Source organism: Capra hircus, chromosome 28, assembly GCF_001704415.2.
Source record: "Capra hircus breed San Clemente chromosome 28, ASM170441v1, whole genome shotgun sequence".
Lineage (NCBI taxonomy): Eukaryota > Metazoa > Chordata > Mammalia > Artiodactyla > Bovidae > Capra > Capra hircus.
In genome coordinates, this window is record NC_030835.1 from 1373944 (window position 1) to 1618054 (window position 244111).

The window sequence follows — 244111 nt, forward strand, 5'->3', positions numbered from 1 at the left end:
GTAATATGGGAAACCATTAAACATACCTACATATACCAGTAAGAACATTCGAAGGAGAGGAGAAAGAGAAATGTACAGAAAAAAATATTCAAAAAAGCAATGGCTGAAGATCCCCCAATTTGATGAAAAATATTAATCTACACATCCAAGAAGACTGATGATGTGTAAGAAGGGTAAGCACGAAGAGATATGCACTCAGATACCTTATGGTCAAAATGTTGAAAGGTAAAGAGAAAATGTTGAAAACAGCAAGAGAAAAGAATGTGCCACATACAAGGAAACCTCAGTCAGGTTATCAACTAACTTCTCACTGGAAACAATAGAGGCCAGGAGGCAGTGAGACGGAAATTCAAAGTAATGGGGGGGAAAAACTGTCAATAAAGAATCTTACATCCATTTAATATGGTATATGAAGTGCTAGCCAAAGTAATTAGGCAAAGAAAAGAAATAGAAGGCACCCAAATTCGAAAGGAAGAAATAAAATTATCTTTCATCACAGATGACATGATCTTAAATGTGGAAAACCCTAAAGATTCTACACCCCCCCCCAAAAAAATAAAATGTTAGAAAAAATAATTGAATTCAGCAAAGCTGCAGCATACAAAGTCAACACACAGGAGCTTCCAGTTCAAGATAGTGGAGTAAAAGGACATACGCCCATCTCCTCCTGCAAGAGCACCAACATTGCAACCAGCTGTTGAACAGCCATTGACAGGAGGAGGCCGGAAATCCCCCCCAAAAAGAAGATACCCCACGTTCAAAGACAAAGAAGAAGCCACGGAGAGCTGGTAGGATGGAAAAGAAGATACCCCACGTTCAAAGACAAAGAAGCCACGGAGAGCTGGTAGGATGGAAAAGAAGATACCCCACGTTCAAAGACAAAGAAGAAGCCACGGAGAGCTAGTAGGATGGGTGCAATCATGATAGAATCAAATCCCATACCCTCTGGGTGAGTAACCCACAGACTGGAGAACAATAATTCTAAAGAAATACTCACACTATTGTGAAGGTTCTGAAACCCACATCAGGCTTTCAGCCTGGGGATCCAACAAAGGGACTGGGACTCCCCAGGGAATGGCCTTGAGAGCCCGAAACACTTGATTAGGCTTCCAGAGGACTGAGAGAAACAGAGACTCCGGTCCTGAAGGGCACAAACAAAACTCTGCACACACCAAGACCCAGAGGAGAGGAGCAGCGACCCCACAGGAGACGGAACCAGAACTGCCTGCCAGTGTTGGAGGCCTCCTCTGGAGGCGTGAGCGGACGAGGGCTCACCCCAGGAATGGGGGCACTGGAGGGTCCCCCTTGGTGTCAACCCTCTTGGAGTTTGCCATTAACCCTACCATAGAGCCCGTAGACGCTAGGACTGGGCCACCTCAGGCCAAACAACTACAGGGAGGAAGTGCAATCCCGCCCATCAGCAGATAATTGGATTAGAGCTCTGCTGAGCAAGGCCCTGCCCACCAGAGCAAGACCCAGGTTTTCCCGTCACCAGTCCACCCCATCAAGAAGTTTACACAAGCCTCTTAGCCTCATCTGTCAGAGGGCAGACAGAAGCAGCAAGAAGAAGCACAGTCTCACAGAGGCTAAAACAAAAACCATTTTACAGAAAGTTAATCGGGATGAAAAAAGCAGAAAGTTATGTCCCAGAGAAAGGGACAAGATAAAACCTGGAAAAACAACTAAAGGAAGTGAAGACAGGCAACCTTCCAGAAAAAAAAAAAAAAAACAAACTCAGAATAATGATAGTGAAGATGATCCAGGATCTCGGGGAAAAGAATGGAGGTAAAGACTGAGGAGATGCAAGAAATGTTTACCAAAGGCCTAGAAGACTAAAGAGCAAACAGAAGGGTCAGCAGCAGAGTAACTGAGGCAGAAGGGCAGAAGAATGCCCTGGACAAACAGAGAGGGGTAACATACCAGAAGGGTCAGCAGCAGAGTAACTGAGGCAGAAGGGCAGAAGAATGCCCTGGAGGACAGAATGGCGGAAATCACTGCCACGGAACACAATATAGAAAAAATAAATAATGAAATGAAGACAGCCTAAGAGACCTCTGGGACAACATTAAGTGCACCAACATTCACATTATGGGGGTCCCGGACAGCAGAGAGAGAGAGAGAGAGAGGACCTGAGAATATATTTGAAGGGATAATAGCTGAAAACTTCCTGAACATGGGACAGGAAATAGTCAAACAAGTCCAGGAAGCACGCAGAGTCCCAGGAAGGATAAACCCAATGAGCAACATGCTGAGAACATAGTAATCAAACTGACAAAATTTAAAGATAGATAAAATATTAAAAGCAACAAGGGAAAAATGACAAATAGCATACAAGGGAACTCCCATCAGGCTATCAGCTGATTTCTCAACAGAAAATCTATAAGCTAGAAGGAAATGGCATGATATATTTAAAGTAATGAAAAGGAACAGCCTACTACCAAGAATACTCCACCCAGCAAGACTCTCCTTCAGATTTGATGGAGAAATCAAGAGCTTTCCAGACAAAAGTTAAGAGAATTCAGCACCACCCAACCAGCTTTACAACAAATGCTAAAGGAACTCCTCTAGACAGAAAACACAAGAGAAGGAAAAGACCTACAGAAAATGAACCCCAAACAATTAGGAAAACAGTGACAGGATCATACATATCGATAATTAAACGTAAATGGATTAAATGCACCAACCAAATGACATAGACTGACTGGGTGGATGAAAAAAAATACATGTATATACTTCCACTTACCACATCACTCTGCTTGACCGCCCCCCCACCCCACGTTGTATGCAATTATTCTAAATTGTTAATCATGTTCCCGTTCAGTTCAGTTCAGTTCAGTTCAGTCGCTCAGTCGTATCCGACTCTTCGCGACCCCATGAATTGCAGCACACCAGGCCTCCCTGTCCATCACCAACTTCCTGGAGTTCACTCAGACTCATGTCCATCAAGTCCGTGATGCCATCCAGCCATTTCATCTTCTGTCGTCCCCTTCTCCTCCTGCCCCCAATCCCTCCCAGCATCAGAGTCTTTCCCAATGAGTCAACTCTTCACATGAGCTAGCCAAAGAATTGGAGCTTCAGCTTCAACATCAGTCCTTCCAAAGAACACCCAGGACTGATCTCCTTCAGAATGGACTGGTTGGATCCCTTGCCATCCAAGGGACTCTCAAGAGTCTTCTCCAGCACCACAGTTCAAAAGCATCAATTCTTCGGTGCTCGGCTTTCTTCACAGTCCAACTTTCACATCCATACATGACCACTGGAAAAACCATAGCCTTGACTAGACGGACCTTTGTTGGCAAAGTGATGGGACTGGATGCCATGATCTTCATTTTCTGAATGTTGAGCTTGAAGCCAACTTTTTCACTCTCCTCTTTCACTTTCATCAAGAGGCTTTTTAGTTCCTCTTCACTTTCTGCCATAAGGGTGGTGTCATCTGCATATCTGAGGTGATTGATATTTCTCCCGGCAATCTTGATTTCACCTTGTGCTTCTTCCAGCCCAGCGTTTCTCATGATGCACTCTGCATATAATATTACAAAGTTATAGTAATCAAAACAGTATGATACTGGCATAAAAACAGGCACATAGATCAATGGAACAGAGCAGAGAGTTCAGAAATAGTGTGTGTGTGTATATATATATCTGTGTATACGTGTCAACTAACCTATGAAAAGGGTAGAAAGAACACACAATGGGGAAGGAATAGCCTCTTCATTAAATGATGTTGGGGAAACTGGATATCCACAAGCGAAATGAAGTCAGATCCTTATCTTACACTATATGCAAAATCAACTCAAGATGGATTAAAGACTTACATGTAAGACGTGAAGTCACAAAACTGTAGAAGAAAACATAGGGGAAAGCATAGGGGGAAATGGGTCTCGGCAATGATTTCTGGACATGACACCACACAGGACAACAAAAGTAAAAATAGAAAAGGGCTACATCAAACTGAAAAGCTCTGCACAGCAAAGGGAACAGTTAGCCAAATGAAACGGCACCCACCACGTGGGAGAAATGTTTGTAAAGCATGTATCTGAAAAGAGCGGCTTCCCAGGTGACTCAGATGGTAAAGAATCTGCCTGCAGTGCAGAAGATCTGGGTTCAATCCCTGGGTTGGGAAGATTCCCTGGAGAAGGTAAAGGCAACCCACTCCAGTAGTCTCACCTGGAGAATTCCAAGGGCAGAGGAGCCTGTCGGGCTACAGTCCATCTGGTTAACCTTCAATCTATTCAAGGGACAAGGAACTCATACAACTCTGTAGAAAAACAAAACAGAATGTCCAATTTAAGCATTGGGGACATGTGTACACCCGTGGCAGGTTCATGTTGACGTATGGCAAAACCAACACAATATTGTAAAGTAAAAAATAATAATAATAATAAAATAAAATATGAAAAAAAGTAAATACAGGCAAAGGATGTGAAGACGCACAAAGATGAACAAACGGGCGACAGGTACATGAAAAGATGCTCAGCATCACTTAGCAGAGAAAGGCACATTAAAGCCGCAGTGAGATACCACCTCACGCTTGTTAGGATTATCAAAAAGATAAGAGATAAGTGTTGGTCAGGAGGCGGAGTAAAGGGAACCCTTGTACCTTGCTGGCATGTAAACTGCTGTAGTGGCTATGGAAACCAGTAGAGAGGTCCCTCAAAGAATTAAAAATAGAATTACCATATGATCTGGCAATCCCACTTCTGGGTATATATCCAAAGGAACTGAAAGGATCTTGAAGAGATATCTGCACTTCAATGTTCATTGAAGCGCTATTCACAATAGCAAGATACAGAAACAACCTAAGTTTCGACAAATAAATGAATGACTAAGGAAAATGTGATATATACATACGTGTGTGTGTGTGTGTGTGTGACCCAATGGAATAGCGTTCAGCCATAAAAAAGGAAATTCTGCCACTTTTGACAACATGGATGAACCCAGAGAAGATCATGCTAAGTAAAACAAACTAAACACAGAAAGCAAACACTGTATGATTTCATTCTCTGTAGAATCTTAAAAAGTCAAATCAAACCCAGAGAGTACAGCAGTAGTAACCCAGGGCAGTGGTAGGGAAAATCAGGAAAGGTTGGTCAAAGGGTACAAACTTTCAGTTATAAGATGTATAAGTTCTAGACATCTAATGCACAGCATGGTGACTATGGGTAATAATATTGCTTTGTCTACTTGAAATGTGCTAACAGAGTAAATCTTAAGTGTTCTTGCCACACCAAAAAAAAAAAAAAAAAGGTAACTGACAAAGTAGCGGATGTGTTTACCGGCTTGACTGGTAACCATGTCACAGTTTGCTTTCATTTTTTTGCAGAAATTTACAAGTTGATCCTATAGTTTATATGAAACTGCAATGGAATCAAAATAGGCACAACATTCTCGGAAAATGAAGAACAAGGGCAGATCCACACTTCTCAATTTAAAACCTGAAGTTACAGTGATCAGCACGGCGCAGCACTGACAGAAGACACACATCGGTCGACAGAATAAGACTGATCGTCTACAGATGAACCCTTACAGTTCATAGATGCCAAGGCAACTCAGTGGAGAAAGAGTCTTCTTTTCAACAATCCAAGACAGCTGTATAATCATATGCAAAAGAATGAATTTGGATCCCTATATTACACCATACATAAAAATTAGCAAAATGGACCATAGGTCTAAATGAAGACTCAGATGATAAAATTCTTAGAAGAAAACATAGGAGTAAATTTTTGTGACTTTAACATAGGCAACAGTCTCTTGGATATGGCACTAAAATCACAAGCAACAAAAGAAAATATATATAACTTGGGCTTACTTAAAACTAAAAACTTGAGTGCTCCAAATATACCCATTTAAAAAACTGAAAAGAAAGCAACAAAGTATCTATGAAAGAGTTGATAAGGGGCTTCTATCCACAATGTATGAACACATACAACTCAACACGAAAAGATAAACAAGCTAAACATTTTAATGAGTCAAAGATTTAGATACATATTTCTCAAAAGAATATATACTAGTGACCAACAGCATGAGATAAGGTGCTCATCATCATTAGCAATTAGGGAAGTGCAAATCAAAACCACAACGAGATACCCCTTCACAAAGAATATAATGTGTTGATGAGGATATGGAGAGAACAGAAGTTTGTATGTTGCTGATGAAAACACAGAATGGTATAATCACTTTGGAAAACAATCGGGCATTTCCTCAAAATGATAAACTCATCACGTTATCTGGACCCCCTGGATCAAGGGGAATGGTCCAGCAATTCTCCTCAGAGTTATTTCCCGGAGAGAAATGAAAACATATGTATATGCAAACATTTGAGTGTTCATATCACCATTATTTATAATAGCCCTAACTCAGATTTCCGTCATCTGATGAACAGATAAACACAATGTGGTCTATCCATAAAGTGGGATATTATTCAGCAACAAAAAGGATAAAGGACTGATACACGATGCAACATGGCTCAACCTGGAAAAAACGATACTAAACGAAAGAAGTCAGTCACAAAAGGTCATATATGGCATGATTCCACTCATACGAAATGTCCAGAACAGGCAAATCTATAAAGATAGAAAATAGATTTGTTTGCCCTGGAAAAAGGAGGAGAGCAGGAAATGGCAACCCTCTCCAGTATTCTTGTCTGGAGAATCCCATGCACGGAGGAGCCTGGCAGGCTACAGTCCACTGGATTGCTAGAGTCGGACACGACTTAGCGACTAAACCACCACCACCAATGGGAAGTGACTGCTAACGGAGTGATGAAAGTATTCTGAAATTGACTGTGGTGAAAGCCTCAGAACTCTCGGAACATTGCATTACTAAACGCCATCGACATGCATGCTTTAAATGAGCGAAATGCATGGCGTGCTCATCACATCTCAATAAAGCTGTGCAAGAAGAAAGAAAGGGACAAAAGGAAGAAAGCAAACCACGGCGGGCTTTAAGTAAGGCGACAGATGACTCCACCTACGCTGCAGAGAGCTGGGGGATGGGGTGGGGATGGGTGGGGGATGGGGTGGGGGATGGAGTGGGGGGTGGGGTGGGGGATGGGTGGGGGATGGGGTGGGGGAATGGCAGTTAGACTGGAGATAAAGGGATGAGATAGGACGCAGTCACTGCAACCCATACAGAAGGTGGTGAAAGGCTGAGCCAGGGCAAAGCAGCAAGGGCAAGATGGAGATATTCTGGAAACCATCCCAAGATGGCACAGTTTCTGTTGAAACAGACATTTCATTTCATTTTCTGCTTGAGAGTAAAGGGCATGAGTGTAAATTAACTCAGTGCTTGGGGAAGTAGCTTAATAACATGTTACAAAGGTTTCAAAAGGTTCATACACTTTGGTCCCTATATTAAGAAAAACTTTTTTAATGTCTTAAGCACAAAATATGTACTACAGCATTATTTATGAAGGAAAGCAATCTAAATGCCCAATAATAATGGATTAATTAAGGGAATGATGGTCTACCCATATAATTATAATTAAATATTACACAGTTGGCAAAATATTTAAGACATGAAATTACATAACAAAATATCTTACAACAGTAAGGAGAATAGAAATATGGCAGGAAATTACACATACAGTGTGCTCTTAATGTAAAAATATATAATGCAATTGGTAAGTGTTTACTGACTGCTTTTTCTGCACATTGTTATGAGTTTTATTTGTGTATCAAACGTCTATTTCCTACAAAGATAGTTCATTGCTTTCATCAGAAAACATATTGTATTTCCTTTTTCTAAAAAAATAATGGCCATTCAATTCTTAGATTTGAAGAACATTCCCATAGCCACCCTGCGTCTCTTCTCCAGAGTTCCCTGGAGCACGTTTCGGCTGGCACGGGCTGGGTCCCCCTTCTGTGCTATCACCATCCACCCTATCTCAACTGTGGCCAGTCTTCCATGTCCTATGATTTGATTCCCAGAGAATCCCTCTGGTATTTGTCCTCTGATAAATAAAGCCAGTCCCACTGAATTCTGCCCTCATCCCACCTGTAGAGAACGGCAGGTGCTCACTCTCTCCCTTTGCCCAGCGTGGTGGTCCTACCAGGCAGAGGAGGAAGCAGAGCTTGCCACCAGGCAGTCTCAGCTCCAAGAAATGAGAAATCCACCTTTAGCCTGCCGCTGTGCCTGTCCCCAAAAGTGACTGTGCAAAACAGGCAACTGGATGGACCCACCACCTCAGGTGGAATGAATTTATTTTTAAATTTAGCTCAACTCATTACTGAATGTATACCACACTCAGTTTTGCAGTTGGGTATGGGGGAGGTATAGGGGAATACAGAAGACTTCTGAGGTCAGGACACAGCAGTAGAAAGCTGACCACCGTGGGAAGTTTCCCTCTAACATACAAAGCCTTTTACTACCATCCCTTCCGGGCCTCTGCCCATCATCTGTTACAAAGCCGATTAAAAAATAATTAAAATAGATAAATGAATAAATAAAACTCTGCCAGGCAGCGGGTTTTCCAAAACCAGCTCTAACTCCTGGAACATCCTTGCTATGGAGTCCACGTCATCTTCCCTAGACTTCCTGCCATGCTTCCACTCCCAAACCATCTCCAAACAAGTCCCATTGCACGCCCAGCCTCCCTGCCCCCAAGTGTCTGCAACCCTTCCGAGGACTAGCCCCCTCCATACACCCTCCTAGGTGTCCGGATTCCGGTTTTCCTGTTCTGGCCTCTCTCCATCTCTGGCTGCCCTGCCTTCCACTACACACCGACCATCTCCAGGCCTGAGGGTGGCTGGCACCTGACTCCCCTCAGTGCCCACCTACACCGGGCCTATTGTGACATTCCACCAAGGCTGTGGAGGAAGCCCATGCCCACGCCCATGCCCACGGAAGTCTCAAAGTACCAACTCAGGTGTCACCCTGAAAAGCTTTGTTGACGCGCCGCATGGGCTCCTCTGCCCGCCCTAGACTCCCAGAGCACCCCTGCTCGCAACAGTCGCAGAACTGCCCCAGTCGCGCGGCCTCCCTCTCCCCCGGGGCCTCAGTGAGAGCAGGGGCTATGTCCGGTTTTTCCAGGGGTGCCTGGAGCCCAGCCCTAATGCCTCCCTCCGGAGTGAGGGAGGCTGAGGCTGGAGGGAAGGGTGAAGAGTGGAAACAATGACGGAGAAACTGAGTGAGTGAACGGAGGGACAAAGAGAGCGAGGAGGGGTAGCCGCTGAGGTGGCCCCAGTCCCCTGACTGCTAAAACACACGCCGAGTCGAGGACAGGAGGTTCAGGAATGGGTTACGCTCATGGTGCCCTAGGCTAGTCCGGAGGGGCCAGAGCTGCGGGAGGGCGGGCCCGGGGGCGGGGTCAGAGCAGCGGGGGGGCGGGCCCGGGACGGGGGGCGGGGTCGGGCGGGGCGGGACGGGCCCGGGGCGGGGTCAGAGCTGCTGGAGGGCGGGCCCGGGGGCGGGGAGGGGCGGGCCATGGGCGGGGTCAGAGCTGCAGGATGGAGGGCCCGGGGCGGGGAGTGGGCGGGGGCGGAGTCCGAGCTGCTGGAGGGCGAGGGCGGAGGCGGCGGGGACCCCGGGCGCTGGGAGTGAGGAAGCTGCGGCGCCGGCGGGAGAGGTGCTGAGGCGTGCCGAGGCTCCCCGTGCTGGCTGCGCCCGCGCCCCGCGACCCCCGCTGCCCGTTGCCATGCCCTCCTACACCGTCACCGTGGCCACCGGCAGCCAGTGGTTCGCGGGCACCGACGACTACATCTACCTGAGCCTCGTGGGCTCCGCGGGCTGCAGCGAGAAGCACCTGCTGGACAAGCCCTTCTACAACGACTTCGAGCGCGGCGCGGTGAGGGCGCGCGGCCGGGACGGGCTGGGGCGGCCGCGGGGCGGGGCGCGGGCGCGTCCAGGACCCATCGGGGTGGCTGGGACCCAAGGTTGGGGGCGAGGGGCTCTAAGAGAATCCTTAACTGGGCAAGCGCTGTGACCATTACTTGCGCCCACTTCGTGGGACTCCATAGATGGCACCTCAGCAGTGGGGAGAATGAGGAGGGCTAGGCACCCAGAGACCTGAGTTCCACCAGGGCCTGATCACTAGCTCGCTCCGCCCCCATCCCGGACGTCAGTTTCCCCAGACGTGAGGAGTCTAGGAGTCCTGGCTTCGAGTTGGTCTAGGAGTCCCAGCCGGCGGCTCAGTGTGGCACACTAGCTGATGTGTCCACACCTGGGCAGCTCACATTCCCAGGCCAGGTTCCCAGAGGGATGCGGAGCGAAGGAACGAGAGACCGAGGCCAGGAGAGGACTTTTGCGAACCTGGGGGTCTTCACTGGCTTCCAGTAGAGTGTACACGGGGGAACACTTACCCCCAGGCTGTGAGCGTTCAGAGGAGGAAGAGGGAGGAGGGCTTCCCCTTTCCCCACCTCACCAGAGGCCCTGGTGACCTGGGGGTACAGGAAGCAAAGGGGCCCTGTGTTGGCTGCACCTCTAGTCTGCGGGGCCACGCGCTGCAGTGAGGTTTCACTCAGAAGTGGACTCCCAATGCTGATCTGGGCGCGAATTCTAGCCTGCAGCGTTCTCTGTGAGCACAGAGGTGCTCACAACTGGTCCTTACCAGGTGTTTGGTGCCCAGTCCACTGGGTTTATTAAATGATCATTACGTAAGTGCTCATTAAATGTGGTGATAGTCCCAGCACACTACAGGTACCCAGAAAATATCTGTTCCCTTCTGCCACTCCCTGTTTCTGATCTGGACCATAAAGATTTAGATTTCATAAAGCTGTCTTTTTACCTCTTCATTATTTTGTTGAACCAAAAGGAATTACTCATAGTTGACTATTTTTGACAGATAAAACTGGCAATTTCATATGGTTCAACCAAACACTTCTTGGGTAATATTCATGAAGCATGTTTTAGATCTGCAGAGCCTAAAGTCAGCAGTAATAGTCCTCTCCTTTTCCAGGCTGGAAACTCAGAATGGGCTTGATTCCTACCCAGGAGCCTCAGAACCTTGCTCTATAAGTCCAACTGACACTTAGCCAAGTTCAGTATACTTATGCGGCTAGAGAGTACCCTTCTGGAAGAGTTAGGCATTGAGTATACAAACTACCTCCTGTTGTTTGGTTTCCCCAACCAGGCCAAGAGGATGGTGGTGCAGAAGGGCTAATGGATCATCCGTTTGGGGTGATGATACCCTCAGCTATTTCTGAAGCACCATCATTTCTTTCCATTATTTTGTGGATTCCACCAACACGCGAGGAGGACAAGGTGCAGACTGCTTGATCTTTATAATCTGTCTTCAGGGCGTCCATTCTCCTTCATACACTACCCATCGGTGTGTTCCTGCTGTTCAGCATGGGGCGCCTGGGTGTGGCTTCTCAGAGGGGAGATAAGGATGTGACCATAACACGGGCGTTGGAAGAGAGATGAAAGCATCCCTCTGTTCAGTATTTCCCCACCCTGAGAATTCATTCAAATGACATTGTGATTAAACATCTCGGTGAGAGTCCCAGAAGCAAATTTCAGGAGAAGTTTGCATATCACATTTCCATTGGGGTAAGAGGGGCACTTCAGGACGGGCACTGCAGGGGACTTGCTGTCTCCAAAGGCTCTTTGAAAAAAATCAGCTTTTGAGAAAGTTCCCGTTGATGCGAAGTTACTCCACAGTGGGTCTTGCACAGCCCAGAGCTACTTCCTCAATCTCTAGCCAATGTCTCTTTAAGGACAATCTGTCCCTTTGGGGTAAAGGTGAGGGAGAAATCTTAGAGGTAATACTTGTGGAGAAGATAATGCTATCCCATTTAACCTGAAAAGCATTACAGTCATTATAGATAATAACAGTAATGGTAACAACAATAAAGACTTTTTCCAGGCAACCAATTCAGACATTTCCAGGTTATGTCAGGTCAACACCGCACTCCCCTCACTCAAAATTCAGTCCCTGTAATGAACAGGACTGCTTTTTCCCCCTGCAATAAATTCAGTCACAAATCACTGGTTATTTTAATCAGAGTTCTGCAGAGTGATTCAGGACTGGAGTGGGAATCAGAGTCATTCATAGGTGAGATTCTCCTGTCAAGGCAAATTTAGCAAGTTGGTGTTTCTTTGACTCTGTCCATTTAAAGTAATTCAAGTCCAGGTGGGATGACTTTCACAGATCCGAAGACTTCTGGGAAATCTTAACCTGAGCCTTTTTCATTCCCTGGCAGCACTTTTAGGAAAGCAAAAGGCCATAGGGTGCTGTTTAGTATATCTCCTTGAACATAGTCAGTAAGTGTGAACAAGTCTTACAGCTTTACTTCTTAAATATTTCCGGTGAATATTCTTACAATATGTTCATGAAGAATATATTGTGGAATACTGCCTTCTCAGAAAGACCATATTACTGAAGAATAAGGGTTTCCCTGTTGGCTCAGATGGTAAAGAATCTGCCTGCAATTCAGGAGACTCGGGTTCAGTCCCCGGGGAGGGGTGGGGGAGAGCCTCTGGAGGAGGAAACGGCAACCCCTCCAGTATTCTTGCCTGGGAAATCTGAAGAAAAAGTATTTCCTTCTGATCCTGTCCATCCTTCACCTGTGCTCTCCGCACCATCCATGCCTACGTCCTCCCTCTTCTCCCTCCTTCTCATCCTTCCTCTGCTCCGCTCTCCTCACAGCTCCCCAGTGCCCGGAATCTCTGCCGTCTTTTCTGCTTCAGCTTCTCCTTTCTGCTGCCTCCTAGATTCCCCCAGTCCCCCAGTTCTTTGCTTCTTTAATCTCCCTAACCATTGCCCCTTCTCTTCCTCTCTCTGCCCTGGCCTCTCCCTTATCCACCCCTTAATCACCTCCCTCTCTCTCTCTCTGCTCCACAGCCCCCTCCTCTCCCTTCCCACCCCCCATCGGCCCCTCGTTAGCCCCTCCACAACAGGCAGTCCAGGCTGGACCACACCATGACTCTCTGTCCTTGCTGTAGCAGGAATCTGGGGCAGAGACAAATGGAACCTTTCTTTAAATGCTGATATAAAGATCAAAACAAAAACTGACCAACTAAACCTTTGCTGAAATATTCCAAAGCCTTAGAGCTGTGTGTCCAGTGTTGAGTTGAGAGCAACTGGATGAAATCTGCAAGCTGGCCCCTCTGAGAAAGGAGGCTAGTGGATATCAGGTTTCCCTGCCTCCATGTCTCTCTCCAGTGCCTGACTGCGGCACCCACCGCTTCTGCCCCAAGAACTCCATGCACCAGACCCCACCTCCCACATGTGAATTCCTCACCTCCTTTCCCCACATTCAGAATGCCCTGCTCATTCCCCTTCTCCACTCAGCTCACCTCCAAAATCTTACCAAGTCCTAAGAGCTGCCTCAGATGCCACCTCGCAGGAAGTTTTTCCATGTCCTCCACCCCACTCCGCATCACCCTCATACTCCACAGCGGGCCTGAACCCGGGCTCAAAGCCAGGTCACCTGGCTCCCAGACCAAGGCTTTTCCCACAATGCGATCATCAGGAGAAGTGAGAGGAACCCAGACTGGGCCGTCACACAGGCATGGGTTCTAATCATGGGGCCACCAGTTACTTTCTAGCATGGTAGCTGCCTGACCTCTCTGAGCCTCAGTTTCCAGCTGTAAAATGAGATAAGCATCATCCGCTCGGCCACGCTGCCTGACCTCAGCCTGAGCCTCAGTTTCCAGCTGTAAAATGAGATAAGCATCATCCGCTCGGCCACGCTGCCTGACCTCAGCCTGAGCCTCAGTTTCCAGCTGTAAAATGAGATGAGCATCCGCTCGGCCACGCTCATGCTCTGTGTTTACCGTGCGCCATACCAGCCCCTGTTGGCACTGTAGACTGTGCGGAATGGCCACGTGATGTTAGAGAGTCAACAAACATAGCATCCATCCGGCACCCCGGCCCAGGGAGAGGAGGGAGGAAGGTCATTACACCTCCAGCTCTTTGCGCCTTCCTAAGACCTGACTTTCTGTTTGACGCACAGGACCCTGAGAGCTCCCCGGAGGCCCCCTCTATCCTCTGTGACTCTCCAGCAGGAGCTCCCTCAGAAACCAATCACCAGACTTTGTCCCGAGACAGCCCGAGTGAGGGCTGAATTCCTCGGACCCTCGTTCACCTCCTGGGGCACTGCTCCAAAGCCAGGGCCAGCCAGAGGCCGGCCAGAGGCGCAGGCCTGTCCTGCCCCCTCCCCGTCAGAGAGCATATTGAATCCCTGTAAGTCTGTCCACAGATTCCATCCCAGGTGGAGCTCCAGGGCCTTCCACCAGGTACCTGTAGGGGCCACTGGGGCCGGGGGACCTGAAGGGTCCGTTCTCCTGTGACTGCACATAGGCGGGACAGGGTGACCCTGCTCTCCCTGCCCTCAAGCTCCTTCATCTCTTCTTTATCAGTCACTGCCCACAGCTGGACGTCTGGCCCTCCCTCTGAGAGTCGCTCTGGAGAGGCTCCCGGGCTCCGTCCCACTTCCCTGAGAATGTCCACCTCAGGCGCTCCTGCCTCTTGTTACCTGACAGGGGCTGCTCTCCCCCCTTCACCTCGGCCTTCCTGCATCAGCCCCCAGACGCCGGCAGCCCCCGCCCCCGCCCCTGCGGAGCCGCAGGAAAGCCACTTCCCCTGGCGCCAGCACCCGGCCCGGACCCGCCGCACCGCACGTGTGCACTTCCCTCTGCTGGGTCTGCGCTGCCGGCAGCGAGACATCTGCGGGTCTCACTCGGCCTCAGCTGGGTTCTCAGTGAGAAACAGTCTCTGGCGAAAGAGGAGCCAGCCCATGTGGTGGGTCCCTGAGAGGCGAGCCAGCTTACCTGTTCTGCCGGACGCCCCACCCTTCAGGCAGCAGAACCCTCCAGTCCCACGGTGTGTCTCATGAGAGAGCAGGGGTCACAGACAAGTTCACAGACAACGGTGACCCCCAGGCCGGTGGGGCCTTGGGCAGGGAGGGGGCTGTCTGTACTACAGATTGTTGATCCCTGGGGAGAAGGTGGCAGGCCCCAGGTTGGGAGGGGAGTCCCAGTGAGGGGCTGGATGGACAGAGGAGCTGGGAGGAGGGAGAGGAAAGGGCCAGACCACGGGGAACTGGCAAGAGGCTTCTGCTTTCTGACCGTAAGCGTCTAGCATCCACAGCAGCAAAGACATGCAAACAGCTCCCTGTGCTCGGAGCCAGAGGGTTTGCTGAAAATACCCAACTTCCCACTCTTCTTAGGAAGTCCCCCCAGGGGTGTCCTGGGGTCTGGAGGGTGAGCATGGAAGTGGGGATGCACAGGGTCTCGTGCATGGTGAACACCCATCCCCTCCACTTATCTCACTATTGCACTGAGAACTCTCTGAGTTCTGCCACCAAGAAGAAACCTCGCAGATGGGTGAAACCTGGCTTAGAGAGTGCCTCAGGTGGCCTTGAGTCTGGGGCTTCCCGAACCTGCTGGTCTTCAGAACACCCGATGCGGTGTTTGAGCCCCAGCCTTCTCTCCCAGCTGCACATATGGAGAGGAGGGCCTCCAGCGGCACTGCCGCCGTGCCAGCTCGTCTTCTGGGGTCAGGAGCCTGGCAGCAGCCCGGGGTGCAGTGCTGCGCGTGGCCTGGGACAGCAAGGCCAGCCTCCGCCCACCACTACGCCTCTGACGTGGCAGGAACCACTCTTCTGATTTTCTTGGCATCACTGTGCTTCAGGGAGCTGCAGAGGCCCGGGACGACTTGAATCTGTGGCTGCACTCTCACCCGAGCCTCCTCATCCTCACCCAGTTATCTGCCCCACTGATAATGAGAGACACATGGGAAGGCTTGGACTGGAAGTCCAGCTCTGCCAGTTGGTAGTGGAAGTGGGACTGAGTCTCACTGTCTGTATCTGAGACACAGGTCATAACCTTCCCTCCTCCCAAAGTGCCTGTGGAATCGATGGCAGCATCAGGGAGCACTTTGCCAGTTGCCCCTGTGTGCGAGGACCAGTTAGCCTCATCCAGCCCTATGGGGTAGCAGGGCCATCTCTGTCACCCAGGGCACAGCACAGAGCCATGCCAAGGCAGACATCAGCAGACATCTGTGTTAAATGCACTGAGGATGATACAAAGGCTCAGGGGCTCCCAGACTCTGATTTGCCTTTTCTCCTTCTCAGGTGGATTCTTACGACGTGACAGTGGATGAAGAACTGGGCGACATCCAGCTGATCAAAATCGAGAAGCGCAAGTACTGGTTCCGTGACGACTGGTACCTGAAGTACATCACGGTGAAGACGCCCTGTGGGGATTACGTCGAGTTCCCCTGCTACCGCTGGATATCGGGCGAGGGCGAGATTGTCCTGAGAGACGGGCAAGGTGAGCGGCTCAGGCCCCGTCCACCTCCTGGGCTTCCAGGAAATGAGAGGGTTTGTGGGCCCTCCATCCCCGCAGAACTGTATCCATGGGAATAATAACAACACCGCCCGTGGCTGAGCACCCGCTCTGTGCCCTGATGCACCTGCGGGAAACGTGACTTCCTCTGGGTGCTGAGAAGTCCCAGGCTCAGAGGGTGGAGTGACAGGCTCCAAGCTCCATCCAGCCATGTCCCCTCTCTGCCATACAGTCCTTCAGGGGAAGGTTATGAGCCCCCCACTTTTGTCAGAGGGGAACCAGGATCTCTAGTAGCACATACCCCTAGGATGTGTCCCTGGATGGACGGTTCTCCAGTTTAGTTCTTGGCTCTCCTCTCTAGGAGGTCACGGTGGGGCTTCGGCTCCTAGGGATCCCACTCAGGCCAGGGAGAGGAAGGGGGTGGCCAGGAGCACCTGTGCACCAGCTCGGAGGAATCACAGGCAGGGCCCGTGCTCAGCGTTCACCAGTCATTAAACCTGAAGTCTCACTTTTGTGTTGAAAGAGAGAACTTAAAATGTGCCCTCTTAAGCAAGACCCTCAAATGTGCAGACCCCAATCTGACACTTTCTCGGGAGGCCATTCTTGGTAAGAGACACACAGCTGGCTTAGTTGGAGGTGGAGGAGAGAGAAGCAGATGATGGGGTCAGCTCAGGCCTCTTCCCCTCTGAACAGTGCGCCTCCCCACTCCCTCCCCAGCCTCCTAGCATGATTCAAATCCGTGCCTGGTGCTCTTAAACTCTCAGACCACATCGTGTTCTTTCTGACCTGGAATTTAACTTAAGAAAGAAAATTTCAGGAGCATTTCTGAACTAAATGATTGGGGCAAGAAGGATTTTTACCCTCTGTCCTCATGGCAGGGAAGATCACAAAAGTCATTCTGTCTTTTGGTGGCCACCATGGAAAAGGCTGCAGACAGGGCACTTCTCTTCTACCAAGATTTTTAAATCGCGAGCTCCGCTTCCTCCTGCCCCACCCCCCAAACCGCCACCCAATCTCTCAGCTGTGTAGTCCAGTCCTTCTTCCCACAGACCCCAAATCTCTTTCCAGCAAAAGGAAAATATGGCACATTCAAACTGGGATATTTAGAAGGCATAGGCCAGTGTGGAAGGCCGTTAGCTGCTAGTCCTAGCGGAGTGGGGGAGAGAAAAAATGCCAGAGCAATTCAGGAGAGAGTCCTGCAGCCAGAGCTGCCTTGGGAGGAGCTACAGCCCTCGGCAGAGGTGCAGACAGTCTGGGGAGACGCTGAAGAGGCGCGGGAAGGAGTGTCTTCTCCTCACTGTCCCACGCCCTCCACTCTCTAGCCAGGGTTCCCAGTAGCTTGACCCAGTGTGAAGCCCACTGATGCCCTGATCAGGGACCCTCAGGGACAGGACAAGATGAAGGGTGGATCTGTAGGGGCACACGGAAGCCACCCCGCATATCTCACCGATCCATTCTCTATAGCGATCTTAGCGGCTTTAAGTAGCCTTTTTATCTTGCTCATGACCTTAGGGGTCAGGAAGTTGGGAAAGGCTTAGCTGGGTGGTTCCTCCGTGAGCCAAGGGCAGCCACTGAGTGGGGAGGGCTAGAGAATCCGCTTCCAAGATGGTTCTCTCACGTGGACGTGGCTTGAGCTCCAGGGCTCCGTGGTTCCTCGCTCTCCACATGGCGTCTCATTTTTAAGGCTTCCCCATAGAGCTGAGACTTCTCACAGTGTGGTGGTCTCAGGGGACTCATGCTTCTTAAGTGGTGGTGGACTTCCAAGAGCAAGGATTCCGAGAGTCAGAGAGTGCATGCTGCCAGCTTCCCCACACCTGACTCTGGAAACCGGCCCAGTGTGACGCCCACCGCATCCTGTCGGCACAGCGGGTTTCTGGGGGAAGCAGGGACGCTGGATGTCCTTTCTGCCCTTCTCTAGGCTCATTTCACACATGTGCTTTCTTCACAGCGAAGCTGGCCTGTGATGACCAAATTCACATTCTCAAGCAGCACAGACGCAAAGAACTGGAAACACGGCAAAAACAGTACCGGTGAGTTGTGATGTCAGACCAAACAGCCATGGAGCCGTGGTTTCTCCTGTCTTGGAGGCGTGGCTCTGCCCACAGCTCAAGGCCCATCAGTGTTGGCATGTGGTGGCCAGCGCACCAGATACCTTCGATTCTCCTCAATCCCCGAGCTCCACCTTACTACCACTCCAAGCAGAGATGGTGAAAGAGCTGGGAAAGGTGTGGAGTCAGCCGCGCTGACATTTAGAAGGAGTGGGACAGCATTCTCTCACTCCCATTGGAGGGGTCACCCCTCACTGTTTCTGTCTTCCCATCATACTTAAGTTATAAACGTGATACATGGTCCATTGGAAAACTGACAAGTCTTTAGCAGACAGACCAAGAAAAAAGAGAGGACTCAAGTTATTAAAACTGGAAAGAAAAGAGGGAACATCAGTGCCAACCTCACAGAAATTAAAATGAATGAAAGGGAGTAGCATGAACAGCTGTATACCAACCTGTTAGGTGGCTCAGATGAGGCCCCTCCCCGGTGGCCCAGGGGTTAAGACTGCATTCGCAATGCAGTGGGCACTGGAGCATCCATTCAGTGGCACTGAATTATGAAGACATGCTAAACTATAGATGAATCTCAAAGACATGCCAAGTGCTATTTACAAAAGGCTCTATGTTATATGAATCTATTTTTGTGAAATGGTCAGAATAGGCAGGTCTGTGGACAAACATCAGTAGACTAGTCATCAGCTAGGGCTGAAAGTTGGGAATGGGTGTGGGAAGTGACTATCAGTTGGATACAAAGTTTCTTTTGGGGGGTGAAAATACTCCAAAATTAGATTATGGTGGTGGTTGCACAACTCTGAAAATATAAAAACCTTATAATTGGATATTTTTAAGGGATGAACTTTATTGTATGTAAATTGTATCTAAGTATAGCTGTTTTTCATGTTTATTTTTATTTATTTATTTGGCTGTGCCAGGCCTTTGTACTGGCGCACAGGATCTTTAGTTGCGGCATGCGAACTCCTGGTTGCAGCCTGTGATATCTAGTTCCCCGACCAGGGACTGAACACAGGCCCTCTGTATTGGGAGTGTGGGCTCCTACCCACTGGACCAGCATGGAAGCCCCTTAGTACGACTGTTTCAAAAAATGACACATGTGAGCAAGGCTCACATCTGGAAAGTGACGCTCAGTGGGCTGTATGCAGCCTGTGATTTAATGGGTCATTGTGGAATTCTGAGTAAATGCAGCTTTTATTATCTTTCCATTTTTGTGTGCATTTTAAAGTATTTCCTCAGGATAGATGCCCAGGAGTGAAATTACTACATCAAATAGTAGAAATTATTAGTATATATTGACAAATTTCAAAAATCTTTCAGCCAGTTTTCAGGATCAGTGTGTGGGCATCCATTTCACTTAATACTTGCCAAAGCTGAATAGTATCTTTTTTTTCAGATTTTATTTTATTTTTTATTTTTACTTTACAGTATTGTATTGGTTTTGCCATACATCAACATGAATCCGCCACGGGTGTACACGTATTCCCAATCCTGAACCCCTCTTCCACCTCCCTCCCCATACCATCTCCCTGGGTCATCCCAGTGCACCAGCCCCAAGCATCTTGTATACTGCATCAAACCTAGACTGGCGATTCATTTCTTATATGATATTATACACTTATTTTTTAACTTTCCTAATTTGTGAAAGCATCTCTTAGCTCCTTATTCTTCCCCCGCTTCTCAGAGACCTACTCCTGCACAGTGGTTGAGAAATCCCCACTGAAACCACTGATTCCCCCAGTCTCAAAATTATGTTTAGCTCCCCCTTTCCTTCAAAAATTTACGTTTCCATGAAACAGAAGGGAAAATGAAAGAGTCATAGGCATGTGGATATATTTGATATATTATAAAATCATTTTGAATATAAATACGATACAAATAAATATATTACAGAGGCACTGGTGATGAGTAGTGTGGGGCTATTAAGCACCGTACAGAATGAAAAGGCAGAGAAAGAGGGAAAGGAGACCACACTGAACTCTACATCATGTTGTTCAGAAAACTTATTTTTGGATTGAGTAGGCTTAAATATTAAAGGCAAAACTGTTAACACTTTTAAACCATAAAAGATTCTTCTTCATGACCTCAGGAAAAAAAAGATTTCTCAGATAAGACTCAAAATGCCCTAACCATGAAGGAAAGACTAACCTCACCTATTTCAAAGTGAGGAAGTCCTGTTCCCTACAAAACAGCAGGAAAGAGTGAGAAAGCAGCTCACAGAATGATGAGCAAGAATGATTACTCGGTGTGCTCCAAGGATCTCTACAGATCTGCAAGAAGAGGGTTGCCAGTTCAGTGAAGAAAAAAAAAAAAAAAGGCGCTTGCAGTCACGGCGCAAAATGTGAACAGCAAGTGTAAGAAAAGGTGCTTCGCCTCATTTGTGATCGGAGAAATCGAAAGGTCACAGTGAACTATTGCTACTGCTGCTACTACACACACACACACAGGCGGAGCTGAAACAGCTGGACAAGGCCCACGTGTCAAAGAAGGCCTGACGGGTGGGAAGGCTCAGGCAGTGCTAACAGGGCTAAAAACCAAACAGCCTGGCACAACACAGTCTCGTAACCTCTGGTGGAAGTCAGGCGACATCATGATCTGTGGCCCAGAAGTTCTACTCCGGATCCAAATCCAGGTGTGCAGCTGCACCTGGACGCATGTACAGAGACGGCCACAGCAGTGTTATTTATGAGAGCAAAGCAACAGACACCACCCAATGTCCATCAACAAGAGACGGATAAATTATGATGACTCTACGCTGCAGGGGAGAGCAACGAACTGCTGGTACTCAGAGCAACGTGAACAAACCTCACAAACACAGTGCTGAAGAGCAGAAGCCAGCCACGCGTCTGGTCAGTTCACGAGGTCTGGAATTATACTGTTTAGGGAAACGTGCATAGCAATAAAACAGTGACTAGTAGCAGGGAGTGACTGTGACAAAGTTGAGGTGATTGGGGAGGTTGAGTGGGCATGTGGGGGCTGAGGCTACTGGCAACGTTCTGATTCTTGGTCCGGATGCTGCTTGTGCAGACATTCTGTGCGTTTTCAGATGTGAGTACGTGTGTGCATATATATGTATACACACACCTATGTTTATATATTCTTTTTCATAGTAAAAAAATTTTAATGAAACTCTTATGATTTTAGTACCACATTTGGGAGAATAAAGGGCCTCCCAGGAGGCACAGTGGTAAAGAATACGCCTGCCAAGGCAGGAGACACAGGAGATGTGGGTTCCATCCCTGGTTCAGGAAGATCTCCAAAACAGCAACCCACTCCAGTATTCTTGCCTGGAAAATACCATGAACAGAGGAGTCTGGTGGACTACAGTCCACGGGGTCACAAAGAGTCGGACACAGCAACTGAGCGTGCGTGTGCACACGCACACACGCACACGCACTTGGGAGAATAATCTCATAATGCATGTGTAATGTTAAGGATCTATGAATTTGCGACTTGTTGTAGAATGTTTGTGAGTAAGCCTCTCAGCTCAGGCACCATATGAGCTTTGAGACTTTGGTGCTGATGCAGCGCACAGGGCCTTGTCCAAGAGCGCTGCACTGCCCGTTCCCATCCTAAGAGGTTGGTGTTCTCATACCCCTTCCCTTCCCATTTCAACCACAGTGGAAAGCCCCTACAGCAAGCACTCCACATGCTTATAGAAGGAAGGGGTCCTGTGCCATGGTGAGTTAGGCAGCTTCCAGAGAATCTGCTAGTTATGTCCAATTAAGAGAGTGGACAGCAGATTTTATCAGGTCCACGCTAATTCAGACTAAGATGTTAATTCTTATAGCAGGCATTTTGTCTTATCCTGATATTTTCCAAAATCCCCCCTGGAGCACTGGTCCCCAAACTTTCTCTCCAGAAAAGGATTCCATGGTAAAACAAGTTTGGGAAACTGTTTATCACATTCTCCTCCTGGAGGTTCACAGTGTGCATAAGCACTGAGAATTCTGAGACGTTTTGGGGTAATGATCCCTGGTTGATCTTTTTTAACCCAAGATTTCCCAAGAGAATTTGATGTAGGTCTCAATGTCCTGAAGGAGTGCTCTGTGAAGCTCCTTTGGGAAACAGCCCTTCCCCAGGGAGAGGTGGATTCAGTGGTGTGTTGGTCTTATAGGGATGGGGCTTTGGCACAGTCTAGAGAAGCCTGGTGGAGAAGGCAATGGCACCCCACTCCAGTACTCTTGCCTAGAGAATCCCGGGGACGGGGGAGCCTGGTGGGCTGCCGTGTATGGGGTCACACAGGGTCGGACACGACTAAAGCGGCTTAGCAGCAGCAGCAGCAGCAGCAGCAGCAGCAGCGGCAGCAGCAGAGAAGCCTGGCGGGCTACAGTCCATAGGGTCGTGAAGAGTCGGCCATAGCACACGCACGCACGAACGCACAGGGACACGGGCAGAGGGTGTCCTGATGGGATCGTCTGCTCCTTCCGTAGATCTAGCCATCATTTTTCTTCTTTCTGCTCATCTGCTCTTTTCAGGCCTCCCCCTCGGTTTCCGTTTAGGAAACCCTGAATCTTGCACTGTCTGCGTATTCTTAGAGTTCCTCTTTCGCATGAGCCCTCAGGCTTCCAGATAAGAGTTTGAAAGTAAAGTTGACAACTAAGAATAGTCTCCAGCACGTCAGAGGCTGGCAGATTCAGCTGGTTCTCTCCACTCACTCAGCCAAGCTGGAAGGTGGAGAAGCCGCACAGTTCCTAACCCAGCACCCGTGTCCTCTCACTGGGATTGCACGTGTGGCACAGTCACACACACACACACACACACACACACAGCGAACTACAGTGTAGTGGGTTTTCATCCACATCATGTGATCGAATCATTCCATGGCTTGCTTTTTCTTCCCCCATTATTCTGCTGCAGAGAGCTGCCGATTGATAGGCGCCGTCCATTCATTTCGGAGAAGGCAATGGCACCCCGCTCCAGCACGCTCGCGTTTAGCTTCTGTGTAGCACACCATCGTGTGAATGAACCACCATGCTCCCCCACTGCCCTGCTGGCGGACATGCTGGAAGTCTTTAGCCCAGTGCAATGCGTTTCCTCATACATCTTGTCTCCTGATTTCTTCAATGAGTTGCTCTAGGGAACAGACATGGGAGCGGGCATGCAGGGTTGCAGACCACATGTCACGTTCTCTAAACATTGCCTATTGTTTTCCAAAGGGGTTCTGCCAGTTTTCACCCCAGGAGCTGTTCCTGAGTTGCCCTTTGCCTACATCATCCACCCACTTTACACCCTGAGACGTTTTCATCCTTCTCGGTATAATGTGTGTGCAATAGCGTCTCGCTGCTTTCCTCATCCTTAAGCTGCCACTGTTCCTTGCTTTATGTGAGGTAGCAGAGTTTATTCAACCGTTCTCCTATTGATGGACATTGGTTTGCTTCCCATTTGTATATTGGATTATATTTTGTATTAAAACCAGTGCTGCAAGAAGCAACCTCGTACAGACGTCTTGATGTACTGGTGCTTGAATTACTGTCAGATTAACTTCCAGAGCTCACATAGCTGGGTCAGATCATCATTTTCACTTTAAGAAATAATGACAAAATTCTCTTCCCAAAATTTCACAGCAGCTTTCAATCTCACCAGCGGTATATGAAAACATACTGTTGCCTTTACCTTCACTGATGCCTGATGACGTGCAATTATTCAAATTCTTAACAAAACGAATGGCTCTTACCCTGAAGCAAGAGCCCACTGCTGTCTTAATCTGCATGCCTCTGGCCACTGGTGAGTTTCGCCTCTGCTTTGCTTCTTGCTCAGACTGCCTGTTTAAGCCCTCTATGTTTCTAAGCGTTTATTGTTAATCTAAAGGGGCTCTTCACACATTGGGAGAGTGTCCCTTTGTTATACGTAGAGTGTATGTCTCTTATTTTCTGTTGCTCTTGCCACAGATTTCAGCTCTTTATTTTCTTAATATATGCATTCTTTTTGTTTGTAACTTTTGGGTTTCCTGCTTTGCTTAGGAAGGCCCTCCCCATCCCAGTGTTACCTAAGTACTCATATTTTTGTCTAATATTTTTATAATTTTGTTCTTAACTTTAGGCTTTTATTTCACCTGCTACGTATTTTTATACATGATGTGAAATCGGAGTCAAATGTTTCTGGCATCATTTATTAAGTAATGAGTTTCTTCCTGCTGCTTTGGGATGGCACCCATGGCACACGGAGCTGATGGGGCGACCACGTGTGAGGCTCTGCAGTCAATGCCTGGGCTCAGCCCCAGTGACTGCCACCGAGAAAGCTGTTCAGCCTCTTTGTGCCTCGACTGCCCCATCTGTAAAGTGGGAGAAATAATAATACCACCTCGCAGGGTTCTGAATTAAATAGGTTCCACTGTGGAAACACACAGACTAGCACTCGACACACAGAGAACACTGGGCAAGTATCAGCTAGTTTCGTGTTATATTCACGTACTCTCTTGGGTCTGTTTCTCTACCCCATGGCCCAGCACCATCTTTTGGTGATCAGAACTTTCTAATAAATGTGAATGGTTGTTTTGTTATCTCACTGTTCTTTTTAGTTTTTCATGATGAGAATTGCTTTGAATTACAAATAAATGTGTCCCGTACTGGCATTTTAATAATGTTCCATCTTCCCACCCACTTAGATCTATCTGATGTCCTTCAGTAGAATTTCTAGTTTTATTCATGAAGTGCTTTCACCTTTCCAGTCACTTTATACCAACAGAAACTGTAGCTGTTACCATTCTAAGTGGGATGTTTTTTCCATTTTAAATGAATATTGCTGGGATAAAGATGAATTACTCATTTTCCACTATTTACTTTGTATTGACACCTTGCTAAACTATTTCATTGGTTCTAATTATTTTTAAGTGAGTCTTTTTAATTGCCCAGTTATTTGATCATGTTATAAAAATGATGACACTTTTGTCTCTTAGCTTACATTATTTACATCAGTGATAATTTTTTTCTTATTGCCCGAACAAAGTAACAGTAGCAAGGATGAACATCCTTTCTAAGTCTTAATTTTTTAGAAAATGCCTTTCGTGTTCTTATTTGTTCAATGTTGTTTTTGATAAACACTCTTTGCTTATTTATTTGTTCAATAGATTTGCTACTGTTTTCTGATAAACAGTAACTTCATGCTTCATTTTAACATCATGTCTGTTTAGCTGAACTTGTTCAATTAGTATGGGACTTCCCTGGTGGCTCAGCAGCAAAGAATCCTCTTGCAATGCAGGAGGGGCAGGAGACGCAGGTTAGATCCCTGAGTCAGGAAGATCCCCTGGAGGAGGGCATGGCAACCCACTCCAGTATTCTTGCCTGGAGAATCCCATGGACGGAGAAACCCGACGGGCTACAATCCACGGGGTCACAACAAGCTGGACACTTGAAGCAACTGAGCGCGCACACGCTCACTTCCAGTTAATGGATGAAAACGCGGGTAGTATAATGTTGCAGTCCCTGCTTTCCGCACAACCCCGCCTCACGAAAGTATTCCTCCTGCCCTCACGAATTCCTTGACTTGATGTAAGAGGCTTAAATGACGATCTAAACAGTGTCCGTTAAACAGCTGACACTGCCTCCCTGTTGGCACTGTGGCCAATGGGAAGCCTAATGATGGTTCGTTAGTTTCCTCTTCCGGAAGCATGTGAGTTTGTAGGAGCAGCTCCCCTCCTCCCTCCACCTTTCTCCTATTTGGCATTTACAGTATACTCAGAGTATATCTAGGAATGTCTTTTTTTCCTTTGTTATTTTTTCTGTATAGGATTTACTCAGAAAATTGAGGTCTCTTCAGCTTAAGGACGTCTTTCTCGGATTTCTTTGATTTTAACCCCTCCAGATGCTGCTCTCTGTCCTTTGGAGCGCGGGCTCTCCGCATATCGAAGCCTCTGCACCCGGCTTCCGTGTCTCCCGCGGTGTCTCCCATGGGTTCCACTTCTGTGTATGTCGCTGTTACAGTCTCTCCCATTTGGCACAAGGCAGTTCCTGTCACAGAACAGGTGCTCGACAGTTAGATGCTGAATAGATGCTGTCTTCCAGGAGACCGATCAGATCTCACAGTGACTAGTATTCTCTTCCCATCTTTCAGTTCAGAAATCATGTTTTATGGTTGCAGAAAGTCTTTTTAGATTCTAATTACATCTCCTTAAGTTCAACCTGGTTTTAGAAAAGGCAGAGGAACCAGAGATCAAATTACCAACATCCGCTGGATCATGGAAAAAGCAAGAGAGTTCCAGAAAAATATCTATTTCTGCTTTATTGACTATGCCAAAGCCTTTGACTGTGTGGATCAGAATAAACTGTGGAAAATTCTGAGAGAGATGGGAATACCAGACCACCTGACCTGCCTCTTGAGAAAACTATATGCAGGCCAGGAAGCAACAGTTAGAACTGGACATGGAACAACAGACTGGTTTCAAATAGGAAAAGGAGTATGTCAAGGCTGTATATTGTCACCCTGCTTATTTAACTTCTATGCACAGTACATCATGAGAAACGCTGGGCTGGAAGAAGCACAAGCTGGAATCAAGATTGCCGGGAGAAATATCAATCACCTCAGATATGCAGATGACACCACCCTTATGGCAGAAAGTGAAGAGGAGCTAAAAAGCCTCTTGATGGAAGTGAAAGAGGAGAGCGAAAAAGTTGGCTTAAAGCTCAACATTCAGAAAACGAAGATCATGGCATCCGGTCCCATCACTTCATAGGAAATAGATGGGGAAACAGTGGAAACAGTGTCAGACTTTATTTTTTCGGGCTCCAAAATCACTGCAGATTGTGACTGCAGCCATGAAATTAAGAGACCCTTACTCCTTGGAAGAAAAGTTATGACCAGCCTAGATAGCATATTCAAAAGCAGAGACATTACTTTGCTGACTAAGGTCCGTCTAGTCAAGGCTATGGTTTTTCCAGTGGTCATGTATGGATGTGAGGGTTGGACTGTGAAGAAGGCTGAGTGCTGAAGAATTGATGCTTTTGAACTGTGGTGTTGGAGAAGATTCTTGAGAGTTCCTTGGACTGCAAGGAGATCCAACCAGTCCATCCTGAAGGAGATCAGCCCTGGGATTTCTTTGGAAGGAATGATGCTGAAGCTGAAACTCCAGTACTTTGGCCACCTCATGCAAGGTGGAAATTGGAAAAGACTCTGATGCTGGGAGGGACTGGGGGCAGGAGGAGAAGGGGACGACAGAGGATGAGATGGCTGGATGGCATCACGGACTCGATGGACGTGAGTCTGAGTGAACTCCGGGAGTTGGTGATGGACAGGGAGGCCTGGCGTGCTGCGATTCATGGGGTTGCAAAGAGTCGGACACGACTGAGCGACTGAACTGAGCTTAAGACCTCTCTAGCTCTCTCTCCTTTTTCAGAAATTAAATGTCTTTTCTGCTTTGTCCTTCCGCTTGCTTGTTCAGCCCGGTCTTCCCGGTGGCGTGTGGTTTCCCTCTGCCTGCTTTCCTATGGCTGTGACGGTCTTTGGGCCTTGCACAGGTCGGCCTGTCAGGGCTCTCAGGCACCGGTCCTTGAGTGGAAGGAACATAAGCGTTTGGTTCAGGTGCCAGTTGTAAACTGTCTCCATGCACTGACAGGCTGTGGTCTCACGGCCGCCCAAGGTGGGAGCATTTCGGAGGCTGGGGTCAGTGGAAGTCAGGGGGTTCCTGAGGAAAGGTGCTCCAGGTAAACTCTGCACTTAAAAAAAATGGGACTCCATTCCCTGGCACATCTCCCCTCATTGGCTAAGGGCTTGCATACTGAGAAAAGTCCAGCTCCACTAAGCTCTTACAGTTGATTAGAGCCCCTGGACTGCCAGTGGCTAAGAGAAAATGGTAAGTAATGTTTAAACTGATTTGACCAACAGTAATTGGTGGCACAGTGATAAAGAACTTGCTTGCCAATGCAGGAGACACAGGATATGGCGGTTCAATCCCTGGGTCGGGAAGATCCCCTGGAGGAGGAAACAGCAACCCACTCCTGTATTATTGCCTGAAAAACCTCATGGACAGAAGAGCCTGGCGGGCTACAGTCCACGGAATTGCAGAGTCAGATGTGACTGAGCGATTGAGCATGCATGCACCCACAATTGATAGTTAATACCAGCGGGGCTACCAGACGACTGTCTTTGTTTTAGACATATATTGGAGATGCCTTGAAACGTTTTTTAAAACAAAGGAAAAAAATCAATAAATTGGTTGATATTTGTGCATTCACCTGCATTTTTAGTCTGGTTAATGTCCCAGCATTGGTGTTAATACAAACAGCAAAAGTAGAAGGCTTTCTTAACGTCGAGGAGAATAGAACATTGTAAGTAAATCAATAGCAGGAAATGTAGGGTTCTATGCAACAGAAAACACTTTTCAAAATGCACCCTAGTGATTATAAGAGTGCTCATATCCAATTCCTGTTCACCTCTAATGATAAGAATGAGAGGCTTGCTGGACAAACAGTTCAGTTCAGTCACTCAATCGTGTCCGACTCTTTGCGACCCCATGAATCGCAGCACGCCAGGCCTCCCTGTCCATCACCAACTCCCGGAGTTCACTCAGACTCACGTCCATCGAGTCCGTGATGCCATCCAGCCATCTCATCCTTGGTCGTCCCCTTCTCCTCCTGCCCCCAGTCCCTCCCAGCATCAGAGTCTTTTCCAATGAGTCCACTCTTCGCATGAGGCGGCCAAAGTACTGAGTTTCAGCTTCAGCATCATTCCTTCCAAAGAAATCCCAGGGCTGATCTCCTTCAGGATGGACTGGTTGGATTTCCTTGCAGTCTAAGGAACTCTCAAGAATCTTCTCCAACACCACAGTTCAGAAGCATCAATTCTTCGGCACTCAGCCTTCTTCACAGTCCAATTCTCACATCCATACATGACCACAGGAAAAACCATAGCCTTGACTAGATGGATCCTAGTCGGCAAAGTAATGTCTCTGCTTTTGCATATGCTATCTAGGTTGGTCATAACTTTTCTTCCAAGGAGTAAGCATCCCTTAATTTCATGGCTGCAGTCACCATCTGCAGTGATTTTGGAGCCCAATAAATAAAGTCTGACAGTTTCCACTGTTTCCCCATCTATTTGCCATGAAGTGATGGGACCAGATGCCATGATCTTTGTTTTCTGAATGTTGAGCTTTAAGCCAACTTTTCCACTTTCCTCTTTCACTTTCATTAAGAGGCTCTTTAGTTCCTCTTCACTTTCTGCCATAAGGGTGGTGTCATCTGCATATCTGAGGTGATTGATATTTCTCCCGGCAATCTTGATTCCAGCTTGTGCTTCTTCCAGCCCAGCGTTTCTCATGACATTCTCTGCATATAAGTTAAATAAGCAGAGTGACAATATACAGCCTTGACGTACTCCTTTTCCTATTTGGAACCTGTCTGTTGTTCCATGTCCAGTTCTAACTGTTGCTTCCTGGCCTGCATATAGGTTTCTCAAGACGCAGGTCAGGTGGTCTGGTATTCCCATCTCTCTCAGAATTTTCCACAGTTTATTCTGATCCACATAGTCAAAGGCTTTGGCATAGTTAATAAAGCAGAAATAGATGTTTTTTCTGGAACTCTCTTTCTTTTTCTTGTGTTTGGATGTTGGCAATTTTGAACTTTCTTGCTTTTGGATGTTGGCAGTTTGATCTCTGGTTCCTCTGCCTTTTCTAAAACCAGATTGATTGCTGAGGCCTGGCTTGGAGAATTTTGAGCATTACTTTACTAGCATGTCAGTGCAGTTGTGCGGTAGTTTGAGCATTCTTTGGCATTGCCTTTCTTTGGGATTGGAATGAAAACTGACCTTTTTCAGTCCTGTGGCCACTGCTGAGTTTTCCAAACTTGCTGGCATATTGAGTGCAGCACTTTCACAGCATCATCTTTCAGGATTTGAAATAGCTCCACTGGAATTCCATCACCTCCACTTGCTTTGTTTGTAGTGATGCTTTCTAAGGCCCACTTGACTTCACATTCCAGGATGTCTGGCTCTAGGTGAGTGATCACACCGTTGTGATTTTCTGGGTCCTGAAGATCTTTTTTGTACAGTTCTTCCGTGTATTCTTGTAATACCTTCTGCTTCTGTTAGATCCATACCATTTCTGTCCTTTATTGAGCCCATCTTTGCATGAAATGTTCCCTTGGTATCTCTAATTTTCTTGAAGAGATCTCTAGTCTTTCCCATTCTGTTCTTTTCCTCTATTTCTTTGCACTGATGGTTGAGGAAGGCTTTCTTATCCCTCCTTGCTATTCTTTGGAACTCTGTATTCAGATGCTTATATCTTTCCTTGTCTCCTTTGCTTTTCACTTCTCTTCTTTTCACAGCTATTTGTAAGGCCTCTCCAGACAGCCATTTTGCTTTTTTGCATTTCTTTTCCATGGGGATGGTCTTGATCCCTGTCTCCTGTACAATGTCATGAACCTCTGTCCATAGTTCATCAGGCACTCTATCTATCAGATCTAGTCCCTTAAATCTATTTCTCACTTCCACTGTATAATCATAACGGGTTTGATTTAGGTCATACCTGAATGGTCTAGTGGTTTTCCCCACTTTCTTCAATTTAAGTCTGAATTTGGCAATAAGGCGTTCATGATCTGAGCCACAGTCAGCTCCTGGTCTTGTTTTTGCTGACTGTATAGAGCTTCTCCATCTTTGGCTGCAAAGAATATAATCAATCTGATTTTGGTGTTGACCATCTGGTGATGTCCATGTGTAGAGTCTTCTCTTGTTTTTGCTATGACCAGTGCATTTTCTTGGCAAAACTCTATTAGCCCCTGCCCTGCTTCATTCTGTATTCCAAGACCAAATTTGCCTGTTACTCCAGGTATTTCCTGACTTTCTACTTTTGCATTCCAGTCCCCTATAATGAAAAGGACATCTTTTTGGGGGTGTTAATTCTAAAAGGTCTTGTAGGTCTTCATAGAACCATTCAACTTCAGCTTCTTCAGTGTTACTTGTTGGGGCATAGGCTTGGATCACCATGATATTGAATGATTTGCCTTGGACCATTCTGTTGTTTTTGAGATTGTATACGAGTACTGCACTTTGGACTCTTTTTTGTTGACCATGATGGCTACTCTATTTCTTCTAAGGGATTCCTGCCCATAGTAGTAGATATAATGGTCATCTGAGTTAAATTCACCCATTCCAGTCCATTTTAAAAGCAGAGACATTTCTTTCCCGACTAAGGTCCGTCTAGCCAAGGCTATGGTTTTTCCTGTGGTCATGTATGGATGTGAGAGTTGGACTGTGAAGAAGGCTGAGCGCCGAAGAATTGATGCTTTTGAACTGTGGTGTTGGAGAAGACTCTTGAGAGTCCCTTGGACTGCAAGGAGATCCAACCAGTCCATGCTGAAGGAGAGCAGCCCTGGGATTTCTTTGGAAGGAATGATGCTAAAGCTGAAGCTCCAGTACTTTGGCCACCTCATGCAAAGAGTGGACTCACTGGAAAAGACTGATGCTGGGAGGGATTGGGGGCAGGAGGAGAAGGGGACGACAGAGGATGAGATGGCTGGATGGCATCACGGACTCTATGGACGTGAGTCTGAGTGAACTCTGGGAGATGGTGATGGACAGGGAGGCCTGGCGTGCTGCGATTCATGGGGTCGTAAAGAGTTGGACACGACTGAGTGACTGAACTGAACTGAATTGAACTGATTCCTAGAATGTCAATGTTCACTCTTACCATCTCCTGTTTGACCACTTCCAATTTGCCTTGATTCATGGACCTAACATTCCAGGTTCCTATGCAATATTGCTCTTTACAGCATCAGGCCTTGCTTCTATCACCAGTCACATCCACAGCTGGGTATTGTTTTTGCTTTGGCGTCATCCCTCAGTTCTTTCTGGATTTATTTCTCCGCTGATCTCCAGCAGCATATTGGGCACCTACTGACCTGGGGAGTTCCTCTTTCAGTATCCTATCATTTTGTCTTTTCATACTAATCATGGGATTCTCAAGGCAAGAATACTGAAGTGGTTTGCTGTTCCCTTCTCCAGTGGACCACGCTCTGTCAGACCTCTCCACCAGACCCGCCCGTCTTGGGGGCCCCACACGGAATGGTTCAGTTACATTGAGTTAGACAAGGCTGTGGTTTGTGTGATCAGATTGGCTAGTTTTCTGTGATTATGGTTTCAGTGTGTCTGCCCTCTGATGCCCTCTTGCAACACCTACCATCTTACTTGGGTTTCTCTTACCTTGGACGTGGGGTATCTCTTCAAGGCTGCTCCAGCAAAGCACAGCCACTGCTCCTCACCTTGGACGAGGTCGCCCCTCCTGACCTGGAATGTGGAGCAGCTCCTCTCGGCCCTCCTGCACCCGTGCAGGACACCTCAGAAAACACTGGGAATTTTGTGACGGTAAAAGTGCAAGAGGATAGTAAAGGGCCGCAAGACCTTTAATGACCTGAAACTCAATGTTTTACTTCCCTCTCACAAGAGGGATTAAAAAGAAAAGATAATTAGGAATACAAATGGAAAAGCTGAAATCCCAGAATGTAAATTTTGGTTTTAAAGCAAATATAAGGTCGTTCTCCCTGCCCTAAAGAAGTTGACAGAGTTTTGGTTTGGTTTGCTTCTGTAGTAAGCAAAAAGAACATTTTTAAAAGACTTAGAGAGTTCTCTGGCAGTCCAGTGATTAAGACTCTGAGCTTCCACTGCAAGGGGTGGGGTTTGATCCCTGGTTGGGGAACTAGGACCCCGCAAACCATAAGACATGGCAAAAAAAAAAAAAAAAAAAAATTTAAATACCCAGTGCTGCAGGATAAATTTCAAGGATAACAGACTCTAAAAACTTTGGTGAGGTAGAGTACATGGCCTGTGTTTGAGGGGAGCTCTTTTGACTGTAGCAATGTCTGAACCCGCTATTGGCAGCTGTCTGTGCCTGGAGGTCCTTGCCAACCAGCCTGCTCCTGTGCCCCGTGTGTGAAGGCATGACCACTGTCCCCTTTCCCCTGACCGCCACACATGATACAAGGGTGTTGACCAAGCTGGTGAGACACTGGATGTCCAGGTCAGATGTGGGGACAGCCTACACCACTTCCAACTCCAGTGAGCAGCAAGGCACTCACTGGGGGCATCGCCCTTGAATGTCACCTCAAAAAAATGAGGTCTTCTGATGCTCTCTGTATGCACCTACCATCCAGTCCTCTGCTGGAAGCCCAGCCTCAGGTTTAGGAGACCTTAGGCCTCCCACTGGGAGGCTCAGCACTCAGCAGGGTGGGGGGCCACCTGACCCTGGGAGGCATCCCAATACCTCACCGGGCACACGCTCAGCCACAACGTGGTCACCTGATAGGCAGCCTTCAGCCTGAGGGGCCGGTCCAGAGGCCAGACACTGAATCCTGTTTTTTTCTCCTCCCCTTTCACACTCAGATGGATGGAGTGGAACCCTGGCTTCCCACTGAGTATCGATGCCAAATGCCACAAGGACTTACCCCGAGATATCCAATTCGACAGCGAGAAAGGAGTGGACTTTGTTCTGAACTACTCCAAAGCGTAAGCGTGCGAGAACTTGAGCAGCTGGGGCCGGAGGCAGGACTCCCGTTCCTCCCCTCATGGGGGTCTTGGGCTGAGGGGGCAGCTCTGCTGAGCAGCTCCTCCCAAATCACTAGATTACCTCCTGGTCATAGCATGGATCCTGAACGCACAACCCCAGGGGAGCCTGTATGCAAACGAAGCGACAGCACACAGGACTCTAAATGCCAAACAGAGCTGTTTGCAGCCCAGAGTGAGGGCTTTACCCGGAGTGTCTCGTCTCTCCGTGGACCAGTTCCAGGGTAGACAAGGCGTAAGCTGTCCCCTGACTGGCAGAGTCCTGCAGCAATAAAGGCCAGCATGCCAGATGGCTCACGCACATCTCTGTTCGTCTTTCACTGCAGCCCCATGAGGAGGGCACAGTTCTTAACCTCATTCTGCAGTTGAGGAATCTGCAGAAGAAGGAAGTCAGATACTTGCCCGATAGCTCCTGCTGATAAATGGCAGAGATCTGACTTATGTGCTCCTTCTTGGCAGCTGAATTACTGACGGTTTTCAGAGACTCCTCGGGTGCTTGTTACCAACATGGAGCCCCAGGCCCACCCCGGGGCTAGTGAAGAGGCCTTTGAATCAGTACACTGGCGCTTTAGGGAACTCTCCCAGTCATGCTGATCTGGAAAACCCTAAATCCACGGACGTGCTCCCTGACCAAGCCTTGGACTGCCCCGAGGCGCTTCAGCACCTCCTGGTGCCGGCCACTGCCTACCGCCAGGGAGAGAGTGTCCCCAGGTGGGCCCTCGCCTTGGCTGGGCATAACCAGGAGGCAGACAGGTTGAGAAGTGCTCATTTGGTCAGCCTCTGTGGCGACGTTTGCTTAGCTGCAGAGCTTCTCCCCTCAAGAAGTCACCGTATTTGGTCGAACTTCTGTACTTCTGTAAAGAAAGGGTGGGAGGCCACACCCCCAGGTCTTGCTCCTGGGCACACTTGAGAAAAACCCTGCACAGACACACACACAGCCTGACAAGCAAACTCTGCAGGGAACCCCTCATATCAGAGAGACCCAGAGATCCAGTTTATCTGTCTTCCTGAGGCTGCGTCTCTCGGAGGAAGAAAGTAATAAGGGCCTGCCGCCTGCCACGCCCCTAGTCAGTGCCAGGCTGTAGCTGTGGGTGCTTTCTCCATAGAATTGTCTGCTTTAGCCTTCATGGCGACCCTGGGGGGAAAGCTATTAATCTATTAAAATTATAACACATGTTATCTCATCTCTAATACCCTTTACAAGCAAGAGGTCGCCTTATCTAGAGCCTGGAAAGCAGTGGCCATTTCAGATTCTAGCTGCGCCATCTTGGGAGAGGTTTTTAAGTTTCCTGACTTAAAAGTTCTCTGACTATGAAGTAAGGCCGATGCTGCCTAACGGCCAGAATTGTTGTGAGACTGAAATGAAGTCACGCAGGCACTGCCGCTGTGGGGAGGTCCAGCACACGGTAGGGTGTGGCCTCTAGTAGCTCCGTCTGGGTGACTGGGGGGCCTCCTCCTCCTTCCTGAGCGCAGGGAAGGAGACGCCACCCAGGGCCCTGTCACTGCCCGTTTGCCGGCTCCTCTGGGCTCCCTCCACCCCCGCGGAAGCTGGCCCAGAGCAGGCCATCTGCGGCTCAGCCTTTGACAGATGTTTATTGAGCTCCTGGGAGTGGGGGCCTGAGGCAAATCAAAAGCAGTCCAAGAAGCTCACACTGTAGTGGAGACAGAGCTGCGGGCGGCTCATCGTGATGGCGTCCGATGGGTATTCCTTAGGAAAGGCGCACTGGGGAGGTGGGAGGCAGGGAGGGAGCTCTGAGGAGGCAGCATCAGGCAAGAGCTTTCTGAGAGGGAAGCCCGACCTGGGCCCTGAAGGCTGTGTAGGAGCTCACCAGGCTGACTGGAGGAGGGAAGCCCGACCCGGGTCTTGAAGGCTATGTCAGGCAAGAGCTTTCTGAGAGGGAAGCCCGACCCGGGTCTTGAAGGCTGTGTAGGAGCTCACCAGGCTGACTGGAGGAGGGAAGCCCGACCCGGGTCTTGAAGGCTGTGTAGGAGCTCACCAGGCTGACTGGCGGAGGGAAGCCCGACCCGGGTCTTGAAGGCTGTGTAGGAGCTCACCAGGCTGACTGGAGGAGGAGAGGGCTGGCATTCAGGGCAGCGACAGCTCCATGATCCGTGAGGACTGGAGCTGGGGGCCTGTGTGGGGCAGTGGGGCTGGGGCTGCCACTGCAGGGAATGGGGCAAGGGTCTCAGCCTTTACTGGGATGAGGCTGCAGGACTGAGGGTTTGAAGCACCCTCACCAGGGGCGAGGTCCCTGGGGGTCAGTGTTTTAGTGTCAAGGAAAGAGAAGCTGCTTTGTCAGATGCTTTGGGGAGGTGAGGGGAGTTTAGAGCTGACGCTGTGGATACAGTGACTAGGATGTGACGCCCAGTGCCCTGGAGGAGAGCACTCGGGGACAGCAGGGGCGAGGAAGCAAAGAGGAACCAGTACCTACAGATTCCTTGGCGAACTGAGTGTGAAGGAAGAAAGGGATGAGCGAATTAGACAGCAGGACCCCAGGAGGGAGAGGGCGGGAAGGAGGGGCGAGCGCTGTGCCGTAGCCTGGATTGTGCGCTTATCCACCGGTCCCCCCAGAACACCGTAGCTGAAGACTACAGGCTTTACTATTAACAGGAAGTGATGGCCAGGGTGCTAGTCACTAATATTTGCTGGACTCATTTACACACCAGTGCTTTCTGTGTATCATGTCAGCCCTGTGAGGCAGGGACAATCATCACACCCACTTCATGGATGAGGACACTGGGCACAGAAGGTTAAGGATTTGCCTGAGACCACGCTTCTGGGGAGAGATGGGGCTGGGGTCTTCAGCCAGGCTGTGGCGACCTGCATCCATCTCAACTGTCCTCTTTGGCCTTGGCCTGAGCTTGCACGTGGACTCCAGCCCCACTCAGGATTCTTGTGTCCAGACCCCAGCAGTGGAGCTGGGGCTCCAAGACCCTCTGGTCCATCCCCTCTGTGGTCAGAAGGGGAAAAGGTGTCCACCCTGCAGGTGGCAGCCCTACTGCCCTGACGGTCCCCGATCTGACCTGACCTGGGCCCTGGCCTGCCTGCCCACAGCTCCCTCCATAGAGGCGCCACTCTGCCCTTAGCTAACCTCGGCCGGCGTTTACTATGGAAAATAGATCCAGGGAGGAGACCCTCAGGGCCCCTCCCTCTTGGACCTCCGCCTTTGGACAGCCCGGTTTCCACGCCGCTCCTGGGTAACTGGCAAGTTCCCTCGGAGCCACCTGCACTGCCTGGAACGGGGCTGGCCCTGTTCAGTAAGCTTGGCCCCCACCCCAAAGAGAAAACCATGAAACGCGAAGTGGAGAAGCTGTTCAAAGAAGGAAAGGGGTGGAGGGGGCGGAGGAAGGAGGAGCTCCCGCCTCTGTCAGCGCAGGGCCCGCAGCTGCGCCCAGCCCGGGCCAGCAAGCGTCTCCACGTGAGCTCCCACCTGGCTGTGTCTACATCTGGTTCTGTTTTTACCTGGCTGTGCCATTAGCTGTCCTTGCTGTCACCTGGCTGTGTGACCTCAGACGAGCCAGGTGCCCTCTCTGGCCATGGGTTCTATTTTGTGTATAACACATCTTTAAAGTCCCTAATATCCAGTTGTCTGTGAGTATATGGCAATATTTTGCCTCTAGATGACTTGCAAATGATTTTCCTCCTAACTCCTCTTCTTCCTGGGTCTCTGGCTTCCTCGGGGTAGTCCTACCACACCCCACCCTGTGTTTGGTGCCAGCCTTTTGTTTTAAGGTCAAAGAGACCAGCTAGGGAGACCCGGGACCCACGTGGGGCTGTGACACACTCCCAATCCCCCACAAGGTGCCCTGGGGTCCGAGACCTCTTTCCAGGGCAATGTGTGGTGCTGGGCCATCCTCCAGGCAGGGAGGATTGTACAGGCCTGGGAAGGCCTCTCCACACCCAGACACCAGAGACCATTAGAGGTTTGGTCCTCCACCTTGACAAGGATTCCTGTTCCAGGAAGCTCAGCTAACAAAGGAGGTTGGAGGAGGAGGGCTGGGGGCTGGGTGAGGAAGGAGGGACATGGCTGGTAGAAGCTTAGCTGGGGGCATTCCTGGAGGCCTGCCTGGCGGTGGTGAGGCTGCAACAAGCATGTGAGTACAGCAAGTACGTGAGTAAAAGCTCCCCCTCCCCCATGAAGGGCTGGGATCAAATTGCTGGTGATAATAGACAGAATGACACCAGGGTTCTTCTGAGGCGCTGAGCACCTACTCTGTGCAGCCACCACAGCCCAGGCTGTGCTCCAGCACATTCCAGGCCTCACAGTGTATCAGCCATCTGTAGGCAGCTGATTCCTCTAACTTGCTGAGGTCATTGGCCCTGTGGCCCCAGGACCTGCCCTCAACCAGAGTGGGCTCCCAGGCCTCCAGGTGTCCAGGACCAACAAGAGCAGCATTTGCTAAACCGCAGCAGGACCTGGACAGGAGTCTTCAGGAAGGGGCGTCCTTTTCTGCATCAAGTGCCTTTCCTGGGACCAGCAGAGCTGGGAGGGGCCCCAGGGTCTGCTGATTGTCTGCTGAGTCCCCATCTTTGGTCGCTGAGACTTGCTGCCCTCCTGCATGCTCACAGGTGTCCCCTCCCCCACCCGCCCCCCACCACGATGCTGTTCAGAGCCCTCTGTGCCCGTCAGCCAGGTTCACTCCGGACAAAACACCCAAACCTCAGTCCTTTGAAGGCGCGAGGAGGCTCCAGGATTCCCAGACCTTCGCGGACATTCTCAGTTCCCGCCAGCCCCCTGCCCCAGGAGTAAATGCAAGGAGGGCGCTGGGGCCTCTCCGTAAGGGCTGCTTTCTGGGGGAGGCGCCCTTGGGGAAGATGGGTGGGCAGGACAAGCAGCCCACTGGGGGAGCACCGCCAAGGTCCCCCACCCCAGGCCCTGACTATGCCTGACCGAGCCATGACCGCACCCTGAGCCCACTGTTGCCCAGAGCCCAGCCCCAGCGGAGCAGTGCAGACCCACCTGGCGCACGGGCAGCAGGCAGGTTTTCATGCGAGTGTGTTTGCACTGAAGCTGCCATCAGCGGCGTGGAAGTAGCATCGCAGGCCTGTGGGGAAAGGGAAGCTTCACGAGATCAGAGGGGAAGTGGGGTTCGCTAGGCAAAGCCCTCCAGGTACATTCGTCCCATATGCTCAGGAGGAGGAGAAAGAGGGGCACACGGCATCCCAAATGGGAGACCATGCATGCCGACACCACCAAGTCAGGATAAAAGAGACAGAGCCGGTGGGGAGGCCTGGACCCTGGAAGGCTGGGCGGCAGGAAGAAGCAGGGGGGGGCTCGTCATTCTCAGCTGTGAGTGCCAGAGGCCGCCACCATGAGTGCTGGCCAGAGTTCCCACAGCTCCGTCCTGCACCTTGCCTAGGTTACGTAGGAAAGCCTGGGATACCCCTTCCTGCCTTCTCCAGCTTTCCCAGACCCATCCCACTCCTGCCTCCTCCAGGAAGCCCCCCGGGTTGCTCAGGCCTCTCAGATCTCTCACCTTGTTGCCTGCAGCCTGCCTTTTGAATTTAGTAAGTTCCTACCCTGGGTTGCTTTGCTTTACTGTGTAATGAATATTTGGAAGCTGTGTCCTCCTCAGCACCAGGCAAAGAGCCAGAGTTAGGCAGACAGTAAAGGATGGCTAAACTCCACTGAACTGCTCATCCTCCCAAATCCAGGAGACCCAGGAGAGCAGCTGCAGCGGGAACAGCGGTGCTCTGTCCCTGCAAGCTTGCCTTAACCGGGGGAAGCAGCGAGTCTGCTGACTGAATGCGGCATGAGCGCTGTAGGCTGTTGTTGAGGGCAGGCCACTGGGCTCTTTCTCAAGGGAGTGCGGAGGAAGCCCGTGGGCGTGGGTGCCACTCTCCTCCCGCTCTCCACAAGGCCAATGAGCTGCCCCCTCGGAGCTGCCCCAGGTTCAAGGCCCCTAGAGGCCGCATGAGACCCGGGTGCAAAGGGACTGGCAGGGGGAGGCGAGGCCAGGGCGTGTGCGGGTGGCGGGGTGAGGGAGGTGGGCCAGGGTGTGTACAGGGGAGAGAGCGTGTGCAGGGAGGCGGGCCAGGGCGTGTGCAGGGAGGCGGGCCAGGCCGTGTGCAGGGGAGAGGGCGTGTGCAGGGGAGAGGGCGTGTGCAGGGGAGGCCAGGCAGAGCGTGTGCAGGGAGGTGGGCCAGGCCGTGTGCAGGGAGGCGGGCCAGGGCGTGTGCAGGGAGGCGAGGCAGGGCGTGTGCAGGGAGGCGGGCCAGGCCGTGTGCGGGGAGGCGGGCCAGGGCGTGTGCAGGGAGGCGGGCCGGGGCGTGTGCAGGGGAGAGGACGTGTGCGGGGAGGCGGGCCAGGCCGTGTGCAGGGGAGAGAGCGTGTGCAGGGAGGCGGGCCAGGCCGTGTGCGGGGAGGCGGGCCAGGGCGTGTGCAGGGAGGCGGGCCGGGGCGTGTGCAGGGGAGAGGACGTGTGCGGGGAGGCGGGCCAGGCCGTATGCAGCCGCCGCGTGTCTCGCTCTGCAGGATGGAGAACCTGTTCATCAACCGCTTCATGCACATGTTCCAGTCGTCCTGGAACGACTTCGCCGACTTTGAGAAAATCTTTGTCAGGATCAGCAACACTATTTCCGGTGAGTGTGTTTTGGGGCACTCTCGTGGTGCTGGGCGAGCCTAACCTGGGCATGGGAAAGGGCTGACCCCCCTGCTCCAGTCCGGGCCTTCCCTGTCCCCGAGGCTGGCACCGCCTGCACCCACACAGCGCCCTCTGCTGGGGACCACTGCCCTGGCCAGAGGTTTCTACTCCTTGGATGTTCAAGGCTGAACATCCTCAACCTCATTCCACCATCAAAAGTGTTGAAAATATCAGAATTTTTTCTTTACATAAATCAATCATTTTGTATGCTTCTTAACCAAAAAAAAAAAAAAGGCAGGAGTTAGAGTGGTTTTTAAGCATTTACATGAAAGCAACAATGGGCTCCTTTGGACTAGGATGTGTTTGGTAGGGCAGGAGCGTCGTATACCTGCCGGGGATGGCATGGGTTGGACCACGGAGCAACGGAAAAGCTAGGAGACAGTAAGGAAGCAAGCACAGGGAACCGCTGCCCTCACCGACCCCTCCCCAGGCGGTCCCCCTGCTCCCCTCCTTCCCCTGCGTCCCGGGCCCCCCCCCTTCCTGGGCGCAGGACCTGGGTTCTTTTTCTTTCTGTAGGTACAGTGTTGCACAGCAGGCCTCTAGAACCTATTCATCTTGCTTGACTGAAACTTCATGCTTGTGGATTACTAACGCCCCCACTCCCTCCTGACCACCACCATGCTATGTTGCTTTTTGTATAGACGTTTTCAAGATTTTTTTTTTTGATGTGGACCATTTAAAAAGTCTTTATTGAATATTTTGAAATATTGTTTCTGTTTTATGTTTTGGTCATTTGGCCATAAGGCATATGGGAATCTTAGCTCCCCAACCAGGGGTTGAACTCACCCCCCACACTGGAAGGCCAAGTTTTAACCACTGGACTGCCAGGGGAGTCCCTATGCTGCTCTTTGATTCTAAGAGTGTGACTAGTTTCGACTTTTCCTGTAAGTAGACTCATGTGGTATCTGTCCTTCGGTGGTGCTTTTCCCACTGAGCGCAGTGTCCTCCAGGCTCATCTGTGCTGTGACACACTGCACGGATGCTTCTTTTTCAAGGCTGAACGGTATTCCGTTCAATGCATACACCACGTTTTCTTCATCCCTCGGTAGAGGAGCGTTTACATGGTTTCCACATATTGGCTGTTACGGATTGTGCTGCAGTGAACACGGGGATGCAGATCTCTCTTCAAGATCCTGATTTCAGTTCTTTGGGATGAATACCCAGAACTGGGATTGCCGGATCACGTGGTCGTTCTATTTTGAACTCTTTGAGGAAGCTCCACTCTGTTCTTCATGAAAGCTGTGCATCCTGCCTTCCCGCCAACTATGCACAACGGGTCCAGCTTCTCCGCAGCCTCACCAATACTTGCCTTTAAACAAAAATAATAATAGTGTCCTGGCAGGCGTGAGCTGGTGTCTCGTGGCGGTTTTGATTTGAATTTTGCTGATGATTAGTGATGTCATGGCGGTTTTGATTTGAATTTTGCTGATGATTAGTGATGTTGAGCATTTTGTCATATGCCTGCTGGCTATCTCTGCCTTTTTCAGAGAAATGTCTGTTCACATCCCTTGCCCCCTTTTTAATCGGGTTATTGAGCCATAGGAATTCCTTATATATTTGAAGAGTAGCCCCCTTCGGATACATGGTTTGCAAACATTTTCTCCTGTTCTGTAGGTTGACTTTTCACTCTGTGGTTTCCTTTGCTGTGCAGAAGCTTTTTAGTTAGATACAGTCCCATTTGTCTATTTTGGTTGCTTCTGAGCCACTAAAGGCTAGCTCCGGGAGGATGGGGTGGCGCCCTGGCCTGAGTGGTCAGGCAGTTTGGCATGGTGGGCTGTCCAGTGAACGCCTGCAAGAGCACCAGCAGGGACCCTGGCCCTCGGTCCGCGTCAGGACGACCTCAGCCTGGCTCAGGCTGAGCTGCGGTTCTCCCCGCAGAGCGGGTCATGAATCACTGGCAGGAAGACCTCATGTTTGGCTACCAGTTCCTGAACGGCTGCAACCCTGTGATGATCCAGCGCTGTCTGAAGCTGCCAGACAATCTGCCGCTGACCACAGAGATGGTGGAGTGCAGCCTGGAGCGGCAGCTCACCCTGGAGCAGGAGGTCGAGGTAGGACCTGGTCTCGAGGTAGGACCTGGTCGGCTGGGGACAGTGGCCCGGGCCAGAGCAGCTCGGATGGCCGGGTCACACTCAGTCAGGCAGAAACCACTTCCTGCTGGCCCATGCTTGCTGGCCTCCAGGCCACTATCTCCAGGCTCTGGTTGGTGGTCAGATTGGCTGCCTCCGGTGAAGTGGCCTCTTCCTTTTCCTGAGCATTTATGAAAATAGTCTTGTCCAACATAGGTGAGCGAATTGAGAGTAACGTTTCTCCATGATGCTCAGGTCTGAGAGCATAAGCTCAATGTTTTCAGTATCAATATCGTAATTAAAAGAGCTTCCTCTAACAAAGGGCCTGTTATGGGTCAAGTGTTGTGAGAGATGCTTTACACGCAGAACCATCAATTGTTACCCACACTGCAAAGGTAAAGAAACTGGAGAAAAAGCTAATCTTACATCAGGACAAAACCAAACCAAAGCAACAGGAGAAACCTGCTGGGCCTCTGCGTTTTCAATTAGACATGTTGGTCTGCTCCTGTCCTCGCCCCCTTCCCACCCCTCTTCCTGGCCCTCATCTGCCTGATCATCTCTCTGCACTTCCAAGACTCATCCAGTTTTGAGACAGAAAGGGTTCAAACCTCCCCTCTGGTGGGACTTGGTGTCAGCCACCTCCATGCCGGCAGCGTGAGGCTCTGGGAATGGCCCTTCGTCTCTCGTCAGCTGGCCCCTTCCCACTAGAGCCAGGACGAGCAGGCCTCCTGCCAGCCGCCCCTCAGGCGCCTGGGGGCTTTCTGCTGCTTCTAGGCACCCCATGTTGCTTGCTCGGCTCACCTTAGAAGCCCGGCAAGAGAGGGGTGGTTGGTGCCATTTGAAGATAGACCTCCTAGCCCTCACACCCTGCCCACCTGACTCCAGAGGGCCGCCTGCCCAGGTAAGGTCCCCAGGCAGGGCTCCTGCCTAGTCACATGGCCAGGTGACAGCACATGCCTCCCCGCAGATAGGCACACACAGCAGCGCTTCTCTCTAGACCTAGTTGCTGGACCTGGTAACACTGCTTCAGTGATACTGATTTCAAGCTTCAAGTCAGAGAAGCACTGAACCCTGAGGGTCAGAGAATCCTAGAACTGGAAGGGGCTGAGAGCCAGCCAAACACTCAGCGCCCCAGAAGGGGGTCAGCTGCCACTCAGGACTCCTTGCCCCCATAGCGGCCACCTTTGCTGTGAGTACTGGTCTTGGTGCTCAGCTGTGGTTTCAAGGGTGAAGCAGTAATCCAATAGCCACCATTGACTGGGTCCTTAGACATGCACCACCTGTCTCTCACGCATACGCGGCTCCATCCCCGTCTCTTAAACATACGTGGCTCCATCCCCGTCTCTTGCGCATACACGGCTCCATCCCCCGTCTCTCACGCGTACCCGGCTCCCTCCCCTAAGATGTAGTTCTCGATCCCCACAATCTTTTCTGCTCCCTCTCTTTGGCAGCATCTTATGAGCTACAGAGATCATAGATTTGTGGCCAACTAAAACTCCAAAGTCGTTTTTTTCTTCTCTACCTATGCAATTATTTTTTTCCGATATGAATAGGTAAATTCTACCCCTATTGTTATTTCTGAGTCATTGTCACAACTCTTTAAGAGTTTTAGTTCTTATACTTTATATTAGGATTCTGTGGATTCAAGTTAAAACCAATTTAATCTAAGAAATGCCTTGGCTGGGGAAATAGCATGAAGCAGACTGAACTAGCCGGGTCTAAGATTCAGATAACCCATCAGCATCATTTCTCCAGTTATCAATTTTCTGCTGCTGTTGAAAATTTTTTTCCTGAGGGTGTCCTTAGGTGGAGGTAAATATGACCGCTAAGAGCTTCCGACTTACCTTCCATCGTTTTAGCAAACACTGCTGAACCCCAGAAAAAAGTCCCTATTTCCCAACACTTTCAGCAAATGTCATGGGTCCAGTTTGAGTTGTGAGACAATTCCCTGAGCCAGTCGCTACAGCCAGGAGAATGGAGAATGCTGACCAAAAGGAGAGGACAGGAACACCAGACAAGCAAGACCACCCGAATCTTCTACAGAACCTGTAATATCAGAACTGAGAGAGACAGCTGACTCCTCACTTTCCAGAAGGATGAAATCACAGCCCAGAGAGAGGAGGTGGCCTGGAATGAGAGAAATGCCCCATGCTGCTGCTGCTGCTGCTGAGTCGCTCAGTCGTGCCCGACTCTGCGCGACCCCAGAGACGGGAGCCACCAGGCGCCCCCATCCCTGGGACTCTCCAGGCAAGAACACTGGAGTGGGTTGCCATTTCCTTCTCCAATGCAGGAAAGTGAAAAGTCAAAGTGAAGTCGCTCAGTTGTGTCCAACACTCAGCGACCCCATGGACTGCAGCCCACCAGGCTCCTCCATCCATGGGATTCTCCAGGCAAGAGTACTGCAGTGGGGTGCCATTGCCTTATCCCAGCCCTCCTGGTTCCCAGGGTTTCCCTTTAGCCTGTCATTCATCAAGTTAAATAATTTGGTCTGCTGAAGAGTTGACTGGCAGACATTTCTTCCGCACAGTGGTCACCGACGGCCACTCTGCTCTGGAAGTCCATTTGTCCAGCCCATCTCAGAAGCCCAACCAGGCCCATGACCCCACCAGGCCTGGGTGTCCCCAATTTCCAGCCAAGGTGTCCTGAGGGACCATCACATACTCTGCTGGAGGCAGCCTGTCCCCACTTCCATCTGCCCTGACTGGCCAAGGGCACCATTACCTCTTTCCCCCTCCCTGGCCCCTTCCTGCCCCGAGTGCCACTCAGGCGGATGCTCAGAGCTCGTCGCTGGTGTCAGACAGCCGCAGGATCCTACGGCTGGCGGGCCTGAAGCCTCTGAGCTGTGTTCACCCGGCGCCCTCTGCTGGCAGACTTAGGGACATGCAGCTGACTTAGCGCCTGTTGACAGGTCTCTACCGCATACACCTTGACGGCCTTCCCATCCAGATGGCAGCCCCTGCCTCCATTTCTAGCATAAAACACAAGAGGCTTTAGAAGAAGCACCACGTGTCCTCCACCCAGACTCTTCCAGCTCTGGCCCGAGCAGGCCCTGGCCCTGCAAAAATAGCCCTCGCGACGCTCAGGTGAGGCTCCGTCTTGGTGGCCCAGATGGTAAAGAATCTGCAATGAAGGAAACCCCAGGTTTGATCCCTGGATCAGGAAAATCCCCTGGAGAAGGGAATGGCTACCTACTCCAGTATTCTTGCCTGGAGAATTCCATGGACAGAGGAGCCTGGAGGGCTGCAGTCCACGGGGTCACAGAGTCGGACACGGCTGAGTGACTAACACACTCAGGGGACTCAAGTGTAACCTGGGATGGGCAACTTGCTACCTTCCCCACATGCATTTTTGTTTTAAAGTGTGATATCCACAGGAATCAAGAGTGGCCGCAAGCTCAATGATGGCTTGGTAGCACCAAGTTACCGTGCCATGCCAGAAGCTCACACCAGGACACAGAACACACACCACCCCTGCAGACCCCACCCCCACCCTTGTAGACCTCCTTACCCCTGAAGACCCTCCCTTGAAACCTCAGGGTCCACCAGCCCTGACGACCCCCTCCTGGCACGGCGGACACCCACTTTTGAGCCTCAGGACCCCCCTCCTGCCACCTTTCCAGCTCTCCTCCCAGGGGCAACCTTTGTCCTGACTCTGACACTTGAGTTTGCCCAGCTCTGAACTCTTGTAAGTGGAATCCTGCAGCGTCAATCTTGGCATTTTTCTCTCATTTATTTCGTCTAAACTCTGTCTTCTTTCGTAACTGTCACTGTGGGTGGTCTTTCAACATCTTTCAGGAGGGTCAGGCAGACTGCAGGCACAGCAAGTGTGTTAGGAGCCCCTGGCATTTCTTCACCTTGCTGAGCCCCACCATAGCCGATGGAAACTTCTGTCAGTCAGCCTTGGAGTCCCAGGACTCCAAGACTAAGCTCTGAACTCCACTGTATCGACTGGACCTCCTACCCCTCCCACTGGGCCCGACTCCTGGGCCCGTCTCAGACTGAACCTGACTGGGATGTATTTCCTCTTACCTCCTGCAGCAAGGGAACATCTTCATCGTGGACTTTAAACTGTTGGATGGCATCGATGCCAACAAAACAGACCCCTGCACTCTGCAGTTCCTGGCCGCGCCCATCTGCTTGCTGTACAAGAATCTGGCCAACAAGATTGTCCCCATTGCCATCCAGGTAGGCGGCCCGGCCCGGCTCTCATCCTGGGCGGCTCCATCCTCAGCAGCCAGGGCTCAGGGAGCATTTCCTGGGTGGATCCAACAGACCTCCAGGAGGGAAAGGCAGCAGTCCTGCCTGGAACCTCCTGCTTAAGGCTCTGCCAGGTGGACAGGGCAGGCAAGAACACAGGGCTTCCTGCCAGTCTGGGGAGGGCTGACCGTAGTGGGCAGAAAGGGCTCCAGTCCACAGGATACCCTAGAGCACTTCCTGGCTCTGGGGAGGACCTGCCCGGCCGCCCCAGCATTCTGACCAGCCCCGAACCAAAACACCAGTAGGACATAGAAAACCCTGAAGACAGTGTCAGAAAGCCGCTAGGGATGGTCAGTGAATCCAGCGAGGTTGCAGGAGACAAAACCAATACACAGAGATCACCTGCGCCTCTCTATACTAGCAATTAAAAGTCAGAAAGCGCAGTTAAGGAAGCGGTCCCGCTCACCACTGCAACAAAAAGAATTACAGACCTAGGAACAAACTTATCGAAGGAGACAAAAGAACCATGCACAGAAGATTATAAGACACCGATGAAAGAAATCAAAGATGACATGAACAGGTGGAGAGACATTCTACATTCCTGGGTAGGAAGAGTCAGTGTTGTGGAAATGACTATACTACCAGGTGCAATTACAGGTTTAACTCGATCCCTATCAAATCACCAATGGCATTTGTCACAGAACTAGAACAAGAAATTTCACAGTTCATATGGAAACACAAAAGACCCCGAATAGTCAAAGCAGTCTTGAGAAAGAAGAATGGAGCTGGAGCAATCAAGCTTCCTGACTTCAGGTTATACTACAAAGCTACAGTCATCAAGACAGTATGGTACTGGCACAAAAGCAGAAACATAGACCAATGGAACAAGATAGAAAGCCCAGAAATAAACCCACGCACCTATGGGTGCCTTATTTTTGACAAAGGAGGCAAGACTATACTATGGGGCACAGACAGCCTCTTCAGTGAATGGTGCTGGGAAAACTGGACAGCTACATGTAAAAGAATGGAATTAGAACATTTCCTAACACCACACAAAAAGACAAACTCAAAATGGATTAAAGACGTAAATGTAAGACCAGAAACTATAAACCTCTTAGAGGAAACCATAGGCAGAACACTCGATGACATAAACCAAAGCAAGATCCTCTATGACCCACCTCCTAGAGAAATGGAAATAAAAACAAAAGGAAACAAGTGGGACCTGATTAAACTTAAAAGCTTTTTCACAGCAAAGGAAACTGTAAGCAAGGTGAAAAGACAACCCTCAGAACGGGAGAAAATAATAGCAAATGAAACAACTGACAAAGGATTAATTTCCAAAATATACAAGCAGCTCATACAACTCAATGCCAGAAAAACAAACAGCCCAATCAAAAATTGGGCAAAAGACCTAAACAGACATTACTTCAAAGAGGACAAAAATATGGTTAACAAATACATGAAAAGATGCTCAACATCGCTCATTATTAGAGAAATACAAATCAAAACTACAATGAGATATCACCTCACACTGGTCAGAATGGCCCTCATCAAAAAGTCTACAAACAATAAATGCTGGAGAAGATGTAGAGAAAAAGGAACGCTCTGGCACTGTCGGTGGGGATGTAAATTGATACAGCCACGATGGAGATGGTATGGAGATTCTTTAAAAAGCTGGGAATAAAACCACCATCAGTTCAGTTCAGTTCAGTTCAGTCGTTCAGCCGCGTCCAACTCTGCGACCCCATTAATCGCAGCACGCCAGGCCTCCCTGTCCATCACCAGCTCCCGGAGTTCACTCAGACTCACGTCCATTGAGTCAGTGATGCCATCCAGCCATCTCATCCTCGGTCATCCCCTTCTCCTCCTGCCCCCAATCCCTCCCAGCATCAGAGTCTTTTCCAATGAGTCAGCTCTTTGCATGAGGTGGCCAAAGTACTGGAGTTTCATGACCCAGCAATCCCACTCCTAGATATATACCCAGAGGAAACCAAAATTGAAAAAGACACATGTATCCCGTTGTTCATTGCAGCACTATTTAGAATAGCTAGAACATGGAAGCAGCCTAGATGTTCATCTACAAATGGATAAAGAAGCTGTGGTCCATATATGCAATGGAATATTACTCAGCCATAAAAAGGAAGGCATTTGAGTCAGTTCTGATGAGGTGGATGAACCTAGAACCTATTATACAGAGTGAAGTGAGTCAGAGAAAGATAAATACCGTATTCTAACACACATATACGAAATCTAGGTAAATGGTTCTGAAGAATTTATTTGCAGGGCAGCAATGGAGAAACGGACATAGAGAATAGACTTATGTATGTGGGGAGAGGGGAGGAGAGGGTGAGGTGTATGGAGAGAGTAACATGGAAACTTACATTACCATATGTAAAATAGATAGCCAATGGGAATTTGCTGTGTGGCTCAGGGAACTCAAACAGGGGCTCTGTATCAACCTAGAGGGTTGGGATGGGGAGGGAAATGGGAGGGAGCTTCAAAAGGGAGGGGATATATGTATACCTCTGGCCGATTCGTGCTGAGGTTTGACAGAAAACAGAAAAATTCTGTAAAGCAGTTATTTGTCAATTAAAAAAAAAACAAAACACCAGTAGGGCCTGAGCAGGTGACGCTGCGAGATGAGCTCGAAGCTGCGGTTGCCGGGGAGGACCAGGGCGGTCAGGAGCCATGCCAGTCCTGGGATGCTCCCGGACTCTCGTCTCCGCCGAGGACGGTGGGGGAGGAGAGGCGCGCAGCTCGGGGGAGGGACGGGCAGGGCCAGAGCTTCCTCTCTCCCCATTCCTGGGTGCCGGTGCTTTCTCGGGGTGCCACGGCTCTGCAGCGCTGTGGGAGGTGTTACCCAAGCAGCAGGAAGCCACACCGAGGCCAGGACCAGGTGCGGGTCTGTGAAGGAGGGAGGCTCCACAGGGCCCCAAGGGCACGGCGACCAGCGCTCAGCAAACAGCACTTTCAGTCAGTCGTGAACCGGGCACTGGGTGCCTTGGGCATGATAGCAGCTGGTTTTGCCAGATGTTAACCGCATGCCAAGTTTATCCCAAGGGTTTGCCCGCACAGTCCACAATCCCTTACTCCCAATTCTGAAATCTAAAACTCTTAGATTCTCAAAAAATTTGTAATGGATTCATTGGCAGCAAAGCGTGCTCTGAACCAATGTGCACGCATGCTCCATCGCTCAGTCATGTCTGAGCCTTTGCAACTCTGCAGACTAGCCCACCAGGCTCCTCTGTCCATGGGATTCTCCAGGCAAGAACACTGGAGTGGGTTGCCATTTCCTCCTCCAGGGGATCTTCCTGATAGAAGGGAATACTTAAGAGGCTTTCTCCCACTCAGTGTGAAAGGTGTATGTTTCATGCAGAAATATTAGCATGTTTGAGTATAAATATTGTGTTGCCAATAAGGGAACCGAGGCACCAGGGCGCACAGTCAGCGGCAGAACCGAGACTGGGGCCTGGTCATCTGGCTCCAGAGTTCGTGTCCCCCACGCTGTCCCCCACACCCCACCAGTCTAATCAGTCAAGGGCAAGAAGGGGATTCAGAAGCACCCAGACAGAGTCTGGGGAGCAGCAGCATTTAAGGGGGGAGCCGAGGAAGGAAAAATCGGGAGACCAGAAAGCAGCTGCAAGAAGTGGGTGGGACCGGGAGAGGGGAGAGATGGGGAGCGGGTGGGAGGCCCCTGCACACAGCTCCGCACACCACAGCACTCACCCCGTGCTGCGTGGGCACCCTTTCACTCGCTTCCCCTGGTAGCTGCCAGGCTGTAGACTCCGTGCCCTTGTTAACGACAGTGAAGCTGCAGTTCGTAAAGGCTAAGCTGTCCGGGGTCCCACAGGTAGTGAATGATGCAGCCGGGAAGAGAAACTGTTACAAACCTGGGGCCTCTGCCCTCCTCCGCGAGCCTCTCATGATTCAAAGTCTCTGTTGAAGAAATCTGGATTCTCCCAGCATTTCCTGAGAGGCCAGGCTCTCCTACAGTTACAGCCTGGAGCAAAATATTGCAACGCCTTCTCTTTCTGCAACGCATCAGCTCAACCAGGTGCCGGGAGAAGAGAATCCCATTTTCCTCCCTTCGGATGCAAAGTATGACTGGCTCCTGGCCAAGATCTGGGTGCGCTCCAGCGACTTCCACGTCCACCAGACCATCACCCACCTTCTGCGCACACATCTGGTGTCTGAGGTGTTTGGCATTGCCATGTACCGCCAGCTGCCTGCTGTGCACCCCATCTTCAAGGTACAGCAAGCTCCTGCCCCACCTTGGGGGAGAGGACAGAAGGGAGGGAGGAGGGGCACCGACGGCCCCGCAGGACTGTGGCTGGGGGAGGCTGGGGAGGAGGGGAGGCAGCCCCAGGGAGAGAGCAGCTCAGAGCCTGCTGGGCCTGAGGACATGGGCGGGGGCCAGGGCCTGGGCGTGCCCTGTGCCTGCCCTGCCTCTGGCTAGCCTTGGGGTCGGGAGCAGCGTGTGAAGAGACAAATGAGTTCAGGGTTGCTCTGTCTGGTCCCAGCGGGCAGCCCCACTGCCACTGCCCTTCTCTGTCCTGAATCCTGCGGACACTGTCTGCTGGAGGGGCTGCAGGCTGAAATTACCTCCATTTCCCCACCTGTAACACCAGATCAGATAGTACACCTGCCCCCCAGGATCGCTGCCAGGGTTGAAATAGTGGACACATTTGGAGAATTTCAGAGTGCCCAGCGCAGTTACGCTCTACGTAAGCGCTGACGATGGTCATCTTCGTCACGATCATTCTTGCTGAGCATCAGAGCGGCAGTCCCCAGGCTGCCACGCCAGCAGCTCGCAGCAATGCGGGTCGACACGCCAGCTTCACTCCCTCCGTGACCCTTGGCATCGCTCCTCCACGGTGCACTGGGGTGGGGTGGGGCTGGGGGACCTGGGGACCCCGAGGAGGCGCAGACGGGGCCGGGAGCCCCTGCCCTGGCCACCTCTGAGGCCCGCCCCTGTCGCCGCGCCAGCTCCTGGTGGCACACGTGCGGTTCACCATCGCCATCAACACCAAGGCCCGGGAGCAGCTCATCTGTGAGTACGGCCTCTTTGACAAGGTGAGGGCCTCCTCCCACCCGCCCGGCCCCCACCTGACCTGAGGCCAGCCCCTAGGCACCACCGGGGTGGAGGCCTGGAAGGGTGGGAGGCTGGGTGCGCTCCGAGTGAAGCCCCCCATGCTCTCTGGCTGGCGCCCGCCCCTTCCACCCACCCTCTCTTCCTCCTCACCACGGTATCCTTGTCACCTCCTCCCATCCCTCCCCTCCCCTCCCCCTGGCATGTGGGTGTAAACCCTGCCTGCCTGCCCCGTGGCCCAAACTAGGTTCCCGCATCTCCCCACCCACTCTGCCGCCCATCACTCCGAGCACAGCCTCCCACCCTTCCTCCCTTCCAGGCCATGGGTACGCCCAGCCCACTCTTCCCTTCAGTGGGGCCTTGGGTCCCCAGCCACCCATCACGCCCTCTCAGGCAGTACCCCTTGCTGTGACCCCTCTGGAGGCTTACTGAGCCTGGACCCTCCCATAGCCTAACCCCCAACCTTGCTCCTTTCCCACCTCCAGTTAGTAAGCCAGCCAGACCATCCCAAGGGTCACCGTTTGGGCAGAAAATGACAAAACTTATCTCAGGCCAGCTACAGCTGGAATGAGACTGTCATCTCACACACCTGGACACGTTAGGGCGCTTCAGCTCCTCGCTCCAAGTTCCTGTGGCCAACGCTGGCCCGTGGCCTCCACCTCAGCACCTGGTGCTAGGCCCGAAGTCCCCAGGCACCCCCTGCCCTCTAGGCTGCCTCATACTTGGGGCCCGGGACTCAGTGTCCCCAGGGTACAAGCCCATTGGCTGGCACTCTGCCTCTCTCCGAACTGTGTGGGCCTCACTCTCTGAGACGGGCTCTGCAGACAGGCTTCCCCCAGTGGGAGGGTACATCACAACAAGCTCCAAGCTTCCGATCCCACACGTGACATCATCTCCCATGCAAACAGAAAGTACCGGGGAGCAGCTCTGCTGGTCCCGCTTGGGTCAAACGCCCACCGTGGACCAGTGTCTGGCCCCGGCCCCCAAGTTCTCCTTGGAAGATTCTGTGCCCTGAGCACTCAGCCACGTGTATGCCTGCCTGCAAGCACGCGTGCCGGCATCTCTGCAGCTGGGATGATGACCAGCAGCCCTCACTGGGCACACAAGAGGCCCTCAGCAGAGTGGTGTGTGTCCTGGGGTCCAGTGTATGCCCCTGCCTTATGCTCAAAGATCAGGTCTCTGAGAGCAATGCTCGGCCCTGGGCAGCCTGTGCTCAGAGCGAGGGCAGGCCCGGTCCGGGGGCTGCTCTGGCCTGGATTCCGCTCTGCCTGCCGTCCTCACTGTGCCACTCGGGTGGGGGGCTCACTCCTCCCTCATGCATCTCAGCCCCTCATATTCGGGTCAGGACGAGGCTCCTCCCCATAACCTCCTCCTGGGGCTGCCCTGGGCAGGCTCCGCGCTAAATGTCCCTCCCACTCCACCTCACTGGACGTGGGTTTGCTCTGGTGGGCCAGGACATCTCCCTGCCCTTCAGTTTCTCGAGCTGAGCTTTGGCACTGGAGGAACTGGCCTTGGCTCACAGCACTTCCTCCCCTCCTGCTCAAGGCCAACGCCACCGGGGGCGGCGGGCACGTGCAGATGGTGCAGAGGGCCATGCAGGACCTGACCTACACTTCCCTGTGCTTCCCTGAGGCCATCAAGGCCCGGGGCATGGACAACGCGGAAGACATCCCCTACTACTTCTACCGGGACGACGGGCTTCTGGTGTGGGAGGCCATCAAGACGTGAGCTCCAGGGCTGGGGGGGGTCAGCTCTGGCAGCAGGAGCTGAGGGGCTGCAGGAGGAGTGGGTGGGGCTCTGGCGGTCATGACGGGGTGCTGGACCGCTGACTCAGTGGGTGGAGGCCTGGCTCCATTGTTAGGGCAATGATGGGGAACAGGGCTGTGCCAGACTGGACGGGGGTGGGGGAGAGTGTGACCTGAGTCTAGACATCAAAAAAGTGACGGGGTCACGGATAGGGCAAGGGGCCAGTTCTGCAGACCCTGGCTGGTCACCCGCTCTTGGTTGGGCCTCTCCTCCTGAGCCAGGTTCGTGGCCGAGGTGGTGGACATCTACTACGAGGGTGACCAGGTGGTGGAGGAGGACCCGGAGCTACAGGACTTCGTGAAGGACGTTTATATGTACGGCATGCGGGGCAAGAAGGCCTCAGGTGGGGACTGCTGTCCACCCCGTGGCCTCTCCTCTCTCTCCCCTGCACCACTGAATGGCTCTAGGTGATGCTGGCCGTCGGCCTCCATCTTAGCAGCTGGTGCTGAGCCCACAGCTCCCAGGGGACCCCGGCCCTTCAGTGTGCGCCATGGGGATATCTCAGGGGCTTTCCAGAGCCAGGAGAGGAGGAGAAGCAACTGGAGCCCTGGGCCAAGCGGCCGTGCTCTTCCCGTGTGCCGTGCTCGTGGCCGGGGCCCCCAACACTGGTGTGTGGACACCCAGGGACCTGTGCGGGTGGGAGCGGGTGTCTGCTGGCCGAGTGGCCCTCCCTGGGGTTGGGGCCTCAGCCAGCCCAGGGCTCTCCCTTAGGCTTTCCCAAGTCCCTCAAGACCAAGGAGAAGCTGTGTGAGTACCTGACCGTGGTGATCTTTACGGCCTCAGCCCAGCATGCGGCGGTGAACTTCGGCCAGGTGGGCAAGGACAGGGCAAGCCTTCTGGGCGGGAGATGGCCAGGCCAGCTCGGCTGCTTGAGGGCCCTGGGTGGGCTGCACCACCTCCTCCACAGGAGCGGGGGTGGAGGGGCGGAGGGGCCAGGAGTCTGGTGTTCCCAGGGGCCAGTGGAGTTCGTGCTGGAGTTTGTGCCAAGCACTGGATGCCAGTGTGAGGGAGGGGGCTTCCCTGGCCCCACCGGAGTTGGAGGAGGGGGCTCGGGGAGGCGGCCCGGGCGGCAGAGCTGGGTGAGGGCTGCACTCGCTGGGGGGCACCCAGCCGGGTCGGTGACTGTCCCGCAGTATGACTGGTGCTCCTGGATCCCCAACGCCCCACCGACCATGCGGGCCCCGCCCCCGACGGCCAAGGGTGTGGTCACCATCGAGCAGATCGTGGACACGCTGCCCGACCGCGGCCGCTCCTGCTGGCATCTGGGCGCAGTGTGGGCACTGAGCCAGTTCCAGGACAATGAGGTGAGGCCGGCTCCAACCCCTTCCTCAGCCCCACGGCTTTATGGTCCAGGGCTCAGGCTGGACCCCTGCTGGCCAGGAGCCCTGACTTGCAAGGCCGGAGGGACCTGTGAGGTCCTCAGGCCAGAGCCTGGATGGAGCTCAGAGTGGGGCAGGGCAGGAGAGCAGGGGTCACTGCTCCACCGTGCCGCTCCCCACAAGGGCACACCCCACCCGCCCCCACTGTTGGCAAAGCTCTTCCATGTGGGTTTCTCCCTGGCACCCCACAGGTGAGGGCTGAGTTTCCTGGGTATCTTTTGAGACATACTCATACAACCTGTTGAACCTAATTCCAAAGGCCCCAAGACGGCTCTCAAACACCACCCCCTGGTGTTAGCTCAGTGCTGCTTAGAATGACTGGTCGGTTGGACTGGCCGAAGACCCACCAGCATTTGTTGGCAGTGTGTTGCTTTGGGACCTCTGTGTTGGTCCCTAACATCTTCACATATCAGCACATTTGTTCAACAGAACCAGTACTTTCCTTGTAGAGGAATTTCTTGGTCAAAGAATGTTGAGACTGAATGGCCCTCAGCAAACTGAATCCAACGTCCTGTCAACAGTCAGTGCAGAACACTTCTCCCACCCTGCCCAGCCCTGGCTATGAGACTTCAATTTTAGCATTCTCGGATTTCGTTTCTAAAAGATACACCTAGTTTCAATTTGAAGACATTTGTGTGAATGTGCAAATGGGCACACCACGCCAGCAGAGCCTGGCTGTGGCCGACCTGGGCTGCAGAGGCCAGACTGGTCCTGTGCCCCCGTGGCCCCAACACCAGGCAGGAGTGCGCCTGGGGACTGGGCCACGTGCCCACCACAGCCGGGACCACCCCAGCCTCCACATCTGCCTGAGCCACTACCAGGCCTATAGCCTCCCTGCAGCGGGGCACTGATCTCTTGAGGCCCCAGCCCAAGCGCATGCTCGGGTGCTCTCAGCAGGTGGCAGGGGGTGGAGATGCGGGGAGCAGTGACAAGCCCAGGCCTTGACTCCCAAAGGCTGGGCTCTAGGGGCGGGATGCGTCCTGTCGGTCTACGTCACCTCATCACAGGTTAACCTGTCTCTGTCTGCCTGGGTCTCAGCTGTTCCTGGGCATGTACCCAGAGGAACATTTCATCGAGAAGCCTGTAAAGGAGGCCATGGCCCGGTTCCGTAAGAACCTCGACTCCATCGTCAGCGTGATCGCCGAGCGCAACAAGAACAAGAAGCTGCCTTATTACTACTTGTCCCCAGACCGGATTCCCAATAGCGTGGCCATCTGAATAGCTGCCTGAGCCCGTCTCATTGCAGGACGCCCAGCTGCTCGAGGATGGGCTCGGCCCCCAGACTGCAGCCTGCCTGGTTGGGCAGGCTCCTGGGGCTGCCAAGGGGTGGGCCTTCGGATTCCTGGGAAGTGGCCTGCGGGACCCAGGCTCCTGGCTTTAAGCCATACACTCCCCAGACTGGACCACAGTGTAGCTGGAGCATTCTCCTGTTTGTGCCTCAGTCTTCAGCAAATGCCATACTTTGACCAGTGTGTGCAAAGATTGCAGGGACCTCTCCTACACAGAACAGGACTGTGCCCCTTCCCGCCCTTACGCCCAGCTCAGCGCTTCACGGTAGGCAGCCCAGGATCCTACACAGAACAGGACTGTGCCCCTTCCCGCCCTTACGCCCATCTCAGCGCTTCACGGCAGGCAGCCCAGAAGAGTGACATGACTGATGGATGTTCTTGCTGAGAAATGGGAAGGTGATCTGCTCTATTTATGCTTAGTCCAGTCTCTTGCATACCGTTCGTATCCAGGTAAATTCTTGTTGAATGAATTAAGAACTGGTTGTCATAAAAATAAAGGAATTTGCTCAAAACAAGTCTCCAACATGCTATGTTCCAATCACCCCAAACAGCTGACATCCCCTCCCCACACAAAAAGGCCATAATCGTTGTGATCCCATCTAGGCAAAAGCTGCCCCTGTTCCGTTTGGAGAAAAGGTTCTTTTCTCTCTTCTTTGCCTACAAAGTTCCTACGCTTCCTTCAGAACACACTTCCGTCAGGACACTTACTATGGCTATAGAAGGAGCCCCAGGACCAGGGCTCTCAGCTGACTAGATTTTATGGACCAGAAAAGTTTTGCAGGAAAAATTAGGAGGGACATTGTTACCAAGTTTTTGTTGCAATGAACCAACCAATCCACAAAATCACCCCCAGCAGAGGGAGGTTCAAGAGGGAGGGAAAAACCATACCAATGGCTGATTCATGCTGATGTTTGGGAGAAACCAACACAGTTCTGTAAAGCAATCATCCTTCAATTAAAAAATGAATTAAAAAGTCACCCCACCCAGAGCTGCCGTCTACTCTCATCTCTGTTCCGCAACAGGGATTTAACAACAGGAAAGCAGGAGAATGAGGGAAACAGACAACAACCTCTGCTGCCTTTTCCCATCTACGCCCTGGTCCCCCACAGTGGTGCCAGGCAACACACTGAGGCCAGCTCCCCTCGGCCAAGACCCTGGCTTTGTGTGTCGAGTGAAAGGGTGGAAGGTGGACAAGGAAACCGAAGTGGAGCCCGGCTCGGCTCCCCGGACCACTGGACCTCCAGACACCTACTTCATGCAGAGGGGACCCTGAGGGGCCCCCGCAGAGCCTGGACTCTGCTTCTCTCATTCCGGCTCCCAGAAGCAGCTTGGCGAGGCAGGCCAGACGAGGCTTCTCTGACAGCTGAGGGGCCGAGGGAAGCTCTCAGCTCAGGACAGCAGGCTCTTCCCTCCTTCCTGTACTCCTGAACTAACCTCAGCTCTTCCCAGAACCAGCAACAGAGATGCATAGCGGGACAACGGGTCGCTGGGGCACCTCTGAGGCTGGGAGAAGGGCAGGCCCTAGAAGAGGGCCGTCTGCACCCCTGGCACCAGGTGGGCTGTGCACCCACAGCTCCAGGGGCACCAGTCACACAGACCAAGGGTTGGCACGCTTTTTCTATGAAGGGGCGTGTAAATACCGTGGGCGTTCCAGGACAAAGGATCTGACAGTGGACACAGCACGTCCACGAAGGGACAGGACTGTGTCTGTGTGTTTACCAAACAGGAGGCTGGTCAGCGAGCACCAGCGGCCATCCCCTGACCTGGAGGACTGGAGGCTCCCCTGGCAGTGCGCCTTAACCCATCATTCTGTTAGGGGAAGCCCACTGATTGAAACCGTCCACCCTGGCCAGGCACCACAGTAACCATTTGCGTGAGTTGTTTTATGACAGGAGGTCCTGATAAGGAATACGGAACTAATAAGCCACCACCAACAGGAAGGGTTCCGGAAAGGTCTAAAGGAGACACCGTGTGTCCGTCCACTTCCCAGAATCCCTCTCGCTAGCACCCATCTTGGCTGAGGATGTGTGCACCACCAGGAAAGATTCTGAGTTAGAATGATTGGTCAGAGAACACCAGGAAACTAATCCCATCACCATAAAACCCAAGACTGCGAGCCACGCGGCAGAGCAGTTCTCCTGGGTTCCCTCACCCTACTGCTCTCCACCCGGGTGCCCTTTCCCAGTAAACTCTCTTGCTTTGTCAGCACGTGTCTCCTCGGACAATTCATTTCCGAGTGTTAGACAAGAGCCCAGTTTCGGACCCTGGAAGGGGTCCGCCTTCCTGCAATAGTTCTGTGGCTCACATCGAAGGGCAAAGAGGCTTGGAGGTGGCGTTGTTTCAAAGCCTCACTGCAACAGGACTCATTCGGTGTCTCTTCGGCCAAACTCACTAAAATGCATCGGGGCCCCAAAGAATCAAAGCCCTTCATGGGAAGCCCCCTCCTCACATTCTTACGGATTTCTCTTCCAGCTCCAGGCTCCCAACATTCCCTCCCACAAAGAGTTGAGCGCAAGTGAGCCCAGGTGGGCACTAGTCTCTGTCCCTCCTACAAGAACACTGCTGAGCAGCTTCAGCTGTTCTGCGGCCATCCTCTCCTCTAGGAGCTTCCACAGCTGCGCTCAGTTCCCGGGGACCTGTTCTCCCAAGTCAGGCAAGGACACTAGCAAAGCACCGCCCTGCCTAGGTCCCCAGTCTCCTGGCAGCCCTCTGTGGTGCCCTGCACTTGTGGGCCAATTCTCCTGGCTCACCCACACAGCATGTTGGGGCAGCCTTGGCCTCCTTCCTTTCATCTCGTGAGCACAGCTGAGGCCAGGCGCCCACCCTCAGCACTCCCAGCTCCAGGAGTGGTTTGCGGTCCCAGGACTGGAGAGAGACCGCATGGGCCTTATTCTGTTACCCTGCCAGTGAGAAGGGGACAGGCAGGAAGGCCAGGGGTCTCCAAGCGGAGGAAACAGGCTGCAGTGTCAGACATTTCTCCTCTCTTAGGCGGCAGGAGGAAACAAACTACTGTTGTATTTTTCCCTTCTCTGTACAAATTTAAAAAGAGGTTTCTCTTAAAACTGTTGCCCTAACGACACCTGGCTCCACCGAACTTAACTTTTCTCAAACCTTGAGCTAAGATGCATTTTTCTCATGGAAATGTTTATCTTAAGCTATGTTAACGTACTATGCGTTTACCCCAGACTCTGTCTTCGAGTCGGTTCTGCCTATAGGCTCAGAACTAACTTGACAAACCACTATGTTATACTCATACATTGCTCTCCTAATCTATCTTAACGAACCTGCTGCTGCTAAGTCGCTTCAGTCGTGTCCGACTCCGTGCGACCCCATAAACGGCAGCCCACCAGGCTCCCCCGTCCCTGGGATTCTCCAGGCAAGAACACTGGAGTGGGGTGCCATTGCCTTCTCCGGTTAATGAAGCTATTTGTGTGGAAATCTGCCTTTCCTCAGAGTCATGTCAATCGTTTCATGCCCTCCCCCCGACCCATGACTCGCCGGCTATGTCGGACTGGGCAGAAGCACTGCCAAGAGGAACTACCCCTCGCCCGAGGTCAGGGGAAGAGCTACACCACGTCCAAGAAGGGGGCTACGCAGGCGCAGGAGGGCCTAGAGGAGCTACTCCATGTCCAAGGTCAGGAGGGGTGGCTGTGAGGAGATACCCCTCGTCCAAGGTAAGGAGCATCAGCTGCGCTTTGCTGGAGCAGCTGTGAAGAGATACCTCACGTCCAAGGTAAAGGAAACCAAGTAAGATGGTAGCTGTTGTGAGAGGGCCTCAGAGGGCAGACACACTGAAACCATACTCACAGAAAACTAGCCAATCTAATCACACTAGGACCACAGCCTTGTCGAACTCAATGAAACTAAGCCATGCCCTGTGGGGCAACCCAAGACAGAAGGGTCATGGTGGAGAGGCCTGACAGAGCATGGTCCACTGGAGAAGGGAATGGCAAGCCACTTCAGTATTCTTGCCTTGAGAACCCCATGAACAGTATGAAAAGGCAAAATGATAGGATACTGAAAGAGGAACTCCCCAGGTCAGTAGGTGCCCAATATGCTACTGGAGATCAGTGGAGAAATAACTCCAGAAAGACTGAAGGGATGGAGCCAAAGCAAAAACAATATCGAGCTGTGGATGTGACTGGTGATAGAAGCAAGGTCCCACGCTGTAAAGAGCAATATTGCATGGGAACCTGGAATGTCAGGTCCATGACTCAAGGCAAATTGGAAGTGGTCAAACAGGAGATGGCAAGAGTGAACGTCAACATTCTAGGAATCAGCAAACTAAAATGGAGTGGAATGGGTGAATTTAACTCAGATGACCATTATATCTACTACTGTGGGCAGAAATCCCTTAGAAGAAATGGGGTAGCCATCATGGTCAACAAAAGTGTCCGAAATGCAGTACTTGGATGCAATCTCAAAAACGACAGAATCATCTCTATTCCTTTCCAAGGCAAACCATTTGATATCACAGTAATCCAAGTCTATGCCCCAACCAGTAACACTGAAGAAGCTGAACGGTTCTATGAAGACTTACAAGACCTTTTAGAATTAACACCAAAAAAAGATGTCCTTTTCATTATAGGGGACTGGAATGCAAAAGTAGGAAGTCAAGAAACACCTGGAGTAACAGGCAAATTTGGCCTTGGAATGCGGAATGAAGCAGGGCAAAGGCTAATAGAGTTTTGCCAAGAGAACGCACTGGTCATAGCAAACACCCTCTTCCAACAACACAAGAGAAGACTTTACACATGGACATCACCAGATGGTCAAGACCAAAATCTGGTTGATTATATTCTTTGCAGCCAAAGATGGAGAAGCTCTATACAGTCAGCAAAAACAAGACCGGGAGCTGACTGTGGCTCAGATCATGAACTCCTTATTGCCAAATTCAGACTTAAAATTGAAGAAAGTAGGGAAAATCACTAGACCATTCAGGTATGACCTAAATCAAATCCCTTATGATTATACAGTGGAAGTGAGAAATAGATTTAAGGGACAGGATCTGATAGAGTGCCTGATGAACTGTGGATGGAGGTTCGTGACACTGTACAGGAGACGGGGATCAAGACCATCCTCACGGAAAAGAAATGCAAAAAAGCAAAATGGCTCTCTGGGGAGGTCTTACAAATAGCTGTGAAAGGAAGAGAAGGGAAAAGCAAAGGAGAAAAGGAAAGATATAAGCATCTGAATGCAGAGTTCCAAAGAATAGCAAGGAGAGATAAGAAAGCCTTCCTCAGCGATCAATGCAAAGAAATAGAGGAAAAGAACAGAATGGGAATGACTAGAGATCTCTTCAAGAAAATTAGAGATACCAAGGGAACATTTCATGCAAAGATGGGCTCACCCTTGGACAGAAATGGTATGGACCTAACAGAAGCAGAAGATATTAAGAGGAGGTGGCAAGAATACACAGAACTGTACAAAAAAGATCTTCAGGACCCAGAGAATCACAACGGTGTGATCACTCACCTAGAGCCAGACATCCTGGAATGTGAAGTCAAGTGGGCCTTAGAAAGCATCACTATGAACAAAGCTAGTGGAGGTGATGGAATTCCAGTTGAGCTATTTCAAATCCTAAGAGATGATGCTGTGAAAGTGCTGCACTCAATATGCCAGCAAATTTGGAAAACTCAGCAGTGGCCACAGGACTGAAAAAGGTCAGTTTTCATTCCAATCCCAAAGAAAGGCAATGCTCAAACTACTGCACAATTGCACTCATCTCACACGTTAGTAAAGTAATGCTCAAAATTCTCCAAGCCAGGCTTCAGCAATACGTGAACCATGAACTCCCTGATGTTCAAGCTGGATTTAGAAATGGCAGAGGAACCAGAGATCAAATTGCCAACATCCGCTGGATTATCAAAAAAGCAAGAGTTCCAGAAAAACATCTATTTCTGCTTTATTGACTATGCCAAAGCCTTTGACTGTGTGGATCACAATAAACTGTGGAAAATTTTGAAAGAGATGGGAATACCAGACCACCTGACTTGCCTCGAGAAACCTGTATGCAGGTCAGGAAGCAACAGTTAGAACTGGACATGGAACAGACAGGTCCCAAACAGGAAAAGGAGGACGTCAAGGCTGTATATTGTCACCCTGCTTATTTAACTTATATTGCAGAGTACATCATGAGAAATGCTGGGCTGGAACAAACACAAGCTGGAATCAAGACTGCCAGGAGAAATATCAATCACCTCAGATATGCAGATGACACCACCCTTATGGCAGAAAGTGAAGAGGAACTAAAAAGCCTCTTGATGAAAGTGAAAGAGGAGAGTGAAAAAGTTGGCTTTAAGCTCAACATGCCAGAAAACTATGGGATCTGGTCCCATCGCTTCATGGCAAATAGATGTGGAAACAGTGTCAGATTTTATTTTTGGGGGCTCCAAAATCACTGCAGATGGTGATTGCAGCCATGAAATTAAAAGACACTTACTCCTTGGAAGGAAAGTTATGACCAACCTAGACTGCATATTCAAAAGAAGAGACATTAGTTTGCCAACAAAGGTCTGTCTAGACAAGGCTAATGTTTTTCTAGTGGTCATGTATGGATGTCAGAGTTGGACTGTGAAGAAGGCTGAGCACCGAAGAATTGATGCTTTTGAACTGTGGTGTTGGAGAAGACTCTTGAGAGTCCCTTGGACTGCAAGGAGATCCAACCAGTCCATTCTAAAGATCAGCCCTGGGATTTCTTTGGAAGGAATGATGCTAAAGCTGCAACTCCAATGCTTTGGCCACCTCATGCGAAGAGTTGACTCAGTGGAAAAGACTCTGATGCTGGGATGGATTGGGGGCAGGAGAAGGGGACGACTGAGGATGAGATGGCCGGATGGCATCACTGACTCAATGGACCTGAGTCTGAGTGAACTCTGGGAGTTGGTGATGGACAGGGAGGCCTGGCGTGCTGCAATTCATGGGGTTGCAAAGATTTGAACACAACTGAGCACCTGAGCTGAACTGAGCTGATGACTCACCTGGTGCCTTCTCTGAGCTCTGAGACATTTCCTTTCTCTAATTAGTAGACTGCTAGTGACTATATAACATCCATCTGAAGACTAGCAGGGGGGCACTCTTTCCGCCCCTTCTGATGCCTATGTCAGCAGCTTTCTCTCTTTTATACTTTAACAAAACTTTATTATACAAAATGTCTGAGCAATCAAGCCTCATCTCTGGCCCTGGATTGAATTCTTCTCCTCCAGAGGCCAAGAGTCCTGGCATCTTTTGTGGTTCAGGAACAACCTTTCACCAGGAGCCAGAAGTACAGCTCGGCTCAGCTATCACCAGCAATCCTGCCAGCCCTGCCGCACTTCCTCACTCTGCTGGACAGCATCAGCCAACGATTTAACGGGATGAGGCTAGTTACGCCGTGGACCACTTCAACGGTCATGGTGCCTTATGCACCCTGAACTCGAGTCTGGCTTTCCTCAGTGCAGTGAGCCCCAGTACAGTCCAGATATTTGGAACACGCACATCTGTGAGAATGACTTCAGCTTTCACTCCCATGCTCACACACTCTCCAGAACCCACTCCTCCCCACTGACCGCCAGCGTCTGGGGGATCCAGCCTCCCTTATAGGGACAGACCGAAGCTGCATGATCTTCTCTGATACGGAAGCCAGAGTAACCCAGAAAGGGGATCAGACCACTGGAGTGCCTGCCAATATTCCCAGCTTCCTGGCAGGAAAACACTTGCATAGCAAAGCTCCTTTTTAAAGAAATGCTTTATTGCTGCGATTAGACACTCCGTGTATAGTACAAACACCGCCCCCCATCCCATACAGAGAATTATTCAAGCAGAAATACTGAGAAACAGTGAACACACACAAAATCATACAAAACTAGACATTTAGGTAACTAGAAAGTTTCTAAGTTGAGAAAAACTTCAAGTGTGAAGTGCCTGCTAGAAACTACCCCACACGTGCCAGTGTTAACTTGGTCTTTATCAACATCAGCGGCCTGTAAACACTGCATCTGAACAGGTGACGAGCTGCACAATTTCATTGCTTTCAAAACAAGGACAAATGCTCTTGTTTCCCTGTGTTTCAGTCTTTCCTTGGGCTAGAGACAGAAGCTGCAAACTTCAGATCAGATCCAAGAGGGAAAGTGTCTCAAAAGTGTGTCTGTGTCAGGCCAAATCCACACCGTCGTGGACCTTCATCCTGCGTGCCCTATCCTCCTCTGGCTCCAGGGCTGACCACCAGTCGGGGGGAAGCCCTACACGAGGCTTTCGGACCTGCCCCACTGCCCGGGGCCTGTATGTCTGTAGCCAGCTTAGGGCACACCTGCAGGTTTTGAAAGTGGACCCATAAGATTGAAAAGAGTGGACCGAAGCAAAAAAAAAAAAAAAAAGCAAGAGACAGTGCAGGTCGGAGACTGAAGAGATCCTTTATAATTTTCAGTAAAAGTTTAAACTCAGCCACAAAAGTGCTTCAGTGGAACTACAGTTTGAGGGGAAGCGGAGGCCGAGTCAGAGATGGTTGGCTGGTGACAGCCCAGGCTGCCTCCCTCTCCCGCTCGCCTGGCCTTCAGACCCCGGCCCTCCGGGCCCTGAGACCTGCAAGCTCACCCCGCGCTTCTATGATTTGTTCAGTCAGGTGCAGAACGAAGAAATGGGGAGTAATTAACAAGCTGACACAGAGGAGTGCCCGGCAGATGCAGAGCCCCCACCAGGCGGCAGCGCGGCACGGCCTCGCCAGGGCCTCGCACTCACGGCCGGTCCCTGCGGGCGCGGGTGGGGATTAGCGCGGGGACAAGCTGGGGGTCACAGGTGGTCACCAGACTTTGCGAGGACAGAAAAAGGCAATGGGGTAAGCTGTGTGTGCCATCCCAGGAAAGAAGAGGAGGACATGAGGCTGACCGTCCATAGGCAGAGGCCTTTAGGAGCTTGGCTGGAGGTGACGAGATGGTGTGAGCGCGCTTCCCGTGACAGCCTGGCTGCGCCCTGCGAGCAACGTAACAGTGCTGGTTATGAAGCCGCCTCTGCCACAGGCGGGGCGCCAGCCACACCAGCTGGGCTGTCCTGGGGCTGTCCGCACCTGAGCACTGTCCTATCAGAAGTTTCCGTGCTCTTCAGGGACAGCACAAGGGGCTCCACTGGGGGAGGGGAATGGGGCCCACTTGGAAATCCAGCATTCCCTGACGACTCACCTGCCGTCAAGAGGGACAAGGGGCCTTGCCTGGGCAGTTCCTAAAGGGCACCAGCAAGGCAGACCTGGGGTGTGGCTCTCCTGAGCAGACTGTAGCTATTTGGTGTCCCCAGGCTGGGAAGGGGTGTAGGTAATTGCACTTTGGGGCACACTGAGTGCAGCCACACGCTGGATATGGCCCGGGGGACGGAAAGGACAAGCTGACCTATTTCCAGGGGTGGGCTATGGCTGGATAGCCCTCCCCCAAGGGCTTAAGAACCTCCTGGCTTTCAAAACAAGCCACAGGGCTTCCGCGCTGAAACGCAAAGGAGTCATCTTCTGTGTGCTTCCCGCTCCTAACAGGCTGGATGAACACCTGAGGCTCGGAGGATGGAGGGCAGGACCCGGGGCTCCCACCCAAGACGCCCAGAGAGCTGCCCGGAGAGTGAGTGCCTGGGCACACTCATCTCACACTGCAGAACTCGCTGGGCTATTTTTCTGGAGTTGACTCTCTTTTGCCTGGTATGATGAAACTGGTCTTTAAAAACAGAATTTTAAGCAGACCTTATTAAAGGCACAAAGGCCATCTGATGGTAGTGATTTTGGATTTATGGAAGAGTGGGACAGGAGGTAATCCCTGACGACAGGATGGACTGAAAGCTGGGCCAGGGCTCCGTCCAGTTAAGGCGGCAAACGGGCAGGGCTGTGGCTGGCAACGGGGCACGGTGGGCCGGGGCAGTCCGCTGCGCGCTCCTGGCCCTCAGCCAGAGGCAGCCCATCTGCCTCTCTGCTCCAGGCAGCGGCCCACGGAAGGCGCCAGGGGCAGGGGCCCCTGACAGCGCCTTCAGCCACGCCCCAGCTGGGCGACACACGCCTGCTTCTTCAGTGTGAAGTCAGCCCAAACCGGAGCGCTCTGTCCGTAAAGGAATAGTTTTTAAATATTCCGATTTGTTCTGATACCTCAACTTCCTTTCATTTAGATCTCATGAACCCTTCTTCTTCAGGACTGACAAAAAAAAAAAAAGAAACGTTTAGGGCAGCCCTATGACACGAAGACTTGTTATAAAACAGGCTTAAAACCACAGGAATTACGCTCGAACTGCCATTTACCATCCATTCATCCCACGGAATGTTATGAAAAATGCCTCCGACCTGTCTGTTCTGCTTTACAAGTCCCTTTTATGGACACAGAGTGGAAGTCGCATTTCTTAGCATATATAAGGCAAAAAGGGTTTCAGATCTATTACAATGTGAAGGAGACAATCAGGGTCATGAAAGGAAGGTTTCTAAATGGGACGTTCTTTCAAATGCCAACCCCACGTGACACACGTATTACAAAATAAAGGTTCTCTTTTTGTAAAGTGCTTTGCTTCGCTTAGTGAATCACTCACCACCACGCACAGAGCACCACGGCCCGTCTGCTCGGGAACTGTCAGTGGCAGCCTCCCCGGGCCCTGTCTAGTGGTGGAGAAGCCTCTCCGCAAGGCTGGTCCTTCCCAGCAGCTCAGCTAGTGGGCGGAAGGTGGGGCCTGCCGGCCAGGAGGGGCGCAGCAGGGCCAGGCGCCGCCTGCTCCTGTTCTCCCCTCAGCTCTGGCATCTTGCTCTCTCATTCTGCTCAAGACTACGAGCCAGAACCCCGCCAGCACCCCTCACGGGGCCACAGGCTCATCCACCCTCCCCTCCCAGAGACGCGCGGGCAGGAGCAGAACCCAGCCGGGCACAGCTGACGTGAGGGTCTTCCAGGAGAGTCACCAAGGAGGGTTAGAAAAAAGAGAAGCCATTAAAAATAGTCACCTGCCCAGTCTCTGCTATTAAAGGACAGAAGAACATGCACACAGCTGGCAGTGAACGACTCCCTTCAGCTGTTCTCAGCCGTCCAGGAGCGAGAGCCTCCGTGCCATCAGACGTGAATGATCTCTGCTCCAGTGTCTTCAGGTTCTGTGCAACAGGAAGAGTTTGTATCGGAATGACACACTCCACGTCCATCTTTATTTTCAAAGCTGGGCTCTGTTAGTGCAGATTTTTCAAAAATATTCCTTTTGCTTGTTTCTGGACAGTTTTGGACATAGATTACTCTGTTATAAGCCTTGAGTCTCCTCCATAACTGTACGTACACTTTGCACTGAACGTACATGAAAAGAAGTCCACCGGTAAATCCAATGGCCACAACCACCAGCTTAGTCCAAAAGGGCCACTCTAGGATTCCTGGAAGGGAAAAAGCCCAATTAGCCTGCCAGCAGACCTTATCTAGGATGAGAAGTAAATAAAACACAGCTTCTGAGCCTGCCACAGCCGCAGGTTCTTAACTCATCAAATCCAGTCTTGTTGGAGGAGGCATGGAAGAGCTCGTCCACGCCCTTTCATCCTGCGCTTCCAGGGGGTATCTCTGAATTCTCTCCATGATTTGATCTCTCCTGACTGGGTTGTTTTGTTTTTTTTTAAAGTGTTTTTTTTTTTTTTTTAATATGAACCATTTTAAAAGACTTTTTGTTGAATTTGTTACAATACTGTTTCTACTTTACATTTTGCTTCCTGGCCGCAAGGCACTGGCCGCAAGGCACGTGGGATCTTAGCTCCCTGACCAGGGATCGAACCTGTGCCCCCTGCATTGGAAGGCAAAGTCTTAACCACTGGATTGCCAGGGAAATCCCCTGACTGGGTTATACAAAGTACCACCACAGCCCAAGAAACACCCAAAAAGGACGTATGGTGCGTCATAACGGATACCTCCTTCCAGAAGACACTGGAGGTCAGACCTGGAAATCAACCTGGAGTAATACCCCAATCCTAAGATCCACTGTGCCACTCAGGATACACTGGCTGGGCACACCTTTCGTTCTGACCACGTACCTGTTGCCTGCCCCTGCCTGATCTCCTCGGCGGTGCGGTCGATGAGCACATACAAGGACCAGACCACACAGGTGATGGCGATGACGTGGAAGGTCACGGAGCACATGATCTTCCTGCGCTCGCTGGATGTCATCTGCAGCTTCTCCCACTGGAAAGACAGCACACAGACGTGAGGCTCAGGCTCCCCGGCCTCAGGGCCTACAACAGGGTGAGAGCTTTGTGGATGGTAAGACTGGCTTCCCTCCCCGCTACCCCTCACCCAAGCTAGATGAATTTCCCCAGACACTGAGTCATTCCCTTTAAACCATGTGGCTTCAACCAGGTACCAGGCTCTGGTATTCTGTCGACAGCCAACTTTCTATGCAATGAAGAGAAGCCGGGATTGAGATGATCTATGAATCACCACCAGCCATCCAATCCCCCTGGCTGCTTATTCCTGCAAGCAGGCATTCACTGGCTTGATAAAAAGACTTTATGGTTTTGGTCCAGATGAAAACAGCATGTTGGGCCAAGACCCAGGGGGCACGTTTCTGTTTCGGTGAGCTGCTGGCTGGCGTGAGTGAGGGGAAGAAGGGGCGGATGGTACCGCGGCACGGGAGCAGATGGGCAGGCGCTGTGGTGGGAAGGTGACGTGGGAGGTGCTCACTCTGTGGTCCTCTGCTACTCTGGCAGCAACACCGTGAAACCGATGCTAAGAGCGCCTGGTACAAGCAGTCTGTCCCAGTCCCATCTCCTCTAGAAGCTCATTAATTTACTCCAAATAGCCAGACTTTCTTTCTCATTCACTGGTTTCCGAATCGGAAGAAAGCACATAAAGGCAGAGAAAAGAAGGAGCGTGAGCGCTGCCCGTGCCCCGCCGGCCCAGCCACAGCCTCTCCAGGGCTCCATGCAGGACACGCAGAGGGCGGGGCCTGGGGGACTCCCTGCGCTGGCCACAGTGCCGCGAGGCCCACCTGAGGGGTCAGGATAGAGTAAGGCACCTGGTGGATGACCGCGCTTCCGTGGGGAAGAGCGCTTTCCTTGGAGCAGCTTGGGCCTGCCTTCTCTAGCATCTGGACTGCTTTCTGCTGCGGTGTGATCCCGCACCTTCACTCCCCTGATTTCTAAGATACACTGTTTCAGCCTTCGTCCTCCTCTGAAATGCTCGCCCACCTTTAGGTGGCTGCTTTCCTCTGGAGACAGTGCGGCCCCTCCAGACTCCTTCACTTTCCCTCAGTCCGAGTGATCTTTCAAGCACTGCTTCAACACCAGACCTTTTATGGTGCTGCCCCACTCTGCGTCCCTGGCACTTCAGTCCACAGCGACACTCCCTTCCCTGGATACCTGACCCACGCTCTCCCCACGCAGTAAGCGTTTATGGCACATCAAGGGCTGCTACTTGATTATGTGATTCTCCCTGCAACTCATGTATTAAAGTTCTGAGATGAGAACAAGTCTTTTATTCTTCCAAACAAAACCTCTGCATATGCTGGGCCCAAAGACAAATAACACAGCCAGTGTTTACACAGGAGGCGAGTGCCGGATGAGGCTCCTCTCAGAAAAAGGACGGGCACCAGGCCTGACGAGAGCTGTGCTTCGTGTAATGCCTGTGGCCCCCTTCTTCCCCATCCGCCGCCACCTCCTATCCAGCAGATAGTTGTCACAAGTGTATAAAGATACATCCACTGCATTAGGCTGTGCTTCGTGCAGGAGAGGCACTAATCCCCACAACGCGGTCCTAATCAGAGGAAAGGCCTGGATAGGTAACACACGTAAAGTCTAATGCTGACTAAGACATCACAAAACGGTGTGTGGTCGAGGGCCACATGACTGATACAGACAAGCAAGCAGTCTTAGTTTCAAGGAAAAAGAAAACATGAAGACTGCATGGTCGGAAAGAGCTTGTTCCTGCAAGGAGGGGCTTGGGAGTCAGTACCGGTGACGTGAATGTACGCCCTGGCCCCACTTCCCAAAGAAGCGGGCACAAGTCGGCTGCGGCCCACCCAGCCCCGCAGCAGGGTGTGGCTCTGCGGGCCTGCGCCGCCCGCGGGGGCCCTGCACGCACTTTCCTCAGCGGCTTCAGCCTGGTCTCCATGACGAACTCGTACTTGCACAGCTCGCAGCAGCGCGCGTCGGAGCTCTTGATCCACTGCTGCAGGCAGGCCTGGTGCACGAAGTGGAGGCTCCCCGCGCAGCGGCAGGGCGTGATCAGGGGGCTCTCGTCATCCCCTTCACAGTGGCAGATCCTGCAGGGGAAGGACAGGCGGGCCTTACGAGGCGGGCCACACCACAGGGAAGACGACGCTTCAGCGGAAGGTCAGTCCGCCCAGGAAAACGTTCAGAAACAAACATCACAGAATGACTATAAGCACGAAAACATACGAACACAAAGGGAAACGGCTACCGCAGACTACAGCTTTCTAGCTTACCGCACCAGCATGGGAGGTCTGGATGGCACTGGCATCAGAGAGGAAAAAGCCATGTGAGAAATGACAAAGGAGTCATTTTGGGTTAGGCTTTAGAACTTCACTAATAGGTGACTTTAAGGCAACGTGGAAGCATCTTCCAGAACTTATGACATTAAAATAATCAGAGGTAAAATTCCTGTGTAAAACAAAACCAACACTCTACCTTTCAAAAATACCAGGAACTTGGAATGATGAACATTGCTTGTTAGCTATAATCACTGACCTCACCTTCACACACCACACTACATATTCCCGTCCTCTATCAGCAAGTAAATAGAGAAACCACAGAGCTTCTCCTGGACCTGAAAAACCATTATAAGACACTGCCATTTCATTTCTTTCTCAGGACCACCCAGCAATGAGTGAGAAATTTAAGTCGCTATTTCTAAGGGTACATGCGACAGGATGCAGGCCCTGACCTCAGGAAACTTAACAGACTTTTGAGAAACAGAAGGGCCTTTTTTAGCAGGTGGGGAGACCTGGCCTAAAAGGGGCTGGGCTCTGGCCCAAGCCAGGCTCTCAGCTGTTTGTGTCTATGAGCGGGGCATCTGATCCAGCTGCTGAAAGAAATGATAATCGCTGATGCTGAGGAGGGGACGCTATGGAAAGGTTAGAATGGGGAAGAAGGCTAAGAGTGGCAACAAAAGGGAATTCTGAGAGCTTCTGGTGGCCTGACAAGGATGCTACACCTGGGAAGATAAAGGTGGGAAGTGGGTGGGGACCTGGGCAGAGGCGGCTGCATCCAAGTTAAAGAGAAGGAAGGAAGCAGCTGCTGGAGAACAGCCCTTCCCCCGCACGTGGAGCAGGGGCCCAAACGAGGCCTGGAGGGGAAGCCAGCGCTTAACATCCAGACCACCAAGCTGGAAGACTGGAGGTACTATTCCTTCTTCCACTTTATGCAAACGCTACTTATTTTTGGTTGAGAAGAGTCAGCTTGGCCTTTAATATGTGTAGCTTCTTCATCTTTCACCATCTATGAGACTATCTTGGGGACCCATGTCATAGAAATTGGATTTTCAAATGATATCAATAATCTATTCTTCTGGAGAAAAACTATTAATCTGTAATTGTGTACAACTGCCTATACATTCTCCGGAAACTTCACATATTAAAGCAAGATGAGGTCGTGGAGCTATGGGGAGCAGAGGTGGCCAGGATGCTGGTTCTTGGCAAACCAACCTGCAGGCATCCCCTGCTGTGGACACAGGGGAGAGGCGGGGACCCTTTTCAGAGGTGGGGGAAGGACAGTCCAGGTCGCTGTCCTTCTCCGCAGAGCAGAGGGGGGCCCGCAGCACCCTGCTCTTCAGCTTTGCGGATGCGCTGTCCTCAAAGACGTCGTCATCCCCCATCTCATCAGAGTAGAAGCCAGCACTCCCCGCCAGCCTGCTGGAGGACTCGGCGGGCTGTGGGCTGGTGGCGCGGCTCTCCAGCTCGTGGAAACGGTGCAGGCTGCTGCTGCTTGAGCCGCGCGAGAATGAGAGCAGGTACCGCAGCAGCCTCCGGCTTCGGGAGAGGGCCTCGCCATCCGCCTTCTCGTCCAGAAGCAGGACATGCATGCCCCCCTTGCTGGCTCCTGCCTCTGAGGCTGCTGAACGATTGGCAGAGAGGAATGAAACACAAGAATGTTTGGAACTGCCCAGGGCTTTGCGATTCAGTATTCTTCTTTCTCTCTGGTGGAACCTGTTGGTTCCGAGACATGGGTCCTGAGGGAGTACCAGTTTCCCTTCAGAGCAGGTCCTCTCCACACAGTCAAAACTTTCCAAGGCATCCCGGGCATTCTCACCCACATCATTTAGGGATTTTGAGAACTTCAGCGTTCTTCCGGCTTTGGTATTCTTAGCAGGCTTCAAGGCCTGGACCCACTCTGAACCACAGGGATTTCTCTTTGACGCCTGCGCTGTGTCTTGACAGACAACTGTCACAGTGAGCCCCTGGGTCAGAGAGCTCTGGCAGGGAGGAGCTTTCAAGACAACAGCAGACGGCACGGGACTGTGGTGACAACACTCAGAAAACACTGCACTGGAACTGCATGCAGAGAACAGTGGGATAAAAGCACAGAAAGTAAGAACAGTGTTAAAAGAGAACAGACATCAAAGGGAGAAAGAGACTCGCACGGTTGCCTGGTGAGCACATGCAGCCAGACTGGCTGCTCAGAGCAGAGACACACAGAGAGTCAAGCCTCTGCAGACACTGGCGCGCGTCCCCGGCGCGCACGCGAGCCACAGTGGCGTGCAGAGCGTTACCTGCAGATGTCCTGACTGGAGGGTGTGACCGAAGTGCGAGCGAAGGAGGACACTGGAGCCGACGCCACCGAGGAGCCCCCAGCCTGCAACACACGCCTCTGGTCAGTGTCAGGCAAGAGCCGGGGACCACGACCGCCACCTCCCGAGCGGCACTGGGCCTGCTGCTGCCCACGGCTCAGTGCACAGTGCTCCTGGTAGGGCCCTGCGAGCCGAGGCAAGGACAGCACCAGCAGCGCCCTTTCCTCAGATGAAGGTGAAACTGTAGTCCAGGATATCTGAGAGCGTGGAGCAGCAGCATCCACCTTGCGTGGATTCAGGGGTCATTCATCTCCTAAGCATCTACACTTAAATTAGTTCAGCCATAAGCCAAGAAACCGCAGGCACGCGCACATACAAAAGGGGCGCGAGGCGCCTTCCCTGCCGGCCTTCCTTCCCCCAGCCAGCTGTACCTGGGGTATGTATCTGGGGTCATCCTTGCGGAGGCTGGCGGCACGCAACAGCCCTTCCGCCCTCACCACTTGGCCGTGGGCCCACGAGCCCCCAAGCCCCTGCCAGTGCTCCTCACACAGAGGGGAGACTCCCCGAACACGCCGAACTCAGAGGAAAGGTCCGGGAGGGTGAGGAAATGCCATGGTGGAGAGAGAAGCAGAGGAGAGAACCAGGAACAGGGAGCACAGCTGAGCTGAGGCTGCAGGACTGCTGTTTAGGGCGTCCCCCAGCCTCCACTCCAGCCTCCGAGGGGCGCTTGTGAGGCCTCACCGAGACTGGCTCCTGAGCTTCCTAGGCCCCACAGCAGCAAGTGCGCTCTTCCCCACTCAGGACAGCTATTCTGAGGGAGCAGCTGCTCCGTGCAACCTCAGGGGCCACGCAGAGACAGCCCTGAGTCTGTTACCACAGGCAAGCCAGCATCTCCTCCCCACCCGCCCCAGGCCCTGTCCCTTGATACTGGAAAGCCCCACTCTGGCCACCATTCCCAGCTGAGGCCAAGCCTCCACCCTTGCGAAGTGTCACCCCCGGGGTATACTCTCATCCCGGCACTGCAGCTGAGGAACCCCTGACTTGCAACACCAGCTCCCCTGTCTAGCATGTGCACCAGCCTGGACAGAGCCAGAGAGAGCTGGCACTCTGCCTGAGGGGTTCACTGGAGAGGGACTCCTGTTCCTCAACACGGAGATGAAACATCATCGTAAACCCAAGTCAACCTAATGAAACCTGATCCATAAAGTTATACATTATCATGCCACGTGTATATGCTAAATTATGTAGCATTACTCAACCATCGCATCTTCTGAGTCACCAAAGAATCCACATTTATTTTCTAAAAGCATTTCTGGTCAAAGTTCTTAAGAATCTAACGTTTATTTGGAGCCAGAAAAATGACATTCCCCCAAATAATCTTGCATTATTTGGTTATGATTCTAAGACAAAAGTGGGGGGCTCTCAACTCTTTGCTACTACATTCCCACTGCATGAGCTGCCCACTGCCCACACCCCACCTTCTCCTGTGCCCTCCTCCCAGACAGCTGTCACGGAAACGGGAACAGGGAGCCTCTTCTGTTACATCACAGGGAGGCGGGCCACGGGGAGCCACTCTAATGTCCCCAGCCCTACAATCGGCCGGGTCTCTAATACTCAGTCCCAACCCTGCTCTGAGATGGACAGCCTCCTTGAACTTCTCACTTCCTTCTTTAACCTGTGAGGGTGACCAGTTTTGTTCAGTATCTGTAGGCGGGGCCAAAAGCCGGTCATGGCGTAGAGCAGGAGCCTCCCCGAGCAGACCTGGGGGAAGGGAGGACAGGAAGGTCGGTTCGCACTGTGTCCTCACACCTTCCGGGCCCTCAGATCGCCTTCCTTGAGGTTGCTGGGTCAAGCTGAGTCGCTCGGACTGAGGCAGAGAAGGAAGCGTCCTCCCCACGTGAGGACTGGGAAAGGGCATGCTCATCCAGACACAAGGCAGCGTCTTGTTATCTCCTTCCCTGTTACATTCTGAGGACCGGAGGCTCACGAAACACACACACTGTCTGTGTTCTGGAGAGAAGGCAAACTCTGTGAAGGAGAGTCGGGTCTCATCTGCAGAGTGAGACGCCCCCAGGGCCAGTGTCCTTGAGAGGAGGCAGGGGTCAGATGGGAGCTGAAAGCAAGACCAACGTTCTCTTACTGCCGTTCTGAACCTCGAGTAATTCACGTGAGACAGGGACATCAGGTAGCAAGCCACACTGCCCAGGCCCTGAAGGGGGCAAGGCTTAGCAGCAGGAGGGAAGAGCCTGAGAGCAGAGCGAAACCCTGCACTGCGGAGGCGGCCGGACTGCCACACACGTGACACTGCCAGCCTCTCCGTGAGCCCCGTCTCAGGTGTGCCACGGGACTCCCACAGGCGTGTCTGCACTTGCAGCGGCCCCGCAACCCGGCTCCGTCTGTTCAGCAAATAGGACCAGCTGCGGCGCCGCTACGTGCCCCCACTCTCACTTCATCCGAGACGCTCTCAGCAGCAACATCCAAGCCTCAACAAGCCTCCCACTGGCAGAGGCAAACTCTCCCTTCTTATTAGATAGGAGGTTACGGGAAAACTGTTGATTTACATACATACAAACCAACAAATGCCTTATCCTTCTCAAGAGCAAGAAAATGAGCAAGAGGCACGGGGCCATCACAGCCCCATTCCTTCCATTACCAGCTAGAGAAGAGCATGTGGTGAAGGTCAGGACCAGGCCTCCTGCAGAGTGGTCCCCAAGCACAGTGACAGCACCTTTCAAGAGTTCAACTTGCTGCTGGTACCAGGCTGAGTAAAATCTACCAACCTGCCCACAGGGATTCAATGGCGACAATGAAACGAGGGAGACAGCTTCACTCACAGCTCCAGGGTTCAACCAGGGGGTCTAGGTAAGTCAAGAGGCTGCAGTCCCCTCAGAGGCTCAGCCAATAGCACCCTAGCTCCTGCGGACAGCGACAGCGAGGGGGTGACATGTGGGAGGTTGTGGGGCTGCTGCTGCTGCTAAGTCGCTTCAGTCGTGTCCAGCTCTGTGCGACCCCATAGACGGCAGCCCACCAGGCTCCCCTGTCCCCAGGATTCTCCAGGCAAGAACACTGGAGTGGGTTGCCATTTCCTTCTCCAATGCATGAAAGTGAAAAGTGAAAGAGCAGTCGCTCAGTTGTGTCTGATTCTTCGAGACCACGTGGACTGCAGGCTACCAAGCTCCACGTCCATGGGATTTTCCAGGCAAGAGTACTGGAGTGGGGTGCCATTGCCTTCTCCGGGTTGTGGGGCAGGGCTGGCTTAAGGGAGAAGGCGACTCTGCCCCACACAACACGGGGGAACTGTCCCCTCCTCGAGGGAGGATCAGGCCACACAGGACTCTGTAGTTACTGACAAAAGGTGTGAATGTTCATAACATTCACATAAAATTCAAATGTGTTGGGAAAACTGAAGCCCTCTGTTCCTGAAGTTCTTTGTTGGTTCTCAAACAAGAGACATTCCAGTCATGAAAGAGAATGTAAAGCAATCTCACTGCAAAAAATTTTAATAAAAATCCCCCTTTTTTTTTAAGATTTTGTAATCAATTATGCCCAAACAAACCTCTGGACTCTGTCTAGGCCTAAGTCCCGGCCGCTCTTACTTCTCAGAAATGGTGAGGCCTAAATCCCGGCCGCTCTTACTTCTCAGGGATGACGAGGCCTAAGTCCTGGCTGCTCTTACTTCTCAGGGATGACGAGGCCTAAGTCCCGGCCGCTCTTACTTCTCAGGAATGACGAGGCCTAAGTCCTGGCTGCTCTTACTTCTCAGGGATGACGAGGCCTAAGTCCCGGCCGCTCTTACTTCTCAGGAATGACGAGGCCTAAGTCCTGGCTGCTCTTACTTCTCAGGGATGACGAGGCCTAAGTCCCGGCCGCTCTTACTTCTCAGAAATGGTGAGGCCTAAATCCCGGCCGCTCTTACTTCTCAGGGGTGACAAGTTTGCTTTGCTGTGCTCAAGTCACTTAGTGGTGGTTTTTCTATCAACTCGCTGTTCTAAATGATTTTATCAAGGCTGCCAAACACTTACAGCCAACAGAAAACTTTCCACATATCCCTGGTAGAAGCTGGCATGCCTCCCCCCCTCCACCTCTGTTTCCCTTTAAGAGGACAAACCGCCACTGGGAGGCCCTGGGAGGAACTCCGCGCCATGGCGCTGGAGAGGACTTCCTTCCCGCGGGACGCCAGCTGCACCTTCCCTCCCTAACCTTCCCCACCTGCTTTTGCTTCACTTCCTTCCCTTGCTGCTTTCACCGCACTACTTTCCAGCCTCCCTCTCGGCCACTTCCTCCTTCTTCTCTATTGCAAAACTCCACTGGGCCCTTTTTCATTTACCAGCAAAGCTATTTTTAATACATTTCGTGCTCTACTAAAAGTGAATCTGTCCACCTGATTTTCATCACCAGGTGTAGGGCCACAGGAAATGGTCTGGCTGGGCCTGTCTGCTCTTTAAGCCAGGAGGAACCTGAGGAAGGACTATAGAAGCAGGGCAAGACACAGAGGGCACGGGTTTCCAACAGACCTCAAAGTACAGCATGTCAAGCAATGACTTAATCCCAAACTGGAAAAGGAAACACAGATGGCTCTTACAACATAAGAAGATGCTTAGCCTTTCTCACAACAAGAAATACAAATTAAAGCTCAAATGAGAAATGCCTTCATTATTAACAAGAGTTTTTAAACAATCAAATACCCACGTTGGCAAAAGTATGAGCTAACAATCACTCTCACACATTGCCGGTGTGAAAGCAGCCTGGTAAACCTCCAGCTAAGATGGCAATTTGGCAATTTTCACTCAGAATTACAGATGCATGTGCACCCCGTCCCGGCAGCTCTTCTTTTAAGAATTCACCTTTACACACGTGCACGAAAAGGCCTGTACAGAACTGTGGGAGCAGAGGGCTTGGACACGACCTCGCTGTCTGTGGGCTTGGGCATGACTGTCAACAGTAGCAGAGCAAGTCACTGCACTGCTGTGTTTCTCCCAAAAAAGCAAAACCCCAAACGCCAGAATGAATGTTGGGAGAGCCACGTGTATTTCCTCCTTTAGAAGCCTACGGCTAAATTAAGAAAGCATGCCACACTGTCAGCACAGAGCTTTTGGAGGTGACGAGTTCTGACAGCTGCTGAGAGAGGTGTTTCCTCTACAGAGACGGCTCTTGCCACCTGCGTCAGACTGTGATCAGCCTGTGAGCAAGTCACTGCAAACCTAGTGGCTCAAACCCACAAATTTGTCGCCTGACCCACAGCGCGATGGGACCCTCTGCTCAGGGCCTCCCTTCTTTGCGGAGGCTCTGGGGAAGAACGCACTCCCACGCTCATTCAGGCTGCTGGCAGAAGGCAGTTCCCGGCAGCTTTAGGACTGAGGACCCATCTACTTCCTGGCTGTCAGCCAGGGGCTGCCTGCATTCCCCATCCATCCTTCCCCATCTTCAAGCTCACTCTTGCTTCCAGTCTCTGCCCCCAGGCAGGGAAAGCTCTCTGCCTTTAAGAGCTCACATGATTCCTTCACAATGATCTTGTCAGCAATCTCTCTCATCACACTGACAAGCTTTGGGCATCAGGGTGTGACATCTTGGGGCGGGGTTGGGGGTGGCACTTCAGAAACTGCTTACCGGACCACCTTACCTTTACTTTCTGCTCAGGAAGTTACTAAATGCTTCTGCCCTCCTGCCCTCAAAGCAGCAGATAGAGATCTGGTCCTTACTGCCACTCAGCAGGTCTGACTTCAAGTAATAAGGCAAATAGCATCTCACTTGGAGTTTAGACACTGAAATGTACAAACTGAGACAGCATTTCAGAAAACTTTCTGCTTAGCGCAGAAGGTTCTCTGTGAAAAGAAATGCTTCATTCTGAGAGATTCTTGATTTCTAAAAATAAACACCCAGTTGTATTCAACTTTCAAAATGATCTACAATTAAAGGACAGGCCGGTTCTGTGGCTGCTCTGATAAATACATGTTGACTCCTGACGAAGGGCTGTGCCAAGAATGAGCTTTCTCGATAGCAATTAATTAAAACTGACCATTAAAAAAAGTCAGCACAGAATATGTACAATATAGGATTCATGGAGGAGAGTGCACTGAATTCTAAAATGATTTCCATTACAAATGACTCTCAGTATTGTCTCGTGAGCAGCACAAACACTGAACTCTCTTCTTTGGTGGCCTCTTAGGGAGGGTTGGAATTACGTGAGTAACAATATATCCCCAGCATAACGAGGGGCCTGTGTCACACAGCACTGCTAGAGGGACGGCAACAGCTGAAGGGGCTCGGCCACAGCCCAGCTCACAACGCAGGCCTTTAAGCTCCTGTCGGGAACCTTGCAAATATAACTTGTTTCCAATAAATTGCATTGAAGGCAATAGTTTCTGAGAGCAAAGATGGATTCACATTCCCAGAAGCTCCAATTGTAACCGTATAAAGACCCCCAAAGTCACCAGAAATCAAATTGCCAACATCTGCTGGACCATAGAAAAAGCAAGAGAGTTCCAGGAAAACATCTATTTCTGCTTTACTGACTATGCCAAAGCCTTTGACTGTGTGGATCACAACAAACTGGAAAAATCTGAGAGAGAGATGGGAATACCAGATCACCTGGCCTGCCTCCTGAGAAATCTGTATGCAGGTCAAGAAGCAACAGTTAGAACTGGACATGGAATAACAGACTGGTTCCATATTGGGAAAGGAATACATCAAGGCTGTATATTGTCACCCTGCTTATTAACTTATACGCAGAGTACATCATGAGAAACGCTGGGCTGGATGAAACACAAGCTGGAATCAAGACTGCTGGGAGAAATATCAATAACATCAGATATGCAAATGACACCACCCTTATGGCAGAAAGCAAAGAAGAACTAAAAAGCCTCTTGATGAAGCGAAAAGAGGAGAGTGAAAATGTTGGCTTAAAACTCAACACTCAGAAAACGAAGATCATGGCATCCAGTCCCATCACTTCATGGCAAATAGATGGGGAAACAGTGTCAGACTTTATTTTGGGGGGCTCCAAAATCACTGCAGATGGTGACTGCAGCCATGAAATTAAAAGACGCTTACTCCTTGGAAGAAATCTATGACCAACCTAGACAAGATATTAAAAAGCAGAGACATTACTTTGCCAACAGAGCTCCGTCTAATCAAAGCTATGGTTTTTCCAGGAGTCATGTATGGATGTGAGAGTTGGACTATAAAGAAAGCTGAGCACCAAAGAATTGGTGCTTTTGAACTGTGGCGTTGGAGAAGACTCTTTAGAGTCTTTTGGACTGCAAGGAGATCCAACCAGTCCATCCTAAAGGAAATCAGTCCTGAATATTCACTGGAAGGACTGACACTGAAGCTGAAACTCCAATACTTTGGCCACTTGATGCGAAGAACTGACTCATTTGAAGAGACCCTGATAGTGGTAAAGATTAAAGGCAGGAAGAGAAGGGGACGACAGAGGATGAGATGGTTGCATGGCATCACCGACTCAAAGGACATGAGTTTGAGTAAGCTCCAGGAGTTGGTGATGGACAGGGAAGCCTTGCGTGCTGCTGTCCATGGGATCGCAAAGAGTTGGACACGATGGAGCGACTGCACTGAACTGGATTTACCAGAAACACCACGGTAGAAGGGCTGGGTTTCTGAGTTGCTTACTACTCAAAAGGACCCTTCACTACTACAGACTTCTTTTAAATATTTAACTTTTCGAATATACCTGAAACACATTTTTATTTCCAATTATTCCTGGAGAAAATTCTGAGGCGGCAGCACAAGCAGCGGCTTTGGCCTCCAAAGTCCTCAGTGTGTGTGTGTTCTGGGGCTGCCCGGCTAAGCACACCACCTCCCAAGAGCACACCGCTCGGCACAGGAACCTAACCACTTGGAAATCAGGGCAACGATCCACAGGGCTGCTACGAGGGCCTCATGAAATCAGAGATGCAGGGCTGCGACACGCCTTTCTCGGAAAGCCCCACTGAGAAGGCTTCCAGCCGTACTGCTAGCCGCTGCTTGCTGGCCTGCAGAGTGAACTTTGAGGTGTTTCTGTGGTGAAATGCCCCGCTCCAACAGGCTACCACTGGCCACTCACTTGCGATGAAACGAGTTTCTGCTCAGGCTGCTCTCCTGGCAGGTAAACCTTTGCCCTGGGAAACGCAACTGAGAGGAACCCAGAGACAAGAAGATGAACTCAAACGTAATGCTAAGGCTCTTCCCCTAAAGCCAACATGTTAGGTAACAAATGAAATCAGTAATCTCTTTAAGCACATGCCCCCACCCGACCCCAAATCTAAAAGAATATTCAGAGACCTGCCTGAAACCCCGTTGCCCCTCACGCTCTGCGACTCGGCGCTGGCCACCGCCTCACACCTCACCCACTCCTGCCTCCTCCTGGGGTGCTCCACACCCCACCCAGCACGACTGGCCCTTCCTCGGCTTCCTCCGCAGAAAAGGCTTCTCACCCTGTTATTCACTATCTCTGTGCCCTGTTCACTTCTCCCCTGGCACTGTCAAGGTTTACAAGAAGGCGTCACTAGAACAACACGTTCATTCAGAAGTTGCTGCTATTTAGTTGTGCGTGGTGCCCTGCACACAGGGGCTGTTCAATGAGCATTTGTTGAATAAATAAAAGGAGGACACTCCGGGGCAACTGCATGTCTATTAATACGTCTAAAACAGAGGTTCTCTAACTAGCTGGTGTCAGGGTCACTTTACACACTACAAGAAAAAAAAGAAAAACCAATGAGGGCCCCAAAGAGTGTGTGTTTATGTAGTTACATCAGCCAAAGATTAGAAATTCCTAAAACACAAGACTACCAGCACACATTCTTTCAGTGGCAGGCAGGAGACACCATCTTGCATGCCTCTCAGACTCTGGAAACTCCACTGTACACGTGTGAGACAGCGGGAGCAACACGAGCAAACCATGTCTTCACATTGTTATGAGAGCAGCTTGAGCCTCTGGCCCCGTACTCTGCCAGGGGTCCAGAGCAAAGCCGAAAGCTGCTGGCCTACAGCTATGACCGACACCCAACTGTAACAAATCAGGAGGAAAAAAAGAAAACAGAGTCAGCCAATTTGTGAGAAAGGAGAGCCAAACAGCAAGACACTGAGCATGGAGCTTCATCAGGACCCGAAGTGAGGCTACATGGTGTTCAGGACACATAGGAAGCAGGCCGCCCCCGCTTGCTGCCAGCAACCCTGCCAGTTCATTCTCCTTGTTTCTACTGAATGAAGTAAGTACACTGTCTTTGAGACAGCTGCTTTCTTCACTATAAATTGGGAAAGGCACATCTGCCTTATACTTAACCCACAGGCCTGAGTGAACTGTCTATCACTGGTTAACTCTGTATTCAGAAACAGGGAGGAGAACTCGATCGTGACAATCAAATCAAGGTGTGTGGCCAGCGAGTCGCCACCCTAAGGCTGTGTTTACACCTGACGTGTGACATTCTGCTACTCCTGATTCCTGTCTAATGGCAACATTAACAAGAAAGTACTCAAGAGCTCTAGGAGAGTCTCTAGAGCTAGAGCTCTAGAGACCTGCTGGCCAAACAACAGAACAGCTATAATTTTAAGTGTTCATTACATACGTCCCATCTGACTTCTCCCCAGGAATGTGTGATTAACCAGAGGCAGGCACATGATTCGTCAGATACTTGAATAAAATTAGGCAGAGCTCTAAAACACTCCGCTGGGTACCAGCCTTCGGAAACTGCTGGGGCTCAGTCACCTCACCTGGCTGCAGGGAGGAGGCGGCATGCGTGCTCCAGGCTCTGTGAGCAATGCCCAGCTTGCCGCTGCCATCTGCCTGTGGGAAGTGCTGCTAGCCGTGAACTTGTTCAAGCAACTGTGTCACCTGGACTAAATCCAGTTCCCAGAGTTGAATGAGAATGCTTCCCTCGGGGCAAGCTAATGCCCTGTCTGGGTGCTGCAGATAACTCTCCCAGAGAGGTGTCGGCAGAGGCTCGAGGAAGTACAGCTCCCACAGTGAACCTGGCCTAAGCTGATTCCTTGTATCCTAAACAATTTCATTTGGAAGCGTGAATTCTAGCCTCCTCAGGGAACCCCGAGCTTCCGCTAACGGGTTTCTGGTCGAAGCACAGCAGCCCTCAGGGCTTCCCTGGGGGCTCAGCGGTAAAGACTCTGCCCCCCATGCAGAAGACAAACGTTCAGTCCCTGGGTGTGGAAGATCCCCTGGAGAAGGGAATGGCAACCCACTCCAGTATTCGTGGCTGGGAAACCCGTGGACAGAGGAGACTGGCGGGCTACAGTCTACGGGGTCACAAAGAGTCAGTCACGACTCAGCGATTAAACAACAACACGCTAAATTGCTTCAGTCGTGTCTGACTCTGTGTGACCCCAGGGACCATAGCCCGCCAGGCTCCTCTGTCCATGGGATTCTCCAGGCAAGAATACTGCAGTGGGTTGCCATGCCCTCCTCCAGGGAACCTTTCTGACCCAGGGATCGAACCCGCTTCTGTCTCCCACACTGCCAGGTGGGTTCTTTACTACTAGCATCACCCAGGAAGCCTTAAACAGCAGTGGTCCTCACTGGAACAACCCCAACCAACACAGCCCCAGGGTCTACAGGGGCCTGCAACAGGGTGGCCAGGAGGGCCACCACTCTGTGACTGAGGCTGCAGATGCCTTCCTTTTCTCTCTACCTGAAGCACTGGATTTCCCCGGGAGGCGACAAACCAGTTTTCTACTACAGTTTAACCCATCATGGCCAGCTCCTTTCAACCCTTTACGTCCTGCTGTACGCATCCCCTCCTCAGCCAGACCTTCCCTGGGCAGCCCTTCCAACTCTGGTGCCTCATAACTTTGTACCTTAGCCCCTTTCCTTTCCCATTCATGATTCTCCCTAAAGGTATTTTATGGACGTCTGCTTACTCCTCTCTCCACTGTTTAGTTCAGCATTCAAAGCATGATGTCTGGCACAGAGTTACGTGCAGACAAAATCTGAACTCATGTAATTCTCCTAAACACTGCACCGGGCCTCCTTGTACACCTTACGGTGGAGGGTCCTTTATGCCAGGTGATGAGACAGCTTGTGGGTGGGAGGCAGTAATGGTACAACACCCCTGGGCAGGGAGTCAGGTCACCTCACCCTTACACGGCAGGCCTCCCAGGAGCAACCTCTGTGACCACCCGAGTCCCCCTGAAGGCCACGTCAGTACCTGGGCGCATTCCCCCACCAGCTCGCGCTCCAAGTAACCCAGGAGTGACGGCCATCAGTCAGAGGCTGCCCATCACTCCGACAGCAGAGACCCACCTCATGCCCTGGCTTCTCTCCAACACAAAGCCTCCCAAATCCCACTGCCTGTCAGAGCTCTAATTCACAAAGGGCAGAATCAGCACCAGTGGCAGTTGACAGAATAGGAGTTTAGGCGACGTAACGAAGAACATTTTGTGAGCTTGTTAACCAGAGTGTACGGCAGACTGCACGCGACGGACTGGCACGAGCGCCGGCCTGAAGCCCGGGGACAGGCCGCGGCGGCAGGAAACGCCCCTCGACAAAGACGAAATCCCAGGCGCCTGTCCATAGACTGACCTCCCGTTGTATCCTCTAGTCCAAGGGTAGGAAGCGTCTGCTTAAGTATGTCTGCTACACTGAAGACAAGAGTTTTACATGTCTTGGCCTAAAAGTAGCCTCAAATAACAGGCTTGTTTTATAAATGGAACAAGAAAGAACTGCGTTCTCAAAAACAAGCTTCATAGCAACCTGCCCTCTGTTCTTCAGCCCCATTTAACTTGCTCATCCCTAACATACTTAAGGAGGCTTTTGCAACAAAATTTCGTGCTGATGAGATCACTGGGAAGTTAGCTGTGTGCGCAAACAAGACTCCCTACTCCTGAAGTTTTCTTTTGATCCCAGTGAAGTTGCAGGAATTTCTGCTGTGGAAATGCAAGAAGCCCAGATCTCCTTTCTGGACTATGGAAAAAAGCTGTGGGCTTTCACAGCTCTTCATTAACTCTGAAGTAACACTGTAACTGAAAAACAGAGTGAAACTCACTCAGTGGTGCCCGACTCTTTGCAACCCCATAGACTATACAGTCCATGGCATTCTCCAGGCTGGTACACTCGAGTGGGCAGCCTTTCCCTTCTCCAGGAGATATTCCCAACCCAGGAATCAAACCCAGGCCTCCCACACTGCAGGCGGCTTCTTTACCATCTAAGCCACAACGGAAGCCCAAGAGCACTGGAGTGGTGGGTAGCCCATCCCTTCTCCAGCAGATCTTCCAGAGCCAGGAATTGAACCGGGGTCTCCTGCATTGCAGGCGGATTCTTTAACCAACTGAGCTATCAGGGAAGCCACACCTCAATTAAAAAATACATTATTGTTAAAAAATGCTAAGTATCACCTGAGCTTTTGGCAAGTCGCAGTAGTAACATCAAAGATCACCAATCACAGATCACTGTAACAAATACAATAATAGGAATGAAAAAGCTTGAAATATTTAGAGAATTACCAAACTGTGACACGGAGACAAGTGAGCAAATACTGTTGGAAAAATGCTGCTGATTTACTGCCTCAAAGCAAGGTTGCCACAAACCTTCAATTTATAAAAAATGCAACATTTGAAAAGTGTAATAAAGTGAAATAAATAAAACAAAGCCTGCCTGCAGTTCTTCAATCAGCAGTGAAATAATAATAAGACTGTCCTGATTCAATCAAACAAAGGTCTCCAGGGTTCACCCAAGCTTAGCAAGAGTCTTTATTTATTGACTCACTACACTGAGGAAGCTGCCACATGGCTTCTGGCAAACATTATCACTAAGACTCACAACAAGCCTGAAGGTCGTATTATCATCCTAATTTTACTCATCAAAAAATTAAAGTTCAGAGGAGTGTCCTTACTCAAAGTCACATGGCTGGTAAACCTTTGTTCACCTTACCCTAAAACCCTTACCGAGTAACTGAGAAGGCCCACACCCCAGGTCTGTGCCAAGCCCATACAAAGCTCCTCTAGACACTGTTGGAGAGTTGTGTCTAGAGAAACATTTTGGACAGCTCCTTCAGAGAGTCACAGGTCAAAGCCGGCCATTGCATTCTGACAGCAGCCATGCACCCCTGAGCATTCTACAGCTCCTGCATTCCTGGCGGAAGGCACAGCGGAGGAAAGGAAAGGAGGCTGGAACGGCAGACAGGATTCACTGAAAGGTGCTCATGTAAGGTGCCTAAAGCCACCCCACTGATGTGGGGGAAGGCTTCCTAGGTGGCACAGTGGTAAAGAACCTGCTTGCCAGCACAGGAGACATAATGAGATGGGAGTTCAATCCCTGGATCCGGAAGATCCCCCGGAGAATGAAATCGCTACCCACTCTGCCTGGAAAGTCTCACGGACAGAGGAGCCTGGCGGGCTACAGTCCATGGGGTCACAAAGAGTCGGACATGACTGAGCGACTTCACACACACACAGGCCAGCAGTGAGCCAAGAAGCACTCTGTAAATGCCGCTCAGGCGCACTGAGCGCTGTGGGCTGTCTTCTTATGCAGACTCAGCGGCAGGAAGTCACGGTCAGGTCACAAGCGCGCCTGAGAGCAGACTGATTGACGTCTTCCAGGATTTCCTACATTCTACTTTTAATTCCAAAGTAGAATACAGAGTGATCCAAATAAAAGCCATTTAGCGAATAATGTGCCTGTTTTAAAGACATTGAAGGCCCGAGGCAGCAGGCCGGGTTTTGCTGTTCTGTCCAGATCTGACAGAGACTTGGGGAGAAGGCCCACCTCTGCCAGGAACCGTCACAGACACACCTGCACGGACAAGGGGTGGGTCGGAGCCTGTGTCTGGGCTGAGAGATGAGCAGGGCATGTGAGCAGCTCACTGGCATGAGAGACACTGCCTGTAGGCTCTGGGGTCACCCCAAGCGTCTGATGTCCTCCTGACAGACTGCCCAGCTGACTGTCCCACAGGTGATCAGGTGCTGTTGGCTGGCTGATTCACCCTCCCTGCCCTCCTTTTCCTAGCCACGTTGCAGCTGGCAGTGGTCTTGTGATCCAGTTCTCACCAGTGAGATCTACGCAGAAGTCAGGCAACTGAGTGGGGCTTCTGGGAAAGCTTTTGCCTTCTGGCTGAAAAGGGTCACTCTCAGCTGACAGACCACACAGCTAGAGTGTCAGCTAAGGTCCAGCTCCCACCCCAAGACCATAAGGTGTCTAACAAGAGGATGACAGTGTGCCGAGGATGACAGTGTGCCAAGGAAGACGGCACACAGGAAGCAGAAAGAGCCTGGGTCCCCGGCAACATCTGTGAGCAACAGCACATCAGCCACGAGCCGTCTGCCTCCAGACATCCCGTCATCAGCTCAGCTCAGCTCAGTCCAGCCGCTCAGTCGCGTCCGACTCTTTGCAACCCCATGAATCGCAGCACGCCAGGTTCTTGTCATCAGAACCACATAAATCCAAGACTATTTAAGTCAGGAGAACTGCTGTTTTGTTACTCTCAAATGCATTCCTAATTGAGGCGACAGATTCCCTGATAGCTCTCTGAGAACTCTTTTACCTGAAAGTAAATGATTTCTACTGGAAGAAATAGGGTTTTCTCCTATTACTCACTCCCCTCAAACACATGCTCAGAACTGCCTCACTAGAAAAATATGACTGTTATATACGTCACATATAACCTGGTTCCAGAGCAGATTAAAGCAATGTATTGAGATCTTCATGTCTTGAAAAGACTACAAAACACATGCCAGGTATAAATATGAAAGAAAAGAATATAAAAACCCCAAGCGCACCCTACCTTAGAAATGTTGCTTGAATGACTCATGGAATGTCCCAAAGTCTTCTCATTCTGCAAGAAAACCAAATAGGCTTACTTTACCTAAGGCATCAAGTTTTGACTAAAATGGGCAAACAAGGAACTGAACATAATAACCCTACTAACAAACTGTTCCCTCAATTAGAATTTGCTGTGCACCAACTAGTGTGTACAGGGCCAGCTATTAGACACCGGAGAATTCGGCAAATATGAGTAAGAGTCTTGTCCCTAAAGGAAATTATAGAAAGAAAAGGACAGGACTTTTGAGCTAACTGTAAAAATACGCGGGCAATACATATCTTAAGCAGCATTCAAGAGGAGGTTCAAAGGGGTTAAACTGTGTTTCCAGTTGTGTGTGACGCGGCCCCTGCGATGAGGAGCTGCTGTAAGGCGCGGAGAAAGGAGACAAGGCCAAAGCCCCAACAACAGCGGGAGAGCACCAGTCTCTGCAGGGGCCACAGCCCACGCCCCCCGCAAGCCCACTCCTCCTGGACGAGAGAGGGGCCACAGCCCACGCCCCCCGCAAGCCCACTCCTCCTGGATGAGAGAGGGGCCACAGCCCACGCCCCCCGCAAGCCCACTCCTCCTGGACGAGAGAGGGGCCACAGCCCACGCCCCCCGCAAGCCCACTCCTCCTGGATGAGAGAGAACGGAGTCCTGCTAGTCCCCTCCCTCTCTCACTCCTCCGCCTTCAAGCTCAAGTCTTTTCATCAAGTCCTTCCCCACCACATGGCTCTCAATCTCAAGTCTCATCTCCGCTTCTACTGCCAACGCCTTTACAGTCCTTCATTTCTGACCTGGAATTCTTGGATAACTTTCTTCCTGGTCTTTCTGATTGTAAATTGACCTCCCTGATACATAATTGTTACAGACTGAATTGTTACCCTGCTCACAATAAACTGTGGAAAATTCTGAAAGAGATGGGAATACCAGACCACCTGACCTGCCTCTTGAGAAATCTGTATGCAGGTCAGGAAGCAACAGTTAGAACTGGACATGGAACAACAGACTGGTTCCAAATAGGAAAAGGAGTACGTCAAGTCTGTATACTGTCACCCTGCTTATTTAACTTGTAAGCAGAGTACATCATGAGAAACGCTGGACTGGAAGAAACACAAGCTGGAATCAAGACTGCCGGGAGAAATATCAATAATCTCAGATATGCAGATGACACCATCCTTATGGCAGAAAGTGAAGAGGAACTAAAAAGCCTCTTGATGAAAGCGAAAGAGGAGAGTGAAAACATTGGCTTAAAGCTCAACATTCAGAAAATGAAGATCATGGCATCCAGTCCCATCACTTCATGGCAAATAGATGGGGAAACAGTGAAAACGGTGTCAGACTTTATTTTTGGGGGCTTCAAAATCACTGCAGATGGTGATTGCAGCCAGGAAGTTAAAAGATGCTTACTCCTTGGAAGAAAAGTTATGACCAACCTAGATGGCATATTCAAAAGCAGAGACATTACTTTGCCGACTAAGGTCCGGCTAGTCAAGGCTATGGTTTTTCCTGTGGTCATGTATGGATGTGAGAGTTGGACTGTGAAGAAGGCTGAGCGCCAAAGAATTGATGCTTTTGAACTGTGGTGTTGGAGAAGACTCTTGAGAGTCCCTTGGACTGCAAGGAGATCCAACCAGTCCATCCTAAAGGAGATCAGCCCTGGGATTTCTTTGGAAGGAATGATGCTGAAGCTGAAGCTCCAGTACTTTGGCCACCTCATGCGAAGAGTTGACTCATTGGAAAAGACTCTGATGCTGGGAGGGATTGGGGGCAGGAGGAAAAGGGGACGACAGAGGATGAGATGGCTGGATGGCATCGCTGACTCAATGGACGTGAGTTTGTGTAAACCCTGGGAGTTGGTGATGGACAGGGAGGCCTGGCGTGCTGTGATTCATGGGGTCGCAAAGAGTCGGACACAACTGAGCGATTGAATTGAACTGAACTCACCTCCAATTATGTTGATGCCCTAACTCTAAATACCGAGAATGTGACTACATTTGGAGATGGAAGTCTTTAAAGAAGAAACCACTAAAATGAGGCCATCAGGGCGGGCCCTAAAGCAGTGTGTCCTTATAAGAAGAGCAAATTAGGACACAGATATACGAACACAGAAGACACAGGGAGAAGACGGCCATTTATCTACACATTCAGGAAGGAGGTCCACAAGAACCTAACCTGCTGACACCTTGATCTTGGACTTAAAACTTCCAGAACAATAAGAAAATAAATTCCTGTTGTTTTAACCATCCAGTCTACGGTACTTCATTATGATATCCCTAGCAAACGAATACAGCAATATTCCACACTATGAAACTGTAAAAAAAAAAGAACAGAGAGAGAATGTTCCAAATGTAAATATAATTTTTAAAAATAATACAGTAACTTTCCCTGCATCCACTCAGGCTTGCTCTAAATCAAATGAGTAAAAAACAAACAAACAAACAAAAAAACTACTGGAAATGGAAGAGACGATCTTATGTGTATTTTTAAGATTATCTATTCTCCATTCAGTTCACATGCCAGGCAATAAACATGGCAAAGACCACAAAATATTGAGATGGAGGCAGAATTCTTTTATCAGAAAGAAGTACAAAGGAGCGGGTGGATCATATAAAAACTCCTTTGAGGAAGAGTTGATTCCATTCCACTAAGGTTCTCCTCCAAGAAAGCTGGCCACCAAGAAAATTCTGATTTTCCCCTTCCCCTCAATCCATCAAGTCACAGATTGCTTTGACTTTCGTACACTTTGCTTCTGTGCACTTGGTATCACTAAAATGATTATGAAGAAATGTTTCACGACCTCCCAAGTAGCCTGCCACTCAGCACATGCTTTGCCCATATTGTCTTGTCTTTACAGCAATGTGTTTGTGTAATTTTGAGAATAATTTTATTATATTCTCCCTTACTTTATAAATCTGAGTACAAACAGAAATTCATAGCTCTTAAATGTAATACAATATGACAATGTTATTAAGTGTTTAGTTTCATGGACTGTTTCTTGGGCTTAAGCTCATCACTTAGCTAGCTATAAAGGAAAAGAATAAAATTATAAGGAATGTTCAAGGTGTTGGCAGTATATCACCAATATCTATTTCTGTGGAAAATGAGAGTCCACAGGCAAGGTAAATCTATAAACAGCGAAGTTTCATTCATGAGTCAAGAACGCCCTGGGGACAAACACAGGACACTGCTGCAAATCCAACCTAAAGGCTCATCTGCTGGCGACTCACTACTAAGTTTTAATTTAGTCAACTATATTAGAACAAAGATGCCATATATTTGCATTATTTGTACAGAAAACCAATTATAACCACTATCAAATTACCTGCTACCTTACAAGAAACAGCCAGTTTAACACCATCTGGAAATCTACAGAGAAGTTCCAAGCAGCAATAACTCATGTCCTAGACCTTTAAAAGACGCTTACTCCTTGGAAGAAAAGCTATGACCAACCTAGATAGCATATTCAAAAGCAGAGACATTACTTTGCCAACTAAGGTCCATCTAGTCAAGGCTATGGTTTTTCCTGTGGTCATGTATGGATGTGAGAGTTGGACTGTGAAGGAGGCTGAGCACCGAAGAATTGATGCTTTTGAACTGTGGTGTTGGAGAAGACTCTTGAGAGTCCCTTGGACTGCAAGGAGATCCAACCAGTCCATTCTGAAGGAGATCAGCCCTGGGATTTCTTTGGAAGGAATGATGCTAACGCTGAAGCTCCAGTACATTGGCCACCTCATGTGAAGAGTTGACTTATTGGAAAAGACTCTGATGCTGGGAGGGATTGGGGGCAGGAGGAGAAGGGGATGACGGAGGATGAGATGGCTGGATGGCATCCTGGACTCGATGGACGTGAGTCTGAGTGAACTCCAGGAGTTGGTGATGGACAGGGAGGCCTGGCGTGCTTTGATTCATGGGGTTGCAAAGAGTCGGACAAGACTGAGCGACTGGACTGAACTGAACTGAGACCTTTCCAACATTCATTATTCCATAGAGAACGGTGCTGAGTGGGGAGGGCCTAGCTGTTAAGCTAGGTAACATAAACCAAGATTGAGATCTAAAAGTTGCTCTTTACCTTGTGAACTTGAGAAATAAGCTTAATGATGTAAACTTTATCCTGTTTTCCTTGTTAGAACAATTCAGTATTCTGCAGGGTAAAAACAAATAACTAGCCCCAGAGCCCCGGAAGATACAGATGTTTTAAAGCCTCAATATTTGGCATTGCTTCTCTACTATTTGGTAGGAAATTAACCATTCAGTTCCAATAGACCGTAGTTTTTTCAAAACATTGCTCCGTTTATTTGGACCAACTGAAAGGAAGCAAGTCCCCGGATTCACTCCAATCAGTCTCTCATCCCTTCCGTCTTTATTTGCTCTGCGACTGCCGCCTACAAACTGAGCCAGGCACGGGGCGCTGACAAGCCAGTCCACGTCTGAGGCTGCGCCGGGGGCCGCGGGGCCGCTGCAGCGCCTCGAGACGGCGTCCCGAGGGCGCGCAGCTGGGGGCGAGGGGAGAAGGACACCAAGAGCACAGGCGCCGGAGGCGGCAGAGCTGGCCAGGCCATCCCCGTGCAGCCGTCGGGCTTCTAATGAGAAGAAGGGGAGCTTGCCAACATCAGTACCAGGACCGGGCATGAGGAATAAGAGAGCGCGCTTCGCTGCAGCTCAGGATGGAACTAAGCGTCAGCGCCCAAGCGGGAAACCCGGGCAAACCCTCCACCCCGGCTCCAGCAGATCCCGCCACTGCCCCGCGGGCACCGCCATCTTCACAGAAGAGAGCCTCACTGCCTGCTCCCTCCGCAGAGAAGCGCGGGGATGCCAGGCCACACACCTCCCCAGCTGGCTCTCACCCCTGCCTCTCTCCGTGGGCTCTTTTTCTCTACATTCAACAAGAGAACGCCTCGGAACACAGTTCCCCTTCTCATCCGTTGCCTCTTTCAGACCAGTCCTTCCGAAACCTGCTACATCTGAATTACCTAGGGATCTTGCTGAAATGCAGACTGGTAGGTCTGAGGACAGCTGAGATCCTGTGTTTCTAATGAGCTCCCAGGCGACTCCCATGCTGCTGGCCCCCAGGCCACATTTTTTTTTTTTCCAAGTATTTTTTTTTTTAATCTCCAATTTTCTTTTCTTATTTTCTTTTTTTTAATTTTAATTTTTACTTTATTTTACTTTACAATACTGTATTGGTTTTGCCATACATTGACATGAATCCACCACGGGTGTACATGTGTTCCCAAACATGAATCCCCCTCCCACCTCCCTCCCCATAACATCTCTCTGGATCATCCCCGTGCACCAGCCCCAAGCATCCTGTATCCTGCATCGGACATAGACTGGCGATTCGTTTCTTACATGATAGTATACATGTTTCAATGCGATTCTCCCAAATCATCCCACCCTCTCCCTCTCCCTCAGAGTCCAAAAGTCCGTTCTACACATCTGTGTCTCTTTTGCTGTCTCGCATACAGGGTCATCGTTACCATCTTTCTAAATCCCATATATATGTGTTAGTATACTGTATTGGTGTTTTTCTTTCTGGCTTACTTCACTGTATAATCGGCTCCAGTTTCATCCATCTCATCAGAACTGATTCAAATGTATTCTTTTTAATGGCTGAGTAATACTCCATTGTGTATATGTACCACAGCTTTAGATGCAAGTCTGATTGTTAATCCGGGGCCAGAATAACCCATATAGGCTCTGACTCATGTTTTAGAAAAGTGAATCATGACTCCTGACAATGTGAATTTCTCTTTAAAAGATGGCAGTGAGCTCATAACTGAGTTAATACAAATAAATCAGTCAGGAAACAGATCGATAAACAGGTTTGAGAAAAACAGTTTGAGGGTATAAGAAAGCAAAGTTCTGTTAATGTTAGGAAGTTACCAAATCACAAAGATAAAGACAATCTCTGTTGAAAAATATGGGACATTTCCCAATTTAATCGGTTCTGTCAATGATTTTGCAAGTCTGCGTGTGACTCCAGTAAAATGGACCTGGGGGCGGAGCCCAGATGCAGAGCCTCCTGAGACCAAACACACCACGAAGAGGCCAAGAATCAAGGAGGAGACAGCGCAGTGGGCCGGCTCAACAAGTCGTGGGGAATCTGCACCGAAGAGTCAGACGACAGAGCTTCCCTCAGACCCTGACCACAACCAGTTACGTCATTAAACACACACACACCCCCAACTTATGCGTGAAAGACACTGGTAACTAACCAAAATCCACCATCTCCAGCAGAACTCCAACAATGTTCTGAGCAGCAACAGAAGCAAAAGTCCTCACTTCCTCACACGATTTTGATTAAGGGTGAATATGTAAGATAGTTCTAAAGACATCACCCCTGGTGTTTTCTGGGAGCACAGTTTCCTTTCCGGATGCAGCTGCTATTCCATCCTCCGGCACTCCTCCTGCCCTCCTCCACCCTGGAGGGGCACAGCAGTATCTACCATGTATACCCCATGGCATATGCGGGTCTCAGGACTCCTTAACTACATAAAAGATTATTGAGAACTCCAAAACCCTTTTGTTTATGTGGATTATACCTATGGACATTTACTATATTCAAAATTAAAACGGACAATTTAAAAGATGAGACAGTGCACTAAGTCGTGTCCGACTCTTGCAACCCCATGGACTGTAGCCCGCCAAATTCCTCTGTCCATGGAATTCTCTAGGCAAGAATACTGGAGTGGGTTGCCATTTCCTTCTCCAGGGGATCTTCCCGACCCAGGAATCGAACCCAGGTCTCCAGCACTGCAGGCAGATTCTTTACCGACTGGGGTTGGGGGGAGGGTGGCGGTGTAAGAACAAGACAGCAAACACAACAGGGTGGACAAAGAGTGGGCCGACTGAGACTGACGGGGGCTCTACCTGGATCCGTTCTGCCATGGGCCCCCGGCCCTCGCAGGCTCCCAACAATCACAGGGGTTTCGGGAACGCACACACAGGACTGATCAGTGAAAGGACACACCACACAGGACTGATTTGTTAAATATCACCCCTCCCTTACCCTCTGCCCCCAGCATACTCCCTAGAGTACTACAGGCAGGGAAGACCTAAACCACTGGGAGGAATCCCTAACACTTTTCCAGAGTAGAATTCGCCCAAGTCCAAAAAGGTCCTTCTTTTAAGGGTTTTGGGAAACTAGACACTGAAATTTTATCAGTATCGGCGACGTTTGTTTGGAGCAAATTCAGCTCCAGGAGCTGCACGGTTGATTGCCGAGGGGGTTAAATAGGTATCTCTTAATTCACTTAGAATTAACAATAATAAACCCGGTTAAATAACATTTCTACGAAAACCAACTATTTTTTCCAAACAAAGTCAGCAGAGTAGCATGTTTTCACTTTTATAAACCCTGTTATTGTCTAATTAATTGAAGACAGCTGCGTTCTCAAAGCTACTTATGCATTCAGTCTCCTCTGACACATTGTTTTGATTGAAGTAAAGACTATTTGGCTTTACATAGTTATGAAGTTAGAAAAGGAGTATGTATTTTAATAACCATGAAACAACTATGGATATTACTTTGTACTACACAAAAACTCAGTAATTACCTGGGACTCAGACTCTGATACTAATGAACTTTTAATACTCTAGTAAAATCAACTGTTCCATCTTTCTTTGAAACAATATCTTAACCACGCATGACTTTGTAACATCACACACTGGCCATTTAGAAATTACTGGCTCACTGAATTATGCAAATCTCCAAGATTAACACACTGTATTGTGCAATATCAAAAAAAACCCACACTCGTTAATATGACCATCAACTGTATCAGAAGAATCTTTAATTATCGAAAAGCTACTAAGCTCACAGTGGTGGATAATGTTTATCATCACTTTTAAAATGAGTTGCCATTGCTTTTCAAGTACCCATGCTCTGATTTCTCTTTTAAATGTTCAAATCTCCTGAAAACTTCTGGGTTTTGTCTAAACCAAATCAAATCTTAAATGTAAAATAAAATACAATAGAAGTTTCATGATATCTTTCACTCCTAAACCTGTCTTTGAGACTTCCCAAGGGGCCCTGAAAAATGACAAAAATGTATCTTTTTTTGTATCCCTATCCTATGAAGGGAGAGACACTGAGACTCGGTTTACCTGATTTGTTACTACTGATGAAATGTGTAAGAAGTTATGAGTGAAAAGAGATTAGTGAGCAAGATATATTCACGCTCTATACAATATTGTTGTTATCAGACATGATTTCTGTTTTTTAACGTTAACTTGGTCACTACTTTAAATATTCGAATCTAGCATCATCTAGGGCATGGTTCTCAGTCGGGGATTCCCAACACTTACTATGGAGCTTCATTAATATGCAGAAAGTTTAGGACCTGTTCCAGGCTTACTGAATCTCTGTACTTGACAGTCCTGATAAATCTGTGTTGTACTCATGGTATGTTTATGTCTAAGGATTATAATATCTCAAGATTTTTTCTCTGCAAAGTTTATGCTCACTCATTCTTATAAACCAGATACACTGTTCACTGCATTCTTTGAACACAGAGTTAATTATGTTTATAATTATTTCTCCAAAATTGGGGGGTTGACTTAATTATCATGCTTTGCATGTGAGAGAAATAACCAGATTTCCCTGCCAGTTACATTTTTCTTAAATTCTCTGATCAAATGTTTCATTTCTAAAATGATCACGAACAGAGTAAGCAGGGCCATCTAAGTCTCTGCCATCTACAGACACTTCCTATTATTTCAGTCTGATGTCTCCCCGAAGCCCCTTGCAATCAGCCACAGGCTAGATGGCTGTGCCAGAGGCTCACTGAAAAGGACTCTGCCAGGTACTTTTCAGCACAGCCTTCAGACAGCATCGTTTAAACAACCCTGAGACCACACCAGCGGACCAGGTCATGATTTCCAGAATGCGTATCAAGAGTCAATGGAATGAGAATTAATCGAATAAGGTTAAATGAATTGCGGGAATATTGTTGGTTTTGTTTCAGGCTTTCTTGATATTGTCTAAATGTTCTATTTTCTAAATATATTAAGGAAGCCTTTTCTCTTTCCTTTAACTCACAATTCAATAGACTCTGCTTTCATAAACTGAAACAAAATAATCCCTGTCAATGATCTTATTCTTCCTGTCTGGAGCCCTCCAGAATTCAGAAACTTTTACTGCATATTCTTATTTTCATAAAAATAAAGTTATCTGCATAGGTTTCAATAAGAATCTGTCCTCTTTCTTACCAGGACATAACTGGAAACACTGAGTTTGCAACCAAGCTCACATTTGAGGATAGTATTCATTCAATCAGATATGATGAGGCACATTTCAGGAACTTAGGTTGCATTCTCGGACCCATGAATGCAAAGCCTTTTTGGGAAGACTGGCTTACAGGGTTTCCAGCCTTACAGATAAGGACAGAAAGCCACTTCCTGGCAGGCCCAGAATACTTGAAATCTTTATGAAATATCAAGAAATTAGAAATTTTTATAGGTACTGTAGGTGAAATTGGATAGCAAGTTCTTGGCTTGGCTACCTAAAGTTAGGACCACAATTAATGAAGCTTTAAAAAATCCAATCTGATATTCCTTAGGAAAACTTACAGAAAAGCAAACTTAAGAAGGACTGTAAGAGAAATTATCACTTTTATTGTGCCTATATATATATACACACACACACATATATATATAAAATCATTAGGCCAAATATAATAGTATCTTAATTTTGATCAACAGTAATTCTTCTATGAGATTTTATTTTTTTATCAAAAGAGAGAAGGAAAAACTGTTGAGTTTCAGTCAAAAACTGTTGAGCTGTGTGCAATTATTTCTGCACTGCAGACACTCGACAGATGTCCGCGGAGAGTGACTTTGACTTCCACCCCTCACCCGCATAGAAAAACCAGCTTTATCTCCATTTGAAATTATCTCAATATTTCCTTTACATAAATTGATGCTCTTTTGACTCCCTTTGAACTGGCTCAGCATCAACTTAGTTCTTTCATATCACATGAATAAAATAAATTCCTTAATATGTGTTCATGAAAATCATGATTTTACCCTTTCCTGAAATATTTTTTCTGCTTTTTAGCTCATTTTATCTGTTTCATCCTTTTCGTGTGTGGTGAAACACACAGAAAAGTCATCATTCCAACCTTTCTAAAGCACACGATTCAGTGAGATTTAGTACACCTGTAATGCGCAGCAACCATCTTCACTCTCTGGTTCTAAAACATTTTCATTCCCCTAAAATGAGACCCCCTCCTCTCTCTCAAGCCCCTCCATAACAATCATTTACCGCTTTCTCTCTCCGTATTTTGCATAAACGGAGTCAGGCAAAAAATAATGTGGCCTTTTGTGTCTGGTTTCTTTCACTGAATACAACGCTGTCAAAGCTCGCTGACGCTGTAGCATGTTCCAATACTTTACCCTTTTTGTGGCTATATAGCATTCTATTGTTTGGATTTGCCACATTTTGCTTATCCCTTTGCGAAGGGAAAGAGAAAGAGGTCCTTCTCTGTCTCTATACACTTAATGTTTTGTTAAGGCAGCCCAAGCAGACTAACGCAGTTGGTAAAAAGGATTTGGAAAAATTATGCAACAATCTCTACCTGAAAAATAGAAGCAAAACCTAGGCAGTTTTAAGGAATAACAAAAACAGCACAAAATATCATTTTACCAAAAAATGCAAACTTAAAATTTAGGGCACATTTAGTCATCACAATTTTAACTCAGAAAAAAATATGGTGAAAAACCTACAATTTCTAAAACTGTATTTCAACAAATGGACTAATGCAATAAGAAGGCAATGGCACCCCACTCCAGTGTTCTTGCCTGGAGAATCCCAGGGACGGGGGCGCCTGGTGGGCTGCAGTCCATGGGGTCGCGAAGAGTCGGACAGGACTGAGCGGCTTCACTTCCACTTGTCACTTTCACGCATTGGAGAAGGAGATGGCACCCCACTCCAGTGCTCTTGCCTGGAGAACCCCAGGGACGGGGGCGCCTGGCGGGCTGCCGTCCGTGGGGTCACACAGAGCCGGGCACGACTGGGCGACTCAGCAGCAGCAGCAGGACAGTCGCCTCCAGGGAAATGCAGCCTAAACCCACCACAGTGCGGCCGTCTGCTTCAGTTCTTAGAACTTTACTGTTGCAAGAACGAAGCGACAAGCAGCTAAAAATTTGAGCTTGTCAAGCATAAAACCCGATCAGCTAACCAACCATTTGTTCTTGAGCCATTCATCCATGTTTTCTGGATTCAGTTTTGTTCTTTATAAAGTGGGTTTGTGTGGGAGTGGGGAGGAGAGAGAAGTTAACAGAGATAACTTCTTTTCATTGCACAAGGAGCTCTCAAATGTGATATTATCTATGAGGAAAAAGTTGCCCTGCTTAGCTCCACTCAGCACCACACACCCTGCTGTCTTAAACTTACCCTAGAAGTTATGAATAAACAGGTTTATAGTTTAAAAAGCCTCTGACACAGACAAATAAACTCAATACCTTTTAAAATGTTACATGTAACATGGCATGATTATATCCCTAATAATGTCTTGATGAAAATAATCCTTTTCAAACCTATTTTTCCATTAAGTAATTTTCATTTTTTGAATATAAAGTAAAATGAACAATTTTAATTCCTGCTATTTTAAAACTCTTTATATATCCAAAAATACATAAATCCTTGAAGTCAGCTGAAAAATCTTTGTCAATAAAATTCAGACTACATTTTTATAAAAGTTATTATAAAACAACTTCCCTGATACTGGGTTTTTGAGAATTCTCAAGTAAGTAACTGTTGCTTCAGTTTATTCTTTTTGTTGGCTCAGAATATTATGCACTCAAATTCATGTGTAATTTTATGCCAGTTTACAATCCATATAGATATGATTAATAATAAATACTAGTTATTACTTTAAAAGTTACAGAAGTGGTAACACTGTGACTACGACCACCTTTGTAGGAATGATTCTAAGCATTCTTTAGAATAGAATGTTCTCCCTTAGGGAACACATTTATCAGCCACTATGTGCCTGCACTGTTCCAGGCCCTTGGGAATGATGAGTGAACGAAATAAAGATCCCTTTCTCTTGCAGAGCTTAAGAAATGATGAAGAAGGAGACTGCTGATCTCTGACTGTGTCAGAGCTCTCAGTGCGTGTGGTTAAGGGATGTTTGCTTACTTGAGAGTTTCAAACTATAAACAGTATTTCATGATCAAATATACATATCCCATTCGGCCCAGATTCCTGGAGACTGACTTTTTGCATCTTTACTATTTCTGTCCCTCCAGCTCAAGAGCATTTCATAGCCTCAGCAAAGCTAACAGACCGAGAGAGCATCCATACAAAATAAGACAGACACGCAAACGGCAACATTAGAATGCCCCCGCCAAATGAAATTACATGTCTGGCCTACTGAGAAAGACAGGGCAAGAGCGAGGCAGCGTACGCACGCAGACACACACACACAGTAAATAAGACCAACAAACAGAACAAAGGCCCTTTGTCACCGTTCATCTTTTATGCATTTTCCATCTTATGAGAAGCTAAAAGACCTTCCCAGAATGAATGCTCCAGCAGAACGGACCAAGGTGCTTTTCCTGTAGAAAACACAATGGACCCTGCAGCTGCAGTCACTCACATTATAAACTAAGTTGTCTTTCTCATGGTTTTCTAAAGCCATAGCTCCATGATTTTAAACTGCATGACCAATATTAAGTCAATAAAAAAGCCATTTTTTTTTTTTAAAACCACGTTTTTTACACCGGGAGTAGGAGATGGCATTAAAAAATACACTATAACTTACAGACTTACATGTGTATTTGACGCAAGAACGCTTTTCACAATTTCAAGGAACAGTTTTGTCAGAAACAAAGTAGACACTTGAAAAATGGAAATGAACTGCTAAGCCTCTCTAGCTGGCGACCTTACCAACGAGGCCCCCTTCGTGCAGCTCCACTTCTCTGCAGCCTTGTTCCATGAGGCCTAGTGGCGTCCCTGAGATGGACGAGGAACTCGGCTACTGTGAGCAGGGCAGCTCTCCTCCCTGAAGCTTCATCTTCTGGCAAGGAGCGTCAGGGAGTCCTCAGGGAAGCTCTCCGCCAGCAGCATGCTCCCTGGCCCCGCCGGCGGCGGCGCACAGCAGCAGCCGCCCCACAGCCGCCAGCAGAAGCGCTCTGTCCCTGCTGCTGGACTTGTGAGGGCTTGCTGGAGCCCACGGCATGCCACTCCTGTGATCCAACCGGACTAACTACTTCCTCCAGCTGATTTCCTAGGCACTAGGTAGTGAGTGAATAATTCATGACAAGTCCATTCCAGCAACCAATTTCTGCTCTACGATCCACTACCCCCCATGGCAATTTATAGTGTACGGATTCTAAGCCATACTTGGTGACAGGCAAGACACAAAAGTTCAGTATTCTGGTCAACTAAAGTAAACGTTAGTGGATTTGTTTGCTCTTCTTTCGTGCTAACCTATCACCCGGACTTACTTGCGAGATTTTTTTTTAATGTAGAAAATGTCAATGATTAACCATAGGTGTCTGACAGAACACACACACACACACATTTTTTTCCACAGAACCTGTCCTACAAAGTGGGCTCTGGTTGCAGGAAAAGCAGTTTGCCCTGAGCTCAGCAGGTCAGGATTTACATTTAACAAAAGACCAGTTCCTGCAAAGCACAGAAAATCATCGTGCGGTGGGGGAGGGGAGCTTTTAGTATCTCTGCCAGGAAACAAATTGCTTCAAAGGGGAATTTTCCTGGTCTCTCGGGCTATAAATAAATCTTTCGTCTCATTGGTATTCTTCTAGGAAGAACATGAACATTCATTTTCACCATTTGTCAGCGCTTACACATTTCCAAATGAGTGCTGTCTAAAGTGGTCAGTTTTCTGTAACAAAAAAACCTAACTCCAAGAGGAAGTTGAACAGAAAAACTAAAGGCCCAAACTTCTAGTTCAGCTCTGCCTCAGGGCTCCACTGGCCCCCTACCATTTTCACCTGTTAGGGTCTTTGTTTTTTTCTTCGGCACTCACTGAGTTTCTCAAGACTGTGCTCGTTAGTAAGTTGATTTCTCAGCCACGATCATTCCATTCCTTTGTTGTTCTCAGTCAGTAAGTCATGTCTGACTCTTTGAGACCCCATGGACCACAGCCCACCAGGCTCCTCTGTCCTGGGGTTCTCCAGGCGAGAAGACTGGAGTGGGTTTCCATTTCCTTCTCCAGGGGGTCTTCCCAGACCAGGGATTGAACCCATGTCTCCTGCACTGGTAGGTGGGTTCTTTACCACCACAGTGAAGCCCTAAAAAATGATCCTTAAGGAGCTGACGTAGCTGTTCATGTAGCTTAGCCGCCCCGTGAGTGTCACTGAGCCACTAGGGAAGGCCACTCCATTCCTGACTGCTTCTGTGTGTTCTGCAAACTGGTTCTCTCTGAGTCTCCCTGGCTCCGCATTTTCCCCTTTCCACCTCGTTCTGTTACTTTATTATCATCATCATTTCCGAGCCAATGTTCTATGAAACTCAGGTTCTTAAAAGCTCATGCAGGAATTCTCTCCTTTTTTGAAGGGAAGTTATTATTTCTTCCAGAACAGACTGCATCTTTTTTCCTCAGACACTGTGCCTTTCTCTTTGCCCTGCTGTGAATGCAGGGGCCTGGCCGTGTCTTCTGCTTGGCTCAGGACATTCTTCACAGGACGTTCTGTGGAGCACTTCTGTTGGTGACCCGTTCCCTCCCAGCCACATCCTCAGCTGCTAGCAGCTCTGTGCGGGTGTGCTGGGTGGAAGGGAAGCTCAGGGGTGTGACAGAGGAAGAAGCTCAGCTGGGGCTAGGGCTCCAAGCAGCCTCACTCTGCTCCTTCCTCCCAGGGATGCCGTCTAGCGCTCTCTAACTTCCGCAGTCCTTGTGAGATTTCACTCCCATCGGAATCCGGTTGTTCCTCCGTAACCACTCCCTCTCCTCCTGATCCTGACCACCCCCTGCACAGCCCCCCTCAGTCATGAGTGAGACACGGGAGCCCTGCCGCCCTGGGCCACTCTGCGCCCCTTCCTCCACTTACTGTGCTCCAGAGACTGACTTTACCAAGGCTGCCTTCCGCCCGGGGTCCCGCTAACTCCCGGTTTACTGATGCAGACACTCAGCGCCAGGGGACAGTGTCATTCTGTCTATCTTTTCTCCTCGTGTCCCCGCCGGAACATCTGAAGTGATGACCTCCAGTTTGCTTTCCTTGTCACACGAGAGACGCGCCCAGGGGAGCCCCCTGGAGACCCCAGCGTCCTGCAGCACGCAAGGCCTGTCCTCAGCTGCGCTCCTTCTATGCCCGCCATAGCTCCTGCGACAGTGATTTTGCAGGATTTTCTCACTGTCCTTTTCTCTCATGGAGCTTTTGCACAGTGAGAGGCTAAGAATGACCCTGAGCCAAACCCTCTGACTTTGTGAAAACTTTTCATTTCTCTCACTGACCATCAGGTGTGTTCTTTGAATTTGCTGCTAGCATATTTCTGCTAACTTTTTATCCATTTGTTGTTCATATATTTAAGTCTAAAAGGACAGATATTTTGAAATTTGGCTTTACTCTGCCATCTTAAAACAGAAGTCACACTACTCAGAAAAAAAGACAGGCACCTGACATGGCCACATGAACAGCTCTAGCTCAAAAACCTTATGGCATAACAGACATCAAGACAGTAGCATTAAAACAAAGTGAGTGTTATAACTAAAGCAAGGATCATAGCCTGCCTCTCCTTCTTCCTCCCCAACAGAGCCCCAGTTCTCTTCAGCATTCCTCTCTCCCCAGTTACCATCTCAGGATGCTGACCCCAGCATTTTTCTCCTGGAGTAGGTGGACTGGCAAGAACCCTCTCCTGGCTCAGGAGGTGAGACCTGCAGGGGGCATCCGGGGACACCTCCTCTTCCTCAGAGAAAGCAACACGCTGCTTCACGTGCAGCCACGAAGGCCCACAACTAACTGATCGTCAGTGAAAACCTGCCTGAGATGAAGTAAACCCCATTAATGGTAGAGCAGATATGCAGATGACACCACCCTTACGGCGGAAAGTGAAGAGGAACTAAAGAGCCTCTTGATGAAAGTGAAAGAGGACAGCGAGAAAGTTGACTTAAAGCTCAACATTCAGAAAACGAAGATCATGGCATCCGGTCCCATCATTTCATGGGAAATAGATGGGGAAACAGTGGAAACAGTGGCAGACTTTATTTTTTGGGCTCCAAAATCACTGCAAATGATGACTGCAGCCATGAAATTAAAAGACGCTTACTCCTTGGAAGAAAAGTTATGACCAACCTAGAGAGCATATTCAAAAGCAGAGACATTACTTTGCCGACTAAGGTCCGCCTAGTCAAGGCTATGGTTTTTCCTGTGGTCATGTATGGATGTGAGAGTTGGACTGTGTAGAGAGCTGAGCGCCGAAGAATTGATGCTTTTGAACTGTGGTGTTGGAGAAGACTCTTGAGAGTCCCTTGGACTGCAAGGAGATCCAACCAGTCCATTCTGAAGGAGATCAGCCCTGGGATTTCTTTGGAAGGAATGATGCTGAAGCTGAAACTCCAGTACTTTGGCCACCTTATGCGAAAAGGTGACTCACTGGAAAAGACTGATGCTGGGAGGGATTGGGGGCAGGAGAAGAAGGGGACGACGGAGGATGAGATGGCTGGATGGCATCACGGACTCGATGGACGTGAGTCTGAGTGAACTCCGGGAGTTGGTGATGGACAGGGAGGCCTGGCGTGCTGTGATTCATGGGGTCGCAAGGAGTCGGACACGACTGAGCGACTGAACTGAACTGAATGGTAGAGCAGATGGACAGACAGAACCCGGGTCTTTACGCCCCGATACACTGGATCACCACCCCGGAAGCCCACCATGATGGCGTTACCAAAGCGCACCACGGACACCAATTCTCCCTAGACTATCAGTCAGCTAACAGCAGGATTATGGCTTCATTAGCATCTAACCAGGTTATTAGAACGCTTTCTTATGGACCACATACATGTATAAATCTTCCCTAGGTTTTGGAGACTTCTTCTACTCCTTACTCCAGGAGTGATAATATGTATATAGCTGTCCCTCTGTGTGCATGGAGGGTTAGTTCCAGGGCCTCCGCGGACATCAAAATCCACAGATGCTCAAGTTCTTTATATAAAATGTATTAGCATACAGTCTATATACACCCTTCCATACACCTTAACTCGTCCCTAAATTAGTTATAATACCTAGTACAATGTAAGTGTTGTGTAAATAGCTGTGACAGATTCCATTCTGCTTTTGGGAAATTGCTGGAATTTTTTCCTCAAGCATCTTCGATCCAGAGTTGGCTGGCTTTGCGGATGTGGAGCCTATGGGTGCAGGGGGCTGAGTATCTATGTAAAGGGGGAACTCTCATGAGAAGGGCCTGCAACTGTTATAAGAAACCAAAGCTTTAAAGGGAAGATGTCGGAACATACTGTCATTCACATTTTCCTGTGTTTTCACGTCCTCCTTAGTAGGCTAAGGCTTAGGCTAACCCGTCTTAAATGTATTTAACACAGGAAAGAGTCTTCAGCACTCTCCCCATGACAAAACACCCGCGAAGCACAAGGAATTGTGAAGTGACGCGTGAATTCCACGCGATAAACTTAAGTCTCCGGGTTTAAGAAAAGCGTCACCGTGGTCACGATCCTCTTCCTTCTGTTCTTAAATTGTAAATTTACTGAGTTATCATTCTGTTTGTTCTTACTGTCTCTCAACTACTATCATCTCTTCCTTGACGCATATCCTCTTTTCAAATATCTCTGCCGCTGGGTTTAAAATCCCCGCTGACAGAACCGTCCTTGGAGGCCTTAAAGCCTACGTGTTGCAGGTAAAGGCCTTTTTCCACAGAGCAGCCTCCCTGGCAGGTAATACAAGTGATGGACTCACACATGTTCCAAGTATCTCATGAAGAATTCTGATTCCCTTTGGGTGTGTGAGGTGAAAGGCTTGACTATCGGAGGGCCAAGTTTTTGTAAGAATTCTGAAGTGGGGCAAGGCAATAGTTGTCCGGCAAGTCCTTCCAATTTTCCTAAGAACTCTGCATCTAGGCTGGGGATGCCCCAGAGCACTTTTGATTCTATGATCCTGGTGCAATATGAAATGTAGAAAAGAGAGACCAAAGGGAGACAGAGTAGAGAGTCCACACTTGAGGATATGTGTATTCTCCTTACTACTGACATTCCAACGAAGACCTTCAAACTCTTAAGACAAATGCAATCACACATCCCTGAAGCAGCAGGAATTATAAAAGGCAAGTATCAATAACCCTACCTGCCTGCAGTCGACACCCATTCACGGACTGGTGAATTCTCCGCCACTGCTCTGAAGACCCTTCATCTGATGAGCTTTTACTTCCCATAAGCTCGAAACTCGGTCCCTCAAATGTTGCCCAAAACTCTGAATGAGATATCCCGTTTGCTCTGACCTTTATTACAAGCTTATCTGAGCATTTCAGGAGGACTGGACTTCCTCAGCTATTAACAGGTTGCCTGAGGGAGTACCCTGTGGGAACCTTTCCACATTATCTCTGTAATGTCAGTCCTGACCTGGTCAGTTGGTCCCAGCTCAGCTGGAAACCATGTCCTCAGACACTGGAACAGTTTTCTACCTAGGACCCTCTTCTTGATCGGCCACATTCGAGAGCATTTCTGAAGTCGTCAGTATCGTAGCATTGCTCTAGACCACGATGCTTCCAATAACAGGTGCATCACACAGTAATTAAAACGCCTTAGCTTTCAAACCACGGAGCTTGTCAGAGACCTGGAGAATGGGTCAGTTTCATAACAGAAGAACTGAGAATCCCACAACTGTGGAAGCTGTAACAGATAAATTGGCAGGAAGCTTAAACAAGAAAATATTTTTCCAACTGCCACCTTATACTTTTTTTGACCTGCTCTTAACGTGAAAATATAAATATTGTATAAGAATTACAATTATCATTCACAAAAGATTGAGTATATGTTCATTCAAACATGGACAGCACCATCCTTAGTCACAAGGGATTTTTGTTGATGAAGAAGGTATCATCCCTACCAGTAAGGAATACGTACTCCACAGTGGGCTATAGACAGGTAAGCAACCAACTGGTAACAACCACAGAGCAGAATCTCTTAAACGCCACATCAGAGACAGAGATGCTCGCTTCTCTTTCTCTCTTTTACGTATCTACCCACTACCAGCCATCCATGGAGAAAGAGAATGCAGGATGAAAAGGAAGAATGGAGTCTCTACTGAACATACACATTACAGAGAGTTTATAAAGAACCCACTTAAATAGAGAAAAAACACAGTTTCACAATAATAACATTCTTAAGCATTTAAGTGATCCTTGAACAGCTGACACGGTACATGGCACTTTTAATCTAAATTATATTAACAGCAGGTTAAATGTCCTCAGTGCTGGAAAAATCAATGCTGAAGTAGCGTTGGCCAGCATAAAATGTATGAATGAAGATACATGTGATTTGGGCAAAGTCAAGTCAGACGTGAGATTCAGAAAAGAACGAGGGTCTAAATTGGGTGTCACGTAGGAGTCAGGCTTGGGCCAATCACCAGGTTTCCAGGAGAGCTCAATCACATGCTTCTGTTATGACTAAAAACTTACGTAGGCCCTGAATTCCATTCTACCACATGAGAGAGTGTGGAGCAAATACAAGGTGAAATTACTAATAATTTACTGTAACTACAACATTGATAAAAATAAATCAGTCTGGCAGCAAGAATAAAATTTCATTCTTTATCAATAGGAGGAAGAAAATATAAATTATTTCATGAGAACTAAGTATAATTGAAATAGATATTTCATGACATGACTCAGTAAAAGATGTGCTAAGTAGTCTATGAATGACATTCAGTACAGTAAGATGACATTTACATTCTATCAGAAAGACATCAAAACATTTTAATCCTCATACTTCACCTGGAATATCTTGAAAAACCGTATAGACCAAGAAAATATTCCAGTCACATTTAAAACAACTGGTTTCACACTAGCAAGTGCTACTTCAGCTATTCAAATGTGCACTAGTGAAGTCGCTCAGTCGTGTCTGACTCTTTGCGACCCCACAGACTGTAGCATACCAGGCTCCTCTGTCCATGGGATTTTCCAGGCAATAGTACTGGAGTGGATTGCCATTTCTTTCTCCAGGGGATCTTCCCAACCCAGGGCTCGAACCCTGGTCTCCCACGCTGCAGGCAGACGCTTTACCCTCTAAGCCCCAGGGAAGTGCTGGTGCACTACTCTATAGCTAATGACCATCCTAGCAATTAAGAACCAAGAACAGCTTAAAAATCAGCTATTTTTAAATAAGTTACATTTTAAAACATCTATTTCTAATAGGAGGGTAACTGCTTTCCAATGTTGTACCAGCTTCTGATGTACAAGAGCACGAATCTCCATGAGCACACCACATCCCCTCCCTCTGAAGCCTTGCTTTCACTCCCTCCCCTAATGCACCCCTTGGCTGTCACAGAGCTCACAGAGCACTGGGCTGAGCCATGCAGTGCGTCCCCGTAGCTATTTACTCGTATCTGCTCTCCCACGCCTCTGTTTCTACTCCTGCCCCGCAAACAGGCTCATCAGTACCATTTCTCAAAAAGCCATTTTGTCACTTGAAGTTTCCTTTGCTTTGCTCTTAAAGGTTTCTCCCTCAAAAACTCTTCATTGGAGAATGGCATTTTGGGGGGATGGAAGAGATGAAGTTATTTTTTATACTAACCTGTATCTATAGTGTATCTTGAGTTCAGAACATGTAATCAATCATAGGCCAACATACCCTACTTCTGAAGCCTCAGAAATATAGTTTACATAAGACAGGAAGAGATAAAATAACCAGGCAGGCACACAGTCATTTGATTATTTAGTAAAAGGAGATTCCCCGAAACAGTAATTCTGACTGTCCCTTGGATGGCTTGAGATTTTTATTTCCCAGGACAATGCTGCTGAGTGCGTTTTCCACTTGCATCTCCTTTCTTCAAGTGGAGGAGACGCAAGTGAAAACTCACAGGAGTAGTTTTACTCAAGTATATGCGGAAAAGGAAGACCTGAACACGGAGCCTCTAAGCCCACCACGCTTGTGTGCCCTCTGGAAAACCCGCACAGGCCTCCCAGCCCGGGACACACTAGTGTCAAGACTCTCCTTTAGTGCATCACAGAAGGAAGGGCACCGAGAGGCAGAGCAAGACACACATCTGAGGACACCTTAAGGACAGAGACTCAAGCATGAACGCCCAGACAGAGGGAGTGCACCTCCTCAAACCCAGCACAGAGGGAATCTAGCCTAGTCCCAGCTTACAGCCGGAATATTCTAATGCGATGAATGAGAAACATCAACGATCAGCAGTAACAATTTAAAACAGAACTCTATTTCAACAACTGGACATAAATATCAACCAATGATACCACAATCCCAAAACATCTGCAATCAGGTTTTTAAGTGTCTGAATACCTATGAAGCAGCTCATTAGATAATTCATCAGCCAGCTTTTTAAACTATCTATCAACCATAACTTTACCTCACATTAGAAAATGGCCTATTACTTCCCAAAACTTTTTATTTTGAAAATTTAAGAAATTCACAGAAAAGCTGAAAAAACAGTATAATGAATACCCTATTATCCTTCAACAAGATGCAACAACTGTTGAAGAATTTGCCACAACTGCTTTCTTCCTCTCTTTCTCTGACACACACACACACACACACACACACACACACACACACACTTTTCCTTTTCCTTGCTGAACCATCTGAAAGTAAGCTGCAGACACACGTTAACCTCTACATACTTCTGCATGCATGTCCTAAGAACAAGAACATTCACCTGTATGACCACAGTGCCATTTTCACATATAAGAATACTAGCCATAATTCTATAATTATCATCTAAAATATAGACAATATTCAAATTTCCCATCTGTCCTAAAAAACTCAGCTTATGGCTGCTAATTTTTCCTAGCAGGTTCCATCAAGGTTTATACATTATATTTGGTTGCTATGCCTGTTTGGTTTTTTTAAATCTAAAGTAGTCTCCCCATAATTTTTCTGTCTTTCCTAATAAATACTTTTTAAGTAAGAGGGTTAAAGCTCAAATTTTCTTCAAAAATCTCTCAGCATTATCTCGAGCTTTAAGGAATAATTTTTTCAAAGGCAGTTTCAAACTTCATTTGGTAAAAGATTCTAGTCTCTACACCTGTGAGTTAGATTTAGGATGACAACTGCTATCTGGAGGTTGGTATGGGAGGGCCACTGATGCCCAGAGAGAAAGACGGTGACGCTGAGAGGCCACAAGCACCATGCTGGCAAGCCAAGGTTCACACAGCAAATTTGAAGAGAAGATCTTCGCTCTCAGGGAACAGACAGGGATGAACCTTAGGGCACTGGACGACCGACCTGAGCGTGTCTTTCATAATTTGGGTGGTGATTCTGCTATATATTATTGCTAGCTGCACGATAGCTAGCAATACGCAAGCATTATGCCTTAATCAGCCTAGTTCAGTTCAGTCGCTCAGTCGTGCCCGACCTAAGCCTAATTCAAAAGCCAAAGCCCTGAGGGAAAAGACAGTATTGAGATGTTCCTGAAACTGCAGTCACTACTAGCTATTCACATATACTCAGATGCTATGAATCCAGAAGTAACCTCCTGATGCTCTAGGACAGACAGGCTTCTGAAACGTGGTCAACTGAGCTCACCAGCAAACACAAAAAATGCACAACAAAGCGCAAGGACACCTGGGGAAAGGGGGGCCTCTTCTGCGCAGAAGACGCGCGGCAGAAAGATGCAGACTGCCCTGAAACGCAGCGGGCGCCGATGGCAGCTATGAGCGCAGGGCGTCTGCGGCTCCGTGACGCAGCACGGCGACTCTGCCTCCTTAGGTCCGCTCACACCTGGATTTCTCCGCACGCTCTTCATTCCAACTGAAAATGTTATCTATTCCTAGGGCATCCTTTACTGTCTGTATGTTACCAACTCTAAAATTTCTATGTCTGGCTTAGAGAGATTTTCCTCCAGAGATTCAGACGAAGCTGGATTCTGGACGCTTTCAGCTGGACACCCCACAACTACCTCACACTCCTGCCGCCTGCACCTCACGGCACCCACCTCACCACCCTCCCCCCACCTGCCACCTCTCTCTGGCAACGCGACTGATGTCAGCCTGCAATCTGGGCCCGAGGCTGACCCATCCGGCCCTCTGAGCACCGCAGCCTGTCAGCCCCCGGCACTGTCGTTCTAGCCTTCTGATCTCTCGGCCGCCTCCCTGCGACCTGCTCGCTTTCCTCACCCTCAGCACCACCTCCTCGGCTCAGACCATCATCACCCAGTCTTAGCGCTGCTGTAGAGCCTACAGGAGCTAGGGCTTCCCAGGCGGTGCTAGTGGGAAAGGGCCCAGCTGCCAATGCAGGGCACACCCTGGATGGGGAAGATTCTCTGGTGGAGGGCATGGCAACCCACTCCAGTATTCTTGCCTGGAGAATCCCTGCGGACAGAGGAACCTGGTGGAATACAGTCCATAGGGTCACAAAGAGTTGAGCAGGCAGAGCCTGTGGACTCCAGGGCTGGAGTCAGGCCAAACAACTACTGTGGAGGGAGTAAAGCCTCACCCACCAGCAGACAATTGTATTACAGATTTACTGAGCATCGCCCTGCCCACCAGAGCAAAACCTAGTTTTCCCCATAGCCAGTCCCTCCCATCAGGAAGCCTGAAAAAGCCACTTATCCTCATCCATCAGAGGGCAGACAGAAGAAGCAAGAACTACAATTCCATAGCCTCCAAAACAAAAATCACAATCACAGAAAGCTAACTAAAACGATCACATGGATCAGTCTTGCTAACTCAATGAAGCTACAGCCATGCCTTACAGGGCCACCCAAGACAGATAGGTCATGGTGAAGAGTTCTGACAAAGCAAGGTCCACTGGAAAAGGGAATGGCAAATCACGCCAGTATTCGTGCCTTGAGAAACAGTATGAAAAGACGAAAAGAATATGACACCGGAAGATAAGCCCCCCAAGTTGACAGGTGTCCAATACGCTACTGGGCAAGAGCGGGGAAATAGCTCCCGAAAGAATGAAGAGGCTGGGCCCAAGTGGAAACAACGCTCAGCTGTGGAAGAGTCAGTAGTGAAAGTAATAACCGATGTAATGAACAATAATTCATAGGAACCTGGAATGTTAGGTCCGTGAATCGACGTAAATTGGACATGGCACAGGCGGAAATGGAAAGAGTAAACATCAACATTTTAGGAGTCAGCCAACTAAAATGGACTAGTACGGGCAAATTTAATTCAGGTGACCATTCTATCTACAAAGAATCCCTTAGAAGAAAGGGACTGGCCCTCATAGTCCACAAGAGTCCTCAATGCAGTAGTGAGGTGCAATCTCGAAAACGACAGGGCGACCTCAGTCCCTGACCCAGGCAAGCCATTCAACACTGACCTCAGTCCCTTACCCAGGCAAGCCATTCAACACTAACCTCAGTCCCTTACCAAGGCAAGCCATTCAGCACTGACCTCAGTCCCTTACCCAGACAAGCCATTCAACACTGACCTCAGTCCCTTACCCAGGCAAGCCATTCAACACTGACCTCAGTCCCTTACCCAGAAAGACCATTCAGCACTGACCTCAGTCCCTTACCCAGGCAAGCCATTCAACACTGACCTCAGTCCCTTACCCAGGAAGACCATTCAGCACTGACCTCAGTCCCTTACCTAGGCAAGCCATTCAACACTGACCTCAGTCCCTTACCCAGGCAAGCCATTCAACACCACAGTAATCCAAGTCTACGCCCCAACCACTAATGCCAAAGAAGCTGAAGTCAAATGGTTCTTTGAAGACCTACAAGACCTAGAACTAACATCAAAACGAAACAAAACAAAACAGATGTTCTTTTCATCACAGGGGACTAGAATGCAAAAGTAGGAATTCAAGAGGTACCTGGAGTAACAGGTAACTTTGGCCTTGGAGTACAAAATGAAGCTGGGCAAAGGCTAACAGAGTTTTGCCAAGAGAATACAATGGTCATAGCAAACACTCTCTTCCAACAACATTAGAGACGACTTCATATATGGACATCATCAGATGGTCAGTACCAAAATCAGACTGATTATATTCTTTGCAGCCAAAGATGGAGAAGCTCTATATGGTCAGCAAAAGCAAGACCAGGAGATGACTGTGCCTCAGATAATGAGCTCCTTGTTGCAACATTCAGGCTTAAACTGAAGAAAGTAGGGGAAACCACTAGGTCATTCAGGTATGACCTAAATCAAATCCCTTACAATTATTCAGTGGAGATGACAAATATATTCAAGGGATTAGATCTGGTAGACAGAGTGCCTGAAGAACCATGGATGGACATTCGTAATATTGCACAGGAGGTGGTAACCAAAACTATCCCAAAGAAAAAGAAATGCAAGAAGACAAAGTGGTCGTCTGAGGAGGCCTTAACAAACAGCTGGAAAAGAAGAGAAGTAAGAGGCAAAGGAGAGAGGGAAACACATGCCCAACTGAATGCAGAGTTCCAGAGCAGAGCAAGGAGAGACACGAAAAGGCTTCTTAAGAAAACAATGCAAAGAAATGGAGGAAAATAATAAAAGAGGGAAGACTAGAGATCTCTTTAAGAAAATTAGAGATACTAAGGAAACATTTCTTGCAAACATGGGCACAAGAAAGGACAGAAACGGCAAGGACTTAACAGAAGCAGAAATGATTAACAAGTTCAGTTCAGTTCAGTTCAGTCGCTCAGTTGTGTCCGACTCTTTGTGACCCCATGAACCATAGCACGCCAGGCCTCCCTGTCCATCACCAACTCCCAGAGTCCACCCAAACCCATGTCCACTGAGTTGGTGATGCCATCCAGCCATCTCATCCTCTGTTGTCCCCTTCTCCTCCCGCCTCAATCTTTCCCAGCATCAGGGTCTTTTCCAATGAGTCAGCTCTTCGCATCAGGTGGCCAAAGTATTGGAGTTTCAGCTTCAACATCAGTCCTTCCAATGAACACCCAGGACGGATCTCCTTTAGGATGGACTGTTTGGATCTCCTTGCAGTCCAAGAAACTCTCAAGAGTCTTCTCCAACACCACAGTTCAAAAGCATCAATTCTTCCGTGCTCAGGTTTCTTTATAATCCAACCCTCACATCCATACATGACGACTGGAAAAACCATAGCCTTGACTAGACGGACCTTTGTTGGCAAAGTAATGTCTCTGCTTTTTAATATGCTGTCTAGGTTGGTCATAACTTTCCTTCCAAGGGAATGGAATACTTTAGTATTGCCTTGAGAACCCCATGAACAGTATGAAAAGGCAAAAAGACAGGACACTGAAAGAGGAACTCCCCAGGTCGGTAGGTGCCCAATATGCTACTGGAGATCAGTGGAGAAATAACTCCAGAAAGAATGAAGGGATGGAGCCAAAGCAAAAACAATACCCAGCTGTGGATGTGACTGGTGATAGAAGCAAGGTCCGATGCTGTAAAGAGCAATAGTGCATAGGAACCTGGAATGTCAGGTCCATGAATCAAGGCAAATTGGAAGTGGTCAAACAGGAGATGGCAAGAGTGAACGTCGACATTCTACGAATCAGTGAACTAAAATGGACTGGAATGGGTGAATTTAACTCAGATGACCATTTTATCTACTACTGTGGGCAGGAATCTCTCAGAAGAAATGGAGTAGCCATCATGGTCAACAAAAGAGTCTGAAATGCAGTACTTGGATGCAATCTCAAAAACAACAGAATGATCTCTGTTCATTTCCAAGGCAAACCATTTGATATCACAGTGATCCAAGTCTATGCCCCAACCAGTAATGCTGAAGAAGCTGAAGTTGAACAGTTCTATGAAGACCTACAAGACCTTCTAGAACTAACACCCCCCGAAAAAATGTCCTTTTCATTATAGGGGACTGGAATGCAAAAGTAGGAAGTCAAGAAACACCTGGAGTAACAGGCAAATTTGGCCTTGGAGTACAGAATGAAGCAGGGCAAAGGCTAATAGAGTTCTGCCAAGAGGGTCATAGCAAACACCCTCTTCCAACAACATAAGATTAAGAAGAGGTGGCAAGAATATACAAAAGAACTGTAGGAAAAATGTCTTAATGACCTGGATAAGCGTAATGGTGTGGTCACTCACCTAGAGTCAGACATCCTGGAGTGTGAAGTCAAGTGGGGTGGGCCTTCAGAAGCATTACTACAAAGTTAGTGGAGGTGATGCAATTACACCTGATCTGTTTCAATTCCTAAAAGATGATGCTGTCAAAGTGCTGAACTCAATATGCCAGCAAATTTGGAAAACGCAGCTGCGGCCACAGGCCTGGAAAAGGCCAGTTTTCATTCCAATCTCAAAGAAAGGCAATGCCAAAGAATGCTCAAACTACTGTATAACTGCATTTATTTCACATGCTAACAAGATAATACTCAAAATCCTTCAAGCTACTCTTCAGTAGTACACGAACAGAGAACTTCCAGATGTCCAAGTTGGATTTAGAAAAGGCAGAGGAACCAGAGATCAAATTGCCAACATCCACTGGATCATAGAAAACGCAAGAGAATTCCAGAAAAATAATCCACTTTTGCTTCACTGACTATCCGAAAGCCTTTGACTGTGTAGATCACAACAAACTGTGGAAATTTCTATAACAGATGGAAAACCAGACCACCTTACCTGTCTGTCTCCTGAGAAACCTGTATGTGGGTCAAGAAACAACAGTTAGAATCAGACATGGAACAACTGACTGGTTCAAAATTGAGAAAGGAGTACATTAAGGCTGTATACTGTCACCCTGCTTATTTAACTTATATTCAGAGTACATGATGTAAAATGCCGGGGGGGATGAATCACAAACTGGAATCAAGATTACTGGGAGAAATATCAACAACCTCAGATGTGCAGACGACACCACCCTCATGGCAGGAAGTGAAGAGGCACTGAAGAGCTCTTGATGAAAGTGAAAGAGGAGAGCGAAAAACCTGGCTTGAAACTCAACATTCAAAAAACTAAGACCATGGCACCTGGTCCCATCAGTTCATGGCAAATAGATGGGGAAACAATGGAAACAGTGACAGATTTTATTTCCTTGGATTCCAAAGTCACTGTGGATGGTGACTGCAGCCACGAAATTAAGACACTTGCTTGTTCTTTGGAAGAAAAGCTATGACAAACCTAGACAGCATATTAAAAAGCAGAGACATTACTTTGCCAACAAAGGTCCGTCTAGTCAAGGCTATGGTTTTTCCAGTAGTCATGTATGGATGTGAGACTTGGACTATAAAGAAGGCTGAGAGCCGAAGAATTGATGCTCTTGAACTGTGATGCTGAAGAAGACTTTTGAGAGTCCCTTGGACAGCAAAGAGATCCAACCAGTCCATTCTAAAGGAAATCAGTCCTGAATATTCACTGGAAGGACTGATACTGAAGCTGAAACTCCAATACTTCAGTCACCTGATGCAAAGATCGGACTCGCTGGAAATACCCTGATGCTGGGAATGATTGAGGGCAAGAGGAGAAGGGGACAACAGAGGATAAGATGGTTGGATGGCATCACTAACTTAATGAACATGAGTCTGAGCAAACTCCGAGAGATAATAAAGGACAGAGAAGCCTGGCATGCTGCAGTCCATAGGGCTGCAAAGAGTTGGACATGACTTAGCAAATTAAAACTAGTGGCCTCCTCCCCAGCTTCCCTAACCAAACTACACGGTCACCTAGCTAAAGCAGAACTTCAACTCTGGACTCTATACCTGCATGGACATCTCAGTACCCTCAGCACCGATGTGGCCTCTCCTGACTTATCTCACTGCCTGGCCTGTACACTTCAAGTTCCAGCACAGTGAGTTTTTTCTTAGTATCTCAAACACGCCATGTGTTCCTCTATTGCCTAGGAGTTCTGGCCTCGCCCCTCTCTCTCTGCCTTAAGCACTCGTCTCCTTTATCTTCGCCTACCTCTCACTTTGTAAGGACTCATCTTTGACATTTCTTCTTCCACAAAAACCTCCCTTGTCACCACGAGACTGGATCAGGGTGCCTCCCTGGACTATGGCGCCTACCCCACTGAAGTGCATACACCTGTCCCCATCAGCAGTGCCCAGGGCAGGAAGAGATGGGCTGAAGCACGGGGAGCGCTTTGTTGGCTGCTGCAGCAGTAGAAATCGTGAGGTCCTGGACCACAGCTGTGATGGGGGCTGCCAGAAGCACACGGCTTGAGAGACTTAAGCAGCACAGAGAGTGTCTCTGTGTTTATACCACATTTATACTGAAAGCCACCGTGTAAAAGGTGCTTAAATACTCTTCAAAGAATGAATAAATTAATGAAGACATGATTTAGACATATAAAGTAAACAGAATACCTAAAATTGGCTCAGTACAGACTTATTAAGAGCTACAGGAATGCAGACACAAAGGGAGTGGTTCATTAAGAGGGACATGTGGCTTGAAGAGAGAGTGGCTGGCGGAGTGGCATGCAAAGAGCAAGTGAGTGGGCAGCATGTGTGTGGAAGCTGGATCTGAACAGCAGTTCCACAACGGGCCAATCAGCAACCAGGGAACCCTGAGCAGCTCATTCCATTTTTCTGTGCCACACCTATAAAAAGAGAGTGACAACACCACCACCTACCTCGTAGGGCTCATATGAGGACCAGATGAATCAATCTTTGTAAAGCCCTTAGAAGGTCAGTGCCTTGTAACAATAAACGTGATGTAAGTTTATACAAGCGCTAAGTCGCTTCAGTCATGCCCAGCTCTTTGCAACCCCATGGGCTATAGCCTGCTAGGCTCCTCTGTCCATGGCATTCTCCAGGCAAAGATACTGGAGTGGGTCACCATTCCCTCCTCCAGGGGACCTTCTTGACCCAGGGACAGAACCCGCATCTCTCATATCTCCTGCACTGACAGATGGGTTCTTTATCACTAGCGCCACCCGAAAAGCCCACGTATATATACTATATTCAATTAAATAAAACAAATCCTTAGTGTGCCTTCACCCGCTCAGACGCTGTAAAAATGGCCGCATGTGCAGTGAGTAATCAGTGGGCAGCTGCACACCTCTACCTGTTAGAAGGTGACGTATCAAGCAGACTCACGGCAAACCATGGAGAATTTTCTTGTCATCTAGAGTTTCAGGGTTTTATACATAAGCACAAAATTCACAGTGCACTGGGAAAGCTAAAGGAAAGAAACCTGAATTATATGTTCACAGAGATAAATGAGAAAAAGAAAACATAATACAAACACCAGAAATTATGGGAAAAAACAAAAACATGCAGACGTTACAATCTCAATGGAAGGTCTAGACTTGGCCAAAGAGAGCATCAAGTACCAGAAGAAGACAGTGAGGAGATCACCCAGAGCCCCGTGCAGAGCCAGCCCTGGGGCACGGCGGGAGGCACAGCGCGCTCCATCCCCAGGCAGAGTGGCGAGGGTGCAGGGAGGCAACAGCTGAGCAAATGACGGGCGGAAAAACTCCACAGGAAAGAAACGTGTGGGTCCTCACACTCAAAACCCGAAAAAGAGCCCCAAAATACCACGCAGAAACGAGATAAACAAAAGCACAGCTACAGCATCACAGATCAGAAGTTCCTGTTACAACGCACTCAGGAGGCTGCCGTCGGAACGCCCACTGCATTCTGTGACGAGCGGCGTTGCATTCTGCACCCTCTCTCCCGTCTCCCTGCTGGACGACAGGCTCTGTGAGGGCAGGATCGCTTCCAGTATATTATGTTCTGTGAATACCTGCCTGATGTATAACTGAGTGGAGTGCAGTTGTATTCACGTGAATCTATTTTTAAAGAGCAAATAAAATAACCTAGGAAAAAATCTACAAATTCAAGTTTCCATGGGCAGGACATCTCTCTTTAGACCTGTTTCTCCATCTGTGTAAAATAAAGGAGCTATCTTGATGACATCAAATATAAAAGTCATTCACAACTATTATAGGATGCTACAGCTATATTATTTTTTGAAACCTCTGCATTTAAAAGCAAATTTGGGTGGTTTTCTTATTTCAACAGGCTTACTGAGAGAAAGTCTGAGAAACCATCTGCCCCTCGATCACGTAACTGACAGGACATCTCTGAGAGAAGAGTGACAGCCAGTAAGCCGTGGGCACTGAGCGCTGCGCCGGTGCCGCAAATGATCCGCGCGCCACTCTCACTCGGTTCATGCAGAACACACTGAAGCCAGCTGCTAGCGCCCCACTCCACACGCCCAAGCCGAACTCCTGGTTTGACCCACGTGACACAGACTCTTATTTAGCGAATTCTCAACAAACCGACACCACAGAGGTCAGCTACAGTTATTCGGCACATCCTTCCAATTCTGTACCCCAAATAAGTAAAGAGCAAACCGTTACCAGTTTAAGACTTATGTGAGAGTTGGCTGGGAAAGCTAAGTTGCTAACACATAAAACAGCTAGAACCAATACTGCTGGCTTTTGACTAAGAATATTTAAAATGGCCAGACCTCATCATTGTATATAATTTTATCTACCTTTAAGCTTCAAAATCTATGCATGCAGATTACAAGAAAATGTAATGGTTCAAACAGATCAACTTGTATTTAATGTTTGATAATGTTATCACTAGAAAAATATCTAATCTTATTTCTTCATTCTCAAAGAAAATAAGTATATTTTATACATATATAGTTCTCAAACTGCAACCACGCTATGACTTCCTGCGTGTACTTGAGCAAGCTAGAATAGCCCCCACCCTGTCATGTCAAATGAGATTTGATTGCCAGACAGGAAAAACATGCTCGGAAGCAAGTTTGGAAAAAACCACCCCAGGGACCAAGAAAAGGTAAACAGATGACAAAAGAAATCCTGGTTTCTAGGTACGAGGTTAAAACTCACGGGACTCTTGCACGTAAAGCAGACAGATGATTCAAGAAGCCATACAAATGATCTCATGGTGGATGACACCCAAACAAAGGCAGTAATTTGGGACAGGTATATTTTAAAGATGTACATTCATCTCTCTATTTAAGTGTATTTCTAGGAAGAAACAAGGCATGGTCTAAAACCCTGTACCATGTTTGAGATAAAAAATCCACCAAGTAGAGCTAACAGCAGATCAGACATTGAAAGAGAAAAGATTACCCTCCCAGGGATCAAACCCACGTCTCCCGCACTGTAGACAGACGCTTTCCCGCCTGAGCCACCAGGGAAGTCTGCCCTGGCGGCTCAGAGGGTAAGGAAACTGCCTGCAATGCAGGAGACCTGGCTTCGATCCCTGGGTCAGGAAGATCCTCTGGAAAGGGAACAGCAACCCACTCCAGTATTCTTGTCTAGAGAATTCCATGGAGAGAGGGGTCTTATGGGCTACAGTCCAGGGGCTGCAGAGTCGGACATGACTGAGTGACTGACACACAATGAACTTAAAAACACAACAATTAGAATTATCCAAAATAAAACATCCAACAACAGCGAAATGCATCCTTTTAAAGTACACACATAACGTTTACCAAACGAGACCCCGTTCCGTGCCATGAAACAAGTCTTGACAAATTTAAAAGGATTTAAGTTATTCAAACTATGTTTTCAGACCAAAATGGACTTAAATTAGAGATGAATTAAGAGCAAGATCTCTGGAAAGTCCAGAAAATTTGGAAATTAAATAGCACACACTTAAAAATAACTCATGGATCTATGAAAAAATGAAAAGAGAGATTAGAAAGTATTTTGAACCGGATGAAAATTATAAACTCAACACAGCAGAGTCTGTGGAATGCCAAGAAAACAGAACCTGGGGGTTTACAGTCACCAAATCCCATGAGAGAAAATCAGAAAGACCTCAACTGGTCCTGACTCCCACCGTAAAAAGCCAGAAAAGGAGTAACAAATTAAGGGAAACAGAGGAAAGGAAATCATAAACACCAGACCAGAAATGAAACAGAAAACAGAACGGCAACAGAGAAAAGTCTATGCCACCTAAAGAATTCTTTAAGAAGACCCGTAAAACTGCTCAACCTCTGGCGAGATCAAGACAAAGGAAAAAAGAGAGAAGATACAAACTGCCAGGATAAAAACTGATCAAAACCCTCAGGAAACCAGAAACAGAAGGGAACCAACGTTGAAGATTCTCTATGAAAAACGTAACCATCATCATATCCAGTGCTGAAAGGATGACTGCTTCCCTCTGAGGCCACGAGAAACACAAGGATGACTGTTCTCTCCACTTCTACTCAGGACAGCACTGGAGATGTTCACTAGGAGAAGAAAGATGGAGAGAGGTGTCCAAAGAGAAAGGGTAGTATGAAACTATCTTCATTTACAGATGACATGACTGCTTATGCAGAAAATTCAGTGGACTCTACAAAAAATTTACTGGAACTAATAAGTGAGTTTGGCAAAATTGCAAGATATAAGATCAAGACACACAAAAATCAATTTTATTTCTCTGTGCTTGCAATGAACAAGAGGAAATTAAAATTTTAAAAGCAGTATCATTTACAGTAGCATCAAAATTACAAAGTACTTAGGGATAAATCTGACAGAAGGGGTGTAAAGCCTACGCACTGAAATCTACAAAACAGGGCTGAGAGCAGTCACATCCCGTGGGCTTCCTTCGTGGCTGAGAGCAGTCACATCAAGTGGGCTTCCTTCGCCGCTGAGAGCAGTCACATCAAGTGGGCTTCCTTCGTGGCTCAGCTGGGAAAGAATCCGCCCGCAGTGCGGGAGACCTGGGTTCGATCCCTGGGCTGGGAAGACCCCCTGGAGCAGGGAAAGGCTGCCCACTCCAGTATGCTGGCCTGGAATGGACTGTATAGTCCATGGGTTGCAGAGTCGGGCACAACTGGGTGGCTCCCCTTTCACTTTGAAGAGGAGACGCCCTTGGCTCAGGGCTAAGGCTCGACACTGTCAAAATGCCAGCTCTCCCTCAAACTGAACTACAGACTCAACAAAAACCCCGGCAGACCTCTGTGTGTAAAAACGGCCAAGCCAATTCTCAAACTCATACAAACGTGCAAGAACCTAAAACAGGCAGAACAAGTCTGCTGAAGGACACCGTCTGAGCTTTAAGGCTTATGAAGTCAGGGTGTTCATGACAGTAAGGTACTGATGTGAAGATGGGCAAATACCTCAGTGGAACAGGAGACTCCAAGAATAGGCACACCCCTATATAAGCAGCAGATTTAAGGTACTGCGGTAGAGAAAAGACAATCCATTCAACAGACATTACTGGCCACAAGTGGATATTCATATAAAAAATAACACTGGATATATATTTCATACAGTCTACAAAAATTAACTCAAAATAGATCCTAAACACATAAAGCCAAAACTGTAAGACTTTTAGAAGATAAGATATTATTTGCAACCCTAGGTTAGCCCAAGATTTCTTAATAGAATGCCAAAAGTACAATGCAAAATAGGAAAAAAAAAAATCAGTAAATTTGACTTGACCAAAATTAAAAACATCTCATCTTTGAAAGACACCAGCAGAAGCATGAAAAGAGCATCTGAACATTTGGAGTAAACACGTGTAACGCACATATCTGACAAAGGACATGTATCTGGATTACATTAGAAATGCTCAAAATTAACAGTAAGAAAGCTGGTGGGATTTTTTAGATGGACAAAAGATTTGAATAGATAATCCAACCAAAAAGATACATGGATGATAAATAAGCACGAGGGCAATGTTACTTATTTAAATCTTAAAAATTCCATCAAATAGATCGTATCGTTCAGTAAGTATTTACTGAATACCCACCTACAACAAATCTGCAATAGGGTTTTATGCAAAAGACATCCCTCTGCTACAGTGTTGGACGCTTTCCTTTCTCTATTCCACACAAACATGTATAGCTTCCACATACAAACACATGCTAAGAAACTCCCATCTGGTCCCATTCGACACTGCAGTGAAGGAAGGATTAACAGCCTCAGCTGGGTATAGGCGAGCACTCTAGCCCAAGGAAATGTCATACTGAGTGGTATTTAAATATCCATTTAGGCTAAGAACAATTATAAGGAGAGGCTCTTAACTTAACTGAACCTTAAGTGAAGACTACTAACTTAAATGACAACTGATAAAATATGGGAAACATATTTGGAGATATTTCTGCATCTGCAACAACTTGGAAAAAAAAAAAAAACTGCACATATGACATCCAGAAACCATGTACTCTGCCACTCGCGATGACTGCCAATCCTGACAACCTAGAAACCCACAAAAAGACAACTTCTTCTGAGTAAAACTGTTCACACCATGTGCTTTTATAAGTTATTATCAGAAAAAAAACTGAAACAAAAAAAAGAAAAAAACTGGATCATCAGCGCTTACTCTAGACTGTTTTAATGAGAAGAACAAAGATACGAAGCTGAAGGCGGCACTCCCTCCATACCTGCTCCTCCCTCTCCCTCTCCTTGGCTTTGCTCCTGGAGACTCTGGCAGAGGCGGCATCCTGGGGAGGAACAGCAGAGACCTGGTGCAGCGGCATGCTCATCCCAGCCTCCCGTCTGAGCTTCCTCTTCACGGAAGACAGTCTCCAGCGGTAGAGGCATTTTGGGCCATGGACTTCACGCTGAGAGAGAGAAGGGAAGACAAGACATAACTGAGCTGAAACGCTTAGAATTTCCAACAGTGAGATCAGTGTTTTATGTTTATGTTCATATTTATTTAAATGAGTTACAATGTCTAACAGAAATACTTCATCTTCAAAAACGACAGAATATCAACGCCTGTGGGGGGAGGACTGCAACTCTTTCCTCACAGAAGAGGGGAGCACCTGACAGAGTCTGGGGAGTCAGGCGCATGTATGCGCGCGTGCTCAGCCGCAGTCCTGCCCACTCTTTGCGACCCCACGGACTGTAGCCTGCCACACTCTTCTGCCCATGGAACGCCCCAGGCAAGAGTCCTTGAGTGGGTCACCACTGCCTTCACCAAGGGTCTTCCCAGAGGGGCCAAACCTGTGTCTCCTGAGCCTCCTGCTCTGGCAGGTGGACTCTCTACCGCTGAGCCACACGGGAACCCCCAGGCACATGCGTCATCAGACAGTAATCTTCCAATGGCAACTTGGTTTTTAAATATAGCAGTGTCATCCTTTAATAATATTTTTGAAGTTACACATTTTTTCTTGACCAGCTGATATCAGTAGTGATCTTTCCTTAAAACCACAGACCTTGAGTACATATAATGGTGAGACTAAACATTAAGAAGTCTAAACTAAGTTTAAGATATCTATGATCCATGCTTAACCTTCTGAAGTCTAGACTCTCTAGACCAGTTACTGGCAAACTTCTCCTACAGAGAGCCAGAAGCAAGCACTTTATACACTGCGGGCCCATTTGTTACAGGTACTCAGTTTTGCCAATGTAACCTGGAAGTGCCCACAGTGGGCATGTAAACAAATGAGATGAGAACGGTCACACTGCAATAAACTTCACTTAAAAGCAGGTGGCAGACTAGATCCGGCCCATGAGCCTGGGATTCACTAACCCCGCTCTAAGAATGTTACAGGGAAGATGAGGGTCATCCCAGACATTCCTGGAACCGCTGAAGGCTGCCTGTAGGTAAAGTAACGTGTCTGAATAAGCTACATTCACGATTCCAGGTGGCCCTTACTCTTTTTTCCTAGTTTTCTCATTTTCTCCTACATTCCTCCAAAGTGCCTAGCAACTGAATTACATGTTCTTTATGTCTGTGTACACTGAGATCTATCAAACTCTGTGTACAAAACCAACTAAATATAAATTAGCCAAACAATCCATAATGTTTAACAAGATGATGTTTGATGCTGCCTGAGTTTTAACAAAGGATGGAAGCCTTAATACAAAAGAATGAATCTCTAACTTGGGGATTTTCATTTATTAAACATGTACTGGAGCTGGGGTGGTAGACAGGGAGGGTGAGCAACGTAGGGCCTGATAACCCTAAGTTCACACTTGTCAAGCAGCCATTTGCTACAGCTCTCCCCTAACTGTGCTCAAGACCAAAGGTAGGTGTTTGAGTGGCTGCTCCCACCTGAGACAGTGTTACTAACCAAACTGAAGAGCAGCAGGACTCACAAAATTGACTTCTTCCACAGGTCTCTGATCAACAAGCCACAGGAAGGAACAACAAGCCAGAGAGAATCAACACACGTGAGAAAAAAAGCTAAAAGAATATCCTGTTTTTAAAAAGCCTAGTTTAATAACTGGCAAGTAATCACTGATAACCAGCAGAACAGGAAGAGAAAGTCGGTAATATCGAAAAAGTGAAAGTGAAAGTCGCTCAGCCGTGTCTGACTCTTTGAAACCCCATGGATTCCAACCGGCCAGGCTCCTCTGTCCATGGGACTCTCCAGGCAAAAATACTGCAGTGGGTAGCCATTCCCTTTTCCAGGGGATCTTCCCAACCTAGGGATTGAAGCCAGGTCTCCAGCATTGCAGGCAGACTCTTCACCCATGTCTAGATATTATATTTAATAATGTATAAAATGTTAAAGTCTAGACGTTATACATCACATACTCTATTTCAAGCCTTTGTATGAGGCTGACCCAAGATGGAGGACTGCGCTCAAACAAGTGGTCTGAATACATGTATTCACATTACATAAGACAAGAGGCACTCAACCACTGCTGCGATGTCTTATACTAGTGAATTAAATTCCTCTGTGAGAGATGACAAACTCCATGTGGCCTCAGAATGATTACTCAAACTCACCGTGCCTGGAGCCCCACCACATGGCACACCAAGAGCAGCCTTTGGAGCTTCCGGTATAATCCTCATTATTACATCACTGGTACCTGGCCGTGTCAAGCCTGGGAGACGATGCACGCCACAGAAACACAAACCTGGAGTGTTTTACATTTTAAATTTTACTGCAAAGTTTTATAGGACCTCCCTCGTTACAGCCACATAAGCTGCTCTTCTGCTATACACTCCAACTCCAGGCACTATACCTAAATACCTAAAAGCTTGCCTGAAGCAATCCCTGTCCTATGCCAGACATACTTAGGATAAAAAAATGATAATTTTAAAAACCAACCTACAAAATAAACCATGCCACTCTGCATGTGAAGGTTCATACAAAAAGCATAAAGCAGGTATTACTCATACTATTTTCTTTACATAATTTCCCAAAATCATTTTATATCAATTCAAGTGGTGCTTAATTAAGAGCAATATTTAAACTTTTGCACTATGCCTGACAATCCAGGCATGAAAACTTTAATTCCACCAAAGTTACCTTGCAAAATACAACACATCTAATATGACCACACATTATTTAGAAGAACTGAACTGAAAACACTGACTGCTGCAGAGAATATGGGGATGAACACAGCACGTTCATGGACTGGAAGCCTTACTATTGTTAAGACGGCAATCCTCCCAAAACTTACCTACAAAGAAAGCAATCCCCATCGAAAACCCTGCTGACTTCTTTGCAGAAACTGGACAAGTTGATCCTAAAAGTTATATGGACACAGAATTTCCACAACAATCTTGAAAGAACAAAGTTGGATAACTCATATCTCCTGATTTCAAAACTTAAACGGATGGCAAGCAAACCAGTGTGGAGTTGGGTTCAAGACGGCAGCATAGGAAGATCCTAAACTCACCTCCTTCTGCAGACACAACAAACAGACAGCTACACAGGAGGATAAATTCCTCTGAACAGAACCTGAGAACTATCTGGACACCAGCTCCACAACAAAGGATAAGGGGGTCTCATCAACACCAGTAGGAAAGGCATGCTCTCACCAAAAACCCCACTCCTCATGTGGTGACGCACAATCAATAGAAATCTTAATAAATTGATCAACAGATCAATCAACAGACAAACAAATGAATGAATGGACCTTCTCCCCAAGAAGTAAGGGGTTTATACCCACTCCAGGCACCACAATCCTTGGGTCCCAGATCAGAGAGGAGAGACTCACCCAAATGTCTGGATTTGAAAACCAACAGGGCTTATCTTACGGAGAAACTCAGGACTTCAGGGAATAAAGAGTTCATTCCTCTCCAACAGAACCACTCACCCCAAGACCCAGCACAAAGAGCAACAGTTTCTAAAGAGCTTAGACCATATGTGACGGAAATTCATTTACTGACCTTACAGCATCTGTCAAAGGGGCAGAAGTCTGCTGGGACTCTGCAGGAATGGGATGCTGGCAGCTGCCATTTTTATAGGCTCCCTCTACCCAGCTGGCGCTGGCAGGCACCATGTTGCACTTTCATTCTAACCTGCTAACAGTGGCGTGTGACAGCCCTGTTCAAGTCACAGCACCAACACATGCAGTTGGCGAGCAGCCACGCACCCCCATTCCACTCGCACAACCCCACGGGAGCGAACAGGCAAGCACAGCCTCCACAGGGGATGTCCCTGGAGTGCCAGGCTCAGGCTGACAGGAGGACTGTGTTTCTGGACCCCACAAACCCCAACAAGTGCAAAGAGAGTTCAAGAAACAACCAAAAATTAGGGCAAGGTTAAGCAATAAGGCTCATCTCCCACACAGAGCCACCCCTTGGAGACAGGGGGAGACGGCTGCTTTACATGATACACAGAGGCAAGCACAGAGAGTCGAGCAAAGGAGGACAGAGGAACACGCTCCCAACGGAGGAGAAAGGCAAGCCCTAGGGCAAAGCCAGTGAGGTGGAGATGAGCGATTTACCTGATGAAGAGTTTAGAGCAAGGGTCATAAAATGCTCACTGAACTTGGAAGAACAAGGGAGGAACACAGTGAGAAATTCCACAATGAGACAGAAAATATAAGAAATTTCCACACAGAACACACAGAGCTGAAGAACACAAGTGAGCTGTGAAACTAGTGGGAATCAGTAGCAGGCTAAGATACAGAAGACCAGACCAGCGGCCCGGGAGACGGGGCATGGGACTCTCCAAACAGGACGGCAAAAACGGGAAAAGAATTGTTAAAAAATGAGGATGGTTTAACGGAGCCAAGGGACAGCAGAAAATGCACTGCCATCTGCATCACAGAGGCTCCAGAGGGAAGAGAGAGAGAAGGGGGCAGAAATCGTGTCTGACATAACGGCTAAAAACTTCCCTAACCTAGGGAAGAAACAGACATCCAGACCCCACAGGCAAAGAGAGTCTCAAACAAGATGAGTCCAAAAAGAGTCACAGCAAGACACCTTATAATTAAAATGTCAAAAGGCAAAGAGAGAATCTTAAAAGCAGCAAGAGGAAAATAACTATGGACAAGGGAATCCACACAAGGCTATCAGCTGAGTTTCAGCAGAAATTTTGCTGAAAAGACATGTGGGTGCACACTGCACCACGCATGGCCCTTGAAAAGAGTGACCAAGTGAAGCAAGGGCCACACATCAGATCACACTCGTGTGAAATGTCTGGGGCAGGTGAATATATAGGCACAGAAAGTTAATTCGTGATTGCCAAGAGCTGAGGAAAGGACTTAGGGGAAGGGGGCAGTGACGACTAAAAGGGTTTCTTTTTAGGGCAAAGAATATGTTCTAAAATCTATCAAAACATAGCTCTCAAAAAAATTTATTATGCTGATGGCTGCATAACGCGTAAGTATTTAATGAGTAGACTGTAATGCATGTGAATTATATCTCAATAAAGTGAAAGTGTTAGTCACTCAGCTGTGTCCGACTCTTTGCCACCCCATGGACTGTAGCTTGTCAGGCTCCTCTGTCCATGGGATTCTCTAGGCAAGAACACTGGAGTGGGTTGCCACTCCCTTCTCCAGGGGATCTTCCCAACCCAGGGATCAAACTCAGGTCTCCTGCACTGCAGGCAGCTTCTTTACCATCTGAGCCACCACGGAAGCCCACACCTCAGTAACAATGTGTAAAAATATGAAAATCACATGGATTAAGGTAGATTACTTTTTATTTTTCCTCTGTGCTATCCCTAATGTAACTCATCTGATGACATGGAGATGGCCACTGTTATCACTCTTCCTGTTTTGAGAAAGGTACCAGGGAGTACACAAAACGGGCAATCAGAAACTTAAGGTCAAGTTATGATTCTGTTAAATATTAGCACTAAGTACGTGAGGTTGGCAAACTGATGAATTTCAAAGGCTGTTTCTTCATCTGTAAAACAGAAAGGTAATAATCCTACTCAGTTCACAGCGTTACTGTGAAGCCAAATAAGGTTACGCCACATACACAAACATCAGGGTTTTCAGCATCAGCCTATTTTCCAGCCTGCTTTCTCGAGCATCTGGGATGAAGCCTCTTACTGCTTTACAAAGGCCAGCTTACCTGCTTTGTCTTTCCAGTACTATTTTCTGTCCTTCTGCCCCTCAGTCTGACACAAGATATACACCACTGGGACCTCAAGTCCTTTCTGACATTCACTTAGGACCCCTAGCAGCATGCCTCCAAGGGGAAGCATGGCTGACGATGCTATCCCTGTAAGGGGGGACGCAGGAAGGCCCAGCCAGAAGACGACCGCAGTGGCTTAATAATCAGGCTGTCCTGTGTGTTCCCAGATGGTCAAGATAAGCAAAGGATTCTGCCCATTTCAACAATGCTGGGGACAAAGACACATGACAAAGAAGGCAGCCAGGAGAAGACACAAGATATCAGTGGCAAATCCCCTAGGAGACGATCACCCCGGGTCTGCATGCCTCCATGCATCCCTGCACACAGGGTACCAGGCTCCAGCAGCACCCTCCTCCTCCCCATTGTGAGCTGCTGAACTGCAGTATCCTGACTGGCACTCTAAATAAACAACTTAAAGTTAAGCCTGTTTTTATCAGAAGAATGGTTCCTATAAGCAATGAGAAGTCTGTGAACAGCAGCCAGCAGACACACACACACACAAAGCGTTAGGAGTGAGGCCAGTCGTAACGCACAGCACTGAATGGCCGAGACCAGACCTAGAACAGCGCTTGGAGGGAGGGGAGAGGCCATCAGAACACCAGGACTGACGTGGTCTAGTGAGCGGCCTAGCCTGTCCCCTGGCTTCTGGCTGAGCCTTCACAAGACTGGAACGCAGCGAGGACTGGGAGAGGCTTGCGGGCTTGGCCACGGGCACACTGAGCTTGACACGCCTGTGGGAAACCCAAGGTATGTGCACAGCGCCCACTGGGAGTCACCAGCACACTGTCACACCTGAACACACAGGGACAGAATCTGGTTTCCAAGGAAAACCTGCAGAATCGACCACTTATGTCACCAGATGCTATTAATCTAATCAAGTGATAAAGCTCAACACCAAGGCAGGATTTTAAAACCTTTCAGGGAAAAGTAAAGGAAAATGCCTAACTATTAAAAAAAAAACCTATCTCAGCCAAAACTTACCATTATATTCACACAGCAAAACTCTTAAGAGTTTTAAATAAGTTTTAAATTAAAAAGCAAAATAAGCATATTCCTGTCATTATTATTTAATATTAATATATAGTTAGACAGCCCTTTAATGATGTGGCAACACTAATGACTTTTCGTTTCTCTATTTTCTAAACTTTCAGTAACAATGTAGTACTTTTATAGTTTAGAGACATATTTTTAAAGTGTTACAAGCTCAAGTCATTGCACACAGGTGGTACAGTCAGAATGTCATGTTACTGATGAATGCATACACCGTGAGAGGGCTCATTTCTGTGAGGAATACGTCTCTGAAGACCTCAGGAAACCAAGCCTAAGTTTCCTGCAGGAGTAAAGCAGGCAGATGCACTCTCAGGACACTAACGTTTCCAGCTACCGCAATGCTCGCTTCATGCTCCCTTTAGATTTTTTCAGCAATTCCTCTAATATTTTTGCAGAGTGCTTTTCCTTAAGAAAAAAAAAACAAACAGCATAGTGTATTATGGGAATAGCTAGCCTTTCTCTTCAGGGTTTTATTAAATCTAACTTCCATTGCAAAGTTACTGATTTTGAAGACTGCTTTCTTTCATATTTTTTTGTATAGTAAGCCTTTATTGGGCTTCCCTGGTGGCTCAGATGGTAAAGAATCTGCCTGCAATGTGGGAGACCCAGGTTTGATCCCCGGGTCAGGAAGGTACCCTGGAGAAGGCAATGGCTACCCACACCAGTATTCTTGCCTGGAGAATTCCATGAACAGAGGAGCCTTGTGGGCTGCAGTCCATGGGGTCACAAAGAGTTGAACATGACTGACTGACTTAAGACTTTCGCAACACAAGCCCTTATTAATATTTCCATGCCACACTACTTTCAGTCCACATACTTCCCGTGAAATGCAGCTGCGATGGCACAGCCTTCACACACCCTTAGGAACGGTAGCTCAGAGCATGCAGTGCTAGGGACGCAGCGTTACTACCGCGGCAGACAAGGGGAGGTCAGTGCTCGCCCACCGTCAACAAGTCCGAGCGTCTGCCCAGCACTGAGACTGCCTGCTGCTTACGCTGCCTTTTTTCCAGTATGTGTTTGTCCCTGTTACTATGGCAAAAAAATTTCTGCAGCAGGAACCATTATCTTTCGCAAATCACAGAAAAGAATAATAAACATGGGCTATTAGTAAATGTTTTCTTTTAATGATGGTTATAAAAGAAACCTCTTGTTCCAAAATAGTGAAAGACTTCTTTCCACCAGAGGAAAAGCGACTGTTCTTTCTTCATAATCAGATTTCCTGTGTGAAGGGAGCCCCTGTGTGTCTGACCATGAGGTCAGGCACTTTGCTGCTTAAATGACAATTTATTGCAAAAGTCCCTCGATTTCCCGCCACCAACCATACAAACCTGCCCACTGCTCTCAACCCTTTCATGAATTACATAAATTATATTATGCAGCTGAGGGAAGAAGCAGCCCCAGCTTTGGAAGCGTCCCTGGGCTCTTTGCCATCCTCCCCGCCTGGCTATTTAGGGGCCTCACTCTATCAGCCACCCCCTTACCCCAAACTGTTGTCCCAATCTTTCTAAAGACTCCTTCACGTCAACAAGGTAACAGAATCAGTTTTCCCCCAAAACGCATAGAACAAGTAGTTTATATCACTAGATACTGTAGAAAAATAATAAAAATCTACACTGATAGAGAATTTCAAAGTGCATTTTGGGTCTCATCTTTAAAGACAGAAGTAGAAAGAAAACGCTTTCAAGGCTCCTATCCACTTTGCCTCTGTGACCACTTTTTAAGTTACATCTCAGAGCTCTTCACTTTCTTGCTCCCACAACTCAGTTCAATGCAGTCTATGTAACCTCTGCTCCCTGTTCTTGGCCTTTCTCACTTACTGATCAACTTAGGAGAAGAGCTCTCAAGGGAGGAACCAAAATAATACACAAGCACAAAAAGCGAAAAAAAAAAAAAACCCTCGGGGAAATAAAGATAACTTTCTAGTTTTAAAAATCCTTTCACACAAGTCAACCAACGTCCCTATAGATGTACAGCTAGGTAATAAATTTCCCACGCACACTTTTATGGTACACTCCTGGAAGACGCACTCTAACAAAATAAAGGGCTAAATCGAGGGAAAGGAGAGCAAAGAGTGCACAGAACAGCCATTACAACCTCGGGCGGGCACAAAGCGCAAGTCCCGGGGTCGAAGCTAAACTGGCAGGCCCAGAGGCTACTGGCGCAGAGCGGGGCAGGCGCACGCGGACTGCCCGGAGCAGGCCTCCGGAACAGACGAAGCCTCAGGAGGGGGACGGAGCGACAGGCGCCACCAGGGACACCTTAGGAGAGCTAAGGGCAAGTCTACTACTGATCATACCAGCGAAAATATGCAGGAACAGCAACAAACCTACAGGAGAAAGTCAGCACAATCACTTGTTTCTAAAGCGAACAGTAGTTCAATATTGACTGTGGTGTCAACACTACAATGATATAGACAACATCTTGACATAACTAAATCCTATGGATAGGGAGAAGAGAGGTGGGGTATCAGAGGAAGTCAAGAGATAATGTCTAATATTTGTAAGTCAGGAAATAGCATGACTGTTTCATCTGAAAACATGGAGGCAACAGTCAGAAGATGCAGCGATGGCCCACGCGTAGCCGCCTCTGCGGAGCGGGACCCACGCGTAGCCGCCTCTGCGGAGCGGGACCCACGCGTAGCCGCCTCTGCGGAGCGGGACCCACGCGTAGCCGCGTCTGCGGAGCGGGACCCACGCGTAGCCGCCTCTGCGGAGCGGGACCCACGCGTAGCCGCCTCTGCGGAGCGGGACCCACGCGTAGCCGCCTCTGCGGAGCGGGACCCACGCGTAGCCGCCTCTGCGGAGCGGGACCCACGTGTAGCCGCCTCTGCGGAGCGGGACAAGGGCTGTGGGGGAGTGGAGCAAAGGACTGCTGCTTTCCATTATAGGAGGCTGGGTACTACCATCTCCCACACACATTTCTAAAATTCAGAAAAACACCAAAACAAAGCTAGCTTTTATTTACTTATATTTAGTAAAGAAATGTATAATAACATTATATACAATATTATATATTATATCATTATATAAATGTATAATAACATCTTATTTAACATTAAGTATTAGGTCTTATTTAACATTAAGACCTAATCTTAAACTCTTTAGGGGCCAAAACCTGACCTGAACTAACAGGAAGCTATTTATATTTTCTATTAATACTTGTGCGACTCAGTATAAATATTATACTTCAATAAGGAAATATTTATGAGTTTTATGGGTATCACCCCAATAAGAGCACTCAATATTACATACCATGTATAGATCACCTTTCTAGAATCTGAAAATTTCTGAAGTTTAAAGTGTTTCTGACCTAAGATGTCTGGATGAGAGCCTGGGCCTCCATTGCACTCTTCAGAAAGCTGTGTACACTTATCACTTTCTCATTTTGGCTTTGAAGAGATAAACGGAGAGAAAGTGTAAATAGAAGACAGGCAGGAGGCTCGTGTGGCCTCGAATGGGACGGTGCCCTTAGCACACACTTTTACCAGACGTGGTGTCATGCCTGGGCCACGATTTAGGTGCTGAATTAAGATGTTCACTCTCTCAACGAAAATGTGAGAAAGAAAGGGATAGAACTTCATCTGACTCACCATTTGCCTCCTGGGATCATCCCGTTCATCTTGCTTTTCTTCTATACCCTAGAGCTCTTCTCCACTCAAACGGACTTTTTTTTTACCTCCCGTGCACATTTCATCTCATCACAACCTAGCCTCAGTACAGTGCGGCCAACAGCCATCTCCATGGCGGTCAAGCCGCAAGGACACTCTCTGGGCCCATGTGACCTGACTCGACACATGACAGTAGGCCTTTCGACTCTCCAAAGCTCCACTCCACCCTCCCACTCATTCTGTGCTCCCTTGCCCCAAGTTATCAGACCCCTATCTCTGGCTTCAGTGACCACCTCTGCACATTTTACTCCAAAGGAAAATACTGATAAATCAGACGGTCAAATTTAATAAGACTTCTGTGCTCTAAAAGTCACCATCAAGAAAGCTAAAAAGAGGAACTAGGGGGAAAACGTGACCATCATCTGCCTATAGACTCGTATCCAGAATACCTAAAGAACATCTACGACTTAAGCAACATAACTTAAAGATGGGCAAAAGTTTCTAATAGCCATTTCTCCAAAGGAGGTAAATGAACAGTTACTAAGCTCATGAAATGATCTGCAAATTAAAACCACAGTGAGGAAATACTATATCCTTCCTGGACTTCCCTGGTAGTTCAGACTGTAAAGAATCTGCCTGCAATGCAGGAGACCCAGGTTTGATGCCTGGTTCAAGAAGATTCCCTGAAGAAGGGAACAACCACCCGCTCTAGTATTCTTGTCTGAAGGATCCCATGGACAGAGGAGCCTGGCAGGCTACAGCCCATCAGGACACAAACAGTTGGACATGACTGCGTAACTAACATATCCCCTATAGAGGGGCTATAATCAAAAAGACCGACGATATCAACTGTAGCATGAGGAGAAACTGGAGCCCTTGAGAATGTGAAGTGGTATAGAGACATTGGACACTTACTATAAGTCAAACGTAAACTTAAACAACAATAACAACAACATCCCCAGGAAATCCCACATTTACAGGTCTTTACAGAACCGATGAAGAACCTCCACTCCATTAACAAGGATCGCAACTGGAATTCTACTTCTGTTAAAGTCTTTAATTAATGACATTCACCCTTACTGGGCAGTGAGCTCCCTAAAGGCAGAAACCCTATCTCACTTTGCTCACCCTTGCACTAGCACTCTCCAGCCCAATGTTGCCACATAATATCCATTCAGCAAATATTGACTAAATCAACTTTTCTCCCACAAGAGCCAGAACTAACTGGGAATTTCATTTATGACTCAAACTATAACTAACACTGTTTACTGTCTCAAATGCTGATCAAGTAGAACAGTGGAAATTTAGACAACACAAAAATTCAGTATTTTTTATCCTTGTACAATTCATATCAAATGGCAAGAAACAACTGATCTTTAAATATGTGCAACAGTTTGCCCACATCAGACTAAGTCCAAAATTGTAATAATTCAAAATGCAATCCAAGTACTTTTAAGAATAATTCCAAAAGGTTACAATTATAAGTTATTAAGAACTGCGGATAAGAGCTCTTTTAAGAAAGAGAAAAACAAGTTTCATAAAATACAGTTTAGCAATTTTAATCTTTGAGTCAGAAATACAGTGAAGAATAGGTGACAAGTTACTAAAGAAAGGCATAAAATATGCTATTTCACTAACAGTATCCTTAAAGGCCTATTCCCCTCACTCAACCAGGGAAGAATGCGCTCTCACAAGCAACTCATATCTGGCCACTGTCATGCCCACACCAAATCAAAAGGTAACAAGGCATCAAGATTACCCTATTTCCACTCTTCATTGAAATTAAGATCAAAATTTAAGTTCAGGGTTCTGAGAATTTTAGGGAACACTACAAGGCCTCCATATGCCACCCACTAAAAAACAGTCTGAGACAAAAGCTTTGACTTGGTCTGTTTAACACTATGATCTTCAAGAACAATGAGCTTATTAAAAATATCAAAATGAATTTTAAAGTGTTAAATGCATCAGAATAAAGTAGTAACTACCAGAAAATATAGATACATTTACTGAAAGTGAAGAAAAAAATGATAAAACACACAAACATACTCCATAGACTAAATGAAGTTTACTCAGAAACAAACAAAAAAAGATTTTGTTAGTTTTAAAATCCCCTAGAGGGTACCCCTGGTACCTTCCTCACTGGGAAAGAATTCACTTGCCAATGCAGGAGACAGGGGGGTTCGGTCTCTGACTCAGAAGGATCCTGCACGCACGGAGCAACTAAGCCCGCGCGCCACAGCTGCTGAGCCTGTGCTCTCGAGCCTGGAGCCACAGCTGCTGAGCCTGTGCTCTCGAGCCTGGAGCCACAGCTGCTGAGCCTGTGCTCTCGAGCCTGGAGCCACAGCTGCTGAGCCCACGTGCCGCAAGCCCTGAGGACGGCGCGCTCCAGAGCCTGTGCTCCTGCGACAGGAGACGCCACCGCAACGAGACGCTCAGGCGCTGCACCTAGGGACCAGCCCCAGCTCACCGCAGCTAGGGAAGAGCCCGCACAGCGAAGACCCAGCACGGTCAGAATGATTCATGTCAATGTATGGCAAAACCAATACAGTATTGTAAAGTAAAATGAAGTAAAAATAAAAATTAAAAAAAAAAGACAGAGGTGTTAAATGAAATAAAACCCTCTGGAATAACTCAGAGGATGACCAGAGGTAAGAAAGAATAATTTCAACGTTACATGAGGAGCAGCAAATAAGCAGTGCCGAGGGTAACTAGAAACTGAAATCCAAAGAATAAAAAATTTTTAAATGGTGATGTAAGAGAAGCAAACTGAGAAGCGCAGAAATAGGACTTCTGCACGGGAACCGTGGAGAAAGACAACCCGACGAAGGCGCCGACGGGCCGCGGCTGCTTTCTGCGCGCTCTCGCACTTGACTCTCACGGCAGTGCCAGAGGTGGAGAAACTGGCTTATCTGCACACACGGCCCAGAGAAGTCAGGCGCCTTGCCTAAGGCTGCTCAGCCACACGTCACTGGACGCAGCAGCCTGTGGCGATTCACAAGGCGAGTCTAGAATGTGTACGTTTCTCCTGTTTCATCCCACGGCAGCACGGCTGTCAGAAAAAGACAAAACCTGGTGTGCTGTTGGCTTTATTATGAAAAGAAGAGGTATCAGAATCCACAGAATCCACAGTTTTAAGTATTAAATAGCAACATGCTTTTTGCTGCAATTTTGTCTGCATAGGGGGACATCTGACCAAAGTAATGGATATACTTGTTAAAAATTTGACAAAATAATAATTTATATACTTCAAGGCTGTAAGACATGCCTGAAAAGTTAGGTCCAATTTATAACAAAAATTGGATACTTATCATTTTGAGTTGATTTACAAATATATATCACAAGCCACAGAAAAATACTGCATTTTAAAATTAGAGTATATACTCTTAAACCATTATGCTACACATATATTACATATACAATAACATAACCTTAAACCACTTCAACTATTTAAAACTAAACCTGTCCCTTTAAAGTACTCCAGTAGATTACTGGAGACTAATTTTCTAACATGCAGCCTGAAAGGCTGGTGAAAAGAAAGTGCTAGTCGCTCAGCCGTGTCCAACTCTGCGACCCCAGGGACTGCAGCCCGCCAGGGTCCTCTGTCCTCGGGATTCTCCAGGCAGGAGTACTGGAGTGGGTAGCCATTTCCTTCTCCAGGGGATCTTCCTGACCCAAGGGCTGAACCCTGTTCTCCTGCGCTGCAGGCAGATCCTTTACCATCCAAGCCACGAGGCAGCCGAGAAGAAAGACAGGGTGGACTCTAGGTATCCCCCAGAACGCTGGCCAGCTGAAGGAGAACAGGCCGCTACAGAAAACTGAGGAAGCCCGGTGCTGGAGGTCCTGAGCAAACAGCTGGGCCAGCAGAGGAGAGTGCTGCAGGCTGCAGTGTGCAATTTAGGATCTCAAGGAACAGAAGAAGAGAGGGGCAGGCCGAAGCTGACGGTGTGTGAGCAGCAGATGGCGTGAGGCAGGCGGGCCTCAGATCCGAGCACTGTGCGATCTGTGACCCCCGGTGACCCAGAGGCCTCAGCAGAGCCATTCCCCCATGCGTGTGAATCAGCTGAGCCCGAGACGGCTGCAAGGAAGGGCCTGGACTCTAACGTCCGATTTTCCAGCAGAGTCTGAACCTCAGGAAAGTTAAGAAGGCATACCCACGGGCATTCTTCAGGACACACACAAGGATACTGAAAACTAGTCCTTAACAAAAGGAAAAGGGGAGACTTGTTGGGGTTCTTGCAGCACTTCACTTCTGAGAAGGGGAGTGTGAGTCTGACAGACCTAAGGGATGGAAATACCTTCAGTGAAGTACAGAACTCATCTTCTTCCTCCAAGTGCTCTTTGATGCTTGTTCTGCACAGAAAAACCTAATCCTTACAGACAAGGAAAGGGGGACGGAGAAAGTCAAGGCCGCAGCAGCCAGGGCCCTCCCTGGGCACACGCCACACTGTACTAGAGTGACTTGCTCACACTTTCGCCCCCCTCAGCAGACTGCGGGCTCCTTGAGGGTTCAGGAGTGAAGCCAGAAATAGAATTACAGAGATGAATTGCCGCTATTAGTCACAGGATGCTTCTGTCTGCCATTGCTGGGTAACAAGCGAGCCCAGCCTTAGTGGCCTAAACAGCAGCGATGTCCTATTTCTCACAATCCCAGGGGCTGGCTGCACAGCCCTGCTGCTGCTCTTGCCTGACCTGCGTGCTGCTGCACTGGGCCCAGGTCAGCTGGGGACTGGGCTCAGGGGGGAAGGCTGGGCCTTCCTCTCCAGGTGGCCCTCCTCTCAGCGCCCACTCCTCCACTGCCTGCGGCGCCTCTGCTTCCAGCCCGCCTGCTTACGCTCCCCTGGCCGCTGCAGGCCACGCGGCACAGCCCAGTACGAACGGCATGGAAACAGACTCTACACCTGACTGGAGAAACAAGCAGGCCCGCGCTGCCAAGGCGCACACATGGAGAGGTGAGTCATTCAGGTGCTGTTTTGTGCCATTATTTCACATATGTTGTTTTTGCTATTCTTCTCTCTGATAACTACTTTCATTGGTAGAATTTTTATTATAAAGTTTCTTTACACCAATTACATCTAAAAATTTGATCATGTTCCTTAATTTGTAATGAGGGGGGAGGGGGAGTTACTGGGCTCTATTTCTACTTCAGAATGGATCCAAAAACATTTCAAGGCTTAAAGATTAGAGTTATTACTGGCAGCAATTCACATCATTTGAAGATCTTATGTTTCTTCACAAACATATACATCTTTTGAAGCAATTCATTAGACTAACTGAAGAAAGAATTCTGGGCACATTTTATAATAGAAAAATCTAAGGCAGCTCTATCTCATTTGAAATGCTTTATGCAGAAGAGTTCTCATCTTGTTACACTGTAGAATGTAGCATGTAATGCTGGTGGTACAGACAGCCCTGCACCAGCCATGTGTCATCTCAGGCTGGAGCAAGCATCTTCTCTGCTTAACACAGAAAGCAAGGTAGAGAAACCAGAGCAGGGCCTGCCTTCAGTTCAGTTCAGTTCAGTTCAGTCGCTCAGTCGTGTCCAACTCTTTGCAACCCCATGAACTGCAGTGCACCAGGCCTCCCTGTCCATCACCAACTCCCAGAGTTCACTCAAACCCACGTCCATTGAGTCGGTGATGCCATCCAGCCATCTCATCCTCTGTCGTCCCCTTCCCCTTCTTCTGCCCTCAATCCCTCCCAGCATCAGAGTCTTTTCCAATGTATCAACTCTTCGCATGAGGTGGCCAAAGTACTGGAGTTTCAGCTTCAGCGTCAGTCCCTCCAATGAACACCCAGGACTGATCTCCTCTACAATGGACTATTTGGATCTCCTTGCAGTCCAAGGGACTCTCAAGAGTCTTCCCCGGCACCACAGTTCAAAAGCATCAATTCTTTGGCGCTCAGCTTTCTTCACAGTCCAACTCTCACATCCATACACAACTACTGGAAAAACCATAGCCTTGACTAGACAGACCTTTGTTGGCAAAGTAATGTCGCCTTACCCACTAAGAAATCTCTCTGCAGCCAGGACATATCCTCTCCTGCCCTGCCACGGTCAGCTCCACCTGTTCACTCCACCGCCCTCTCGGGACGCTGCACACACCTCTGCACACCAGGCCAAAACTCCCCGGCCTCCAGAGCACATCCTAAGGTGTATCTCCTCTGTGAGCAAAGAGACATCGAAGCAGGCTCCCCCACTTGTATCTTACCACCCACCACATGTACCCAACATTCTTTACAGTTGGACATTTAAGTATACACAGAATGCTTCTTCAATATACGTGCTGGCCAATTTCATGTATCAACTTGAATAGGCCACAGTACGCAGATGTTTGGTCAATGATTCTTTGAGATGTTTTTGTGAAGGTATATTCATAGACATGATTAACATTTAAATCAAGAGACTTTGTGTAAAGGATATTACTCTCCATAACGTGTCACGTCCAACTCGTGTGACCCCAGGGACTGTAGCCCGCCAGGCTCCTCTGTCCATGGGATTCTCCAGGCAGGAACAGTGGAGTGGGTTGCCATTCCCTCTCCAGGGATCAAACCTGGGTCTCCTGCATTGCAGTCAGATTTTTTACTGTGTGAGCCCTAGGGAAGGGCCTATAATGTGGGTAGGACTCATCTAATCATATGAAGGCCTTAAAACAAAAAACCCCTAGCCTCTCTTGGAAGAAGAGAGAATTTCGCCAGTAGACCTGTGGTCTCACATTTCAGATTCAACTCTTCTCTCAGTTCCCCAATCTGGCAGCCTCTACAATCACGTGAGCCAATTTCTTAAAATCTATCAGTAAGAATCCTTCTCCATCCATCCATCTTCTTATATACTCTTGGTTCTGTTTCTTTGGCGAACCGTGAACAAAGCACCACCTACTTACTGATAGTTCCTTACGGTAGAGGACGCCTGGCCTACCAGAAAGGCGGAGCCCTCTGTGGACCATTACGTATTTCCTCAGCACTCCCTGCAGTGTTCTGGATCGCCACGCATTTCTTTTCAGCATTCCCCACAGTGTTCTATACAGAGCACGGGTGAACTATTTCTGAAAATTTAGCTGGTGTTTCTTGATGACTAAACCTTGAATCCTCCCAGTTTCCTAATCTTTCTGCCTTAATTACTGTGATCTGCATGATAACGTATTACAAAGCATAAGCTGAAAGAAAGAAAAGCAACGCTGGCCCCATTTCCCTCTGGGTAAATCCCAAGGGTGGTTAACGTCTATTAAGAATTGGGAATTTTACTATTGATTTGCACAGGTGGTACAATGTAGAAGTCTTCAGTTTACTGTTTGCTCTATGATCCTGAAACTCCGTTTTCTCCCTCTAGATACCATTTTTCAGTGGAAAAAAATCGTGAGGAAAACTTTTCAGTCAATCATCAAAGTAGTAACCCAGTGCAAGCCGCTCAGTCGTGTCTCTTTGTGGACCCATGGTCTATACAGCCCACGGGATTCTGCAGGCCAGAACACTGGAGTGGGCAGCCGTTCCCTTCTCCAGGGGATCTTCCCCACCCAGGGATCAAACCCAGGTCTCCCTCATTGCTGGCGGATTCTTCACCAGCTGAGGAACAAGGGAAGCCCAAGTAACCCAAGGTCTAATCTAAAAATAATATAAATGTAAACCAGGAAACAGTTATTTGCTTTTAAAGTCAGCTATCACTTCTCAGAGATTTTCACCTCATTATAAAACCCTTCTCTTTGGGAAGACGCATAAAACATCTGAATCAAAAAAAATAGACAAGCATGTATTTTCATACGGACAAGAAAGTCAGCATGACCCAAACACTGAAATAACTCAGCTAATCTTTTCTGAGCACCTATAAATTCTGTTTGCTAAACATCTCCTCTGCTCTGGACCCTCCAATAACTCTAATCTGTTGATTCAATCTGTGGTAAAGGATGAATAAATAGAACCAAGTATAATGGATAAGGTAAAAAAATTCAGAACTCTGCCCTTAACCGTTTAAATCTATATTCCACAAAAGATACTCTTTTTTTTTTAGTATAGGAAAAAAAAATACCAAAATTTATGAAATTAGCCACAGTTCAGTAGTATTAATTATATTCACATTGTCAGGAAAAGATGTCCAAAACATTTTCAATTTCCAAAACTGAAATTCTATACCCTTTAAACAAAAGATGCAATAAATTCACCAAAGTTATGGTAGTAATCATTGCATGATGCATGTAAATAAATCATTTTTCTGTATACCTTAACCTTATACAGCGCTGTACGCCAATTAGACCTCAATAAAACTTGAAGAAAAAAAATAAATCAACAGCAAAAAAGATGCTTATTCTTAATACTTCCTACCCACTGCCTATTTTATTCTATACATGAAGTAAAATTATTTTCACAATAAACTTTATGGACTACTAGCAGAATAACAGCAGATTAAAAAAATAACTGTTCAAGGAAATGGAAGAGGTCAGAAGCATGACTATAAAGAGAAGATCCTGATGAGCCCCTGTGTAGAGAGAGGACACAGCTGGAACACAGCTTCACGGCCACCCTGAACGCAAGAGAGGGGTCAGGAGAGGCGGGCCCACAGCTGAAGCACGTCACACGAGGCAGCACCAACTGCAGAGGCAGCGGTGCTCCGGTGACCGCGCCCGGCAGGGGCTCACCGCTCCTCCGGCTGCCCCACAGTAAGGGTGGCGAGACTGCTGGGAAGCATACAGTGCCAGTCTAACAGGAGCACTGTGCCAAGCCTCATTCAACAGACTTTTAGCTGAATATGCCTTCACACCTACAAAATAATAATAATAATAATGAATTAACTATAAATCTTAGTAAAATAACCTACCACAGTGTAAGTGCTTAACAAATACAAGTATCGCTGATATTTTTCTGCCTGTTACTATACTTTAAATGTTTCTATTTTAGAAAGATGAACCCTGATTAAATCACTAGGTTTGAAAATCACTTACATACATTTTCTTCCAAAGCCTGACTCCTAGCTAAGCCTGCACTGGGACGGCTCCAGGAAAGATAAGAGGGATTTTGCACATGACTGAGGTTATGTGCAGGGTCAGTCCTGCTAAAGGCCAGTTTACAGAAATCTGGGAACTCTCAAAGAGGTTGGGGGACAAGGGGTGGGGCGCCATTCATTCTAAACCGAAGTCCAAGTTTAGTCCAAAGAAAGGCACAGAGCATGAGAACAGAATGTGGCTTGGAGAGCACGCTGCCTGTCGCTCACACTGCTCTGCAGAAGACGAGGCAGTTATGAATAGAGAGTTAGCAGCACTTCTCAGAAAGACTGCAGAACCGTGGGAGCTCGAGGGACAGGCAGCGCAGGGGGCAGCAGCTGTCAGCCACAGAGCTGAGGGGCCCGGGGGCCGGGGACACTGCAGACCTCCCACAGGCCTGGGCCGCGAGCACTGGACAGCTCCAGAGGAGTGAGGAGCGAAGGCCAAGTCAGAGCCAGGAGGGGGCAGCTAAGCCCAACAGGAGATCATCAGAACCCCTTTCCACTCACAGTCACGAGAATACAGTGTACCTGTGAGGAGTACTTAGGCACTGTACCCTGAAAAGCGGACAGTGTTATCCATGGCAAAGGTACACCCTGCCTCCTGGCAGAACTCCTATTCAAACGGTCTCTTGAGGAAAATATCTTTAATTAAGGTCCTCTGGACTCTCACAGATTAAATCTGAATAAGAAGAAAAGCTCACATTCAAAATTTACTTAAAATTGCTAATTAAAATACAACTTATGAGATAATTTTATAAAATACAAATAGTTCCAGTTATATACTGCTTACGGAAGACACATGATGAATAATAACACAAAGAGCTGAAAATAAAAGAATTTAAAGTGTTAAATATTAACCAAAAGAAAACAAGAATGGCTCTAACAACAACAAATAAGCCTGTGTTATCTGTTACTCACTGTAAGTGAGAGAAAGTTCAGACAACACGGTCTTAAAGAATGGAAATCTCAACTGAGAAATGAAAATTATGAAACAGAACCAAACAAAAATCCTAGAACTGAAAAAATGAAAACTTAATGGATGATCTTAACAGTAGTTTGGAGACGATGGAAAAGTTAGCAAACTGGAAAACAGACTAATGTAAATTATCCAAGCTGAAAAAGAAAAAAAGACTGTAGGAAATGGACACCCTCACAAAGCTGTGACACCACATCAAACAGGATAACATGCGTATAGTGGGCGACCAGCTGGCGAAGAGAGTGTTACTGGAGCAGGGAAAGCATGTGAAGGTCCAACAGCTGTAAACCCCCCAAATTCGATTAAAAGTCACTGACTTATATCATAAACCCAAGAAACTTGGTGAGCCCTACACTCAGCTCAGTGCAGTCACTCAGTTGTGTCTCTTTGCGATGCCATGGACTGCAGCACGCCAGGCCTCCCTGTCCATCACTAACTCCCGAAGCTCACCCAAACTCATGTCCATCGAACTGGTGATGCCATCCAGCCATCTCATCCTCGGTCGTCCCCTCTCCTCCTGCCTTCAACCTTCTAGCATCAGGGTCTTTTCCAATGAGTCAGTTCTTCACATCAGGTGGCCAAAGTATTGGAGTTTCTGCTTCAGCATCAGTCCTTCCAATGACTATTCAGGACTAATTTCCTTTAAGATGGACTGGTTGGATCTCCTTGCAGTCCAAGGGACTCTCAAAGAGTCTTCTCCAGCACCACAGTTCAAAAGCATCAATTCTTCGGCGCTCAGCTTTCTTTATAGTCCAACTCTCACATCCATACATGACCACAGGAAAAACCATAGCCTTGACTAGACGAACCTTAATCGGCAAAGTAGTCTCTGCTTTTGAATATGCTATCTAGGTTGGTCATAACTTTCCTTCCAAGGAGTAACCGTCTTTTAATTTCATGGCTGCAGTCACCATCTGCAGTGATTTTGGAGCCCAAGAAAATAAAGTCTGACACTGTTTCCACTGTTTCCCCATCTATTTCCCATGAAGTGATGGGACCAGATGCCATGATCTTCTTTTTTTGAATGTTGAGCTTTAAGCCAACTTTTTCACTCTGCTCTTTCACTTTCATCAAGAGGCTTTTTAGTTCCTCTTCACTTTCTGCCATAAGGGTGGTGTCATCTGCATATCTGAGGTTATTGATATTTCTCCCGGCAATCTTGATTCCAGCTTGTGCTTCTTCCAGCCCAGCATTTCACAGGATGTACTCTGCAAATAAGTTAAATAAGCAGGGTGACAATATACAGCCTTGACGTACTCCTTTTCCTATTTGGAACCAGTCTGTTGTTCCATGTCCAGTTCTAACTGTTGCTTCCTGACCTGCATACAGATCTCTCAGGAGGCAGGTCAGGTGGTCTGGTATTCCCATCTCTTTCAAAATTTTCCACAGTTTGTGGTGATCCACACAGTTAAAGGCTTTGCCAATAAAACAGAAGTAGATATTTTTCTGGAACTCTCTTGCTTTTTCGATGACTCAATGGATGTTGGCAATTTGATCTCTGGTTCCTCTGCCTTTTCTAAAACCAGCTTGAACATCAGAAGTTCATGGTTTATGTATTGCTGAAGCCTGGCTTGGAGAATTTTGAGCATTACTTTACTAGCGTGTGAGATGAGTGAAATTGTGTGGTAGTTTGAGCGTTCTTGGCATTGCCTTTCTTAGGGACTGGAATGAAAACTGACCTTTTCCAGTCCTGTGGCCACTGCTGAGTTTTCCAAATTTGCTGGCATATTGAGTGCAGCACTTTCACAGCATCATCTTTCAGGATTTGAAATAGCTCAACTGGAATTCCATCACCTCCACTAGCTTTGTTCCTAGTGATGCTTTCTAAGGCCCTCTTGACTTCACATTCCAGGATGTCTGGGTGAGTGATCACACCACTGTGCTTATCTTGGTCATGAAGATCTTTTTTGTACAGTTCTTCTGTGTATTCCTGCCACCTCTTCTTAACACCTTCTGTTTCTGTTAGGTCCATACCATGTCTGTCCTTCATTATGCCCATCTTTGCATGAAATGTTCCCTTGGAATCTCTAATTTTCTTGAAGAGCTCTCTAGTCTTTCCCATTCTATTGTTTTCCTCAATTTCTTTGCATTGATCACTGAGGAAGACTTTCTTATCTCTCCTTGCTGTTCTTTGGAACCCTGCTATTCTTTGAAGAACTCTTCTATTGTTTGCTATTCTTTGGATCAGTGGAGAAATAACTCCAGAAAGAATGAAGGGATGAGCGAAAGCAAAAACAACACCCAGTTGTGGATGTGACTGGTGACGGAAGTAAAGTCCAATGCTATAAAGAGCAGTATTGCATAGGAACCTGGAATGTTAGGTCCATGAATCAAGGCAAATTGGAAGTGGTCAAACAGGAGATGACAAGAGTGAACGTCACATTGTAGAAATCAGTGAACTAAAATGTACTGGAATGGGTGAATTTAACTCAGATGACCATTATATCTAGTACTGTGGGCAAGAATCCCTTAAAAGAAATGGAGTAGCCATCACGGTCAACAAAAGATCCAGAAATGCAGTACTTGGATGCAATGTCAAAAACAACAGAATGATCTCGTTTGTTTCGAAGTCAAACCATTCAATATCACGGTAATCCAAGTCTATGCCCCGACGAGTAATGCTGAAGAAGCTGAAGTTGAACGGTTCTATGAAGACCTACAAGACCTTCTAGAACTAGCACCCAGAAAAGATGTCCTTTTCATGACAGGAGACTGGAATGCAAAAGCAGGAAGTTAATAGATACCTGGAGTAACAGGCAAATTTGTCCTTGGAATACAAAACAAATTCAGGGCAAAGGCTAACAGAGTTTTGCCAAGAGAACGCACTGGTCATAGCAAACTCCCTCTTCCAACAACACAAGAGAAGACTCTACACATGGACATCACCAGATGGTCAATATCAAAATCAGACTGATTATGTTCTTCGCAGCCAAAGATGGAGACGCTCTATACAGTCAGTGAAAACAACACCGGGAGCCGATTGTAGCTCAGATCATGAACTCCTTATTGCCAAATTCAGACTTAAATTGAAGAAAGTAGGGAAAACCACTAGATCATTCAGGTATGACCTAAATAAAATCCCTTATGATTATACAGTGGAAGTGAGAAATAGATTCAAGGGATTAGACCTGATAGACAAGAGTGTCTGAAGAACCATGGACAGAGGATCATGACGTTGTGCAGGAGGCAGTGATCAAGACCATCCCCAAGAAAAAGAAATGCAAAAAGGCAAAATGGCTGTGTGAGTTGGCCTTACAAATAGCTGAGAAAGGAAGAGAAGCAAAAGGCAAAGGAGAAAACGAAAGAGCCCTACGTAGGATCAACAGAAACAGAACTGCATCTGAGCATCATCAACTGCTGGAAATCAAAAATAGAGAGAAAGATCTTGAAGCACCTAGAAAGAAATAACAACGACGACAACAGCAATAACTACAGCATGAATCATCACTGTCTATCAGGAAAAAGCCAGAAAACAACGAAACGATTAGCATGATGTTGAAAGAATTCGATATGCAGCGAAAATATCCTTCAAAAATCAAGCAAAATAAAGAAGTCCAGATGAACAAAAACTAAAGGAAGTTTACTTCCAGCAAATGACCCCTGAGCAAGACTAGAAGCTGCAAGAGGAAAAGAAGGGCCACACAGACGGAAATACGTGGATTAACAAGGAACTCCCTCTTATTTTCTCCTCTTAACGCAGCAAGTGTACATGGAGGCTTACAGTGCGGATTTATGTAAAATATATGAAAACAACAGCACGCTGAATCTAACGAGAATGGGATTATATTGTTGCCAAGCGCTTCTATTTTACAAGAATTGGAAAAACACTGATTATGAGAGTAGGACAGACTGCAGTAAGTTGAGGATGAAGGCTGCAACTGCAAATGCAACCACTAAAAATAAGCTATTAAGCGGGATCAGCAAAGGAAGGGAGCAAGAGAGAAACAGAAAAAGGGCGGGGAAAGAGATCTACACCCGACTTTAGGCAGTTCTCACTGTGTACAGTTGTCTTCTATGAAGTTGGCAGGAGCATGGAATTAGTAAACACAGAACCATTGCTCCTAGTGGAAATACAAGGTTAGGTTCCAGGGAGCCTCTGGTCACAACACTTCAGTCAAGCATCAATACATAAGCTTGTCTTAGTTCGCTTGTGTTTGAAGACATCTTATTTAGCAAATATGTTTTGTCCATTCATTAACACTCAACTCATGATCAATAGTGTTTTAACTCCTGCTGGAGGAAGCTTGCCTAACAACAAGCCTATTTTCTCTGTAAGGCACGCTCCAGTCTTCTTTACTTAGGAACACTAGGCAGCATCTCAGCACTATGCTTAGGGGCGACTTTAAACAGTGCAATCATCAAAAAAAGAACCAGAAAATGTGAAAATCATGGCGCCGAGTAGATCACAAAAAGGACAGTGTGAGAAATGCAACGAGCAGGTGGAGCGTGACTTGTTCAACATCAGTTCAGAGCCTGAATGCCAGACGACTCAAAACCTTCACTGCTTTGTGCGTGTCCATGAGTGAGGCTGAGAGCACCGTCAGTACTGATCTGGGATCAGAATTAAATTTTAGTGAGTAGGTTTATGGAGTCTATTCTATATTTGCAGATATAGAATACATGAATAAGGAGAATCAACTGTGTATCAGTAAGTACATTAAATATAAAGGGACTCCAATTAAAAGGTACAGACTGTCAGAATGGGGATAAAGAAAAACAAAAACCAAAAGATCAAGACCCAACCATACCCTGCAAGATATGTAGAGACACACCTTGAGTTTAAAAACATAGGTCTAAAGTAGGGAGAATGGAAAAAGAGAAACACAACTTTCCACAACTGACACACACTGAAATTCTAAAAACCAGAATAGTAATACATCTGTTAAACAAATTAACTGGTTAGGCTACCCTTCTGCAAAAAGAAAACTCAAAGCTCAAATGGTTTCACTAGTGAATCCTATCAAACAATAAGGAAGAGAATAATTCCCACCTCATTTACATGCTTTGCATAAAACTATCAGAAAAATCTAAACAAGAAAATTAAAAAAAAAAAAACTACAAATCATCAACATAGTTCATGCTGCTGCTGCTGCTAAGCCACTTCAGTCGTGTCCGACTCTGTGAGACCCCACAGATAGCAGCCCACCAGGCGCCCCCATCCCTGGCATTCTCCAGGCAAGAACACTGGAGTGGGTTGCCATTTCCTTCTCCAATGCAGGATAGTTCATGAACCCAGATGAAAACATCCTTAGCAAACTACTGGAAAAATCAGCAACTTATAAAAATAATAATATATCATGACCAAGTGGCGTTTATCCCAGGAGTATAAAGTCACACTAATACCTGAAAGCCAGTGTCATGCCACAGAGTAACTGACACAGCAAAAGCACTGAGCGAAAGCCAACATCCATGCTGAGTGCAAAAAAAAAAACCTCAGCACACTAGACACAGAGGAACTTCCTTCACCATATAAACCTACAGCAGATAACACACTTAGCAGTGAAACCCTGAGGTCCTTTCCACTTGATTGGCAACAAGGGAAGGATGCCCATTCTTACCACTTCTACTGAACAACAGACAGAAGGTCCTAGCCAGTGTAATATGGCAAAGAAAAGAAATATAAGGGCTAAAAATTGGAAAAGAAGGTATAAAGCTGTTTCTTTTCACAGAGAACATAATTACTAACAGAGAAATTTCTAGGAAATCTAAATTAGTCTAGCCAGATTAATCTAAGCCAATTTAGCAAGGCTGCAGGATGCAAGGTCATTTTACAAAATTCAAATATATTTCTACAGACTAACAACAAAATGAAAATGAAATTTTAAAATTTTATCTTAAAGAGCAGATTAATTATGAATCATCTTTACAAAAGACATGCATGTCTCATATACTGAAAACTAAAATATACTGATGAGAGAAATTAAATATCTAAGGGCATGGGGACACACACCTTGTTTGTAATCTGGAAAATTCGTTACTGTAAAGAGGTTGATTCTGCCCAGAATTCTGTTCATATTCCAAACAGATGTTTTTGCAGAAATTGGCCACTTGATTCTAAAACATACAGGAAAACGTGAAGGATGTAAAAGAGCCAAAACAATCTTAAAAAGAGAATGAGCTGGAGGACTTACACTTCAAGACCTCCTATAAAGCCACAGTAATCATCAAAGTACGGTCTTGGTCTAACGACAGACAGATCGATCAGAACAGAGTCCAGGAACAGACTCACAGTGGCACCGTCACCCGATTTTCACAAGAGGCACAAAAGCAATTCAACAGAAAATGGAAACCCTTTCCAACAAACAGTGCTGAAGCAACTGGATGTTCATATAGAAAAAATGATCAACCTTAACCCCTGACGTCATAAACCAAAAAAATTTGAGATGGATCCCAAATCTTTTTTACATTTTTGATGCATTTACTTTGAAGAATATAATAGTTTTCTGATGTCAAAATTTATAAAGTACGTTCCATGCTCAGAATTTTACTTTTAACATGCTGTTTTTCCAAGTCAGTTTCAAAGTATCAGGTTCTAATGAGACAGTAAACTGCAAAAGTTTTAGTTCAGTACACACAGCAATTCTTTTTCCCTTCTAGTCTTACTGAGGTATAATTAACATACAGCATTGTGTAAATTTAAGGTATACAGCGTAATGATTTGACCTACATCATAAAACATTACCACAATAAGCTTAGTGGCCATACGCCATCTCACATAGATACAATATTAAAGAAAGAGAAAATACATTTCCTCTCTTGTGATGAGAACTCTTAGGACCTAACCCCTTAACAGCTCTCATATGTGACACACAGGAGCGCTGACTGTGTCTCCCAGGTTGTCCAGGACATCCCTAAGTGCCTTTTACATGAGTGTCTGTACCTCTCAAACACCTTCACCCAATGTCCCTCTCCACCCCCATCTCGCCTCCAATAACAACAAATCTCATCTCTTTTTCTGTAAGTTTGCTTGCTGTTGAAGTATAATTTACCTACAACACTATGTTGATTCCTGGTACACAACACAGTGAGTCAATATTTCTATACGTTTTAAAATGATCACCTTGATAAGCATGTTATCATGTCACTATACAAAGATATTATACAATTACTGATTATATTCCCCACACTGTGTATTTCATACCTATGAATCATTTATTTTGTAACTGAAAGTTTGTACCTCTTAATTTTCACCTAAAGCCAAAACTATGAAACTCCTAGAAATAAAAACAGGAGAATATCTTTATATCTTGTGTATAAACAAGGTGCAAAAGTATACGACAAATTCAATATAAGGAGGGGCACCAGAATGTCTTAATTAACACTGGGTAGTATCAATACGAGCTGACAGTTTTTAAAGTATGTAAGTAAAACCCACAAATGTATGTGTGTGTGCGTATGTGTATCCACACACCCACAAACATATCCCGGCTCTGTCCACAAAACAGGAGTGGAAGTAATGTCGCTAGCTGCATGCGCCAAGCACCCGGACCTATTCCCCACCGACAGGAGCAAGGCTCCCTGAAGGAAAGCTGACTTGAGGGCTGAGGCACACAGAATGGGCCCAGAGTAGCTTGTTGCACCAGAAAGCAAAAAATGTTCAAAGAATTAAGGAGATATATAAAATAATCTAAGGAGTGAATTATAGGCCACTAAATCATAAAGTGCTATGTCACTCAGTTGCGTCCGACTCTTTGTGACCGCACGGACTGGAGCCCATCAGGATCCTCTGTCCATGAGGATTCTCCAGGTAAGAACACTGGAGTGGGCTGCCATGCCCTCCTCCAGGGGATCTTCCCAACCCAAGGATCAAAGCCACGTCTCCTCCGTTGCAGGCAGATTCTTTACCATCTGAGCCACCAGGCAAGGCTCCTCCACCCATGGAATTTTCTAGGCAAGAGTACTGGAGTGGGTTGCCATTTCCTTCTCCAAGTAAATGCAGAAGGAAGGAAGTATTTCATTGTTGGATGCTAAAATCATCATCGGACGCAAACACATGTGGGTGAATGTTCAAAAAGGAATAGGATTCCCTGATGGCTGAGTCGGTAAAGAATCTGCCTACAGTACGGGAGACCCAGGTTCGATCCCTGGGTCAGAAGACCCTCTGGAGAAGGGAATGGCTACGCACTCCAGTGTTCTTGCCTGAAGAACCCCATGGACAGAGGAGCCTGGCAGGCTACAGTCCACAGAGGAGCAAAGAGTCAGACACCATTGAGGGACTAACACTTTCACTTTCTGATACTTAATAACTTCAAAGGAAAAACCTGTATCTTGGCAGTACAGAAATCTGGAAAACAGTGACTTAATCAAGCATCCAAAGTCATCATCAATATTGCAACAAACTAGCACTGGGGGCTCCAAACGTCTTGTGCTGAGAACAATAAAATCACTTTCCTGTAATTCTGTCTACAATGTATACCCTGAATCTAACCAGGAGGAAACTTCCGAGAAACACAAATTGGCAAACATTCTGGAGGGAAAAAGAAAAAAGAAAAAAACTGGTTCATAGTCTTCAAAAAGGTCAAATGTCAAGGATGAAAAATTCAGGTTAAGGAACTACTCCAAATCAGAAGAGACTAAAGACACACGACAATCAAATTCAGTGCCATTCTGGACGGGACCCTGAACAGGGGACTCAAGAGCAGCAACGGACATTCCAGGGGCAGCTGCTGGAGGTGCGCTGTGGAGCCTGAGTTAGGCAACAGCACGGCACCAACCGTTAGACTCTCACAGGGTCATGCAAGAGACTGCCCTGGGTCTTAAGAAAGACACAACTTAGACTCAGATGAATCAGAGAAAATGCATTTATACACACGCATAGAGAGTGATGAAGCTAATGGGGTAGATTTCTAACAACTGGTAAACCTTAGTAAAGGGTATGTGGTAGTTCTTTGCACTCTTACACTCTGTCTCTAAATCTGAAATCATATCAAAGTTAAAAGTCACACATAAAGCAAAAGCCACAACTGTAAAATCGGAAAAGTGTCTGGATAAACACGAAGGACAAACGATCACTTCCCTCAATATATAAACAAATTGTATAAAGGAATCAGAAAAAGCAGTAAGATCCCCAAAAGATTACTGGGAGAAAACATGTGCAGCCAATTCACAAAAGGAACTAACGTACTTTTAAAGGAAAAGCAGTAACAAAAAGCCAACTTCACTAATAATTTAAACAGGCAAAGGAAGATAACAATGAGGTGTTTTCCATCTGTTAAATCAGTTATTTTCTTTTTTAAAACACCCAACATTGGCAAGAATATCCTAAAACGGCCACTCAACGTCCTGCTCGTGGGAATGTTACTTAGAAACTTTCAGCAATGCACTTCAGCAGTATAATCTAAGAATCTTAAAAATATCCATACCACTTCACCCAGTTCATGACACTATCCCAAGGAAGTCATCTGAACTGTGGATTCGAGTGTATGCCCAAAGTTATTCATCAAAGGACATTTCCAGCAGCAAAGTTCTTTAAAGTAAGCAACAGGGAAGTGGTTAAATAATCTAAGACAGAATCATAAAATGCAATATGCAGACCATAAAAGGTCTAAAAATGGGAAATGTCAGGCAATAAATGTTAAGAGAATACAGCTTATAAAAACGGGCATTCAGGATGACTCCAATTAGGTAAAAAAACAATCAGTAGTACCCAGGAAAAAGTACTAATTATGAACACTGACTGTCTGAAAAGTAATAAAACAAGGACTGCAAACACTTGGCCTAGTCTCAAGTTTATCTATCTTGCCCACCCCTTACCACCTGCCCCTACCCAAGACAGAGCCATCATTCCTTCCAAGGCGGTACATTTGCAATTACCTGCTTCTGGCTCCCTCTCAGCACTCAGCATTTCTTGAGGGCATGGCACCATCCCCAGTTGCACTCATTAAACATTTGCTGCTTAATGTTTACAAATTCTCCCATCTCATTTCATACACATTAAAAAAAAAAAAAGGAACTGGCTTTATCCAGCTACTAAAGTCACCTCAAAAATGAAATCTAAATTGAATATGGAAGTTCACCAAGAAGCAGCTTCTCTTTCCTTTGCCTCTTTCAAATAAAAACATTACGGAGAAAAGCGCTTTCTCTCAACACTCCAGACTCGCAAGGCAGGCTTCAGGAAACACAGAGACGCCACATACCTGATGAGTGCCGTGTGCCGGGACCACGAGTGCCACTGTCATCTCAGGCTCGCATCAGAGAACATTGGTTTTTAAGTCTAATCATTAGCTGCCACCAAAAAACACACCCATCTGCACGGTGCAGCGCTCAGCCACTACCCAGGGCCACACCTGACTCCAGCCCCACCCTATTCCCCACTGAATCCACCTCCACTTGGCAACTTTCCACCTAATTAGATGAGCAGCGCACAGTCAGGAGGAAGAGGCCCTGAGCAAGGCTGGCAATACGGAGAAACCAGGCGGGAGGAGCATGGCCACAACTGTGGCACAGGGCTGACCGAGGGGCGCTCATCAGCCAGCGACCTTCGACCGAGGTGATTTTTGCCACGCGGGGGACTTCTGGCAAAGTCCTAGAGATATTTTTGGTTGCCCTAACTCTCGGGATGTTACTGGCACCCACTGTGAAGAGGCCAAGAGAGCTGCTAACCATTCTAAACTGCACCTACAGTCCCCACAACAAATTATCCATACCCAGATGCCAGCAGCGCTAAGGCTGAGAAAACTGCCATGAATTGATTTATCCACCAACACAGCAGAATCTAAACCCAACTCAGCAGGAACAGGACACACAGTGGACAAAGGAGACTTGAGGCATTTCATGAAACGTACGCACACACACACATGCGCACGAAGCCTCCTCAGCCAGATGCTTAAGGCAGAGGAGAGAGTCATTCCCTTGGACCAAAATTCTACTGCAGGACTTGTGAACAAGAACATCACAATTTAATGAAAGTAACAAGAAAACCTCTTCTTCCTCAAGGGCTTGCTCTGCCACACGTCACATATTTCTTCAAAGACTGCCTCACAGCAGACACTGTAAGAAGATAATACTATCAGAATTGCCCAGACTGGGAAACATCTCCAGAGAAGTTGGCAATGCACCCACATAGTTGATGACAAATTTAGCTGCCTATCTCAAGGACCTAAGAGCCCAAACTCACAGTTCCCAGCTTAGCTTGAAAGTGGCAAACATTCAAAGATCATCCAAAGAGAAGAAAATAATAGTGCTCCTTTCCCCACACAAATCATCAAAAACTACATAAGACTTAAGAGAAGCAACATCTTCAAAACTGAGAACAGAAAGTATTTAGTCTGCACTTCAACAACAACAAAAACCTGCAGATAAAAAGGAATTTAGGATATAAATGCCATTATCATAATTCAGTTAAGGTTAGTGACCTCTGTGGCATACTACAGTATCTTCTTTCTTGATTACTTTAACAATTTTATCATGTCATGACTTCCACCCATGGGAGGCCAGAAAGTTAGAGAACTCATCCAGCACCATCCCTGGCTGAGACTTCCGTGATTCTGACCTGACTCTGACACATCATTTGCCAGTCTGACCTTGACTTTCGTCCCTGCAGGGTTACAAAGCATCCCGCACTTAAGGTGGCCCATTTCAATGTTGGACAGGAGTATTAAGCGTTAGAAGCGTGTCCATTACCCTGAGACAAGAGCGGCGCTCCTCCTATCCACAGGCATTAGTTTTGCCCTCAATTAGTGTTGTGAGACGGAGAAGGCCATGGCGCCCCACTCCAGTGCTCTTGCCTGGAAAATCCCACGGAGGGAGGAGCCTGATGGGCTGCAGTCCATGCGGTCGCTAAGAGTCGGACACGTCTGAGCGACTTCACTTCACTTTTCACTTTCATGCATTGGAGAAGGATATGGCAACCCACTCCAGTGTTCTTTCCTGGAGAATCCCAGGGACGGGGGAGCCTGGCGGGCTGTCGTCTACGGGGTCGCACAGAGTCGGACACGACTGAAGTGACTTAGCAGCAGCAGCAGCAGCAGTATTGCGAGAACAAACTTAATTACTTCCAATACATTAGCACTTAAAAGTTTCTGTAAAATTATCTTGTCCTCCTCACCCCAAACCCTTTTCTTCTCCAGGCTGTAAAATGCACTCTCCTCATGAACTCAATTATGATTCACTGAGACAAAAATAAAACCCCAGAATAGAAGAAACAGAAGGAATATTAAAGATCAACTAGTTTAAACTCAACCCTACTTTTATAAATGAGCACAATAAGATAGAAAAGGGTGGAGCAAGGCTGCTTGCCCAAAGTCAGGCAGCTATACAGGAAAGCTTGGAGTGGAACTCAGGTTTCCTAACTCTTAAGTCTAATCTCTGCAGAACTGTATCAAGTTGTATTAGATGCTGTTACTAGTAGAATGGACATTTTTTTAAGTTTTATGATCAAATAGAAAAATATTTTCAGTTTTCACAAGTTCAAAACAAATCACATCATCACAATCACCTTATGAACTAGTGCAACTGCGATCATTCATACTTTATGGATGGAAGAAACCCAGCTCCAAGGTCTCCAGTAAGCACTGAAGCTGGCTCTAGAAGCCAAATTCTTAAGCCACTATGCACCCTGGGTAAGCACTGGAACATCCCTAACACCATCACAGCTGAATTAACAAACTTAAGACTTCCTGTGAGTCTTTAAAATGTTAACACTTTGATATAATCTAATCTAAAAGATACCATTCCTAAAAAAATATTTAAATTATTTTTTAACAAGTCAAGATAAATTTAAAAATTTACAGTTTATAGCCTCCTGGCATAAAATGAAAGGTCATTTTAACTTAAAAAATTAGGTTATATTATAGTATTACAGTATCATCTTCAACATCAACTACCCTAAAGAAATTCACCAAGAAGCAAACTAATCTTTTTGGGGAGTAACACAGGAGGAACTCATTTATCACAGGGAACTTTTTGAGAAACCCTAGGCAGGCAAAGCTTCATGCTCTCAATTATCTCCCAAAGGCTCCTCCACATGAGATGTGCGCCATGAATAATATATAAGCACTAAGCAAACGACATAGTCAATCTGCCTAATTCACACAAATGCGATAAAATATTAAGAAGTAATGAAGGTGTGGACTGACTGAATACTTAGGTTAAGTTCCTTTCCAGCAAGACCCTATTAAAATAATAAAAGGATTTTCTTAAAAAGAAGCAGCTTACACTTCTCAGAAGTTAGAGTACATGTACTTTTCCAATAAGGACAAGTAAAGGCTCTGCATATTTTATATAAAACAAACAGAAGACTTTCAAAGGCAGAAAGAAGAAGGCAGACTAGCTAGGGATCCCAGGATTCAAGGAATGACGTCTTGTTAAGTGTCCTGAGTTTTCTTTTTGTCTCATATAATCCAAAGGTGGAGGCAAAGAATTGGCAAATCCAGAAACATCGGGAAGGGAACACAAGCTCCAAGAGAAGCTTGCTGTTCCTAAGCAGAGGAGTGGAAAGCGTCAGCCTGCAAAGTAAGAACAACAATCGCCTCCTCCAAACAGACGTGTGCTCATGTTCTGCTGCGCTCGGCTGCTCCAGTCATATCCGACTCTCTGGGACCCTATGGACTGTAGCCCACCAGGCTCCTCTGTCCACGGAATTTTCCTGGCCAAAATACCGGAGTGAGTTGGCATGCCCTCCGCCAGGGGATCTTCCCGACCCAGGGATCAAACGTGCGTCTCCTGTGTCTCCTGCACGACAGGTAGATTCTCTATCACTAGCCACAATACCACAGCGAAAAAACCTGTGGTCACATCCCTACCCATGCCAGCAAAGACCCAGGGTAGATAAGACATCTTCTTTCACCAAGATATAACCAAGCATCCCAACATCCTCATCAGGGTGGTGTCAAGAGGAGGTTGGGTAAGCAACTGGAACTTTCTTCCTTACCACTGCTATGTCTTGGTTAAAAAAAAAAAAAAAAGGTGGGGGCGGGGCTCAGCCCAAAAGGAAATCTCAGAACTGAAAAATACAATTACCAAAATACAAAAACCAAGAGATGGGTTCAGCAGAATGGTGTAGACAGAAAAAAGCAGAAGACAGACAAATAGAAACTACCCAATCTGAATGGCAAAGAGAAAAATAAACTGCAAAAGAAAAATGAACAGAGTCTCAGGGACCTGCGGGCCTGTAATCAAGAGTCAACATTCATGTCACTGGAGAGAAATGAGCGGAAAAGTACTGAAATAATGGCTGAAAATATCCAAATTCGGTAAAAGATACATTTACAGACTCAAGAGTCTGAGCAAACATCTGAGCAAACAGGATAAACTCAAAGAAATCCTCAGTAAAACACGTAAACAGTTAAACTTCTGAACACTAAAGGATAACAAGCCTTGAAAGCAATGAGACAGAAAACACACCTTTCCTATAGGGGAAAAATTATTTAAATAGCAGCATATATTTCAGCAGAATATAGAGAGGTCAGAAAGACACAACAGTTTTCAAGTACTGAAAGAAAAGAACTGTCAACTCAGAGTCCAATATCCAATAAAAATATCCTTCAAAGAGGAAGGGGAGGTCAAGACGTCTGAGACAAAAGTAAGCTGAGAGACAGCGTCACCAGCAGCTGTACTCCCCAAGGACGGACGGCGAGGAAGCTCTCTGAACAGAAAGAGAAGCCCTTAAGGTGTTAGCAAGCAGAATTCAGTAAATACAAAAAGAATCATGAACCATGACCAAGTGAGGCTTATCCCAAGGATACACGGTTCTTTTTCAATTTTTGAAAATTAATCAGGAAAAGGGAGGGAGTTTGGGGCTTACATATAGACACTACAATACATAAAATAAGTAGCAAATAAGGACCTACTATATATCACACAGAACTGTGCTCAACACTCTGTAATGACCTGTATGGGGAAATTTTTCAAAAGACTGGATATATGTTATATGCTATGTAACTGATTCACTTTGCTATACAGAGTGAATCAGTTACACAGAAAGTATACACAAGCAGAAAGTAACCCAACATTGTAAATTAACTGTACTTCAATAAAAAAAAATTTTTAATTAATCAGTGTAATCTACAGCGTTAAGAGGCTAGTGAGTAAAATCATAGGATGATACCAATGAACAAAGAAAAAGCATACGACAGAATTCAACATCAATTCATAATTTTTTTAAAAAATCTCAGAAAAATAGGGATAAAAAAGAACATACTTAATTTGAAAAAGAGAATCTATAAAAAAAGGGTACGACTAACATTACACTTGATGATGAGAAAATCGCTGCTCTGCCCCTAAGACTGGGGAAAAGGCATCTCTTATCTAATATCGCGCCAGAAGTTCTAGCCAGTGCAGCAGAGCAAGAAAAGGGAAAAAGGCACACAGATTAGAAGAAGCAAAACTGCACCTGCTTTCAGATTACACAGAACATCCCAAGGAAACTACAAAAAAAACCTCCCCAAATAACAAAATTCAGCAAAGCTGCAGGATGCAAAATAAACATACAAAAATCAGCCGCACTTCTAAACACTAGCAATGAAAACGAGGACGTGGAAATTAAAACACCATCATTCACAATCATGAAAAAACGGCATACTAGGTATAAATGTAAGGACGATCTATGCTGAAAACTCTCAAAGGCTTGAGAGAGAAATTAGAGGACTAATAAAAAAGTAATGAATAATTGTGTTCATGGACAAGACTCAACAAAGTGATAACGTCTATTATTCCCTAGTGAATACACTAACTCAAGAAGATTCCTGTTAAATTCTTTTAAAGACTTTTGTAGACACAGACACAAATACTTTTAAATGTACATGGAAAGACAAAAGCTAAACCACCTTTGAAAGATAATAGAACAGGAGAAATCAGCCTACTGAATTCAAGACGAGGTCTGTATGGTCAAAGCTATGGTTTCCCAGCAGTAACGCACAGATGTGAGAGCTAGAGCTTTTGGACTCTGCGGGAGAGGGCGAGGGGGGTGATTTGGGAGAATGGCATTGAAACATTATGATATCATATGTGAAACGAATCACCAGTCCAGGTTCGATGCATGATACTGGATGCTTGGGGCTGGTGCACTCAGACGACCCAGAGGGATGGTACGGGGAGGGAGGAGGGAGGGGGGTTCAGGATGGGGAACACGTGTATACCTGAGGCAGATTCATGTTGATGTATGGCAAAACCAATACAATATTGTAAAGTAATTAACCTCCAATTAAAATAAACAAATTTATATTTTAAAAAAGATATACAGATGTAAAATAAGCATATGAAAAGATGTTAAATATCATATGTCATTAAGGAATTTCAAATAAACATGAAATATCTCTTCATTTATTTAAAAAAAAAAAAGGAAGGCTGAGTGCCAAAGAACTGATGCTTTCAAATTGTGGTGCTGGAGAAGACTCTTGAGAGTCCCTTGGACAGCAGGGAGATCAAACTCTTAAAGGAAATCAACCCTGAATATTCACTGGAAAGACTGATGCTGAAGCTGAAGCTCCAATGCTCTGGCCACCTGATGCGAAGAGCTGACTCACAGGAAAGATTTCCCCTTCCCTCAATGCTGGGAAAGATTGAGGGCAGGAGAAAAAGTGGGTAAGAGAGGCTGAGAGGACTGGATAATGTCACTGACTCAATGGACATGCGTTTGAACACACTGCAAGAGATGGTGAAAGACAGGGAACCCAGGAATGCTGCAGCCCACAGGGTCACAAAAAGTAGGACACAACTCAGCTACTGAACGACGGCACGGAGCGACCGCAACCAAGGCTGGGTGGCACCAGCAGAGAGACAGACACACAATCCAGCGGAGCAGAACAGACAACACCCGAGCAGACCCACACAAGCATGCCCAGATGATGCTCGATTAAGCAGTTCAGTGACGGAAAACAACTTTTCAACCAACGGTACCAGAGCAATCAGGGAAAAGAAGTGAACCTCCAGTCATGTTTCAACCCCTTAACTGAGACAGTTCATTCACTTACACGTGCAACCTGAGACCATAAAGCTTCTAGGGAGAAAAAAGCATTTTAAAAAGTCTTTAGGATTCAGGGCTAGACAGTTATTAAACTTGACACCAAAAACATGATTCCCAAGTGGAAAAATTTATAAATTGAACTTCAAAGGGTGAAAAGGTAAGCCACAGAGTCAGAGAAAATATTTGCAAATCACTGACAAAGGACTGCTGCTGCTGCTGCTGCTAAGTCGCTTCAGTCGTGTCCGACTCTGTGCGACCCCATAGATGGCAGCCCACCAGGCTCCCCGGTCCCTGGGATTCTCCAGGCAAGAACACTGGAGTGGGTTGCCATTTCCTTCTCCAATGCATAAAGTGAAAAGTGAAAGTGAAAGTAAAGTCGCTCAGTCGTGTCTGACTCTTAGTCCTTTACTTTATATAAAGGACTCTTGAAACTTAACAACAAAAATCCAATTAGTTAGTGGGCAAAAGACAGGAAGAGACTTTCACTGAGAGCACAGACACGTGACAAATAAACACAGCAAAATATGTTCAATCTCACTAGCCACTGTCGCCGTGCAGTCACTCAGTGACGGCCAACTCTGCGATTAGGGAAAAGCTACTGAGAGCCACAATGAAGCAGCATTACATACCTGCCAGAATTACCAAAGTAAGAAACGGTGCCAACACCAAAATGCGGGCAAGGACAAGGCGAAACTGAGTCATCCTTTCAGCACCAGTAGGGACGTACAATGGTACATCCTCTCTGGAAAACACTCGGGCAACTTCTTAAAACAAACCAGGTGAATATCATACAGCCCAGCTATTGCACTCCAGACTTTTATACCAGAGAAATGAAGTGATATGATTGCAGGGAAACCTGCACACAAATGTCAGCAACAGCTTTATTCAACTAGATGCTCTTCAGCAGGTGAATGATTTAACAAACTTCGGCACATTCATATCACAGACTACTACCTGGAAATAAAGAAGGAATAAAAAAGAACTATTTGGACATGAAACAACCACGATCAATCTCCAGAGGATTCTGCTGAGTGATAAAAGCCTACCTGAAAAGGTCACATAATGTATAAATTCCATTCACAGAATATCCCTACAAAGACAAAATACAGAAGGGGGAGCAGAGATCCGAGGCTGCCAGAGGCTGAGAGGCAGCGGGCGCAGCGGAAGCTACAGACAGTAACATACAGGGCCCTTGTGGTGACGGAGAGTCCGCGTCTGAGCGCCACAGATGTCAGCGCCACGGGTGGGACGTTGTACTAAGACTTTCCTAGCTGTCAACTTCGGGGAAAACTGGATCTCTCAAACAGGAGCTCTCTACGTTATTCCTTACAATTGCAATCAACCTACATTTACCTCAAAATGAAAAATTAAAATTTTTAAAAAGGAAAGAAAAAGGACAAATCACAAGGCCACAAATGAGGGAAGAGAGCATTCAAGCAGATGAAAATTATTTCAGCTGTTCTTTAAAGACAGAAAATACGGGAATAGTAATTAAGTTAGCAAGATGGAGAAAGCCATAATAAAAAGTATATGAAATAATAGATAAATAATGAGCTAATTTATCTATAAGATGCCAAAGAGCTTGTGCCTCAGGTTATGAGTAGTAGTAAAAATATTGGCTAAAAATAAAGATAAAAAACAACTGGTACTTTGGCCACATCCCCAAAAGAAACCGCTACCAGAAGTGGGGTGCTATCATAACGAAAACCTCAAGAAGCTGCGTTTTCCTAGTCACCATTTTGTAGGCAGTGATAAGCTTCATGACAGAAAATGAAGAGATGATGGTCCACTTCTAGTGACTAAGAAGACAGTTACAGAATCTGTTGACGGCTATAATTCAGAAAACAGATCATACACGTGATGACTTTAAAACCGTCTGGGGAACAACTGGAAAATGAAACTTTATTTTCTATTGGCTATTATTTACTATTGGCTGTTGCTCGCAAAAACCAAAAATATGTTTGGCTACTGGTACTCTGAATCAACCAGAAATATCTTTACTGCTGACATGGAGAAAGTTTTAGTGGTCTGTACAGAAGATCAAACTAGCCACATTTTCTTAAGCTAAAGCCTAATCCAGATAATTAATGAGGCTGCTACACTAAATGAGAGATTTTCAATGAAGATGAAACAGCATTATATTGGAAGAAGATGCTATCCAAAACTTTCATAGCTAGAAGGAAGTCAATGCCTGGTTTCAAAACGTCAAAGGACAGACTCATTCTCATTAGGGACTATGGCAGCTGGTTGCTTTAAGTGAAAGCCAGTGCTCAACTATGAGAATCCTACGGTCTCTGAGAATTACGCTGCGTCTCCTCTGCCTGCACTCTATGAATGGAACAGCAAAGCCCGGGCGGCAGCACATCGCTTCACGACATGTCACTACAGATTTCAAGCCCACTACTGAGGCCCAGTGTCTAGGAAAAGAGACCCCTTTCGAAATTACTGCTCACTGACAACACCCTTGGCTACACAAGAGCACTGGGGGGACACGCTGTGAGGAGACTACCCTATTGCTGTCTTCATGACCATGAGTACATCCATTCTGCAGCTCACAGATTAAGGAGTCCTTCTGACTTTTATATCTCATTACTTAAGAAATACATCTCAGAAGGCGACAGCAGCCATAGACAGTGATTCCTCTGCTACGTCTGGGCAAAACTGAAAACCTTCTAGAAAGGGTCTCATCATTCTAGACATCACTAAAAACATTCATGATTCATGGGAAGAATTAAGGGGCATTTGGAAGCTGATCAACTTTATCAAAATTAAGGGAAGTTTGGAAGTCGACGGGTTTCCCAGGTGACCCTAGCGGTGGAGAACCAACCCGCCGACGCAGGAGACAGAGACTGGGGTCCGATCCACAGGCCAGGAAGAGCCCCTGGAGGAGGAGACGGCAGCCCACTCCAGTGTTCCTGCCTGGGAGAGCCCACGGACAGAGGAGCCTGGAAGGCTACAGTCCACGCGGTGCACAGTCAGGCATGACTGAAGTGACTAGCACACACGCACGACGAAACTTTATGGAAGAGTTACTTCTACGGATGAGCAGAGAGTGCTCTCTTGAGATGGAATCTGCTCCCGGTGAAGATGAAGCCGAGCCGCTGAAATGGCAGCGAAGGATTTAGAATGTTACATGCACTCAGCTGACGAAGCAGAGGCAAAGGGTTAAGAGGATGGACTTCAGTTTTGGCAGGTGTTCTCCTGTGGATGAAATGTCATCCAACCGCACTGCATGCTACAGAGAAATGGCTCATGGGAGGAAGAGTCGGTCAAAGCAGCAAGCTTCACCGCTGTCTTATTTTAAGGAACTGCCACAGCCAGTCCAGCCTTCACAGATGCCCCATCAGTGTCAGCTGCAGCCATCAGCATCAAGGCAAGACCCTCCACCAGGAAAAACACTGTGACTCACTGGGGGCTCAGATGACGGTGAGCACATGTTAGCAACAGGTTATTTTTAAATTAAGGTATGTAAATTGTTTTTAGACATAGTAGTATGAGTATGCTCTTGTATACTTAACAGATTACAGTACAGCATAAACATAACCTTTATGTGCTTTGGGAAACCAAAAAAAAAAAAATGTGATTTGCTTTATCTTAACGTTTCCTTTATTGCCTTGGTCTAGAACCGGAGACACAATATGTCCAAGGTGTGCCCATACTTTGAACTGAGAATGAAAGGGTTTGGGGACCGGGATGGACAACTGAAGAAACGTCAGGGCTACTTATCCACCATACTGTTCCCTGTTCCTGGCAAATCAGAAGGCTACCTCTGCCAGTCTCACTTGCAATTATGTCAGAGTTAATGTGGCTGATTCCTGACAAATATGGGAAGAGTAACACTAGCCACTTCCAGATCTGGCCTTTCAGAACATTCATTGGGCTCCCCCAGCTCTCTTCCACTGCCATCCTCAAAGTCAGGTGGCGTGGCTACAGAGGGAGGGCTTCCATCCAACTTGCCTTAGACTTTGCATCACAAACATGTTTGCTGCTATTGTCTCTGTGGCCATAGCACAGGCCAGCACTTTCAAAAATGTTGCTGCAAGTAAGTCATCTTGTTCCGATGCAGGTCCAGGATGAGGCCTGAGATCCTACATCCTGAACAAGCACAGAGATGATGCCAGTGGGGACAGTGTATGGAACACTCTGTGAGGAGCAAGAGCCTTCAGCCACCAAGATGAATACACAAGGGGAGGACAGATGATTCTCTGGAGAAACTGAATGACCCCAAGCAAAGGCCTCCCACAGGCCCTGAGCAGTAAGGCCAGAGAATTCAGACTCAGGTTCAAGCAAGACGGCGAAAGGCTTCACGAGGAAGACCACCCAGAAGAGGGCAGAGACTGACAGGGAGATGCACTGCGGCATCTGTCAAAAGGGATAATTCGTCTACAAGAAGGTTTATGAAAAGAGCGATATATGTGAAGTGAGGTGATAACTCTACTTTGCCAACAAAGGTCCATCTAGTCAAAGCTATTTTTTCCCATACTCATGTATGGTTGTGAGAGCTGGACTATAAAGAAAGCTGAGTGCTGAAGAACTGATGCTTTTGAACTGTGGTGTTGGAGAAGACTCCTGAGAGTCCCTTGGACTGCAAGGAGATCCAACCAGTCCATCCTAAAGGAGATCAGTCCTGAATATTCACTGGAAGGACTGATGCTGAAGCTGAAACTCCAATACTTTGGCCACCTGATGTGAAGAGCTGACTCACTGGAAAAGACCCTGATGGTGGGAAAGGTTGAAGGGAAGAGGAGAAGCGGACGACAGAGGATGAGATGGGTGGATGGCATCATTGACTCAATGGACATGGGTTTGAGCAACCTCTGGGAGTCGGTGATGGACAGAGAAGCCTGGCCTGCTGCAGTCCATGGGGTCTCAAAGAGTCGGACACGACTGAGCGACTGAACTGAGCTGAAGAAAAGAAATGCAGTCACAGACTATAGTTAAAAAAGAGCTGTCAGTGACTAAATACTAACTGGAGAAGGCAATGGCAGCCCACTACAGCACTCCTGCCTGGAGAATCCCAGGAACGGGAGAGCCTGGTGGGCTGCAGTCCATGGGGTCACAAAGAGTCAGACACGACTGAGCGACTTCACTTTCACTTTTCACTTTCATGCACTGGAAGAAGGAAATGGCAACCCACTCCAGCGTTCTTGCCTGGAGAATCCCAGGGACAGGGGAGCCTGGTGGGCTGCCGTCTATGGGGTCGCACAGAGTCGGACACGACTGAAGCGACTCAGCAGCAGCAGCAGCAAATACTAATTATTGATTTCAATAAAAACAGGACTGTAACCACAACTGAAATGGAGAAAAGGTAAGTGAGGAGAGTTCAAGACGCCCACATTCTCAAAACAGGACAGCAATGCATAGCATTTAAAGCTGATGAATCGCTAACAGTGAGACAGGCATTAAGTCATGCGTGTGGAGGCAACCACCATAACAAACAAGAAAGCAAAAGGCGCCTGTTTTTCATTGCAAGCATCTATGCTTGCTGCTTTTAAACAATGTCCAAGTATTACTGTGATAAAAATTTAAACATTCATTTTAAAATACAGAAAAATAAAGAGATTGGCAATAGATAGTATGGGCAAAAAAAAAATGGGGAAAAAAATCAACATTATCAGGGGAAATGCAGATGAAATAAAAACTAAGACAACCATCGCTACTCAATTTAAATCCCCTTAACCAGACAATCCCACTTGTACCATTTTATACCACAAGAACACACCCACAAACGTTCAAAGACATTTACACAAGAATGGTCAGTGCAATCCTGTTAAAAAAGAGAAAAGCCAGCGCATACTAAATATTCACTAATTATAGGGGGAGAGTTTAATTAGTTACGAATAAACGTACCCAACCTGGGGGCTTCCGAGGTGGCGCTAGTGGGAAAAAACCCACCTGCCGATGCGGGAGACACGAGAGGAGGGCTCCATCCCTGGGTCCAGAAGACCCCCTGGAGGAGGGCATGGCACCCCACTCCAGCGTTCTTGCCTGGAGAATCCCAGGCACAGAGGAGCCTGGAGGGCTGCAGTCCATGGGTCACACAGTGCCGGACATGACTGAAGCGACTCAGCATGCACTCACCCACCCAACTTGACTCCAGCCTTCTAAGACAAAAAGCAGACAACCCCGGCAAGCCAAAGTCACTTCTGACCTACAGAACTATGAGATTAAAACATGTCTTGGTTTAAGCCTCTAAAGTTTGTGGTAATTCATTAGAGTTCAATAAAAAACAAATACTTCTAGAAAAGCTGAAGAAATGCTTTACCCTACAACCCAGACCCTATGGTTAGAAGTAATTATATATTCAGAGAAAGTCTTGTCCATGCGCACCAGAAGACACACACAAAATGTTCACATCATCGCTGCTCACAACAACAACAACAACAAAAAAAACCAACAACCTATCAAAAGTATAAAGGTAAAACCGTGGAATATTCATATAAAATAATGCAATACAACAACGAAACATCAATGACCCACAACCACACATGAAGATACAGACAGCAAGTCATACTGTGCAGGACAAGAAAGCAAGTGACAGAAGTGCACACCCAGCACAGTTCTAGCGAGAGTTCAACAGGGCATGCAGAGAAACAGCAAAGCCTAGAGAGGCCAAACTATCTTAGAAAAAGAAATGCTAAGCACAGATCTCAAGAGGAGCAGTCATGTCTGTGGGGAGGTAAGAGGATGGGGTGAAGGGGAGACCAAGGGATATTGAAGGTAACGTAAGGTTTTGGTCCTAACTGGTACTGACTACAGAGTAATAGTGTTTAAATTCTAAAACATAGCTGAGAATTATTACAATGTTTATTCAGTATTTGGAGGACAAAATCATCCAGGAATAAAATATCTACAAGACAAAAAAAATCCTTCCTTTTCTTTTGTCAAGATAAGTTCATTGAAATAATAATTCAAATAATATATGAAAGTCCAATCATTTTTTTAATCACCTAAAAATCCACCATCAAGACACAACTGGTAACAACCTGAACATGCTTCGGGACATTTCATGTACCTATGTTTACACATTAAAGTATTTTAAATAAAATCATTATATACACAAATATATTTGCTTATTCTATAAATGCTGTTTAGACCCCTGCTTTTTAAAACTCAAGTGTATTAAATTACATTTTACCTGAAACGAACCCATATTAAGTGTCGGAAAAGCTTTGACAAAAGTGTACGTAGTGTAACAACTACCCAATTGAAATTCAGACAAAACATTTTCATTACCATGAAAAGCGCTTTCCTGCACCTCTGCAGTCAATTCCCTCACCTCTGACTGCAAGCAGTCATTAATCTGCTTTATTATAGATTAGTTTTGCTGGCTTAGGACCAATGTGAACGGAATTATACAGCATGCATTCTCTTGTGTGGGGCTTTTGTCAGCATAAAATTTATACTATCGATAGTCCCCTTTATACTGCTGAGTAGTGCTTACTTGTATACTCATTAATAGACATTTGGCATATTTCCAGTTTTGATCTCTAAACACTGAGGTGTAAGTCATTTGTGATATTAAGTTTTTACTTTATAATCAGGGATAGAATTGCTGGGCCACAGAGTACACGTAACTTGAACAGGAAACTGCCATGCTGTCAGCTTCTGTGCCATCACACACCCCTCCCAGCAGTTCACGCGAGCTTTAGTAGCTCGGCATCCTGACCGACACTCGCTATTGTCAGTCTTACAGATTCTAACCACTCCTGTAGGCAAACAGCTGTTCATCTCTATTTGCATTTCCATAAATGACTAGATACGTTGAGGATTTTTAAAGCGCCTATCAAAAAATTTAAATGTCTTCTTCCACGAACGGTCTGTCCAAATCTTTCACCAGCGTTGTGATCTGGGCATTGTCTGCCTTCTTACTGTTGATTAGCCACTGAGTCACGTCCAGCTCTTTTGCAGCTCCATGGACTGTAATCTGCCGGGATCCTCTGTCTATAGGATTTTCCAGGCAACAATACTGGAGTGGGTTGCCACTTCCTTCTCCAGGGGAATCTTTCCAAACGAGGGATCAAACCCATGCCTCCTGCATTGGCAGGTGGACTCTTTACCACTAAACCACCAGGGAAGCCCACTGGGGATTATGGAGGCCCTTTCCATACCCTCGGTGAAGGTTGTCAGGTATATGAATCGCAAATATCTGCTCCCCACTGGAGCTTATGTTTCCCTTTTCTTAAAACAGTACATGCGTACATGCTCAGTTGCTCGACAGTGTCCGACTCTTTTCAACCCCATGGACTGCAGCCCGCAAGGCTCCTCTGTCCATGGGGTTCTCCGGGCAAGAACCCTGGAGTGGGTTGCCATTTCCTCCTCCAGGGGATCTTCCCGACCCGGGAGTGAATCCTCGCCTCCTGCGTCTCCTGCTCTGGCAGCCACCTGGGAAGCCCTCAAACGGTACAGAAAGTTTAACCTTTAAAGCACAGAAGCTTTTAACTTTTATTAAGCCTAATTGAACAGCAAAAAATTTATTGTTAGTGCTTTATTTTGTATCATGTATATGACTGAATGTTTACCCCTCAGACTGGAAACAAAATATGGATGTCTGCTTACCACTTCTATCATCATATTGGACTTGAGGTTCTAGCCAGGTTTAGCCACTCAGGCAAAAAAGAAAAAAAGAGAAAGGCAGGAGGGAAGGCAAGAAGTAACGAGCAGAAATGAATTAGTAAAACTGTCTTTATTCAATGATTATATACATAGAAAATCCTGAAAAACGGACCTAAAGACTACCAGAAATGAGTGAATTTAGAAATGCTGTGAGATAGAGGGAATATACAAAACCACTGCGTTTTTACGTATTAGCAATGAAAAAGTGGACAATTACTTTTTAAATCCATTTATAATGACATCAAAACCCATAAAATATTAAAGATATAAATCTTACCAAACATGTATAGGACCTGCATACACTAAAAACCTAAAAACAACATGTTGCAAAATATTAAAGAATCAAATAAATGACAGATTGGGAAATTCACTATTATGGTAGCAATTTTCTACAGATTGATCCAGAAACTCAAGGTAATTGCAATTGAAATTCCAAGAAGTTTTTGAAACTAACAAGCCAATTTTAAAATATTTATGAAAATACATACAACCTAAAATACCTGAAACAGTTTTGAAAATAATGAACAAAGCTGGAGGATTTATACTGACCAATTTCAAACCATACACAGAGCCACAGACAGGCAGACAGTATGGCACTGACATACAGAAAGGAAGAGAGGGAGGGAGGCCGCTCCGCCGTGCCCAACTCTGTGCGGCCCCGTGGACTGCAGCCCACCGTCCATGGAAGTCTCCAGGCAAGAACACCGGAGTGGGGTGCCGTTGCCTTCCCCAATGCATGAAAGTGAAAAGTGAAAGGGAAGCCACTCAGTCATGTCCGACTCCGTGCGACCCAATGGACTGCAGCCCACCAGGCTCCCCCGTCCCTGGGACTCTCCAGGCAAGAACACTGGAGTGGGGTGCCGTTGCCTTCTCCAATGCATGAAAGTGAAAAGTGAAAGGGAAGTCACTCAGTCATGTCCGACTCCGTGCGACCCAATGGACTGCAGCCCACCAGGCTCCCCCGTCCCTGGGACTCTCCAGGCAAGAACACTGGAGTGGGGTGCCATTGCCTTCTCCAGGGGATTTTCCCGACCCAGGGATTGAACCCAGGTCTCCCACACTGCAGGCAGACACTTTAACCTCTGAGCCACCAGGACATGACAAATCAAGAGGAAACAGCCCAGAAACGACCACACACATGTGTCGCCAGCTAAGTCCCAACAGAAATGAAGTTCAGTGGGCAAAGGACAGAGAAATTCAACAGGGAAAAGATAATCCTCTCAACAAATAATACAGAAACAACTGTGTATCCATAAAGGAAAGTAATGAACCCAAACCCATTACCTCACACCACACACCTCCATCAGCCCCCTAAAATAGATCACAAATTTAAATATATGAATATATGACCTAAAACCATAAAACTTTCAAAAAGAAAACATATGAGAAAACATCTATGGTCTACATTTTTCATACAACAATATCTCAGGTATCTTCTAATGTTAATAAATATAAAACTCTTGCATTTTTTATAAAGTAAGAAAAACAGAGAAAATCCTTACAATTTTTTGAAACATGTCTTCATTTAAAATAAAATTTCAAAACTCACTGTGAGTTCCTCATTCATATGGTTTCACGAGTGACGTATTTCATAAACATTTTCCCAAAGAGCTACACTGACATCTGAAGGTCTTTGTAACACAGAGACACTCACTGAAGCAGTGCCATGCTGATAAACTTACCGCAGAGGACAAGTATCACAGTGAGTCAAAACTACATGTAAACAAAATTATCAACTATTTTCAATCCAACAAAATGTATGCTTTGTAGAACTGAGAAGATGATTCCCCTGCCCTTTCCAGCATCTTCCCACCCTTCTGTAAGCCTGTCTTCCTGACCCCACCTTAACCTCCATGACTCGGATTAAATACCACCTCCTCCGGGAAGCTCTGCCATGCAATCTAACCTGCTGGGTACTGATCTTCCCCTCAATTTCCACAGCATGTGTATCACTTCAAGGTCCTCATCACATTATCCCTGGATTGCGCATGATTACACTCCTCTATCAGATTAAGCCGCTGAAGAACTAGAACACTGCTCACATCAGCCTGGCTCAAAGGCGGCGCTCATGCTTCTGCTGTTATTGGCTGTTAAATGAAAACATGAATTAGAAACTTCAGGAATTTCAGAGTGAGTTGAGCAGAGAAACTAGATCAGGCCTAGTCGGGTGTTTTTTTCTTTTTTTTCATCCTCAAAATGAAGTGTTAAAAATTATACTCCTTGAAAAAGAATTTCACCGTTGAAAATCTTCAAAATAAAACAAACACAAAACTGATAAACAGTTAAAACTAAATGTCTACAGTGCCTATACTGGTCACTTCCATACTCACAGGCGGCCAAACCAAAAGCCCTAAGGACTTCCTGAAGGGTTATTTACTGCTAGAACAGTCCAATGCTTTGGAAAAATGTCTTCAAGTCAGATAACTGGAGAATAAGCGGGATTGTAAAGTACTTTGTCTAGGGGAAAAAAAAACAGTATATATCATTTCATGACCCAATTTTGTTGCTTTTAGAAATTCTAGCAACTTTTTTTTTCTTTCAGTTATTTAAATTGTTTACCACTAAGAAGGTAAACCTAAATAGTATGTGATTATAGCAGAAAGGGAATTGCTACATGGCGGGTGGGGGTGGAAACCAATTAGAAACAGTGCAATTCTTCAAGAACTAGACACTGCTACTGATAACAAACAGGGGTCTTGACTGCTGAATCCATTCACCCCTGTCTATGCATCTATAAAATCTCCCTGGAACGAATTTAAAGAAGACAAAAAGGTTGGAGCTAAGGTTGTCAGATTTAGCAAATAAAAATACAGTAGACCCAAAAGTTTTACATAAACAATGAATTTTTAGTAAAGCAAGCCCTGTGCAATACTTAGACTAAAAATTCACCCATTGTTTACTGAAATTCAGATTTAACTGGGTGTCCTGTATTTTATCTGGCAACCCTAAGGGAAGCCAAAATCAGCCCAATTTCCTCACTTAGTAGCAGAAACTATGACTCCGAGAAGGGAAGTGACTTGCCTAAACTTAAGCCAAAGATCAAGGAAGTGAGTCTGCTTTGAAAAGAGAAAACACACGTCTACGAGGGTCACCTTGGGCTCCACTTACGGTGCATTAGACCTCCAGTTCTCACACACGTCGCTGAAGCACCAGGGAGACTCAACTACGGTTGTCCACTTTCAATAACAAACCGTTAATTCTAATGCACTTACCAACTTCAGTCTTCAAAAACAAACCAGGAGGGCCTCCCTGGTGGCTCAGTGGTAAAGGGTCTGCCCGCCAATGCAGGAGACACGGGTTTGATCCCTGGTCCGGGAAGATCCCACACGCCACACAGAGCAACTAAGCCAGGGCGCCGCAACTACTGAGCCTCTGCTCCGGAGCTCCGGGGCTGCGACTGCTGAAGCCCTACCGAAGCCCACGCGCCCTAGAACCCGGGCTCCACAAGAGAAGGCGCTGCAGTGAGAAGCTCCCACACTGCCACTAGAGAACCGCGCCCCCTCACGGCAACAAGAGGAGGTCCACCTGCAGCAACGGAGACCAGGCACGGTCAAAGAGAATAAACAAAAATGTAAAAAAGAACCGACAAACAACAACACAATAATAGGAAACTTCCTCTTGGCTTAAAAAAGGAGGGCTGTGCTACCTCACAGTCCAAACTTCTCTTGCCCCAGGGTTCCAAGTGTGGAATGTGTTCACATTCGTCCGTGGCTCTAACGATTTTACTTCCTATACTCTCCCAACTTCCCCGTTTTTCAGAGGAAATATCCTCGTGCTTTCAGCTGGTCTCAAATAAAAGTCCCGCGAAGTCCTCCATTCCCATTCTGTGCCCAAGCAGCTAAACCAGCAGAAAGGCCTGAGGTCTCACTATCACAACACGCTTTCTTTCCCGGGACGGGGATGCAACAGAAGATGGAAAGAGAAAGGTCTTTCTAGGAAATTTGGGGCCTTCTTCCACTATATATGCGGAACATACTTCATGACATACAGTTGGAAAAAATCAAAGGAAAAATAGAAAACTTCATATACTCATTACGGTCATCTTCGGGATCCCATCAAATGAACAAATACATAAAACAGTCGCTCTATAACAGCACTTCTCAACCTGGGATCTCTAGGGGCCTCCTGGGGTAGTGGGAACCGGGGAAGGCGGAGGCAGACAGTAGGCAGATAAAGATTTTGCTTCTGACATATCAGGGTCCCAAACGATTTTAAGAAGGTTCCGTTGCATTCCTAAAAGCCTGGGGGGGTGGGGGGGAGTAACATACACCACTATGACTTTCTCTAAGTTTTCTATTAAAAACTTCACCCTAGTGAACAACAATCCAAATCGTGTCGGATGAAAAACTGAAAGCCAACCAGAAATTCCGAAATTAAAGGACAAACTATCCACCTCTCCTTTCTCTCTGGCAGCTGCCAATGTACGCAGGTCTCTCTCGAGACCACACACGTCAGAAACGGAAGGTCCCCACAAATCATCTGGTCCAGGCTTGCATTTCACAGATGCGGGAACTCGGGGAGGCGAGGGCTGACTTGCCCACGGCCTCACGGCCCGTCGGCGGCAGAACTTCAACTGGGACTCCACGTTGGCAGCCCTGGGCCCTCCGCTCCCGACGGCTCCCGCGGCCCCCAGCCTGGCCGGAGCCAAGGGCGCTGGAGAGCCTGGGCGGAAGAGCCCACATGCCGGGGTCGCTGCCCACTTTCGGCCGGCTCCGCGCCGGGCCCTGGCCCAGGCTGGCACGGAGCGCCGACCTCGACGGCCGCCCCCGCCCCGCCCACCTGTCGCGGACCGCACGGGCGGCAGCCACACCCCCTGCCAGGCCAGCGGTTCGGCCGGCCTCGACGGCGCCCGGCACCGGCTGCGGCGCGCGGCGCGCGGTACGCCGGCCTGAAGGCCGCGGGCGTTACCTCAAGTGGGCGCTGAGCTCGCGGCGGGGCCGCCCCCGCCGGCCCGGAGCATGCCGGAGACGCGGACGCAGCAGACGCTGCGGCTCGGCCACCGCGGCGCCTGTTTACACCCCTCCGCGGGAGGACGCCGACTGGCCCGTCACGTGACGCGCACGTCACGTGCCCGCCCGGGGCGGGGCGGAGGCGTTGCCCAGCGACGACGGCGCTCGAGGGGCGGGCGGCCGCGGCGACGGCGCGGGTCTTCAGCGCTCCCCCGTCACCTGCGTTTGTAGAGTCGACAAACGACGCGTCCTGAGCGACCCGGCGAGGAAAAGGAGCGTCTCCCACCACCGGCTTCATCGTTTAGTGACCTCTAGGGCTGACTGCATGTATTATTCGTGTCTTGGATGGGGAGGGAATTCCGTCCGGCTTTACGATGTAGGACTTGGAGAGAAAAATGGAAAATACTGCCTTACTTACCCAAAGCTAGCGAACAGACGGAGAGCAGAGGAATAAGTAATGATGATTTGAGCTTCATTAACGAACAGTCGTTTGGTTTTGCTCCCTACTGTGGAATGAAGGTCCGCAGCCAACCATCTCCCCCGCCATAGAAAGGGTGTGTGAGGATGGCTTATGGGACTTCCGATTTTTATTTTAAATTATATTTCACATTACCAATTTTTCCATGATTAGTCTTTGTATATGTAAGTACAAACATGTCTGAGTAAATGTTTGATTTGGCGTTAAGCTTCTGTCCACATCAGACTTTCCTCATTATAGCAAAGTCGCTCTGATTGTAGTGACTACTTTACCAAGGGTGGTTTTTCCTAGATCTGACTTTGCAGAAGCATAGATTGAGACACTGACAGGTTCTCCCATAATATTCACTATAAACTGGGTAAAAGACATAGTTGATATTCTTACTGAATTCATGCGTAAAATGTGAGCAAATACCCCTAAATATTCCAGAGTCGTTCTGTTCTCAAGGTGTGAACTATCGAATAATCATGTTCCTCCATTTATTTCCCATCACTTGGCATACTTAGCTATCTATGAGCAAATTGACAGGGTCAAAACACTGGACTCAAAATATCCTCTAGGTCAGTATTTACCCCCAGTGTGCTTAGTCAGGTGTGTCCTACTCTGTGACCCCATGAACTGTAGCCCACCAGGCTCCTCTGTCCATGGGGATTCTCCGGGCAAGAATACTGAGAGTGGGTTGCCATGCCCTCCTCCAGGGGATCTTCCTAGACCAGGGGTGAAACCCAGGTCTCCCGCATTGCAGGCAGATTTTTTACTATCTGAGCCACCAGGGGCAATAGAACAGGGTCAAATACCGTCTTCATTTCTGTAACACACCTAGAAAGCAGCACTGCAGAGAGTACAAAACATAGTGATGAGTCGTCTGCATGTTCATCCTGTGCTACGGAAAATAGGTTACAAGGCAGGGTGTCGCAGCCTGGCCGATGGCAGCAGATGTTCCATGAAGGCAGGAACAGTGTCTCCCACTGGTATTCCTTACGCCTAGACCATATCTGGGAAGCAAAGAAAGTTGTCTGATCTGTGGGCATGGAATCCTGCCATTCTTCTGTAGGAAGTGGCAGAGAACCTTTGTAGATCCAGAAGGATCTGTTAGGCAGTACTCAGAGGCAGTGAATGCTAAGCAAAGTCCTGGCTCACCCATTACTGTGTAGGCAGTTTAACATTTGATCCCCTTTCTCCATCTATCTAAGAAAATACCTATTGAATAAAGATGAAATAAAATAATGCTGGCACACCACTTTAAAGTGCCCGGCACATACAGTGCCCATTAAATGCCAATCATATTATAGGCCTTTGGCAAGAGGCTAGTAGGATAGATCAGAGTCCCAAGGGAATGGGAGCTGACAACTTGAATATATTCAGGTCCTAGGTCTGGATTCTTGCCACATGGACTGGAGCTGGGGGCTTCCCAGGTGGCTCAGTGGTAAAGCATCCTCCTGTCAACGCAGAGATGTGGATTTGATCTCTGGATCGGTGAGATACCCCTGGAGGATGAAATGGCAACCCACTCCAGTCTTATTGCCAGGGTAATCCCATGGACCAAAGAGCCTGGCGTGCTATAGTCTATGGGGTAACAGAGGCAGACGAGACTGAAGCACTCAGCGTGCAGGGACTGGGGTTGAGGACAAGAGTACCAGCAAGGAAATTATAAGCACATCCAGAAAGAAGTCTTTGCACCTAGAATGGGATTTTGCTGGTAAGGAAAGTATGGGTGACCAGGTGCTCACTCCAAAGGGAGTACAATTCCAAGTCTGTCTGTAGTGATGGGGACTCCTAATATACTAGCTTTCCATTGCCTAAACCCACAGAGAGGCGTCGCCTATTCTTTGCTAGAGTTGTGGGCAAAGGGTCAATCCTGAGCCAGATGACCAGTGTTACCCCAACAGCCAGTCAAACCTGACCATCCACCAAATGGTTAAACATGTGTAACCATTTCTAGTTTTTTAATGTTTCACTGCAAACAAGATATAAGATATACTGCAATTGTGTATAACTCTATAGCGGCATTTCATCTAACACAGTGGCTATACAAGCAGCAGAATGATGACTATAAAGGAATAATGGGGACTCTGAGAGGGGACACAGTAACCTGCGAAGGTGCCGCAAAGCTCTGAAGCTTTGTTTCCTGATTCTAAGTGTCTTTTTATTAATAATTACAAAGTCCATGTTTTCATCATACTATTTGCCTATTCCTTCTTGATTTTGAACTTCCTGTAGTACACTGGCGACAAGTTTCTTTCACGTGTTGTTTGGTATATTTCACATATAGAGTAAATGGGATTTTCAGACTGATTAGAGGTGGACGTGAAAGAACAGAGTGAAGGATGACGGGAAGGTTCCAGACCTGAACAACCAAAGGAAGAGAACTGTCACTTAGATAGAGAAGAAGGGATAGCTGCAGTTTTGGAGGGAAGTCAATAATTTGATTCTGAACAGTTAAACTCTACATGCCTAATAGACATTGAAATGGAGAAGTACAGGTAGCAACGGATTATAAGATAGTGGAATTCTGGGGAGACACACAGAGGTAAAAATTGATTGGCCAGTGTATTAAAGAAAGACACAGGATTGAATGAGATCACACAGAGCACTGACTTTGATAACTTCTGACCTCAATCCAGAATACAAAGTATATTTTCCATACTGACCAAATACATGTGTATAACTTAAAAATTTCAAGCAGCAAATTTACCCTCCTTTTATTTTGTTGGGTTTTTTTTTTTTTAAACTTCTGCTCGCAACTCAATTGATTTTTTAACTGAGTCCTGGTTGTGTCCTACAGTTTGAAAATCACTGAAAGTTGCTGACCAAGGACATTAACTACATAATTTCTGGCAAAAGAGAAATCCAAAGGCTAGTCATGTGGCACTTTAGAAATGAGAAGATCAGCAAAGGAAAGTTAGGAGCAGCCAGAGGTAAGAGGGGAAACAAAAGAGGGGAATCCTAAAGCCTGAAGGAGGAAAGGGCTGCGGGTGTGCCCCTGGTCCTGAGAGGCTGAGCAGGAAAGGGCTGCGGGTATGCCACTGGTCCTGAGAGGCTGAGTACAGTGAAAGCCGACCTTTGGGTGTGGCGGTCCTACAGTCTGTTGAAAGCTTGAGAACAGAGCATTTAAGACAGTGCTAGGCTGGGACAACCCTGAGGGATGGGGTGGGGAGGCAGGTGGGAGGGGGGTTCAGGATGGGGGACACGTGTACACCCGTGGCTGATTCATGTCAACGTATGGTAAAAACCAGCACAGTATTGTAAAGTAAGTAGCCTCCAATTAAAATAAAAATTTTTTAAAAAGACAGTGCCAGGGATACAAGCTTGGTGTTTTTCAAGTTTGAGTTTCGAGGTAGTAAATGGTGACAGCAAGTAGCAGTTTTTTGTTGTAAAGAGAAGCAGGGGAATGGCACAACAGCAGGCAAAAGATGTGGGCGTTAAGGTTTTCTGTTTAAATATTTATATGTTAATAGAAAGGGCCCAGTGATAAGGAAAGTGGTGCAGGAGAGTCAGAGACGGGGTCAGTCATCTGTGGATAGGTAAACGAGGGCTGGTGAGCAGACAGATATGGTTAGCTTGGTAGACTTGTTTGAAGCGTGTGGAATTTCTTCTCCAGTGATTCATAGCCTAATAAAAAAAAAAAAAGGCTGAGGAGGAGAGATGCTGCTGTTGGTTTCGGAAGAGGGTGCAGATCGCCCAGGAGAAGGCTGCAGCCCCACCCAGCGCAGCCCCATGGTTCCTCCCGTGGACTGCTATACCTTTCTGTTTCCTGACTTCCATCCTACATTCTGTTTCTACACCATCCCCAGTATGAGTTTTCGAAACTTAAACCCAGTTTTCTCGATTCAGAATAAAGCCCAAAATTCTTGCCTGTAGACCGCTCCAGGAAACAGCCCTTTATCTCCTGTCATCTGCCTCACTTGCTTTGCTCCAGCCCCCAGGCCTCTCTGGTATTTCTTCATTCAGTTCAGTCGCTCAGTCGTGTCCGACTCTTTGCGACCCCATGGACTGCAGCACACCAGGCTTCCCTGTCTATCACCAACCCCAGGAGCTTGCTCAAACTCATGTCCGTCGAGCTGGTGATGCCATCCAGGCCTCTCATTCTCTGCTGTCCCCTTCTCCTTCCTTCAGTCTTTCCCAGAATCAAGGTCTTTTCCAACGCTGGAGCTCTTTCTCCACTCTTCTCGAGCAGCATACTGGGCGCCTACCGACCTTTCAGTGTCCTGCCTTTTTGCCTTCTCATACTGTTCCTGGGGTTCTCAAGGCAAGAATACTGGAGTGGTTCGCCATCCCCTCCCCCAGTGGACCACATTTTGTCAGACCTCTCCACCGCGACCCGTGCGCGTTGGGTGGCCCCACAGGGCACAGCTCATAGGTACATGAGTTAGACAAGGCTGTGATCCAAGGGATCAGTTTGGTTAGTTCTCTGTAATTGTGGTTTCCATTCTGTCTGCCCTCCTTTCTTCATTACCTCAGGCAAAGAACACTTTCTCCCCATTTCTTCACTTTGTGACTCTCCTTAAATGTTAACTTTCTCATAGTGACTGTACATGACCACCCTTTTTAAAACAGCACTCATATCTGTCACCCTTCTCGGATTGGTTTCTGTCTTAGCACTTACTACCATCTGTGGCTGAGACATTTCCAGCTCATGAACTATCCATTCCCCACCCCCACAATTCTTACAATTAGGTAGGGCCATACGCCTAGCTCCGACCAACGAGCTGTGAACACAAGGATGCTTCTATGCTTCTACGCAAAAGCATACTGGAGCCACCGTGCACGCCTCCAGCTCTCTGCTGCTGCTGCAGCGATCTCAGAGATCACGTGTTGCACCAGCAGGCCGTACAACAGAAACAGCCTGAATCACCGAGTCACCCCACCCGGCAGGCAGCTGCCTGAGAAGCTGCAGGCGTGAGGAGCAAACGTTGTTGTGTTAAGCCACTGAGCTTTGGGGAGTTAATGTGCTACCACATCATAACAGCGTCTATTCATCATGGTCTCAATTATGTCTCTTTAAAATTTACATGTTTAAGCCCTAAGTCCCCGTACCTCTGAATGTGACTATTAAAGAAAGGCCCTTTAAAAAGGTGCCTAAGTTACAGTACGGTCATTCGGGTGGCCCCTCGTCCGTTATGCGTGGGCGTCCTCGTAAGAGGAGGACAGAGGCCCACAGAGGGAGGACAGCGCGAAGGCTCAGGGCGCAGGCCCCTATCTGGGCGCCGCGGGGAGAGGCCTCACAGGCGACCAGCCCGCCAGCTCCTTGACCGCAGACTTCCGGCTTCCACCCGGCAGAGCGCGCTGTTTCCGCCAGCCCGTCTGCGGTGCGTCGTCACGACGGCCCGCGTGGCCGCACACACCCTGACGCCAGTGCTCCACCTGGCGTGTTCCCTTCTGCCCTTTCCCTTCTGCGGAATGGAAGCACACCGGGAACGCGCGCGGCGTCCACAGCCTGTGGAGCGCAGCTGACCCCTAGCCGCACGGAGGCGCAGGAAACGTCGGGTGAATGAACCCTGTGTGTAAATGGAGTTTAGACTGAGGGGAACCCTGAAACTGTTACTGGTAAAACCTACTTTGGAAAACTCATTACTCTCATCTAATAGGTCTGTGATCCAGCAACTTCGCTCTTGGGCACAGACTCCAAAGAAACGTGTGCACATGTGCTCCAAGAGACGCACGTGCCAGCGTCCACAGCAGGGCTGTGTGTAATGCTCGGAAACAACCCAGACGTCCGCCGACGGTGGAGGGAAGAATTGTCGCACAGGCATATACCGGGTTGGCCACACCATTCGGTTTTTCTGTAACATGGTACAAAAAACCTGAATGAACTTTTTGGCTCCCTTCAGAGAAGAGCGGTAATAACTGGGGAAGGGCAGGAAGCAGGACTGCGCTCTGGGCTCGTGTTTCTTAATGTGGGCAACAGTTTACACAGTGATTTGCTCTGTGTAATGTATTTTGTATATATTCACTTTTCTGTGTTTTTAAATGGTTAAAAATGAAAAAAAATCGAAATGCAGGCTTTGTCTAGGGGACCAACCATCCAACAGAATTATCATGATAAGAGAATAGAGGCAATGCAGAGATTAATTTTTTAAATTAAATCCCTGAGCTATAGAAAATGTTGAGACTTGAAAACAAGTAGACATACCAGACATCAAGAAAAACTCATGCAAGTGAAATCTCAGACATCTAAAAACTAAGACAAGAATCTGTAAAGTCTCCAGAAACAACCAAATTAAAAACAAACCACCTTACTATCAAGCCCTAAGTATTAGACTAGCACGAGGGTCCTGTCAGCAACACTGCGTACATAAGTCAGTGGTCAGCTGTCTTCAGACTTTTGAGGGAAGACGTCTAGACCCAGGCCAACCACCAGTCAAGTGTGAGGGCATATGAAAGACACTTTTATACCTGTCAGGAAGGCCTCAAGCTGCTATTTCCTAGGCCCTCTGAGATTTTCCTCAAGGATCCTGAACAAGAGATGAAAAGAAACACTTGTCTAAGTTGGTGAAGTTTGAAGGGGGTGTGTTAAGACTGGATGGTAATATAAAAGTCAATACTGATTTCCTTTTTCAGAGAGTTGGATGGAAGTTGTATAGGAGAGTGTCCTTAGAGGAAATAAACTCTGGAATATTTATTGCTGGATGGGCATCATGTCTGCATATTACTCTTAAATGGTTCAGAAAAAGACTAATGAAAATGATTATATACACTCAGTACAGATACGAAAAATCAACAGCTAAGGAATCAGTGAAGGGACTGTGGGCATTTTTTTCCCTTTGCTTATAACTTTTCCGTAAATTTAAAAAGAATTTCAAAATAAAAGAGGCTAAATTAAAACAGAAGGCAAATGATTATGTGAAGAATGTCTTCAAGACTAATTCATAGGGAATTCTCTAGCAATCCAATGGACTCTGCGCTTTCACTGTCAAAGCTGAGGGCCAGGGTTCATTCAGTCCCTGGGTTGAGGAGCTAAGACCCCATAAGCCATGTGTGGCATGACCAAAGTGAATGAATTAATTAATAATTAAATTATTTTTAAAAATGAAGAATTCATAAACTATATGATTGAGAACATGAACATTCTTAATCTGATAAAAAGTAAGTGCATTTTCTTTATTACATTAAGAGAAAAGCAAAGCAACTGGAAACAAAACCCCATGAGCTGTACAAAAAAGGAATAAAAATGACAAAAATAAGTACATTTCTGAGCAAAAGAAAGGAATTAAGGGAAAGCCCATTCTAGCAACCCTGAATTATGGAAAGGAAAATATCATACTATCATACTGTTTCTTTAATATTTATATAAATTTAACATTTTATTTGTTGCCTTTTAATGTAAAATCAACCTGAAAGCAAAGCAGAAAAGACTATATAATCACTTAAAGTTGATTGAACGAGGGTTTATATGCAATGCTTGAGAACAAGGATAGACGGACGGACAGGAAGGCAATTCCTGCCTTCACGGACTCGCCATCTCGTGCAATTCAAAGGACAGCACAAGTGTCAAAATTATACCATGGTATATTCCGTGAAGCAAAAGTATTAATGTAAGAGAAAGGGTACTGACTTAGAGAGAGATCAGGGACGCCTTCCTAATGATGGAGCTGGCATCTGACAAAATAGAGTAGGTGTTAATGGGCAAACAAGCCAGGAAACTAAACGTTAGTGTGGGCAAATCCCAGGAAACTAAACGTTAGTGTGGGCAAATCCCAGGAAACTAAACGTTAGTGTGGGCAAATCCCAGGAAGCGTGGGTAAGACAGTGCGGCATGAGGCCGGAGAAGCAGACGGGCGCGGAATACAGGGGCCTCACTAGGAAGGAGGGTTGGGAGTCGAGTCTTTGAATAAGAACACAAGAAGTCACTGATACATTTTGACGCTGATGTGCTTAATTTCTTGGTTCTCTAAGAACAGTACGTTTAAGAATATAAAATGGGTCATGAAGGGCACAGCGCTAAATTCAAGGAGCTTGGTGAGGAAGCTCTTGCGATAGCTCGTTGAAAGCTATGGCAACATGGACTAGGGTAACTGCAGAGGAGTCGGTGAATTTGAAACCTTCCCTGGTGGCTCAGATGGTAAAGAATCTGCCTGCAGATGATCTGGGTTCTATCCCTGGGTCAGGAAGATCCCTGGAGGAGGAAATGGCTACCCACTCCAGTGTTCTTGCCTGGGCAATTCCATGGACAGAAGAAACTGGCAGGCTATAGTCCATGGGGTCACAGAGAGTCAGACAAGACTGAGGGACTAACATTTTCACTTTTTTCAATGTAACCCAGCTGACGACTGTGGGCTAAATATGTGTCTCCTCCAGATTCCTACGTTGAAGCCCTAAACCCAGTGAGGATGTATTTGGAGTAAGGAAGTAATTAAGATTAAATGAGGTCGTAAGAGTGAAACTCTGATCCCATGGTATTAATGTCTTTTCTTTAATATTTATTGATTTGCCCTCGATGGGTCTTAGTCATGGCACGCAGGCTTAGCTGCTCCAGAGATGTGGGATCTCAGTTCCCTGAAGAGGGATTAAACCAGTGTCCCCTGCACTGCAAGGCAGATTCTTAACCACTGGCCCACCAGGGACGTCACGCTATTAATGTATGTCTTTATGAGAAGAGAGTTCAGAGTTCCACGTGTACACACTAAGGAAAGGCCATGTCTGAAAGCCGCTCTCCGAAAGGCAGAGAGAGAGAGAGAGGAGGGCTCACCAGAAGCCCACCCTACTGGACCTTGACCTGGGACTTCTAGCCTCCAGAACTGTGAGAAAATTAACTTCTGTGGCTTAAGCCACACAGTCTGTGGTATTTTGTGATATGGCAGTGTGAGCACTGGACTAGCGCACCAGAAACTGGGGGGTAAAAGTCTAAAATGTGTTATCACGCTAAACTCCTTACCTGTAACGATGTGGTGTTGAAAATAATGTCTGCTTACCTTGGCTACTGTTATGCTGGTAACCACCAAAAAACTAAAATCAGAAACCATTACGAGATTGGGGAGGTATTTGGTGAAATCTTTACTTTCATTTTTCACCCTTTTATAGCTTTCCTGAAACTGTGTAATTTACTTTCACCACTCTGAAAGGTCAACATAATTTTCACAGACAAGTGAACGCCTCTCACCTTTTCCCTGCACTCCAGCCACTCACATCTACTTTCACAGTTTTTGTTGTATGTAACCTTGTTTGTCAGTTTTCAATCAGCTTACTTAACCTATATCGATTTAGTTTCTACTTGTTACTTAGAGTTACATTTTTCTTCTGATACACATTAAAAATATATAATTATTCTTAAAATGTTCAGCTGTGTACCACTTAAAATCGTCTCATGTCCCAGGAGTGGCACAGGGGTCATAATTTGGAAACCACTGCTAAATGCAAGGCTGAATGATCTGCCATAATGGCATAAAACCGCAGGATTAAACATGTATCACAAAGTTAATTCCTTTTTCATAACTAAATACCTCCATAAGTCACAACACTGATAAAATTTCTAAACATCCTAGTGTGTAAAATTCCCATATCAGAATGACTAAAATTCACTGGACTTAACTATGTGAAGGAAAAGGCAATGGCACCCCACTCCAGTGCTCTTGCCTGGAAAATCCCATGGACGGGGGAGCCTGGTGGGCTGCCATCTGTGGGGTCGCACAGAGTCGGACACGACTGAACGACTTCACTTTCACTTTTCACTTTCACTTTTCACTTTCACGCACTGGAGAAAGAAATGGCACCCTGCTCCAGTGCTCTTGCCTGGAGAATCCCACGGATGGAGGAGCCTGGTGGGCTTCCGTCTGTGGGGTCGCACAGAGTCGGACACGACTGAACGACTTCACTTTCACTTTTCACTTTCATGCATTGGAGAAGGAAATGGCAACCCACTCCAGTGCTCTTGCCTGGAAAATCCCATGGAAGGAAGAGCCCGGTGGGCTGCCGTCTATGGGGTCGCACAGAGTCGGACACGACTGAAGCGACTTAGCAGCAGCAGCAACTATGTGAAATATTTTCAAGTTAAAAGTTAAAAATTTTCAGACATTTTTAGTGCTGCTAAAACCAAATGCTTACTGTTTTTAAAAACCCAGAAGCTAGATTTTATGTTATATAAAACAGTATAAATGCATTTATTTTTATCATGGTTTTACTAGCAATGCAAGGATAGATCTGAGGTCTCTAAAAATTATGGTCACTTCCTCATAAGAATTTAAGACATTAAGAAATGCCTCCCAATAATGACATAATACCTTGAATTAAATTGGTTTATTTCTCAGTGACTTAGAAATTAGTAAAAAGACTCAACTTTGACCAAAATCTTTGGTAAACTTAAAGCAAGAGTGATTTCTACAATGCATGGTCTTGGTTTAAAAAGCACAGTGCACTAAGCTTATATCAAATGTGTCCTAAGCATTCATTTTCATCATAAAATGTTTTGGTCCATTTTTCAGCAGCCTATCCACATAACATAGAGTTCTTAAGATTTTAAATATCTAAAGCACAGGTGGTCTTGATAAAGGGAAGAAAAAGTGAACTGCGCGACAGAAATATTCTTCACTAGCCTGTACAGATAGCCCCCCTTAGAAAGTATGCTATTAACCCTTAACAGCAGAGGGGAGTAGAGGGCTTCCCAGCTGGCACAGTGGTAAAATATCTTCCTGCCGACGCAGGAGACATAAGAGATGCGGGTTCGATCCCTGGGTCAGGAAGACCCCCTGGAGCAGGGAATGGCGACCCAGTCTAGTGTTTCTGCCTGGAAAAATCTCATACACTGAGGAGCCTGGTGGACTGCAGTCCACGTGGTTGCAAAGAGTTGGACACCACGGAGCACAAGAAATAGAGGAAGGGTAACAGAAATCTCCGTTTTGTTCACTTCTGTATTAGCTCCTAAGACCCTGATGCTGGGAGGGATTGGGGGCAGGAGGAGAGGGGACGACCGAGGAGGAGATGGCTGGATGGCATCACTGACTCGATGGACGTGAGTCTGAGTGAACTCCAGGAGTTGGTGATGGACAGGGAGGCCTGGCGTGCTGCAATTCATGGGGTCGCAAAGAGTTGGACACGACTGAGCGACTGAACTGAACCCATGCACGTCCCACCCAGGTTGGACCAGAGTTGCAGAGTTCACTTGGGTTACCTGTTAGCTATTTGCCAGGGTTCAGCATCAGATTCAACTAAGCTTCCATAAAGCAAGCGGCCTCCTCAAAGCTTGAATGCTGTATTAGTTACATCTGAGGAGCAGGATCTTTATACTGTAAAAGAATTCTTTTATATTGATAGTCATTTTTTCCAAGCAGGATAAATTACTGATTTATTTAAATGGTTTTATTTTTTAAGTATTTATAAGAGAAAATTATTGTAAATAATCAAATCAAAATCATAATGAAATTGAATATTTATTTGAATTTTTCCTGGTAATAGCACTCAACATAAGAAAAACCAAGCTGTGAGATTTTGTTTTCAATATACTCATTTTTCAAAAAGTGAAAAGTTGGGTTCTCTATTTAATGGCAACAAATGGGACTACCATTCAAAAAGCAGTATTTTAAGAGAGATATACTATGATTAACATGATGTGTTTTGTATTGTAGAATGGAGACATATCCAAACGCCAATCTGAATATAGAAGAAATACATGTGTTAAAACCACACTGGAAAACCAAATGTTCTTCTTTATAAAAAGCTTGACATAAAAAGGAACTTGCCAGTAAACTCAATGAACTTTCACGTATAGGTTTTTTTTAAGTCCCCACCCACACCACCCCCACAAAAAAACTGTAGATTTGAGTAGAGCCATTACATGACAGCTCATTTCTGTACAGCACGGAAGCTGGCTACACAGTCAGTGCTAGCTTCCTAAAGTGCATCTTCTGAAGACTTGTTTAGTGAGATTGCAATATCGAGTACACAACACTTAACACAAGGCCTGTAATGACAGAGCTACATCATTCGAAAGGTTTGAAACTACTTTTTAAACTTTTTGATTCACCAAAGAATAAAGGTGTCAAATACAGTAGTTTTCTCACTTTCCAACAGTGTACATAATAAGCTTTTGTTATTTGGCAAGTCTTTGGGAGTCGAACAAAAATACTGCAGTCTAAACAACATCCCCTCTGTCACTGTAATGCGGCTCCTTGTGCAGAACAGTTAGGCGCAGAGCAAGAGTTAGATTTTCGGAAGCTTTGGTGCGTTAACCGCAGGATTTGCCTCCTGTAAGTATCTCCTCCCTGCACTCTTGTAATCATAGGTACAGCTGTGAGTTTCTGCATACCGATGAGATGCACAGAAGTTGTTTCCACATCTAAAGCACAAAAAAAGTTTATGTGAATAGCCACATTTCTATAAGAGCCTCCTCTCTTTGGGAGATCAAGGCTTGACTTCGGGTAGTCCAACAGGAGCCTTTTGGTTCTCTTTAGCAATTCAGAATTGGCATTTCCCTTATACTTATAAACAAGCACAGGCACCTCCCCCCCAAAAAAGAACAAGTCAATTGTCCATGAATGTGCAAGTGTCGAATAGAGACCCTCCTCTGAAGTGAAAGAGGGTGTAGGCCTTCATGAAGCAGTGAAACTGCGAAAGCCAGTGCATACATGTGCCACCTCCTTGGGTATCTAGGAAGCCTGGGCAGACTGCATTTCTGAGAAATTCAGTCTACTAAGAAAGTCAAATTATGTGAAGCCTAACTATGCCATGAAAGGATTTTAAAGTATGTCAGCAACAAGGTGAGCTGTTTCCATTTGAACAGAATACACTCTAAAAAGCCGCAGCTTTACTTAATGCCTGGCCTCAACCTAAGGGCAGTCACCATCCTGGGAGCATATTAATCAATACTACTAAATAGTTACTGGTAGAAAAAACTCATTATTTTTGTTAACATATTATTCATCTCTTTTGAAACAAAAGTGTACCATATAATTAACAGTACATTAACATTAAACTTAGTCCTTTTTATTCAATTTAAAATAGAATCTTGGAAGAGGCATTTTCCCAAGCTACATTCAAAGAAAAACCAAGTCTGTCTATCGTAAGACAAAGAGAACACACTCTTCCATTGGTTTATGCATCCTACTTTAGAGGGCAGGAGAGGATCTCAGGAGTTTGGAAATGCATAGCCTATCTATTTGCTCTTTACTTCAGCCAATAAGGAGTTCAGCCGAGGACTGCTATTTGAACATCATCTAAATGGTCTTATGAAGAGGCAATTTAAAGAGCATTTTCTACTGCGTCCCTAAGCTGGGTCACCACAAAGCAAGCATCTCCACTTTTCAGCTAGCCAACCTGCCTGCACTCGTAGCTAGTAGCCAGTCCAGTTTTCTTTCCACAAAGGAAACAATGCTTTGTTGTCTTCTTCTTTGTTTGAACAGGGGCTTTCACAGGTGGGAGGTGATGAGAACATTCTCCTGTTCAGAGAAAGGACACCTTGATTACTACAGAAATAAAATTCTAAATGTGAAATACTATAAAACAAAACATTAAACACATTCCTGTCACAGCAAACCTCTCAGCCATAAATATTAATTCGTGCTTTTTTATATCTAAAATTATTTACAGAGTCTGTAATGGAGATGAACTAGAACTGTTACTTCTCTTAAGACATGCTAATTTCTACTAAGACTTTTTTTACATTTTTATAGATATCAACAGCTTTCTGATTATTTCTGAAGGCAATATGTATATTTAAAGTACACTAAACTTTGACAGAGAATCAAGAAAAATGTCTGGCTCAAAATCGTATTTATGAAGCTTCTGAGGAACAACATAGGTATTAAAATCACCCTGTTCTTTCACGCCAAGAAAGAGCATGAGGACATCATGAAACTGAGCTCTTGGTGCTGATTATACCACAGAAACTAAATGCATTGAGCCATCAGCAAATTATTTAAAGCTTCAATTCGTCCATTTTTAAGATAACAGGACATGTATTTTTCTCCCTAAGTTTCTAAGTGTTCAAAGGTCAACTCAGTTCTCACAATAAAAAGCATTCTGAATTTTTAAAATAATATAATTATATAAAATACAGTATTATCAATAGTGACTTGTAGGGTGCACTGTTTAATTTCACAGTACTACAACCGTTCCAAAAAATATTTACTAAACTATGGGCTATAGCAACAGGTTGATTTTTAATCTTTAATATAAGAGCACATCTGCTATTATATGAGAAAGAATTAAATCAGTTCAATACTACAGAGCAAAACTCCAACAGACCCCACTCATGGGCAGAGAGGCTCAATGTCATCGCCCACAGCTGTCACACAGAAGCACAAGGACACAGTGCTTGGCGGCGCCCAAAGGCCAGAAGGAGAAAGCAGACGAAGCCAAAGGGCAGGGGTGAGAAGGAAAGCAGTGCAGAGTGCCAGCGGGGATGGTGCCCGTCCCCTCCCACCAAGAAAGGTTTGGGAGGCCTGGGCTTAACTCTATGCAGCAGCTAAAAGTAATCCTTCAAGGGCTCAAAAAGTTGGAATCACATTTAGTTGGCAGTATGCCTTTTGCCACAATCCGGACTGGGTTCTGTATATACAAGCAGAATAAAATTAATGCTTTATGACTAGTCTAAAATACACTCCCAGATCTTGCCCAAAACTGAAAAAAAAAAAAAAAACCTGCCCCAAACTGGAAACTAACTTATGAGTCGTAATGGTGGTCAGGTACCAACTCAAGCTAATAAGCATTTTCTTCTTCAAGGGCACTTAAGAGTTATCAAGAACATTTCACAAAGGTGATGGGATACTTTCCTCTTCTTAAATAGTGAAAATAAGACAGGCATTTGCACGGGACATAGAGGAAAGGCATGCACTGCCCGATACCCTCTGAAGTGCATCCAACTGCAATTATCTTTGGGATTCAGACTTAGGGTATTGTTCCTTAAACAAAAGTTAAAAAAAAATCTGTTGTCAAAAACTTAGTTCAGCGTAGTCATATTTTCATGTTTTTCTTTCCTTGGGGTACTAAAATTCCCAACCCTTTGTTCACACAGAAGCTCTTGTGAATGTGCGGGCACAGAGCACAGTGGTGGCCAGCAGGAGGCGGCACAGAAGCGCAGCTGCAGTCTCCCCCATGACAGTGGCTTCGTTCATCCTTCCCACCAGAAGGATGAAGGAACAGAAAAAATCAGCAGTCACACGCTCTGTGCCGGGAACCAGCCCAAATAGGTAAGCTCGCTCCTACAAAGAGGGAAAACTCAAACCCCATGGGCTGACATTCAAGGACTCGTGTGTCCAATATGCCGTTATAGCTTTGCAGGGTCATTTTCTATCACGCGCCACATCAGTCCCACCCTGAATGATGCACCAGGTGCATTTACAAGTGCCCTCCCCTCTTCTGAACTGCTCAGGAACTTTGTCAACTTAGTAGAATCCTACTTGTCCAGTAAGAAGATATCACCAATCATTAACTCTTCTCTGAAGCCTTCTCTCAAATATGTAATGAACATATATGAAAAACGAAAGTCAATAAAATAATGCTGACGTGAAAAGTTGCTTTTCAGAATGAGAATAAAGATATTTGGATGAAGGCACTTGTTTGGCACTTCCTACTTTAATATTTGGTCTAACACAATGATCTATAAAAATTCACCCAACAGAAAAGTCAGGCAATAAAGTAGTAAGGCAGTGTTTGTGATACAAGTTTGGTAGTCATCTGCCTAAAAATGATAACTAAAATGATGAAGATGGGTACGATTTCCAAGGAAGACCTTGCAGTGAAAAGCAAAGAGAACCAATGGAAAAACTTAATTAAACAAAACTTATGCCAGAATTTTCACAAACTCTTCTAAGTAATTGCGAATGATACTGTTATTACTGTATGGCAGGAAGGAAATGGCAGCAAGATACAGAGCTCTAGTTCGGAGAATCGTAAACTGCAGGTAGCAGTTCATGACTTGACCTAAATGAAATCAATCAAGAGTATATATCTGGGGACAAGCAGAGGGGCTGGTAAAACACGTTCAAAAGAAAACTGAAGTTTAAAAAAACACAAAAACAAAAATCTACAAAAATGTAACAGCCCAGAATAAAAAAAGAAAGAGAAAAACTCTTTTAAGAAGAAGGGCCATAACCATCAAGATAAGTAGACAGAATCATCCACTGGATTGAAAATTCTGAAGATCTTTTCAGCAACAGCAGTTTCAGAAGAAAGCACTGTAGCTTGGATTAGAGTTTAGGGAGATAGACCAAGTACAACTCAAACTTCCAAGAGGCTGAGCTGCGGATTAGTGCAAGACAGGTTTAAATAGATGTCAAAAGGAAACTGCCATCTACTTGGGGCCTTCCCGTGGCACTAGTGGCAAAGGGCCCTCCTGCCAACGCAGGGTCTGTAAGAGGTGCAGGTTTGATCCCTGGGTCGGGAAGATCCCCCGGAGAAGGGGATGGCAGCCCACACCGGTGTTTTTGCCTGGAGGATCCCACAGACAGAGAGGCCTGGCGGGCAACAGTCCATGGGGTCGCAAAGAGTTGGACACAACTGAAGCAATTCAGCACACACACACAAAGGGAAATAATTATATTAAAAGTAGATATATCAATCAGAAACAGTATGGCACTGGCATAAACACAGACATATAGATCAGTGGGCCACAACAGAGGACTCTGCAATAAACCCTCACAAACATAATCACACGGTTTTTGACAAGGTACTAATAAGAGCATTTGATGGGGAAAAGGACAGTTTTTTGTGTTGTTGTTTTGTTTTGTTTTTAGGAATATAGCCTCAAAAAGATGAAAAAGTTGCGACCCCGTTAACTATACAGTCCATGGAATTCTGCAGGCCAGAATACTGGAGTGGGTAGCCTTTCCCTTCTCCAGGGAATCTTCCCAACCCAGGGATCAAACCCAGGTCTCCCGCACTGCAGGCGGATTCGTCACCAGCTGAGCCACCAGGGAAGCCCAAGAGTGCTGGGGTGGGAAGCCTGTCCCTTCTCCAGCGGATCTCCCTGACCCAGGAATCAAACTGGGCTCTCCTGCATTGCAGGCAGGTTCTTCAGGGAGGCCCCCAAAACTGGACATCCACATGGAAAAGAATGAAGTTGGACCCTTACATTACACCATATATAAAAATTAATTCAAATGTATTAAAGACCTAAATTAAGACCTAAAACTACACAACTTCTATAAGAAAAAGTAAAGGAAAAGCTTCATTAAGGGCGGATTTGGAAACAATTTATTGAACACAATACCCAGCACAGGCAACAAAGAAACAAAATAGACAGACTGAACTTGATGAAAATTAAGAGCTGTTGAGCATCAAGACATGAGCAACAGAGTAAAAAGGTGACCTACAGATGGGAGAAATACCTGCAAATCATACGTAAGGGACTAATATCCAGAATATATGGCAACAAGAAAACCAGGAAACAAATTCAAGAATGGGCAAGGTGTTTTTTTTTATACCCCGCCTCCCGGGCAAGGAATTTGAACACACATTTCTCCAAAGATCTCCAAAGAGCACATCAAGAGATACTCAACGTAACTAATCATCAGAGAGATGCCAATCTAAATCACAGTAAGATACCACCTCGTATCTGTTACGGTGCCCACTATCAAACAGAACAGAAAATAGCGAGCGTGGTGAGAGAGCAGAGAGGTTGGAAGCCTGGTTCACTGCTGCTGGGAACGTGACAGAGCACAGCCACCACGGAAGAGAAGACAGTAATTCCTGAAAAGTTAGACCAGAACTGCCGTATGACCCAGCAACGCCACTTCTGGATATGCGTTCTAAAGAACTGCAACCAGAGCCTCAAAGAGATACTCGTACACTTGTGTTTGTAGTAACACTATTCACAGCAGCTAAAATGTGGAAGCGACCAAGTGTCCAGCCACAGATGCTCAGGTAAGACAGATGCTGTACACACATCAGTGCAATGCTACTCGCTGGAGAAGTATGGGGATTTTGACACATGCCAGCCTGGAGAATCCTATGGACAGAGGAACCTTGTGGGCTGCAGTCCATGGGGTCGCAAGAGTCGGACGCGACTGAGTGACTCTGACTACTACTACTACAGCACAGACGAACCCTGGGAGCTTATGCTGCATAAAGTAAGCCAGGCACAGACAGACAAATTCTAAGTGATTTCATTTATGTGAGGCACTGGGAGTAGTTAAAATTACAGACAGAAAACAGAACGGTGGTTGCCAGGGTCTGGGGAGAGAGTAATGAGGAGCTAAAGTTTAATGGGCACAGAGTTTCCATTTTGATGAAATGAGTTCTGGAGATACATGGTGATACTGGTTGGCTAAAAATGTGAATGTACTTAACACCATTCAACTGTACACTTAAAAATGGTTAGACAGTAACTTTCTTACAATAAAAAAATTGAAAAAAAGTAGATGTATTACAGCTTTAGAACCTTGGGCTTTATACAGTAGTAGAAACAAACCTTAGTTATCTCTTTAACGACATGAAAATCACATGACAATCATAATACATCATGTGCCCTTCAGAACGTTGGGGCTACAAACGTGGTGCTCATTCGCTAGAGTTTCCATCTCTAGACTGGGTACTGGAACACAGGAGGTGATAGTGATGGCTTCTTCAGAAGCGTTTGGCCTGTACACCTCTAAGATACTACTGGCAGAAGTGATGCTAATAATATAGTCATTTCTGCTAGCATGCCTTGGAAAGGGCTAGTCAAAGAGACCGTCCCTTTCTTTTATCCAGAAATAACCAGTTCATCAAATGGAGCTCTTACTGTCCTTGACATTGGCCCATGAGTTTAAGAAACGCCTTTCTAGGGCATTTTCTCAAAACTCATCCTGCACCCGGCATGGCTCCGGAGTAGCCAGGGGCTAGATCCATTGTGAACACATGGTAATTTTTCATTCATCGTATCTTTTCACATAGACCATATCCTTTTCCAGACGATAGAGACCTCAACTTCAATTTTTGTTTTATTCTTCAAATATACCCCACAGTCAGTTCTCTTAATCATTTTCTTCAGTGGAACGAAGTCTAAGGAAGTTTCCTCTGCATAAACCACAGAGGATGTTCTCCCATTGCTCTTTGAAAATTCTAATTCACAGTATGCATAATGCTATGATTATTAGCCTTATATTGGTTTCAAAATTATCTGTGGCTTACCTACTCTTTTCCCTGACGTTGTATTATTTCCATTCATTCCAATACCACGGGCAGACTACAATTAAAACACAAAACATCTATAGAGGTGAGTTAATGGAAAACAGAGGAGAGAGCACCTAACATGAAATGATAATATTTTATGACAAAAAATGGTGATGAACTTTCATTTTAAATTATTTAATCTCTTTTTAAGTAAATTAACCTGAGACCTGGCTGTCACATCCATCAGTATTGTGCTTATTCTTTACCTTCAAGAGAGTAAAAGTTGTCTATGGCCACACGACTCTGAATGTGCCTGATCCTGTCTGATCTTAGAAGCTAAGCAAGGTCAGGTCTGGTTAGAACTTGGATGGAAGAGAGTAAAATCTGATGGCTCAAATAAAATTTCTTATTAGGGAAAAACATTAATTAAAATATTTAGCATTTTCAAATATATGATAAATTGTTTACAATTAAAATAAAAACTACTTTCAAATTATATATAGTTCTAAATTTAGAACTAAAACATTATTTAAAATTCAACTGTCAAAAAATTTTCTATAAACTAGAAAGACATTTGAAGAGGAAGTTATGAAAAGAATTCAACCTTAGACCTCTTTATTTAACATGTAAACAAAAAACAAAGTACCCTGAATCACTACAAGGATAACTAGCAGAACACATTGAAAGGCAAATACTTACTAAAAAAAATTCTGTAGTTTCTAACTGAGGAGAACTTCTCCTAAGGCTCTCTTCCTGAAAATGCTGGAGGTTTGTAGACAGCCCAATTCCAGAGGTCCGCAGCCTGCCTGCCCCACGTGCACTCTGTAAGCTGTCTCTGCTTGCACTCCGGGCCAGCGAAGCAAGAAAACCTATATTATTTACAAAACCCATAGGCTCTTTGGATGCCCTGTTAGCCATTTCTGTGATATCCCGAGCCTCAACTTTAGAAATAATATCAGATCTTTTCCCAGTTGAATCAACTTTAACGGCTCGAAAGCGAGTAGTCCTAGAGAAAGAAGAATCAGTTATATTTCGAACATCCAATGACCGAAGCACGTGTTGTGAAGCAGAAGACTGGAGGCTCCCAGACTCAAAACATCTGGACTGTCTCTGTGGTTTCGCCAGAGAATTATGGAGTGACGTTGGTGCAGAACAGCGAAGAGGTGATAAGAGTCTGTTCTTGTGAGGACTTAATTCACGGTGGCTGAGAACTGAAGCCTCTGACTCACCATTCAACACTTTTGCAGCGTGCTTGAGATGCTGCTCTCTAGCTTTCGAGCCTCTATCCCCATTAAGGAGAGAGGATTCCAGGTTTCCCTTCCGCGTGCCTCCCACGCCACTGCTCTGTTCACCAGCATTCCCTTCTGTAAGGGAAGCAGACGAACCCGCTTCAGGTGGAAGTGGCTCTTCAGTGGCACACCCTTCTGAGGTTGGAAATAAACCAGTGTCATCCTCATCGTTAGCTGACGGCTTTCCCGAAAAGTGCTTTGTCCGCCTAGGCAGGGACGATCCAAGATGGTGAACAGTATCAGCAAGCTCTTTGTCAGTTTCAAACTCCGTATGAGGCATCTGAGGTGGTAGTTTGAGGCCACTACTGGAATGAGGCAGCATGTAACTCTCCCAGTTACCACCTTCCTTAAGAAAATCACCAGTGATAGATGATACGGGTCTATCAGCAGGGGGTGGAGCTGCCGAACTTGAAGCTGCTCTGCTGGCTGAGGCAGGCAGACATGCGCTCCCAGGAGAAGGTAAACAAGACTGCCCAATGTGGGGAAGAACTCTTAACAATCTATGGCGAGCAGCTGCTGTGGAACTACTAGAAGGTCGAGGAGCTATGGGTGGACGAGGTTTTACCTTGACAGCTTTCTTAGGCTAGAAGAGAGGAATGCATACGTAATTCTTTACACAATCATTTTCTCCACCCAATAACAAAAATTATCGAAGTAAGAAAAGGTTACTTACATATTGGCATTTGGATTACCTCAATCTAAAATATTTAAAAAGATTAAAATCTTAAGCTTACGACTGAGAAGAATTTTGCTATGTTTCCTCATTGAGTATAATTTCCAACAATGTTGAAAGAAAACCAATTTTGTTTTTCATCACCATTGACTATTTGTCAGTTTTGTTGAGAAGAAAATTGATCATATTAGATATGGCATAGCTGACCTATTTCAGATCCCCAACAACTTTTCCTAGTAAGATGAGTCAAGTGTTTGGATAGGTAGCTACTGCAGACCAGAGTTAATGGAGGACCTAAACTGCTCTCCTTGAAAACGCCTGCCTGCAAGTCTGGCCCTTGGCTGGCTTCTAGAAACTTGTATTTCAAGAAGGTTCCTGCTACTCTAACTTGTAAGAGACACTCATTGTGCCTTACTTGTTTGTGCAAGCAATACGGTTTATGCTGAACATCGACTGTTCTTCTGGGAGTCTGGAATTTTGGCACATGCTAGGCAGAGGGTGCCTTCACTAAGAGCTCCTAATGACATCCCTGGGCACAAAGTCTTTAATGAGCTTCCCTAGTAGACAACATTCCACATGTGCTGATAAAGCTCACTGACAAATAATTATATACATCTTATGAGACTTCACTGGGAAAGTGTGTACCTGATTTCCTCTATACTTCACCCACCATGCTCCTTTTCCCTTTGCTGATTTGCTTTGTACCCTTTTGCTAAAATAAATCTTAACCATGAGTAAAACGATATGCCAGTCCTGTGAGTCCTTCAAGCAAGCCATCACATCTAGGAGTGGTCTAGGGGTTCCCAATATAGTTGATTTTAACAGAAGTGTCACAACAATTCATGATGTATGGTTAAAGTTGAAAATTAAAAATATGAAGCCTTAGCACTTATCTTTCGGATATGGACTGATATGAGCATGACAAAGAATGGAATACCTGATGAAATACCGAGACTCCCAACCTAGAAATATGAGAGAATGAGGTAATGTGATATCCAGCCAAAAATGTCTGACTTGCATCTAATCACGATGGAACAGTAAGATAAATTCAAACTGAGGACATTCTACAAAACTAACCAACACTCCAAAACTATCTGACATGAATGTTTAGAAAAAGGCTAAGAAATAATTCTGCATAAAAAAGCAGACCAAGAAAGCATTACAACTAAATATAACACATGATTCTTGATTGATCTCAAATTGAAAAGAGAACAAAAAATCAAAATAAAACCTAATGCTAGCAAATACATTATTGAGAAATGAAGAAATATGAATATAGATTATATAATGTGTATCAGTGACAAATTATGTATATGATAACTGTATTGCAGTTATATAGGAGAAGACTCTATTCTTAGGAGTTATATACTGAATATTTACGGGGAAAACTGAACTCCCAAATGAATCAGGTAAAAAAAAAACAGAGAAAGCAAATGTGGAAACAATGTTAACTGTTGAATCTAGGTAAAATTTCCATGGATGTTCACAGATACAACATTTCTAAATGACTGAACATTTTTCAAAATAAAAAAAGGCAAAGTAAGAATTCAGACAAAGACTGAGAGATTTAATTGCCAAGAGGCATAAATGAAAAAAAAAAAAAGGCACTAGGAGATTCAGAAGAAGGAGAATAATCTTTAAAGGAAGCAAGTAATTGCAGCAAAGAATAAAGAGCAACAGAAAAGGTAAATAGGTGGATAAATATAAATAGTATTGGCAATATAAAACAACTTGAGGTGTTCAAAATATACGTAAATTAAAATGCATGACAAAACGACACAAAAGATGTTCACATGTGTAACTGGAGCTACTGTTCTAAGATTATAGCATTAAAAGAAAAGGGATAAAAATCATTTTTATTATACTATAGTCAAGAAGGTACAAATAATCTCTAGAGTACCCATTTGAAAAAACTAATAATAACAAAGTAATAGGATAAAAACTGAAACACAAAAAGTAGATTAAAGAAAGGGAAAGAGAGAGAGAGAGGAAAAAGAAACATAAGACAAGTGGTTAAAACAGTAAGACGATACAAATTCACACGTACTGGGAATTATACTCAATGTTACAGAATGGAAAGCCTGTCAGTCTGGATAAAAAAATAATAAAAAATCCACCACCCATTGATTATAAGAAAAACTCTTAAATACAGAAACATAGAAGGAGGAAAAGTAATGAAACGGAAAGGGTACATGACGGAAACATAAACCAAGAGAAAGCTCCTTAGCTATGCTGATATTAGACAGAAGAGCTTTCAAGACAAGCGCATTACAAAACAAACATTTTATAATAGTAAATAGCAATATTTATAATAATACAAACTACAAGAAAGACACCGTAATTCCTTGGATATCATGCAAATCTGTACTAGATCATCTGACCTAGTTTGACAGTTTCAAAATATATAAAGCAAAAATAAACATACTAAAAGAAAAAACACAAATTCACAACCAAAGGGGAGATTTCTAATGAACTTCTCTCAATAACTGATGGAAAACAGACACACGCAAAAATCAGAAAGTCTCCAGAAGTCCGAACACCACAAATAACACTTGTCTAACTGATATATGCAGGCCACACACACGCACGCGCGCGCACGCACACACACACACACACACACACATACACACACACACGCAGTGACTAGACTACAGTCTTCCCAAGTGGCATATACCAGTATGCTTAGTCACAAACCAATCCTCAACTTATTTCAAAGGTCTGAAATCATCTGTTCTCTGACTACAGTGATGTTAAACTACAAATCAACAAAAAAGATCTATAATATTCCACATATTTGTAAACGAAGGAGTTCAGAGCCACGAGTCACATGGACCTAAAGATTAAATATAATCCCTATCAAAATCCCAATGGATTTTTTTTTTTTTTTGCAAAAATAGAATCATCCATCCTAAAATTCTTAAGTGACCACAAGGAACTCCAAAGAGTCAAAATAATCTTGACAAAGAACCAAGTTGCAGGTCTCACACTTCCTGACTTCAAAACCTATCGCAAAGCTCAGCAATCAGAAAAGTGTGGTACTGGCGTACATGACGGCCAACAGCACAGAATCAAGGGCCCAGAAGTGCTCTACACGTCCACTCCCAGCTACCGGCCCCAGAGAAGCGAGCGCATGTGCCCACCACGGGCGTGCACAAAGGACGCTCAAAGCAGCTTTGCCGAGGAAAGCCGCGAGTGTCACAGGCAGACAGGCGCAGCGGGGTACAGGCATACCTCGTCTCACTGCACCGGGCGGATACTGCTCTTCCACAAGCTGGAGGTTCGCTGCGACCCCGCGTGGAGCAAGTCTAGACTGACGCCATCTTTCCAACAGCATCTGCTCACTTGGCATCTCTGGGTCACATTTTGGTAATTCTTGTAGTATTTCAGGCTTTTTCATTATTATTATTATATTTCTTATGGTGATCTGTGATCAGTGATCTTTGATGTTACTACTACAACTCACTGAAGGCTCAGATGACGGCTAGCATTTTTTAGCAATAAATATCTTCAATTAAGGTATGAACATTGTTTTTGAGACAGAATGCTACTGTACACTAAACAGACTATAGTATAGTGTAAATATAAATTTTATATGCACTGGGAAACCAAAAAATCCGTGTGACTCACTTTATTGTGATACTCGCTTTATTGTGGCGGTCTGGAGCCAAATCTGCAGTACCTCCGAGGTATGCCTGTATAGTCACACAATGGATTAGTGCACAGCAGTAAAAAGAGAACGGACCAATTCATGCAACAAACGGATGAACTCCAGAAGCATTATGTTGAGCAAAAGAGACCAGACCGAAAAAAAGAAAGTAAGTTACACATGACATCTTCTATACCACGTTCAGGAACAGTAGACGCTAATTCGTGACCACACAGTTAAGAACAGCAGTTATCTGGGGAGTAGGGAAAGGAAGGCATTGACTGGGAAAGGCTATAAGAAAACCTGGAGCGAAAAACAGGTCCTAGTTTAATTTGAGTTGTACCTACATAACTGCATATAAATGTAAAAATTCATCAAGCTATATTAAACACTTGTGAATTTTATTTTATGTACATAGTATATTTCAATAAAGAAAAAGTTACCAACAGAGTGAAAAGCAAAGTTATAGAGTAGTGCTATACATATGACAAAGAACTAATATACAGAATATATAAAAATCTCCAAAAAAATCAGTAAGCAAAATTAACACAATTCAATTTTTTAAATGGGCAAAAAAACTGAATAAACATTTTTACAAAAAAGGATATCCAAATACCCAATAAATATATGAAAGGTACTCTACTTTATTAATCAGAGAAATGAAAATTAGAACTATAATGTAACGCCACTACACACCGATGAGAATGACAAAAATAAACAGAAGAACCAGATCAAACACTGGTGAGAGTCCATGAAACTGTAACTCTCATTCACTACTGGAGAGAATTCATCCAACTATTTTGGAAAATTGACAATATCTAGGATAGCTAAACATTCCTATCAACACCCAGACAGACCTATCCATAATCAGTAAATATTAACAGCATCTTAAGAAGTAACTTGCAAAATTAAGGTTAGGCTCTCTTTTATTATCCTTCTTAGTTCTAGAATCATGAAAGTTTTTAAAGCCATGAGTTATTTTGAGTGCAATATTATCACATTAAATACACTGCTGGCTGGAAATAATTAATTCTTTGCAGTTAATATTTCAATAAATGAGGTCAGAAACTTGAGATGAATAATATTTTATATAAATTTTCTTCCCAACAATTACCAACAGACCTCAGTGCTGCGAGCCCTGCAAGGATAAACTGAAGAAAGGCCTGGCCAAGCTTCACCTTTTTGCTGAGATTCATGTTCTCCATCTTAGCCTTCAGCAGCTTCATCTTATTCATAGTTATTGAATTCTCAATTATCTGTTGCCCAGAAGGAGAAGGCTCTATTTCCTCATCTTCATCAGCATACAAGCTATACACAGAACCACTACTGCAAAGAAAATGATAATTGCTGTTGAAATGCACCTGACGCCCCCAATTACTAAAAACGTTCAAGGACAACACAAAGCTACAGATGATACTAATGACAAAACAGGCTCATTTTCTCAAGGGAAATCCAAGGCACGTGTGCTTTAAAACTGTATTTCTTATGAGAAAAAATAGATGGGGATAAATTTAACTTTATCGAAAATCTAGTACAACTGAGCTTTTCTTTAAACTCAATATCCCATAAGTGAAGACTCTGTTTGGAAACGGAACCACTCACAACAGCATAGATTTTACAATGAAAAGACACACTTTGGTCACACCATGACAAATTATTACAAATGTAAAACACTGCAATTACTGATCAGTCACAATAACATTTCTTCATTTTATTATCTGGAATCCCTTCTGGCTGCATAATGCCGTAATATAATGGCGCAATCACACCATCCTACTATTCTGCGTCTATCTTTCCCTCTTACTCCCCTATATGTGAGCAAGCTGAAAGCAGGTATTAACACTGGGCTTTTTTCATCTGCCCAGTCTTAGCACCTGGCACAATGCCTGGCACATATTTAATAAATGTTTGCTAGATTTATTAAACATTTAATAAATGTTTGCTAGAACACAAGTAACTGTAATTTCATTCAACTTTTTCAATGATGGGAAAGCTTAAATGGTTACACAATCTCAGTGATTTGAAGAATGACTGAAACGTTAAATAGAGCATAGCAGAATGCATATTAGTCACTGTGTCCAGTGTCCTACAGGAGAGCTAAAGGATACATGCTAAAGCAGTATCAGAATTAAGAAGATTTCCTGTTCTATGATTGCTAAGAAATGGAAACAACCTACGATAGCCCTAACAAGGCATATTCCATACCACTTCTGAAGGACATGTTACCATCACACAAAGGTCAGGCTGAGAGTGGCTATGTCCATCCCTAAAATTTACATTCAGGAAACTAAATGTGAAACTGGTGACGTTCCGGAATCATGGGGTAATCACACTACACAGCAACAACGGGCATCAGGAGGAACGACGACGGGGACTGGTCTCCACAATCAATTCGGTTCCTCTGCTTGACCTGCGACTATCATTTCTACCTAAATGCCAGAGGTGTCGAGTCTAAAATTAAAACTGGCACAATGACTTAAGACCACATTAACACTGCTACTATTTACTGAACGCCTAATCTGCCAGGCGCTTTCCACATAATATTTCTAATCCTCACAAAATTTATACACAGTGATATTATATCCCATTTTTATAAGTGAGGAACCTGCAGTTGAGAGAAGTTAAATGATTCTGTTCGATACTTAGTAAAATCAGAGCTCGTAAACGAGGCATCTAAAATTAAAATCCTTCGTCTCTCTGGTTCCAAAGCCTATTCTTTATACGACTTCCTGTTGCTTCCCCAGGCACCAACAACAGGCCTTACTGCACCATGCTTATCCACATTAGGCGACAGAACTTCAGTGCGCGAAGGCGCTCGTCTGGAGGTTAACCACACCTGAGAAAGGGCCGAGTGCAGACTTCTGCCGGCTCTCCCTTGGAGTTGGACAGAATGACTCAAGTATATGCTATTCTTGCTCATCTCATAATACTTCAACTTCAACTACTTCCCGTTATATCTCCTGGCATTTTAATTTGTCCATACTGAATGAAAGAGGTTTCTGACTCAATCTTCCTGTAATAAGACACTGCTCCTTTACTGTTTTCCCACAGAGATCAGTGTGTTTCTGTGTTTCTGTGTGTGATACACACACATACACACATATATACACACACACACACGTGAGAAATATTTCATGAGATGCATTTTAGCAGATAAAAAACACTTTTAAGTGCACGTAATTTTTTAAAGTACCACATTATTGTGTTATCTCTCACAAAGCGTAGATTCATGATTCACTGAGAAGCTGAACTCAATTGTTTTCTAAGTGGAAAAATGTAACTAGGATAACACATTAATCTATCAACTTAATCCAAGAATATCTTTCTTTATATTTAAATGCTGTAAATATTTTCTTGAATGCTATATGTAACTTCTTCTGAATCTTTTAATCTAATGATATGATTAAAGAACAAGAGATGTGCAAATGCAGCATTTATTTCAACAAGAACATTGCTCATCCTGAGGCCAAGTCCTCATGCGACATTAACAGATAAGTCACCATTTGAGTTACCATTTAATTAACTTTGGCAATGCTTCCTTTTATTTCTTCCCACTTAAAAAAGCAGTAAGGTGGAAAGATTTGAGATTAATAGTGATGACTGATTCGCTGCAGCAGCCGTGAAGAGATATCCCACGCACAAGTTAAGAGAAACCCAAGTAAGATGGTAGATGTTGCAAGAAGGCATCAGAGGGCAGACACACTGAAACCATACTCACAGAAAACTAGACAATCTAATCACACTAGGACCACAGCCTTGTCAAACTCAATGAAACCAAGCCATGCCCGCGGGGCAACCCAAGACGGGCGGGTCATGGTGGAGAGGTCTGACAGAATGTGGTCCACTGGAGAAGGGAATGGTAAACCACTTCAGTATTCTTGCCTTGAGAACCCCATGAACAGTATGAAAAGGCAAAATGATAGGATACTGAAAGAGGAACTCCCCAGGTCGGCAGGTGCCCAATATGCTACTGGAGATCAGAGGAGAAATAACTCCAGAAAGAATGAAGGGATGGAGCCAAAGCAAAAACAATACCCAGCTGTGGATGTGACTGGTGACAGAAGCAAGATCCGATGCTGTAAAGAGCAATATTGCATAGGAACCTGGAATGTCAGGTCCATGAATCAAGGCAAATTGGAAGTGGTCAGACAAGAGATGGCAAGAGTAAACATGGACATTCTAGGAATCAGCGAACTAAAATGGAGTGGAATGGGTGAATTTAACTCAGATGACCATTATATCTACTACTGTGGGCAGGAATCCCTCAGAAGAAATGGAGTAACCATCATGGTCAACAAAAAAGAGTCCAAAATGCAGTACTTGGATGCAATCTCAAAAACGACAGAATGATCTCTGTTCGTTTCCAAGGCAAACCATTCAATATGACAGTAATCCAAGTGTATGCCCCAATCAGTAACGCTGAAGAAGCTGAAGCTGACTGGTTCTATGAAGACCTACAAGACCTTTTAGAACTAACAGCCAAAAAAGATGTCGTTTTCATTATAGGGGACTGGAATGAAAAAGTAGGAAGTCAAGAAACACCTGGAGTAACAGGCAAATTTGGCCTTGGAATGCAGAATGAAGCAGGGCAAAGACTAATAGAGTTTTGCCAAGAAAATGCACTGGTCATAGCAAACACCCTCTTCCAACAACACAAGAGAAGACTCTACACGTGGACATCACCAGATAGTCAACACCGAAATCAGACTGATTATATTCTCTGCAGCCAAAGATGGAGAAGCTCTATACAGTCAACAAAAACAAGACCAGGAGCTGACTGTAGCTCAGATCATGAACTCCTTATTGCCAAATTCAGACTTAAATTGAAGAAAGTAGGGAAAACCACTAGACCATTCAGGTATGACCTAAATCAAATCCCTGATGATTATACAGTGGAAGTGAGAAAAAGATTTAAGGGCCTAGATCTGATAGATAGAGTGCCTGATGAACTATGGAATGAGGTTCGTGACATTGTACAGGAGACAGGCATCAAGACCATCCCCATGGAAAAGAAATGCAAAACAGCAAAATGGCTGTCTGGAGAGGCCTTACAAATAGTTGTGAAAAGAAGAGAAGTGAAAAGCAAAGAAGAAAAGGAAAGATATAAGCATCTGAATGCAGAGTTCCAGAGAATAGCAAGAAGAGATAAGAAAGCCTTCTTCAGTGATCAATGCAAAGAAATAGAGGAAAAGAACAGAATGGGAAAGACTAAGGATCTCTTCAAGAAAATTAGAGATACCAAGGGAACATTTCATGCAAAGATGGGCTTGATAAAGGACAGAAATGGTATGGACCTAACAGAAGCAGAAGATATTAAGAAGAGGTGGCAAGAATACACGGAAGAACTGTACAAAAAAGATCTTCAGGACCCAGATAATCACAACGGTGTGATCACTCATCTACAGCCAGACATCCTGGAATGTGAAGTCAAGTGGGCCTTGGAAAGCATCGCTACGAACAAAGCAAGTGGAGGTGATGGAATTCCAGTTCAGCTGTTTCAAATCCTGAAAGATGATGCTGTGAAAGTGCTGCACTCAATATGCCAGCACATTTGGAAAACTCAGCAGTGGCCACAGGACTGGAAAAGGTCAGTTTTCATTCTAATCCCAAAGAAAGGCAATGCCAAAGAATGCTCAAACTACTGCACAATTGCACTCATCTCACATGCTAGTAAAGTAATGCTCAAAATTCTCCAAGCCAGGCTTCAGCAATACGTGAACCGTGAACTTGCAGATGTTCAAGCTGGTTTTAGAAAAGGCAGAGGAACCAGAGATCAAATTGCCAACATCCACTGGATCATGGAAAAAGCAAGAGAGTTCCAGAAAAACATCTATTTCTGCTTGATTGACTATGCCAAAGCCTTTGACTGTGTGGATCACAATAAACTGTGGAAAATTCTGAAAGACATGGGAATACCAAACCACCTGACCTGCCTCTTGAGAAATCTGTATGCAGGTCAGGAAGCAACAGTTAGAACTGGACATGGAACAACAGACTGGTTCCAAATAGGAAAAGGAGTACGTCAAGGCTGTATATTGTCACCCTGATTATTTAACTTCTATGCAGAGTATATCATGAGAAACACTGGACTGGAAGAAACACAAGCTGGAATCAAGACTGCCAGGAGAAATATCAATGACCTCAGATATGCAGATGACACCACCCTTAAGGCAGAAAGTGAGGAGGAACTAAAAAGCCTCTTGATGAAAGTGAAAGTGGAGTGTGAAAAAGTTGGCTTAAAGCTCAACATTCAGAAAACAAAGATCATGGCATCCAGTTCTATCACTTCATGGGAAATAGATGGGGAAACAGTGGCAACAGTGGCAGACTTTTGGGGGGGGGCTCCAGAATCACTGCAGATGGTGACTGCAGCCATGAAATTAAAAGACACTTACTCCTTGGAAGAAAAGTTATGACCAACCTAGATAGTATATTCAAAAGCAGAGACATGACTTTGCCGACTAAGGTCCGTCTAGTCAAGGCTATGGTTTTTCCTGTGGTCATGTATGGATGTGAGAGTTGGACTGTGAAGAAGGCTGAGCACCGAAGAATTGATGCTTTTGAAGTGTGGTGTTGGAGAAGACTCTTGAGAGTCCCTTGGACTGCAAGGAGATCCAACCAGTCCATTCTGAAGGAGATCAGCCCTGGGTATTCTTGGAAGGACTGATGCTAAAGCGGAAACTCCAGTACTTTGGCCACCTCATGAGAAGAGTTGACTCACTGGAAAAGACTCTGATGCTGGGAGGGATTGGGGGCAGGAGGAGAAGGGGACAACAGAGGATGAGATGGCTGGATGGCATCGCTGACCCGATGGACTTGAGTTTGGATGAACTCTGGGAGTTGGTGATGGACAGGGAGGCCTGGCGTGCTGCGATTCCTGGGGTCGCCAGGAGTCAGACACGACTGAGCGACTGAACTGAACTGATACTAGATGTTGCATCAAAACAAATCAAATAATTCTATTTCTTTTTTAGAGCAAGAATGGCAAACTGAGACCAAGATCAAATTTAGTGCACCACATATTTCTTATTGACCCATGAGCTAAGAATAGCCTTTATAACTTTTAAATAGTTGAAAAAAATCAAAACAACATTGCATAATGTGAGCATGTGAAATTCATATTTGTGTCCAATACAGGTTCTCGGGAGTACAGCCACACTCGACCACACGCTGCACACGCTGCTCTTGCGCTGCAATGGCCGAGCTGACAGCTGCTACAGAAACTGCATGTGGCTCTCTCCTTGCTGCCCACTGTGGCTTAGCTCTACAGGCATGATTCAACAGCATTGTGAGCGCCATGCGTGTCACTGCACAATGGTATTTTTACTAGTACATACCCAACGTGTCGAAACAAAGAGAAGAATGCATTTCCAAAGCTGCAGTTTTAAAGCACTGCAGAGCACTCAGTGTGGTCAGACTCTGCGAGCCCTGGACTGTAGCCCATCAGGCTCCTCTGTCCATGGGACTCCCCAGGCAAGAGTAATGGAGCAGGTTGCCACTTTCTCCTCCAGGGGATCTTCCCTACCCAGGGACTGAACCCAGGTCTCCTGCTTGGCAGGTGGATTCTTTACCACTGACCCACCAGGGGAGATCATTTTGCTATCAATTAAGCAGCAGAGGACTGTGTTTACGATACAAGGACACTGCAGGCATGCTAAAGGAAAACAGCATATTTGGACATTATCAGATTAAGGAATCGTGACAACATGCCCAACTTGCAGGAAGACAACGGTAAGAAAGAGCAGAAAATTAAAAATGGAATACATCATCACAGTAAGAAAATGAAAATGAGAGTGCAACCAAAAGAAGTTTCAAAGCGGCTTATTTACCAGCCAAACAAGGAAATGTTTACCAATTGTGAATTAAGCAGGTGATCACAGCAGTTGAAAAAATGTGGCCACAGAAAATAAACTTGTTTAAAGACTATTTTTGGGCAAGAACAATTTCTAGAAGAGCCGAGAACAATGGAAGCAACATCAATAGTCAGTTAGAAGATGAGCAAATGAGTCAGTTTCTTCTTTGGCTTTTGATGAGTTAATATAAGCCACATGTTACTCAGCTACTTTTGTTTATTCAGGGTGTCAATACCAAATTTGAAGTGACCGAAGAACTAGACCCAATGTACCATCTGCATGAAACGACTACAGGTAAGAACATTTTCAAAGAAATTGCTAAAACACCAAGTGCACCTTGAAGTGAAGTAAGTGAAGGTGTGAGTCACTTCGGTCGAGGCACGCTCTTTGAGACCCCGTGGACTGTAGCCCGCCACGCTCCTGTCTCCATGGATTTCCCAGGCAAGAATACTGGGAGTGGGTTGCCATTCCCTTCTTCAGAGGATCTTCCCACCCCAGGGAAAGAACCCCAGGTTCTCTGCACCGTAGGCAGACTCTTTACCATCTGAGCCACCAAGAAGTGAAACCTCTACGACTGAGAGCAGGAAGCAACTGTGCTGAACAACTTTACAAAGCTAATGAAAACGTGAGGTGTTTAAATCCTATGCTTATCTGTGTTATTCATCAGAAGGTACTCTGCAGTAACTATCTGAATCTATCACATATTACTGAACCAACAGTGTCAATGGAAGTTAAAGGAAATCTGCATATTTCAAAAATCTGTTTAAATGTGCAATTGAGACGCTCCACCTATATTCAACTGGAAGCGCAACACAGTAGCATACTAAAGGCAAATAGCAAAAGATGACTCTAACAGTATTCTCTAAATGCCTTCCTAGTGATGAAAGTGCTCAATTAAAATCATATGCTCATGGACTGCTACCAGTATTTGGAAGTACAAAGTTTTAAAGATAAAATAGATAAAATCTCATTCCAGATCAATATTAACAAATACATTTTCACAACTGATTTCACAACTGTGACAGGTAACGCTTTCAACCCCAATTAACAAAACTATTACTCCCACAAAAAGGAACTCCATTCTTCTCATTAGTAGGCCTGAATTAGATACACACACACTCAATTATTATATTTTGAATTTTGTCTGTAAAAATTTTGTGAAAATTTGTTTTATCTGGTTATATAAGTACTTTTACATGGTATCCTTAACTTCATCTCTTGGCCTGAAAACCCTAAAATAGTTACTATCTGGCCCTTTACAGAAACGGTTGCTATCTCCTATTATAAGAGTTAAGAAAGCCTCTCTCGGGATAAGAAAAGAGCTTTCTGCTCTGCTTCCTCATCCACCCTATCCCTTGTCCAATTCTGGTAAGTGAATAGAGAGGAAAAGTAAAAGAAACAAAGAATATATTAAGAGGAATAATAATACAATTTTAATTGAAATCCATAATAACATTTGGATTATGTCTTAAACACAAATAAAAGTTTTGTGTTTACTCTTAGTAAAAGGAGTAAGTGATGTTTCAAGCAAATGAAAAAGAAGTACAAAAGCATGGCATAATAAACAAGAGCTATAAAAATGATAACAGGGTGTAAAAGGCCTTCCACGCCAAGCTATGGAGCTTAGATTCTCTCCTCTAGGAAAGGAGAGCCAAAAGAGGATGTCCTGAGGAAGAAAACCAAAACAACAGCAAAGTAGCAAATGGCAAGACGGGCGTAAAGCAATCCTGCTCACGGCCTAGAGCAAGAAGCGCTGGACTGGAGCTGCAGCCCACTGCTCCCGCTGCTCTGCGCTTCTGTTGAAGGCACGTCTGCAGTGCCAACCAGATTCTGACACACAGAGTCAACAAAAAACACCATTCCTGATGTCTGCTCTCTGCCAACACAGTAAGCATAATCTTTCTTCCACATAACACACTGAGGCGAGGCAGAATCCTAAAGGAATTCCCTGATTCCCAATTCTAGGTGCTCACACCCTGCATATTCTCCTAACCTTGAGTCTGACATGACTTATTTAACTTCCATGCAGAGTACATCATGAGAAACGCTGGGCTGGAAGAAACACAAGCTGGAATCAAGACTGCCGGGAGAAATATGAATAACCTCACATATGCAGATGACACAACCCTTATGGCAGAAAGTGAAGAGGAGCTAAAAAGCCTCTTGATGAAAGTGAAAGTGGAGAGTGAAAAAGTTGGCTTAAAGCTCAACATTCAGAAAACGAAGATCATGGCATCCAGTCCCATCACTCCATGGGAAATAGATGGGGAAACAGTGGAAACAGTGGCAGACTTTATTTTCTTGGGCTCCAAAATCACTGCAGATGGTGACTGCAGCCATGAAATTAAAAGACACTTACTCCTTGGAAGAAAAGTGATGACCAACCTAGATAGCATATTCAAAAGCAGAGACATTACTTTGCCGACTAAGGTCCGTCTAGTCAAGGCTATGGTTTTGGCTATGGTTTTTCCTGTGGTCATGTATGGATGTGAGAGTTGGACTGTGAAGAAGGCTGAGCACCGAAGAATTGATGCTTTTGAACTGTAGTGTTGGAGAAGACTCTTGAGAGTCCCTTGGACTGCAAGGAGATCCAACCAGTCCATTCTGAAGGAGATCAGCCCTGGGATTTCTTTGGAAGGAATGATGCTAAAGCGGAAACTCCAGTACTTTGGCCACCTCATGCGAAGAGGTGACTCATTGGAAAAGACTCTGATGCTGGGAGGGATTGGGGGCAGGAGGAGAAGGGGACGACCGAGGATGAGATGGCTGGATGGCATCACGGACTCGATGGACGTGAGTCTGAATGAACTCTGGGAGCTGGTGATGGACAGGGAGGCCTGGTGTGCTGCGATTCATGGGGTCGCAAAGAGTCGGACACGAGTGAGCGACTGAACTGAACTGAACTGATGCCTTGCTTCTATTCAACAAAATATGGCAAAAGTAGAAGGATTTTTCAGATATAACTCAGGCTCCAAATCAGCTGATTTTGAGTTAATCAAAAGAGAACTGGAGGCAGCCTCTACCCAAAAGCCAGCAAGAAAACCAGGGCCCTCAGTCATGTGACTGTCAAGAAACAGGCCCCCCAAGTGAATGAGCCTGAGAGCAGATCGCTTCCCCTGAAATTCCCAGGGGGGCGCACCTTTGCCGACACCGGGCCTGCAGCTCTGCGGGAACCTGAGAAGAGCGCCTGGCTGAACTGCGCCTCGACCCCCAAGCCATGGAAACTGACTGCAGACTGCAAGCTGATTTTCCCATGAATGGAACTGCCACTAGGTTTCAACGCCGTGGAATTAAACTTTCGTTACCTGCAACCTTTCCTTTGTTGCCTGTCCTACTGCTCTTTTAAGGTCACTTTTTCTCAGAGGTTATTCCTAACTCCCTACCTTTCAGATAGAATGAAGCCCCTCTTATCTGCTTTGCCAGAGATTTTAATGTCTTTTTACAACAACTGACAGAATTATATTATAGATACAATTTATAGCAGATTTCATGTTCCATAAAGGAAGGAATATAATTTTTATAACTTAGTGTGTAGTATAAAAATAGACTATAAAAGTTCAGTTAAATGTTTAGTGAATGTTTTAAAGTGAAATAAGGTTAAAAAAAATCATAGTAAGGCAGAGTGCACAGAACTTAAAACTTACCTTACCCAATTACTAACTTTCCTACTGCCTAGCCCAAGTACCTTTGTTTCCTTCTGACTTTAAAACAACCCTCCTTCCTTTTTTCAAGGATTATACATTATATAATTTGTTATTTTATTTATTTCTCATTTTTTGAGGCTGTGCCCCACAGCTTGTGGGATCTTAGTTCCCAAACCAGGGACTGAATCTGGGCCCTTGTCAGTGAGCACACTGAGTCCTAACAGCTGGACCACCAAGGAATCCCCCTCCCCCTTTCACAGAGTAGGAACACAGGACTAGAGAGGCAAAGATGGACCCACCTTTAAGCAACAGCTAAATTCTGGGGGGAAAAAGAGTAACTTTAGGCTTAATCCTTTATATTACGCCATGGCTATACTGATATAACATCACACTATTATAACAAAACTCAATAATCTAGTAGGCATCTTACAGTTTTCATGACAAATATTTTTACAAAAAAATCCTACTCCATAAAGAAACTTCAGTTTTAGAAATTACTCCTATCAATCATAGGAAGAACAACTTCAGAATTATATAACTGAGGTGGGATGCATGAAATTTAGTCAATCTTGTGACTATAGTAAGATAATTCTGACAACCCAAGGTGGACATACGGCTTATGGGCACACCACACGATGTTCTCCTTTTCTAAGTGAGACACGTAAATGAAAACCTATTCACCTTAAAGACTCAGATAACGGTGTTAGAGTGCCGTCTCCCCTGTCTACTACACGGAAGAAATTCAACTGATCTCCTTCTTGGTACACCAAAAGTGTAACTTGCTTGTTGCAAGAGGTCTTCTCCCAGACCTCATCTCGGCTGGACTCCATGTACTCAGCCATCTCCTTAAGCGGATCTTCCACGGGAACTACAAATGGAAACACTGATAGATAAGTTTTCAATTTATGTCAAGTTCAATGCATTTTTGTACACCATCAGGATATAACATGTCAAATTTGAACAACAATCAAATTGTACTGAACAACAATTGTATTGAACAACAATACATACATATTATATTCTTCAAATAAGTTTTTGGTCTTTTTATAGTTAATACAACATTTTCTATGCTGTATTAATATGAAAGAAAAGAAATATGTTGTTACATACAAAGACAGGGTTTAACCAAATACATGAGGTTTTCCTGTGCCACTGGAGTGAACTGATTCTATGATGGAGTTATCTATAACTATTTTCACGTCACATCTTCCACTCCCTATATGTTCCAATACTGGTTTCAACAATCAATAATTAAAAATTAATGGAAATTCCACTTACTTTACATTTAAAAAAACACACAACCAGGAGACATATTTTAGAAATTAGAAGTGAATCCCTTTTTTCTTTCTGGTTTTATATAAAGGCTGATTCTTCTCAGGGTTCTTTCTTGATGTGAAGACAGGTGATTTAAAAAAAGGAAAAGTGAAGTCGCTCAGTCGTGTCCAACTCTTTGCGACCCCATGGACTGCAGCCCACCAGGCTCCTCTGTTCATGAGGTTTTCTAGGCAAGAGTACTGGAGTGGGGTGCCATTTCAGTACATGGTAACTCAAGACCACAATAGGCCCACTTATTATACAAAAACTGCTATGTCTGTAATGATTAATATGTTGCTACTTGAAAGCATCCGCCCAGGACCCCACTTGTTCTGGCAGACATCCATGTGTCTAGTCAGCGCACACGGCTCTAGTGGTCTAGAGCAATCGTCAGGTTTGGATGATATTGCTAGCATCATCTCAAGCCACTCTCATCCACGGCAGCCACAGATCCTGCTCTTGTGGTGGGAACAAGCCGCAAGAGGTGGCTAGCTCACAGGCTGAATGTTCTAAAAGTTCCTGAACCCCAGATCAGGGGTCTAAGTAACGGCTACAGCAAAAAAAAGAGGGCATTCCCAAAGACAGTTTCATGTCAAGTTGCACAAACACTGTTCCTTCTTAAAAGAGGCAACAATTTCTCAAACTCCATAACTTTCATTCAAGTAGCTTATTTATTAACAGAATCACAGTGCTGAATTACCCTCTAAAAACTCACAACAATAATGAATATTAAGTCTGAAGCTTATTAACCATTACAGATGTCCCCATATCCTAAATTCAATACCACCACTATTAATAAAACACAGAAACTTCAGAAACACAGTAAGGTCTACCTTGTTTTTGATAAGACTTTCGAAGATACAAAATGTATTTATGCTACACTTTCCACACTGCAGTAACAAGAAACAAAAACTATGTGGCTGCCATTACTAAAACCACAGGAAAGTCTTGTTTAAACCAACAAGCGTGCCTTACTTCAGGAGTCACTGGCATTGGCCATGTGTATGCACTTGATGGCTACACACACACATCCCTTTTCATAATAGAAAAATCATTCAGACTTCATCAAGTATAAAATATTACGCATCTAGTTTAGGATAAAATTTAGTTTTAGAAAGGAAATTATTTTCCTTTTTCAGCTGTGCCATGCAGCTCACGGGATCTTAGTTCCCACCAGGGATCAAAATCGTGCCCCCGCAGTGGACGCCCAGAGTCCAAACCGCTGGACGGCCAAGACAGTCCTTTTCTAGGCTGCTCTGATGATGTTTAATTCAAAAACAATTTTAAAAGCTAAGTATTACTAGCATTCACATGATAAAGACATTTTCTAAACCACAAATTTCAAGTAAGACTCAGTAGCTAAAAAGAAGGTTTCTGATATACAGTATGGAGAAGTTCTAGATTTGGGGAGTTTTTCCTTTTCACAAAGTTTTCAATGATGTAAAGCAGACAACTGGAGAAGGAAACGGGAGCCCACTACAGCATTTTTGCCTGGAGAACCTCACGGGGAACGGAGACGAGCAGGCGATGGAGAGAGTCCAGGAAGTTGCAGAGTCGGACACAACTTAGCAACCAAACCAACAAAGGCAGACAGCAGCAAGCTGTTAAATTTTTAAGGCTGATTCAATAAAGGCAAACTTATTAAAAACTCCATCTGAAATATCAAATAAGACAAGTTCTAGGGCCTGATTTTTTCAGTTACAAACAAAGCACAGGCAATTGTAGGAAAAAGTAAGACAACACTTCAGCTACCAAAGGGCAGTGATAACTTTCACTACTTTAAATTTAAAAACACATGTATTTTAAATTCAGAACCTGTGGTGCTCATACTCTTCCTCACATATATAATTGCCGTCCTAGTAAGAAAAGCAGGTAATAATTAATAATAATAAAACATCCGTGTTTAAAGACAATACTATACACAAGTAACAAACTTCGAAAATATAATACAATGAAATTCACATGTCATTAAACTCACGTCTTATCGTGACGGCTCAGTGAATGCATTAGGGTTTCTGTACTACTCTCAGAATCGGTAGTATAAACATCATATGTCACATGGGACAATTTAAGTCCAATTAACTGGAAGTCCCTGATATTACAAGTCTAGTTAATCAGCTCTCACATTATTATATTTGCTTTTCTCTAACTTATCCATAAGAGTTCAACAGTCACAGTAACCTATGTCAAAAAATCCTCTTGAAATAGCTAAGAAAAAGATGGTGATAACCCTATTTTCTAATAAAAATTAGGAAGCATGGAGATGGAATCTGACTTGTGGAAGAAGTATTAAGCCATCAGTGGAATCAATACTTAACATTCAATTTTCTGGTTAGTGATGGATCAAACACAAAGACCTTCCCCAACATGAGGCCCGCAGAGCAGGCCTGCTCCAGGAAGCGATGGGTGCCTCTGCTCTGCAGGGACTCATGCGAGAAACCTGAACCAGGGACACGGTGAGCATTCCCGGCTCTCCTGTGCCTGGCGCTTTCTTGCTGCTCCAGCCTCTGCTCACGCCGCCATCCCCTGGGCTCTCCTCCCGCCCCGCGGCCCTACTCCCACAGACACTGTCAGGCTGCTACATGACAGCCACTTACAGGGACATCGATTCTGCTCACATCTGCTGTGGCACTGTGATGAAGCAGGGACACTCTCTCCCAAGAAACACTGCACTGAAAATCTAGGAGATGCCCAAAATGTGCTTCCTGAATGAATGGATGGATGGACTCTCAGAGACACCCACATCCTGAAAACAAGGCTTCAACAGCAACATGATAGTATCTACAAAATCCAAATGCATCACAAACCAGGCTAAGAGCTACCTTTGGAATTTCCTGTAACAGTCATGACCCCAGAGTTGAAAACTCAGTGGACTGAAAAACGCAACAAGACCAGTAAGCTGCACCTAAACACAGGGATAACAATGTAATATTTATACTATGCCATCCCACTGTCCTTTCCTATACTGGTGAGGTTTATATTTAATCCTTCTGGATTGAATGAGGAATCATGAGATTTTCTGGAATATGAGTTCCTGCCTCTGTGCATTTAGGCTTCATAAAACAATGCTGAAGGACCTATTATACGGCACAAGGAAGTATACTTAATACTTTATAATAACCTATAAAGGAAAAGAATCTAAAAAAGAGACATACATATACAAATAAACACACATACAAATATGTATGGCTGAATCACTTTGCTAGATACTTGAAACTAACACACCACTGTAAATCAACTATACTTCAATAAAAATAAATACATTTTTAAAAAATAAAAAAAAAATGCTGAGGGAGATAAGTGTGGTTCTTCTAAGACATAATAGCTGGGGAAAAAACCTGAATAAAACCTGAGGCTATAACATCATCTGGCTTGAAGATTACTACTGTCAAATTGCTTTAATATACGTAATTTTAACATATGCCTACCTCTACTTGTATTTATAGGTCCACCGCGCATAGCCAAAACCAGCTTCAAGGTACAACCTTCTGAAATGCTGTGGACAATTAACACACACACACAAAAAAAACAAACATCAAAATACATTCAGTGTTAAATATACACATTCTTAAGTGTTGGTTTATCAGGCATAGTGCCTACTCTAAAAGATTTTTTAAAAGATATAGCAATGTGCATAAATATAAAATGTTAACTTATTTACTTGCATAAATAATGAAAACATGAAGTTCTCATAAGACTTAAATATGAAATGAATAAAAAGTATGAAAAGGACCTCTGTGGTTTAGCCTCATCATTTCACGTTAGGCCCTAAGAAGAAAAGAAGCTGTTAAGACCCAAAGTGTCAGAAATAACAGATCTAACTAATAAACAGAAAGACTGCAAATCTACAAACCTCCCCATGCCCAGTGCGCTCCCAGCTATTCCACACGGCCTCTGACCTTTTTGTTTCAGGAAAGAAGGAAGGATTATGTGAGAGAAGGGAGAAAGACGCAAGGTCAGGCAGCGTATCTGCAGTCCCTGAGGCACACAGTGTCACGCAGCGTCACGTCAGGAGAGCTTCAGAGAAGTGAAAGCCGTGAAGAGCAGCACTCTCGCCCAGCACACGCGCGACAACGAAGGAAAAGAAATGCAGCCAGGTGGTAAGGAGCCAATATTCAAAGGCGCAAAGAAGGTGAGATAGGAAGGAAGTCCAGAATGCAGGGGTAAAGAGCTTGGTGTGAATAAGGAGAAGGCGGACAAAGAGTCAGAGGACAGGGAGCAGGCAGCGTGGGCATGGAGCCAACACGCCTTAAAGTGCGGGATTTACACTGAAATCCAGGGCTAAGAATTGTTCAGAGGGAGACGAGACACGACTCAAGGGTTCAGAAGAAACACAGTGGTGAACGGAGTCATAACTCTGAGCTTCTATAAAACATCTGATATGCAATTACACTCACTTGTAATAATTCAAGCAATAATCATCTTCAAGTTCCATGTTATTCCAAATTAAGTGCTGCTGACAGATGGGAATACCTTAGGGGAAGGTTATAAAGAAACTGGTTAAAAATTCAATAGAATCTTTGGAAGAGTATGATACAAATCTATTTCATTAAATAAATAATAATAAACACAATTCTAAACTGAATGATAGATGCTTAGCTAAAATGTACGTAAAAAGGCGTGGCTAAAAGTAGATATGGTTCTATCCACACTCTAGAGAAGAACAGTGAGAACGGTATGTTTCAGTAACTCTCTGGCCTTGAAACAAAGTTTAAGAATAGGAAGTCATTTTTAAAAATATCTTGAAATCAGCTCTGAAGAGTTTACGATCTAAGGCCTAGAGAACAGTTCTCAATATTGCAAAGTACAGCCTCCATTTAGTTACATGAAGCATTAAAAGTGTATTATGAGTGGAAGGTGAGCAGTATGGGTTAAGGGGGTTAAATGTGTAAACTCCAAGCTGTAAAATAAGAAAGTCATGGGAATAGGATGCACAACACGCAGACTATAGTTAATAAGAGCTTGCTGTCCATCCAAAAGTTGCTAAAAGAGTAGGTCCTCAAATTTCTCATCATCAAGAAAACAAAATTCTGTAAGTGTATGGTGATGGATGTTAACTATTAACTAGACTTACTGAATTGATCATTTTACAATACAGCAGCCCCTGGGTATCCAAGGGATACTGGTTCCAGGTCCCCCACAAATACCAAAATCCCTGGAGGTTTAAGTACCTTCTATATAAAATGACGTAGCATTTATCTGTAAATAACCTTACACTCATCCTCCTGTATACTTGGAGTCAGCTCTAGACTACTTACAATATTTAACACACTATGTGAATAGTTGCTAATGATGCAAATTCAAGTTTTGCTTTTTGTAATTTTCTGTAATTTTTTCCCCAATATTTTCAATCCATAGTTGATTAACTCCTGCAGAAACAGAGGGCATGAAGTGCCAACTTTATATACAAATATCAAATTATGCTGTATACCTCTGAAATAATATAATGTCAATTATATCTATATTTAAAAATACAACATTTAATTTAGTTTACTTGGCCTTAAGTATTTGTATTCTGAAAGTCTGTTCCCAGAGCAGCACACACACATGGAATAATGATTGTTTATATGTGAGATTATTTAGCAATTCAGATGGCATCTTTCATACCTCTTCCAAATAGAAAGGTCAATAATTTTGAAACAGGGCATAGAATATAATTTACCATAAAACATTAATATATTAGAAAATTCCTTCCACCTTGAATGTGATTACAGTCCATAACCGCATATTAACATGCCTTTTGTAGTCTGAACGCTGCTGCTGCTGCTGCTGCTGCTGCTGCTAAGTCGCTTCAGTCGTGTCCGACTCTGTGCGACCCCATAGATGGCAGCCCACCAGGCTCCCCCGTCCCTGGGATTCTCCAGGCAAGAACACTGGAGTGGGTTGCCATCTCCTTCTCCAATGCATGAAAGTGAAAAGTGAAAGTGAAGTCGCTCAGTCGTGTCCGACCCTCAGCGACCCCATGGACTGCAGCCTTCCAGGCTCCTTCGTCCATGGGATTTTCTAGGCAAGAGTACTGGAGTGGGGTGCCATTGCCTTCTCCGAGTCTGAACACTAAGTAAAGAATAATTTAATCTTGAAAAAAAAAGTGTATCATGGACTATTTTCAGGTGTACGTGGTGGCTCAGATGGCAAAGAATCCAACTGCAGTGCAAGAGACCGGGTTCGATCCCCGAGCCGTGAGGATACCCTGGAGAAGGAATGACTGCCACTCCAGCGTTCTTGCCCGGGCAAGAACACTTGAGAAGAGCTGGGCATGACTGAGCGACTAAGCATGCTCGCACATGGGCAGTCTCCAGTGCTGAAAAGTATGGTCCACAGGACAGTGTCCTCGCAGCTCCGTGATGCTGAAAGAGTGTTACGGCAGAGTCCACGTCCGAGTGTGTGTGCACATGCGCTCGGCCGCGCCCAGCCTTCTGGGACCGGCGCGCTGGAGCCCACCAGGCTTCTCTGTCCATTGCACCTTCCAGGCAAGAATACTGGAGTGAGTTGCCATTTCCTACCCCAGGGGGCTTCCCGACCCAGGGATCCAACCAGCATCTCCTGCATCTCCGGCACTGACAGCTGGACTTGACCAGGGCAGCACCTGGGAAGCCCGGATTCCATACTTCAGGTAAACTCTTTTTTTCTGCAAACCGCACATTTGAACGCCTGAAGACTGTACTAGCCAGAGTGAGCATTAGACTCGAGAGAACACTTAATGGCTGATATGCTGATGAACATCGTTTCCAAATATTTCACATACTGCCTTCTCAAGTCACTTTTGCTTATGATGCTACAAAGTAAGTTGACCAGAATGATAGCAGTAAGTGCAATGTGTTGGTTTTTATTATAAGCTAGGCACTGTTATAAATGCTTGGCCTGTATTATCATAATGTAACTGCAACAGTAATAATCCTGTGAAGCAGGCAACACCACTATATAGATTTCACAAATGCTAAAACCGAAGCATTGAGAGACCAGGTGACACCCAGAGAGTGTGGGCTAGAGAGTCAAGGCCCCGACAGGCTGACTCCAGAGACTGCAGTCAGCCTGCATGCTGACCAGTCTGAAGACAGTCAGTCTCCACAGAGCAAAAGTAGCTGTCTGGGTGTATGCTTAAGTAGACCTGAACGGCTACTAAACATTCTTCAAATGTTCCAAAAGACCATCACGAAATACAGCCTATGGGCTCAGGAGGTGGATATACACGTATCTTCCAACTGGGAACAGTTCACCTGTTTTGCTTCCAGTTAAAAAAGAATGCCACTGAGGAAAGGCTTTTAAGCTAGAAATTATTTCATGCTAAAAGTACTTTCATATTTTAAAAAAGTTAGTGCTTCCCTGGTGGCTCAGCGGTAAAGAATCTGCCTGCCAATGCAGGAAACAGAGCAGGTTTGACCCCCATCCGGAAAGATCCCACATGCCACGGGGAGCTAAGCCGGGACACCGTTAACTACTGAGTCTGGGCTCTAGAGCCCAGGAGCTGCAACTGCTGAGTCCTCGTGCCCAAGAGCCCATGTGCCACGGCAGGGCCACCGCAATGAGAAGCTCATGTGCCTCAGCTGGAGAGCAGCCCCACCCAGCACAGCCAGAGCAAAGCCAAGCAGCAAAAGAGACCCAGCAAGCCAAAAATAAAACAGGTAAACAATTTAAAAAATGTGTTTAATAGGCTATGGTCATCTTTACAACCTAAACTATAGGATTTCGCCAGAATAGCTAGATAAAAGCAATATGGGCAGGTAGTGAAGTGAAGTGAAGTGAAGTAGCTCAGTCGTGTCCAACTTTTTGCGACCCCAAGGAATTCTCCAGGCAAGAATACTGGAGTGGGTAGCCATTCCCTTCTCCAGGGGATCTTCCCAACTCAAGGATCAAACCGAGGTTTCCCACATTGCATGCAGATTCTTTACCAGCTGAGCCGCAAAGAAAGCCCAGGAATACTGGAGTGAGTATCCTATCCCTTCTCCAGCAGATCTTCTGACACAGGAATCAAACCGGGGTCTCCTGCATTGCAGCCGGATTCTTTACTAACTGAGCTATCAGGGAAGCCCATGGGTAGGTAAGACCATTATTTATTAAAAAAAAAACTTTAGAAGAGGATTAAAGACAAAGTAACAACACTGCTTAGATTAACTCTTATAATCACTGTTAACAGAATCTAGCGCTCAGTTAGCAAGCTAAAAACAGAGAAGGTCGACACGCAAGACAGGGGGCAAGGACTGCGCAAGGCTGAGCTGTGGTCCTGACGGCCACCCAAGCTGCTGGACAACCTTGAGGAACTCATCAGCCTCTGCGACCCTTAACCTCCGCACTTGCACACTGAAAAGTATTCGGGTTCTTTCTACTATGAACACTTTTAGAATCTCAAATATACAAAGTAAATCATATTCCTTTAATATAGGGTTGTCAGATTTAGCAAAGAGAAATATGGCATCCCTCTTTAAAGGTGGCCCTTTGCCTTTAAGCCTCAACTCTTAACTATATTCAGAAAAATTAATTCCTATTAAACAAACATGTCTTCTCAAAAGACAGATTCCATATGTATGATTTTTCCATTCAGTGTTTTTAGAACTTTTCACAAATTCAAATATTTATGATAAAAACAACTTAATAAAAAGACAACACAGAAATACACAAAAGAAAATTCAACTACATGTAGTCCTAAGTCCAATAAAATCTATATTCAATATCTGGGGAAAATTTCCTTTAAAAATTTATTCTTTTTAATAGAACTGGAACATACTTTGAGCTGTTTTATGAAGTTTTCACTTAATATACTGCATACATCTTTCATATCAATAAATGAAAATACACATTGCATACAATGACTAGATGATATTCCAATATATGTTTCTGTCATAAGTTTTATTTACCCAGCCCTTTACTAAGATACGGTGTTCTCACCGACTCGATGGACGTTGAGTCTGAGTGAACTCCGGGAGTTGGTGATGGACAGGGAGGCCTGGCGTGCTGCAATTCATGGGGTCGCAAAGAGTCGGACACGACTGAGCGACTGAACTGAAATGAACTGAACTTACTAAGATATATTTTCACACATCCAAATTTTTTACTGTTACAAAAAGACTGCAATAATATACAAGTGTACATGTATCTGTTAACGTGTGTGCGTGTGTGTGTGTGCGTCTGTGTGTGTGTGTGTGTGTGTGTGTGTGTGTGTCTGTGTGTCTTGGTCTACGTAGGCTGCCATAACAAAATACAACAGACTGGGTGGTTTAAACAACAGAAATTTATTTTTTCACAATTCTCAAGGCTGGGAAATCCAAGATCAAAGCATAAGTTTCATTCTGAAACCACTTCTCTTAGCTTATATGTGGCTGACATTTTTCTGTGTGCTCACGTTTTCTTCTTTACGAGCATGCCCAGAAAAAAGAATTCCCAGGTATCTCTTCTAAAAAGGGCACTGTTCCCATTAAGGTGTGTGTGTGTGTGGGGGGGTGTCCCCACACTTACAACCTCATCTAACTGTATTAATGACTCAAACGTGTTTCCTATGTCTTTTTTAGAATTTTCACACAGATACTTGTATGTTTGAGAACATGTTCATATCTACATTTATAAAATAAGCCCAGAATCAATACCACTTATGGATAATTAAAGACAGTGGTGGGCCATAGCTCCCCTCTTTCAATATTTTCTCCCCAAATAGTATAGAACGAAAAGAAGGGAAGTGAATCACCCAGAACCTATGCCCTCAGCCCTCGTAATTTGAAGACTGAGAAAGTCTAAACTTCAAAATGACTGGAAATAAAAAGGGGCGAGCTCCCTGTCCCAGAGTGGGAAGTCTTACGCTCCTGCCCCTGCAAGGCTGATCAAGAAAAACTTTGGAAAAGTTAATGTTGATGGCAGTATACAAGTTCAATACAAAACCATCACAAGGAAGAGGAAGGCGTTTGAAGTCTGAAAAGTCTACAAAAAGGACTCACACCAGAAAACTGCCTACAAGTAAAGGACTTTTAAGGCCAAACAATTTAAGGGAACTTCTGTAGGAGGCAAGAAGCAAAAAAGGAAGAGCATCCGTCAGTAATTCCAGTGTCGGGGGGAAAAGAAACAATGGGTAAAAATGTGGAGAGTCCTGCAAGTAAAAAGATAACCGCAAAACTGGAGAAACTCCTCTCCCCACCGTCACCACAGACAGACAGAGAACATCTGCGTACATATGTGGACATTGTTAAACTGGCAGAGCACCATTAAACAGAGTCTGCAGAATACCTGAGTGTCACAGAAATCGGCAGGAGAAACAATAACAAATCCACAGAAAGTGAATAGGAAAATCTAAAAAATGAAATTCCGTACCTATCAACCACGGTAACTTTTACCCAGAACAATAACCATGAAGCAAAACTGTAAGGCCACACCCTAAGCATACTGAAGCATCTGAAATATTCAATACTCTGAATCAGAAACTCAAAAATTAAGGACAGAGAATGTCCAAAAAGGTAGAGGAGATAACACGACTGCTGACAGAACTCAGAAAAGATAATCGACGGTGCAAGCAGAAAGGAAGACAACGCCCTGTGGAGTTCCCAACACAGGAAAGGAGAACGCGTGGCAATAACAGCCTAAAGGCCACAAGGGGAGAAATGAAAGCGACCTACTGTAAGGTTCTTGTAAGATATGGGAAACGGTATACCACTTGAAGACAGAAAATAAGTAAAGATGTTATTACAGACCACCAAAGCAACGGTTACAACATGAGGGCAAAGAGTTATAACTGATAGGCCAACAAAGGAGAACAAAACAGAATGATAACAGACACTCAATTTACTCAAAACAAATGTGGAAAAGAGGGAAAAGGGAGTAAAGAACAGATGGAACAAACAGAAGACGATAAAATGACAAACTGAACCCAATCCCAACCGCAGTCGTCACAGATGAAGTGGTCTAAACTAAGCTGAAAGGCAAAACGCAAACACAGACTGGATTATCTAGGAATAAAAACAAAACTCAATTATATGCTGCCTGCAAGAAAGACATCTTAAATATAAAGACATAAATAGACTAAAAGGACAGAAAAACATATTTTATGCTGACTACTAATCAAAAAATTCTGAACTGACGACATTAACATCAGATATGGTGGATTTTAGGGTAAAAATTATTACCAAGGATAAAGAATTTAATCTCACAATAATGAAGAGGTCAATAAACTCAAGAGGACACACAATCCGAAAAATGTACGCACTCGATTCCAGAGCTTCAAAACTCTTGAGTCAGAGGTTGACAGTACTGGAAGGAGGAAAAAGATAAACCCACAGTTGTAGCTGGAGATTTCACTGCTCCTCTCCCAGAAGCTGGCAGAGTAAGTAAACCCACAGAACATGTACAACGCGACCAGAGACACTGACCTGACTGACACCTGCAGAACACCGCACACGTCACTGACAGGATGCACACTCTTCTCAGGCGCACAGGTAACTTTTACCAAGAGAGACAAGGCTGCGGACCACAGAACAAGTTCCTAAACTTTGAAAGCATCAAAATTATGCAGAATTATAAGCCAATATAAAAAAATTTCCAGAAATTCCCCAAATGTTTAGAAACTAAGCAACATATTTCAAGATAACCCATGGATCAAAAAAGGTATCAAAACGAAAATCAGAAAACAATTTGAACCAAATGAAAATGTAAACACAACATACCAAAACGTGTGAAATACCAAGAGGACAGCAGCGCTCAGGAGGGAGCGAAGCACTAAACACCAGTATTTCGTGAGAAAAAACGAATCACATATCAACAACCCTGGTCTCAAGAAATTATAGGAAGAGTAAATTAAATCCAAATAAGCCAAAACATTAATAAAAATCAAAACAGAATTCAATGAAGTAGAAAAAAGAAAAACAGGAGGAAGAAATCAAAACAAAATCTGATTCTTTAAGAAATTCATTAAAATTAATAAAGGCTAATTTGTTAAATAATATGCAAATTACCAGTATTGGGAATGAAAAGGGTAACATCATCACAGACTACAGAGATATTGAAAGAATAAGGGATTATCATGAACTCTAGGCCAATAAAATTTAACAACAGATCAACAAAATCCTTGAAAGACACAAGCCACCCAAACTCACTCAAGAAGAAAAAGATAACCTGAATAGCCCTTTATTTATTAAAGAGATAGCTTCACATTTGAGGCTGTAACACCAATTTTCCTCTATCTAAAAACTGCAAGGGAAAGAACAGCCCCAATTCATTCAATGAGGACACTACTGCCCTACCAAAACCAAACACAACATTATAAAATAAAATCAATAGTCTTCATGAAAAAAAGATACAAATATTCTGACACAGTCTTAACAAACAAAACTTAACAATACATTAAAAAGACATACAATATGACCAAGTAAAGGGAGTTCCAGACATGCTAATTTTTTAAAAACCAGGGTAACTGGGACTCCGCCGGCAGCCCCGTGGCTGAGACTCTGCTATCAGTGCAGGGGGCACGGGGCTGACCTCTGGGAAACGAGTCCTGCCTGCTGCGCCGCGGCAAAGACAGCAGAGACCAACACGAGCGAGCCCTACAGGGACACAGAGGGAATTTGGGGGATCTCAGATCGACATATTCTTAGATATGGTATCCATTTTCCTATCCATAAATCGGACTTCAGCAAAACTAACACTTTTGCTTTTCAAAAGACGCTGTTAAGAGAACAGAGACAAACCACATTCTGGGAGAAAAATCTCAGCAAAATGTGTATCTGATTAAAAACTTGTATTCGGAATAAAGAACACTTAAAACTCAACGATTTTTTTAATGGGGAAAAAAATGAATAGATACTTCAACAAAGAATATATAAGGATGGCAAATAAGTGCATGAAGATGCTCAATACCACTAATCACTGAAGCTGCAGCCGCTCAGCCGTGTCCGTCTCTTTGCGACCCCAGAGACTGTAGCCTGTCAGGCTCCTCCGTCCACGGGATTTTCCAGGCAAGAGTGCTGGAGTGGGGTGCCATTTCCTTCAGAAATGCAAATTAAAATCACAATGAGACATCACTATACCTACTAGAATGACTAAAAATATCGACTATACCAAGTGAAGGACATAAAGGAAAGATGTTCCTGCTTCTCCACATCTGCACCCTCTTCGCGCCACCCAGGGGACGTCACTGTGCTGAATGGGGGTGACTGATGCCTCCGCTTTCCGCCAATGCTCTGCTCCCAGCGACAGTGGTCTCTTGCCGCCTTCTGACCTTCACATAAGTAGGACCATCCTGTGTTCATCTGTCTTGTGTTTCTTAATTCACCACTGTTCTTAATTTATCCACGCCGTGTACAAAGCTACCATTTCATTAGTTTTCCTTGTTGTCAATCCACAGAATTTGATTCCACCGTACGACACAAATATTTACAGATACCACAACTCATGCATTCCAGCGTCGTCACTCAACTTGTTGCTAGATTTCTGACATTATCAACAAGACTACCAGGAATATCCCTCCACAAAACTGGTTCACAGGTTTACCTCTGAAGTGTATTTTACAAAACTACTTTAGTAATACAGACACAGCAGCTTTCTTCAGGTTAGTATTTTCCTGGTATATTTTCTTCAATTCTGCTTTCAACATTTTGAGGGCCTTTTATTTTAGATTAGGTCTCTGGCAAACAGCATTTCATATGATTTTTTTAAAAAACAGTCTGCTAATAGCGTTTCAGTTAGAAAGCTGTATCCGTCTTACCTTAGGGGATTACTGACGTTTTCTATTCATTTTTACAACCTTATTCTGTGCATTCTAATTGCTCTGCTTTATCCACTTGCCTCCTTCATGTATTAGTTCTGAACGATGGGAAAAGGTGAGGCACTTCTGCCATTTTGAAATTAATTCTATTTCTAATCTCAAGTGATGAAGTTGGAAATTTAAATGATCATATCTAACAAAATAAAGTCCAAAGCTAATCACATCTTTATCGTCCTCATGGCCAACGCCGAGAGCCTTGTGACTTCCGTTATGAGCAATTCCACCTTGATCTGCATGCCAGTTACTAGGGTTTTAATTCAATTTTTTCAAACCTTCATATACTGCTTTTTTAAGTAAACGTTTATTTAGACTTTCCCACAAACATGCCATTCCATCTTGCATCATCAACTTCCTTTAGGGATCATTTGCATTCTAAGAAATATCCTTCAGAAGCCCCTTTGGCAAGAATTTGTTGTTAGGAAATTCAAGCTTTGTTTTTGTCTGGAAATGTCTTTATTTTGTCTTCACCCTTGAAAGTTAAATTCAATTCTAAGTAGAAACTGTTATTTCTCTCAGCACTGTAAAGATAATATTCCACTGTCGTCTGGTTTCTATTATTGTTGCTGAAAAATCAATTGTCATGCCCAGATCTTGGTTTTTAATACCATACTCCAAAAAAAGGAACCAGAGCTTCTTGAAGAAATGGCTAGTTCTAAGATAGGGCACAAAATATACAAGATGATCCTAGAGCATCTCGCAATTCCAGAAAGCAGGTGGGAAAACAAAACAAAAGAACACAGTGGTTGTGTGGTTTGGAGAACAAAGGTTTACTTCGGAGCCAACCTCCCACTCTGCTAAGATATGCTTGAACTCGTAACGTCAATAATCAACCTCATCAAATTTTTTCTTCCTGTTTCTTCTATACCACACATGAATTTTTATAGAGCCCCAGGTTGCTGTAAGATTCAAAGACAGCTGTGCACATAAATACCATGCTCACCATAAAGTCTGTGTACTGACCGTCTGCGATTAGATTTACAATTAATAGTAAAATGAAGCTTTTAAATTCCCCTAAGTATGGAAATAAAAGGGTACTTCCAAAACTTCAGGGGTCAGAGAGGACACAAACAAACATATGAAAAATTGAAAAACACTAGGACTTTAAAAACACAATAATAAGAAAACAACTCAATTTTTTAAAATGGGCAAAGGTTGAATAGAAAATTTACCAAAGAAGATGTAATCAACAGGCAAACCGAAATATGCTCAAAATCATCAGTTCGGGAGACGCAAGTTAACACCACAGTGAGATATCACCAGTATCTATTAAAAGGGCAAAAAAGAAACAGAAACACCCAGACAATACCATGTTCTGATGATACAGAGCAACTAGAAACTTGAGACCCTATCACAGGAATACAAGACGGTGCAGCCACTCTGGAAAAGTTTGGCAGTTTCATATTAAGTATAAAAACCACTTACAACACAACTCAGCAATTCGACTCCTAAACAGACCCAGGTGAAATGAAAACTGATACACCCACAGAAAACTGTCATGAAACTTAAAAAAGGCTTTATTCAAAATCACCAAAAAGCAAAAGGTCCCTCAACTTAGGAATGAATACGCATAGTACATCCACACAATAGAACACTACTCAGCCACAAACAGAATGAACTGCTGATGTGCAGAACAATATGAATAAGCCTCAAATGCACGTGTATCATGTGTAAGCAAAAGAAAGCTGACTCAAAAGGTTACATACCATTGTATACAGTTATACGAAATTTTGGAAAAGGTACAATTATGAGGACAAAAACACGTTGGCCGATGCCAGGCAGCAGGCTTGAAGGGAAGCTGACCAAAAAGGCACAGAAGAATTTTGTGGGTGATGGAGCGGTTCTATACCTGGATCATGGTGGCAGTTACGTGACAGCAGCGTCTGTAAATATGATACAACTATTAACACAGACTAGTTATGGGAGGAACTGCGTCTCCCAAGAGTTCATATGCCTAAGTCCTAACCCTCAGAACCTCAGCATCTGACCTTACTTGCAGAGTCTTCACAAATTAATCAAGTTAAAATGAGGTCATTATGGAGGGCCCTAATTCTATACAAAAAAGATCTTCACAACCAAGATAATCACGATGGTGTGATCACTCACCTAGAGCCAGACATCCTGGCATGTGAAGTCAAGTGGGCCTTAGGAAGCATCACTATGAACAAAGCTAGTGGAGGTGATGGAATTCCAATTGAGTTCTTTCAAATCCTGAAAGATAATGCTGTGAAAGTGCTGCACTCAATATGCCAGCACATTTAGAAAACTCAGCAGTGGCCACAGGACTGGAAAAGGTCAGTTTTCATTCCAATCCCAAAGAAAGGCAATGCCAAAGAATGCTCAAACTACTGCACAATTGCACTCATCTCACATGCTAGTAAAGTAATGCTCAAAATTCTCCAAGCCAGGCTTCAGCAATACGTGAACCGTGAACTTCTAGATGTTCAAGCTGGTTTTAGAAAAGGCAGAGGAACCAGAGATCAAATTGCCAACATCCAATGGATCATCGAAAAAGCAAGAGAGTTCCAGAAAAACATCTATTTCTGCTTGATTGACTATGCCCAAGCCTTTGACTGTATGGATCACAATAAACTGTGGAAAATTCTGAAAGAGATGGGAATACCAGACCACCTGACCTGCCTCTTGAGAAATCTGTATGCAGGTCAGGAAGCAACAGTTAGAACTGGACATGGAACAACAGACTGGTTCCAAATAGGAAAAGGAGTACGTCAAGGCTGTATATCGTCACCCTGCTTATTTAACTTATATGCAGAGTACATCATGAGAAACGCTAGGCTGGAAGAAGCACAAGCTGGAATCAAGATTGCCGGGAGAAATATCAATAACCTCAGATATGCAGATGACACCACCCTTATGGCAGAAAGTGAAGAGGAACTAAAAAGCCTCTTGATGAAGGTGAAAGAGGAGAGTGAAAAAGTTGGCTTAAAGCTCAACATTCAGAAAACGAAGATCATAGCATCTGGTCCCATCACTTCATGGGAAATAGATGGGGAAACAGTGGAAACAGTGTCAGACTTTATTTTGAGCTCCACAATCACTGCAGATGGTGACTGCAGCCATGAAATTAAGAGACCCTTACTCCTTGGAAGAAAAGTTATGACCAACCTAGATAGCATATTCAAAAGCAGAGACATTACTTTGCCGACTAAGGTCCGTCTAGTCAAGGCAATGGTTTTTCCAGTGGTCATATATGGATGTGAGAGTTGGACTGTGAAGAACGCTGAGCTCTGAAGAATTGATGCTTTTGAACTGTGGTGTTGGAGAAGACTCTTGAGAGTCCCTTGGACTGCAAGGAGATCCAGCCAGTCTATTCTGAAGGAGATCAACTCTGGGTGTTCTTTGGAAGGAATGATGCTAAAGCGGAAACTCCAGTACTTTGGCCACCTCCTGTGAAGAGTTGACTCATTGGAAAAGACTCTGATGCTGGGAGGGATTGGGTGCATGAAGAGAAGGGGAAGACAGAGGATGAGATGGCTGGATGGCATCACCCTACTCGATGGACATGAGTTTGGGTGAACTCTGGGAGCTGGTGATGGACAGGGAGGCCTGGCGTGCTGCAATTCATGGGGTCGCAAAGAGTCGGACATGACTGAGGGACTGGACTGAACTGAACTGAACTGAATTCAGCACGACTGGTGTCGGTATAAACAGGGGAAATCTGGAGACAGACACAGACATGCACAGGGAGATGTCAAGAGACTGGGGTGACGCTTCTGCAAGTTACAGAGCAGAAGAGACTGCCAGAAAGCTACCGGGAGCCAGGCAGAAGGCATGTTCCGGATTTTCTCTAAGAGCCCTCAGAAGGAACTGATAATACCAACACCCTGATCTTGGACTTTAAGCCTCTGAAACTATGAGACAATAAATTTCTATTCTTTAAGCCAGTTGGTTTGTGGTACCTTGTTATGGCAGCCCTAGAAAATGGATATAATACTAAAAATAGTGAATTTTACAATATGCAAAATTGTAGATCATAATATATAAAATTATGTTTTTATCTTCATTAAAAAGTGGAATAAAAGAGTTTGCTAGATCTTAGAGACAAATGAAAACATGTTATAATAGTGGTCAGAATGTTGGGAGTGAGTATAAACTATAAAAAGTGATCAAATCATATACAAGCAACTCCTGCAGCTCAATTCCAGAAAAATAAACAACCCAATCAAAAAATGGACCAAAGAAGTAAACAGACATTTCTCCAAAGAAGACATACGGATGGCTAACAAACACATGAAAAGATGCTCAACATCACTCATTATCAGAGAAATGCAAATCAAAACCACAATGAGGTACCATCTCACGCCAGTCAGAATGGCTGCGATCCAAAAAGTCTACAAGCAATAAATGCTGGAGAGGGTGTGGAGAAAAGGGAACCCTCTTACACTGTTGGTGGGAATGCAAACTAGTACAGCCACTATGGAGAACAGTGTGGAGATTCCTTAGAAAACTGGAACTAGAACAGCCTTATGACCCAGAAATCCCACTGCTGGACATACACACCGAGGAAACCAGAATTGAAAGAGACACGTGTACCCCAATGTTCATCGCAGCACTGTTTATAATAGCCAGGACATGGAAGCAACCTAGATGTCCATCAGCAGATGAATGGATAAGAAAGCTGTGGTACATATACACAATGGAGTATTACTCAGCCATTAAAAAGAATACATTTGAGTCAGCTCTAACGAAGTGGATGAAACTGGAGCCGATTATACAGAGTGAAGTAAGCCAGATAGAAAAACACCAATACAGTATACTAACACATATATATGGAATTTAGAAAGATGGCAATGATGACCCTGTATGCAAGACAGCAAAAGAGACACAGATGTAAAGACAGACCTTTGGACTCTGCGGGGAGAGGGTGAGGGTGGGGCTGTGTGAGAGCGTGTGTATTTCCACACGTGAAACAGAAGACCAGGGAAGGTTGGTGCCTGAGGCAGAGCATTCGGAGCTGGCGTTCTGGGACACCTCGAGGGGTGGGGTGGGGAGGGAGAGGGGAGGGGGTTCAGGATGGTGGCACATGTGCGCACCCACGGCTGATTCACGTGACGTGTGGCAAAAACCACCACAATACCGCACAGTAATTAGCCTCCCATTAAAATAAATAAATTATCTTTTTAAAAAAGTGATCAAATGTATCCAATTCTATATATCTGTGGTTACAGAGCCCCTAACATAATTTTCAAATAGTAAAATAAATATTTTTGGTAAAACAAACACTGAGAATTTAATGTCAACAAAATTCAACTTATGAAAACTTGGAGGATTTGGCTAACACAGTTCTTGGAAGGAAATTTTAAATCATAAATGGTTACATTCAGAAGAAAGTTTAGACTTCCAGTTTTAGGCAAAACATGTAAAGGGCATGTAAGCTGCCACTCCCATCCGTACGATAAGAAAAAGGCTCAACAGACTGAAATTCAACAACTTTTCTTGGAGCCACCAGAGAAATGAGGCAGGATGGCAAACCACCACCTCCATATCTACAGATAGGAAAATCCAGAGTTACAGCCAAGATCTGCTTACCTGCAGCAGAAGCCTCCAGAGACATAAGCTGGAAGGAAAGTTTAAGTGGCAGTTTCATGATCTGGTAGAGGCTGAGTATGGGCTGACATGGGACTGAGGAGTCCCTGAAGTCACAGTCTTCGTGGAGCTGTAACACTTTTCAGAGTTTTATCTCTAGAAACTCCATGAGGTCCTTACTCAGAAGTCAAGAAAGACTCCCCTACAGCTCAGGCAGAGGGAGGAGGACATAAACATTATGAGAAATTCCAGAGCATTCTCCATAATGGAGACCAGCTCACTTTATTAGGGGCTGATCTCACCTGGTGCAAGGATATTTCAGCGATTCCAGACTCCTCTGGTCTTGCTTTTTCAGCTAAGTGATTATCTGGTGGGGAAAGGTAAGAGGCTAAGAAACACTTTGCCCCAGACACATGGGCCTGCTGAAAGACAGATTTCATCATTAGACAGCAGTTTCCCCTCCCCGATACCTCACCGCCACACTAACAGGACCCTAGTGTAAAGCAGTAGATGACGGCAGCAAGAGCTACAGCACACAGCTTCTTTCCACGGAGGAGCTCTCAGGGAAACCCAAAGAGGACCGAGGAGGCAAAGCAAGGCAGCTAGGGCAGCCTGAAGCCTCACAGACAGACAGCCAGACCGACAGTGGCACGGGGAGGCGCAGCGGGCGGTGGACAGGCGCGTGCGCACACAAAGCTGGGGCAGAGACAGGCACGCAGCGGTGAGGGGGGACGAGACTGACTCAGCAAGTGGCATCTGGATAGCTGTTTATAAAGTAAAAAAAATGGATGCCTACTTAATGCTGTATGAGGCAAAATAAAGTCGCTTAAATTGAACTTATCCCAAACCATGCCTGAACTGTCACTGGTCTAAGTGACATTTGACTTATTCTCTGCATAAGTTACATGCCTACTGCATGTCACGATGAGGGCTCTGCTCACTATCGCCACTCAGGGACTCAGGCTGAGGGAGACTTCCATCATAGCTCACTGGTCAGAACTATTAACATGGTCCCATCTACGCATGAAACTGTCCAGGAAAACAATCCTATCCCATGAACAGAAATCTTTATTAGGAAGCAGTAACACCAGTGACTTGATGGCAAGCCCAGGGAATCCACTGCCCATAGTGGATTAAGAACCAGTTGAATTAAGAACTGGATAAAGAACCAGCCGACAATAATTCCTTACATTTCTTGGCACATTTTTTCTTTCCAAATTCCTATCCTCTGAGTACTATGTACTCTTCTCTACAGATCACTGCTCTATGTAACGATAAGCTCCAATTTCCCTTCTCCAGAAACTCAGGAGAACTAAATCGCGTCTCTTCCGAGTGCACAGCTTCCCAAGCGCACAGCGTTTATACTCAGCACATATCGCACCATCTGCACAGACTGACAGGGCACAGAAGCTCTGCTGAGTGCTCTTCGTCCAACTCATTCGACTCTGAGACCAATTCTTTGACATACGTATCATTATTCCCACTTTTAACCAGCACAACTGAGGTAAAGAGAGGGCAATTTATTCAGCTGGTAATCTGGAATCAGGCAGTGCGGCTTCAGTGCTCCTGGCCCCACTGAAGTTCCCGTCGGTGCTGCTCCTTTCCCATTGAGCCTCACCATGTCTATCCGGCACACGCCTTCCTCTGCGGTGCTCTCCATCTCCCCGCTTATCTTCTGTGATGCTCTAGTTCCCAACTTCCCAAAGCCGCCCAACAGGAAAAGCAGTCCAGCAGGGACGCCGTCGTCCTGAACGCTTAGACCGAGCAGCGTCACCCCTGCCCTATTCCATCCTCCTCTATCTTGGGAGACTGACCCAGAATGTCACTCTCAAATGCTGTCCAGGGTGGAAATAGAAAGGTCCCCTACTAAAGGACTAAAATATACTTTACATGAAGGAGTCCCTCTTGAAGCCTCCTGAAGAAGAGTGACTGTCCCTGCCCACATGCTGCAAGGAGTTACCAAAGCTTAAATAGGAAGGAAAGAAGGGTTGAGGACGATAAGGATGGGGAATGGGAACACAAATTAAGATCTACTGACCACTAGAGGTGCCTCCCACCCTTCCGCTCCCTTGATGACAGTCCAGCCCTTGGCAGAGAGAGTTGATCCTAGGTCTCCAGGTACCTGAGTGAACTGCTCCCAAGTGGGTGAGTCTCAGGTGCGAGTTTTTCTTCTATGCTGCTCCTCTGATCGCTAAGCATGCTAATCCTTGTTTGAAGGCATTCCCAGCCTAAGTGAGGAACACAGTGGCATATTCTGTAATAAGAATTCTCTCTCCTCCCAGGTGGTGCTGCGGTAATGCAGAAGACAGAAGAGACTCGGGTTCGATCCCCAGGTCGGGAATATCCACGGAGAAGGAAAGGACAACCCATTCCGGTATTCTTGCCTGGGAACTCCCATAGACAGAGGAGCCTGGCGGGCTGCAGTCCACGGGGCCGCAGAGCGGGCGTGGCTGAGCACACGGAGCACGGCCACTGGTGAGCGTGCTGCGAGCTGAGCGGCAGCCGCCAAATGTACATCCCCAAGTCCAAGCCCCCAGAGTGACGGCATCTGGAGGTGGGGCCTTTGGGAGGTTCGTAGGTTCAGACGAGGTCGTGAGGGGGAGGCGCTTAGGGCTGAATCTGCATCCTTATAAGATGTGCCCGTGTGAGGACCGAAAACACACCTACCTACAGGACAGGAAGAAAGCCTCACCAGAACCTGACCGTGCTAGCGCCCTGATCTCAGACTTTCAGCTTCTGGGAACTGTGAGAAAGTAAGTTTCTGTGCTTTAAGCCTCCTGCGCTATGGTATTTTGTTATGACGGCCCTAGCAGACAAAGACAGCAGAGATTTTATGTTACCTCATCTAATCTCTCAATAAGCATATTTGTTTTGCATGTCTAAACTAGGATCCAACTGTCTAATAACTACAAAGCACACCACTTTTATCCTGACATCGTCTCCCTACATCTTGGCTCTTGTCCAACCCTGTCAGTAAACAGTTCTCTTGGATGAGTCCCTAATCTTCCCTAAGCCCAAATTTACTCTTCTGACATTAAGACAACTAAACAGGATTCCCTCTAGAGTGCTTTAGCTGCTCAGAGATTATGCATGAAAGCAAGAAAATAATGCAGAGATTATTTAGAACACAAGAGGTTTTTGTTTTTTATTAATCTTCCTGCTCCTAAAAAGTTTCCATTACATCATATAAATAAAAAAGCAGAACAAAGTAAAAAAATGAACTATCATTCAGAAGCTCAAAGACCAAGATCTTTGACTTTACAAAGATAAAAAGTTCCAATCCTCCTCATCCTTCTTTAATGCTGAATTTAAACGGGGCTGGAGGGCAATGCTAGTTTCTGCCTTAAATTATAAGCTAGTTCTAGCTGGCTCAAAATGCAAAGATCCATTTAGTGTTACATGGAACAAATTTCTAGTGTTTACTGTATTTCAACAACTGTAAATGGCAAAAAACCACTTCTTTCAGAAATCTGCCAAAGAAAAAGACTAATTTTTAACACAAAGTAACTCATAACACTTTTCACAAATACACCAGTCAAAAAAGAGATATCATACAGCATTCAGTATCCCTCTATACTGAGGAAACTTCAAATCTATGTAAATGTACACCAAAAACTCTCCTTAGAAAATCTCCACATTAAAAAAAAAAATAGTATTCACCAAGCGCTGTAAGAAAGTAAAAAGAGCCACTGAATTATTACTGTGATGTAGTTACGGCAGAATCCGCTCATCATCATAACCTGCTGAAAACCATTTTAAAATGTTGTTTCACACCATTAACATAATGCCAGGGACTTGCTTCAAAAAATTTGGCAGAAAGGAAGAGTAGGGGAATTGCAGGAATGGAAGCAAGACAGTTCATGGTAACTGCTGAGGCGGAAGAGGGGCTACATAAGGACTCATTATCCGATTCTAATTCATGTACGGTTGACATTTCTCCACAAGAAAAGCTAAAAAAGGATTACACAATCTTGAAGAACAAATTTAATCCTCATATCCTAAAAATTTAAAAAAAAGGACTAGTACCTTCCAATCTTTGAATTTTCGCTTTCACCGAAATAATAGCTTCAAAGGGTGAAACTCTCAGCTCAAAACAAGTTCCAGTCAGTGTTTCAATGAAGAGCTCCATGGTATCATAAAAAGGAAGTCTGTAGCAAAATGGTCCCACGTTATCTTCATTGAAGAATGGAGGGTCTTTTCTGTTACCCATCACTTGGACTTTTCCAATTCCTCTGGAATATGCTGCAGGCAACTGTATTCCAGTTCTAGCCAAATCAGCTTTGAACAGTGGTTATATATATGGTTGCTCATGTTTTGAGTTTTATACCTAAAAAACAAGAATAATTTTTTTAACAAGCCCTTATGAAAGTCTCATTCCTCCAGAGATTTTCTGAACAACTCTGGCCTATATCAATCTTCCAGACAGCCCAGAATTCATTTTAGTGCTGACTATGTCTACTCATAAACTATTCACTATTGTCTTTGAAAGCACTCCCTACCAGTTAGAATGCAAGATTATCAAGAAGAGGTGTATTTGCTACATTTTATCTTACTAGAGCTCAGCAGTTACTTATGCAAACTGCATGCTGAACAATTATACGTTTTCTTGTTAATGATCTTAAACCAATGGCTTCAACATGTAGGTATACATTTGCAAGACCTTGAATGTTATGCACATCCTTTCCTGAAATACACAAGTTGCATTTATAACCCATATAAAGCCTAATGTTATAGCCTCTGTACATCTGAATCACACTGAATGGGTAAAACCTCCGAGTGGGGGAAGAATATCCGGAAGACTAGGTGAACAGAATGGGAACACAAGAGCAGTGCAAAAATCAAGGAGAAAAATGAATGATACATGTTTTACTTTTTTTTTGCCAAAGCATATATCACTGAACTCACTGCAATTTTCATTAACAATGTGAGGGAGCACTTATTTTTTTAAAATGTGTGGTTTAATAACCTATATCTCCATTCTGTAGACATGATTTCCACAGGCATCTGAAATCCAAGTACTAGACAGACACCTGAAATCCAACATATCCAAAACTAACCATTTTTTCTACGAACCTCCTTCTTGTCCTAGTCTCTGTCCTGGTACAGAGTGCCACCATCAACCTAGTCACTCAAGCCAGAAATCTAGGAATCATTCTAGATTTTTTTCACAATCCTCAAGGTATCCAGATGTGACCAATTCTAACAGGACAACTTAACATTTCTATAATACATGACCCTCTCCAACCTCACTGATTAGGACATGATTCAGGCCATAAGTAGCTCTTAATGGAGACATTTTGACAGCCAGCTATGGTCTTTGACTCTTGCCCTTCATTCTTCTGATCCATTCTCTAGAATGTCAGTTATCTTTTTTTTTAAAAAGGAAAGTTTAATGAAAACTGGATTAAGGTATCATATCACACAGTTCAGAAATTATTCTTAATTATATTTAAGCAGGGGGAAAAGGTCATACAAAATTTTAAAATTACTTAATATTTGACTTTAGAATGCACTGCAGTGAAACCACTCATTCAGACTAAATAAGGAAATGAACCTAAGATAGCCTAAAGCCTGAATTTGTTTTCCGCTTAAATAAACTATTTTCAGAGCAGGTTTCGGTTTACAGCAAGATAAAACAGAGAGTACAGAGTTCCTAGAAAGTAGAGTCTCCAAGCACAGAGGACAGTGAAAAAGCTATTTTGAAACTCAACTTTCAAAACACTAAGATCATGGCATCCAGTCCCGTAACTTCATGGCAAGCAGAAGGGAATAAAGTAGAAACAGTGACAGATTTTATTTTCTTGGGCTCCAAGATCACTGCAGACAGTGACCGCAGTCATGAAATTAACACACGCTTGCTCCTTGGAAGGAAAGTTATGACAAACCTAGACAGCACATTAAAAAGCAGAGACATCACTTTACCAACAAAAGTCTGTATAGTTAAAGCAATGGTTTTTCCAGTAGTCATGTACAGGTGTGAGAATTGGACCATACAGAAAGCTGAGTGCCAAAGAACTGATGCTTTCGCATTGTGGTGCTGGAGAAGACTCTTGAGAGGCCCTTGGACTTCAAGGAGATCAAACCAGTCGATACGAAAGCAAATCAGCCCTGAATTTTCATTTCGAGGACTGCTGCTGAAGTTGAAGCTCCGAAGCTTTGGCCACCTGATGAAAGAAGCCAACTCCCTGGAAAAGACCCAGATGCTGGGAAGACTGAAGGCAAAAGGAGAAACGGGCGGCAGAGGACACGATGGCTACAGAGCACTGCGGACTCAATCAACATGGATTTGAGCAAACTCCGGGAGGCAGTGAAGGACAGGAAAGCCTGGAGTGCTGGAGTCAGTGTGCTGCAGAGTCAGACACAACTTAGCAATTGAACAACAGGGTTTCCATACACTCTTTGCCCACACAAACACACAGCCTCTTACTACCAGCAACTTACCTAAGGGTAGTGTATATTTGTTACAATCAATGAACACATTGACACAGCAACATCACTCAAAGCCCACAGTTCACGTTAGGGTTCACTCTTGGTATTGCAAATTCTATCGATTGTAGTAACATCATTATAGTAACACACAGAACAGCTTCACTGCCCTAAAAATCCTTTGTGCTTTGCCTCTTTATCCTTCTCTCCCTTCAATCCCTGGCAACCACTGATCTACTGATCTCTTCACCATCCCCCCAGTTTTGCCTCTTCCTAAGCTTCCCTGGTGGCTCAGAGGTTAAAGCCTCTGCCTGCAATGTGGGAGAACTGAGTTCGATCCCTGGGTCGAGAAGATTCCCCTGGAGAAGGAAATGGCAACCCACTCCAGTATTCTTGCCTGGAGAATTCCATGGATGGAGGAGCCTGGTGGGCTACAGCCCACGGGGTCACAAAGAGTCAGACAAGACTGAGCAACTTCACTCAAATGTCACACAGTTGGAATCATATGGTATGTAGCCTTTTCAGATCGGCTTCCTTCATTTAGTGATTTGCATTTAAGTTTCGTCTACGTTTTTTCATGGGCTGATTCAGCCCATTTCTTTAGAGCACTGAAAAATATTCTGCTGCCTGAATGTACCAAAGTTTATTTATCCATTCACCTACTGAAGGACACCTCTTGGTTGATTCCCAGTTTTGTCAATTATAAATAAAGCTGCTATAAACATCCACATGCAGGTTTCTGTATGGACATTAAGTTTTTGACTTATACCAATGAGTATAACTGCTAGATCTTATGGCAAATATGTTTAATTTTTAAGAAACTGTCGAACTGTCTTCCAAAGCGGCTGTTCTACACTGTTTTCCCACCAGCAATGAATAATAGCGCCTACTGCCCTACTCCCTCATGAGCATCTGACGCTGTCAGTGGTCTGGATTCTGACCATTCCAACAGGCATGTAATGGGAAGCCTGGCGTGCTGCGATTCATGGGGTCGCAGAGTCGGACGCGACTGAACTGAACTGAACCAAATGGTATCTCACTGCTTTAATTTGCATTTCACTAATAACATGCAATTTAGAGCACTGCTATCTTGTTATAATGTAGAACTGATCATGTTATTCCTTAGCTCAAGGCCCCACCGTGGCTTCCCACTGTCTACAGATGTGACTCCTTAGAAAGGCTGCCAAGCCCTACTTCATTTATACACATACCGCATCCCATTGTGCAATACCTCTGGCCTTCTCTCTGCTAACCATTTGCACCTGCAGCTTCAGAATACATGGTCTCTATATCGTTGCTCCTGCTTTCCTCTCCTCACTGCCATCCCCACACCTGGCCACTTGACAATTTCCTATGACCTTTCAGGACTCAACTCAAATAGTAGCTGGTCCACAAAGCCTTTTGTGGTTACCCCCCTTCACACTCTGACCTCCATAATACACTGCACCCATTACAATCAGTTTCATTTTTAAGATGGCTTTTTTACTCTACTTAACTGTAAGCTACTTAAGGGAAGAATTTACCGCCCCATCACCTAACACAGTATTTTGTACATATTGGTGCACATTAAAAGGTTGTTCAATGAGAAAGTAAATAAATTTTCACCCTCTCCACTGATTTTTGGAACAAAACTATAATACAGGGCTTCCCTTGTGGCTCAGCTGGTAAAGAATCCACCTGCAATGCAGGAGACCCTGGTTCAAGCCCTGGTTTGGGAAGATCCTCTGGAGAAGGGATAGGCTACCCACTCCAGTATTCTGGCCCATACTTAATATAATGAAGTGTATTTAACATAATTAACTAACTAGGGAAGCTGAATTGCATTGTGCGTACACTGCAAAAGGTCCTGAAGATACGGTGGAAGGAAAGCTTCTGCGGGCAGCACAGCTGCTTCACGTGCTGTTATACTATCAAAATAATGAGTAATAAATGTAACAACACACAGCCAAAGCGAAGTGGCTCAGTCATGTCCGACTCTCTGCGACCCCATGGACCACAGCCTACCAGGCTCCTCCGTCCATGGGATTTTCCAAGCAAGTACTGTGCTAATACTACTGCTGGCAATGGTGGTAAAAGATCATTACTTTCACGTAAAAGCCAAATAAATGGCTGTATTGCTCAGGCTGTTTCTCATTTCCTTCATACATTCACAGAATAATGAATGTATAAATGAACCCCTAACCCCTTTTTCCATCTCACTGAAATGACTGCTTTTGCATTCAAAATATGACTTTGGATAGAATGTGGATTCTTAAGAACATACTTATCATGCTATATCAAATAAGAACATACTACAGAATTATCAATGTCTGTACCCTCAAAGCCAAGAGCCCTCTAATCTATATAGTAAGAGATCTCGTAAGAGAGGTCAGGGGTCAGGAATATTAAACTGAGCATTAGAAAAATAAAGCCATGGGTGACTAGTGCCTGCCCAAGGAATTCAGAGACAAAACATAAAAAGCATTTCTTTCACCACAGTAGACTTCCACAGCAATACCCTGGATATACTAAACAAGGGGTGGGAGAAGGTAACATAAAGACAAATTTGGAGGCCCTTCATCTACAATGAGAATGGATACAGTAATTATGGTCTAAAAAAAACAGCAACTTAGAAGAGCATCACTGGTACCAGAACACCACTACCACAAACTTGGGTCCTAATCATGCAGTAATTTCCAACATCCAAAAAGAAGCAAGATTGGTAATTAAATTCCAAACTGAAATGTATGCCTCTAAGAAATAATTATACCTTTCCTCAGTAGTAGAAATCACTGCATCAGGACACCTTCTGAAAGTTGTGGGTGAATATGCTTGACTGAGCTTATTATGGAACGCTAAGATGTTGGAAAATGAGGGGCAATGAAGAATCAAAAACAGGATGAAACATGATACAAGGACAGCTTAAAAAAGAAAAAAGCAGAAGAGGAAAAAGAAAGGAAGAATGCAGGGGGAAAAAAATTCCTTCCAGAATTTTCACCAATAATTTTTAAAAAATGCTTAGCTACTAAGAGTAATGGCAGCAAACATTTCTAAATCAATTTCCAAAATATTTCTCTCGTCTTCTGAAAAAGTTCTTAAAATACAATCACCACAGATGTAAGGGAAATGAAAGACAGGTAATGCAGGACCCGTGCTGAGTAATTTCAGTAACTCAAAATCAGCTTTATCTTCTCTGTTCTAAAGAGTATTACTCATACAAAAGCAGTTCTTTTAAACTCTTCTCCCCACATGAAGAGATCCAGCGTATTACGCAGCCCTTAAATATACCAACTTTTAATGAACTGTTTTTAGTAATGTCTGGAAATATCCGTAAGTTTTAAATATAAGCTTCAGAATTAAATCCACCACGTCACGCATCTGTACCCTAAGCTCTGAAATCGGTTTTCCAGCAGGATTGGGAAATTCTTCGGAGCCAAAGCCTTCTCGAGCCTTCAGACATTTGAAGAGGACGGAGTCACCTGCGCAGCCCGCGCTCCTCCAGGATAAACTCCGGCTACGCATACGCACTGGCCCGATCAGGACCGCAGAGGTCAGGCTCCGCGTCAGAGTCGGCGACTCGAAGGGCAGCACCTGTCCGGCGGGGCGGGCACCCCGCGTCGCGCTCGTGAGGGGACGGAAAGTGGAGACAGTCTCCTCCGCCGAGGCAGCCCACCGCGCCGGTCTCGGGGCAGCGGCGGCGAGGGGGCGCAGCCAAGAGGCCAGCGGCAACAGCGCGGCCCGACTCAGCGGCCCGCGGCCCTCGGCGCCCTCCCCATCCGGCCCGCTCGCCCTCACCGGCTCTCTTCCACTCGCTCGCCCGCCCGCAGGTCTTTAAGGAGGCGCGGCCCGACGAGCGACGCTGCTGCAGGCACCGAGGGGCAACGCTCCGCCGCCGCCGCGACCCCGCCCCTTTGTGACACTGCGTACCAATCACTCGCCGGCGCTCGCGTCGCCCTCCAATCAGTGGGGTCGGGGGCGGGACCTGACCGCCGGATGCCGGCGGTTGCTCGGAAGCCCAGGCTTCCTTTGCGTTCGGTGGTGGTTGTCGGTTAGGAGAAGCCCGGATGTTAATCCTTTATTACTAACAATGGCCGCCTGACCAGGGCCAAAGCGGGCGGCCGGAGAACAGTTGCACAGCCTTCTGGGAACAATAGGGTTGGCCTCTGGCCGGACGAGGGTGCGGACAGCACCTTTACCGAGACCAGCCTAAGGCGCTCTTAGAGGTGCCTGACTTGCTGGAGCCAGAGCCCCAGTCGATGGTCTTCCAAGAAGCTGTGCACTTCCAGTGCGGCCCAGGAGGGATGCCTTGAGTGGATCCTTTTCCACGCACTTCCCTGTCCCCTAACGTTTCTAGCCCTGCCTACCTCATCTGAAACGTGAGGCCACTGCCATGGCTGGTTGAAAGCAAGGGGGAAAGAAAACAAGCTCTGTAGGTCTTAACCATTTTTTCCTCATCCAACCTACTGAGAACTGTGTCGAGCTGAAATTGAGTGGGTACTTTGGGTTGTTAAACTGCAGTGTTGGGTATGCCCAGCCAGCCAGCCTCTTGTGTTTGCTAATTCTCAAGCTGCTGAGCTCAGTGTACACCACGACAGACAAGCCTTTCAGCCTGACATGGGCCTCCATTGGTGCTTTTTCTCATCTCCCATAGATGTTCTAAATCCAGCCCTTACAGTTTTCCAACTGTCCTCGCCTGTTGTCTTACTAGGTGGATTAGTTAGCTGACAATAAAAGTAATCTCCCTCTCACAGAAGCTTTTACTAATCCTCATCTTTTGACTCAGAGGAACCAGTCTGAAATGAACTGCAGTATCTAATCTTTGTCACCCATCCTTTCTCATTCTCTGAGACCCTACCCCCCAATTTATCTCCACAATTCAGAAAATTGAGAATACACTGAAGTTTATGAGGAGGTACTGGGCTTTCACACATCTTCAGGCTGTCTCGCCAATGATTCCTTCTTAAATTCTAATACTGAGTAGATTGGAGTTCCTTGAGGAACAAGATAAGATTATCATCTTTGTACACAGCCTATGATGGAGTGAATCTTACTGAATCAAACCTTAGCTTCCAAACCTGCCTCCCCTCTCAGTCAGGAGAACTGAGAGAACAAGCCAGAGAGTCAGGCAAATGAGCTGATGTCAATGTATAGCAATAACCACACTATTGTAATTAGCCTCCAATTAAAAACAAAAAAAGCCTTGGGTTCCAACTCTGGAAGCCAATTCATTCATTATCATCATCATCATCTACCAAGTTTCAAGTGCCAGATGGTTAATGAGGATCTTTGCATATTCTCTCCCATAACAACTCTGCAAGGTTGGTACTGAGGCCCCTACATGACAAAGAAGGAAATAACTAAGGTAAAACAAACTGCCTACACTCAAAACAGTTCTAAGTGGCAGATTTAAATATAGGTTCTCAATGAAAAAGTCCAAACTTGTTCCACTGTGCTACTTTGCTTCCAGAATTTGCTTCATCTGTGAAATGAGGGCAGGATCTATCTGGTAGAGTTATGGAGACTGAATGTGTGTGCGCATGCTCACCAGGTCCAGCTCTTTGCAACCCCATGGACTGTAGCCCCCCAGGCTCCTCTGTACCTGGAATTTTCCAAGCAAGAATACTGGAAGAGGTTGCTACTTCCTCCTCCAGGGGATCTTCCCAACCCAGGGATCAAACCCACATCTCTTGCATCTCCTGCACTGGTAGACTGATTCTTTACCACTTGAAAATGGCAACAGTGCCAACCATTGAACCAGGAAGTGTTAAGTTCCCGCCCCCTTTCAAGCATCTCAAAATAGCAATTTGCATATTTTCTAACTCTACTGTCTCTTGAATTCCCTGGAATCGGTCCTAACGGTGGGTCAGCAGATTTTATCATTCCAAAAGAAACACATGTTTAACAAATGCTTACTGAGTGAGAAAGATCCCACACTGGGCTCTGACTCAAGAGCATACAAGCAACTCTGAATGCAAATAACCTAAGGCACAGAAGGAAGACGCATTAAATGGGTCGGGAAAAGGAACAGGAAACCAGTTTGTACCGTCTGGGTCATTCTCTCAGCAGAGAAGGACAAACAGCTGATCTGTGACAGCTATACAAAATCTCTTGAGAATAAGCAATTCTCAATTCAACTTTAAAGTATCCAAGAAAGAAGAAAGAAGTTAGTGGCTTCAGAATGGGTGAAGCCAACTGGGTCTGCTTACAAGATTGCACCATATTAAGGACTGAAAGCTCATGAGCGAGAGAGCACCGCACAGGAAACCAGACTGGGAGTGTCAGCCGTCCACGGTGGGCAGCAGTCTAGAACATTCCCATCAGTGCGGAGCTCTGCGGAACAGTGGCCCTCTAGAAGTTGACACGCCCACCCTCAGCATTTCTCCCTACCACTATCTGGGTTCCTTCCGCCTCTTTCAAAAATAACGCAAAGCTCCAAGGAGTGGAATGCATTACGACAAGGGTCAGCAAACTGTTTCTGTAAAGGGCCACAAAGGACACATCTTAGACTCTGTGAGCCATCCAGTCTCTGATACGACTGTCAGC

At 45.9% G+C, this 244111-nt stretch overlaps 3 protein-coding genes across 7 annotated transcripts; 1 reads left to right on the plus strand and 2 right to left on the minus strand.

Annotated features, from left to right (window-relative positions):
- ALOX5 (arachidonate 5-lipoxygenase) lies at positions 9522–56791 on the plus strand. Its single transcript, XM_018042356.1, has 14 exons — positions 9522–9784; positions 16017–16215; positions 18179–18260; positions 33594–33716; positions 40250–40356; positions 42297–42469; positions 46525–46671; positions 50729–50932; positions 51670–51756; positions 53318–53496; positions 53800–53921; positions 54290–54390; positions 54712–54882; positions 55996–56791. The coding sequence occupies exons 1-14, from the start codon at positions 9635–9637 to the stop codon at positions 56173–56175; spliced, it is 2025 nt and encodes a 674-aa protein (XP_017897845.1). The 5' UTR covers positions 9522–9634; the 3' UTR covers positions 56176–56791.
- MARCH8 (membrane associated ring-CH-type finger 8) lies at positions 63955–174066 on the minus strand. 2 transcript variants are annotated; one of them, XM_018042358.1, is made up of 8 exons: positions 173924–174066; positions 122999–123178; positions 87658–87708; positions 72917–72999; positions 71853–72698; positions 70271–70451; positions 68227–68374; positions 63955–67581 (listed from the first exon to the last, which is right to left on the minus strand). In XM_018042358.1, the coding sequence occupies exons 2-8, from the start codon at positions 123098–123100 to the stop codon at positions 67277–67279; spliced, it is 1716 nt and encodes a 571-aa protein (XP_017897847.1). In that variant the 5' UTR covers positions 123101–123178; positions 173924–174066; the 3' UTR covers positions 63955–67276. The 2 variants fall into 2 exon arrangements, with proteins under 2 accessions (XP_017897847.1, XP_017897846.1); XM_018042357.1 differs by lacking the exon at positions 71853–72698.
- ZFAND4 (zinc finger AN1-type containing 4) lies at positions 185793–241451 on the minus strand. Of its 4 annotated transcripts, none has more exons than XM_018042494.1 (10): positions 241048–241451; positions 235190–235490; positions 216282–216357; positions 215313–215380; positions 211252–211438; positions 200252–200399; positions 194165–195337; positions 193484–193538; positions 187692–187809; positions 185793–186710 (listed from the first exon to the last, which is right to left on the minus strand). In XM_018042494.1, the coding sequence occupies exons 2-10, from the start codon at positions 235371–235373 to the stop codon at positions 186575–186577; spliced, it is 2145 nt and encodes a 714-aa protein (XP_017897983.1). In that variant the 5' UTR covers positions 235374–235490; positions 241048–241451; the 3' UTR covers positions 185793–186574. The 4 variants fall into 4 exon arrangements, with proteins under 4 accessions (XP_017897983.1, XP_017897982.1, XP_013831165.2 ...); XM_018042493.1 differs by having other exon boundaries at positions 240953–241451; XM_013975711.2 differs by having other exon boundaries at positions 240339–241451.

What these genes read in the sequence shown, in the direction of transcription:
- MARCH8 (XM_018042358.1), bottom strand. Translation starts at nt 123,100, where the DNA reads ATGAGCATGCCGCTGCACCAGGTCTCTGCTGTTCCTCCCCAGGATGCC. An exon ending in ATTCAAGCAACATTTCTAAG is followed by an intron (nt 73,000 to 87,657) that starts GTAGGGTGCGCT and finishes CGTGTGTTGCAG; the next exon opens with GCTGGGGGCTCCTCGGTGGC. An exon ending in TCCAGTCAGGACATCTGCAG is followed by an intron (nt 72,699 to 72,916) that starts GTAACGCTCTGC and finishes CTCTGCATGCAG; the next exon opens with TTCCAGTGCAGTGTTTTCTG.
- ZFAND4 (XM_018042494.1), bottom strand. Translation starts at nt 235,373, where the DNA reads ATGGGTAACAGAAAAGACCCTCCATTCTTCAATGAAGATAACGTGGGA. An exon ending in AAACTACAGAATTTTTTTTA is followed by an intron (nt 193,539 to 194,164) that starts GTAAGTATTTGC and finishes TTTTAATTGTAG; the next exon opens with TCTGCCCGTGGTATTGGAAT. An exon ending in AACGTCAGGGAAAAGAGTAG is followed by an intron (nt 187,810 to 193,483) that starts GTAAGCCACAGA and finishes TTCTCTGAACAG; the next exon opens with GAGAATGTTCTCATCACCTC.
- ALOX5 (XM_018042356.1), top strand. Translation starts at nt 9,635, where the DNA reads ATGCCCTCCTACACCGTCACCGTGGCCACCGGCAGCCAGTGGTTCGCG. An exon ending in AGTACGGCCTCTTTGACAAG is followed by an intron (nt 51,757 to 53,317) that starts GTGAGGGCCTCC and finishes CTCCTGCTCAAG; the next exon opens with GCCAACGCCACCGGGGGCGG. An exon ending in GTGTGGGAGGCCATCAAGAC is followed by an intron (nt 53,497 to 53,799) that starts GTGAGCTCCAGG and finishes CTCCTGAGCCAG; the next exon opens with GTTCGTGGCCGAGGTGGTGG.